This window comes from Pseudophryne corroboree, chromosome 3 (assembly GCF_028390025.1).
Source record: "Pseudophryne corroboree isolate aPseCor3 chromosome 3, aPseCor3.hap2, whole genome shotgun sequence".
Lineage (NCBI taxonomy): Eukaryota > Metazoa > Chordata > Amphibia > Anura > Myobatrachidae > Pseudophryne > Pseudophryne corroboree.
In genome coordinates this window covers 706,696,037-706,984,394 of record NC_086446.1, presented here as the reverse complement: position 1 = coordinate 706,984,394, position 288,358 = coordinate 706,696,037, and the positions used below count along the sequence as shown (strand labels likewise).

Sequence of the window (288,358 nt, the reverse complement as noted above, 5' to 3'; positions counted from 1 at the left end):
GTCTTAGGCCGTATCAATTTTTATACGTTCTGCAGCACTCTCCAGTATATATTCCCAAAACAGTATTCTCTACTATTGAGAGTACTGTATATTTATCATCATTCGTATGGGGAAATAGGCTGGCAAGAATCTCTATTAAAACTTAATACAAATCCAAAACATCTGGAGGACTTGGTCTTCCCAATCTTAGGGTCTATTATATTGCGGCTCAACTGGCGCATTTAGTTAATTGGGTAAAGGACACTGCTGATTTGACTTTGGTGGGCTCTCTGGGTGAGCAGGTGGGGCCCTTCTTCTCTCCTTTACTTTTTCTACTTTCTGGAATGTCTGTCTCTGGTCTGCCTCCTTTGCTTCAGCAAGCTCTATTAATTTGGCGATATGCTCATACTTTTTTGAGTGGTCTGGTTATGATGCGGATTCCCCCCTGTGGCACAATACTTCATATTCCAAACTGCTTAAAATTTCTACAGACAATGTATGGTTGTTGAAGGGCGTTAATACTTTAGGTCAATTATAAAGTGCAGGAACGTTTAAATCATTTCATCAGCTACAGTGAGTTTAGTTTTCCTAATAATGCATTTTTTCGTTATGTACAACTAAAGGTGGGTACACACTAATAGATATATCTGCAGATCAATTGATCAATTGATCTGCAGATATATCTATGGACGGATCGGGCAGTGTGTTGAGCATACACAGTGCCCGATCCGTCGAGGACTGACGTCATGAACTGGGAGGGCATGTACACACACCCGCCCAGTTCAGCTGTCAATCACCGCCGGCCGCCGCAGCATGTGTACGGGCGGTCGGCCGACCGCCGTACACACACAGCGACGCACCAATATATCATTAGATATATTGGCCGTCGGCTGTGCTGTGGGGACGACGCAATACGTCTGTGAACGACGGACTTCATAGACGTATCGGCTGTACACACTGGCCGACGGTCCTGCGATATATCGGCCGTTCAAGAGAATGGCTCATATATCGGCCAGTGTGTACGGGCCTTAAGACGTGCGATCCAATCTCAGTTTATACGCACTGACCCTGTGCTGATACCCTCACCCGTTAAATCAATATTAGTGAGTTTGGGTTCCAGAGGTCATGTTTCTAGTATCTATGCCCAGATTAACGATAATTTGTTTCCGAACCGGAATGATCCTCTGAAATTGAAATGGAAAACTGATATAGGCCCGTTATCAAACGAGCCCTGGATTCAGATTTTAGGATCCCTTAGGTATACTACTCCTTGTGTCCGTTATCAGCAAGTATATTTCTATATTTTACATAGAGTATATCATACACCTGTGTCTATGTCAAGGGCCAGTCTTCGAGATAATTCCTTCTGGCCTAGATGCCGATTGGAAAATGCTGGATTTTGGCATTTATTGTGGGAATGCCCCATAGTACTCTCCTTTTGGGAGGAAGTATGGAGAGATGTCTTGCAGACGGCTCCCTCTTTGCCTAGTTTTAATACAAGAATGTTTGGTTTAGATCTTGAGGAGACACATTCCTTAGTGCTCTACCAGTATGTCCTTTGTCTCACTACATTAGCCAAGGTCATAATAGCGCGAGTATGGTGTTCAAATATTCCCCGGTGATATATAAATCGAGGGCTTTGGTGGATAACGTAGTCAGGCAAGAAAAATATATGTTTAAAAAACGGAATGCTATGCATAAATTCCATGTTAAATGGGATAGATGGTGTGACTCAGGGTTGGGAAGAGGGACAGGAGCTACAGCAACAGCGTAATTATGTGTGTACTTGTATCACATGGGGCACGTTGTGACATATCAATATTGATTCTGATATCCCTTTTTTTTATTTCAAGCATCTTTCCTTTTTTCTTTTCTCCTCTTTTGGTTTACTATATTCCTTCGCAGTGGAATGTCTGTATATATATGCACATAGGTCTACTGGTATTTGGTAACATGCACCGATTATTCAGTGTCAAATGGACAAGTGCTGTATGTATATTTCTTATTATACGAATGCTAATGAAAGGTTGTTCTAGTCACTAATGTATGGGGCTAGTATGGTCGTATAACCAAGTGGTGGATGACATAATGTAATTGTTACTGTTTAAAGTCTATTTTTTTCTTTTTCCATATTGAAAATTTTCAATAAAGAATAGACAATTTAAAAAGAAAAAAAAAAGGTATGGTTAGGTACTTAGAGGGGGAGGTTAGGTTAGGCACCAAGCGGGGGGGGTGGGGGGGGGTTAGGTTTAGGCAGCAGGGAAGGGAGGGTTAGGGTTAGGCACCACCCGGGAGGGTTAGGGTTAGGCACCACCGGGAAGGGTTAGGGTGGGGGGCAGGGGAGGGTTAGGGTACTGTACAAGTGGCTGTTGGGATTCTGATGGTCGGGATGCCGCTGTCGGTATTCTGACCGCCTGCATCCCATCCACCGGGATATCATACTGAATATATATATATATATATATATATATATATATAGAGAGAGAGAGAGAGAGAGAAACACAGTAGTTTCTTTATCTCGCGCCAACCTGGAAGCTGCACAATGGGAGAGATCTTTATTGGGAGACCTCAAAAGCATACAAGAAAAACACAAATTCCCAAATGCGCTAAAGTGAAACGTAACTACAAAATACTTCCAGCGTTAATTTCGTAGGAATGTAAACTGGAGGACTTAAACATCCTCCAGTCTACATTCCTATGAAATTAATGCTGGAAGAATTTTGTAGTTACGTTTCACTTTAGCGCACTTGGGAATTTGTGTTTTCATATATATATATATATATATATATATATATATATATACATACAGGTTGAGTCTCCCTTATCCAAAATGCTTGGGACCAGAGGAATTTTGGATATCGGATTTTTCCGTATTTTGGAATAATTGCATACCATAATGAGATATTATGGTGATGGGACCTAAATCTAAGCACAGAATGCATTTATGTTTTATATACACCTTATACACACAGCCTGAAGGTAATGTTAGCCAATATTTTTTATAACTTTGTGCATTAAACAAAGTGTGTGTACATTCACACAATTCATTTATGTTTCATTTACACCTTATGCACACAACAAGAAAGAAAGACCCCCTAATGCGCTAAAATACTAGAAGCAGCCTTGGAGCCCAAAAGAGAACCTTTCACCGTGATTCTAAAGTGGTACAAAAATATGGAAAACTTGAAACTCCTCGTGGCGCTACTTATATACCATCAAAGTAAAACTTACACGATGTGTACACATTAAGTTCAAGTTGTTCACAACTGCCAATATTTTCACAATGAAGTTGCAGCTGGCTTGATTTAGAGCTATAAAACACAGAATGTACAAGACATAGTGCAAAACTGTTTGATAATGAGAGAATGGGTTAAACTGTGTCAGTCCCACTCACATAGGGATATGAATATAGTCGCATGTAGATATCACAGAACATGTGAAGAGGGCAATCTCTTTGAAATCTTCCTTCTTAATGACTTTGAAAAAAATGATAGTAATGATAGTGCAACACCGTCTTTCATAAAGACAAGTATTTTAATAACAGAATGCACTCACAAGCAGAGAGGTATTTTAGGACGGAGACTTGTGGGGAGGAGCCGCTACCCGGAGCCGGTGGAGATTCTGTGAACGCTGGGACTTTGTGGTGACTATACCAGGGGCTGGCGGTCCTTAACCATACGGATGTCTTCATTATTATATGCCATTTTAATTTGATGTTTTGTGAGTGCATTCTGTTATTAAAATACTTGTCTTTATGAAAGACGGTGTTGCACTATCATTACTATCATTTTTTTCAAAGTCATTAAGAAGGAAGATTTCAAAGAGATTGCCCTCTTCACATGTTCTGTGATATCTACATGCGACTATATTCATATCCCTATGTGAGTGGGACTGACACAGTTTAACCCATTCTCTCATTATCAAACAGTTTTGCACTATGTCTTGTACATTCTGTGTTTTATAGCTCTAAATCAAGCCAGCTGCAACTTCATTGTGAAAATATTGGCAGTTGTGAACAACTTGAACTTAATGTGTACACATCGTGTAAGTTTTACTTTGATGGTATATAAGTAGCGCCACGAGGAGTTTCAAGTTTTCCATATTTTTGTACCTTATGCACACAGCCTGAAGGTCATTTAATACAATATTTTTTATAACTTTGAGTATTAAACAAAGTTTGTGTACATTGAGCTATCAAAAACAAAGGTTTCACTTATCTCAGTCTCGCTCAAAAAATTCTGTATTTCGGAATATTCCGTATTTCGGAATATTTGGATATGGGATACTCAACCTGTATATAAATAGTGGGTAAAATAAGAGGCTGCACTCAGCGTCTTTCAAACAACAACGTAACGTGTATTACAAGTGGTTCATCAATGTTTCATGGACCCCGTCCCCTTCTTCAGGATGGGGGTCCCCGAAACTTTGATGATTCACATGTAATACACATTACCTTGCTGTTTGAAAGACGCCGAGTGCGGGTAAAAACACACGTGTGTATATATGTCACCACCAAAAAAAGAATTAAATCCTTCCCAATGCAGGAAAACAGAACCAGGGGTGCACTCACCAGTCTTCAGAATGCAGCTTTTATTCAATCCATCAGGGTAATAAATCAATGTTTTGGTACTACATATGGACCTTTGTCAGATGTCCAGATGTAGGACCGAAATGTTGATGCTTTTTATTGCCCTGTCCTGATAGATTGAATAAAAGCTGCTTTATGAAGACAGGTAAGTGCACCCCTGGTTCTGTTTTCCTGCATTGGGAAGGATTTAATTCCTTTTTTGGTGGTGACACCCCAGCACCAGCCCAAATGGATAGGTGGGTGTAGACTTCACCTTTGGATTTTATTTATATATATATATATATATATATATATAGTGTGTGTGTGTGTGTGTGTGTGTGTGTGTGTGTGTGTGTATATATATATATATATATATATATATATATATGGCCTAATCAAGTTGCAAACAGTTTGAATATCCCCGTCGTTGTTTTACTTCCATCACAAGAAACTTATTGCTGTAATACTTTTATTTCCTACAGTTAGAGGAAAATCCTATAGTGAAAAGAACAGAGATCTCGGCAAGTAATGTCACCATTTACTTGGACAAGGTAAGGAATGTATCAATCTATTCAAATACATGGCTGTATTTACACATCAAGCAATCGGTTTCCATGGAAACAAATCAACTGCAAATCCATAAAATATACTGTAAGAGTAGCCTGTAGCCTCTTAATCATTTTCTGGTCAAATCACTTTCTTTCATTATGTAGCATAATTCCATCCTATGGAGGAAAGAATGTGTCCATTTCTCGCAAAAACATAAACATGTCTTATCCATGAAATATACTAAATTGGGATATGATGGGTTAGGTGATAGACAATAATAATGTATGAAGTCTACCACTGGATCTGATCCATACGCGTGCATACATTTGCCAACCATTCTGCCATCCAACCAGTTTCATAGATACAGTATGTTGTGTGGAATTAACATCAAGGAGAAGAGTACTGTAGCATATTTGCCAAATAAATACAGATGTTCTTGATGACTGAAACCAATCTACACATGGTTCCATATTCTCTATACAATCTATCTCTTTGTGGTAGTGTCTCTTATATATACCCAATATATGGTCATGTTCCATGGAACCCCTCTGGGTACTCTGAGCTAGGGTGCCATTGTGACTCAAGAACCTAAACACAGTGCTGTAACTAGACATTTTAGCGCTGTGTGCAAGAAACAGCATCGGTGTCCCCCCCCCCCCCCCATATATAAAATAGGGCCAGTGCGTGCCAAACATATAGTGGCGTTGCTTCATGGGGTAGGGGTGTGGCCTCAGAGCTCCCTTGTACACATTACAGCAGGCAGAGATCCCTTTTACACATTACAGCAAGTAGATTCCCCTTTTTACACATTACAGCAGGCAAAGTCCCCCTTTTTACACATTAGGCAGGCAGAGTCCCCCTTTTTACACATTAGGCAGAGTCCCCCTTTTTACACTTTAGAGTCCCCCTTTTTACACATTAGGCAGACAGAGTCCCCCTTTTTACACATTAGGCAGAGTCCCCCTTTTTACACATTAGGCAGACAGAGTCCCCCTTTTTACACATTAGGCAGACAGAGTCCCCCTTTTTACACATTAGATAAAGTCCCCCTTTTTACACATTAGACAGACAGAGTCCCCCTTTTTACATATTAGGCAGGCACACAGTCCCCCTTTTTACACATTAGAAGATGGCGCAGTCCCCCTTTTCACACATTAGGCAGGCACAGTCTCCCTTTTCACACATTAGGCAGGAACAGCCCCCCTTTTTACACATTAGGCAGACAGAGATTCCTTGTTTACACATTAAGACAGTCGCCTTTTTTACACATTAGAAAGAGAGAGTCCCCCTGTTTACACATTAGGCGCAGCCCCCTTTTTCCCCATTAGGCAGGCACAGTCTCCCTTTTTCCCCATTAAGAAGGCACAGTCTCCCTTTTTACACATTAGGCAGACAGAGTCCCCTTTTTACACATTAGGCACAGTCCCCCTTTTTACACATGAGGCAGGCACAGTCCCCCTTTTTACACATTAGGCAGGCACAGTCTCCCTTTTTACACATTAGGCAGGCACAGTCTCCCTTTTTACACATGAGGCAGACACAGTCCCCCTTTTTACACATTAGGCAGGCACAGTCTCCCTTTTTACACATTAGGCAGGCACAGTCTCCCTTTTTACACATTAGGCAGGCACAGTCTCCCTTTTCACATATGAGGCAGGCACAGTCCCCCTTTTTCCCCATTAGGCACAGCCCCCCTTTTTACACATGAGGCAGGCACAGTCCCCCGTTTTACACATTAGGCACAGTCCTCCTTTTTACACATGAGGCAGGCACAGTCTCCCTTTTTACACATTAGGCAGGCACAGTCTCCCTTTTTACATATGAGGCAGGCACAGTCCCCCTTTTTCCCCATTAGGCACAGCTCCCCTTTTTACACATGAGGCAGGCACAGTCCCCCGTTTTACACATTAGGCACAGTCCTCCTTTTTACACATGAGGCAGACACAGTCTCCCATTTTACACATCAGACAAGCAGAGTCTGAAAGAGAGACAAAGAGACAGAAAAAGTATTATACTTACAAAGTCCCTCTCCAGACACTGTAAGACTGGAAGCGCCGGGCAGGAGGGGGAAGAGCGCATGAGAAGCACACATATCCTTTCTGCCTGCTGCTGTGAGTGGGCGGGGCTATGGAAACCACCTGACAGTGATACGGCTGAAGAGGGAGAGCTGGGAGGGGGCGGGGAGCTGCAGCTAGCGGCATCTTTTGCGCTGTGTGCCAGGCACCGCTGGCCCGTAGGTAGTTACGGCCCTGCCAAAACACAGGAACCTCCAGTCCATAGAAAGACACGAGTCTACACGTTATAGCCATGTAGTTCCACCCAGACATTGTTGCATTCCACTGTTTAGTTACACCACCAGTAACGACCTTCAACTTGCTGTGTCTACATATGCCACACCAACATGAGGCACACATTTAATTACCTTCTCTGCCCATTGCTGATATCTGCCTACTTATAACCAGGAACATGGCTTGACATTATGAAACGACATTTGCACTTTTTCTGGTTTCCAGATTGCCCTTAATGACATGCTCTGTTCATCCACAGCTCACTCATAAAGATGAACACTTTGTTTTTGTGCTGAATCAAGAAACGCATGTGACAAATCTGCATCCTGCAAATGTCGCAGTTTATGATTATTATGTTCCAGGTGGGTAGAAATACGCACATTATCGTACATGTATTTATTGCTTAAATCATGGACAAAGTCTAGTTTCCGAATTCTGACTTGTCTCTTACCAGAAGTGTGTTAATTAGTAATAAGATGGCTTGTTGCATGTTTATCTTGATGAAGTTAGTTCTCAAAACCTATTTATATTTAATTACTTTGTTTTTCTCTAAAATTCACAAGCAGTAATCTATATCATACAAAAGTGAAGGTGTGTGATAGAATTCGTTGACATTCAGAAAGTTGACATGGATGTGAGGATGACATGTTACATGTTGACCTTCCAATGTCGACATTGACAAAATGTTGACATTAAAATAATGTCGACATTATGAATTTCAACAGGCGGCATGTACGGCATGTGGCTGTCCATTCAAGAGGCAACTGTGCCTAATCCTATTCTTAACCATAAACCTAACTCTAATCCTAGTCTTAAACCTCTCCCTAACCCTAATCCTAACTGTAAACCTACCCCTAATTCTATTCTTAACATTAACCCTATCCCTAAACCTCACTCTAATCTTATCCCTAAACCTTACCCTAATGCTAACCCTAACTCCTATCCTAAACCTAACCCTAAACCTATACCTAAACCTTACCCTAATGCTAACCCTAACTCCTATCCTAAACCTAACCCTAAACCTATTCCTAAACGTTACCCTAACGCTAACTCAAACTCCTATCCTAAACCTAATTCTAATCCTATCTCTAACCCTAACTCTAAACCGAACTCTAATTCTATCCTAACTCTAAACCTATCTCTAATCCTATCCCTAACCCTAATCCTAATTCTATCCTACCCTAAACCTAACTCTAATCCTATCCCCATCTCTAAACCTAACTCTAAAATAATTTTAATAGATGGCTGTTGAAATTCTATTGTCGACATTCACGATATCGTCCTGATGGCTTGTGGATGTCAGCATTCTGTCTATGTCGAGTTTGTGAATGTCAATATTATGAATTTATACCAAGGTGAATTCTACCAATAACAAATTTCTCCATTTATCAAACTTATAATGCCTTTTTTCTGTTATAGATGTACATGATGTAGAAGAATATAACTCTCCTTGTAATGCAAGTAAGGAAACTCTTTGAATGTGTCAATTTAGTGATATTACCTGTACTGAGAAGATTTGGGGGAATATAATTGGGTGCAATTTGAAACAAAATTTGTCAGTGATTTTGATTCCCAGAATGCTTGATTTATTATACTGTGATTATGGGGTGTAATAGTGTGTCACTGTCGATGTTTGGCCGCTGAAGATTGCCAATGTGTTGGGTTTGAACCCAGCTACATAATAAACACACATGCTAATTTGCTGTTTGAATTTGCTTGCAGTTTGCACTGTATATATATATATATATATATATATATATATATATATAGTCAAAATCATAAGCACAGTGTGTATACAGTTTGCAATACCGATGCACACTCCCACTGGGTTAGTATCACAAGAAAAAATAGAATGTGCAGACATTGCAATTTTGACTAGAAGGTGTACAATCTACAGTAGCTTCTAGTATAGTCAAAATTGTACATAGCCAAAATTGTACCGTGTGTACATGCAATATTGGTTGATCTGGGCTCTGGGGAGTCAAGGGAAAATGCACCAAAATCGTCCTTTAGGCAGAATCGCACCATGTGTATGCACCTTAAAGCTTCGGTAGCAATGACAATAAAATAGATGTGTATCCGGTAAATTTGACAAGTGTTTTATTTTTTATTTTTTAAGCATAACAACAAAATAGAGTAGTGTAAAAGTATCTTACATCAAATACTGTGATTCCCAATCAAAGTTTCACGGAATTGGGTCCACTTCATTCGATCCTGAGGTTCCATGAAACACGTAGCATTGGGGTCCTCTTTATATATATAGGAGTCAGCGCCCTCATGCAATCCTCTCTCATCCCGTGGTGTCCTGCCCGCTAGCTATATGGGACTTGGCAAATAGACAGTTTGATTTGGCCCCACATCCGTCTCTCCTGATTACATTATTTCATAACCCGGCCTTCCCCCCCTGGTATGTGTAGGTCCTCTTTTACTAACTGGCGCTTGGGCAAAATATCCTTTATTAACAATATTACTCCTGATGCTTCCTTTCTGCAGTTCGCAGATTTTCATGATGGAATGGTAATTCCAACCACTGATTTCTTTTGCTACCTGCAAATTAGACACTTCCACTCCACAATCACCTCAACTCTACTTAATAGAACTCTATCCTATTTCGAATATATAAGCTAGAAACATTCCAACACTAAGGGCTTACTCTCCGACATCTATGCCTTGCTAAGTGACGACTCTACCCTGGCCCCCACAGCGCTACTGTGTATGCGTGATCTACTGACCATACATGTGCAGAGGCCATGGAGAGAGGGATTTGGAGGAGCCCTCTCCCAGCAATATTTGTAGAATGTAGACCATAGGCTACAGATGATAATGTCATCTTCAGATGGTGTTAGCTGCCGTGCCAAACTGGTAACAGCTTTGCAGTCCCCCTAAAAAACATTAGGGGCTGTGGCTGCTCTCGGAAATGGAGTGACTGTGCATATATTTCTGCTGCAATTCCTCCTTCATACATTAGGGGTAATATTTGATACTAGCTGGTATTCACCCAAAAATATTTTTTACAGGTATATGCTGCAACTATTGAATGATAAATCGGCCCCTTTGTGTACATTATTTAAACTGAATCTATAACTTGTGAATAGTATCTATGAAGTTCCAAGGCTTTTATACAGTATTAGCAATGACCCCTCCTTGTATCTCTCCCAGTGAAAGGTCACTGCAAAGTTGGTGTCTCCCAGAGGACAGATTGTGGGCATCCAGGTATTACCAAGGAGGAGTGTGAGCAGAAAGGCTGCTGCTACGATTCCAGTATTGCTCAGTCCAAGTGGTGTTTCTTCCAAGGTTTGTCTATAAGTTATATAAGACATTGTGATCATCCCTGTCCCAAAATCCTAATCTTCTGCTCCTCTGGTTGACATGTTTCATTACTATCAGGAATGGGCAGTTTGGTTTTTACAAGTAAAACTTAGGGGAGCTGGGCAGAACCAAGTCCTGGCTCGGATCACTTTTGGAAAGCCAAGTGAACTGAGTCCTGAAATAGGTCTTCCCTGGAGTTTGGAACTTGGATTTAAAAACTGAATCATAGGTTTTGAATCGCATGTAAGTGTGTCACTATTATAGGTGATCTTTCACACAGGAGAGTGTATGGTGAGGTGGTAATACTTCACTGAAATGACTGGGAATTAATGTTTTCATTTTATTAATACCATAAGAACAAAAACACATCCAATAAAACAATGATTCAACAGGTATAAGCGCTCAGTGTAGTTCACACATATATAGAGACAAGTGTAATTATAGTCCAATAATACTTATATGTCTGGTTGGTGGTAACTGATTGTCGATTCTGACGTAAGTTAGATGGTCATATGGATCATATATAAAAACCCACAATACGGAAAACATGTGGGTATGATATAAACGCTCACAGTGAAAATATGAAGAACAATATCCCATTCACCAATATATGGCTGAAATGACAATGTGTAATAATCATGTATTAAAACAGAATGTCGTCCCTTGACAGTCTCTGTGCTCTGAATGCTGTGTGTAATATTAAATTAATCAAGCTGATTCACTGAAATTTATTCTGTAAAGAAAATGTCCTTAATTCTGAAACCATATAAGATAGATAAGGATACATTCAAATAGTAGCATGTTTCTAGTATGTATCAACAATATCTATGAACAATAAATATTCATTCCGTGTAATCAGAAAAGTTCATTCGCAACAATGATACCAATGGGGTCATGTGACTCCAGGAAAAAGGCTGTCAGTAGGTTCCAATTTGTTTTACAAGAATAAAAATAATAACAATGCTGGTGGAGTATATCTAATAGTAATATGCTCAATAGAAAACAGTGACATCCGTGATCCATTCCCATATAGTTACCGCAATATAGAAAAATATTTGCACAGCAATGAGCAAATTCCTAACTGACACCAGTAATGCTATTCTATTGGCACTATCGTGCCGCAGGTACAGGTAATAACCAGTCAAGTAATTCATATTATAGATAATGATTAAATAGATCAAGAACCCCCAATGATTTGCGGTTCAGTCGTGCAGCTGCTGCTCGGACATCTAGATTTGCATCGAATGTCCGGGGGAGCGTGCCACTGTGTTGCAAATTAGAGGGGAGAAAAAGGCAAAATATAGTTTCTGCTTTTGAGCCCGTTCTTCCCCTACACTCCTGATATATGTGACAGCGCAGGAATAAAAAGAGGAGATGGATCCAATGAGAGAACTTGAAACATAAGTGATTCAGAATAATATAAGTGATCAGTGCAGACACAGATTTTGAAACCCTCTGCTGCTGCCAGGTGTATGTGATGATGCTACAGTGAACACCGGTGAGCGCGCTGGTATTCAAAGCTGGACTCTGCTAAGAAAGAATAGATAGCAGGAGGCAGCGTCAGGCAATCAGCATGTCCCCTGATACCGGAGCATTGCAGGGACTTGTCACTGCTGTACTCCAGCGCTGTCTACCCATTGTGAACCGGTGTACCTGTTTGCTGATAAGTGGGTGGAGTCAGAGGACTGTCATGTACGGCACGGACGGAGAGCGGGGTAACTGCTAGTGCATAGCAGGACCCCACATGTTCCCTTACATTTACTGTATTCAAGTTTCACTGTTAGTATCTATATTCCTTATACAGTTCTGTGGGCTCTCTCTCTGGTATTATTATTATTATTATTATTATAATAAAAATAACAATAATTATTATTATTATTAATAATAATATATTAATAATGGAAGGACAACTTTCATGATCAAATTATTTCGATGATGCTGTTGTCTGAGCATGGCACATCTTATACCAAATTAAAGCTCTTGGTCCATAGATTTGCAGAAATAAATTTATATCGGCATTGTAATTGGTTGCTGCATTTCAGAGTTATGTGGTAAAATGTCTGTTTGCCATTTGCAATGCATAAACATTGTGCTCTAGAAAATGTGACAGTTGGTGAACTCTCCCTGTGCACCTGCTGGGTGACCTAAAACATGTGACTTGCTGGGTGGTCTGGTAACCGTGACAGTTATATGCAGCAACTCACTAAGCAGAGGTTTTATGAAATTCGACTAAGGTGAAAACCGGGCACATCAGCTAGTTATTATTATCAATAATAGTATTATTATTATTATTGTTATTATTATTATTATTATTATTATCAAAAAGAATAAATAGTATGCTTGAATTTGAGTTGTATTACTAACTGGAGAACTGGAAAGCAGGGCCAAAACTAAGATTTTGGGCACCCGGGGTAAGGCAGTAATTTAGCACAAAAAAACCCAAAAACAAATAAATAAATAAATAAATTAAATTAAACAAACAAATAAAATAAAAAAATCCAAACTATGCCACAGTAGTGCAACTTTATGGTGTGTACACACGGTGAGATATTTTCTTACAATTTTGACTATATAGTCAAAATTGTAAGAAAAGTTAGTACAGATTGCAAGGTGAAAGTCACCTTGCGATCCCGATTCGATGCCGATGCGCGGTCCCACTCGGTTGGCATCGCAAGAATAGATAGACTATGCAGGCAAGTCAATTTTGACTATCTCTATAGAAGAGATAGTCAAAATTGACACTTAGCCAAAATCGCACATAGTCAGTATCGCAAGCACATAATGAGTGTGCTTGCCATACTATGTGCCGACCTAGCCCCTGTCGCATAGTGAGAATGGGGGATAGCCCGAATCTCACCGTGTGTATGGGCCATTATTCTCACTACACTGCACAGTACCCCTCATTGACATTACTCCGACCTACAGGGGAGAGAGGGGGAGAGAGATGGGAGAGAGGACAGGGTTAGAGGAAAAGGGGAGAGAGATAGAGGAGATGGGAAGAGAGAGATGAGAGAATGTGAAAATTAAATAAAATAAACGCTGTTCTTTATTATGGAATACAGCTGCGTATCAGACACAGTGCCATCCAGATTGTTCTAAAGTCTTTAATGTCCAAAAGGTCAGCACAGTATCACTCTATACAGTAGGGACTTACACTGAGGCAGGTGTCAGGATATCTTTTAGAGCCCCCCTTATTCCATAGACCCCCTAATCCCAGGGCCTATGTCCCATTAAAGTGAGAGCAGATAACCTGTGTGGAATTCAATGAAAAGTCTGAGCGTGGACAATGTAAGTGGCAGCATCCCACTAGAGATCACTCTCCACTTACCAAGTGTGTAGACAGTTTGTTCCAGAGAGAGCTTTGCTTCTAAAGAGAGAAATAGCTGATGGCATGCGTGGAGCAATCTTCCCTTTGATGTCACTGGAGCTCGATGACTGCTCTCACCCTCTGCCCAGATCTTGCACTCAGCTTGTGCAGAGGATTGCTGGGCAGAGTTGCCCCCCCCCCCCTCCTGAAATCTGGTGCCCGGGGCACATGGCTCCCTTAGCCACCCACTAGTTGCGGCCATGTGGAAAGCCACAGACTCTATACTATACTATACTTCTGGTCTTACATGTCTAAATGTTGTGAAAGCATTGTGCAGTTATAACATAATACTCTGATTTATCTCTGTCTGTAACAGGATTTGAAAAAGAAGAATCTCACTAATAAAGAATCTATCTGAAGACATCACACACTGTGTCCTCTGTGACAATGAATACTTACAGTCTACCCACAAGTAGCAGACAGGAAAATAACTCCATCATGGACCCAGGATAAAGGATTCTGTTTCCTGTAATGCAACATTCAATAAACAATACACAGTGTAATCTTGTGTGTGGATTTTTTGTGTGATAAAGTAAATGCATTTATTAGTTATTGTATTATAAGGTGTCACAAACTAGCCTGCCCCCAGATACTTCATTCTAGGACAACTGCCCGTGATGTTGGTTATGTCAGCACTCACGGTTAATAACACAAATTAACTGCCAAGTGCAAGAGTTCCTTCAGCGGTCTGGCACCAAGTAGCCCTGCGTTTCTACATATTTATGTTTCATACTTAATTTCACATAGAAATGTAACTTGGGCCTCTCAGGCTTTTAGCGTCATCAAAGAACATTCTTATGGCTCTACAACTCCCTGATCAAACCCCTCCTTCCTTGGTAAATGTCAACAAAGATTGCGGTGATGGCCTTGCTCACGGCCCTTTTTTGTTCTTCCAGCACAGGGGTCTCCCTGTCAAACAAGCAGGGTTGTGTAATTACCTGCTTTGCGGCTAAGAAACTGTGACTTGTCACTCCTCTGTGCAGTTGTATGGATTTGTTAGGAAGGAAATTCTCCTGTCAAATGTCTCTCTGATCCCATAACCCAGGTGGCATTACTGGTCATATAACTGGCTGAGTACGGGGCTACTGTAGGTGAGAAATTGTTCTGAACACATGACCTCATACTGTGAGGACTAAATATTATTTTGTTATCTGGGATGGGAGAGAGCAAGCCAACTCTCTACTGCCTCCGTTCACTGATAATTACCTGGCTTGCTAATTACAGTCTTCCCTTACATGAACACAGAATAGCAATTGGCATACAGTTTGAAAAATACCATACAGAACAGTGGTGTAATGAGGGTGGGACAAGCAGGGCACGTGCCCTGGGTGCCAGGACAGCTTCAGGGCAGAGGGGGCATTGTCCAGAGCACCGGCCATGGGAAGCGGAGGAACGACTGCAGAAGCCACGGCATGGACCTTTGAGAGGAGTGCAGCAGACGAGCTGGTGAAAAGAAGCTGAGGCTGCTGGACTCAGCAGCAGTGTGTGTGGGGAGGGGGCGTGCCACAAACCACACCCCCTTCACGGTTGGCCATGCACCCTTTTTGGGAGAGCTTCATAGTTAATTAATTTTTTAATGTGTGCTGGGGGTGGGGCACCATTTTTTCAACATGCCCTGGGCGCTGAAAGCCCTAATTACGCCTCTGATACAGAATATAAATTGTTAGAACTTACAATTTAAACAATACCATATTTTCATACAGAATACAATTTGACAGGATATACCTTTTCAAAACTATCCTATTTTGGGAGGACCTAATGTGAGTAATCCTGACTTTAGGCATCAGGCATTCTAAGCCATGGTACTTACAGTATATTAATCCCAAATAAATTCTGGCAAAGTCACTCTTTGCATAAGGTAGCAGATGCACCTTTCTAAGTGATTGAATTACCTGTTAAATGTAGGTAATAGTTTAAGAACCAAATATAAAAATATAAACTGATAAAATAGCATTTTAGAAATTCGAAAAACATACGAAAGGCCCCAAGAAGTATTAACCATGGTAGGCAGGTACCCCCCTCCCCTGCTTCTAGTGATTAACATGCAATAGAAGAATAGAAAGACCAGTCTCATGTTTGATAAAGAAACATATATAGGATCTGAAGACAGATAAAAGTGACTTGGCCCATCTAGTCAGCCCCTTAAAATACCTGCAGTATATCACAAAACTTACCCAGAAAGACCAAAAAATCTCAATATGTATAGTTTGGAGCAGAGAATGGAAAGGGGGAACATGATAGAAACTTTCAAATATATCAAGTCTTTTAACAAGGTCCAGGAGGAAAACATTTTTCAAATGAAGAGAAGTTTTAGACCACAAGGACATGTACTGAGACTGGAGGGAGGTAGGAGGAAATATTACTTCACAGAAAGGGTAGTAGGCAAGTGGAATAACCTCCCATCAGAGGTGGCAGAGGCTAAGACAGTAGAGCAATTTAAACATGCATGGGATAGATATAAGGATATCCTTACACAGAAATAAGCATCAAATAAGGTTTGAGATAAAAATATGGTAAAAAAGGGACACACTAGATGGGCCAAGTAGTTCTTATCTGCCGTCACATTCTATGTTTCCTAATACAGGAACTGTCCAGTGACTAATATAAAATACAGGGACCAGGGCCAGATCCAGAAAAAAATGAGAGGGGGGCACCGTGATTAGGGGTAGCATGGTTGCAAAGGTGTGCAAGTGGGGATGTGGACCCACATGTCCGTTGTCAATACATAGGGGGTAATTCGGAGTTGATCGCAGCATAAAATTTGTTAGCAGTTGGGCAAAACCATGTGCACTGCGGGGGGAAATCCAAATTGCAGTGTAAAAATAAAACAGCCAGTATTTACCTTGCACAGAAACAATTTAAACTAACCAAATCTAACTCTCTCAGCAAATGTTATATCTGCCACACCTGCAGTGCACATGGTTATGCCCAGTTGCTAACAAACTTGCTGTTACGATCAACTCAGAATTACCCCCATGGTTTTGCCCAACTGCTAACAAATTTGCTGCTGCAATCAACTTTGAATTACCCCCATAGTGTCCAACTAAAGTTGTGCCACATGTTATAGGAAATGAACATCCCACTTATATTTTGAGTAGCTCAGTGACTGAAATAAGTAGAAGGGCTCTTGTGTATATAAATTAAAAGTAGATGGCCGGGGGACCCATGGCCCCAGATGCTTTATGGATTTTGACAGTGAGAAATAGGTTTAGATGCATTTTCTGCACTTCTGCCACAAACTCAGACTTAAATGTTAGCCCACTTAAAAAGAAATATAGTTACCTACTTTTAATAGTCTGTCACACTATTCAGTAGACAAAGGGCCAAATATTTAATTAGCCATCCTTAAAGTTGTGATTTCTCCCTTTGCAAGCCATACCATTTAATAATTGAATACCAAAAAGCTGCAGTGAAAAGTTGCACAAAAAAATAAATAAAAACAGCTAAACGTATACAGTACATCTACAGTATGTGCATGGGGCATTATATCATGTACAGCCAGCTGCAAATAACAATAGGACTCATGGAAAAGATCAAAAAGGTCTACATTACCTAATTTCTGCTGTGAATGGTCACTAGAACAGTGAGTGCTGAAGTGTGTGGGGCAGGGGTGCTGGGGAATTAACCATCAGCCAATAGGCATGTCCGGGGAGACAGACACTAGAGATAGCTCCATTCTGCAGTGATTCTCCTGTAAGCTGCACACTGAGGACTCAGTAGATGCTAGATACAAGTGGGCTCAAGGACCTCTGAGGATGTCACAACCATGTGACCTGCCTCCTTATCAGGGAGGATTTAGCACACCTGGGGAGGTTAGGGTTGGGAACCGGGGGGATGGTTAGGGTTAAGCAGAGTACACACTAGACAAAAAATTGGACAGTTTGTCATTTTGAGCAGAAGTGGAACAAAAAATTGGACACATCATCAAGTGTGTACTCACTATTGCACACTGCCGTGGGTCACATGCATCATCTTCCAGTCGTACATGCTGCACAGCCAATTGCAAGATATCACACATGACCCAGTACAGGGTACAGAAGGATGGAAGGAAATCCATTGTTCATTACATTGGTTAGTGTGAACCGGCATTCTTGCAAGGTCTGGTGAAGGTACAATTGCCCTAACCATCGGCAAGATTGTCAGTCGTCTAATGTGTACACAGCATTAGGCTGCAGGAGGGAAGGTTAAGTTTAGTGGGGAGATTAGGGTAACACTGCTGGAGGGGAGGTTAGGTTTAGCAAGGATGTTAGGCACCAAGGGGGTCGGTTAGTGTTAGGCAGCAAGTGGGGAAGTTAGGTTTAGATTTGGCTAAGGTCCTTTAGTCCACTTGGATTTAGACTCAACCCTGAGGACTCCCTGCTGAGGGGGATTAGGAGCAGGGGTTAAAGTGAGCCGGAACGGACGGAACTGCGTTCCGTCAGTTCCACTTGGACCTCCGGCTCACCTAACCCGATGTGTGCCCGGAGCTGAAGGGAGATGCCGGGCGCCCGCTGAGATTGTGTTACCAGCGGGCGCCTGGCTCTCTCTCCACAGCGGAAGCCGGCGGCAGGAGCTCACTACTGAGCTCCGGCTTCCGGCTCTGTCAGTGTGTGCTATGGGAGAGACGTCATGACGTCTCTCCCATAGTGCCAAGGAGCGGATGCCGGAAGGACTGCAGCGGTTGGACGCGGGAGCAGGGCTTGGTGAGTATGGTGTGTTGGGGTTTTTTTGTGAGTGCTTCTACTGGGGGCAAACTACAAGGGGGCAAGTTATTGGGGGCAAACTACTGAGGGGCATTGCTACTGGGGGCATAACTACTTGGGGCATTACTACTTGGGGGCAAACTGCAGGGGGGCTAAACTACTGGGGGCATAACTACTGGGGGCATGATTACAGGGGTAATAAACTACATGGGGGCATTACTACAAGGGGGCTAAACTACTGGGGGCATATCTACAGGGACTAAACTACTGGGGGCATAACCACAGTGGCTAAACTACTGGGGCATTACTACTTGGGGGCTAAACTACAAGTGGGCAAACTACAGGGGGCATTACTACTGGGGTCATTACTACTGGGGGCTAAACTAGAAGGGGGAAAACTACAAGGAGAAAAACTACAAGGTCCTAAACTACTGGGGGGCTAAACTACTAGGGACATAACTACAGGGGGTAAACTACTGAGGGCATAACTACAGGGGCTAAACTACTGGGGGCATTACTACTTGGGGCTAAACTACTGGGGGCAATACTAACGGGGGCTAACTACTGGGGGCAAACTAAACTACATGGGGGCTAAACTACTGGGGGCTAAACTACTGTGGACATAACTGCAGGAGCTAAACTACAAGGGGCATTACCACTGGGGGCGAAAATACAGAGGGGGCTAAACTACATGGAACAAACTACATGAGGGCTAAACTATAGGGGCTAAACTACTTGAGGCATTACCACTGGAAGTCTAAACTAAAGGGGGTGTAAACTACTGGGGTCATAACTGTAGGGTCATTACCACTGGGGGCTAAACTACGGGGGGCATAACTACAAGGGCATAACTACTGGGGCTAAGTGACTGGGGGCATTACTACAGACGACATTACTACTGGGGACAATACTACACAGGGGCATTACCATTAAGGGCATTACTAATGGGGGCACTACTAATGAGGGCATTGTAAAGGGGGCACTTCATAAGGGGCATCACTCTTGGGGGCATAAGGGGCACTACTACTGGGGGCATTGCATAATGGGCACCACTAGTATGGGCTCTATATAAGGGGCACTACCACTGTGGGCACTACCAGTACAGTGGACATTGCATAAGGAATACTACTACTGTGGGCATTGTATAAGGGGCGCTACTGCTGTGGGCATTATGTGTATTAGGGGTGCTACTACTGTGAACATTAGTGCCAATGAGTAGACAGTGACTGCAGCACACACACATTATTACTGGTGGGACCTGTGATTATGGAGGGGTAGGGAACAAACAGTCACATGCTGACTGGGGAGGTTTCTGTATACCCTGCGCAGGGCAGGATGAAGTTGCTCGGTGCATACTGTGCCACACAGTGCCACACAGTGCTCTTATACAGTCACAGGGTGAGGAGCCAGGTGTATGTGCGGTGACCAGGACTGTCGAGAGCCACGCCGGGCCCCGGTAAATGGGGGGCGTGTCTTAAATGGGCGTTACTATGCCCTGCAATAAAAAAATTTTTAATAATTTGCGGCCCCGCGCACTCCAGGTGGGGGGCATCATTTTAACACAGGGGGGCGCCGGAGAGGGCATCTGCTTCCTATGTTTCTTGATCTGGAAGCGGATCCCTCCTCCCTGGCCAGCGCCATCTTCCCAGTGATATTTGGGAACATGACGCTGGTCACTAGAGAGCAAAGACTCTGCATAGTGCCAGAGTCTTTACTTTATATGTGCGGCGCCATATACCTGTAGATATGTCGGGGAAGATGGCGTCGCCGTCGGCCGGACCCCAGCACAGGTATACCCAGAGGGAGGGGGTAGCGGACTCTGGGCCCCTCCAGTAGCCTGTGCCCGGGTAATTTGTACCCGCCCCCCCCCCCCTCCCTCGGCGCCACTGGCAGTGACTGTACAGAACTCTAACACTTGCGCCTCTTGCAAGGCAGTAAGAGATAGTGGCCGGTCACAGGGGATGCCTACTAGCAGCACATGTCTTGGTGCCCCCCACTCTGAATCTACCACTAGTAGTCAGTCATGTATACACTCAAATACTATAGGTTGTAGACAAATTGCCATCCATTATGATAATCCAGCAATATGCAGAAGTGTGGAAATTACAATACCAAAGAGAGGGGGATTTGATAAAAAGATGTGCGGCTGGCACTTTTCGTGTTTTGTGTTATGGTTTTGGTTCTAATTCCACTTTCGTGTTTTGGTTTTGGCTTGGTTTTGCCAAAACAACCCTTTCGTGTTTTGGTTTTGGTTTTGGATCTGGATGATTTTTGAAAAAACCGTAAAAACAGCTAAAATCACAGAATTTGGGGGTAATTTTGCTCCTACGGTATTATTAGCCTCAATAACATTAATTTCCACTCATTTTCAGTCTATTCTGAACACCTCACACCTCACAATATTGTTTTTAGGCCTAAAAGTAGCACCGAGGTGGCTGTACCTCTCCTGGGGGTTGACGTCCCCGGTGAAGTCCTGTAGGACCGATATACAAGGTACGAGCCTGGGATAATTAATTCCACACAAATTCCTCTATTTATTTACTGTGGGCCCCTACAGGACTTCACCTGGGACGCTCGGTGACATCAACCCCCAGGAGAGGTAATATCATATATTATCCATCATATATTTGACTGCCGGGCTCCTATCCATTTATAGTATTGGAAAAGTGGCTGCTGTATGTACACATGAATAAGTTTATTCTTTTAGCCAACTGAGTGAATAATCCCTGGAGACATAAACTGTAACTATTTAGTTACAATTGCTGCTACAAAGTATCATCATTATATTCTGAATGAGGTGAACATTAATTCCTTTTGATACTGTGTGCCTATAGATTGGTGTGTTTAGTATAGACATTTTATGTTTTTTAAAACAATGTTTACTCATTGTTGATATATTGAATATAACAATAAAATATTTTTATATTAATTATTCTTGTCAACTCTCCATACATATTTCTTACCCATCTGCAGTACCCCATGCGCAGCCGTTTCTCCTTTGTCCATATTTGTTCCTTAAAGGCACATGCACAGTGCCTTTCCGGCAGCGCTCAGGTGCTATTGCACATTGGTAAATTAATTACTTAGGCGCTTTGGCAGTTTTTTAGTAGTTAAGTCGACATTCTTGCCTTCTGCTCTGGCACCAGCAAAAAAGACACATCACTCTCACATGCAGTCCTTTCGGCCCAACAAATACAAAAAGGCCAAAGGTTCCCCCTTCTTTGCAGGTAGGGGAAGGGGAAAAAGAAAGAAGTCTGCAGTGTCTCCAGGATCCCAGGAGCAGAAGTCAACCCCTGCTCCTGCCAAATCTGCAGCATGACACTGGGGCTCCCTTGCAGGAGTCCGCTCGGGTGGGAGCACGTCTGAAACTTTTCAGCCAAATCTGGATCCAATCTGGCCTGGACCCATGGGTCTTACAAATAGTGTCCCATGGGTACAAACTAGAGTTTCAAGACGTCCCCCCATGCCGATTTTTCTAATCGACCTTGCCAGCTTCTCTTCCAGGAAGAGAGGCATTAACAACGGCAATTTAAAAATTATGTCAGGATCAGGTCATTGTCCTGGTACCCTTGTCACAGCAAGGAGAAGGTTTTCATTCTAGCCTCTTCGTAGTTCCGAAGCCGGACGGCTCGGTCAGACCGATTTTAAATCTGAAAAATCTGAATCTCTACCTGAAAAGGTTCAAGTTCAAGATGGAATCCCTGAGGGTAGTGATTTCCAGTCTGGAGGAGGGGGACTTTATGGTGTCAGTAGACATAAAGTATACTTACTTGCATGTTCCCATTTATCCTCCTCACCAAACTTTTCTGAGATTCACAGTACAGGATTGCAATTACCAGTTCCAGATGTTGCCGTTCGGACTCTCCAAGGCACCGAGGGTATTCACCAAGGTGATGGCGGAGATGATCGTCCTCCTTCGTCAAATAGGAGTCAATATAATTCCTTATCTGGACGATCTCCTGATAAAAGTGAGATCCAGGATAAAGTTGATGCAGAACATCGCACTCTCCCTGTCAATACTCCAACAACACAGTTGGATCATGAATTTTCCAAAGTCGCAGTTGGAACCGACGACAAGATTGTCCTTTTTAGGGATGATTCTGGACACAGAAGTACGGAGAGTATTTCTTCCAGTGGAAAAGGCTCTGGAAATCCAGAAAATGGTCAAACAAATATTGAAACCAACAAGCGTGTCGATCCATCAATGCATTCGGTTGTTGAGGAAAATGGTAGCCGCCTACGAGGCCATACAGTTTGGCCGATTTCATGCCAGAGTGGGACCTGTTGGACCAGTGGGACCTGTTGGACAAGTGGTCCAGATCCCACCTACACATGCACCGGAAAATAATCCTGTCCCCCAAAGCCAGGATTTTGCTCCTGTGGTGGCTACACTGTTCTCAGCTACTAGAGGGACGCAGGTTTGGGATTCACGACTGGGTCCTAATAACCACGGATGCAAGTCTCCGAGGCTGGGGAGCTGTAACACAGGGGGAAAGCTTCCAAGGAAAATGGTCAAGTCAGGAAGCCTGCCTTCACATAAACATTCTGGAATTGAGAGCCATTTACAACGGCCTTCTACAAGCGGTACATCTTCTTCAAGATCATCCAGTGCAGATCCAGTCGGACAATGTAACAGCAGTCGCGTACATAAACAGGCAAGGTGGAACGAAAAGCAGAGCGGCAATGGCAGAGGTGACAAGGATTCTCCTCTGGGCAGAAAGACATGTTAGAGCTCTGTCAGCAATTTTCATTCCTGGAGTGGACAACTGGGAAGCAGACTTCCTCAGCAGACACGATCTCCATCCAGGAGAGTGGGGCCTCCACCAACAAGTCTTCGCAGAGGTGACAAGTCTTTGGGGAGTTCCTCAAGTTGACATGATGACATCTCGTCTAAACAAGAAGCTTCAGAGATAATGTTCCAGGTCGAGAGACCATCAAGCAATAGCAGTGGATGCACTGGTGACCCAGTGGGTGTTTCGGTCGGTATATGTTTTCCCTCCACTTCCACTGATTCCAAAAGTTCTCAAAATAATAAGAAGAACAAGAGCTTGAGCAATCGTCATTGTCCCAGACTGGCCAAGGAGGGCTTGGTTTCCAGATCTTCAGGAGTTGCTCATAGAAGATCCTCGGCCTCTTCCTCCTTGAGAGGACCTACTACGGCAGGGGCCGTGTGTGTATCAAGACTTACCGTGGCTACATTTGACGGCATGGCTATTGAGAGTCGGATCCTAGCCCGAAAGGGTATTCCCAAGGAAGGCATCCCCACTCTTATTCAGGCCAGGAAAGGAGTAGCGTCTAAACATTACCATCGTATTTGGAGATAGTATGTGTCTTGGTGTGAATCCAAGAAGGCTCCTACGGAAGAGTTTGAGTTGGAACGATTTCTCCATTTTCTGCAGGCTCGTGTGCATGCGGGCCTTAGATTGGGGTCAATCAAGGTCCAGATTTCTGCCTTATCAGTTTTCTTTCAAAAACAATTAACTTCTCTTCCAGAAGTTCAGACCTTCGTGAAAGGGGTTTTGCACATCCAGCCTCCATTTGTGCCTGCAGTGGCACCATGGGACCTTAATGTGATGTTGCAGTTCCTTCAATCGAGTTGGTTTGAACCTCTATAGGAGATAGAGTTGAAGTTTCTCACTTGGAAAGTGGTGATGCTTTTAGCCTTGGCATCCGCAAGGCGGGTGTCTGAGTTGGGGGCCTTGTCTCACAAGAGCCCTTACCTGATCTTCCATGAAGATAGGGCGGAGTTGAGAATTCGCCAACATTTTCTTCCGAAGGTGGTTTCATCTTTCCACATAAACCAACCTATTGTGGTGCCAGTGGCTACTGACACGTTCACTGAGTCAAAGTCTCTAGATGTGGTTAGGGCTTTGAAGATAAATGTCGCTAGAACAGCTTGGATACGGAAAACAGGGGCTCTATATGTCCTGTATGCTTCCAACAAGATTGGGTGTCATGCTTCCAAGCATACCATTGCACGCTGGATCAGAGGTACGATTCAGCACGCTCATTCTTTGGCTGGTTTGCCGTTGCCGAAGTCGGTGAAGGCCCATTCTACTAGGAAGGTGGGCTCGTCCCGAGCCGCTGGCCGGGGGGGTCTCGGCATTACAACTTTGCCGAGCAGCTACTTGGTCAGGGTCAAACACATTTGCTAAATTTTATAAGTTTGACACTTTGGCCGATGAGGACCTCAAGTTTGATCAATCGTGCTGCAGGGTCATCCGCACTCTCCCGCCCGTACTGGAGCTTTGGTATAAACCCCATGGTCATGAAATGGACCCCAGCATCCTCTAGGACGTATGAGAAAACAGGATTTTAATACCTACCTGTAAATCCTTTTCTCCTAGTCCGTAGAGGATGCTGGGCGCCCGACCAGTGCGTACTTTACTTGCAGTTTTGTTCAGTTAGTTACACAAGTTGTGTTACATTTGTTTTCAGCATGTTGCTGTAAATGGTTCATGCCTGTTGGCATGTATTATGTTGAATGCCATGTTGTGCGGCATGGTTGAGGTGTGAGCTGGTATGATTCTCACCGCTAGTATAAATGTAAATCCTTTCCTCGAAATGTCCGTCTCCCTGGGCACAGTTCCTATAACTGAGGTCTGGAGGAGAGGCATAGAGGGAGGAGCCAGTTTGCACTCTTGACAAGTCTTAAAGTGCCCATGGCTCCTGCGGAACCATCTATACCCCATGGTCATGGAATGGGCCCCAGCATCCTCTACGGACTAGGAGAAAAGGATTTACCGGTATGTATTAAAATCCTGTTATTATTATTATTATTATTATTATAATACTGTAGCAGTAGACATATAGCAGCAGCATATACCACTTTGACTGCCTTGTCACTGGAATGACGGATGGCCAGGTCACTACCACTGGTCTAAAGCAGCACAACACAGCAACACTGTGAGGGACTTGTGGTTGTTATTATTATTATTATTATTATTATTATTATACTGTAGCAGTGGACATATAGCAGCAGCGTACACCACGGTGACTGCCTGGTCACTGGAATGACTGATGGCCAGGACACTACCACTAGTCTGATGCAGCACAACACAGCAACACTGTGAGGGACTTGTTGTTATTATTATTATTATTATTATTATTATACGTCAGCAGTGGACATATTGCAGCAGCGTATACCACTGTGACTGCTTGGTCACTGGAATGACTGATGGCCAGGACACTACCACTGAAAGGGTCTTATACAGCTACACTGGATATATGGCAGCAGAGGACACCACCACTGTGACTGGTCACTGGACTGATGCTGCACAAGACACTACCCCTGGTCTGATGCATGAGAAAACAGCAAAAATGCAAGGGACTTATACAGCAGCCAGCAGCACTGGGGACATATAGCAGCAGAGGACACCAACACTGCGACTGGCTGGACTGATGCAGCACAATACATTGATTACACTGGACTGGACTGAGCAGCACAAAACAGCAAAAGACTCGCCACCCCACTTTCCCGCCCCCACACAGACACTGAGGACGGAACCACGTCCTCTCACTACACTTTCCGAGACTGGAGTGAAAATGTCCGTGACGAGCGGCTCCTTATATGGAATTCAAATCCCGTGAGAATCCGACAGCGGGATGATGACGTTTTGCCTCGTTCGGGTTTCCGAGTCAGGCATGAAAACCAGAGCCAGGCTCGGAACTGGGTTCAGAGCATGAAGTTCGGTACGGTTCGGTTCTCTGAGACCTGAACCCGCTCATCTCTAGTAAAAATCGGAACTGTCAGGATAGTACTGCACATCCCTGTCCATCCCAGTCCAAGGGGTGTCCAGTCTGTGAGGGTGTATGTGTCATCAGTAACCAGGAAGACAGGGAGACAGGGAGAGAGATTACAGCTTACCATATCCCTTTCTCCATGCCGGCCCCTTTCCAGGCTCCACACCAAGATAGCTTGGTAATGATGTTGGACCATTATAACCTCTGGTGCATGCCAATGCTCTTTAACCTATTCCAGATCTGCGCTTATAACTCTGATTAGGTCAAGGGACTTTAGCTTCCCCGGGTCGTTGACCTCTAGATGCAGCACTATCACCTCTGGGCAGCCGGCTGCTTTTTCTGCGAACAATAAAGCCCCCTTAGATCATGCCACCTCATCCCCCTCCGCCAGAACCAAGATACTTTCCCATCACTGTTTGCCAGTGTCAGCTGTCTCCTGTATGGCCTGTACAACCCTGTGTGCTGCCCAATGAATGTAGGAATGACCGACAATACATCTTCCTCACCATTTTGCTCCCTATGGAATGGGGGGAGCAAGAGATAATTAATTAGATGCCGTACCTTCAATGAGAGGTCTGATGTAAGATTTGTAACTATTAGACCTACATCTGCCTAAAGCATTAATATCCTCCACCGAGCATCCTTCTCTAGCTGCTGGTGTTGCTGCGCCCAGAGCCTGCGCAAGCCACTCAGCAAAGGGATGCAGTGCAGGGAGGAGACAGGCTGGAGAGGCACTCTCCCTGCACTGCATCCCTGTGCTGAGCTGATGTCCCCCTGCTGCTGTTGCTGCCGGCTGCTGCTGCACCTGTCACACTCTGACAGGCAGCGGCGCTGGCAGCATGAAGCCTCCTCTCCCCTGTGTCAGTGCAGTGTGCGGACCTAAAAGAGGGCAGAGTTACAAGGAACTGGGGGGGGGGGGTGGAGCTACACGGCACCAGGCTGAACGGGAGGATGATCTGCTCCAGCTCTGGCCTGCCAGACTTCCTTGGGTAAGAGGATGGAAAGAGAGTGAGTGAGTGAAAGTGTGTGTGTGTGTGTGTGTGTGTGTATGTGTGACTGTGTATGTGTGTAATGTATGTACAGCATGTACATGTGTGCGTGTATCTGAGTGTGTGTGTGTGACTGCGGCGTAATGTGTACAGGGGGGGTTATATGTGTAAGCGTCACTGGTACAGGGGCGTTGCATGTGTGTCACTACTACAGGGGGGCATTATGTGTGTAAGCATCAATGCTACAGCGGGCGTTACGTGCGCTGTCCCTTTATAAAGTATGGGAGGGTGCAAATTTATAGTTTGCAGGAGGGCGCCGGACACCCTAGTACCGGCCCTGGCTGTGCCTATCCTAAATGAATGGGTATCAAATATTTCTGCCTGCCAACCAAGAGACATTACATATTTCTTAAAGATTGCTGAGTACTGAAACTTGAGAAGTGCTGACTCATCTTTGTGGACGAGGAAATTCACCTTGCCCCATGGCCTCACTTCTAGCTGTCACTGAGCAGATGGATGTGTCCAGGGGTGGATTTGGAACTAAAAGTGGTCCTGGAAAAATTTCTTGAAGTGGCCCCATGTGGGCGACTCCAAATCAATGGTAGGCGGAGCTAACACCAAAGTAGGCGGGATCAGTACACAGGACCATAAATATGGGGTGCAAGCAGTGTCGTCACGAAAGGGCCTGGGGGCAGCATTGTTACTGTGCCTTGGATGTACTTAGAATTGAAACTTTTTTTTCCATGTGCCTCCAGACCGGCACTGCACTGTAAATGTACAGTATGTCTTATAAAAATCTAAGATTCTATGCAGGAAATTCAAATTATGTACTCATTTGTGATTTGCTCTAAGAAAACGAGGAGAATCCCATTAAGTTTATACTAAAATAGTCTTCCTCTGCACGGCTGACCTGTAATTCGCTGTGCTGTAATGAATAGGATATCCTATCCTGTAAGCCATATGTTGCAGCTTCAGGGTGAAAGTTTTCTTTGGTGCTGCACCCTCACACAACCACGCTCTGTGCATGGGCAAACACAAGATTTTCATGTGGGGGTTTCCGTGCATGCATGTGCACACACACACACACACACACACTCAATGCATGCATATACACACAGCATATATACACACACATAGCATACATACACACTGCAGACACACACTGCAGACAAACACACACAACATACTTACGGTACATACAGCAAGCATACTTACACATTGTTTTTTTAGTTTAGTTAGGGTATTAGAGTTGGTGTAGCGGTTTGAATTAGGGTATTAGGGCCAGTATAGGGGTCTAGGCTAGTGGTTTGGGTAGTAGAACTAATTTAGAAGTTTGGGTGAGGGCATTAGGGATAGGGTATTAAGCTTGGTACAGCGGCCTGGGTCAGGGTACCAGGGCTAGATTAAGTGTTTGGGTTAATGGCAAAGGCATTAAGGACAGGGAACCTGGGTTGCTTCAGTGGATTTGGCCAGGGCACCAGGGTTGGTGTAGTGGTTTGGTTCATGGACAAGGGCATTTGGGTTAGTGTAGAGGTTTGGGGTAGGGCGCCAAGTATAGGGTACCAGGGTAGGCTCAGCAGATCAGGCTAGGGGCTATGGCCAGGGTCAGGTTTGGGACCAGCGTCGGGGTTGAGAGCCATCAGCGCAGAGGCAACAAACATCCTAGACCCACCAGGACTGCACCAAACTTGGGACATGCGTCACGGAGTCTCAGAAACAAAAGCAATCATAAATAACAGCAAGCAAAGGGGCCACTCCTTGCAGTGGCCATGCAGGAAACTCAAACGCACAGCACGCAGGTATCACCAAAACTCAGCACCAGGATGTCTCCACTCATGCACAGAACACAGGCACCTCTCCACACATGTACATCACACAGGTATTTCCAGTGCAGAGCATTAGCATGTTTCATTAAATGCACAGTACATAGGTGTCTCTAATGCACCTTATCCCCACCTTATCTAATGCACCTTATCCCCGAACGGTTGCCCTGGAAGCACAGGTAACTGATCTAGAGCAAGCTGTTACGCACTCGAGTAAAGTTTAGATACAGTAGAACAGTGGAGGAGTTGCAGGGAGGGACACCGGTAGATGAGGAAAATCAGGTAGCTAGCTGGTTCACTGTTAGAAGGAAGAAAAAGAGGGGGAGGCACGACATCTCTGAACTATCAAACCCGAACAAATTCGCCTGATTGGAAGAAGATTTGGTGGATGACAGTGAGGAAATGAGCCGGCGGAGACTGTTCCCTCTAGCAACCAGAGGAGTGGTACCTCCTGCACAGAGGGGATGAAAGTGAGAGAGGTACCGAGGCAGATTGTGGTGGTAGGGGACTCTATCATAAGGAAGACAGATAGGGCAATCTGCTACCGAGATTGTGATCTCCATACGGTCTGTTATCTCCCGGGTGCTCGGGTACGGCACATGCGGACCGAGTAGATAGATTGTTGGGAGGGGCTTGGAATTACCCGGCATTCTTGGTGCACGTTGGCACCAACGACAAAGTTAGTGGTAGGTGGGATGTCCTTAAGAAAGATTATAGGGACTTAGGCCAGAAACTTAAGGAAAGGACATCTAAGGTAATATTTTCCGAAATATTACCTGTGCCACATGCTAGCCCAGGGAGGCAGAGGGAGATCAGGGAGGTAAATGTGTGGCTTAGAGACTGGAGTAGGAAGGAGGGGTTTGTGTTCCTGGAACACTAGTAGATAAAGACAACCTTTCTGTCAAACTGACAGGTGGCAACACCCCCTTTCTCCTAGGCTCCACCCCCTTTAATATTAAATGATAGTGTTTGATATCGCTTTAATATAAAATTTAATATAAAATTTTATATTAAATTTATAGTGTTCGATATTAAACCGTATTAAAAGATAATAACTTTGAAAAGAGTGTCACGCAACACCAGTCGCAGAGTGTCACGCAATACCAGGCACAGAATGCGCAATAAAGATCACAAACCAGCTTGTGATGAAAAAAATTCACTATTTTGACTAGTCTGTACACTTTCAAACATTACTTTGTTATAGTTCACACACCAACAATTTAAACATCACGCTTGGTACACATGGTACAGTTTTAAAAAGCATAATGACTAATGACCATGTCCATTTTCTTAGATGTACGGAAGCATCACATATGGCACTAATTTAAAAACATATTGATTTTAATGACCATGCGTGATAAATGATGACAGCACATTTTAAAAATCCACAGATCTACGGACTACAATATGACCATGTCCATTTTCTTAGATGTACGGAAGCATCACACATGGCACTAATTTAAAAACATATTGATTTTAATGACCATGCGTGATAAATGATGACAGCACAATTTAAAAATGCACAGATCTACGGACTACCATGACAAAACAAATTCAAAAGTCTTAGTACTACAGAATACAAAACTTGTAATGATGACACCTGTTTATTAAACCAGCTTGTTATCTCTGTAGAAGAACATTAGCGCCACCTACAGGGTTATGTGTTGACTCAAATGACAGTGCTTTTAAATAAATATATATATATATATATATATATATATATCCCTTATCCAAAATGTTTGGGACCAGCGGTATTTTGGATATCGGATTTTTCCGTATTTTGGATTAATTAGATATCATAATGAGATATCATGGTGATGGGTCCTAAATCTAAGCACAGAATGCATTTATGTTACATGTACACCTTATACACACAGCCTGAAAGTAATTTTAGCTACAAATCAGTAAGCCAGTGGATATTTATGGAATCATAAAATAATTTGTTTTCATGTACATTAGTTCATAAGAACTTCTGTGTAATGCTTTTTATGAATTAATTTTGTTATTAAATAATTTTATGGGCTTTTTATGAATTAATTTTGTTATTAAATAATTTTATTCTAATTGTTTGTTTGGGTGACTTTTTTGGTGGTTGGTTATCCACTGTAGGAATCCAGAAAACCTCATCTTCTACAGTATAAGATATACCCATTTGGAAGGACTTCCGTTCAATCTATACAAGAACTTTAGAGCACTCAGGAATTGTTTTTTCTGTATGTCTATATATATATATATATATATATATATATATAAGTATTTGGTATGTTTTTGAAGCGCTGAGTACGGTGCGTAAGGTACCGCTAACAGATTATATCTTTATTGTAACTGAAAAGAATTATTACATTTACTAATGTATAAACCAAAGTTTATATGCTTAAAAACCCCGCCCCAGCATCTTGGAAATGTGGGACGGCATACCACAGGTTGGTGGGGGCCATATGGCTCACAGCCATGACTATAAGAATAGGACACAGCTCTGAAGTGGGACAGAGCACTGAGAAGGAATTTCAACCGAAGTTGCATCGCTATACACACGTGAAGACATTATGGTAAGTAATAATAATAATAATAATAATAATTTTATTTATATAGCGCTCTTTCTCCAATAGGACCCAAGGCACTTAAGTGTTATTATTATTATGCAGGGTTGCAGATTAAATATGTGGTAATAGTGCCATCTAGTGGATCATTTTGGGAATGCACCGACACTGTATTTCATGTAAATCGTTTGACTGACCTCATGTTTATACAAATTGCATATTTTTTATTTTACAAATATAGCTGTGAATTAATGTGATTAAAGTGCAAAAAAGGTGTATAAAATGTTAGGAAGCGCTTCCTAACATTTTATATTCCATTTTTGCACTTTAATCTACAATTGGTATTTAGTAAGTACCATTGGGAGCAGCTTAGTATTGTTAGTAAGTACCATTGGGAGCAGCTTAGTATTGATTAAATTAATTAATTTTGTGTATGATAAAACGAGCAGGATAGTTGATCATACGAGCACCAGGGATTTCTTTTGGTTTTTAATTAATGTGACTGCCTGAAGGTTGTTTAAATATGTGGTAATAGTGCCATCTAGTGGTTCATTTTGGGAATGCACCGACACTGTATTTCATGTAAATCGTTTGACAGATATTAATCGTATCTCATTTTCATTATTGGTTCAGAGACAGACCATGCAGAACATCAACAGCAAAGATGATTTCATGTGTACATCCGAATCCGATAATGATTTGCCAAGTTATCAAACGACCCATGGTAAGCTATGTCTATAAATACCATTGACACATTTTTATTTATATTTAAAGTTTAAATAGTACGAAATTATAGTCAAGGTCTACAATTTGTTCATTTTTACTTATTTTTAAAAGTTTAAATAGTATGAACGTACAACAGTCTGGATACATTGATAAGTAATTAAATAATTATTATTTTCTCATTTTTATTTCTCCCAATTTAATGACAGTAACCACAAACACAGAGAATTTCGATTCGGTTGGAGATAGCCCATTTGGTTTAGATTTCAGCGTTATACCCAATTTTACTAATATTTTGGAATTGGCTCCAGCCTGTGAGTAACATGATATTTTTATTTATTTTTATTTATTTATTTATTTTGTATTATTATTTTATTTATTTATTTATTTATTTATTTATTTTTCCACGGCTAAAGAATTAAAAATAAACCTTGTACAGTTGTGCTGATTTGTTGTCAACTGTACACACTTTATATTCTCAATAATACATCTCTTTTTCATGTTATTCTAATTTAATACCGTATGTAATATTTATTTTTTTATTTTTTCACCGGCTAAAGATTCCACAAAAATGGATGATGCGACGGCTGACGGTATTCTACGGGACATATTGAACAAACCTGAATATTGTCACAACGCCGCTATACAGACCAGCAATGTTGTTGATGAGCGACCGTTTTTCCCCCACGCGACAGGGGGTCAGGCTAAAACATTCGAATATAAAGCAGGTGTGTATTCAAACACTGTTATATGGTATATTGTTATGCAGTGATTTAAATGCTGATTTACGTGCATCTGCGTTTATATTTATTTTATAATATATGTATTACAGATGATGCTGTAGCAAGGCGATATGATCCTACGATACCAACAGGCCGTGATACAGTCGCGCAAATACACAGGCCTAGTACAAGCGGGAAAACATCAAAACACACAACCGCCGCTGAAACGGAGAACCATCAATTCGCAACAGCAGGTGTGTAATCAAACACTGTTATATGGTATATTGTTATGCTGTGATTTAAATGCTGATTTACGTGCATCGGCGTTTATATTTATTTTATAATATATGTATTACAGATGATGCTGTAGCAAGGCGATATGATCCTACGATACCAACAGGCCGTGATACAGTCGCGAAAGTACACAGGCCTAGTACAAGCGGGAAAACATCAAAACACACAACCGCCGCTGAAATGGAGAACCATCATTTCGCAACAGCAGGTTTGTAATCAAACACTGTTATATGGTATATTGTTATGCTGTGATTTAAATGCTGATTTATGTGCATCGGTGTTTATATTTATTTTATAATATATGTATTACAGATGATGCTGTAGCAAGGCGATATGATCTTACGATACCAACAGGCCGTGATACCGTCGCGCAAATACACAGGCCTAGTACAAGCGGGAAAACATCAAAACGCACAACCGCCGCTGAAACGGAGAACCATCAATTCGTAACGCCGTCGATTGTACATAACAGCCTAAAGGATGTTGCTAGGTCATCGGTTATGGTAGTGCATAACGGTTGTATCAACCCGAACAAACGAAGGCCGGCTCGACCAAGAACGAATGAGAGAAGTCATAATTCAGCATTTACAGATCTTAAAAGAAAATTGTCATATTCCGAAAATGATAAGCCGCAACGGAGAAGGATCGCGTTACAAACTGTATCAAGCGTAAGTAACGATGTTGCTGTAACATCAAAACACACAGCGTTTAACACTGCAGACCGGGATGTCGCTGGTAATACAAAGACTGTAAAGGTTAAGAGGGCATCGCGTCTCTCAAGAAGTAATGTTAAGCAATTGCCGCAATCAGCTGTAATCACAATTCCAGATACACAGGTTTGTTCTGAAACAGAAACAAGGCACATAGCAGGCATTGGTTTGTTATCAAATGTTGACTCAAGAAGTAATGTTAAGCAATTGTCGCAATCCGATGTCATCACTATTCCCGATACACAGGATTGCTCTGAAACAGAAACAAGACACATAGCTGGTAATCCTGTGATATCAGATATTGATGACATAAATGGGCAAGAGCTTATTACAAACTGTGTAGAGTCAACGACACAAGAACCGCAGAATAGTTCTGATGAAGTATTATCAGCCGTTGCAGGAATTCCTGGTAACACTACAACGGTTGATTGTGTAACATCAATGCCCAATATTTTTACAACGACAGCCATGGTACACGCATCGGCTGATGCTTGTGCACCGGCGCGAGGGATAGCGCCCGAGATAGTTGATGAATGTCAAAATACAGAACAATTAGGCCAAGACGCCGAAATACAATTTTACGCGTTGTTGGGTAAGATACGGGAAGATGTTGAGAACATGGGCGTAAAAGCCGGATATTTGTTAAAACACATTAAAGGTGTGAGCCACGGTAGTAAATGTAAACAAGACATTGTTAAAGAAGTTGTTGAGACGTATATGAATGTCATGTCAAAATACATAGATCGGTCAGTTAAGACAACTGAATTTATTAAAGCCAACATACATCATTTTGCAGAAATAAATGAAACTGAGCCGTGACTAGGCATGTTAGGCAATGGTTTGAAACGTGTTTTAAATTTAAATGCCTGTAAAAAAAAAACCACAAATTAAACCTTGTTTAACATACAAGATCTCACAGTTATTCCGACGTGCAAAGGTGAAACAGGCTGTAACAACATTAACCAGATTGAGAAAGCGCAAGCGGCACAGGGAACATGTGGTAGGCGGGAAGCAGAGTGCGATGTATGTAGATTTAGATCAATCGCCACCCCAAGCATTACCGATTGACGAATCACAGACTGACAATATTGAGCACATTGCAAGCCCCATATATGATGATGCAAGCTGTGTTGAGTCACCCGGTAATGACGAAGGTCGGCATCATGTATACTTAGAAGCAATTAACAGTTATGAACGACAACGACCGTATTTCAGAGCCGTTGAGTACCACAATCACTATCAGTTTGTTAATTTGGACAGGGTTACATCATTTGTAGAGGGGGTTCGAGCCATTCATACTGCTATACAGGCCATGCTCGATGGCGTCCTTGCGGGCGTGGATCCTGCCGACCGCGTTCAGCTTAGATTGGAGGGGGGTGGGTTACACAACGCCATCTATTCGCATCGTAAGCCGCAAGAAACATTAGACGCTGCCAGTTTTTTTAACCAGATTACAAACACGCTTCAAAGTAACGCTGAATTCTTATTATCCACAGGCTTAAGATTTGTGATCAGTATTTTTAGGAACAGAGCAGGAAGTGGTTTGACCGGTAGAAGTTTACACCGCTTGCCCCAAAGTTTAATAATAAATAAAAGAAAGATACCTCTATGACTTCAGACGCATAGGTAATAACCTGTGTTTGGCCGCTAGCGTCTGTAAACTTCTGGATAAAGGTAACAATGCCAATGATCATGTAATACAGGAGAGAGCGATCCAACTACATAAAGCTTTGAATCTGCCGCTTGATAAAGCGGTCAGCTTTAGCGATGTTGCAATTTTTGAAAATTATTTAAATGTTTCGATCATTCTCCTCTATTACAATAAAGGGGATTGGAAATACTACTGTACGGACAGCCGTTACAAAGACACGCTGTTTGTGCTATATCACGATTGTCACTTTTATGGGATACTCGATATCAAAGCGTTTCTTGGAGCCCGATATTATTGCATCCGTTGTCATAGCGCTTACCATCATAGAAATAATCACGATTGTCTTTTCTTTTGTAAGGCTTGTCACAGGCCGGATTGTATTGACGACGGTGTGACTGCGTTAAGGTGTTCGGTGTGTAGGGTATTTTGTCGATCAAACGAGTGTTTAGAGCTACACAAAGCTTTAGCTCTTGATCACAAAATATCCTGTCTTGAACATGTATATTGTGACAAGTGTTGTCTCTACAGGCGAACAGATCATAACTGCAGAGCCCTAAAGTGTACCATTTGTAAGGTGTTCGTTGATAGGTTTTCGAACCATTTGTGCTATATACAAACCATCAAGCCGGAAGAGCCCACAAAGAAATACATCTTTTATGATTTTGAGTGTATGCAGGAGACGGGTGTGTACATACCAAACTACTGTTACGCTTTAACATTAACGGGGGAGAAAGACTGGGAGTTTAAGGGTGTTGCGTGTATCGAAGACTTTGTAAAGACGTTCATGAAACCAAAATAGCCCATAATGCAGGTTGCTATGATGCGTATTTTGTGCTGCGCCAGCTGATTAAGGAGAAATTAAAGATGGAATTATTATCTAGAGGCGGCAACATAATGTGCATCATGGTAAAAGATTTGAAGATAAGATTTATCGACTCTTTAAATTTTTTACCCATGCGGCTTAGCAAGTTACCAAAGGCGATGGGGTTTGACGGTACCAAAGGTTATTTCCCACATTTTTTTAACACAGCTGATAACCAAAATTACATAGGCGCTATGCCATCAATAGAGTATTTTGGTCCACAATACATGATGCCTGATGAATTATCTGAGTTTACAGCCTGGTATAAACAGTATGTACACAAACCGTTTAACTTTCAAAAAGAGCTCGTACGATATTGTAAAGAAGATGTGAAAATATTACAAAAAGCTTGTGATGCTTTCAGATCGGCTGTTATAGCCATGACAGAACCTGAATTTCTAATAACAAAGAAACAAAAAAGGTTGTGGTTAAACGTCACATCGAAGCTTTTCAATTAGTCACGTTGGCTTCCGTATGCATGGCCATGTACCGTTGTAAATTTTTACAGGAAAAGACACTGGCCCTTGTACCGGCTGATAACTATCACAAGACTCAGAAGCGTTACTCAACACCAGCCATACAGTGGTTAATGTACATAGAACACAAAGAAGGTGTGAGTGTAAGACACGCTTTACAATGGGGTGAGAAGAAAGTTGGTAAATACAGCCTGGATGGTTACGCCGTGATTAACGGCACACCCACTGCTTTTGAATTCCAAGGTTGTTTTTATCACGGCTGTGGTGCTTGTTACAACGCCGATGATAAAAACAAACTGACTAAAACAACCTACGGTCAATTACACCACAAGACGCAGGTAAAGTTGCACTACCTTAAACGTTGTGGATTTCAGATACGTGAAATCTGGGGTTGTGAATGGAAGTCTATGCTAGATTCTGATGCAGATCTACAGGCTTTTCTGAAGGGTAAAGAATTACCCGAACCCTTGGAGCCGCGTGATGCTCTTTATGGCGGGCGCACAAACGCCATAAAGCTGTATCACAAAACAGGCTGTGATGAAAAAATTCACTATTTTGATTTCACCAGTCTGTACCCGTAGGTTAACAAAACCAAAACGTATCCTATACAGCACCCACGCATTATTTATAAGGATTTTGGTGATGTCACAAAGTATTTTGGTTTTGCCAGGGTTAAAGTTTACCCGCCTTGCGGCCTATTCTTTCCGGTTCTGCCGGTTAAAATGGGTGGCAAGTTAATGTTTCCATTATGTCGCACATGCGCTGAGTATGGACAGACTGAGCCGTGCGTTCATGATTCAGAAAAACGTGCACTCATCGGTACATGGTGTACCGTGGAACTAAACTTGGCTGTAGAAATGGGGTACATGGTGTGTAAAATCTATGAGGTGTGGCATTTTGATGAGAGATCTGACAAATTGTTTTCAGGCTACATTAAAACGCACCTCAGGGATAAACAAGAGGCCTCTGGTTATCCCGAATGGTGTACAGACGCCGAGAAACGCCAAGAGTATATAGACGCCTATCAAAAAAATGAAGGCGTGTCTTTACAACCCGATCACATAGAAATCAACCCCGCTAAAAGACAAATTTCAAAATTGTTTTTAAATTCCTTATGGGGTAAATTTGGTCAACGTAGCAACATGCCCAATACGTGTCTAGTGACCGATCCCGACAAACTTTTTGAATACGCGTTCTTACCGTACTATGACGTATCCGCTTTGGACTTTGTTGACGATGATACAGTTATGGTAAATTGGAAGTATGCCAAAGATCATTACACCAGGGGCGCAATTTCAAATGTAACTATAGCCATCTTTACAACTGCTTATGCACGTGTTGAACTGTACAAACTACTGTATAGATTACAAGATAGATGTCTTTATCACGACACAGATTCTGTAATTTTTGTCAGTAGACCCGGTGACTGGAGCCCGCCATTGGGTGATTATTTAGGCGAGTTGACCAGCGAACTACCCACAGGCACCCATATAACAGAATTTGTCTCAGCCGGTCCCAAGTCATACGGCTATCGACTAAACAACGGAAAGACCTGTTTAAAAGTTAAAGGTATAACGCTCAATGTTGATAATGCGCAGCATGTTAACTTTGACAGCCTGAAAGAACTGGTCTTAGATTATCCTTTAAACCCAGAAGGCGATGACCAGAAAAAGGTTGTGATCCGTCAACCCGGTATAGTACGTGTGAAAAAGTGCTGGCAGATAGAGACGCGTACTTTGCAGAAGACGCAAAGGTGTGTTTATACTAAACGGTCTCTTACGGACAACTTCACAACACTGCCGTTCGGCTATTAAGATGGACATCAGATTTCAGCACCCTTTCTCATGTATTTTAGCGGGTCCGTCCAATTCGGGTAAAAGTTATTTTGTGAAAACGCTGTTGCAACACGCTGCAACACATATGACTCATGTACCTGATAATGTTGTTTGGTTTTACACCTGTTGGCAACCTATATACGACCAACTTCTGTGTGATTACCCCGGTACACGTTTTATAGAGGGCTTACCAGAGTCTTTTAGCGATGATCAACTTTTTCCCCCTGATAAGATTAATTTAACAGTGATTGATGATTTGATGGACGCCGCAAGTAATAATTCTGAGGTTGAGAAAGCTTTCACAAAGTATGTACACCATCGTAATCTCAGTATCCTGTACTTTGTCCAAAACATATTTTGTCAAGGTAAAAAGAGCAGAACTATACATTTAAACACAAAATATATGGTCCTGTTCAAAAACCCCAGGGATAAAATGCAGGTGGGCATTCTGGCTAGACAAATGTACCCATCGAAACATCGTTTTTTTCTCGAATCCTATGAATCCGCGACGGCTGCCCCTTATGGGTATTTACTGGTTGATTTAAGAAACAACGCTCTTGACGATTATCGTTTACGAAGCGGCTTATTCCCACCAGACACGCCTGTCGCTTTTGTTATTAAGAAGCGTGGTTCTATAAAGCTATAACCGTACAACCTTTAGTCATTTGTTGTCATTCTAATAACGGTGAACATGTCGGGATAGATAAGACGTAATTGGGTGCTTTTAAAAACGTTAATTAAAGCAACACCAATCCAAAGAAATGCTATTTTATCCAACGCTTCAAACGATTTAGTCACGGCTATTTGTGAGATAGCGCTCAACACGCTTAAAGGTAAAATACTGCTGTCTCAACGACAGTTGAACTACCTTAAAAAGAAGCGAGCGCTTATAAAATCACTTTGTAATAAGAAATGTGCCATTGGAAAAAAGAAGAGGTTGGTTAAACAGTCGGGTGGTTTTATCGGTTCACTGCTTGGTTTTGCTATACCACTAATTACTGGACTATTGTCTAATCGCTGATGGAGTACGCTGAGAAAATGTATCTGGTGCCTCAGAATCAGAGAGACCGTTTACATAACAAACCGAACAGCGACGACATACGTAAAACAGAAACGCACGGTCTAGATGTAGAGATCGTGAAAATACTACAGAATAATGATTTATCAGAATATGAAAAAGCAAAGCGATATACAATGTTGTTGCAGAGATATCTGGTGTTGAGTAAACAGGCTGATAGTGAAATGTCAACTTTAGCTCTTTTATCACCCGTTGCAAAATCTGTTGATGAATCAAATAACACGACACAACCTGTTGCGCCCGATGCTGTTTATCATGAGCTTTTGAGCAGTGTTAATGACCGGTATAAGAAAAACTGTGAAATACTATTGAGTAAAATTACACGCTCTAAACACATCACAGACTGGAACAGTAAAGGGGAGTTTCTGTACAAAGGCATCGCTGTGCCTGGTTCCAACATGTTAGATTTAATAAGAAGCATCACGCAAAGCCACGGTGTGTCGATCCGTAATATACCGAATGGGTGGCCTGAATTTATGCGGGCAATGTCTGAATTAAATATTCCCTCAACCGTCATAGCCAATGCTGCAAATAGAATGTGCTTAGAACGCTTAAAAGCTGAGATGCAGGAGGCCTCTGATAGTGCTGTGACATCGCCCATGTCGTTACAAACCCTTAACAAAGGTCGAATAAATGTTTTAAGTCCCCCAGGTTTAACAACACCGCACGGTTACTTACTGCCTAGGAAAAGATCCGTAAATCTATTTCAGGATTCACAGTGGCTGAAACTATAACATATAACTAATTTATAATATTTTTATACACTGTATTTTGTGTTGGTATTTTGCACCACAATGTTTAACTTATGTCAATAATATTTTATGTAATGTTTTAAATGCTTCTTTACCGTGTTATATATATATATATCAATAAAATATGCTTATGCTTTATAAAACAACGTTTTGTTCTTTGTTTCTATTGCTGTAAACGGAAGAAATTTCAAGCACGCGATATAAAGTTTAATAAACAACGTTATTTATTAGAAAAACATCATAGATATGATGCGTTGTACATAAAACATATCAAACAGAATGTTGATTACAAGTTACACAAACAATACAACGTTGTGCGTAACACGCTTCACACACAACGTTGTGCGTGAAACGTTTTATGTACAACGTGCCATAGTTATGACGCGTTGTACATAAAACGCTTCACGCACAGCGTTGGTTACAAGTTACACAATTCTGTATATATCTATATGCATAATGACTCAGACAATGGCTTCTTGGGAGTCTTCTTACAAAATTTGAAACAAAACAATCATTACGTTTTGTGTCATCCCTAAAACGGGCCAGTACATCCACATATTTGTATTTTTTACACATGTAAAATATAAAGTATATGCAATATTGGCCGCAAACGGTGCTGTTAAAATTTTGCAACTGCTTATTTTGGTGATAAACACTTTTTGAATTCAAGTTTAAAAAATGTATTATTGCTTTTGGGAATAGGGGGCTGTCAGGGGCTAACCCGTAAGAATCAAAAAAGTAACATTCACGCTGTTCGTTAAAATAAGCAGCCAACCAGTGCTCACCCGGCTGCCCGCTGCTATGCGTATTGATTACAAACGCGCAGGGGTATTGCGACAGTTTACTGACCGGTAACATATCGCACGGAAACGTTCCTTTAAAAATATGCCTTGTGCTTTGCACGGCGTACAGAATACAGTTTATCTGTAATGTGTTCATTTTTTCAGCAGCGTAGTGTTAGTTTATTTCATTTATAGATAATCGTACAGCTCATCGCGCCTTTGATTAATCTCGATGATGTTATCAAATAGAGCGTATATGATCACATTGACTGTCCGGTCCAACGCTTCTGCAAAGCGGAATTCGGCACGTAGATTGCCTGTTCTTATCAGGGAAAGGTGTTCTCCACACTCCTGTTCTGGTGAAAGGTCAAAATCAAATAGCGTGTAGCCCCTGAGGTACTCTTCGCGGTCAATCAGTATACCATTGTCAGATTTCTGCTTATTTGTGATCTGTATGAGTGACATATACTCTCTTACAGCATTACCGCGTTCAAAGTCGGGTTGAAATGGTTTGGCGGGGTGCGGTGTTCCATCCAGATAAAGGGACGCAAAACTTACATTTTTATGTTCAAAGCAAAGGGGGTTCCGGTTATGGATTCCTGAAAATGATTCGTTATCCACAAAACCGGCTATAACTGTTTTCGGCACTTGTCCTAAAAATAGATTTTCTAGATTAAATACTCTACTGCCTGTTGGTACGCTGTAGATTTTCATCCCAACGCGGTCAATCGCGTATTTCGCGTTACCGTTTAACAGGGCCTGCGCGTGCCCAATCCGCACGGCCGGTGAGACCTGAACTCTTTTCACGAACAGGGATGCCGCTGTGATCTGTATTTTAAAGGCATCCGCCTCAGACGACATTAAACAGAATGCGTCTTTGTTTCTGATTAGTTTAATCTTCAGATCAACGGCGTTTAAAATTAGTTTATGTTGATGGAAAAGGTCGCAGTGAAGCGGTCCTAGCAGTTCAACAGTGCGACTCTGCTCTGTTGCTCCTGCTCATTTTTTGAACCCCGTATTCGGCCCATCCAGCGCCGTGTTGTTAAATTCACCAGCCGCATCTTTGTAAAATAATCCTGTTGTGTGTTTTGTTGACAATGCATCCGAGCTGTAATTTAATATAGTCTCAATGTACGCGCGGTATGCGTAAAGATTGTTGGATTGTGATATGAGCCTGTCGCCCAAAGTTACATCCACTTGGTTGAATAAAGTCGCTATTGGGTAATTAATAAATGCAACCCGCGCACCTTGCGGTATCGGCGTGTTATCGGTTCGTACGATCTTGCATGTCACGTACAACAGCGTGTTGTTCAGATCGTAGTAGTGTTCACCGCTGGCTGCTATATAAAATTCAAGCGGAGCTGTGTCGGATAACGCCGCTAAAGGTTGAACTTCGCCGTATAGACTTTTCTCTATGCTAGTTTGTGTCGGGGGTACGTCAAAAAGATCCAGCTCTGTTTTTGCACATTCAACGGGTTCGTGGTGTATGAAAAACATGTTTAAAAAATATCACCAACGGCGCTCTTCGGCTTTCTCTTCTTCTTTGAGTTGCGTCGTCTCTGTTTTTTATTTAGTAGGGTATGTCCCAAGGCGGAAGCGCTATCATACGCTTCCGTTTTCTTTTAGACACGCCTTTTCTTGTATATATTAGTCCTGAACCGTCTTGCTTTGCTTGGTTCGCCTCGTGTATCTTATTCACCACAGCCGTTGTGGCTTGCCCGATAACATCTTTCGCTATATTACGAACCGCTGTCTTCATATGCGGTTTAGCCAACTCTAAACCTCTCCGGAAAAGAGGAACAGCTTTTCTGAAAAGACTTCGAAAAATACCGCCTAAACCGCAGCCGTACATGTATGCGCTGCCGTGAAAACCTGGTAATCCATTACCGGCTTGAGATTTATAATATTGCGCATAGAGGCCCGGATCGCCATAATTTTTAACAGCGACCATTCTGCTTAGTTAATAAAATTCAGTTTTGCGGCATCTGAAGTGTAGCTTCACGATCGCTTTCCCAAACTTAAATGCCATGTTCTCGTTTTGGTCGTTCTTTATCTCTATGGCTATCGTGTCAAAATGTGTTTTGCACAATGGTAGGTTATCGGGCTTCTCGTATCGTATTGTGACAACCTCATTGTTATAACCCTTAATTTCAGCAGTGCGAAGTAGCGGCACATAACTATCCCCGACCCGTTGGTGTTCGATAATGTCTGTGCACATGTACATCGTATATTGGCCGCCTTTGATGTCGGCGCATGGTTTAGAAATATTAGTTTTAGGTTGTAAACCCAGTATCCATGTCAGCTTAGAACCGTCGTGGATTTGATACAACAGTTTACTGTTGCATGTTACAACGCGTGCAAATGGATCATACGTTAGTCTTAATCCAACGTCCAGTTTCAGTTGTACAATTTCAGCGTTGATTACGTTCAGTAACGCTTCGATTGTTTCATAAAAACCGGGTTTAATGCACAAACTCGCGACTCTCGCCACCGGCTGGTCCGCCGTTCCATCCCATGATAATTGCAGTCTACAATCTTGTAAATCCAATGTATTCCACGTATGCGGGTATTGTATCTCAGTAAGTGCTACTTCCCATTCGCCATTTAAGTCTATCGGTTTAGCCAACTTTGTCGTATAGTTAGAAATCTTATTTTGCGGGAAAGTAACAGCCGATGCGTTGCTGGGTAAGGTTATGTAGAACGCCTTGTCATCCATCGCTCGTCTTGTTTAGATACTGATGAGATTTATATGTCTTTTATCACCGATGCTGCGACCCAACTGTTAAATTTTGCGGGGTACCCGCGCCACTTGACTAACGCGTATTTACGGCCTCTGACCGTCTTATTTTTTAAAATCTTTTCCACTTTGTAAACTATGTTATAGTTTTTTGGTATGCTTTGAAGCTCTTCGGGGTAAAAACTATCTTAGCTTAGCAGAATTGCGAACGAAAGATTAGCAGAATTGCGAATAGAAATTTCATAGCAGTTTCTGAGTAGCTCGAGACTTACTCCTACACTGCGATCAGTTCAGTCAGTTTCGTTCCTGGTTTGACGTCACAAACACACCCAGCATTCGCCCAGACACTCCCCCGTTTCTTCAGACACTCCCGCGTTTTTCCCAGAAACGCCAGCGTTTTTTCGCACACACCCATAAAACGGCCAGTTTCCGCCCAGAAACACCCACTTCCTGTCAATCACACTACGATCACCAGAACGATGAAAAAACTTCATTAGGCCGTGAGTAAAATTCCAAACTTTTGTGCTAATTCACTTGGCGCAGGCGCACTGCGAACATTGCGCATGTGCAGTTTGCAACTAATCGCTCCGTAGCGAAAAAACTAATGAGCGAACAACTCGGAATCACCCCCTTTGTTCGGACATGAGTAAATCTACTAAGTTTTGTGTTAAAATACTTACCGCATGCGCACTGCGAACCATGCGCATTGTTGCCTTAATCGCTCTGTTGCGAAAATCGGCAACGAGCAAACAACTCGGAATGACCCCCAAAATGTTAAGTTTTATTATATTTTCTATCAGCAACAAACTTTTTTCATCATATTACGATCAAAGTGTGCCCCATAAAGACCAAACAGTCTTTTGCCTCTAAGCAAAACCCCCACAAAGACACCACCACTGTGACTGGACAGATGCAGCACAATACACCACCACTGGACTGATGCAGCACAACACAGCACCACTGGACTGGTCTTATACAGCAGCACTGGACATTTGGCAGCAGAGGACACCTCCACTGTGACTGGACGGATGCAGCACAATACACCACCACTGTACTGGTGCAGCACAACACAGCACCATTGGACTGGACTTATACAGCAGCACTGGACATATGGCAACGGAGGACACCACCACTGTGACTGGACGGATGCAGCACAAGACACTACCACTGAACTGGTGCAGCACAACACAGCACCACTGTACTGGTCTTATACAGCAGCACTGGACATATGGCAACAGCGGACACCACCACTGTGACTGGACTGATGCAGCACAAGACACCACCACTGGACTGATGCAGCACAACACAGCACTACTGGACTGGACTTACACAGCAGCACTGGACATATGGCAGCAGAGGACACCACCACTGTGACTGGACTGATGCAGCACAAGACACCACCACTGGACTGATGCAGCACAACACAGCACCACTGGACTGGTCTCATACAGCAGCACTGGACATATGGCAGCAGAGGACACCACCACTGTGACTGGACTGATGCAGCACAAGACACTACCACTGTACTGATGCAGGACACTGAGGACGGAGACACGTCTTCTCGCTACACTCTCCAATGCTGGAGTGAAAATGGCGGTGATGCGCGGCTGCTTATATGGAATCCAAACCCCGCGAGAATCCGACAGCGGGATGATGACGTTTTGCCTCGTTCTGGTTTCCGAGTCAGCTGGGAAAACCTGAGCCTGACTCAGATCCGGGCTTGGGTAGTGAAGTTCGCGGAGGTCGGTTCTCAGGGAACCGAACCCGCTCATCTCTAGAAGATAGCTGACAGGCCTGCATGCTGGATGTGGGTGGATACGTTCACAGACGATACATCGTACAGTGTGTATATGTACTGACGATAAATAATTTGTGATGTCGCATCTGCCAGATATCAGACAGTGTGCACGCAGCAATAGTCTTTCATCTACTGATCGAAGTACTGTAAGCAAGTGTGGCTATAAGAAATCAAAACCTGCTTCAGGTACAGTATCTTGGTTATGTATTTTTGCCCAGTATGTATGCACAGTGATGATCGCTGACAGGACGCTATGGAAAGCCGCTTACCCAGCCGTTCATCTACTGGTAATACCAGTAGATGAACGGCGGCCGCCAGTGATGAAGCAGGAGCATTGATCAGTGCTCACCGCTCACCGCTCATCGTTTGTCCATACACACCGGGCGGTTTTGAGCTGAAGGCAGCTCAACACACCAAAAGTGAGCTGCTTTCAGCTCAAAATCACTCAGTGTGTATGGGCCTTAAGACTTTGAAAGTCAGTAAACTAATCTTGAAATAGAGTCACCAACTTACAAGCAGATAAAGAAGTGAGTAAAGAATGTCTGTTATGTGGCAGGAATAGGTCTGGTTTGTTAACAGCCTGGCAGCTGCATTTTGTACTACAGTAGCTAGAAGCAATGCAGTTCTTTTTGCTTGGAGACCCAGGTAGAGTATACTGCAGTAGTCTAAGGGGGTCATTCCGAGTTGATCGCTCGCTGGCTACTTTTAGCAGCCATGCAAACGCATAGTCGCCACCCACGGGGGAGTGTATTTTCGCTTTGCCAGTGTGTGATCGCATGTGCAGCCGATCAGGACGAAAAAGTTTTGTGCAGTTTCTGAGTAGCTCTAGACCAGGGGTGGCCAACCAAGCAGAGACAAAGAGCCAAAAAATCTTGTTAGGTACGTCAAAGAGCCGATATCGAGCCGAAGGCACGTGTGCAAAAATGGGGTGTGACTTTATGCCAGCTAGGACACACCCCTGGTATAAAATACATTGAAAAAGCCAGATCCAGCATAAGATACATTTTAAAGCCAGATCCAACATAAAATACATTGAAATAGTCACTTTCACATAAAATTGAAAAAGCCAAATCCATATAAAACATATTGAAAAAGCCAGATTCACATAACACACTTCCACTCCCCCATGTGCCACTCCAACCAGCTCCAACATATGTCACTCCAGCCAGAACCCTCCTACAGTATGTCACTAGTCAGCTCTGCCATTGTGTCTCTGACCCCTGGGCCAGTGCGATATAAGTGTTCCAGGGCCACTTGACTGCAGATTCCCTATAAAAAAATGGGGCCGCTTGCTTGAGTCTGACCCCCAGGCTAAAGGTTGCCAAGCCTGTGATTGCAGCAGCCCCTTATGTGTCCCCAATTTGCCAGTGGATGTCTCACCTATAGTATTTGGCTCCCTCAGTTTTCAGTCCCTGTAGTGTTGCTGCGTGTCTGGCTGGAGTGCAGCGGTTTCTGTATCTGTTGTGGTCACGTGACTGAGTGTTGGGAGCCACATTTGAGTAAAGAAAGAGCCACATGTGGCTCAAGAGCCACAGGTTGGCCACGGCTGCTCTAGACTTAGCCTCTGCAATCACTTCAGCCTGTCCGGTCCCGGAATTGACGTCAGACACCCGCCCTGCAAACGCTTGGACATGCCTGCGTTTTTTCCAAACACTCCCAGAAAACGGTCAGTTGACACCCATAAACGCCTTCTTCCTGTCAATCTCCTTGCGCTCGGCTGTGCGAATGGAGTCGTCGCAAGAACCTGTGCAAAACCACGATGCTGTTTGTACCCATATGATGCACATGTGCATTGCGGTGCATATGCATGCGCAGATTTGCCATTTGTTTAACTGCTCACTACGCAGCGAACAACGGCAGCTAGCGTTCAACTCGGAATGACCCCCTAAGTGTGATTAAACCAATGTTTGTATAACTATTGGCAGATCTTCTGATGGAATTAAGGCCCTCATTCCGAGTTGTTCGCTCGTTAGTTTTTTTTCGCAACGGAGCGATTAGTCGCAAACTGCGCATGCGCAATGTTCGCAGTGCGCCTGCGCCAAGTAACTTTGCAAAAAAGTTTGGTATTTTACTCACGGCTTAACGAAGAAATTTCATCGTTCCGGTGATCGTAGTGTGATTGACAGGAAGTGGGTGTTTCTGGGCGGAAACTGGCCGTTTTATGGGTGTGTGCGAAAAAACGCTGGCGTTTCTGGGAAAAACGCGGGAGTGTCTGAAGAAACGGGGGAGTGTCTAGCCGAACGCTGGGTGTGTTTGTGACGTCAAACCAGGAACGAAACTGACTGAACTGATCGCAGTGGATGAGTAAGTCTCGAGCTACTCAGAAACTGCTAAGAAATTTCTCTTCGCAATTCTGCTAATCTTTCGTTCGCAATTCTGCTATGCTAAGATACACTCCCAGAGGGCGGCGGCTTAGCGTGTGCAATGCTGCTAAAAGCAGCTACCGAGCGAACAACTCGGAATGAGGGCCTAAGTTCTGGATTCTGCTATGTTTCTTAGCTGAAAGAATGAATATTGCATCATGGCTGGTTCTTGGTGTTTAAGTGTTAAGCCACCATGCAGGATATCACCAAGACATGATTAGTGTTTTGCAACTCCAGTTGGTTTTCTAAGCTGTAGTCTTGTCCACTGATGGTGACCTCCTGGCATAAGAACCTCTGTTTGATCAGGACTGAGTCCCAGCCAACTGGCATTCACCCACTCCCAGAGTTTAGCTAGACAGCCATATTAGATTGGTATTGCTAAGGACTGTTCCATCCAGGACACATACATTTTTGTATTGGATACCGGTTTGTAGTTGGTCATGCAGTCTGGATATAAATTAGTTTTTCTTTTAGAAGACATCTAAAAATGAGTAGCAGGCTGAGCCTGGGAGCATGGTGACATCTGCCCTCCACAGGCCGCTACATTTTACCGAATTTGAGGCTGTGCTTATCTGCTTGTCAGCCTGCAGTGGGCTGCTGCCTTATACTACTGGCCAGGGTTGCATGAGCTTTGAATATATAAGTTGTGTGTGTTTGCGGTAGTGCCAAGAAGGAGGGGGAGCGGGTCTATTGGATGGGCCCAGGGTGGTCCCGGGTCCCGCCGCCAACCTCCTCCCGCTGTGTGCTGCACTGGGGATAGAGGCAGCTGCAGAAGCAGTCACGCATCTCTCTCCCTGATGTGCGGGCGGTGATCGATCGCCCGCCGTGGGTGACCCCACCGCCCGCCTTCCCCATGACAGCATCCCCCCTTTCCAGAGCATGCAGCCTTCAGAAGGAGGGGGGCTGGCCATACCTCCCTGCATTGGCCAAGCGCCTTCCCATTATTTGGGCCCAGCACAGTTGTCGGTGCCCCTGTGTGTGTGTCTATGGGGGGGGTGATAGGTATATAGTATATAAGGGGTGTGTGGGGGTGATAGGTATATAGTATATAAGGTATATGTATATAAACGGAGTGGGGGGTGACACTGTAGGTATATAGTACATAAGGGGTGTGTAGGGTGGGGCATTTATGTATATAAGGGGTGATAGGCATATAGTATATAAGGAGCATGTGGAGGATTATAGGCATTTATGTTCTGACAGGCCCTCACTGAGCTTAATCTACGTCAGATTGCCCATTACTGCCCAGGTATGCCCCTTCAGTCATGAGTGGAGATGTGCTTTAAATGCGTACAACTCTGCATGTCCTGTACTTGCGTAAGATTGGTTGACGCTTATTTGTCTGTTGCTGTGCAAAGGTAGAAAATCCAGGGCCACTTGCACGCACTTGCCCCCCAGTCTAAAATTGCCATCCAGCTCCTACTAACAATTGCTTCCTTTAGTGGTCCAGGAAAAAATCCTATCTTCAAAGAACAATTTACTATTTTTGCAAATATTTGGCCAAAAATTAAACACCTCATTCTAGAAGTTTGGTTTATGTTCGGTCGAAGTCACAGGTGGTGGGATGCAACCTTTGGTTAATTTCAACAATGTCCAGGAGCTGTCCAATAAGCCAACAGGCCTGCATTTGCAGGTTTGAAACCTTGGCGCTCATTTGATAATATAATTGTAATTCCAGAACACGATTCCAGAGCCCAAAGTATGAAGAATGCATCAGGGTGATCATGTTGCAACCACAGTACCAAGAATCAGTTGTCCCAAAATCCGCCACAACCAGGTATGGATAATGTCCCAAATCCCCCACAGCAGGGAGTTTATAATGCTCCAGCCCTTCCACAGCAAGGAATGGATCAAGCCAGACCAGAACCCCCTCAGCAAATCCAATTGAACCTTTAATACTGCCTTATTACTTTGGCGGCCCCTGGCTACCTACATAATCAGGAGGATAAAGAGATAGAGAATATGATACCCTTAAAGAGTTTAGAAAGAAAATGTGATCCATGTTTCTTTTGCATATTTGTCAAAAAGTGGAAATCCTATAAGGCAACTTTAAGGTTCAGCTCTGCGGGAAGTAGCGTCATGGCCCCCAGAAGAAGAAAAAAAAACCAGAAGATCAAATCCTACAATGTTTGGACAAGATATTTGAATGTTACACCATTCCTGTATTAAAAACCAAGTTTTACTTGAAAAAGAAGTTACCAGGAGAAACTATGCATTAGGATTGCAAAAGGCCTTGCGAGCTGTTAAAGCAGTAGATGATCAAGAAATTAGCAACGTACGATCCGATTGAAATGGGGACACCGTAGAGGCAGAGATTCCAGTGGGGAGGCTGGAAAATGTTAAATCACTGATCGGAGGCTTAACACCCAAAAGCCAAACTCAGGAACTGGAGTTTGTGGAGAAATCAGATGTGGACCCCAAGGTGCAGAGTTCATCAAGAGTGAAGTGGTCGTGGCAAGCATAACTGTGGCTGTAAGAGATGGTCCAGGACCAGTGAGAATTTTGAATCTAAAATTGATGATCCCACAGCTGAGATGTGCAGAAGAGAGGAGTGATTTCTCTAGACCCCATGGACCTTTTGTGCAACATGTGCTGGCCCCTACCAGCAATAGGAATCCCTGAACTGATGGGCATACCTCAACAACCCTCACAATCATCTCAACCCCTTCAAACAGAACAAACGATGGCCGAAAAAAAAATACCAGTAAGTGCAGAAGTAGTGGTGGCATAAGAGAACAAAAATCACCCCCTGTTAGAAGGTCAGAAAGAAGTAAAGGAATATTACCGCTCAGATATTGGTGAGAAGACAGAAGAAGAGAATTGTACCAAACAAAAGGTTATTTGGCAAAAGTATGCTGCACCTGTCGGTGGTGATTAAAGGATGACCAATTAAAATGGCAGCTGCAGTAGCATCCAAACCACCTTATCCACTAATTCTGGGCTGGGACTTCCCGCTGTTAGGGTGGCTCACACACCTTTATGGGGTGGCCATTTAGTAGAGGAGGAAACTCCCCACTGTATCCAGCTATGGTTCTTCTGGCCAGGCATTCATGCAGCAGTAAAAAAATATTGTCAGGAATGCCCAGTGTGTCAATAGACGGCACCCCAGCCAGAACTTTAGTTCCCCTGCCTATCATTTCCATGTATTTTGAGTGAATTGGTATGAATCTGATAGGGTTAGTGGTAAAATCTACATGTGGACATCAGTATACATTGGTGGTGGTGGACTGTGCCACCAGGTACCTGGAGACTATACCACTATGTAACATAAAATCTAGAACTATTGACTGAGAGCAGTTGATGCTGTTTACCCATCCAGGAATACCAAAAAAGGTCCTGATGGACCAAGGTACGCATTTTGTGTCTAAATGAATGAAGGACCTGTATAGTCTGTTTAAGGTACATAGAATTACCTCTTTGGTTTATCACCTGCAAACAGACAGCTTGGTCGAATGCTTTAACCAAACCCTTAAGCAGATGAGAAAAAGGCCGGGGTCACAGGAGAAGCAAGATTGGGACCTACTCTTACCTTATCTAATGTTTGCAGTTCCAGAGGTACCCCAAGCCTTTATGGGGTTTAGCCACTTCAAGCTCATCTATGGTAGACAGTCCAGAGGGATACTAGATCTGTTAAAAAAAGGTTTAGAGCAGCAAACGTCTCAAGAGCCTAACATTGTTCAGTTTGTGTCCCAATTGTATGGCCGTCTAAAGCAAATTGCGCCACTTCCGAATGAACATATGGAAACGGCTCAACAGCATCAAAAACACCATTATGTTGTTACTGCTGTCATCCATACCTTTAACTGGGCGACAACTTACTGGTACTCGTGCCTACTACTGAAAGTAAACTGTATGCCCAGTGGTAAGGGCCTTATGAGATCATAGAGGAATGGGACCTGTGAACTATAAAGTATGGTAGGAGGGTACAAGGAAAGAGGTAACAGTCTACCATGTGATTTGTCGAAGCCTTGGAAAGAAAGTAGCTGTCAGCCTTCTTAAGTGGCCTTAAAAAAAACAATGTCAGGTACCCACTGGTCACCTTAAGACCTAGCCAGAAACCAGAAGTGGTAAACTTAGTGGCACGGTACCAGGATGTGTTCTCTGCCCTCGCGGTGAAAACCTAAATCATACAGCATGATATTGTTACTCCACCCGAGGTTGTGATAAAACAAAGGCCTTATCATATACCTAAGGCCAAATGGGCACCAGTAAAATCTGAAGCGGAAGAGACGCTGCATTTGGGGGTCATAGAGGAATCAAACAATGAATGAAATAATCGCATTATTTTAGTGGCCAAGTCTTTGGCAGCTTTGAGATTCTGTAATGACTTCAAAAAGTTTAATAAAGTTCGCCAGTTTAATTCCTATCCTATGGCCTGGGTTGACGAACTGGTAGAAAAGTTATCAACAAGCCAGTATCTCACCATGCTAGATGTAGTGAAGGGGTACTGGCATATTCCTCTGATGAAAGCTGCCAAAGCAAAGACAGCCTTCTCTACCCCAAAGGGTTTTTTCAAGTATACAGTGCTGCCCATTGGTTTGCATGGTGCCCTGCAACTTTCCAGAGAGCTATGAATAAATTGCTCTGGACGCACAGGGAATACAAAGCAGCATATTTAGATGACATTGTAATTTTTAGCTCTGACTGGGAGTCGCACCTTCCAAAGGTGGAGGCAGTGTTACATTTTCTACGGGCACATGGGTTCACAGCTAATCCAGAGAAGTGTGCAATTGGAATGGTGGAGGCAAAGTATCTGGGGTATATTGTATGCCGAGGGCAAATTAAACCTCAACCAAGCAAGGTGGATACAGTCCTCACGTGGCCTAAGCAAAAATGTAAGTCACAACTCAGGACATTCCTTGGTATGTTAGGCTATTATCGTAGGTTAATTTTTGCCACTAGGGTGGCACCCTTAATTGAATATCTGAGGATTTAAGGCAAGCTTTATGCACAGAGCCTGTATTGCAAGCTCCTAATTTCAGAAAGCAGTTTGCATTGCAGACTGATGTCTCTGGGACAGGGTTAGGGGTAGTCCTTTCCCAAGTGGTAGAAGGGGAAGAGAAACCCATTCTCTATCTTTGCCAGAAATTTCTGGTTTTTGGCCTTAAAGACGTTCAAATTTGATTTGTAGCATCACCCAGGGAAACAGCCCCTCAATGCAGATGCCCTTTCTACAAAGGAGGAGGATAAAGAAGGGAATCTGTGGAAGCTACTGTAGCTGAGGGGTGTGTTCCCAGACAGATGGCACAAATAGGTATGGGCGAGGCAGAGAACATGCCGAGTGAATTCATAGCTTCACCAGAGTGGTTGAAGCTAAGGGGGAAGGAGCGTGTCAGGGACAGCATGATTACACATGAGGTTAATGTGGAACGGCACAATTTTGCAGGAGAAGCAATAGGTATGATGAAATCCAGTCCGGATATTAGCTGAGTCTGTTGTAGTCACAGCTGGGCTAATTACTACAACTTGTCAGCTACCTTTAAAAAATGTTGTTTGTTCAGTAGGTCATGGCTCCTGATGCCAGCAAGTGCCATGTGATAGGTTGGGTGTCTGGGTTATGTAGGAGCTATTTTGTATCTGTACTACTTGTGCTAATTAGAACTTGGATTTTGTGCTGCTGTTTAAAAACTGCCTGTAAAACCTGACCTGCAAAACCTGCATGATACTGTGTAACCTGCCTGAGGTGGAAATAAAGTGAGTTAGACTATACTGTCTATGTGGTTATGTCACAATACATATGCACACATATAGAACAAATATACACAGGGACGGATTTAGGCATGTGAGGGCCCCAGGACAGCAAAAATGGTGGGGCCCCATCCAATAACATGACCTCTTGACCCCCCTTTACCCCCCAAAATGGCCAAAGTGTAAACACAGCACCTGCCTCATCCCCCTCCCCTCTCTGTGCTACCCCTTACATCCTGTGCTTTGTGACTTGGCACCTGGGACAACGCCTGCCACTTCTCTGGCTGCAAACAGCACAGGAGTGGCTCCCAAGTCCCTTCATCAGCGGCACGGGTGTGATATGTCATGTGCCGCTGATGAGGGAACTCAGGAGCTGCTCTTTGCTGTGCTGTATGCAATCTGAGCAGCGGCAGGTGTTGTCCCAGGTGATGGGTGGCAAAGCACGAGTGGCAAGGAGAGAGGGGCTGCACTGTATTACTCTGCTGTGTGGGGCCCCCAGGATGACTGCCCCTGTCGTACCTTCCGTAATCCGTTTCTGCATATACACACACACATAGAACACGTACACACATGTATATCCCTTACCCAGACTACCCTGAGGGAAGAGGATACCACAGTAGGAAGTCATTGATGCCGGGTATGGGCAGGGGCCCTTTTTATCACTAAGCCCTGCCCCCACACATAATGCCATGATTCGTAGGTCAGCAGTGAGGGGGTGGGGCTAATTAGTCATGATTCTATGAGAATCATGTCATATTGGCTACGCTCCGTTATTACCAACCAGTGAATTACAGAATACAGCAACAAGGGGGAGGAGATTGCCTGCCCTGGGACCATAATTAAGTTTTTTATAAAAAGGGTAGGGTCCATCAGGTGGGAGTTTTGGGTACTCAGAAACCACCTTGCATGCACTAGTGGCACTAGAACCTTATGCCTCAGCGACGCTTCTATTTCCTAGTAAACTAGCATGATGCTTTCTCAGTGAAACATGGAAACATAGAATTTGATGGCAGATAAGAACCACTTGGCCCATCTAGTCTGACCCTTTTTTTTTACCATATTTTTTATCTCGAACCCTCTTGTCCTATTGCTTCTCGTCATTTGGAGAATGTTTCCCTCCTGGACTTTGTTAAAACCCTTGATATATTTGAAAGTTTCTATCATGTCCCCCTTTCCCTTCTCTGCTCAAAACTATACATATTGAGATTTCTTTGTCTTTCTGGGTATGTTTTGTGATGTAGGCCATGCACCATTTTAGTTGCCCTTCTTTGTACAGTCTCTAATGTATTAATATCCTTTTGAAGATATGGCCTCCAGAATTGAACTCAGTATTCTAGATGAGGCCGTACCAATGACCTATACAGTGGCATTATTAGTTCTTTCTTCTGCTGAATCCTCTCCCAATGCAGCCAAGCATCTGACTAGCCTTACTCATTGCATTGTTACATTGCTTACCTGCCTTTAAGTCAACTGAAATAGTGATGCCAAAATCCCTTACCTCCTCAGTACTTTCCAGTATAGTGCCATTAATACTATATTTAGCCTTTGGATTTCTGAGACCTAAGTGCATGATTTAACAAATTGTAATTGCCACACTCTTGACCATTCCTCTAGTCTACCTAGATCAGGGGTAGTGAACCCTGGTCCTCAAGAACTACCAACAGTTCACGTTTTCCAGGTCTCCTCACAGAATCACAAGTGAAGTAATTAGCTCCAACTGTGGATCTTTTAAAATGTGTCAGTTAGTAATGACTGCACCTGTGCACCTGCTAGGTGAGCTGGAAAACATGAACTGTTGGTAGCTCTCGAGGACCAGGGTTGGCTACCACTGACCTAGATCCTCAATTATTTGTTTTACTCCTCCTGGTATGTCTACTCTGTTGCATACCTTTGTGTCATCTGCAAAAAGGCATACTTTCCCTTTAATGCCATTTGCAATGTCAGCAATAAAGATATTAAAAAGCATTGGTCCAAGTACAGATCCCAGGGGTACTCCACTGGTAACAGTTCCCTCCTGTGAATGCACTCCATTTACCACAACTCTCTGTTTTCTATCCTGCAACCAAGATCTTATCCATTCAATAATCCTAGTATCGAATCTCAAGCTTTCAAGTTTATTTAGCAGTCTGCAATGTGGAACAGTGTAAGAAGCCTTACTAAAGTCTAGATAAGCTATATCCACGGCTCCACCTTTATCCATCACTTAGTCACACACTCAAAAAAGTCAATAATATTTGTTTGACATGATCTCCCCCCAGTGAATCCATGCTGTTTGGGATCCTGTAAATTGCCGGATTTGAGATAACCTACAATTCTTTCTTTTAAGAGTGGTTCCATCAATTTCCCTACTACTGATGTAAGACTCACTGGACTTTAGTTGTTTGCCTCTTTCTTGCTTCCACTTTTGTGCAGTGGGACTACGTTCGCTCTTTTCCAGTCCTCTGGAATTATTCCTGTAGCTAATGACTGGTTGAATAATTCTGTCAATGGTGCTTCCAGCACCTCTTTAAGTTCTTTTTAGTATCCTTGGATGTATTCCACCTGGCCCCATAGATTTGTCCACTTTCAGCTTTGAGAGTTCTGTTAGGACCTTCTCATCTGTAAATGTACTTGTTTCATTTTCCTCAGTATCCCTGCAACACTGACATGCGGGGGGACACCCAGCACAGGGCTAGCCCACCCCGCATGTCAGTCCCTGCCCTGTCGCTGAAGTACAAAAGAATCGCACAGTGGCGATGCTTTTGTACTTCAGGAGTAGCTCCCGGCCAGTGCAGCTTTTGCGTGCTGGCTGGAAGCTACTCGCCGATGCCCAGCTTGCCGCAGCTGCGTGTGACATCACACAGCCGCTGTGGCCCACCCCCCCCGCACGGACCGGCCACACCTGCATTGGCCAGACCGTGTCCACAAAACGGCGGCCAAATGCCGCCGTGCCGCCCTCTCCTGCCCAGCCAGCGCCTCTGCCTGTCAATCAGGCAGAGGCGATCGCTAAGTATTGCAAATATGCAGTTCCGCACCAACTGTATACATATATATCTATATAGAGAATTAGAAATACTCAAATACTCAAGAACCAATATAATCACTGCTGATTGATGAATTCACAGAAGTTAACTATTGGTGGTGCTCCCAAATATTTTTTTCTCCCAATAAACAAAGGCGATCGCTAGGCAGCGACAGCCATCAGCGTTCAGCCATGTGCCGGCGAACTGCGGCACCGGCGCATGCACAGTTCTGACCTGAACGCTGCGCTACGAAGAACTGCAACGAGCGTTCAGGTCAGAATGACCCCCTTAGTCTCCTTCTGTCTAATAAGATATAGCTCTTTGTCTTCAATGTTTTGTGTCTGCTTATATTACCTAAAAGTCATCTTTTTTGCTTTCACAATACTTGCTACATCTTTCGCCAACCACACTGGCTTCCTTTTCCTTGTGTTTTTCCTAACACTTTTGATACAAAGGTCTGTTGCCTTTAATATTGCACTTTTTAATGTTTCCCACCTCTCCTGCACCACTTCCAAGTTTCTCCACTCTGCTAAAGAACCACTTACACATTTTCTCATGACTACAATATCTGCCTTCCTAAAATTCAACACCTTTGTTTTTGTATGGGGTTAGTCAGTCTCTGTCTTTATGCTGAACCATACTGCTTGATGATCACTGGATCCCAGGTTTTCCCCCACATTTACATCCCATATTCTGTCTCAATTTGTAAGTATTAGGTCTAATATTGCGTCTTTCCGAATGGGCTCCCTCACCAATTGGTGGAGGGATGCTCCCTGAAGGGAATTTAAGATGTCCCTACTTCTAGTGGAACTAGCAACAGACACCTGCCAGTTTACATCAGAAAGATTAGTCTCCCATGATTATTACCTCTCCTTTTAATGCCAGTGATATTGGTTCCACTAGCAAAGTGGCTGCCTTTGCTGTGAGTAGGCAACTGCCACAGTACTACTGAAGTAACTCTTATCAACTTAGTTTGTCAACTAACTGTATTTAGAAGAAATTTATATTTTAGAAGAAATTAGAGTAGTAATATTTAGTGAAGTTACAATACACACTACTCAGTTTCAGATGTTTATTACACATAAATATTACTGGTCATATATATGACATACATTTAGAAATTATAAATAGATACCTTGATAAAGCGGCTCCACAGTGAAACGCATTGGTGACAATTCTGGGACTCCTAAACCTTGATACAAGCCTGCTGTCCAGTGATTGGGAACTGCGGTCCTATTGGGACATTTCTGACAAGCCATTGTGATAGACCTTGCCACGGTCCACCCTTCAGCAGAGTACCATCATGGGAAAATAAAGCCAGTGAGAGGATCTCCATTACCACACAGGAGTGCTAAGCTACCGGAGGACTCAAATAGAACTGGTAATCTCTGGCTCAATAAAATCTCCCTAGGAAGCAGGCTTTCCTATGAATTTTCCCAGCTAAACAGATCAGTTTTACTGAAACATTCAATTTTTCAGCAGTGTTGCCCTTTGCCCTACATCTATTGGTGTGTTCCATATATATTTTTTATTCATTAATAATTTTTATTTTATTTTTTCCTGTTGTAACAGTATATCTGTTTATAATTTCTAAATGTATGTCATATATATGACCAGTAATATTTATGTGTAATAAACACTGAATGTTTTTAATTTTAGCGCTGAATTATTTTTACTCTTGTTGTTCCACTGTAAGGGTCTGACTAACCCTCCATATTCAGCAGCTTGATGTTTCACAGCACCTGTCAGCACCAATCCTACCTTGGTAGATTTCTCTTTACTCAGTTTCAGATGTGTAGTGCTTACAGCTATGTCATTTTTATGATTCAGATTTACAGACAGACACTACTTAACATTGTTTGAAACTAATCCATAGTAAATCATCTAGAAATGAGCTTACAAAGCATTATCTGTGTACATTGGTTCAAGTTCATTAACACAGCCTGCATACAAGATAAGAGGTCATGTGTTGAAATGCGGCTATTCAGCCAAGCGTCTCCACCGCAAGTTTAATGTCCTCAGACAGCTCCAGACAGGGGGGTTGGCAGAATATATATAGGATGACAGAGGGACATTTTCGGTGGAGGTGACTTGTTGGCCAACATGCAGCTTCTCCTGGTGTCCGTCTGCCTGGCCATCTTCAGCTCAGCACTTACATCAGCATCAAACCCGTAAGAGAGTTATTTTTGGGAATGTATTACAGGTTGAGTCTCCCATATCCAAAATGCTTAGGACTAGAAGTATTTTGGAAATCGGATTTTTCCGTATTTTAGAATATTTACATAGCATAATGATATATCCTGGGGACAGGACACAAGTCTAAACACAGAATACATTTAGGTATTTAGGAAATGTGTGTGCATTGAGCCACAGGGGCGTGTTAAGATATTAAGAGAGGAGAGGGCCCATGTGCAGTCTCCATCTGGACCCCCCTCCTCTGTAGCCAGTAGCAAAGTAGATTCTGAGCACATGGGGTGAAGCGGGGGGGGATGGGGGGGGGGATTTCTTGGTTCTCAGAACCCCCCTGCATGCGCCACTGGTACTATTGTTTTTACTCTTTATTCATGTAATTGACACTATACAGAGTAACTTATATGGTTCTGTGACCAATATAAATGTGTTAAATAAGAGTTCATCAGTATGGATCATTTACTTGAGAGTTTAAATAATTGTAACGCTATAATAAACATTCATTCTAGAAGAATAGTAGTAAAGATCAATGTTGTTCTTTATATTCACTTATAACAGTTTATCTTCTAATTAATGAACTATCAATCAGAGTATAATTCTTGCTCTATAAATGTTCATAATAATAACTATGGAGTATTTCCATTTACAGCTGCTTAGGTAACTGAGTTTAAAACAATACTGATAAATGGAATTGTCTGTTATAGTTATACCCCTTTCTGACATACTGTAAAACCCAGGCTTCAACCTGGCTCGGACCTGGGACACTGAGCATGGGCTGAAGTCGGGGCTTTCTGACAAGATCCCAGTTCATACATGGGTGATGACCCGGGTTATTCCCAGGTCGTTCCCCTTCACAACGGGCACGGGTTTACCAGTGATCTGGGTCTTCCGGCTTACAGTGGGTGCTTGCAGATGATGTAATCTCCAAGTGCTACTGTTCCCCACCAATCAGCTTCTTTTAGACATGACACAGGACACCAAGACCCATGTCATACCTTTCAGACAGGAGCCGTGGTACTGACTGGGGTTGCTAGTTCTGGGAATAACCCTGGTCGACTGAATGTTAACAGGACCCGGAACTCTCAACCCTTTCAAACATAATTTGGTGGTTTTGATGTACAGTATGTCAGAAAGGGGTATTAGTTACAGAGTGGTTATAATTTAAAAGACAATGTAAACTTCTTAATTGGTACTTTGGGGTAATTCAGATGTGGTTGGAGATGCTTTGTGTGCTGCAAATTGCCAATTATTGGTACTTTGCGTATGTCTAGGACCCATTCTGCGCATGTGAGAATGGGTCCTGTGATGTCGGAAGCATTCTGGCATTAGACAGTCTTATGCCACTTGGGGGCAGGGGTTGATGGCTTCCGTTTCTACAAATTAAGGCATATCACTGTCATTTAGGGGGAGGGAGGAGGTCAGGAGCTCCATCAGAGGATGGAGATTTCCTGGCCTCTTGGTTCTAGGTATTACGCATGAGTCATGTCAAGGCCGATGGTGCCGGGAAAGATCCAACACTGCATCCTAGGATACAGTACAGATCAGTAATGCAGCATGACGCCTCCTGTTACATTACCATATTAGAGCAACAGATAAAGCTACTCCATGTTATAGGGTGTAAGAATCAGAAAGTGAGAGATTTTAGTAAAATTCTCTTGTTTTTTTTAAAGTGGCAATCAGTTACATGGCAAAACCAGGTTGATTTTGCCATTTAAATGATTGCTACTTTAAAAAAACAAGATCATTTTACTAAAATCTCTCACTTTCTGATTCTCACACCCTATTACATCCCCCCACATCTTAATTATCCCCCTTGTGCTCAGATGTGTTCTCCCAATTACAAGAACCTTAAGAGAGGGTAAATAACACTGGTATTGTGCACATAGGGGGGGATTTATTACAGCTTGGAGAGAGATAACATGTAGAGAGCTAAAGTACCAGCCAATCAGACCTAAACTGCCATTTTTTATACACTGCCTATAAAATGAAAGGAGCTGATTGGTTGGTACTTTATCTCTTTCCACTTTATCTCTCTCCAAGTTTGATAACTCTTCCCCATAGTGCCAGATTGATTGTCAACTGTGCATAACAGGATATTAACAGGCAATCAGAAAAATAAGGTACTTCAATATGGCATCTAAAGCTGAATTACAAAATATAAATGTGAGTGTTATAGAGCAGTGCATCATATGGGGGTATATGTAATAGGGTCCGAGTTTGGTGCGGGATGTCAGCAGATAATGGTCGTATTTTTACAGCAGCAATAATTTACTAGGCAAAATCATCCTGCAATGTTACTGAGCAGCTTGTCCCCACCCCCCAGACAAACCAATCCACACAATTCCCACCTCCAAGGCAAACCAACGGCCACACAACTAAGGAGGTACCCCAGGCAATCCAGCCTTCCACAGACACACTGCTATGCAGCTCCCCCCTGCAACAGGCTGTTGTGACTGTCTGTCCTAGCCTGACTGTCTCCAAACTCTGGCTGCTGTCTGATAAGAGGGTCTATGCAGCTTTGGAGGGGTGGCAGGGATTGTTTTCACTGGGAAGGGGGGGCTGTGTTGGGGTGGTTGCCTGTGGGTATCCCCTTAGCTGTGTGGTCGTGGGGGTTGGTTGACTGGGAGAGAGTGGCTTATCTTTAATGTGGCCACTTTTCCCATGAAACCACGCCCATGTATTTTTGGACATTTTCTTTATATCGTCATAAATGTACCCTTGTTTTAGCTGTGTTCCTAATTTCATTGTTGTCTGCAGTGTCTCATTATTTTCCTTTTTCTTTCTGTGTAATGCACTCATGTAGGCACTATGTGATCACAGCTCCGTCACATTCAGTGCGGGGATCCCAGCAGAAAGTCTGTGTGACCTTCCTTGATCTGGATGGGCCAGTTGACTTCAAAGTAGACCTGCATAAAAATGAACACACTCATGTCATTGCTGAGCACAAAGTAGACACCCCGGATTACTCTCACTGTTTCCCCTTCCAGGTGAGTACACATTTCTAACATTTAATGTTTTTGTCAACTAAAATTCCTCCAGAATGTTATTGTGAAATTCTTAAATTATCATAGACATAATGGGGTATATTTACTAAGCTCCCGATTTTGACCGAGATGGTGTTTTTTCTTCAAAGTGTCATCTCGGGAATTTACTATACTCAAATCACGGCAGTGATGAGGGCATTCATAATAATTTGGAATTCCTAGGAAAAAATTACGAATCAATACACCATCGGTCAAATACGCCTGCAATTTGGTAGAAATCGGTCATTTACTAAAAAGTGCAAATCACAAACACTGCCGACAATAGCCAAACACTGCCGTGCTAAAATACAATTCGTGAAAAAGTGCTAAAAAAAACCAGACCTTTTTTTCCCCGTGTTTGGATAGGCATGCACGGATCCATGAGATCCGTGCATGTTTTTCAGTGGGAAGGGGTGGGATTTTGTTATTTGTAAAAAAAAAAATTGCGTGGGGTCCCCCCTCCTAAGCCAAACCAGCCTCGGGCTCTTTGAGCCGGTCCTGGTTGAAAAAATATGGGAAAAAAAATGTCAGGGGTTCCCCCATATTTAAACAACCAGCATCGGGCTCTGCGCCTGGTCCTGGTTCCAAAAATATGGGGGACAAAAAGCGTAGGGGTCCCCCGTATTTCTGAAACCAGCACCGGGCTCCACTAGCCAGATACAAAATGCCACAGCTGGGGGACACATTTATCTAGGTCCCTGCGGCCCTGGCATTACATAACCAACTAGTCACCCCTGGCCGGGGTACCCTGGAGGAGTGGGGACCCCTTCAATCAAGGGGTCCCCCCCCTCCAGCCACTCAAGGGCCAGGGGTGAAGCCCGAGGCTGTCCCCCCCATCCAAGGGCTGCGGATGAGAGTCTGATAGCCTTTTTGTCAAAAAATTTATATTGTTTTTTGTAGCAGTACTGCAAGTCCCAGCAAGCCTCCCCCGCAAGCTGGTACTTGGAGAACCACAAGTACCAGCATGCAGTTGAAAACCAGGCCCGCTGGTACCTGTAGTACTTCTACTAAAAAAATACCCCAATAAAAACATAAGACACACACCTTGAAAGTAAAACTTTAATACATAGATCCACACCTCCATATACACATACTTACCTATGTTCACACGAGGGCCGGTCCTCTTCTCCATGTAGAATCCATGGTGTACCTGTTGAAAAAATTATACTCACAAAAACCAGTGTAGATGGCTCCTCTTTAAATCCATTTGTAATCCTGGTACTTTGCAAAATAACAAAACGGACACCCAACCTCGTACTGAAAGGGGCCCCATGTTTTAACATAGGACCCCTTTCCCCGAATGCCAGGAACCCCCTCTGACTTGTGTCTAAGAGGGTTCCATCAGCCAATCAGGGAGCGCCACATTGTGGCACCCTCCTGATTGGCTGTGTGCTCCTGTAGTGTATGACAGGCAGCACCCCGGCAATGTTACAATGTAGCGCCTATGCGCTCCATTATAACCAATGGTGGGAACTTTGTGGTCAGCGGTTGACCGAAAGTAACCTCACCGCTGACCACAAAGTTCCCACCATTGGTTATAATGGAGTGCATAGGCGCTACATTGTAACATTGGAAGATGCCTAACTCTCCCACATATACTGCTACAGGTTATACAGTCTAGGGCCCTCATTCCGAGTTGTTCGCTCGCTAGCTGCTTTTAGCAGCATTGCACATGCTAGGCCACCGCCCTCTGGGAATGTATCTTAGCTTAGCAGAATTGCGAACGAAAGATTAGCAGAATTGTGAATAGAAATTTCTTAGCAGTTTCTGAGTAGCTCCAGACCTACTCACAAATAGCGATCAGTTCAGTTAGTTTCATTCCTGGTTTGACGTCACAAACACACCCAGCGTTCACCCAGGCACTCCACCGTTTCTCCATTCCCAGAGCCTAACACTAACCTTTTACCCTGGAAAAGTGATCATGGCCTTGCAACTCCATATTATCAAACTATAAATAAATATATTTTCACACGCACACAATTAGCAACCTTACACATAACAGCCACAGTAGTGTTCCTTACACATAATGTCTCCAGTATAGTGCCAGATACACATAATGTCTACAGTATAGTGCCAGATACACATAATGTCTACAGTAGTGCAGTGCCAGATAAATATGACATGCCGCCCAGCAGTGCCAGCTACACATGATATGCTTCCCACACATGATATGCCCCCCAGCAGTGCCAGGTAGACATGATATGCCCCCCAGCAGTGATAGATAGACATGATATGCCCCCCAGCAGTGCCAGCTACACATGATATGCCCCCAGCAGTGCCAGCTACACATGATATGCCCCCAAGCAGTGCCAGCTACACATGATATACCCACCAGCAGTGCCAGCTAGATGATATGCCCCCCAGCAGTGCCAGCTAGACATGATATGCCCCCAGCAGTACCAGCTAGACATGCTATGCCCCCCCAGCAGTGCCAGATACATATGATATGCCCCCAGTAGTGGCAGCTACACATGATATGCCCCCCCAGCAGTGCCAGCTAGACATGATATGCCTCTCAGCAGTGCCAGATAGACATGATATGCCCCCCAGCAGTGCCAGATAGACATAATATGCCCCCCAAGCAGAGCCAGCTAAACATGATATGCCCCCCAGCAGTGCCAGCTAAACATGATATGCCCTCCAGCAGTGCCAGCTACACATGATATGCCACCCAGCAGTGCCAGCTAGATGATATGCCCCCCAGCAGTGCCAGCTAGACATGATACCCCCCCAGCAGTGCAGAGATAGACATGATATGCACCCCAGCAGTGACAGCTATACATGATATGCCCCCCCAGAAGTGCCAGCTAGACATGATATGCCTCCCATCAATGCCAGCTACACATGATATGCCCCCCAGCAGTGCCAGATAGACATGATATGCCCACCAGCAGTGCCAGATATACATGATATGCCCCCTTGCAGTGCCAGCTACCCATGATATGCCCCCCAGCAGTGCCAGCTACACATGATATGTCCACCAGCAGTGCCAGCTAAACATGATATGCCCTCCAGCAGTGCCAGCTACACATGATATGCCCCCCAGTAGTGCCAGCTACACGTGATATGCCTCCCAGCAGTGCCAGATAGACATGATATGCCCCCAGCAGTGCCAGATAAACATGATATGCCCCCCCAGCAGTGCCAGCTACACATGATATGCCCACCAGCAGTGCCAGCTAAACATGATATGCCCCCCCAGCAGTGCTTTTCCAATGGAAGGAACACCTTTTGTGACTCCCTGTCCAGTATCATTCCCAGGAATAGGAGCCTCCGTGTTGGCTCTAGGTGAGATTTTGGACTTCTCCCTTGACGGCGCCTTTATTAGAAGATCGTCTAGGTAAGGAATTATGTTCACTCCCTGTTTGCGGAGGAGGAACATCATCTCTGCCATCATCCTGGTGAACACCCTTTGTGCCATAGAGAGACCAAATGGCAGGGTCTGGAACTGGTAGTGACAGTCCTGCAGTGCAAACCATAGATAAGCCTGATTAGGCGGCCAGATCGGAATATGAAGGTAGGCATCCTTGATATCCAGAGACACTAGGAATTCTCCCTCCTCCAGACCTAAGATCACCGCTCTAAGAGACTCCATCTTGAATTTTAACACTCGTAAATACGAGTTAAAAGTAGTGATGAGCGGGTTCGGACCCCCGGAATCCGAACCCCCCAAACTTCACCCATTTTACACGGTTCCGAGGCAGACTCGGATCTTCCCGCCTTGCTCGGTTAACCTGAGCGCGCCCGAACATCATCATCCAGCTGTTGGATTCTCGCGAGATTCCTATTCTATAGAAGGAGCCGCGCGTCGCTGCCATTTTCACTGGTGCTATGGAGATGATAGCGAGAGGACGTGGCTGCTTTCTCTCAGTTTCTCTGTTCAGTGTGCTGCAAATATCTGTGCTCAGTGTGCTGCAAATATCTGTGCTCAGTGTGCTGAAAATATCTACGCTCTCTGCCTGAAAAACGCTCCATATCTGTGCTGCATTGCTGTATATATAGTAGGAGGACACTGCAGAATGTTGCTGTGTCCACCAGTATATATATAGCAGTACGGTACAGTAGTCCACTGCTCTACCTCTGTGTCATCATGTATACTATGCATCCATACCTGTGCTGCATTTTAGTTGTGCGCAGTATATAGTAGGAGGGGACAGTGCAGAATGTTGCTGTGACCACCAGTATATATATAGCAGTACGGTACAGTAGTCCACTGCTCTACCTCTGTGTCATCAAGTATACTATGCATCCATACCTGTGCTGCATTTTAGTTGTGCGCAGTATAAAGTAGGAGGGGACAGTGCAGAATGTTGCTGTGACCACAAATATATATATAGCAGTATGGTACAGTAGTCCACTGCTCTACCTCTGTGTCGTCAAGTATACTATGCATCCATACCTGTGCGCCATTTTAGTTGTGCACAGTATATAGTAGGAGGGGACAGTGCAGAATGTTGCTGTGACCACCAGTATATATATAGCAGTACGGTACAGTAGTCCACTGCTCTTCCTCTGTGTCGTCAAGTATACTATGCATACAGGATCCCGACAGCTGGATGCTGGTGGTCAGAATACTGACACTTTTGGTAAGTAAAGTAACCCTGCCCATTACCCTCTCCCTTTTCCTCCCCTCATGCAACCTAACCCTAACCTTTTCCATCAACAGCCTAATTCTAACCTCCATTCCCAGAGCCTAACACTAACCTTCACCCTAGTGCCTAACCCTAACCTTCACTGGCATACTTATATTAAAGAAGAGAGAGAGAAGGGGGGAGACACAGAGACAGAAACAAGCATGAGACACAGAGAGGGAGAGAGGGATAGAGAAAGAGGAAGGGAGGGAGAGACAGAAAGAGAAGGGCGGACACAGAGATAGAGAAGGGGAGAGTGGGCCTGAGAAAAGGGGAAGAGAATAGGAAAAGAGAATGAGAGAAAGAGACACAGATGGAGAGAAGTGGGGGAGACAGAGAGAAAACGAGGAGACAGTGAAAAAGACAAAGAGAGAGAGAGAATGAAGAGACACACAGAGAGAGAACGGCTGGAGACACAGAGAGAGAGAGAACGTCGGGAGACACAGAGAGAGAGAGAGAATGGTGGGAGACAGAGAGAGAGCGGTGGGAGACACCGAGAGAGAGAAAGAAAGGCGGGAGACACGGATGGAGAGAGAGAGAGAATGGCGGGAGGCACAGAGAGAGAGAGAGAATGGTGGGAGAAACAGAGAGAGAATGGTGGGAGACACAGAGAGAGAGAACGGGGGAGACACAGAGAGAGAGAACGGGGGAGACACAGAGAGAGAGAACGGGGGAGACACAGAGAGAGAGAATGGGGAGACACAGAGAGAGAGAACGGGGAATACAGAGAGAGAGAGAGATCTGTGGTGAGAGGGAAAGAATGGAGGTGAGAGGGAGAGATAGAGAGACCTGGGGTGATAGGGAGAGAGAGAACAAGGGTGAGAGGGATAGAACAGGAGTGAGAGGGAGAGAGAAGGGAAGACAGCAAGAGAGAGAGAAGGGGAAGATACATAGAGAGAGAGGGGGTGTGAAAGGTGAGTGGAAGAGAGAGGAGAGAAAGGAGGGGAGGTAGAGACAGAGAAAGAGAAGGGGAGAAAGAGAGAGAGAAGGGAGAGAGAAGAGGAAGATATGGAAATACAGAGAAGGGGATGAGTCAGAGAGAGAGAGATAGAGAAGGGGGAGAGAGGGAGATGGGAGAGAGAGAGAAAGGGGAGAGACAAGGGAGAAGAGAGAGAGCAGGGGAGAGGTGAGAGAGGCAGAAGAGAGAGGAGAGAGAAAGGGAATAAGAAAGGGGGAGTCAATGAGACACAGAAAGACAAAAGGGAGACATAGAAAGAAGGCTGGGGGACACAGAGACGGTGCGAGAGAGAAGGGGGAGATAGAGAAAGGGGAAGCAGAGAGAAAAAGAAGGGTGGAGGACACAAAGAGAGAGAGAAGGGGAGACAGAGAGAGAGAGAAAAGGGTAGAAGACACAAAACGAGAGTGAGAAGGGGAAGAGAGAGAGAGAGAAGGGTGGGAGACAGAGAGAGCAAGAAGGGGGAGACACAGAGAGCGAAAAGTGGAAAACACAGAGAGGGAGAGAGAGAGAAGGGTGGAGGACACGAACAGAGAGAGAGGGGGGAGACAGAGGAAAGGGTGGGAGACAGAGAGAGTGAGAAGGGAAAGTGAGAGAAAGAATGGTGGGAGACAGAGTGAAAAGGGGGAGACACAGAGACAGTGAAGAAACACAGAGAGCGAGAGAGAGAGAAGGGGGAGACACAGAGGGGTCAATTCAATTCTGTGCGAATTAAATAGCGCTGGGAATTAGCTCACGGGGCTATACAGTTCAGCGCAATGTCACAAGGCCGGTTCTCACTGACTAAACATGGTGTTTTGTCACAAGATCTGGCATTCACAGACATAAATGCCTGGGCGATACTGTTTCCACCACGCTAAGGTCAGAAATCAGCCTTGCGCGAGGATTGTTGTTTTGATTCCTATTCGCATCCTCGTCGTCTGTCACTGCGTGCTGCATTGAATAGCTCCAGAAGCTAATTCCCGGCGCTATTCAATCTGCGCCAAATTGAATTGACCTCAGGGGGGTAGCAGAGAGGGTGGAGACAGAGAGAGAGATGGAGCAAGTCAGAAAGAGAGATAGCGAAGGGGGCAGAGAGAGAAATAGAAGGGGGGAGACAGAGAGAGAGAGGAGAGAGAGACAGAGAGGTGGGGGGCACAGAGCAAAGTGGGGAGACAGAGAAAGAGAAGGCGTTGAGAGAGAAGAGAGAGACACAATGAGGTGGGGGGCACAGAGGGATGTGGGGAGACAGAGAAAGAGAAGGGGTAGATAGAGAAGGGGTAGACAGAGAGAGAGGTGGAGGGGGGGCACATAGAGAGAGAGAGAAGAGGGGAGACAGAGAAAGGGTTGAGACAGCCATCCCCTAAATCTCCTCCTCCTGCCCACCTACAGGTAGCATTGTGTAACCCCTCTCCCCATCAGGACAGGCAGCATTTTGTACCTTTTGCGGCATTTTGTACCTCTTACAGCAGTTGGTCCCCGCCAATATCGCTGGTAGCAGCGGCTCCTCATCTTTAGCTTCGGCAGCAGCGGGTCCCGTCTGTAGCTCCAGCAGCAGCGGTCCCCGTCTCTAGTGTAGATCCGGCAGCAGCGGGTCCCCGTATTTAGCTGCTGCGATAGCAGCGGGGTCCCATTATTTGGATTTCGCTCCTGTGAACCCGGCAACAGCAGCGTCCCGAGGGGAGGCGGCCGGTGAGAGGAAGGGGAGGAAATGTAAGTGGAGGGGAGGGACTGGACCGCCTCGACCAGCGGCCAGGGCCAGCCAGTGGATCCGCAAGTACCACTGCGCTGCACTAGTGGGGTGTATGTGGGCACTGGTTGGGTTGAACGGGTGAGGGAGGGAGTGGGCTCTCTCTCTTCAGGCAGCCATTGATGGTGACAAGAAAATATATATTTTTTATGGTCACCAAAGTCTACTAGCACAGTCTGGGCCTATTTTCATGGGGGTCCTGGAGCTGCAGCTCCACCCGCCCCATTGTTAATCCGGCCCTGGTCAGATGTGGAAGGATCTCTCAGATATCTGATAACAGCATACCCATCATACACATATGGGCACACGAACAGCTTGATCCATCTATTGATGGATCTCTATTTTTTTTAAATGGGCAGTTCTGGGTGGCAAGTGTGTGGCTGCCATATGATCACAGAGCAAATCAGCCTGTGCCTAACCCTGTCCCTTCGCTGTTTCATCCTATCCCTCCGGTCCATGCAGATTGTCAACATTTTACATGTCAACATTCTGCAGATGTGCATATGTTCAATGTCGACAATTCAACATTATCGACATCATACATGTATATAAGAACTGTATATAAGAAATATGGGGTTACATGCTTGGGAAAAGCATCTTTGACAGCTGACTATCCAGGGCAAAATGATTTAAGAAACTTTGGAGTTGATGTAGCAAACAGTGAAAACAGTGTACTCTAACACTGATAAGTTTAGTATAGGGTATAAGCTATTATCATGTGATTCAGTGCAGAGGCGTCACTCACCTCCTTAACACACAATGTGACGAAAAAAGGTGGGGCTTTGTGGGAATGGTTGGGGCTTAACTACAGAGGTGGGGCTTTGAAGGACCGAAATGGAGGCTGGGCTTTGTGATAAAGGGCGGGGCTTCGCATCCTGACACCCGTTTTTTTTGTCACTTGAGGGGTGAGGGCTGACTCCCGGTGAGTGCTGTCCCTGCAGTGCTGGCTCCTACACAGTGACAGGAGCTGAGTGTTGCACATAATATAACAGTGCAGCACTCGGCTCCTGTCACTGTGCAGGAGCGGGCATTTTGGTGTCACCCCTTGGCTGGTGACACCCGTGCCGGCCGCACCCTCCTTGTGATGCCACTGATTCAGTGGCAGGGGCTGGCTGGCAACTTTAAGCCTGGGCGACAAACACAAGCAAGTGGTCCATCTTTTCTACCAAGAAATATAAAAATGAGTTTGAGAATGTTGGGGGTGTGGTTTGCTTAATGTGGGTGTGGTTTACATAGCTCATGAAATATATAGTAACAATTACCAGCAGTTTATTTTTATTTATTTCAAATCAGAGTTTCAGCTAGAGATGTGGGGCGGGCACCTTTAGAATTTTGGATCTGGATGATTTTTTTTTAAAAACCTTAAAACCAGCTAAAATCACAGAATTTGGGGGTAATTTTGATCCTATAGTATTATTAACCTCAATAACATTCATTTGCACTCTACTCTGAACAACTCACACCTCACAATATTGTTTTTAGGCCACAAGGTTGCACAGAGGTACAGTAGCTGGATGACTAAGCTAAGCGATACAAGTGGGCGGCACAAACACCTGGCCCATTTAGGAGTGGCACTGCAGTAGCAGGCAGGATGGCAGTTTTAAAAACTAGGCCCCAAAGACCACATAATGCAAAGAAAAATAAAGAGGTGCAAGATGGAATTGTCCTTGGGCCCACCCATAACCCCACCCACCCTTATGTTGTATAAACAGGACACGCACACTTTAACAATCTAATCATTTCAGTGACAGGACTATGGCCGAAATGATTGGTTTGTTTGGGCCTCCGCGAAAAAATAAGCAATTAATCTCTTCTTGCACAAACTGGCTCTTCAGTGGCAGATGTCGTCCTCATCCTCAGATTCCCCCCCCCCCCCCCCCTTCAGTGTTTACATCCTCATCCAGAGAAATAATATTCAAACAAAACCTCCCCATTTATGTGTCAGTGGACTGCTTACGCTATTACCCAAAGTTTCTGAACTTGACGATGACTTATGCTGAATGCGCTGCAGGTGACGTATAAGGGAGGATGTTCCTAAGTGGTTAACATCCGTACCCCTACTTATTATGGATTGACAAAGGCAACAGGTGGCTTGACACCTACTGTCCGGATTTGTGGAGAAATAATGCCACACTGAAGAAGTGGTTTTTTGGTATTTTGCCCAGTCATGACAATTGGCTTTTTCATCCCAGGGCCAACAATTGCCTCCACTGATTCCTTATTCAAACAAACCACATCACCATCAGAATCCTCATCGTCAACTTCCTCCGCAGCGCCAGCTACACCCATATCCTCCTCATCCTGGTGTACTTCTACAGTGACATCCTCAATCTCAATATCATCAACTGGACTGGTGGTGTTCCTACCAGCGCTCGCAGGGGATGTGCAAATGGTGGTAGGAGCCTCCTCTACCCATACAGTGTTGTGAAGATCAGGCCTAGACATGGCAACCACAGACAGTGCCAACACTCCTGTATTTTCACTACACCCCTGTAATTTTACAGCATACAAAACAGGGCCAGTGTACATTGATTTTCACTGCACCCTAGAATAATTACAGCATACAAGACAGGGCCAGTGTACATTGATTTTCACTGCACCCTAGAATAATTACAGCATACAAGATAGGGCCAGTGTACATTGATTTTCACTGCACCCTAGAATAATTACAGCATACAAAACAGGGCCAGTGTACATTGATTTTCACTGCACCCTAGAAAAATTACCGCATACAAGACAGGGCCAGTGTACATTGATTTTCACTGCACCCGAGAATAATTACAGCATACAAGACAGGGACAATGTACATTGATTTTCACTGCACCCTAGAATGATTACAGCATACAAGACAGGGCCACTGTACATTGATTTTCACTGCACCCCTGAATTTTTACAACATACAGGGCCATTGTAATGTTATTTGAACAGCAACACCCCTATATTTCCTTCATACAAGAGCAGAGTGCTTTTAATTTTTGACAAATTGACCTTTGAATTTTTACAACATACCGGTCCGGCAGTACCCCTATATTTTATAGCATACAGCAGTGTGCTTTTAATTTTTTACAACTGCACCCCGGAATTTTTACAAAATACAGGGCCAGTGTAATGTTATTTGAACAGCAACACCCCTATATTTTACATATATTTAAGCGATACAAGTGGGTGGCACAAACACCTGGACCATCTAGGAGTGGCACTGTAGTGGCAGAAAGGATGTCAGTTTTAAAAACTAGGCCCCAAAGAGCACATAATGCAAATAAAAAAAAAGAGGTGCAACAAGGTAGCTGGATGACTAAGGGCCAGTGTAATATTATTTGAACAGCAACACCCCTATATTTTACAGCATACAGCAGTGTGCTTTTCATTTTTAACTGCGTGCCTGAAGTTTTACAACATTCAGGGCCAGCAGCACCCATATATTTTACAGCATATAGCAATGTGCTTTTAATTTTGAATAACTGCACGCCTGAATTTTTACAACATACAGGGCCAGCAGCACCCCTATATTTTAAAGCATACAGGAGCAGTGTGCTTTAATTTTTAACAGCTGAACCCCTGACTTTTTATAGCATACAGCGCCAGTGTAATGGTATTTGAACAGCAACACCCCTATATTTTACAGAATACAGCCGTGTGCTTTTAATTTTTAACTGCACCCTTGAATTCTGACAATATACAAGACCAGCAGCAGCCCAATATTTACATACAGGAGCAGTGAGCTTTTAATTTTTAACAATTTGCCCCCTAAATTTTTACAACATACAGGGCCAGCAGCAACCCTATATTTTACAGCATACAGAATGACAGTTATCCTGCACCCTGTACAACACAGTGACAGCATAGACAGCAACACCCATGTACAGCTGCAGCACATGAAACACCAGTGACAGACAGTGACAGCCAGGACAGACAGGACAGCACTCCTAACACAGCACACATAAACCACAGTGACTGCAACAGCACCCCTACAGAGCACACACTAACCCCACCCGATGCCACCACCCACAGAGAGTCAACAGTAACTAGGTCGACAGGTTTTCTAGGTCGACAGGATGTCTAAGTTGACATGTACTAGTTCGACAGGTCAAAAGGTCAACATGAGTTTTTTACAATTTTTTTCTTTTATTTTGAACCTTTTCATACTTAACGATCCACGTGGACTACGATTGGAACAGTAATCTTGCCTGAAGCATGATGAGCGAAGCAAGCCAATGCTTTGGCACACGGTGCACTAATTGGGGTTCCCGGTCACTCTACGAAGAAAACGACACCAAAAAAACATAAAAAAGTCATGTCGACCTTTTGACCTTTTGACCTAGACCATATCGACCTAAAGACCCTGTCGGCCTAGAGACCATGTCGACCTAGTTACTGTCAACCAATAGTGGTTGACCTAGACACTGTCGACCTAGTTACTATCTACCTTCCATACCACACCAAACAAAAAGACAATATAATATTCTGGCATGCCACAAGTATTCAATGAAATAAAGACACACACAGTGTTATTTATAGAAACATAGACTGTGACAGCAGATAAGACCCACTTGCCCCATCTAGTATGCCCTAATCACATGTGCATGCACACACTAGTGTTCACTTTTTGTCAGGAGCCAATTAACCAACTGTACCAGTATATTTTTGGAGTGTGGGAGGAAAACAGAGTACCTGAAGGAATCCCACACAAGCACAGCTAGGGCCATGGTGAGAATCAAACCTGTGACCTCAGTGTTGTGAGGTAGTAATGCTAACCATTACACCAGGGCTGGCCAGAGTCAGTGAGCTACTCTGAAAACTGAAAAGCTTTTTTGGTCTACTAAGGTAACACACTTGCGCGCACTGCAGGAGTGCACGGAAAGGGGGGAGTTGCATAGCAAAAAGGGATGAGCCATAGCAAAAATTGGGCTTGGCCACAGTGCACGGGGTGTGGGAATTGTCTCGCTGAAATCACACATTGGCCTCCACAGAAAAAAACATACACAATGGCCCCCACAGTAATAACACATTGGCCCCCACAGGAAAACACACTCACTCACACACACACATACATACTGTCTCCCACAAGAAAAACCTAAACAGATTGTCCTCCAAATGGGTAAAAAAAACATAATTAAAAGACCCAATCACCAGCTAAAACTTGCAATTGACTTGCTTTTTGCACTTTTAATTAATCTGACTGTTGGTGCATGCAAAATCTTTATTGAGGATCAGCAGTGTATCAAATCCAAAATATGCTATATTTAATCAGAAAAAACTCTATATCACCATATAGTTTGATTTATAATGTGATAGTGTGATATGCCCCTTTACCTATCTACTTTAGTTCTGACTCTTTAAAGTACATTTGAGCTCTGACATGTTTGCAGATTTTTTTTCTAATTAAATATATCACTTTAGGTCATAGATACATCTCACAAGAGATGTAGTCACACAATAGTACCCCCAATTCAAATTATGCCACACAGTAGCACAATCATATTCACATTACACTGAATGTAGTGACCTTGATTCATATTACACATATACTGTAGTAGTGTCCCTTATTCACATTACAATACACAGTAGTGGTCCTTATACATGTTATGTCACTCAGTAGTGTCCCTTATACACAATGCCGACAGTAGTGGTGCCCTTTACACTTAATGCCCACAGCAGTAGTGCCTCTTACACATAATGCCCACAGTAGTCGTGCTGCTTACACACAAAATGACCACAGTAATAGTGCCAGTTACACTTTATGCCCACAGTAATTGTGCCCCTTACACTTAAAGCCCACAGTAATGGTGCAGCTTGTACATAATGCCCACAATAATAGTAGTACCATTTACACACAAAATGTCCACAGTAGTAGTGCCGGTAACACACAAAATGCCCACAGTAGTTTTGCCCCTTACACTTAATATCCACATTAGTAGTACCGCTTATACACAAAATGCCCACAATAATTGTGCCCCTTGCACTTAATGCCCACAGTAATGGTGCCGCTCAAACATAATGCCCACAGTAGTTGTGCTACTTACACAAAAAATGCACACGGTAGTTATGCTCCTTACACTTAATGCCCAAAGTAGTAGTGTTATTTACACATAAAATTCCTAAAATAGTCGTGCCCCTTATATTTAATGCCCACAGTAGTTGTGCCCCTTACACTGAATGCCCACATTAGTAGTGCTGCTAACACACAAAATGCCCACAGTAGTTTTACCCCTTACACTTAATGCCCACATTAGCAGTGCCGCTTACACACAAAATGCCCACAATAGTTGTGCCCCTTACACTTAATGCGCACATTAATAGTGCCGCTTACACACAAAATGCCAACACACAGTACTATACTTGCCTGAAGCCCTGCTCCTGCACTCACCACCACCTGGTCCAACAGCTCCTTGCGTTTGGCTCTATGCGAGAGTCATCATGACAATCCCTCCCTGCACGCACTGCAGGAGCTGAAAGGCGAAGCTCAGGAGTGAGCGCCATCCTCCGACTGTAGTGAAAGAACCGCCAGGCGCTCATTGGTACAAAATCTCTGTAGGCGTCCGCCAAATGGCTCACATCTCCTCAGTGTTGGGCTGCAGCACTCGGCCCTGCTTACCTGACAAGTCTTCAATCATGCTCGGCTGACTGCTTGCATCCTGCTTGACCATTTGCTAGCTGCACACATGCAAAAAAACAATAATAATAAAAAATAAAAAAAATAAAAATAATACACACACACACACACACACACACACACACACACACACTTATAGTATAAAGAATTAGTGTCTCCCCCCAAAGCACTTAACTGGTTTCTGAAGTGGTAGAGAAAACATGCAGCAGGCTATCCTCTTCTCTGGAGCACTGATCACCTCTGCCCTCTCTGTCCCTCTCCTCCCTGGGGGCAATGAAAACTCTGAGAGTGCCTCTGTCTCTTTTTTTTTAGCTCCAGGCTCATCCCATCACACTGCTCTGTTAAGCCCAAACCCCTTTCCCACTCTCTTGGAAAGGAAGCCTTGGCTCCCAATTGGTTATTGATGGCCATCTTCTTGTAGCCTGCTATGGTGGCAACCATTTTTAGTTAGCCCCTGCTGTCAGTCATTACGGCCAGAGCAGGAGCATACTGCAGTCAGGTGACCCTGAAATTCTAAAATTGTAGTGGATCAGGGGTAAGGCGGCACTCTGCCCCCCTGCCAAGCTTGCCACTAAGTGGGTAAGGAGGATGTTAAACTATTAATCCACAAATATTAATAATACTTTAGTTCATTACAAATAACATAATACTTAATTTAAAGTATACACAACTCCGTAGTCAATAAAGTGAGCTACATTACTTAAAATCCAAACTATTCATTTGAGATCTCCCAGACATGCAAAAAGCCCCAAACAATGATGACTTAGAATGATCCCTTACTTCTCACCAGGTTCCTGCAGAAGAAGAAGACTACTCAGTCTGGTCTCTCCACGCAGTTGTGCATGGGGAACACCTCAATGTCAATGAGACCAAGACGATTGTAATAGTCAGTGGACGTGATGCGTGCTTCATCCAGACTGATAAAACCACATACAAGCCGGGTGATACAGGTAGGACCAAACAGCATGGAATCACATAGCAGCTAATATTAAACAGTTGGGATATAAAATGGACAAACAATGTGCTTAAATATATTTTGAGACTTTGGAACTCATTGTCCTTTATTGGAGTATTTGGCTTTGAAATAAAAGACCAATATTGTTCAAAAAAGCACCTCTAACTGGCTCTTTCAATTCAACTAATCCATACCTCCCAACATGAGCCATTCCAGGAGGGACAAAACGCTCTCTACCTGGACTTCCCTCTTATTTTTTGATTGCCAACACCTGTGTTAATATACCTTCTTATCAATTAAATAATTGAACATAGGTGATGCCAATTACATATAAGAGGGATGGCCAGGAGCAGTACATTTTGTCCCTCCTGGAATGGGTCATGTTGAGAGGCATGCTAATCAGAGTTACCGCCATACTGTAGATGTCAGTGTGACCTCAGTGCTTATTTGTTGACACAGGTACATTGTTTCTTTTACTTTGTGCAAATGTCTTATACAGTATCTCTTGTAAGCCATCTCCCGATGCAGAGGCCTTTTACTGGTAAAAACAGGTGCATCCTTTCCTCTCCATCACTACAGTATGTTGCTTTTGTATTGTTGTATAGCCGTGACGTACAGTCAGGGTAGCAGGGGAGGCAGAGCTTTCACTGTCATACTCCCGTAAACTCCATAGTCTTCACTGTAAAGAATATTATATTAATTCAATGAAGACATTTTTAACGTATTATATATTTTTTTATTAATTCATCTTATTTTTCTATTATTCTAATCATTTTCGTAGTCAAAACTCACCACCAAATGATATACTGTATGTGTGTGTGTGTAACTCATTCTCTGATACTAGCATGTGCCTCCCCAGCCATTGACCTCACTGCACCTCACTGCTGTATAGACAATTGCATGTAATGTGCCACATTCATATACAGTATCTCAGCTACTGTACTACCACTAGCAAAGTACCAAAAACTGTTCTGGATTAAAATTGTATAATTGTACAACCCTTAATGTGTTATGGATGAAGAATTGTGTTCATGTATACGATTATTTTCTTGACTAAAATACTGTAAGTATAGACACTTTACCTGATATTAATTATTTGATGATTTTAGTGAGGTTTCGGGTGATATCTGTGGACGCGAATTTCCGTCCTGCACCAAAAACGGTGAGATTTATATTTTTTGCATCCCATTAAATTGCAAATGACAACTTGGTAACATAGGAATAAGGCAGAAAGTACATAAACCTGAAACAGACCTTTTTTTGAAATAGGGAAATACTGTACAGTGGACCCTATTCAGTAAGGATTGCAAATTCTGCTAAGTAGTAGTTGCTGCGATCAAATAGTAGCCGCCCAGAAATACAGAATAAACATGCATCGTAGAAATGGCGAATGCATTGCAATATGCAGCTGTTCGCAGAACCATACGCAACTACCGGAACATCGAGCCAGGCAAGGTCATCCGCAATTCTTGCAACACAAGAGGATGACTGACATCAGAGGCCCTCATTAAAAACTCCTTGGTACGCCTGTGTTTTTTCAACACACCCAGAAAACGTCAGACAGTGGCTGCATTGCGATCACAATGTGCATACATTTTCTGTTACTATTTTATTCACATGTGCGCAATGCGAATGATGCGCATGCACAGTCATTTGATAATTGGCCGGATTGCGATTTACAAATTTTGCAATCTAACCTGAATGAGGTCCTGTATCAGTAACAACCAGTGACAACTACTCACCAAACAGATTACAGTACATGAATTAGAAGGGAAAATTTATCAAAGCTTGGAGAGAGATAAATGGGGTTATTTACTGAAGGTCAATTTTTATTGATTTCAAATTGATGAAAATTGATCTCAATTATTGTTGAGCTTCATTTTTTATATTGATTTTTAAATGTTTGTTAATGTACGTTTTAGCCCTGGAAGTACATTGATTTTGATTGATTTAAATCAGGGATGGGGAACCTTCGGTCCTCCAGCTGCTGTTGAACTACACATCCCAGCATGCCTTGCAACACTTTTAGCATGGCCAAATAGCAAAACTGTAGCAAGGTATGCTGGTATGTGTAGTTCAACAACAGCTGGAGGACCGAAGGTTCCCCATCCCTGATTTAAATCTTTCAACATCGTCCTTTAGTAAATACCTGTATATCCCAAAGTACTAACCAATCAGTTCCCGCCAATTTGAAGGCTGTTTGAAGAAAGACAAAAGCTAATTGGTTGGTACTTTATCTCTCTCCACTTTATCATTCTCCAAGCTGAATAAACAGTAGTTTATTCAAATTATTATTTTTAAGTGGGCATAGAAAATTACTATTAATACAGCAAATTAATGAATGAATCAATTAATTAAAGGTTTTATGTGCACAGCTACTAAATAACATTTTTTTTTCTTAACTGAAATCTGACAATGTACTAGTTGGTATTAAAAGCTTTAACACTTTATAAGTGTTATATATTACAGGTTGTGTATCCCTTATCCAAAATGCTTGAAACCAGAGGTATTATGGATATCGGATTTTTCCGTATATTGAAATAATTGCATACCATAATGAGATGTTATGGCGATGGGACCCAAATCTAAGCACAGAATGGATTTATGTTTCATATACACCTTATACACACAGCCTGAAGAAACAGTAATTTTAGCCAATATTTTTAATAACTTTGTACATTAAACAAAGTGTGTCTACATTCACACAATTCATTTATGTTTCATATACACCTTATACACACAGCCTGAAGGTCATTGAATACAATATTTTAATAACTTTGTGTATTAAACAAAGTTTCCATATATTGAGCCATCAGAAAATAAAGGTTTCACTATCTCACTCTCACTCAAAAAATTACGTATTTCGGAATATTCAGTATTTCGGAATATTTGGATATGGGATACTCAACCTGTAGATACATTTGAATCAAATAAAGAGATACTGAGAATAATGCTATCACAGAGGTACCAAACTGCTCAGTATAAAGTGAGAAATAAAGTATAAGATATAACAAATATGAACTAAAAACACTTTTTTATATTCTGATATTGGATCATTCATTATGTTTGCAATATTCTACAGATCAGATAATTAGAATATAATATGATACTGTACAATGTTGAATTTTTTTCAGCTTCATACAATTTAATTAATAGTGCTAAAACATACAAGCTTTCTTACAAAAGTAAGGTTCATCTGTATAGCAAACACTTCCAACATTGCTACAAGGTACAGAAGTGACCTTGTACACCTACTGTAGCAATTCAAGTGTCACTTGAATCGGACCTCTGTCTTTTGCCCCTTTACCCAGCTGAGTTGCAGACAATAACTACATGAAATGCCAGCATCAGTAATCAGGGTAATCACGCATTCTAATTTATTTATTTTTTTAACAATTTTATATAGAGACAAGGTATGATGTAAGCAGGAAGACCAATCACCAGACCTCTCTCTATGGGGTTTGAGCTGGGCGAAAAATAGAAGAGGGCAAAATTAAAAAAATATTTTGGTGTTAATTTGGTTTTAAACTAAATTTAAATCAAATGTCATAAATACGTTGCAACAGCTTCTAGCAGTTTTACATGTTTATTTAAAATGTAGAACTTCCAGGTCCAGTTATAATTATATAACCTGAGCCATGATCATATAACACATTGTGTAGTCGCACCATATGTCCACATTACTAAGAAGAATACAGTCAGAAGAGAACGCATCACTGTGGTGGCAATTTAGGCAAACGTGTCTGGATCATAATTCTGCAATGGAAATAGATAAAACATAACATTGGGAAATGCAGTAAGCCAAGTGCATTACTACACTCATTTCTGTTCATGTAAATGTTTTGACTCTTCTAAGTATAGTGGAAATCAAAAGAAAACATGTCACCCTATATATCCCATGTCATTCATAGGGGGGAATGTAATAGGGTGTGAGAATCAGAAAGTGAGCGATTTTGTGAGAGTTCTCCTGTTATTTTTTGAAGTGGCAATCATTTATATGGCAAAATCTACCTGGTTTTGCCATATACTGTACATGATTACCACTTTACAAAAAAAAAAAAAAAAAAAACAGGAGAACTCTCACAAAATCGCTCACTTTCTGATTCTCACACCCTGTTAAATTTTCCCCATTATGCCTGTTTGTTAAACTATTTGTTGAGGTTACAATTGGACTTGTCAGCCACCCAAAGTATAAAGAATATTGAAGGGAGTTGAATGCTGCAGTAGACGTATTTGGATCCTTTGCCAGTCTTGCAAAGGCGACTTTATGCAAATACTGGTACTAGTCCTTTTCTGGTGTACAAGCCAAGGGCGGATTGGGATGGAAAACCATCCCTGGAAATTTATGGAAGTAGCCCTAATGGGGGTGTGGTCTGATGAGGGGGTGGAGTCTGTTGAGGGGGACGGGATCCCTCCTCATAGGGCCTGTTTGTAAGCAATTGTGGCCTTCCATGCGTCTTTTGCTGCAGTTGTTTCTGAGACCAGGGGCGGATTGGGAACTAAAAGTTGTCCAGTAAAATTTTGTAGAAGTGTCCTGACATGGGCAGCACAAGACGAATAACATACTCTGTAGCCATGGCAGCATCACTGGATGGCAGAATTACTGTACTGCAGAGTTTGAATAACAGAATGACAATGCAGTGTACTGAGTGTGGTGGGCTGCCTGTCATGTGGGGGGTGGCCCACATGACAACACACAAAATAGGCCCCACAGACAAGTTGGCCTACCAGGAGTCTTCCTGGTGAGCCCTATGGCCAATCCGCCCTTGGTACAAGCCTCTCCCTGGTGTACAAGCCCCTCCCAGATATTCAAGTTCCTCCCTGGTGTACAAGCTCCTCCTTGGTGTACAAGCCTTTTCCTGGTATATAAGCCCCTCCCTGTTGTATAAGCCGTTCCCTGGTGTACAAGCCCTAATCCAGTGTACAAGCTCCTCCCTAGTGTACAAGCCCCTCCTTGGTGTACAAGCGTGCATCTGCATGTGCAAGGACTAAGATGCCCACTTTGTGCATCTTTAGATGGTAAAATCCTGCTTGGGGCACCTTTAAATGCAACCATTATCTCAAATTGCATCAGCCACATGCGAAGTGTAGATTGTCCATCACAGTATGGCTTCCAATGTGAGTGATTAATCGTCTGAGCACAGAGCCACGTCAGCAACACGGCCATGATGCACCCATAAGATGTACCATCTCCATTCATTCACATAGCCACTTCCTTGTCACCTTTCAGTCGTCACCCTGCCGCTATAGATGCGTACACAGGAGAAAATATATCCAACTGCATCTGACAACAATATTGTGTCCGACACTCACAATCAGGCCCTGCTGTATACAGCTGATCTGTTTCACAATGCTAAACACATAATGAGACTGTAAAACTCTTGAGAGATACAGATTAGTACTTTTAGCTCCAGTGCCAAGTGAGATGATGCAATGATACTGCTGTTTACTGTTTGCCTGACTGTATGTATCCAACCAACACATAGTTAAGAAGTCATTAAGAATTTATTTTCACTATGCTTTTTTCTTTTTCTTTGTTATCAGATTTCTGTGATTAAGCTAACGGTAGGTATTACATTACCAATTTCTGTATCTGATTATGTTTTAATTTAACCATTTATATGGGTTGAAGAACAAGACCAATGTTTATTTTACATTAAAAGGTCCATCATATCAAGTCACGCATCATCGCTTAGAGAGTGATAAAATGGACAGAGCAAAAGTACCAGCCAATCAGCTCCTAACTGTCATTTTTCAAACACAGCCTGTAACATGGCAGTTAGGAGCTGACTGGCTGGTACTTTATCTCTCTCCACTTTATCTCTCTCTAAGCGATGATGCATCTAGCCCACAGTCATTTTTGCTTTTATTATTTTCTGTTTATTATGTTATGTGCTCCTGTATTTTGGATTGTATCTACTAAATGTTACTGCTGATGTTACCAGGAAAACTATTACAAAACCTTAAACTTATCAAATGTTTACATCACTCTGGGGGTGTACCCAGCGCTCCCCGTAATGCTGGGCTGCCCCCCAGGCACTCCGCTTGCACTGTTGGCTCCTCTACAGTGACACGAGCTGGGCGCTGCACGATAATATCTCCCATTCACTGAGGAGGAGTCAGCAGTTTGGTGTCACCCCCTAGAAGGTTGACACCCGGGTGCCGTCCTCACACAGTGCCGGATTAAACCCTGTGGAGGCCCCTAGTCAGTCTAAATGTCGGGGCTCCCTCGCAAATTACCTCCTAATACGTTTTTAATTTTACCAACTAACAGTCTACAATCTGGAAACTAATGTGAATCTGAGGTCTATAATTTATGTACTTTAAGTTGTTAATGGGTACATTACATTAATACAGTATTTTCTCTATAAAATCTTTAATGTAAGGTTTTAGGGTTCTATTTACTAAGAGTTGGACAGAGATAAAGTGGACGGAGATAAAGTACCAGCCAATCAGCTCCTAAATGTCATTTTTCAAACCCAGCCTGTGACATGACAGGAGCTGATTGGCTGGGACTTTATCTCCGTCCAAGGCTTAGTAAATAGACCCCTTAGTTTCTTTGAGTTGATTCATTTTTTCTATCTTTTGGAAACAATTTAAGAAAGCTTAATTATAATTTTTTTTTCAAGATCAAATTAATATTATATTGATCTGTGGTTGGGGGCCCATAAAAGGTGCGGTGCCCAAAGACCGGTGCCTACTCTGCCTATTTGGTAATCCGGCACTATCCACACCCCCTACATCCCCCAAGTAATGCCTCTGCCACAATGGATTACAACAGATCTATCTTTACTCTGTTTGCTCACAGGATCCAAACCAGAACCGCATTGGACAATGGCTGAATGCACCTGTTAACCATGGGATTGCTGATTTCACTTTCCCTTTGTCAAATGAACTATCTCTTGGAAGTTATATAATTAACATACCTTCTGCATGTGCAAAATTCTTTACTGTGTCTGAATATGGTAAGTTGCAAATAAACCAAAGAGTAGTAATAGATTTACATATAAAAAATAAATATGCTAACATATGGTTATAATGAAATTTACAACAGTAAAATTGCACAACAATATGTATAAATAAGTCTATGCTTTGCCAACATCTGCAAGTTTATGATTTGCAGAACATAAATTGTGTATCATAAAGTTTAACATATTTGGTACTATTTCATAGTTTATATCCTGAGGAACTGTACGACTATTGTCACAGAGTTCTGTAATCCCTGCTGACTTGAACCCAGGTCTGTGTATATAACCTGTATGAGTGTGTATAACCCAGTGTATACAGCAAACATGACCCATATAAATTATGTCTAGTCCATGGCCTAAATCAGACCTGATCGCAGAAGTAAAATCTTTCTCTAATGGGCAAAACCATGTGCACTGCAGGTGAGACAAATATAACATGGGCAGAGAGAGTTAGATTTGGGTGGGTTATTTTGTTAATGTGTAGGGTAAATAATACTGACTGCTTTATTTTTACACTGCAATTAGATTTCAGTTTGAACACACCCCACCCAAATCTAACGCTCTCTGCACATGTTATACCTGCCCCACCTGCACTGCACATGGTTCTGCCCATTAGAGAAAGAAATTGCTGCTGCGATCAGGTCTGAATAAGGCCCACAGTTATGAAGGGTAATCTGTATACTTTGTATAGTCCACATTATGAACATCTAGAACCAGTGTTGGGCTGGTGCATAATGGGCCCACAGGGGTAGGATGCTGTGATAAGGGTCCATGTCATTCACCAGTCCGTGGTCCTGCTGTGCCAAGTAAATGACCCACTAATAAAGTAACAATGTTTTATTTCAGTGAATGGTCTGGAACTTGAATCGTAAGAGAGAAAAAGGAAACCTTAGGAAGTGGGGCCCACTGAGGAGATCCCTTACCCCCCCTGTCACCCAGTCTAGTACTAGACATAATCATAATCAGTGGCGTCACAAGCCGGGTGTGGGGGGTGCGGCCCGCACCCGGGTGTGACACCTAGAAGGGTTGACACCAATCTGTGGGCTCCTCCGCAATGACAGGAGCCAGGTGCTTCAGTGTGCAATTCTGCTGCAGCACCCAGTTCCTGTCATAGAAGAGGAGCCGACAATGCTGCAGACAGTCTCCGGGGGCAACCCAGTAAAGCCCTGCATCTCCGGAAATGCTGGGCACCCCCCCGGAGTGATGACCCATGAGTCCACGCCCCCTTTCTTTTGCAGCCACGCCCCCTTTTGCCACGAGCGCGCTGGCATATTAGGTGTGCGCACCGGGTATCACTACACCCGGTGACGTCTCTGATCATAATACAATTGTATTATATTCTGTGCAGACATGGGACACTGGGTTGGATTCAGACATAGATGCAGATGTACAGTGGAATGCACTAAAAAAATGCGGTAAAACCCCCCATCTTTAGTGGTTTTTACCACATTTACATATGCACTAAGCCCCACATCCTGGGGCTTCGGTGCAGAGAGTAACACCAGCTTTTGCTGGCAATACCCTATAGATGTCTAAGGGCTTCTTTCCGCAATGTGCTGTCAGAGGGATCCAATGGGATCCCTCCCAGCATGCCCCGTGGGTGCCGCGTCACTCTGCGCATGTGTAGATGGACTCCAGGGGCCAATACCTGGAAGTCCAGTGACGGGAGCGCATAGGAAAGGACAGCTTTTATCATAAGAATTATCCTTTGCAGTACTAATCGCATATGTTATTGCATATGGGATTGGTACCACTGTGATAATGGCACGATGTTTGGCTGAATGTATTCCACCTTTATAGTGCATCCCGCCCGTAGCCAGGACTGTGTCTTCTGCAGCAGCATAACTGTGTCTGTATGCATATTCCATGGCTGATGGTCACCCTACTGAGATGTGTATGTAGCTGCAGTTGCTGACCACGATATACACACAACCCTCTTTTACCACCCAACAAATCTCACCAAAATTGCATCTATCTGTGTGCAATATCACTCTGTAAGCATTAGAATGCTGGTAGCCTGTCTCACCCCCTACTCACTGTAACTCTCTCCTCACTACACTAAGCTTCAGTGTCCATTGTGTCTCCTACCTGCATCTCTTGCTGCTGCTGACTGAGCTCCAACTACAGTGCACTTCCTGGTCACATGACACATCCAAATGTTCATCCGTGCACAAGGCCCGCCCCCACACTCAGGGGCATGCCTCTATTGTCTACCTTTCTGTGCAGCATTAATGCCCGTGGTGGGACCCCACAAAGCTGGAGAGTTTTAACGATAAAAAGGATTACAATAAACAAAGAAGATATTTATAAGTCATAAATATCTTCTTTGTATTATTATAATAATTGTTATATCAAAACTCTGGAGTATGGCAGGGAGGATAGGGTAGGCTCTGCTTTCCCTGACTACCCTGACTACAAGTCCCTGGTGCAGTAAGGGGGGGGGGGGAATTAACAAAACCTTTGAGCTGTGAATGGAGCTCCACCACAGTCTGCACATCTCTTTGAAGAGTGAGACAAGTGGGCCTTAGGAGGGCACATAGGTGCTATTGAATCCTTATAATAGAGTCTGGACACTAATTCTGAGACATAGTGGAATACGAAAGTATAATACAGGTTGAGTATCCCTTATCCAAAATGCTTGGGACCAGAGGTATTTTGGATATCGGATTTTTCCGTATTTTGGAATAATTGCATACCATAAAGAGATATCATGGAGATGGGACCTAAATATAAGCACAGAATGCATTCATGTTACATATACACCTTATACACACAGCCTGAAGGTCATTTTAGACAATATTTTTTATAACTTTGTGCATTAAACAAAGTGTGTCTACATTCACACAATTCATTTATGTTTCATATACACCTTATACACACAGCCTAAAGGTCATTTAATACAATATTTTTAATAACTTTGTGTATTAAACAAAGTTTGTGTACATTGAGCCATCAAAAAACAAAAGTTTCACTATCTCACTCTCACTCAAAAAAGTCCGTATTTCGGAATATATGGATATGGGATACTCAACCTGTATACACTATTTGTTTGATCAATTCATTGAGAATATTTATTGAAAGCATCACACTCAGCAATCTATATAAATCAGGGTATTATCATTATATTATATACGATGACATCTGGAATCCTGCTTCTTTAAATGGTCTCATACTTTAAATCCTGGGAGGGATTAGAAAATTTAGACGTTTACTTTAGGAGTCCTATTTATAGCCAGAAGAACCGTAGTATGAACGTGAACTACAGTTAATGGATGTATATACAGGAATTATACACTCCTAACACACTCTTGACTATCTATAAACTCCAATAGCAATATACGAGCCAATCCGATGACATCTAGTGTGCAGCATTTTCATTTTAATCACGATTTCTTTCTTATTTACACCATTCTATTTTCCTTTTAATATTCGCTGGTTTTATTATATATTGTAATAAAAGTTATATTTTAATATAAGATTGTGTGCACCACCATAGGGCATTTCGAACCCTTTCTCTTCCTTTCTTTTGTAGATTTATTTTGCCTTTGGTAGTACCCCCCAAACAGTTTTGAATAACATTAACATGTTCTTGATAATAAAAATGGGGGTCATCTACTCGATATGAATCAACCTGTGCGACTAGTACTATAGCAACTCAACATAGAAATCTGCAGCTACTGTACATAGCAAGGGATGATTACTGGACATGATTATGATCCAAATCTAAAAGTGATCTCAAACAATTATTGACTACAATACTTGTAATGGACAAATTTTAAAACCTGTGCAGATACTGTATGTTGACTTACATTAATTTGCTTAACAGATAATATAACTTAAAGTAGAGTTTACAGTGTGAGTAGGAGAGAAGCAGAGGGGAGTTATAAAAGATTCCTAGTTAAATACAGAATTATAGAAATTGACAGCAGATAAGAACCACTTGGCCCATCTAATAGAGAAATGAAGTAGATGGGAAGATGACTAAATTGAAAGTGTCTAAGTTGGTCATTGTCAGGGACCCCAGTAGGTATCTCTGAAATTTCACTGACAATAGTCATAGTGAAAATAATTTAATCACCTTGACCAATCATGCAGATTCCCATGTCCTGATATAACAAAGGAAGAGCTAAATATAATATTCACATTGGATAGTCTGTCTCTCTGACTTTTGTACCCTACACCTATTTACTGCCATCACCCATTACACTCTATCACAACTGTGCAGGCTCAACAACACAGACTACCACACAGCTAGCTGGTTTCCTTCTGCTTCTAGCAACTAATAGGTTACAGCATAACCTTAGTGATCAAATAGCTTCCACAAAAATTGAGTTCAGGAGAATTTATAAAACTGACTAATAAAGGAAAACTTTATTTACAAAAGAAGTGCAATGCTTGATTATAGAAATTATATGAAGAGTAACAGATTACATAGACAAACGTGTTGCAATTTCAAATAAAAAGGAAAAAAGTTACAGAATATAACATGCAGCTTATTCTGGCTGAGGGGGAGCATCAGAAACTAGAGGTACATATTTATCAACTTCAAATTGACCTCCTAGTTTGACACAGATCAATAAACTCCTACACATATGATCACCTGACCCTCTACTCCATAGATGATATAATGACTAAATCTCTGATGACTTGCTGACCAGTTAATTAAATCAGGGTCCATCCTAGGAATGCCCACATAATTTTTAACTCAAGTACAAATAACTGTACATAATGTCCTCTGTGTAATAACTATCTGAAATATTGTATGTTCACATGAATTTCCATTATTTAGTGTAAATATAACATAGCTGGGAGGTGTGATTGGTCAGAGTGTTCATTTCATCCAACCTATACATGCTAGTGATTGCCAAATTGTACCTAACCAACACACCAATGTCATGTATTTTTTAGGATAACTAAAGCTCCTTGCTAGTGTAGAAATATACATTTGCAGTCAAAATAGATAACATAACGTTTGGTCTATGAGATCTGTTTGCAGTTTGAATACACTCTTTAGTTAGACACCTAAGTGTTTAATCCTGCTTACCACTTGCTGTGTTCAGCTTGATGTAATTAATAAACAGCCACATACAAAGGCATTATTTATAAATACCTGTTCACTTAATTTTTTCTGCTGGTCATAGTATGTCCTCAGAGAAATACATTCTAATGAACTACACTTAACATTTTCCATCATATTGATCTGTGTGGGGCGGACCTACAGTATAACCTAACGACATAACAAAAATGTAACTCGCTACTGTAATTTTGTGCCCATAATCCTCTACAGTATATAATTTCAATTCCTCTTTCTATTTCTTTCAGTACTGAAGAGATTTGAATTTCATTTGAATGTACCATCCCCTATAGCAGTGATAGATAAATCCTTTCACCTGGATGCTTGTGGCAGGTATGAAGAACAGTATTTCTATAGTGTGGCTCTTCAGACTTATACTGTCCTGTTCTATTATTACTAGATTTTATTTCTATTTCAGCTAGGCACACATCTGAAAGATGAATGATCCACAATTTGTTTCTGTCAGATGAGACAATCCTGAAAACATTCAATCTCCTGAATACACACTACACAAATATTGTTCCTATATGAACAATGATTTTCTTGGTGTGATGTATTTTACATGCTGTTAGGCAGATCTCTGTACACACTGCAGTTACCACACAACATGAGCTTATTGGGACTGACGAACATTGTGCAGCACTCCGGATGTCGGGAGCAAATCTGTTAAATGTATGAGCGAACGTCTGCCCCAAGTGCTGTCTTCACACTGCGCAATAAGCTGTGAGATGGCTGATAGATCTGATAATTGTACCATGTGCAACTAGCATTGCACAGTAGTCCTAGAAACATTTACACAGTGTTAACCTCATAAAACATATACAGTAAGGACAGATTCATAGCTGCACACAAGTTGGCATCAAGTGCGACAACATCACATGTGGCAACTGGGCCTAATTTACAAAATGGTGGTTTATTGACCTCATTGTGCAGGTATCCCGGGCCCATGGTCTGTGTGTTTGGAGGCCGATTTCCTGGCCCCAGCAGAGGAGTTCCGATGGCTAGACTGAGTAAGCTTCAGCCGAGCATTGCGGCACAGCTGCTACTGGGGGCACGTGAACAGGGTGCAAGCTTAGAGGGGGCAGTGGGACCTTGCCATGCCTGCCAACCAGGGAATGAAGAGGAGGCCTAGTGGCAGGCCAGTATACTTTAAGCATTTCTGGCAGCACTTATCTGACTGTCAGCAGCTGACAGCCTGTACTGATCGGGCAGGCAGCAGCAGCAGCATCATCGTCCTCTCTCTCCTCCCGGGCAGCTATTGCACGCACTTCCTCCTCCTGTAGCCTTGGTGACCGGGATCCGCAGCACCTCTCAAGGTCACAGGCAGGGAGATCCAGTCGCTGCCTTATCCCAGCCTTCATGAACTGTACAATGCATTTAAGCTTGCAGCCCAAATCACGGGTCCTGTAAAAATTTGTGGAAGCGGCCCAACACGGGAAGCACAAGAGGTATAACATACTGTGAATCATCCTGATGAGCCCTATGGCCAATCCGCCCCTGCTTACTCTACTGCCAGGGATTGTCGCCACTGGGGTGGGGTGCCAAATAACTCGGGTGACGGAAATCCTTTTTTTGGCCCTGGCCGCTGCCATCACAGTGATCTGGTGCTACATATTTGTATGCAGCTCTCAGATGGCAGAGACTGGTAGGAGGCGTTTTTTTACTATGGGCACCTCCCGCAACATTAGCATATAAATTGTAAGTAAGTGCATATACCTGTATGAGGCACAGTGTACTGTTTATATGTTTATATGTTTATAACTTTTAGAAAATGATAATCCCACACAAGATCTACAACATAAGGCATATATATATATATATATATATATATATATACGTAGACAGTGTATGACTGACACTCGGGAGACTTGAAAAGATAGGCTGACACAGTTGCTGATGACATCAGCAACTGTGTCAGCCTATCTTTTCAAGTCTCCCGAGTGCCAGTCATACACTGTCTACGTTCATATTTCTAAAGGACAGGGCACCGGAGCCATTTCTACTATAAGTTACAGGAGGAGTGCCAAACCTCTATATCCATTGCTATATATATACATATATATATATATATATATATATATAGAGAGAGAGAGAGAGAGAGAGACCGACCAATCCTGTGCAAGGATATATATATATATATATATATATATATAGAGAGAGAGAGAGAGAGAGAGAGAGAGAGGTATATATCATATACAGGCAGCACTGCCAGTCTCAATTAACACATTGATTGGTGCCCTCCTGGGTACCTGATTTAGGGGTCTATGTACAGCATACTTGAAGGTGGCACACAGTATTAGAATTCAGACACAGACCTCAGCAGACAATGGGCCTAATTCAGTGAGAAATGCATAATTTGCTAATCGCAATGGGGCCAATTATCGAATGACTGCGCATGTGCAGCGTTCACATTGCGCATTTGCAGCAAAAACAGCGACTATAAATGCATACACATTGTGATCGCAATGCAGCCGCTGTTTGAGTGACAAGAAGCTGGCGTTTCTGGGTGTGTCTGAAAAAATGCAGGCGTGCCCAGGCGTTTTTAAGGTGGGCCTCTGATGTCAGCAATGACCACTTCCATCCTCTTGTTTAGCAAAAATTGTGGACGACCTTGCCTGGCGCAGATGGGAAAAAATCTTAATTGTTCCGGTAATTGTGTATGATTTTATGATCAGACCGCATATTGCGATGCATTCGCAATTTTTATGATGGGCGTTTTTTCAGTATTTCTGGGAGGCAACTATTTGATTGTAGAAACTGCATTTTAGCAGAAACTGCAATCCTTACCGATTAGGCCCATTACCAACATGTAGAGGCTTTATTTTCTCGCCATGAAGATGATGATGAGGAAATAAAGCATCAAAACATTGATATTGTCTGCTGTGGCTGTGTCTGAATTCTAACCCCGTGTGCCGCTTTCAAGAATTATATATATATATATATATATATATATATATAATAGCTGTTCTGCCCGTTCTTCGCATGGGAGGTTCTGATTTTCACTGTTGTACATATAAATGAGTGTTAATAATTTGGTAAAGCTATAGAGACATACATTTGAGACTTCTTAATGTAAGTAAATATTAATCCATGGTTCTTGACATTACACGGGGAGCACCGATGTCAGGTACAGTTTTTGTCATTTATAACATTCTATATACTGGAGGTGCAATCCAAATTTTGATTCGATTGTCCATTTGGGCGTTATCGTTCATGATTAAATGGAGAGAAGGAAGGTCGCACAAGTCTTCTGTTATTTTGAATTGACCCCCTTAGATATTTTCTGTTTTATTCATATAAATAGTCTTTAATGGGGGGTGCTACCACAGGCAAGGTAGGATAATCTGTATACAGGAAGAAAACAAGATTGCCATATAGTGGTGCACGTTAATGCTCATAATAAAATTGAACTTTTAATTCATATTATTAAAAAGAACATTGCGAAATATAGGATAAAATAAAGAAGTGAAAGAATAGAAAAAGTGTTTAAAATATGTGACTTCCCACACACAAGGCATCCGCAAGCTATAGTTCTGTATGCCTATTATAGTATGTGTATATCCTTATATTTTCTTGTGCTTATTAATAAATATTATGCAATTATCAGTACATATCCTAGGGTTCCACAGAGATTTGTGTATTGATTCTTATTTGCAGTATAACCACTGTACTAGGGTATATGTTACAAGGTATAACTATATTTAATCCCTATACTGAAGAATCATCACAAGGCTCCCTAAGTGACCAATTTTATCACAGAGATCCCCAAAAGAATCAGTCTCAATAATTATATAACAGCAGATCTGGGTGACCACATTCACCTAGTATTATGTATCCTTCCTGGAGGACTAAGCTTTGGTATAATCAAATATGGTAAGTGTTGTGAAAAAGGTGTGTATTCTTTCACCCCAAAGACAGTTACCAGTGAGTTCAATAATTTATATCTGTATAGTATAACTCATTAGGGCTGGTGTGTTCCAATAGGACGAACGGTCTTTGCTTGACTATATTCTTAAGATAAATACTACCCAGCTAAATACAGTTCATATTTCACAGATATCCTGCTGCATAAAAGGAATCATTGTGAGTAATTTTGTCATGTCACCAGTTAGAAAAATATATAATACAGTGCTGAAAAGCTATTAAATATTATTGCACCATATATGTGTCCTTTATTAATAGAACGATTATACAGTCTGGCTGTGGCTCATATATTACTATAATTACTTTGATATCATGGCTTATAAATGTTGTTATACCACATTTAGATCCTCTATCAACAGCACAGTTCTGCAGTTTAGTTGTAACTCATATGTTGTTACAAATGTTTCAATGTTGTAGCTGGTTCTGTGGGATTAGTTTCCACCAACACAGAGCAAACAGCTCTTGAGAGATGCTTTCATAACGTCTCTATCATTGATTATAGCAACATAGTTACACATTCTGACTATGACTCATATCTTGCTGTGAGTGTTTCAGTATTGTAGCTATTTTGATGAAACCCGTTTCCATCAACACAGGCAGCTATTCGTGTGTATTATTACACCATATTTATGTTCTATATTGGCCACACGATTTGCTGTAAGTATTTTAATGTTATAGCTGCTTCTTGTAATATTAATTTCCATCAACAATAACAGCGGCTGTTAGTAAATATTTTTGGTTTTATTTTTATTTTTTCATTTTTTCACCATATCCATGTCATTTACTGGTGACACCGTTGTATAGTCTGACTGTGATGCATATGTTGCTGTTACTATTATGACTCCTTTAGAAAAAGTATATACTTTCCATCAGCATAAATAGCTGTTATATTCGATTTTATATTTAACTTCAGGATATAATCTATTATTAAATAGTCAGTGTAAGTTATTTAATATATTCCTTTTTTATCACACAGAAATATACATATATCTCTTCCACCCTAATGGTTAACACAATGTTTTGCTCCTGTGGACAGAGCTAAATACGGGGTATTCTGTTATATGTGTAATAAATACTACGTATCACATTACCATATGTTAAGTGCAATAGTGAGACCATTAGCACATAGAGGCTCAGAAGAAGCAACTGCGAAACGTGCGTCAGGCCTCCCTGTGCACACGGCGTCCACCATTGTATAATGCCAATATAATAAAAATATCTCATATGCACTCCCAGAAAGGAATAACTATTTAGAAAGAAAATGTGCAGATAGAAATGTGTATTAAGATAGAAAGTGTGTACTAAGATAATCTTGTGCATTACAGCAATTAATGAGTCAATAACTTGGGCTACCATTTGGACACTTTGTCTCCCACAAGGGCACCAGTATATGGATAGGAAATGTGTATCTAGATAGTCCTTTATATAATAGTGGTTCTACGGGTTAAATTTCAGACCACTGTTTTCAGTATAGAGCAAAGACATAGACACTGCGCAACACCATTTAGTAACAGCAGATCTCCCCACACGCGTGATGTCCGACAGTGTATGAGACAAATACAATACTAAACAGAACATTTCATGCATACCTCTGGAAGGAAATAGCTATCTGGATATAGTACGTGCAACTGGAAACGTCTTATATATTATAGTAACATAACGCAACAATAGTTCAGGCACGATCCTGCTATACTTCTTGTTGGACAATACCAGAATGTGTGTTTCCAGATAGTCTCATATATGAGTAGGGGCTCAATGTGCTAATGGTCTCACTATTGCACTTAACATATGGTAATGTGATATGTAGTATATATTACACATATAACAGAATACCCCGTATTTAGCTCTGTTCACAGGAGCAAAACATTGTGTTAACCATTAGGGTGGAAGAGATATATGTATATTTCTGTGTGATAAAAAAGGAATATATTAAATAACTTACACTGACTATTTAATAATAGATTATATCCTGAAGTTACATATAAAATCGAATATAACAGCTATTTATGCTGATGGAAAGTATATACTTTTTCTAAAGGAGTCATAATAGTAACAGCAACATATGCATTACAGTCAGACTATACAACGGTGTCACCAGTAAATGACATGGATGTGGTGAAAAAATGAAAAAATAAAAATAAAACCAAAAATATTTACTAACAGCCGCTGTTATTGTTGATGGAAATTAATATTACAAGAAGCAGCTATAACATTAAAATACTTACAGCAAATCGTGTTGCCAATATAGAACATAAATATTGTGTAATAATACACACGAATAGCTGCCTGTGTTGATGGAAACGGGTTTCATCAAATAGCTACAATACTGAAACACTCACAGCTCAGCGCTCATCACTAAGCAAGATATGAGTCATAGGGGGTAATTCCAAGTTGATAGCAGCAGGATTTTTGATAGCAACAGGGCAAAACCATGTGCACTGCAGGGGAGGCAGATATAACATGTGCAGAAAGAGTTAGATTTGGGTGGGTTATATTGTTTCTGTGCAGGGTAAATACTGGCTGCTTTATTTTTACACTGCAAATTAGATTGCAGATTAAACACACCACACCCAAATCTAACTCTTTCTGAACATGTTATATCTGCCTCCCCTGTAGTGCACATGGTTTTGCCCAGTTGCTATCAAAAATCCTGCTGCGATCAACTTGGAATTACCCCCATAGTCAGAATGTGTAACTATGTTGCTAATCAATGATAGAGACGTTATGAAAGCATCTCTCAAGAGCTGTTTGCTCTGTGTTGGTGGAAACTAATCCCACAGAACCAGCTACAACATTGAAACATTTGTAACAACATATGAGTTACAACTAAACTGCAGAACTGTGCTGTTGATAGAGGATCTCAATGTGGTATCAGTAGCGGATCTTGCCACGGGCAAGCAGGACTTTTGCCCGGGGCGCCGCCTTCCGGAGAGCGCCAGCGCCATCCGGAGGGCGCCGCACCATGGCAAGATCCGCGGCAGCTGTGCCCCCCGCTGCCGCTGCCCGCTGTCCCGCTGCCCGCTGTGAAGGGAAACTAGACGCTACGTGTCTAGTTTCCCTTCGTGGAGAGGACCTTTACTGTAATGATGTGCGATGCGCGTTGACGTCATCGTGCACCGCACAGCAAAGGTCCTCTCCACGAAGGGAACTAGACGCTTAGCATCTAGTTTTCCTTCGTGGAGAGGACCTTTGCTGTGCGGTGCGCGATGATGTCATCGCGCACCGCACATCCTACTACAGTACAGGGGGCGTAACTGACCACGCCCCCTGTATGAAGCCACGTCCCCTAATGCCACCCGGGGCGCAAGAAGCCCCGGAACCGGCCCTGTGTGGTATAACAACATGTATAAGCCATGATATCAAAGTAATTATAGTAATATATGAGCCACAGCCAGACTGTATAATCATGCTATTAATAAAGGACACATATATGGTGCAATAATATTTTACAGCTTTTCAGCACTGCATTATATATTTTTCTAACTGGTGACATGACAAAATTATTCACAATGATTCCTTTTATGCAGAAGGATATCTGTGAAATATGAACTGTATTTAGCTGGGTAGTATTTATCTTAAGAATATAGTCAAGCAAAGACCGTTCGTCCTATTGGAACACACCAGCCCTAATGAGTTATACTATACAGATATAAATTATTGAAATCACTGGTGACTGTCTTTGGGGTGAAAGAATACACACCTTTTTCACAACACTTACCATATTTGATTATACCAAAGCTTAGTCCTCCAGGAAGGATACATAATATGAGGTGAACGTGGTCACCCAGATCTGCTGTTATATAATTATTGAGACTGATTCTTTTGGGGATATCTGTGATAACATTGGTCTCTTAGGGAGCCTTGTGATGATTCTTCAGTATAGGGATTAAATATAGTTATACCTTGTAACATATACCCTAGTACAGTGGTTATACTGGAAATAAGAATCAATACACAAATCTCTGTGGAACCCTAGGATATGTACTAATAAGGGAACGAAGAACAAGACACAAACAATTGCTGATAATTGCATAATATTTATTAATAAGCACAAGAAAATATAAGGATATACACATACTATAATAGGCATACAGAACTATAGCTTGCGGACGCCCTTTGTGTGGGAAGTCACATATTTTAAACTTTTTCTATTCTTTCACTTCTTTATTTTATCCTATATTTTGCAATGTTCTTTTTAATAATATGAATTAAAAGTTACATTTTATTATGATTATTAACGTGCACCACTATATGGCAATCTTGTTTTCTTCCTGTATACGCGTTATCGTTCATGCAACGCAAGCTACGCATCGGTAATGATGTTATTATGTCAACCCCCTTTTTATCCCATTAGGGGAGGTTTATTAACATTCTAATTACATAGTTTTCCTAATTCTCACCTGAAGAATGCCAATGTGACATTTCAGCTTCCTAACACATTGGGAAGTAAGAGAATTTATAGTGATGAGTCTGTCAGTGAGTGAGTGAGGGTTTTCGAATTTATATATATATATATATATATATATATATATCAGTAATGTGCGGTGAGGTGAATGGCTGGGTAGGCACATATGGCGATAGGTCTGAGTGCTGGGAGCCTGTCTCACCCCCAACTTACTGTAACTTTCCCCTCACTACACCAAGCTACAGTGTCCATTGATTCTCCTACTTGCATCCCTGTGTCTTCTTTCCCTGTTGCTGCTGCTGTGGGCTGAGCTCCGATCTCTTTACACTACATTGCACTTCCTAGTCACATAACATACTGTAGGCATCTATCAGTGTATAGCCCCGCCCCCACCCTCAGAGGCATGCCTCTATTAGCAACCTTTTTATGCAGCAATACTGCCCGTGGTGTGGCCCCGCCCCCACTCTGTAAAGCAGTATCTGACTGTAGAACCTAGGCAGTGCTGCTGCTGCCTCATCTCTTGTCTCCCTGCAGTTCCAGGGATCTCCACAAAGCTGGTGAGCGTCAGCTATAAAAATGATTACAAAACACAAAGAAAATGTTTATGTTATCAATATCTTTGTTTTATTCTAGTCATTTTTAGATCAACGGCCAGGAGTATAGCAGAGGTATGGCATGGGAGGCTGTGACTGCTGTGACTGGAGTCCCGCAGTGACGGCCCTCTAGTGCAGGCATAAATCATTCGGAAAATGGCTGCCATGGCCATTTCGGAGTGATTTGCCCATGCGCACTGGAGATGTCCCCGGGAACAAGGTGCAGGCGCCATGTTCCCGAAGACCTGTGAATGCACAGTAGACACTGGCAGTTTGCCAGAGTCTACTTGCTGCCGGAGAGGAGGGAGCCCGTGGATGGAGGCTGCATGCGTTCCCCTCCTCTCTGAAAATGCCCCTGCATATATATGTGTGTGTGTGTGTGTGTGTGTGTGTGTGTGTGTGTGTGTGTGTGTGTGTGTAGACAAAATATATGTGTGCTAGAAACTACCTGTGCACATGAGTAAAATTGACCACACTTAATCCAAGAAGCAGTCTCTCAATCTGACTCCTTACTTCTCAGGGGATTGGCAGCACTTGGTCTTTTCTGTTCTAATTAGACTGCAGCTCCCGACTGTAATGGGCCGTTCACACTGGGTGACTGGCCGCCGAGCTGCCCAACAGCTGATACGGCCGTCAGACGACCCAGCGGCAAGGAAGGGGGGGTGATGGGGGGAGTGAAGTTTCTTCACTCCCCCCGCCACCCGGTTCCATAGCACTGCATGCTAATATGGATGAGATTGTCCATATTGGCTTGCTGGTATGAACGAGCTGGAATCAACAATGAATGAGCGCGGGGTTGCGCATCATTCATCTTCGGTACCTACACACTGAAAGATATGAACAGTATCTCGTTCATTGATGAACAAGGTCGTTCATATCTTTCAGTGAAATCTTTAAGTGTGTAGGGCCTATTAGAACGTCTCAGGATCCTTTGGGATAGCTGTATCTTAAAAGTGATTAATAGAAGGATCGCTCCATAGTACAAATCAGTTTATTTTTAAAATTGAGCAACTAGAGTATTGCTTGTACCAAATATAGCAGAACTGTGTACTCAATACCACATGACAAAATATATAGTACCACACTACGGCAATCTCCACCACTTCCTCCGTGCTCACTGGAATCGGGACCACACCATGCTGTCAGCCGGACCTCCAGTCATAGCCTCACCATCACAGAGTACTCGAGCACCAGAGCGGGAGCTCCAGGATAGTTTCGACACCAAGCCACGCCTCTACGCATTTCGTCAAGGAGTTTGTCAGGGGGCTGGCTTGAGTGATGTATTGGAGACCTTTTAGACCAGGGATCGGGAACCTTCAGCCCTCCAGCTGTTGTTAAACTACACATCCCAGCATGCCCTGCAACAGTTTTAGCATGGCCAAATAGCAAAACTGTAGCAAGGCATGCTGATATGTGTAGTTCAACAACAGCTGGAGGGCCGTAGGTTCCCCATCCTTGTTTTAGACCCACTAGCATCCAATTGGCTGCATATACATTCCGAACACTATAAAATATCCAAGCTAAACAATCCTATCTTTAATAGCGGTAGTGTCTGATAATGTGTTCATAACATAAAATCTATATGAAGAAACCACTTATATATGGAATTATGATGCATATAATGTAAAAATTTCAATACTTACAATGACTATAAAAAGTAAAACCGTAAATGCTAGCAACGGGAAACACTAGAAATAATAATAAACCACCTTTTATTATTCTCAAGCAAAGTACTTCGGTATTAGAACTCAAATGGAACTGGCATTAGTTCCATGTATAATTATATATCATAATATGTGTTAGCAAACATTTGGAGCTGGAGCGATCCATCCCCTCTAATACTGCTAACTAGAGATGAGCGGGTTCGGTTCTCAGAGAACCGAACCCCCCCGAACTTTGCCTTTCGAGTCCGGATCCGAGCCAGGCTCAGATTTTCCCTCTTGACTTGGAAACCCGAACGCGGCAAAACGTCATCATCTCGCTGTCGGATTCTCGCGGGATTTGGACTCCATATAAGTAGTTGCGCGTCGCGGCCATTTTCACTCCAGTCTCGGACAGTGAGAGGACGTGTATTCAGTGTGCTCAGTGTCTGTTTATTGGGGCGGAAAGTGGGGTGGCAAGTGTTGTGCTGCTCTGTCCAGTCCATATATCCAGTGTAGCTGTACAGTGGTGCTGTGTTGTGCAGACCAGTCCAGTGTAGTCAGTGTATTGTGCTGTATCAGGCCAGGCAGATACATCCAGTGTAGCGGTAAAGTGGTGCTGTGTTGTGCAGACCAGTCCAGTGTAGTCAGTGTGTTGTGCTGCATCAGTCCAGCCATTCAGTGTTGGTGTTCTCTGCTGCCATATATCAGTAATTCCAGTATATATATCAGTAATTCCAGTGATGATATACGTTGCTGCTATATATATCCACTGCTGCAGTATAACAATTATAACAACCTGTTGGGCTGCATCAGACCAGTGGTAGTGTCCTGTGTCATCAGTAATTCCAGTGGCGATATATGCTGCTGCTATATATCCACTGCTGCAGTATAACAATTATAACAACTTGTTGGACTGCATCAGGCCAGTGGTAGTGCCCTGTGTCATCAGTAATTCCAGTGACGATATACGCTGCTGCTATATATCCACTGCTGCAGTATAACAATTATAACAACCTGTTGGGCTGCATCAGACCAGTGGTAGTGTCCTGTGTCATCAGTAATTCCAGTCATTCCTGTGACGCATATTGTCTCTTATAACTCCCAAAAAATAATGGAGAACCAAAATTTTGAGGAGAAAATAGGGAAAGATCAAGAAGAACCACTTCCTCCTAGTGCTGAAGATTCTGCAACTAGCCGTGACATAGACGATGAAATGCCATCAACGTCGTCTGCCAAGGCCGATGCCCAATGTGATAGTAGAGAGCGTGTAAAATCCAAAAAGCCAAAGTTCAGTAAAAAGAATCAAAAAAAGAAATTTAAATCATCTGAGGAGAAACGTAAACTTGTCAATATGCCATTTACGACACGGAGTGGCAAGGAATGGCTGAGGCCCTGGCCTATGTTCATGGCTAGTGGTTCAGCTTCACATGACGATGGAAGCCCTCATCCTCCCGCTAGATAAATTAAAGGAGTTAAGCTGGAAAGAGCACAGAAAAGAACTGTGCGCTCTGAGATGGTATCACAAATCCCCAAGGAGAGTCCAATTGTGTCAGCGGTTGCAATGCCTGACCTTCCCAACACTGGAGGCGAAGAGGTGGCTCCTTCCACCATTTGCACATCCCCTGCAAGTGCTGGAAGGAGCACCCACAGTCCATTTCCTGATATTCAAATTGAAGATGTCACTGTTGAAGTACACCAGGATGAGGATATCAGTGTTGCTGGCGCTGAGGAGGAATTTGACAATGAGGATTCTTATGGTGATGGGGTTTGTTTAAGTCAGGCACCAGGGGAGACACCTGTTGTCCTTGGGATGAAGAAGCCCATTGTGATGCCTGGGCAAACTACCAAATAAGCCACCTCTTCGGTGTGGAATTATTTCTCCTCAAAACCGGACAACAGGTGTCAAGCCATCTGTTGCCACTGTCAATCTGTAAAAAGTAGAGGTAAGGATGTTAACCACCTAGGAACATCCTCCCTTATATCTCACCTGCTGCGCATTCATCACAAGTCACTGTCAAGTTGTGAAACTTTGGGTAAGAGCGTAAGCAGTCCACTGACACCTAAATCCCTTCTTCCTCCTCTACCCAAGCTCCTGCAAGCCACACCACCAACTCCCTCAACGTCAGCTTGCTCCTCAGTTAGGAGTGTCCGTAGTACTGCAGGCAATGTAACTGTCAAGACTGAGGAGTCCTCTCCTATCCGAGATTCCACCGTAGGATCCTTGAGTGGTACACCTGCTTTTGCAGCCGCTGCTGTTGTTGCTGCTGGGAGTCGATCGTCATCCCAGAGGGGAAGTCAGAAGACCACTTGTACTACTTCCAGTAAGCAATTGACTGTCCAACAGTCCTTTGTGAGGAAGATGAAATATGACAATAGTCATCCTTTTGCAAAGCAGATAACTGAGGCCTTGACAGCTATGTTGGTGTTAGAGGTGCGTCCGGTATCCACCATTAGTTTAGAGTCACTTAAAAAAAAATTTGAGGTACTGTGTCCCCGGTATCAAATCCCATCTAGGTTCCACTTCTCTAGGCAGGCGATACCGAGAATGTACACAGACGTCAGAAAAAGAGTCACCAGTGTCCTAAAAAAATGCAGTTGTATCCAGTGTCCACTTAACCACGGACATGTGGACAAGTGGAACATGGCAGACTAAGGACTATATGACTGTAACAGCCCACTGGGTAGATGTATTGCCTCCCGCAGTGGCACCAGTAGCAACATCTTGCAAACGCCAACTCATTCCTAGGCAGGCTATGCTATGTATCACCGCTTTCCACAAGAGGCACACAGCTGACAACCTCTTCCGGAAACTGAGGAACATCATCGCAGAATGGTTTACCCCAATTGGACTCTCCTGTGGATTTGTGATATCGGACAACGCCACCAATATTGTGCGTGCATTACATCAGAGCAAATTCCAGCATGTCCCATGTTTTGCACATACAATTAATTTGGTGGTGCAGAATTTTTTTCAAAATGAGGGGGGGGTGCAGGAGATGCTGTCGGTGGCCCGAAAAATTTCGGGACACTTTTGGCATTCTGCCACTGCGTGCCGAAGACTGGAGCGCCAGCAAACACTCCGGAACCTGCCCCACCATCAACTGAAGCAAGAGGTGGTAACGAGGTGAAATTCAACACTCTATATGCTTCAGAGGATGGAGGAGCAGCAAAAGGCCATTAAAGCCTATACATCCACCTACGATATAGGCAAAGGAGGGGTAATGCACCTGACTCAAGCGCAGTGGAGAATGATGTACGTCTTGTGCAAGGTTCTCCAACCCTTCAAACTTGTCACACGTGAAGTCAGTTCAGACACTGCCAGCTTGAGTTAGGTCATTCCCCTCATCAGGCTTTTGCAGATGCAGCTGGATAAATTGAAGGAGGAGCTAAGATGGAGCGATTCTGCAAAGTATGTGGGACTTGTGGATGGAGCCCTTCATTTGTTTTGCCAGGATTCAAGGGTGGTAAATCTGTTGAAATCAGAGCACTACATTTTGGCCACCGTGCTCGATCCTAGGTTTAAAGCTTACGTTGTATCTCTCTTTCCGGCAGACACAAGTCTGCAGAGGTTCAAAGACCTGCTGGTGATAAAATTGTCAAGTCAAGCGGAACGTGACCCGTCAACAGCTCCTCCTTCACATTCTCCCGCAACTGGGGCTGCGAGGAAAAGGCTAAGAATTCCGAGCCCACCCGCTGGCGGTGATGCAGGGCAGTCTGGAGTGAGTGCTGACATCTGGTCCGGACTGAAGGACCTGCCAACGATTACTGACATGTCTACTGTCACTACATATGATTCTGTCACCATTGAAAGAATGGTGGAGGGCTATATGAGTGACAGCATCCAAGTAGGCATGTCAGACAGTCCGTACATATACTGGCAGGAAAAAGAGGCAATTTGGAGGCCCTTGCACAAACTGGCTTTATTTTACCTAAGTTGCCCCCCCTCCAGTGTTTACTCTGAAAGCGTTTTTAGTGCAGCCGGTTACCTTGTCAGCGATTGGCGTAGGAGGTTACTTCCACAAAATGTGGAGAAGATGATGTTCATCAAAATTAATTATAAAGTCTTCCGGGAAGACCTTTACCAGCAATTGCCTCCAGAAAGTACACAGGTGATTGTGGATTCCAGTGGGGACGAATTAATACTCAGTGAGGAGGATGTACACGGTGAAAGGGATGAGTAATCGGAGGATGATGATGAGGTGGACATCTTGCCTCTTTAGAGCCAGTTTGTGCAAGGAGAGATTGATTGCTTCTTTTTTGGTGGGGGCCCAAACAAACCAGGCATTTCAGTCACAGTCGTGTGGCAGACCCTGTCGCTGAAATGATTGGTTTATAAAAGTGTGCATGTCCTGTTTATACAACATAAGGGTGGGTGGGAGGGCCCAAGGACAATTCCATCTTGCACCTCATTTTCTTCTTTGCATCATGTGCTGTTTGGGGCCTATTTTTTTAAATCTGCCATCCTGTCTGCCACTGCAGTGCCACTCCTAGATGGGCCAGGTGTTTGTGCGCACACTTGTGTCACTTAGCTTAGTCATACAGCCACCTCTGTGCAACTTTTAGGCCTAAAAACAATATTGTGAGGTGTGAGGTGTTCAGAATAGACTGGAAATGAGTGGAAATTAATGTTATCGAGGTTAATAATAACGTAGGAGCAAAATTACCCCCAAATTCTTTGATTTTATCTGTTTTTATGGGTTTTTTTTTTTTTAAATCATCCAGATCCAAAACCAAAACCAAAACACGGAAGGGTGGTTTTGGCAAAACCAAGCCAAAACCAAAACACGAAAAATGGAATTAGAACCAAAACCAAAACACAAAACACGAAAAGTGCCAGCCGCAACAGCGAGTAGCTCAGTGAAGCCGATTTTGATTCTTATTATCCATTACATTTCATACTCATCACCCTGCTGGGTGACTTTCCAATATATTAATATATACAGTAGGTTAAGATTCCAATGAGCATGGAAGAAGTGGAGGAGATTGCCATAGTGTGGTTCTGTATATTTAATGTCATGTGGTATTGAGTCCACAGTGCTGCTATATTTGGTATAAGCAACACCCTAGTGGATCAGTTTTCATCTTTTCTTGTATTTTAAGAATATGTATATATATATATATATATATATAAAATTATTTATTACCAGTTATTTATATAGCGCACACATATTCCGGCAGCGCTTTACAAATAATATTTGGCCATTCATATCAGTCCCTGCCAATCTATAGTCCCTACCACATGTACACACATTCACGCTAGGGTAAATTTTTGTTGGGATCCAATTAACCTACCAGTATGTTTTCGGATTGTGGGAGAAAACCAGAACACCCGGAGGAAACCCACACAAGTACGGGTAGAACTTACAACTCCACACAGTTAGGGCCATTGGTGGGAATTGAACCCATGACCTCAGTGCTGTGAGGCTGTAATGCTAACCATTACACCATCAGTACTATATCTATCTATCTATCTATCTATCTATCTATCTATCTATCTATCTATCTATCTATCTATCTGATCTATCTATCTGTCTATCTATATATATACATATATGAAAAATAAAGTCGCGCATTAAAACAATATAGTCTTTGAGATATATTAGTCCAAATGTATTATTGCAGAAGTCCTCCTTCAGGAGTAAACCTGTACTCCTCAGCACATGTGAAAAAGAAAACAATGGAGGGCGCAATGGTGAGTGTAATAATCAAAAGTAATTTACTGGCAAAGTATTCACTCACATACTTTTAAAGTAAAAGGTAACCAGCGCAGTGTAGACAGCTCGTGTAGCCTCGGGATAGCATACACCGATGCACAACGTTGCTTTCTGGATACCAACAGCCGCTGTGGACATCCAGCCGCACGGACTACAAACGGACCTCACACGCCGTTCATCCGGGCACTGGATACACGTCACAAGTCCTGCTGGCTACGCCCAATGCGTTTCGTCACGGGACTTCGTCAGGGGGTGTGGCTAGCACCATTACAACACGCAATTTATATCCAAGCAGCATAATTGATGCAATATACATACATAATTAAAAATCTACAATAACAGCAGCATAAAGAACATTTATACACAACACTGAAACATATTATAAATACAATATCATAATACATATTAAAACCAAATTGCTTAGTTTATTATAAACAGCGTACTGAGATACACACTATATAAAATCATCTCAATTGACAAGGATAAACTAATTGATAATTGGCGCACCTCCTGAAAACGGTCAAGCACTTTTACTTAAACCGCATACAAAAGGCTGATGAGAGAAGGTTAAATTTATATGAATATTTATGTACCATCATTTAATAATACTAATTGATAACAGGCTCTAACCCCATTTACTCATACTACCAGGGTTTATTAGAGCACCACGATTTAACGGGTATGGTCAGCCTTTTGTATGGGGTTTAAGTAAAAGTGCTTGACCGTTTTCAGGAGGTGCGCCAATTATCAATTAGTTTATCCTTGTCAATTGAGATGATTTTATATAGTGTGTATCTCAGTACGCTGTTTATAATAAACTAAGCAATTTGGTTTTAATATGTATTATGATATTGTATTTATAATATGTTTCAGTGTTGTGTATAAATGTTCTTTATGCTGCTGTTATTGTAGATTTTTAATTATGTATGTATATTGCATCAATTATGCTGCTTGGATATAAATTGCGTGTTGTAATGGTGCTAGCCACACCCCCTGACGAAGTCCCGTGACGAAACGCATTGGGCGTGGCCAGCAGGACTTGTAACGTGTATCCAGTGCCCGGATGATCGGCGTGTGAGGTCCGTTTGTAGTCCGTGCGGCTGGATGTCCACAACAGCTGTTGGTATCCAGAAAGCAACGTTGTGCATCGGTGTATGCTATCCCGAGGCTACACGAGCTGTCTACACTGCGCTGGTTACCTTTTACTTTAAATGTGTGTGAGTGAATACTTTGCCAGTAAATTACTTTTGATTATTACACTCACCATTGCGCCCTCCATTGTTTTCTTTTTCATATATATATATATATATATATATAGTATTTTGATCCATGTTTTTTTTATGGGCTCTGCACCCTATACTGGAATTCAGAGAGTGCTGCATCTGTGTATATATCCTTATATGTTTTGTCATCATGCAGTTATATCACTGATCAAACTAAATGGGTTTTAGTGATAAATATATGGATTATGAGATAGAGTCACCATTATTATCTAATTTATTCACTTTCTAGCTACACCTATGGAAAACCAGTACATGGATCTGTTAACCTTACAGTCTGTCTTGCCACTGCTCGCCATGCTTGGCAAACTGACAGCAGCAGTGAAGAAGATGGTGGACACTCAGAAAAATGCATAAAACTACAGGATGTTAAGGTGAGAAATGCCGGCTCAGGAATAGTGCAGAGTGATTTGCAGAAACTAAAAAATCTAAGTAGTCATTGTGATTTGTACAGAAATGATTGTTATTCTTTGCCATCTGATACATTTATTGAGAAGCAGGATCATCTACAGCAGGGCTGGCCAAACCGGTCCTCGAGATCTACCAACAGTCCACATTTTCCAGACCACATAGCTGGTGCACAGGTGTAGTCATTACTAATTAAGATGTGCTGCATTCATTCCTAGCTGACAATTCTACATATCTCCAGGAGGCCAGGAAAACATGAACTGTTGGTAGATCTCGAGGACCGGTTTGGCCAGCCCTGATCTACAGTATGTGGTGTAACTTATAGCATTCATAAAGGAAGTGTCCAGATTTATTTGACATAATACCTGTATAATAGTTATAATGTATTATAGATGTCCTGTTTTCAGGTATTTTTGTTCTCCTAGACACTGGGATCACAGCGGAGCAGTGTAGTCATTTTTTCTTGACTACCTATAGTGTATCATGGCGGTCGGTCTCAGCTATTCTAGAGATTATTATATGTTTACTGTTTACATTTGTATGAACCACATTGCCTCTGGCTTGTTGTTATTAAGCAAAATGCTTGGTTGCTGCAAGGGTGCTCCCTTCACTGGCTGCCCCACCCCACCCCATCGCACCCCCTATATATTCTTTGCTATAATCCCAAAACAGCAGGGTGTGACTGGCCGATTGGCACTTCTGACAAATACAGTTGGATATCTGGAAAGTCTCTTAACTTGAAAGCCTTTTATCTATGTACAAGCTATATATAATTATAAACTTGGACCACTGCAGCTAAGCAGATTTATGTATATGTTATACTATTACTGATAGCTCACAGGCTAGAAGTCTGAATATGGTACATGAGGATTAGTGTTCAAATCCCTTGATTGGAGTGTTATATTTTAATGGAGTGGGAGAGGCTTTTCACCGCAGATATTGCACTACAGGGAAATTGATGATCACTGCTACCCAGAAGCCAGCGGACTAGAGTATGTGAGTTCCCCAGCATCTCCACCAAAGTTGTGTTCATCATGTGGTCAATTCCGGCATCAAGTAAGAGTGCATACACAAATGGACTGCTCCTTTGCGGGGGTCTGTACTAGTTCTAAAACATGCCCCATTCCACCTCTGATACAGGTTGTTGTACAGATGGGAGACAAATTGTTAGACTTCGGCTCTGCTACTACCCTGGTACAAAGGGACTTCTTTTCCCCCAGAGTTGTTTTTTTGACCTATGAGTCAGTTTGCATCTGTTGTGTGCACTGGAATGTTCAAGCCTATTCTCCTATTTTGGTCCCTTCAATAATCTCAACTTGGATACTGGTTGTTGCCTCACTCACAAAATGTGGACCAGGAGTAGGCCCTGTTTCCAAATAACCCTATGGTAGACCTCCTATATACCCCTATACATTTGTGTATCTCCTTTCCAATTACTCGTCCACCCATTTAGGATTCCCTTAGGGTTCTGAGAGGACATGGTTCATACCACTTGGTTGCTTTCTGTAACGGCTACTGCCCATCATATTCATGATCTCAGTGTCTCTGCATAGGGTTGTAGGGGAGTTGCCACACTATCTAATTTAATGTCTACAAATTCCAATTTTCTCAGCTCCAATTTCAATTTGGACTCCCTTCAAAAAATATATAAATATTTGCAGATATGTCATTGGAACACTAGTGTTATGAAAACAGTGCTTCTTTTCTGACCCTTCTGATACTCTCCTCAGAAGTAGGAATGTTGGACGTGGAAAAGATTTTTGGTACAGGCACTTTCTAAGGGGTATCTCCCAGGAGGAATATCCCTCTCAATTGCAGCGGGAATCAGATCTAGCCTCTACCCTCTCTCCTCAACAGTGGGAGATGGTCTACCTATCCATGCACTACATATCCCTATGCTATGACCATTTAGAACTACAGGTTAAACTGATCCATCATGACACCAACCAAGTTGTATTAAATGTTACTCATAAAAACCAGAATATGCTGGCATAACTGTTCCTGCATGAGATTTTTTTTTTTGCAGGTATTCTAGGCTTGACCTCACATGAAAAGCCTTTGGCATGACATTTCAGGCCTGATCTTTACAGTCATAAATCAAGGTCTAGTGTAATTTCCCACCTTGTACTTTTTCCAAACTACAATTGATAAGTTTTGTGACATAGCTTCATTGCAATCCAAAGCAATATTACTCAATTCCAGAAGAATCCCCAACTGGCTCCAGAGCACTACTAAAATTATTTTCACTATTGAGATGGAGACAGGATACCATACTCCACTTCTGCTTCCTCTCCAAATGGTTCATATGGCACAAGTACTGCATGTTTCTGATGGTGAAGGGGCTGTTTCTATCCAAGTGTCCCCTTTAATCCCATTATCTGTATCTTCAACTCCTCCATGTTTTTTTGCTCTATTTTGTATTTTTTTTCCTTCAGTGCAGTTCATCTGTTTATTTTTTAACGTTCAGTGGTTCACTCTTCCTTCTATCTTCAGTAACATTTTCCACATGTTAATATTTGGAAATTTATTTGATTAAAAAAAAAGTCAATGATAAAATGTGTTAGTAATGATGAATGTACCAGTACTCTATCACGGAATATGGGAAACATACACTGTTAGGGTTTCCTCAGGACTGAAGTTGGGAAACACTGTTCTAAAATGTTCTAAGAACTATTCTAAGAACATCACTTGATAATTCTGTGGTGTGTGTGTGTGTGTGTGTGTGTGTGTGTGTGTGTGTGTGTGTGTGTGTGTGTGTGTGTGTGTGTAGAATATTTTATTTTAAATACAGCACTGAATGGATGGATAGGTAGTGGATGGTTGCTGGATTGATGTATCTATGTAGATCTAGTTTAGCTTAATTACCTTTTTTTACCAGCTTCACATTCCCTAGTATAAATAAAGAATTCTCAAGAGAATTAAACCCTGGGTACATCTGAACACCCGGAAATACCCCCAATGGAAAGGCACTTTGTATATGAGAAATAAATATAAAGAGCTGGGCTCAAGTTCTCCACTAGATGTGGGCTTGGTGTGTAATACTATTTTTCTGTGCTAATCCTATTTATATCTTTGTGGTATCTAATCTCTGATAGCTATGTCTTATTGACAACTATCCTGGCTGACAGAATGTCCAAATTTCTGCCCTCATATTTTCTGACTTTAAAACATTCTGATTAATCCATTGTGGCATACAATCTTTTCTTTCCTTTTAGCTACTTTCCATGCTCATTTTAATAGTATTGTTTGCCCACCTTAATTTCTTGTTTTTTCTCCCTTGGTTGGGCTTTCAAAAACTATACCATCATGTTCCTCTTCCTAAACACTGTGCTTTCCTATCAAGCCTACTCACCCTCTCCTGCATCTCAACCATCATGTCTTGTTTTTTCTTCCTTTCTCCTTCATCTTGACCTTATATCCTAATACTTTCACTGAAGTCACTCTCCTGATTCCTTTTACTTTTGCCATTTTGCTTGCCTCTTCTACCCAGTACTCTCTTCTGGAACTATAACCTTCTCATTCAGGAAAGCCCAGGGCTCATCCATTCTCAAATAAACTTCAACCAACTACTCTCTCTAGCATAGCTCCTTCATAACCTTTGTCTCTAAAGTTCTCCAGTGGCCTTTTAACAAGTTCCCCAACACCATCTACTCCTCCAACTTCCTTCTTAACCGTCTTCAATATCCCTACCATCGGCATTAACAGATGTTTCCAAATTTCTTTATGATCATCTCACTCTCAAATCTAAGGGTCATTTCTTTTTACACATCCTACTGGGCCTTTCTGCAGCCTTTATCAATGTAGACTACTTTCTCATCTGACAATCCCTCTACTTTACTAGTCTATATTTGTGTCCCTTATTAAACGTTCTACTTTAACATATGTTTTAATCTTGTTTGTACTATTGGGTTTTGTTTGTTTTGCCCTTGTGGGGCCTAATTCTGAGTTGATCGCAGCAGCAATTTTGTTAGCAATTGGGCAAAACCATGTGTACTTCAGGAGGGGCAGATATAACATGTGCAGAGAGAGTTAAATTTGGGTGGGGTGTATTCAAACTGAAATCTAAATTGCAGTGTAAAAATAAAGCAGCCAGTATTTACACTGCACAGAAACAATATAATCCACCCAAATCTGACTCTCTCTACAAATGTTATATCTGCCCCCCACCCTCCAGTGCACATGGTTTTGCCCAATTGCTAACAAACTTGCTGCTGCGATCAACTCAGAATTACCCCAGTGATTTACAGTATGGCTCTTTAAGTTGCTAAATATCTATCCAATAGAAATCATCTCTACAAACAGTGGCCCTCATTCCGAGTTGTTCGCTCGCTAGCTGCTTTTAGCAGCTTTGCACACGCTAAGCCGCCGCCTACTGGGAGTGAATCTTAGCTTATCAAAATTGCGAACGAAAGATTAGCAAAACTGCGAATAGACACTTCTTAGCAGTTTCTGAGTTGCTCCACACTTACTCGGCAACTGCGATCAGTTCAGTCAGTTTCGTTCCTGGTTTGACGTCACAAACACTCCCAGCGTTCGGCCAGACACTCCTCCGTTTCTCCAGCCACTCCCGCGTTTTCCCAGAAACGGTAGCGTTTTTTCGCACACACCCATAAAACGGCCAGTTTCCGCCCAGAAACACCCACTTCCTGTCAATCACATTACGATCACCAGAACGAAGAAAAAACCTCGTAATGGTGTGAGTAAAATACCTAACTGCATAGCAAATTTACTTGGCGCAGTCGCACTACGGACATTGCGCATGCGCATTAGCGACTAATCGCTCCGTTGCGAGAAAAATATAATGAGCGAACAACTCGGAATGACCCCCAGTATGTCTAGCTTCCTCACTTAACCTTATCATGCTTTTATATTATTCATACTTTTTTTCTTATCTTTTACAGACTGACAGCAAAGGATGTCTGTCCAAGGAGATTGACCTTAGTTTTTTCAAACTTTCCAAAGAAACTTCAGAGCATTTACAAATTTCATCCTCTCTGATAGAAGATGGCACAGGTAAGACTTAGTAAGGAAACAATAATGTTGCTTAAGGTACAGATCTACAGTGACCAACTTATCTGCCGTTATATTTTCTATCTCTAGGGGAAGTCAGACATTAAAAATATTGGCAACATTTTTTTTTTAAAGAAATCAGGAATACTTTTCCGCATGATAGGAGCAAATTAGCTCATTAGTCAAAGGAGTTTTCTAATACATTACAATTCAAAGGATGGCATGTTCACTGAGCATGATTGTAGTGAAGGTTTTCTTGGTACAGTATATATTCCTAATCAATATACTGTATAGTAACCAGAAAATTTATATAACAGAGAATAATAATAGATGGTGAAAACAGTATTTAATGTTTAAAATGTAAAATGAAAAGTATAAAAATAAGATAAATCATACTTTGTGTGAAAATTTGGGATATTGCCTTGTACAACTCCTTAAATCTCAGTAAAATCTACTAAAAAGTAGGGACAACTGGTAGCATTGGGCCTAATTCAATTGTGAACGGAGCAAGCATTGCTGCTGCTTGGGGCATGGGTCGTTGGGTTGACTCAACTTAGGTCGACAGTCATTAGGTCGACCACTGAAGGTTGACATGCATTAGGTCGACAGGGACACTAGGTCGACATGGTCATTAGGTCGACAGGTCAAAAAGTCAACATGGGTTCTTGGACTTTTTTTAGTGTTGTTTTCTTCGTAAAGTGACGGGGAACCCCAATTAGTGCACCGTGTCCCCTTGCATGGCTCGCTTCACTCACCATGCTTTGGGCAAGGTGCCTTGCTCAGCTACTGCTGCACTCAGCACAGGTTACCATTCCCAATTGTAGTCCGCGTGGATCGTAAAGTATGTTTTTCATAAATTGGCAATAGCCAGCAAGAACAGGACCTTATCCATAAGCCATTTAAGGTCTGCCGATTCAAGGGGTTCAAATGGAGACTCTTGCAGGGCTTCAGCAACAGACAGATCCCATGGAGCCACAGAAGGTACATAGGGAGGCTGAATCCAAAGAACACCCTGAGTGAAAGTATGAACATCAGGTATAGATGCAATTTTTAGCTGAAACCAAACCGACAAGGCAGATATGTGAACCTTGAGGGAGGCCAGACAATGGCCTAAATCCAGGCCTCTTTGCAGAAAAGCCAGGATTCTGGAAGTTCTGAATCTATGGACATCGTAATTTTTATCAGCACACCAGATGAAGTAAGAATTCCAAACCCTGTAATAAATTGGGACAGAGGCCGGTTTGCGGGCTTTCAACATAGTTTAAATAACCGCCTCTAAAAATCCTTTGGCTCTCAGGAGTGATGCTTCAAGAGCCACACCATCAAAGCCAGTCTGGCCATGTCTAGGTAGAGACGAGAGCCCTGTACAAAGAGGTCTGGTCGCTGAGGAAGTAGAAGGGGAGGCCCTTTTGATAAACCCTGCAGGTTATAGAACCAATGCCGTCTGGGCCACGCTGGAGCGACTAGAAGAAGCAATCATCCTTCCTGTTTGAAATTCCGTGCAGGAGAGACACAGGAGCAAACGCGTAGGGCAGCCGAAAGTTCAATGGAATCACCAGTTTATCCATGAAAGCTGCTTGAGGATCCCTGGTTCTTGATCCACAGACCGGTACCTTGACGATTGTGTACTAGGAGTTTAAAGACTTCACTCTCCAGCATGCACGTCCTGGCAACTGAGGATGTCTGCTTCCCAGTTTAGGACGCCAGGAATGAACACTGCCGATATGGCTGGCAGGTGGCGTTCTGCCCAAAAGAGGATCTTTGACTCTTCCATCATCACCATTATGGTTTATGTATGCCATCATGATGGCATTGTCTGATTGTACTTGAACAGGCCTGTTCTGTACCAGAGGCAGGGCAAGTGATAGCACATTGAACACTGCCGTCAGCTTTGAAATATTTATTTGGAGGAGTGGTTCCTCTTGGTTCACCGACTGTGAAAAGAGTGTTGCTCCAACACCGCTCCCCATCCCCTTAAACTGGCGTCCATTGTCAGCAGGACCTAGTCGGGGATCCAGAAGGGACAGCCCCTGCTCAAATGCTGGTCCTGGAGCCACCAGGTTAGCGACCGAGGAACCTCCAGAGTCAAAGAGATCATTTGAGCTCTGATCCGATGAGGAAGACCGTCCCACTTGGAAAGAATCAACCGTTGCAGAGGGTGGGAATGAAATTGAGTGTACTCCACCATGTTGAAGGTCGACACCATGAGGCCAAGTACTTGCATCGCCGAGTGTATCGTCACTCTAGGGCGACAAAGAAAGCATCTTATCCTGTCCTGAAGCTTCAGGACTTTGTCTGGAGACAAAAACAGTCTCTGACAGTGTGTGTCCAGGAGTGCCCCAGGTGCACCATGCTCTGAGCTGGGACCAGCGAGGACTTTTTCCAATTGATCAGCCATCCATGAGCTTGTAGGAAACTCACCATCAGTTGCAGATGACTGAGGAGGACTTCGTGGGAATTGGGCAGAATCAGCAAGTCATCCAAGTACGGCAGGATTCTGACTCCCTGGCGATGGAGGTGGGCCATCATCACAGCCATGACCTTGGTGAAGATCCGAGGAGCCGTGGCCAGTCCAAATGGCAGAGCCTGGAGTTGGTAGTGAGAGTTGCCAATAGCAAACCGCAGGAACTGCTGATGTGATATGGCAATAGGAATATGCAGATAAGCATCCTGTATGTCCAGGGATACCATATTGTCTCTGTGTTTAATAGCCAGTACAATCGAGTGCAGTGTTTCCATATGAAACCTGGACACTCTCACAAACTTGTTCAAAGCATTGAGGTTGAGGATAGGTCAGAAGGACCCATTGGGTTTGGGGACCAGAAACAGGGTTGAGTAGTAACCTCTGCCTCATTGGGACTGAGGTACCGGTACAACCACTCCAGTATTCAGGAGAGAACTCACAACCGTTTGTAAAGCTTGCACCTTTAACGGATCCGAAGGGAGAGCTGTGGTGCAAAACTGGTGAAGTGAATGTCTCTTGAAGGAGACAGCATACCCATGAGAGACTACTTCCAGTACCCATGTGTCTGAAGTGGTCTTTAAGCAGACCTGGGAGAACTGTAGAAGTCAGACTCCCACCCTGGGGTTCCCCAGGAGGAGGCCCACCCCATTCTGCAGTAGGCTAGTCTTGTTTTGCAGCAGGCTCATGGGCCGCCCAGGACTGTTTCGCCTTGGGCTTTGTGGTTTTGGGAGCACGAGATTGTCTTGGGTATGACTCACCCTTAGCTTTTCCTTGAGGCCAAAAGGAACAAAAAGTGGTACCCTTTGCCTTCTGTGTAGAAGGGTTAGTAGGAGGAAGAAAAGCAGTTGTAGCAGCTGCTAATTCAGACACTATTTTATTTAGGTCCTCTCCAAATAAAATGTTCCCAGTGAAGGGCAGCGAGCCAGGACAGAAGTGGTTGACGCTTTGGGTGCCAATACTCCCGCCTCAGAGGACGCATCCTGAATATAATAGTCGGCGGTGTTAATGTGAGACAGGTATTGTCTGGCATTGTCAGAAATATCCTCAGGCAGCTCTTCCTCTAACACCTGAACTACACCTTAATACCTTTTGCGGACCAGGAGGCAGCTATAGTGGATCTATGAATGGCCCCTGTAAGGAAATAAATAGTTTTCAGGCATCCCTCCACACGCTTATCTGTCGGCTCCTTCAGTGAAGTGACAGTGTTGACAGGCAGAGTAGACGACACCATGAGGAGGGTGACGTGAGAATCCACTGGTGGTGGAGTCTCCCACGTATTACATAACTCTGCAGGGAGAGGATAGCGAGTCAAGACCCGTTTAGGGAGCGGCAATTTCTTACCTGGAGTAAACCAGGGTTCCCGGCTAATGTCCAAGAGATGATCAGAATGGGGTAATACTGTTTTAACCACCTTCTGCTGTTTAAACTTATCAGTTCTCTTTGCCACAGTAGTGGAATCCTTATAAATCAGTGATTTGTAGGATATACTTAATAGCAACCGCTAAGTCAGGGACATCAATTTGCAAGGGAGAATCCTCATCAGTAACACATGATTCATTGTCTGATAGGACTATATGCTCCCCTTCCTCTTCAGATGAAACATCAGAGAGGTTTGTGGATTGTGAGGAGGAGGCAACCCTTCTAGATTTCTGTCTAACCAGAGACTGATTTAACTGCTGCAGTTGGTTAGATAAATTTTCCGCCCAAGGCGGATTAACCATAGGGATAACTTGTGGTGGCAGGGGGGTCTAAACGGTCAACTAGAGTACCCCGGAGGGATGTGAACATAGCCCATGGTGGCTCCATTGTAGACACAGGAGCTGCCGACTGGGAGGTTTATGACATGCAGTACACAGGCCATCATACAATATTTCCCCCTCTAGTAAATCCTTGGAGCATGCCTTGCATGATGCAGGAGCTTCCAGAGATTTACTGCCCTTTTTGTTAGACATTATGTATAAAGCAACAACAGGGCTATCTAGTACGATAAAGCCAGACAAAGTTCAATACCTGCAGATAAAAACCTATATGTGACTGTAACACAGTAGAATATACGTATAGTGATAAATACTGTGTACACTATATTAGGAAACCCAGACGCACCTAGCCCAGGGTACAGTGATAGTTATATCTGGGAAACACATGAGAATGAAATCATACATCAGATATCGGCACACAGTCGCAGGCAATGCAGAAATTATTACAACAATAAAGCTGCACTGGACTAGCATATATATATATATATATATATATATATATATATATATAAATAAAACAGACAATGATAGGTGGCACTCACAGACTCATGGAAATGATGAACAAACTTCACCCCGTGAAGTGTTTGTTAAAGCAGACAGGTAACGTTTCGGGGACACTTCCCCTTCCTCAGACAATTGATCAGTGCCAAACAGTGAATATTTATAGCATAAGAAGACCCCACTTACCCCCACAGGAGTGACTCTCAGCTGCGTGGACCACAGAGTTCCCGAGCGTCCCCTGTCCCGCACTTCCGGTATCGGCATCTCGGCCTACCAGGAAGTGATGTCATCAGGCTTTGCCGGTCCCCATGGCAACACGCCAAGAGCCCTGGAAACCAAAACAAAGTGACAAATGATGCATTAAAAAACATTGAAAGTACATAAAATGTGACTAAAAACTAAAAAGACTATAAATATTCACTGTTTGGCACTGATCAATTGTCTGAGAAAGGGGAAGTGTCTCCGAAACGTTACCTGTCTGCTTTAATAAACACTTCACGGGGTGAAGCTTGTTCATCATTTCCACGAGTCTGTGAGTGCCACCTATCATTGTCTGTTGCATGTTGGTGGACTGCCATGTCCACAAGGAAGTGCACCACAGCAAGGCAATTTTGAGGAGTGCCGGGGTGAATTTTGGATATATATATATATATATATATATATATATATATATATAACTAACACAGCGCAGTCCTAGACCAGAGGTATATATTTCTTTATTTATTAACAGTTTCTTATATAGCGCAGCAAATTCCGTTGTGCTTTACAACTGGACACAATTAGAAGACAAAACTGGGTAAAAACAAACAGTCATAGAGATAGGAGGGCCCTGCTCGCAAGCTTACAATCTATGAGGAAATAGGCATTGATACACAAGGATCGGTGCTACCTATTGCACAGTCTTCCACCAGATTGCAAAGGTTCTTGGTGGGCTGCATGATATCACATCACAGCAGTGATGAACCAGGATCAGGAGGAAGGGAGAGTGAAGAATTAAATATGTGGGGGTTATGTGTGGACTGTACTGTGGGGATATATATCAGAATACTCGTACAATATATTCTGTGTTATGTACACTCTTTCTTAACGAACGCTGTCTGCATAAAGACATGTAGAATACTCAAGTGTTTGTAAATTCTCAGCACTGTATACAGGCAAATTTAAAAGGGCGACCTTGCCCTTCAATACCGGAGACTAGCAGTAGCTATGCTCAAAATGGCACCTAGCGTCTCTGTCAGGGAATGAGGGAGAGTGTGAGGCATGCCAGGGCAGGAAATCTATGTGGAGATGGCACCCTGGGCCGGAGGAGGGGCTACAGGTCAAGCGCCAGCTCCCCAATGCCGGTCTTCAAACTGCTGGTACTACAGAGCCTTATTAAATGGAGCGTTAGTACACCCAATGTGTACTCTTAAGCCCTGGCGGTCTAGTGGGATCCCTGCCCAGCGACAGTGTCCATGCCAGCGTCACGGTCCATCTCCCTAGACCGCGAGTGGAACGCGATTTAATGGCAGGTCCCGCCTGGGGGAACCTCTTACTTCCTCCCTTTGTAGCAGCCACGCGAACCTGGAGAGCCATCTGCGACTGTGTGCCTAAGCCGGGACGTCTCCATCGCAAGTACACGGGAACTGAGCCGTGGGAGTATGCAACGCCACATGGAAGGTGACGGAGCTGCAGCACTGAATGTCACACAGACATATAGCGCTGACAGCCCAGAGTAGTTAGAAGTTTTCTTAGAGAGCTTTTTCAGGGCTGCCTAGTGCAGCCCGCCTGTTAAGTCACCTGCTGCTGCAGGCACCAACTCGAAACTGGGCTATCAGTACCTGGAGGCAGGGTTATAGAAGAGGCCCCAATGCATTCTGGGACAGCTAAAGATTTAGCCTGTTGGTGCCTCTGGATCAAGATCCACTCTACACCTGATGTTTACCTGTGGAAACCAATGTAACCTGCTGCAGAAATAAGAACAAATATTACAATGAAAAATTATTAATTCATTTGAACCACCTTTTTCCTTTTACCTTTTTTTCTTCCAGTCTCTTCTTTTTCTTTTATCTTCTTTCTACATTCTACTAAGAACAATAACTTACCCCTGTTACCAGGGGCGTAGCCAGGGCTTTTTGGGCCCCATAGCAACCATTTGAAGAGGCCTCTGTCCCAATGCTTCTATAGAGACACCTCACTGCAACAGTTTTTAATTTTATGCCCTATGATAGTGCCCTGATTCACATAATGTCACATTGTAGGGCTGCCATTACACATTATGCAACACAGTACCCCTTATTGACATTATGGCATACAGTTTATTCAGATCATATTATGTCACCTTATAATGCCTCCACTTCATACTGTGCCACTTTATAATTCCCTCCAGTTTATTTTATACCACACTACAATGAACAGGTCCAGGGTTATACCTAGATATATTGCAGGCCACAAGGCAAAAGTTTGTAAGGCCCCCTATGTATCACCCAATGGTGAAAAATGTATATAAAACATATAACTGTGACAGGGAAGGTGGGCCCCTCTCAGTGCTGGGCCCCATAGCAGCTGCACTCCCTGCACCTATAGTAGCTACGCCCTTGCCTGTCACAGTGTAAAAACCCTGTTATATTATCTGTTACAAAGCAATGCAAACCCAATAAAAAAAAGTACAGTACAAACAATTCCTCTTGATTGGTTGATCTTTGAGGAAGCTCCAGGAATGAGTGAAACGCGTTAGAGGAACAATTGATGACAGCACCATTCATCTTGGATATCCCCGGTTTTCACTGTGTAAGCGCCGGACACCAGCGGTAATTCACCAGCGAGATTCTTGGCTCACCAGCGGCTCATTTCATGTGGGAGGTCGGAGACGTCCGGAGCCTCCTAGCCGCACCCGCACGGCGCACACAGCGAGTGTCCGGCTGGATCCGTCTTCTGAACTGAGACGGAGGGTGAGCGCATTGTAGCTAAGCCTGCCTAGGCTATTTGAAGCCTGTTGTCATTTACAAAGACTTTTTAAACATCAATTGATGAACTTTTTATCTCATTATATGGTCTCTGCCCAATTGACAAGTGAACTATCTGTGGTCATTTACAAAATACATCAGTGATGAGGATATCTTTCACATGAGAGACTGTGGACATGTTCTATATCTAATATTCAATATCTGATCCTCCTGCATACAGATCTTTATTATATAGCCGGCTATTAGAAATAGGATCCAATTAGGTTCACTTATATGGTTAATTGTGCATGTATACAGTTTTTAATTATTTGTATTTGTGTACATATATTTATTTAAAGGTATATATGATTAATTCATTGAATAAATATTTTTATATACACATGTGAATTCACTCTAATTTCTTAAGCCTGTTAGATCAGATTAGCGCAGAGTGTCTTGTAAGAATTTGTCTAATTGGCTCTCCTATGTGGTTGGAGACCCGGTTCATTTATGCCTACACAAGCATAATAACACTCAGCAGCTGAAAGAGTATAAATGTGTTTATTAAAGACCTTATTTAAAGTACTATTATTAGCGCAGTGAGATAATTCTTGAAAAGTCTTGAATTTGCGGACAGACCTTGTGATCTATCATACTGCTCATGCATCCGAGCTGAGCATACGCAGCGTTAAACAGAGTCGTATGCATCTTAGCCACATCTCATTTACAGCTGAATGGCTGGTACCGGGTGGCACCTGGGCATCTCACATAGGCAGAGTGTTCTCTGGGCATGTCCTAGGTGTGCTGATGGATTTACAGACTTCTCAGAAGTGAGCATATGCAGAGATCTGTCAGACTTCATATGGATTACTTTCAACAAGAAGGGGGCTGGTGTAAATGGGTGGTCCAGTTTGCCGGCTGTCGGGATCCCGCTGCACAGTATACCGGTGCCGGAATCCTGACAGCCAGCATACCGACACTTTCTCTCCCTCTTGGGGGTCCACGACCCCCCTGGAGGGAGAATAAATAGCGTGGCGTGTGTAGCGCGCCACCGTGCCCGCAGCGTGGTGAGCGCAGCGAGCCCGCAAGGGGCTCATTTGTGCTCGCCCAGCTGTCGGTATGCCGGCGGTTGGGATTCCAGCGCCGGTATGCTGGCCGCCGGGAGCCCGGCCGCCGGCATACACTACTACACCCGGTGTAAATGCATGCTGTTAGTGATAATGGTAACCTAGATACTGCCAACTGTGAATGCAGGTAAAGGGCTGGATGCATCATCGCTTTGAAATTGATAAAATGGAGTGTAAAAAAATACCAGCCAATCAGCTGCTAACTGACATTTTTCAAATACAGCCAGTAACATGTCAGTTAGGACCTGATTGGCTAGTACTTTTTCATTCTCCATTTTATCACTTTCCAAGCGATGAAGCATCTAGCCGAAAGAGTCATAGTTATTTACAAGCATGCAATGTGGCCACATCTGTAGCCAACTTGCAGCAAGGCCTACATGTTTTTCTCTAATAGGGGTAAATGTATCCTGCAGTGAATATAGTGGGGAAGTAGACCACTGGAGAAGTTGCATCAGTGTAGCATTTATGAAGCACATTCTATAGAATGAAAGGTACAGTAGAAGCTTATTGATTGCTGTGGGCAACTTCTCCACTGGTCCTCTTATCCACTCTTTTCAATGCTTGATCCATCAACCCTTTCATGTCTTGCCACATCTATTGGTGCCTGGTGAGCTGAACATTGTGTTAAGAAGGATATAAGAATGCAGATCTTGAGTATTGCTTTTGATTGGTCAGATCCAGGAGAAAATTTGTAAAATATAAACCTTCTCTCTCCTCTACAAATATCTCATTTGTAAGGCCAGAATTTTTCATGACATATATTTGCTAAATATCGTTTTTTCCAAGATGCTTGTTTTCGACGGTTTTGATTGCTGCATGTAAATGGTCAATAGTAATACTGTACATTTAAAACAAGCCTGACTTTGCATGCATTCCTATTGTCCTTTTAAGTCCAGTGCTCAAAGCCAGTGAGAAAAGGCAGCTCTGAAATAATGCTATTTAGTAAATATACCCCCATTGGTGTCCAGGATTCATGTAATCACGTATCATCTTACATCAGTTATTATTGTGTTCCTTAATGTTGTACTGATATGTATAAGTGAATCAGACATCACCAGAAATAACATTTCTAATTCCCCTGACACATTTCTTTACTGTTGAGGTTGTGGAAGTTACTTTGTGATCTGAACTAATGTCAATTTATTGGGATGGAATTACATTACTAGAACATGAGGAGACAAGCATATGGACTTTACTACCATTTTCTTAATCTAGCCTACAGAAAAAAATCTAAAGTTTGATAAAAAAAATTGTCCAGTCTATTGGAATTTCCTTAATGATCCACTTCTTAAATATGTACTCTAATTTCTCCTCCATCTGTATGATTCATTTATTAATATCTTTTTCATGCATATTACAATTCCCCATGAAAATGCACTTACACAGGTCCATTGAGTCTTCTATACATTTTGATATACCTTTAGTTACTTCTTACATGGGGCTGGACCGGAGGCCTCCTATCAATTCATATGACATACTGTTGAGCTTTGTAACTGCACACTAGTTCCAGAGCTACTATCCCTTATACTGTATATTCAGCTTTTTATTAGTAATAAATGGACAAAATGGCTACCACAGGAAGATGTGACTCTGTGTGCTATAGTACTTGCAATCTTTCAATTGGTCAATGGCATTAGACTGCCCTTTAGACTGTGTGTGCTTCCCTGGTTGTGTCCCATAATGAGTGTTGAGGCCTCAGGAGCAAGAGAATTAGAATCAGTAGTCATCCTTTTCTTCAGGGCCCCATATCTACTGAACTCCCTGCAGTGTTATTCTGCCACTGGCAACAACAGATATAAGATGAATTCAAAAGTGACTTTAAAAAAATATGTATCCACTTCTTTTCTGTATATTAAGGAAGTAGGACTGTAGGAAGCTATATCTTCCCCCAAATACAGGCTACAATTCACTAGGGTTATGAAGCCCATACTTCTCCAATAAATTTGGCAAATTCCCCCTTTTCTCGATGACTGGGTCAGGTCATCAGCAAAATAAAACATATTGGAAATCCTTGATTTGCCAATTTGACCCAAAAATGATTGGAATTGGCAAGTTGGGGATTCCTAACATGCTGAATTTTTCCAATTTCCTGACAAATCGCTGATCATCGGGATCCACCTACAGTATTGAAGGACTGTATTGCCAATCACTGGATTGGATCATCATATACTGTATGTATGGTTGGCATATGGCATGAAATTAAGTTGATGAAGTGCAAAATGTGAAAAAAGCTTCTTGCTGGGTGTCATGATAGTTTCAACTCTGTCTCCATGATATATGTCAGTAAATGTGTACTTAAACTGTATTTGTCTTCATATAGGTCACATTGAGACGGCCTCAGCTAAAGCCTATTTCAATAAATTCAAATCAATTACATTTGTGGATCCTGGATACTATTACACTGCAGGTGCTCCATTACATGTCAAGGTAATTACATTTCAGAGACCTGTGGATGAAACCTTGTCTTTTTTGGCACTAAATAAATAAGATCTAAACACATACAGTTTATATGGGTCATCTATTTCATTTTAATTCGCAAAAATAGTGATAAAGCAAAAACAAATATTTTTGTGATTTACAGGTTCATTTTTAATGATGAGTCAAGGGAAATTTATGTACTTAACTGATTTTCCAATCCTCCACAAAAAATGTATCAAAGATCTCAAAAACTTTAATATACTTGGTGAATCTATACAAGTTAAGTTATATATATCTATATCCAACACAAAATCCAGCACTCCTCTTCTGTCAGGGTTGGATTAAGGGAGGTGTGACAGAGGTGGTCATCCCAGGGCCCCCACACACAGCAGTGTTTAAGTGGAGTTTTTACTCCTCCTGTGGCTGAGTTATGCCACCACAGTGGAGGCTGTCAGTGTTCAGCAAGTGTTGCGGTTTGGTGAGGGGAAATCCCGTGAGACAGTGGATGGGATGCGGCTATGTGTGGTGCTCCGGCGCTGGTCTTACCTCGGCTGATGCTCTGTGTACTGTGTGTGGCTGCTGCTCTGTGGACGGTGTGTGTGGCTGCTGCTCCGTGGACGATGGTGGTGTAATTTGTATGCAATGCCGATGTTTTCGCAACTGTGCCACAATCACACTGCGCACGCAACAAGTTACCTTTGTAATTCCGCTCAAAATGAGGATATAACTGCAAAGTGATAAACATGAAGGGACTGTGTGGAGGAGGTAATGAAGAGTGGCAGCAAAAATACAAGTGTGTCGCAACCGTTTTTGGGACATATATCTACATACACGGCGATCCCGTGTGCAGAAAACATGGCGCCAGACTCCGTTCCCTCGGCCAGACTGTGTGTCCACAAACTCACTCAGGGGAGTTGATTTTCTTTGTTTCTTCGTCAGTGCTGCCTATGTGTACCCAGTTGCTGAGAACTTAGCGTTCGCTCCGGTGGACAGCTATAATCATGTCTGGATGGCTGCTTCACTTGTGATGTTTAGCAAGTCCATAGCCTGAAAAATTGCAGCTGTGTAGGCTTTTGCTAGTCTTTAACTGGTCTAGAGTCCGTATAGTGTCTGGGCAATGTTAAATTCATGGAGCATATGATGGGGACTACTGTATATGAATGGTGCTGCCTTATAGATCTATCAGGCAGAGTAAGAGAAAATAGGAGATGTCTGATTCTTTAATGGAGAAATAAAATGTATCTCTATTTGGTATGCATTAAAAAAGAGGATTATATGTCACCTCTTTATCTATTATTTGTATGTACCCATGTCCCCTCAGCTCTCCAACAGCATTCACCTCACCTCCATCAAATGTCTTCTGGACAGTGGTTTCCAAACCAGACTTGCTTTTGTGGAGCAGAATTCTTAAAACGAGATAACGGGACAGACAGGGCTCCTTATTAGGGGCAATGTTTGCTGTGCATTGGTGCAGGGCCAGTTAACCTTCTCAAATTTTCAGGATGAATCTCATCCTACACTTGGGACCAATTTTCTGCCTCCATATTGTCTATGGTAGAGAAGCTGATTTCCAGCTATACTCAGATCAATATAATAAAATGACTCTCTCTCTTTCTCTCTCTCTCTCACACACACACACACACACACACACACACACACACACACACTCACACACTTGTCATATGTAATAATTAGCACATGATTATTAATATAGGAGAACATATTAAGTGTTTCTTTTGAATGAAAGGGGCAATACTGAAAAGGTTCTAGGTTGGTCTCATGTACCTTGGTGTGCGGCAAAGTATTTAGCAGTGCTCTTCACGTGTGTTTTGTAAAAGACTTCCGGTGGCTCACAGGTCTGCAGACATGAGCCAGTGATTTCACAAAGCTCAAATACATGTAGTCATGGCTCACTCACTGGTACCAGGTCCCAGTAGGATACTGTCCTATAGATTATGGAATTTCTTTAGCTGCTGAGACTGTGTGTGGGTGTGATATGAAATCTTGGCGGTCACATGACCAACTGTGGCATCCTGACTTTTAGAAAACCGTCAGGGGATGGGGTAATTATTTTAACCCAACCCTTGCCACTACCTAACCCACCTGGGGGGGGCGGCTAGGGCAAAGATTGTGGGTTGTGGCAGCTACAGCTAAACATAGGGGGTGGAGGCTAGGGCTAAGACTGGCGGGGTGGCGGCTATGTCTAACACCCCCTGTGGTGCCTAACCCCTCCTTAACCCTAACCGTTTCTACAATACTTCCCTTCAGGATGCCGGCTGGTTCCGGCGCCAGGATTCTGAGTTGTGTCGGGATTCCGGCGTCGGTCACCTGACCACCGGCATCCAGACCGGATGCTGACAGCATCCTGTGTAAAGACTTTTGATTCTTCTTAATTTCTTAAAAATGTCAATTTTGGTGTTTACTTCTATTTAAATTGAAGTAAACTCACCAAATACTTCATACAATCATATGTGACTACTCTACTTGATGGCCAGGAGCCTCCAGATTTTTATGGAGTACTACTAGAGCCCTAGAGAAGTAGGCCATCGCCTACAGTAGCTCATCCACTTACCTACTGAAATGGGCAGTCAGGTGGCTTGGTGATGCATTTTGTAATGAATAACATTATCATGGTTCCGTACCCTGCTGCACAGTGGCATGAATCATGGCATTGTGGGGGCTGCAAAACTATAAATCATGTAGCAATGCCCCCAACTTTTCCTGGAGGATATGTATAAATAGTAGATGAGTCATTTAGTGATCGTGATTATTGGATCTATAGAGCTACACTACATATATCTTCTGATAGGGACCATGTGATGTATGCAGATCATTCTATTACTGAATATGCACAGTAATTATATGAAGGTTTTGATCTGCAGTTTTTATTTCTCATCCTCAGGTGCGTGTTGTTGATGAGAAAAAACAGCCCATGGCTAATACAGCCGTATCCATATATCAGGATGGAAAAAGGGAAAAGATTGCAGCTCTGGTGACTGACAGCAATGGAATTGCTCATTGTTCACTGAACACTTCTGAATGGGACAGCTATATGTCACTAACGGTAAGTGACTCTGCCACTGAGTGGGGCTATTACGTTTTCCTATTTTATGTATGTACATAAGGTAAGTGACAAAAGTAAATGAAAAGATAAATTATGAACCTGCAATAATTTGGGCCATCAATGCATATTCTGTTTTGTATGTATGAATTATTAGAATAATCATCTACAGTGATGCAACATTTTGCACCTTCTAATGAAAGTGTCTGATTAGATTTACACAATCCTTGCTGAAAGTGGACATGTCACACTTGTGCACGTGGCATTACTTCCATATTCAAAATGCAATTTTGTAAAATTGTTGGCAATTTTGCACTTTCTTGAAAATGAACTGCAGTCTGTATACATCACTCCATTATGTACATGGTCATGTTGGTGTTTTTTCCCCACAAATAGGGCTTGTAGTATTATTTATAGGGGAAGATGTATCAAATATTGGAGCGATACAATAGAGAAGTTGTCCATAGCAACCAATCATCTTGTAACTGTTAATTACCCAGCACAGTAATTGAAATGTCAGAAGCTGATTGGTTGATTTGGGAAACTTCTCCATTTTATCTCTCTCCAAAGCTTTATACCTATGACTAGCCCCCTCTATTCAAATAAAATGCACAGATTATGTAGAGTACATCATAAGATAATGTACTCTACATAAAAATTGTAAGATGCATATGCAAATACAAAACAATGTTCATACTAGTGACATTTTTCGGGTTTTGTGTTTTGGTTTGGGATTCGGACGCATTGTGGCAAAACCTCCCTGAAAATTTTTGTCAGATTCGGGTGTGTTTTGGATTTGGGTGTTTTTTTTACAAAAAAACCTCAAAAACAGCTTAAATCATAGAATTTGGGGGTCATTTTGATCCCATAGTATTATTAACCTCAATAACCATAATTTCCACTCATTTCCAGTCTGTTCTGAACACCTCACAATATTATTTTTAGTCCTAAAATTTGCACCGAGGTCGCTGGATGACTAAGCTAAGCGACCCAAGTGGCCGACACAAACACCTGGCCCATCTAGGAGTGGCACTGCAGTGTCAGACAGGATGGCAGATTTAAAAAATAGTCCCCAAACAGCACATGATGCAAAGAAAAAAAGAGGCGCAATGAGGTAGCTGTGTGACTAAGCTAAGCGACTCAAGTGGCCGACACAAACACCTGGCCCATCTAGGAGTGGCACTGCAGTGTCAGACAGGATGGCACTTCAAAAAAGTAGTCCCCAAACAGCACATGATGCACTGAAAAAAGAGGGGCAATGAGGTAGCTGTGTGACTAAGCTAAGCGACCCAAGTGGCCGACACAAACACATGGCCCATCTAGGAGTGGCACTGCAGTGTCAGACAGGATGGCACTTCAAAAAATAGTCCCCAAACAGCACATGATGCAAAGAAAAATGAAAGAAAAAAGAGGTGCAAGAGGGAATTGTCCTTGGGCCCTCCCACCCACCCTTATGTTGTATAAACAGGACATGCACACTTTAACGAACCCATTATTTTAGCGACAGGGTCTGCCACACGACTGTGACTGAAATGACTGGTTGGTTTGGGCCCCCACCAAAAAAGAAGCAATCAATCTCTCCTTGCACAAACTGGCTCTACAGAGGCAAGATGTCCACCTCCTCCTCTTCCTCCGATTCTTCACCCCTTTCACTGTGTACATCCCCCTCCTCACATATTATTAATTCGTCCCCACTGGAATCCACCATCTCACGTCCCTGTGTACTTTCTGGAGGCAATTGCTGGTGAATGTCATCTTCTCCACATTTTCTGGAAGTAATCTCGTACGCCGATTGCTGACAAGGTGAGCGGCTGCACTAAACACTCTTTCGGAGTACACACTGGAGGGGGGGGCAACTTAGGTAAAATAAAGCCAGTTTCTGCAAGGGCCTCCAAATTGCCTCTTTTTCCTGCCAGTATACGTACGGACTGTCTGACGTGCCTACTTGGATGCGGTCACTCATATAATCCTCCACCATTCTTTCAATGGTGACAGAATCATATGCAGTGACAGTAGACGACATGTCAGTAATCGTTGGCAGGTCCTTCAGTCCGGACCAGATGTCAGTACTCACTCCAGACTGCCCTGCATCACCGCCAGCGGGTGGGCTCGGAATTCTTAGCCTTTTCCTCGCAGCCCCAGTTGCGGGAGAATGTGAAGGAGGAGTTGTTGACGGGTCACGTTCCGCTTGACTTGACAATTTTCTCACCAGCAGGTCTTTGAACCTCTGCAGACTTGTGTCTGCCGGAAAGAGAGATACAACGTAGGTTTTAAATCTAGGATCGAGCACGTTGGCCAAAATGTAGTGCTCTGATTTCAACAGATTGACCACCCGTGAATCCTGGTTAAGCGAATTAAGGGCTCCATCCACAAGTCCCACATGCCTAGCGGAATCGCTCTGTTTTAGCTCCTCCTTCAATGTCTCCAGCTTCTTCTGCAAAAGCCTGATGAGGGGAATGACCTGACTCAGGCTGGCAGTGTCTGAACTGACTTCACGTGTGGCAAGTTCAAAGGGTTGCAGAACCTTGCACAACGTTGAAATCATTCTCCACTGCGCTTGAGTCAGGTGCATTCCCCCTCCTTTGCCTATATCGTAGGTAGCTGTATAGGCTTGAATGGCCTTTTGCTGCTCCTCCATCCTCTGAAGCATATAGAGGGTTGAATTCCACCTTGTTACCACCTCTTGCTTCAGATGATGGCAGGGCAGGTTCAGGAGTGTTTGCTGGTGCTCCAGTCTTTGGCACGCGGTGGCTGAATGCCGAAAGAGGCCCGCAATTCTTCGGGCCACCGACAGCATCTCTTGCACGCCCCCGTCGTTTTTTAAATAATTCTGCACCACCAAATTCAATGTATGTGCAAAACATGGGATGTGCTGGAATTTGCCCACATGTAATGCACGCACAATATTGGTGGCGTTGTCCGATATCACAAATCCCCAGGAGAGTCCAATTGGGGTAAGCCATTCTGCGATGATGTTCCTCAGTTTCGGTAAGAGGTTGTCAGCTGTGTGCCTCTTATGGAAAGAGGTGATACAAAGCGTGGCCTGCCTAGGAATGAGTTGGCGTTTGCGAGATGCTGCTACTGGTGCCGCCGCTGCTGTTCTTGCTGCAGGAGGCAATACATCTACCCAGTGGGCTGTCACAGTCATATAGTACTGAGTCTGCCCTGCTCCACTTGTCCACATGTCCGTGGTTAAGTGGACATTGGGTACAACTGCATTTTTTAGGACACTGGTGACTCTTTTTCTGACGTCTGTGTACATTTTCGGTATCACCTGCCTAGAGAAATGGAACCTAGATGGTATTTGGTACCGGGGATACAGTACCTCAATCAATTCTCTAGTTCCCTGTGAATTAACGGTGGATACCGTAAACACGTTTCTCACCACCCACGCTGCCAAGGCCTGAGTTATCCGCTTTGCAGCAGGATGACTGCTATGATATTTCATCTTCCTTGCAAAGGACAGTCAATTGCTTACTGGAAGTAGTACAAGTGGTCTTCCGACTTCCCCTCTGGGATGACGATCGACTCCCAGCAGCAACAACAGCAGCGCCAGCAGCAGTAGGTGTTACACTCAAGGATGCATTGGTGGAATCCCAGGCAGGAGAGGACTCGTCAGACTTGACAGTGACATGGCCTGCAGGACTGTTGGCGTTCCTGTGTAAGGAGGAAATTTTCACTGAGGGAGTTGGTGGTGTGGTTTGCAGGAGCTTGGTTACAAGAGGAAGGGATTTAGTTGTCAGTGGACTGCTTCTGCTGTCACCCAAAGTTTTTGAACTTGTCAATGACTTCTGATGAATGCACTCCAGGTGACGTATAATGGAGGATGTTCTGAGGTGGTTAACGTCCTTACCCCTACTTATAACAGCTTGACAAAGGCAACACGCAGCTTGACACCAGTTGTCCGCATTTCTGTTGAAATAATTCCACACCGAAGAGGCGATTTTTTTTTATAATTTGACCAGTTATGTCAATGGCCATATTCGTCCCACGGACAACAAGTGTCTTCCCGGGTGCCTGACTTAAACAAACCACCTCACCATCAGAATCGTCCTTGTCAATTTCCTCCCCAGCGCCAGTAACACCCATATCCTCATCCTTATGTACTTCAACAGTGACATCTTCAATTTGACTATCATGAACTGGACTGCCGGTGCTCCTTCCAGCATTTGCAGGGGGCGTGCAAATGGTGGAAGGCGCCACCTCTTCCCGTCCAGTGTTGGGAAGGTCAGGCATCGCAACCGACACAATTGGACTCTCCTTGGGGATTTGTGATTTAGAAGAACGCACAGTTCTTTGCTGTGCTTTTGGCATCTTAACGCTTTTAAGTTTTCTAGCAGGAGGATGAGTGCTTCCATCCTCATGTGAAGCTGAACCACTAGCCATGAACATAGGCCAGGCCCTCAGCCGTTCCTTGCCACTCCGTGTCATAAATGGCACATTGGCAAGTATACGCTTCTCCTCAGATGATTTTGATTTAGATTTCTGGGTCATTTTACTGAGCTTTATTTTTTGGGGTTTTACATGCTCTCTACTATGACAATGGGCATCGGCCTTGGCAGACGACATTGATGGCATTTCATCGTCTCGGCCATGACTAGTGGCAGTAGCTTCAGCACGAGGTGGAAGTGGATCTTGATCTTTCCCTATTTTACCCACCACATTTTTGTTCTCCATTTTTTAATGTGTGGAATTATATGCCAGTAATATATCAATAGCAATGGCCTACTACTATATATACTGCACACAACTGAAATGCACCACAGGTATGGATGGATAGTGTACTTGACGACACAGAGGTAGGTAGAGCAGTGGCCTACTGTACCGTACTGCTATATAATATATACTGCTGGTCAGCAAAATTATGCCCTGTCCTACTACTATATATATACTGCGCAAAACTTAAATGCAGCACAGGTATGGATGGATATAATACTTGGTGACACAGAGGTAGGTAGAGCAGTGGACTACTGTACCGTACTGCTATATATTATATACTGGTGGTCAGCAAAATTATGCACTGTCCTCCTACTATATATATACTGCGAAAAACTAAAATGCACCACAGGTATGGATAGATAGTATACTTGACGACACAGAGGTAGGTAGAGCAGTGGACTACTGTACCGTACTGCTATATATTATATACTGGTGGTAAGCAAAATTATGCACTGTCCTCCTACTATATATATAGTTACTACGCAAAACTTAAATGCACCACAGGTATGGATGGATAGTATACTTGACGACATAGAGGTAGGTAGAGCAGTGGACTACTGTACCATACTGCTATATATTATATACTGGTGGTCAGCAAAATTATGCACTGTCCTCCTACTATTTATATAGTTACAGCGCAAAACTTAAATGCACCACAGGTATGGATGGATAGTATACTTGACGACACAGAGGTAGGTAGAGCAATGAACTACTGTACCATACTGCTATATATTATATACTGGTGGTCAGCAAAATGATGCACTGTCCTCCTACTATATATATACTGCGCAAAACTTAAATGCACCACATGTATGGATGGGATGGTATACTTGACGACACAGAGGTAGGTAGAGCAGTGGCCTACTGTACCGTACTGCTATATATTATATACTGGTGGTCAGCAAATTATGCACTGTCCTACTACTATATATATACTGAGCAAAACTTAAATGCACCACAGGTATGGCTGGATAGTATACTTGACGACACAGAGGTAGGTAGAGCAGTGGACTACTGTACCGTACTGCTATATATTATATACTGGTGGTCAGCAAAAGTATGCACTGTCCTCCTACTATATATATACTGCGCAAAACTTAAATGCACAACAGGTATGGATGGATAGTATATTTGACGACACAGAGGTAGGTAGAGCAGTGGACTACTGTACCGTACTGCTATATATTATATACTGGTGGTCAGCAAAATTATGCACTGTCCTACTACTATATATATACTGCACAAAACTTAAATGCACCACAGGTATGGATGGATAGTATACTTGATGAAACAGAGGTAGGTAGAGCAGTGGACTACTGTACCGTACTGCTATATATTATATACTGTTGGTCAGCAAAATGATGCACTGTCCTCCAACTATATACATACTGCGCAAAACTTAAATGCACCACAGGTATGGATGGGATAGTATACTTGATGACACAGAGGTAGGTAGAGCAGTGGCCTACTGTACCGTACTGCTATATATTATATACTGGTGGTCAGCAAAATTATGCACTGTCCTCCTACTATATATATAGTTACTGCGCAAAACTTAAATGCACCACAGGTATGGATGGATAGTATACTTGATGACACAGAGGTAGGTAGAGCAGTGGCCTACTGTACCGTACTGCTATAAATTATATACTGGTGATCAGCAAAATAATGCACTGTCTTCCTACTATATATATACTGTGCAAAACTTAAATGCACCACAGGTATGGATGGATAGTATACTTGACGAAACAGAAGTAGGTAGAGCAGTGGACTACTGTACAGTACTGCTATATATTATATACTGGTGGTCAGCAAAATTATGCACTGTCCTCCTACTATATATATACTGCGCAAAACTTAAATGCACCACAGGTATGGATGGGATAGTATACTTAACGACACAGAGGTAGGTAAAGCAGTGGCCTACTGTAGCGTACTGCTATATATTATATACTGGTGGTCAGCAAAATTATGCACTGTCCTCCTACTATATATATATACTATGCAAAACTTAATGCACCACAGGTATGGATGGGATAGTAAACTTGATGACACAGAGGTAGGTAGAGCAGTGGCCTACTGTACCGTACTGCTATATATCATATACTGGTGGTCAGCAAATTATGCACTGTCCTCCTTCTATATATATACTGCGCAAAACTTAAATGCACCACAGGTATGGATGGATAGTATACTTGACGACACAGAGGTAGGTAGAGCAGTGGCCTACTGTACCGTACTGCTATATATTATATACTGGTGGTCAGCAAAATTATGCACTGTCCTCCTACTATATATATACTGCGCAAAACTTAAATGCACCACAGGTATGGATGGATAGTATACTTGACAACACAGAGGTAGGTAGAGCAGTGGACTACTATACCGTACTGCTATATATTATATACTGGTGGTCAGCAAAATTATGCACTGTCCTCCTACTATATATATAGTTACTGCGCAAAACTTAAATGCACCACAGGTATGGATGGATAGTATACTTGACGAAACAGAGGTAGGTAGAGCAGTGGACTACTGTACCGTACTGCTATATATTATATACTGGTGGTCAGCAAAATTATGCACTGTCCTCCTACTGTATATATACTGCGCAAAACTTAAATGCACCACAGGTATGGATGGATAGTATACTTCACGACACAGAGGTAGGTAGAGCAGTGGCCTACTGTACCATACTGCTATATATTATATACTGGTATTCAGCAAAATTATGCACTGTCCTCCTACTATATATATAGTTACTGCGCAAAACTTAAATACACCACAGGTATGGATGTATGGTATACTTGACAACACAGAGGTAGGTAGAGCAGTGGACTACTGTACCATACTGCTATATATTATATACTGGTGGTCAGCAAAATGATGCACGGTCCTCCTTCTATATATATACTGCGCAAAACTTAAATGCACCACAGGTATGGATGGATAGTATACTTGACGACACAGAGGTAGGTAGAGCAGTGTGCTACTGTACCGTACTACTATATATTATATACTGGTGGTCAGCAAAATTATGCACTGTCCTCCTACTATATATATAGTTACTGTGCAAAACTTAAATGCACCACAGGTATGGATGGATAGTATACTTGATGACACAGAGGTAGGTAGAGCAGTGGACTACTGTACTGTACTGCTATATATAATATACTGGTGGTCAGCAAAATTATGCACTGTCCTCCTACTATATATATACTGCACAAAACTTAAATGCACCACAGGTATGGATGGATAGTATACTTGATGACACAGAGGTAGGTAGAGCAGTGGACTACTGTACCGTACTGCTATATATTATATACTGGTGGTCAGCAAAATTATGCACTGTCCTCCTACTATATATATACTGCGCAAAACTTAAATGCACCACAGGTATGGATGGATAGTATACTTGACGACACAGAGGTAGGTAGAGCAGTGGACTACTGTACCGTACTGCTATATATTATATACTCGTGGTCAGCAAAATTATGCACTGTCCTCCTACTATATATATACTGCGCAAAACTTAAATGCACCACAGGTATGGATGGATAGAATACTTGACGACACAGAGGTAGAGCAGTGGACTACTGTACCGTACTGCTATATATATACACTGGTGGTCAGAAAAATTCTGCACTGTCCTCCTACTATATACTACAATGCAGCACAGATATGGAGCGTTTTTCAGGCAGAGAACGTATAATACTGGTGGTCACTGGTCAGCAAAACTCTGCACTGTCCTCCTACTATATAATACTGCTGGTCCCCAGTCCCCACAATAAAGCAATTAGCACACTGAGCACAGATATTTGCAGCACACTGAGCACAGATATGGAGCGTTTTTCAGGCAGAGAACGTAGATATTTGCAGTACACTGAGCACAGATATTTGCAGCACACTGAGCACAGATATTTGCAGCACACTGAGCACAGATATTTGCTGCACACTGAACATAGAAACTGAGAGAACGCCAGCCACGTCCTCTCACGATCATCTCCAATGCACGAGTGAAAAATGGCATCGACGCGCGGCTCCTTATATAGAATACGAATCTCGCGAGAATCCGACCGCGGGATGATGACATTCGGGCACGCTCGGGTTAACCGAGCAAGGCAGGAGGAAGCGAGTCTGCTCGGAACCGTGCAAAAAATGGTGAAGTTCGGGGGGTTTCGGATCCCGAGGATCCGAACCCGCTCATCACTAGTTCATACCAATATCTTGTTTATTGCATGTGAGTACATAATATAATTTGATAATGTGCTGTGATCTTCACTAACAGATGGCTCATGGCTGGACCCAAAATAATATAAAATAAAAAAGAAACACATAGTGTAAGCTGAGAGGTGAATGATGTATCTACATTATAAATGGCTGCTTATTGCCCTCACTTTTCAGATGTGTCCTCAGCCTTTGCTCCAGTCATGTCAAAAATCCATTTGGTGTACCATAGACTTTGCCATGTAGCCACAACCAAACATTATGTTTCTCAAAATCTGAATCTTATTCACAGCACCAAAGTGACAAAACTACATTGCAAGTGTACACTGATCACTGGTGCTGGCATTTATTGTACACAAGTGTGCAACTACTGTAAATATCAAATCTGTGTAAAGATTCAGATACTAGCAGATGTAGCCCCCCATCCCCACCTCCGCTATGCTCCATTATGTATAATGTGAGACTTTATAAATGTCAAACATATGCATTCAAAAGTAGCAACTTAACATCCCTGGAACACTGAGTCTGATTCAACAGTGGTTGTTCTTGCGATGGCTGTCTTTTGCCGTTCAGAGTTGCGACTGTATGCTAATATAGGCAGAAACTAATCTGAGCATAGGGACGCCAAATCTGCTGCCTCATAATTTCTGTCCTACAGTGTACAACTGCAGAAACATCGGTACAATCGTCGCAAATCAGGTTTTCATGTAGATTCTAGAGATGAGCGCCTGAAATTTTTCGGGTTTTGTGTTTTGGTTTTGGGTTCGGTTCCGCGGCCGTGTTTTGGGTTCGACCGCGTTTTGGCAAAACCTCACCGAATTTTTTTTGTCGGATTCGGGTGTGTTTTGGATTCGGGTGTTTTTTTCCAAAAACACTAAAAAACAGCTTAAATCATAGAATTTGGGGGTCATTTTGATCCCAAAGTATTATTAACCTCAAAAACCATAATTTACACTCATTTTCAGTCTATTCTGAATACCTCACACCTCACAATATTATTTTTAGTCCTAAAATTTGCACCGAGGTCGCTGTGTGAGTAAGATAAGCGACCCTAGTGGCCGACACAAACACCGGGCCCATCTAGGAGTGGCACTGCAGTGTCACGCAGGATGTCCCTTCCAAAAAACCCTCCCCAAACAGCACATGACGCAAAGAAAAAAAGAGGCGCAATGAGGTAGCTGTGTGAGTAAGATTAGCGACCCTAGTGGCCGACACAAACACCGGGCCCATCTAGGAGTGGCACTGCAGTGTCACGCAGGATGTCCCTTCCAAAAAACCCTCCCCAAACAGCACATGACGCAAAGAAAAAAAGAGGCGCAATGAGGTAGCTGACTGTGTGAGTAAGATTAGCGACCCTAGTGGCCGACACAAACACCGGGCCCATCTAGGAGTGGCACTGCAGTGTCACGCAGGATGTCCCTTCCAAAAAACCCTCCCCAATCAGCACATGATGCAAAGAAAAAGAAAAGAAAAAAGAGGTGCAAGATGGAATTGTCCTTGGGCCCTCCCACCCACCCTTATGTTGTATAAACAAAACAGGACATGCACACTTTAACCAACCCATCATTTCAGTGACAGGGTCTGCCACACGACTGTGACTGATATGACGGGTTGGTTTGGACCCCCCCCAAAAAAGAAGCAATTAATCTCTCCTTGCACAAACTGGCTCTACAGAGGCAAGATGTCCACCTCATCTTCACCCTCCGATATATCACCGTGTACATCCCCCTCCTCACAGATTATCAATTCGTCCCCACTGGAATCCACCATCTCAGCTCCCTGTGTACTTTGTGGAGGCAATTGCTGCTGGTCAATGTCTCCACGGAGGAATTGATTATAATTCATTTTAATGAACATCATCTTCTCCACATTTTCTGGATGTAACCTCGTACGCCGATTGCTGACAAGGTGAGCGGCGGCACTAAACACTCTTTCGGAGTACACACTTGTGGGAGGGCAACTTAGGTAGAATAAAGCCAGTTTGTGCAAGGGCCTCCAAATTGCCTCTTTTTCCTGCCAGTATAAGTACGGACTGTGTGACGTGCCTACTTGGATGCGGTCACTCATATAATCCTCCACCATTCTATCAATGTTGAGAGAATCATATGCAGTGACAGTAGACGACATGTCCGTAATCGTTGTCAGGTCCTTCAGTCCGGACCAGATGTCAGCATCAGCAGTCGCTCCAGACTGCCCTGCATCACCGCCAGCGGGTGGGCTCGGAATTCTGAGCCTTTTCCTCGCACCCCCAGTTGCGGGAGAATGTGAAGGAGGAGATGTTGACAGGTCGCGTTCCGCTTGACTTGACAATTTTGTCACCAGCAGGTCTTTCAACCCCAGCAGACCTGTGTCTGCCGGAAAGAGAGATCCAAGGTAGGCTTTAAATCTAGGATCGAGCACGGTGGCCAAAATGTAGTGCTCTGATTTCAACAGATTGACCACCCGTGAATCCTTGTTAAGCGAATTAAGGGCTGCATCCACAAGTCCCACATGCCTAGCGGAATCGCTCCGTGTTAGCTCCTCCTTCAATGCCTCCAGCTTCTTCTGCAAAAGCCTGATGAGGGGAATGACCTGACTCAGGCTGGCAGTGTCTGAACTGACTTCACGTGTGGCAAGTTCAAAGGGCATCAGAACCTTGCACAACGTTGAAATCATTCTCCACTGCACTTGAGACAGGTGCATTCCACCTACTATATCGTGCTCAATTGTATAGGCTTGAATGGCCTTTTGCTGCTCCTCCAACCTCTGAAGCATATAGAGGGTTGAATTCCACCTCGTTACCACTTCTTGCTTCAGATGATGGCAGGGCAGGTTCAGTAGTTTTTGGTGGTGCTCCAGTTTTCTGTACGTGGTGCCTGTACGCCGAAAGTGTCCCGCAATTCTTCTGGCCACCGACAGCATCTCTTGCACGCCCCTGTCGTTTTTTAAAAAATTCTGCACCACCAAATTCAAGGTATGTGCAAAACATGGGACGTGCTGGAATTGGCCCAGATTTAATGCACACACAATATTGCTGGCGTTGTCCGATGCCACAAATCCACAGGAGAGTCCAATTGGGGCAAGCCATTCCGCGATGATCTTCCTCAGTTGCCGTAAGAGGTTTTCAGCTGTGTGCGTATTCTGGAAACCGGTGATACAAAGCGTAGCCTGCCTAGGAAAGAGTTGGCGTTTGCGAGATGCTGCTACTGGTGCCGCCGCTGCTGTTCTTGCGGCGGGAGTCCATACATCTACCCAGTGGGCTGTCACAGTCATATAGTCCTGACCCTGCCCTGCTCCACTTGTCCACATGTCCGTGGTTAAGTGGACATTGGGTACAGCTGCATTTTTTAGGACACTGGTGACTCTTTTTCTGAGGTCTGTGTACATTTTCGGTATCGCCTGCCTAGAGAAATGGAACCTAGATGGTATTTGGTACCGGGGACACAGTACCTCCAACAAGTCTCTAGTTGGCTCTGCAGTAATGATGGATACCGGAACCACGTTTCTCACCACCCAGGATGCCAAGGCCTCAGTTATCCGCTTTGCAGTAGGATGACTGCTGTGATATTTCATCTTCCTCGCAAAGGACTGTTGAACAGTCAATTGCTTACTGGAAGTAGTACAAGTGGGCTTACGACTTCCCCTCTGGGATGACCATCGACTCCCAGCAGCAACAACAGCAGCGCCAGCAGCAGTAGGCGTTACACGCAAGGATGCATCGGAGGAATCCCAGGCAGGAGAGGACTCGTCAGAATTGCCAGTGACATGGCCTGCAGGACTATTGGCATTCCTGGGGAAGGAGGAAATTGACACTGAGGGAGTTGGTGGGGTGGTTTGCGTGAGCTTGGTTACAAGAGGAAGGGATTTACTGGTCAGTGGACTGCTTCCGCTGTCACCCAAAGTTTTTGAACTTGTCACTGACTTATTATGAATGCGCTGCAGGTGACGTATAAGGGAGGATGTTCCGAGGTGGTTAACGTCCTTACCCCTACTTATTACAGCTTGACAAAGGGAACACACGGCTTGACACCTGTTGTCCGCATTTCTGGTGAAATACCTCCACACCGAAGAGCTGATTTTTTTGGTATTTTCACCTGGCATGTCAACGGCCATATTCCTCCCACGGACAACAGGTGTCTCCCCGGGTGCCTGACTTAAACAAACCACCTCACCATCAGAATCCTCCTGGTCAATTTCCTCCCCAGCGCCAGCAACACCCATATCCTCCTCATCCTGGTGTACTTCAACACTGACATCTTCAATCTGACTATCAGGAACTGGACTGCGGGTGCTCCTTCCAGCACTTGCAGGGGGCGTGCAAATGGTGGAAGGCGCATGCTCTTCACGTCCAGTGTTGGGAAGGTCAGGCATCGCAACCGACACAATTGGACTCTCCTTGTGGATTTGGGATTTCAAAGAACGCACAGTTCTTTGCGGTGCTTTTGCCAGCTTGAGTCTTTTCAGTTTTCTAGCGAGAGGCTGAGTGCTTCCATCCTCATGTGAAGCTGAACCACTAGCCATGAACATAGGCCAGGGCCTCAGCCGTTCCTTGCCACTCCGTGTGGTAAATGGCATATTGGCAAGTTTACGCTTCTCCTCCGACAATTTTATTTTAGGTTTTGGAGTCCTTTTTTTACTGATATTTGGTGTTTTGGTTTTGACATGCTCTGTACTATGCCATTGGGCATCGGCCTTGGCAGACGACGTTGCTGGCATTTCATCGTCTCGGCCATGACTAGTGGCAGCAGCTTCAGCACGAGGTGGAAGTGGATCTTGATCTTTCCCTAATTTTGGAACCTCAACATTTTTGTTCTCCATATTTTAATAGGCACAACTAAAAGGCACCTCTGGTAAACAATGGAGATGAATGGATTGGATACTAGTATACAATTATGGACGGGCTGCCGAGTGCCGACACAGAGGTAGCCACAGCCGTGAACTACCGCACTGTACTGTGTCTGCTGCTAATATATAGACTGGTTGATAAAGAGATAGTATACTCGTAACTAGTATGTATGTATAAAGAAAGAAAAAAAAACCACGGTTAGGTGGTATATACAATTATGGACGGGCTGCCGAGTGCCGACACAGAGGTAGCCACAGCCGTGAACTACCGCACTGTACTGTGTCTGCTGCTAATATATAGACTGGTTGATAAAGAGATAGTATACTCGTAACTAGTATGTATGTATAAAGAAAGAAAAAAAAACCACGGTTAGGTGGTATATACAATTATGGACGGGCTGCCGAGTGCCGACACAGAGGTAGCCACAGCCGTGAACTACCGCACTGTACTGTGTCTGCTGCTAATATATAGACTGGTTGATAAAGAGATAGTATACTCGTAACTAGTATGTATGTATAAAGAAAGAAAAAAAAACCACGGTTAGGTGGTATATACAATTATGGACGGGCTGCCGAGTGCCGACACAGAGGTAGCCACAGCCGTGAACTACCGCACTGTACTGTGTCTGCTGCTAATATATAGACTGGTTGATAAAGAGATAGTATACTCGTAACTAGTATGTATGTATAAAGAAAGAAAAAAAAACCACGGTTAGGTGGTATATACAATTATGGACGGGCTGCCGAGTGCCGACACAGAGGTAGCCACAGCCGTGAACTACCGCACTGTACTGTGTCTGCTGCTAATATATAGACTGGTTGATAAAGAGATAGTATACTCGTAACTAGTATGTATGTATAAAGAAAGAAAAAAAAACCACGGTTAGGTGGTATATACAATTATGGACGGGCTGCCGAGTGCCGACACAGAGGTAGCCACAGCCGTGAACTACCGCACTGTACTGTGTCTGCTGCTAATATAGACTGGTTGATAAAGAGATAGTATACTACTAATATTATATATACTGGTGGTCAGGTCACTGGTCACTAGTCACACTGGCAGTGGCACTCCTGCAGCAAAAGTGTGCACTGTTTAATTTTAATATAATATTATGTACTCCTGGCTCCTGCTATAACCTATAACTGGCACTGCAGTAGTGCTCCCCAGTCTCCCCCACAATTATAAGCTGTGTGAGCTGAGCAGTCAGACAGATATATAATATATATAGATGATGCAGCACACTGGCCTGAGCCTGAGCAGTGCACACAGATATGGTATGTGACTGACTGAGTCACTGTGTGTATCGCTTTTTTCAGGCAGAGAACGGATATATTAAATAAACTGCACTGTGTGTCTGGTGGTCACTCACTATATAATATATTATGTACTCCTGGCTCCTGCTATAACCTATAACTGGCACTGCAGTAGTGCTCCCCAGTCTCCCCCACAATTATAAGCTGTGTGAGCTGAGCAGTCAGACAGATATATAATATTATATATAGATAATAGATGATGCAGCACACTGGCCTGAGCCTGAGCAGTGCACACAGATATGGTATGTGACTGAGTCACTGTGTGCTGTGTATCGCTTTTTTCAGGCAGAGAACGGATTATAAATAAAAGTGGTTGTCACTGGTCACTATCAGCAAAACTCTGCACTGTACACTACTGAGTACTCCTAATGCTCCCCAAAATTAGTAAATCAAGTGTCTAAACGGAGAGGACGCCAGCCACGTCCTCTCCCTATCAATCTCAATGCACGTGTGAAAATGGCGGCGACGCGCGGCTCCTTATATAGAATCCGAGTCTCGCGATAGAATCCGAGCCTCGCGAGAATCCGACAGCGTCATGATGACGTTCGGGCGCGCTCGGGTTAACCGAGCAAGGCGGGAAGATCCGAGTCGCTCGGACCCGTGAAAAAAAACATGAAGTTCTGGCGGGTTCGGATTCAGAGAAACCGAACCCGCTCATCTCTAGTAGATTCTGCCTCTGAAGATGCACAGGCTGTCCTGCTCCACTGGGACACAGATGGCGTTGCAGTAGCAAGTAAGATCACAACTGCTAATTTATGCACGCCCAGAAAATGGCATCTGAATGGTCATGACACGCCTGCATTTATCCAACCACTCCCCATTACCACCCGCAAATGCTATTTACCTGTCACTCACTTTGCAACTAATTCCATGGTTCGAGCCCATCAAAATCCAATTGCTACGCATGCGCAGTGCGAGTCAGACACATACGCGGTAACAAAACATAGACCAATTTGCGTACAATGGCCGCTTTGCGACCACATCTGAACTAGGCCGACTCTGAGTGGTATTGTAAGTAGCTATGATGCGACTAAGATGCAGTATTTAAGAATAAAATATGCTTCGCTACCCATGGTGGAGCATCTAAGTCACACTAAGGGGTATACTGTATCTACTAAAGGTCAAATCTTGGTTGGTTTTAATTTTTGGTTGATTTTCAGTCAATTTTGCAAATCAGCGATTTACTGAAGGCAAAACCAATGGCAAAAAGGACCAAAAAAACAAAACCGTCCACTTGAGAACATCAGATGAACATCGATCTTTTTTACTTAGACTAGTATAGGAGCTGCAGTATTTACAAGTGACCAAAAACTCAAAACAAACCCAACCAAACAATAAACCTGCCTATGGCAATTATGATGGGATAAGCACTGCACAGATCACTATGATCACTATGATCACTATGATCTGTGCAGGCATCTTTAGTGTATAAAGTGAAAAAAAATGGTTAAACATATTTATAAAATGGCCGGGGGTGTGCCAACCCCTCCCCCATTTTTCCTGTATCTAGTACTGGCTTCAACCATCTGGTAATGTTATGGCTGAAGACACACATAACTGGGTTACCCTGCCATCATATTACACTGCCCCAAACTGGTCACCCTAGGTCCGGAATTACTCTGGAAGTGGGGAGACCAAAAATATCACCCCTCCTGTAGATACCCCAGGCCAGGAGTGAAGTACTTGGCCTGATTCTGAGTTGAGAATAAAGCAGAAAAGAGCAAGTACTGTATCTTTGCACCAAGGCAAAACCATGTGCAGTGCAGGGGGGGGCAGATGTAAAATGTGCAGAGAGAGTTAGATTTGGGTGGGTTATTTTGTTTCTGTGCAGGGTAAATAATGGCTGCTTTATTTTGACACTGCAATTTAGATTTTAGTTTGAACACAACCCACCCAAATCTAACTCTCTCTGCACATGTTATATCTGCCCCCCCCCCCCCCCCCCCTGCAGTGCACATGGTTTTGCCCATTAGAGAACGAGAAAAATGTTGCTGCTGCGATCAGGTCTGAATTAAGCTGGACTGTTGCGGGGCGGGCGGAGGCAGCCGCATGACGCCACATACGACTCGGGATGCGGAGGGTAGCTGTTTGCCAGCACAGCTAGGATCTACTCGGCGGGTGCAAATGCAACGCCGCCGCGTGATGCTTTCACACCCGTGTAGTGCGTGACATGCGGGGTGGACTAGCCCTATGCTGGGCATCCCTCCACATCTCTGAGTAACTGATCAGAGATGTGCTAAATTTAGCACATCTACGATTAGATCTGAATCACCCCCATAGACATACTGAACTACATATAACATAAAGAAATCCAATTCCAAGACCCTGAGTGTCAACTTCACTCCAATTGAATAATGATGAAGTTCCTCTGTTAATCATCAATTGTCTATTACAGCAGAGGTATACATATAAATGTTTAACTCCTCCTACTGGTATAATATGGAGGTCCTAAGTGTGTAGTATACCAAATACTAAGTATTAAGGCTGGTTCACACTACGCAATTCGGGATTGCCGGCGATGGATGACTTTATTGTTGAACGGTATAGCGTTCAATGACATAGTGTGTACACACTAAACGTTATCATTCAATAATAATTTCTGTGATGTCACCGCAGGCATTCCCGGACATGCAGCTCAGCCCAACATTGACGGATTGAGCTGCATGTCAGCTCAATATTGGTGACTGCAGAACGGCATGCGGGAGCGCGCCTTGTTCATCAGTTACCAATATTACCCCACATACACACTGAACGAGTTCTGTCTAAAAATAAACAATAACGACATTTATGTCGTTATCATTAATTTTTAAGGCTCAAATCGGCTGTATTTTATAGTGTCACTGCAGTGCATCAGTGTCCCATGATTACCAGTACTGGGTCACACTTATTTATAGACTGATCTATTCACTTATAGGTCTGGAATCATTTTTATTCATTTAATATAATTTCTTGTTATGCACTCAATCAAATAAACTACTATGAATTTTTAACCATTGGCTCATTTCCTTCCTTTTTATCTTATACAATTGGAACGGACAAATTTTGCGCAGGGACATCTACCTCCTCTTGTTGAACCATTTATTGCTAAGTGGATACTGGTAGTGTGTCCACAATCCCAGCAGCAACTTGTGTGCACCGCCCCACTAGGTTTACCACAGTTTCAAAAACCAAATGTCATTATATGCCTGACCTTCAAGGGCTGCTTTGAGCAGTTCTTCTTGTTCAAACTTCAGCATACTTTTATATTGCTTAGAGAATCAGTTTTTTTTCAACTAAAACATTTTGGAGGTTGTTCATAACTTTGTGCTTTCATGTAGGAGGTGATTTATCAAAGCTTGGAGAGACATAACTTGGAAACGGATAAAGGGGGAGATTTATCAAAGCTTGGAGAGAGATAAAGTGGAGAGGGATACAGTACTAACCAATAAGCTCCTAACTGTCATTTTTCAAACACAACTTGTAAAATGACAGTTAGAAGCTGATTGGTTAGTACTTTACCTCACTTCACTTTATCTCTCCTCAGACTTCCATAAAGCTTATGCTAGGCATACATGCTACAATTATCTGGCCAATCGGCCCAATATTGGCAGATTGCTTATATAATTGTAGAGTATATGTGGGTAAGAAGTTCAAAAACATCGAGTGATCAGCCATGCCAAATCGTCCAGTATGTCCGTCCGATGCTATATTTTCACATTTGATATTTGGCCGCATTGGGCAGTGTATGCCCGACCAGAGCCGACCCCAGGACACTTCCCCTGTTCCTTCACATAGGAAGGGACAGGGAACTATTGTGGCCAATACACTTTGAGTGATCTCACAGTGTAAGTTCTTAATATCTGCAGGGTCTGATTCTGTCAGAATGCCTGTCAGACCACAGGGCATTTATCTATCTGCACGTGTATGCCCAGCATAAGTGTTGGCAGGATTATTCATACAAATATCTGTTGCTTCAGATGTATCTAATATACAGTATACAGCTGTGCATAGTGAGCTCAGTTACCAACATAAGGATGATATGCAGTGTGATAATAGAATGGCCCTTGTTCTCTTGTGACAAACATTCCGCTTGTGCCCGAATAGAATTTACATGTTACACTGTCTACAGTCACAGACAAATCACATCATCACTACAATGCACATGAAATGGGTGACACCTCAGTCCATGGCACAGACATGAGGGCACATGCTAGATGAATGAACAAATCGCCAGCAGTTTGTGGTGACACTGAAAATGAGATTATTTTTTGAAAAATGAAGCTATAGGGAGGTGTTGTCCAGCTGGCCATGGCCATGAGTATAATTGTCCCCAGTATGTTGTCCCGTAAAGTAGCTGATTACTGTAAGCAAGAATTTATACAGGTTGAGTATCCCATATCCAAATATCCGAAATACGGAATATTCCGAAATACAGACTTTTTTGAGCGAGAGTGAGATAGTGAAACTTTTGTTTTCTGATGGCTCAATGTACACAAACTTTGCTTAATACACACAGTTATTAAAAATATTGTATTAAATGACCTTCAGACTGTGTATATAAGGTGTATATGAAACATAAATGAATTGTGTGACTGTAGACACACTTTGTTTAATGCACAAAGTTATAAAAAATATTGGCTAAAATTACCTTCAGGCTGTGTGTATAAGGTGTATATGTAACATAAATGCATTCTGTGCTTATATTTAGGTCCCATCACCATGATATCTCATTATGGTATGCAATTATTCCAAAATACGGAAAAATCCGATATCCAAAATACCTCTGGTCCCAAGCATTTTGGATAAGGGATACTCAACCTGTATTGCAAAAAGTGTCTTTTATATTATAGTACATCTAACATACCTCACACATTTACAGGAGGTTTAATTCCTTTTATATGCTTTGTCCCCAGGCAAAGATTTCATCAGATGATGGTGAGGAGGAGGATTATAGGCATCACCGGGCAGAAACATTTGTGGTCAACTTTTACTCTGAGAGTCACAGTTTTGTGAGTCTACAAAGCAATTCTGATAAAATTCCCTGTGACACTGATTTGCCTGTGACTGTGGAATATGAAATCAATGGCCTGGATCCTAAAGATGATCATCTCACTTTCTTCTACTTTGTAAGTATTCTTAGATAACTCTAATGTGTATGCTAACTGGGCAGTAAATGGTAGAATGAATCCTTGTTCTCCTTATTTTATGCTTGTTTTCCTCTGCAGTGACACCACCACACTAATAGCTGGATTGGCCTCTGTCCAGATGAACCCAATTTGCCAGTGGTAGAACTCCCAGAGGTGATGGAGGCATTGGTCTCCGGATGCCATCTGTCAGATAGGCACCAAGAAGCAGGCTCAGTAAGGGAGGAAGGGTGGGGGGGTGGGGCACAGTTTCACCAGGCCCCACAGATAAATCCATCTGTAACCTCTGCCTGCACTCTGCTCATCATTGAAGCTTCACAGGCAGTGGCTACAGATACAGTAACTCTATCTGTAGGTTCTGGGGAACAACTGTCTCTCTTCCTATGGACCCCTCTCCCAGTAACACTTGCAGAAAGTAGCCTATAGTCCAGATGGCATTAGCTACCGGGGCAGAGCTACATAATGCATAACATTCCAGAACTTGGTAAATAAAAAAAAAAAGCAGCTCCTATAGATATGGCTGTCAAGAGCGAGCACAGGCCTGGGAACTGGGGACTCAGCAAAATTGAGTGAGGGGTGGCCAAGTCCCCTCCATATAAAAAATGTAGAAAAAAAACTATCACATTGGGGCACCACTCACAGCAAGAGGAGACATTTGTCCCTGGGAAGGGGGGGGGGGGGGATCATTGCAATCAACCCACCCTATAACACTTCTTACCTGCACACTACCACTGGCCACTTTATAGCACTGCAGCAGCACCAGTGCATCATGCAGGGAGTGTGGCAGCAGCCTCCCTAGACCCTCTGCAGCCAGTGCACAGCAGTAGTCTACTCCATCCCTGCAGTGCATGATGTGCAACTGACTCAGGAACAGACATCACAAGGATGGTGCAAGGTGTGCGGGTGGGTGTAGTATGAGTGGCCGGCGATCGAGATCCCGGCGGCCAGCATACCAGTGCCGGGATCCCCATCGCCGGCATGTTGGCAGCGGGGTGAGCGCAGATGAGCCCCTTGCGGGCTCGCTGCACTCACCACGCTGCGGGCACGGTGGCGTGCTACACGCGCCATGCTAATTATCCTCCCTCTAGGGGGGTCATGGACTCCCAAGAGGGAGAATAGTTGACGGTATGCCGGGTGTCAGGATTCCGGCGTCGGTATACTGAGCACCGGGATCCCAACAGGCTGCATACTGAATGCCACCCTGTGCGGGCTGCACCCGGCTGTCACCCTTGGAGGGAGTGACACCAACATGCTGCTGAAATATGTACAACAGACTCTGTTTTTATTCAAATGCATGTACTTACCTTGGAGGAACAGCAAGCAGATGGTGATATATTCAAATATATATGTATTGTGTGTCTGCTATATATTCATGTACTTGCTTCTTCTTCCTTTCCCATGTGAGTTCTAGTGAGAGAGAGAAAATGAGCCATGGAGCACATGTTGCAGACATATAGTACTTAAAAAGCTGTTACTGAAAGTTAATGTTTTTCATCTTAATATTGATCCTGTTACCCAGTACTATATAAAGAAGTTATACCTTTACAAGACTCATCCTGTCTGATTGCACGGTAACTCCCGTGATGATCTTTTATGTATGAGACCTCCCACTGCACACCTATGGTATTTCATCACCACATGCCAACAGGTTATGGGCCCAGACTAGAGTCTTTGGATGCAAAGCCTTCGCCTACATTCCTACAGAAAAACAGAGCAAGTTACAGAACCAATCAGTAGAGGTTGTTCTAGTAGGTTACAGTGAACATTCAAAAGGCTACAGAATTTTAAATAAAAAATCAGAAAAATAATTCTAAGTAACAGTGTGACATTCATGGAAGAAGCAAGAGATAATGTCATAATTCCAGAAAACTCAATTGAAGAGGAAAATACAGATTCCAAAGTAACAGATGAAGTAGAGATCACTCAAAAAGTTGAGGTACAACACAAGACAGATACCAGCGACACTCAGGAAAGTACAACAGTAGAAGTGAGACGCTCTTCAAGATAAAATATAGAAAAAGCCCCCATACATTTATTATACAAAGCGACAGCTGTTAACATACGAGAACCTACATCATGGGAAGAAATCGCTAAATTCCCAGAAAGAGAAGCACAGAAATGGCTAACAGCCACAAAGGAAGAATTTGAATCAATGAAAGACAACCATACATGGCCATTGAGGAAACTACCAATGGACTTTTAAGGTCAAGTATGATACTGAAGGAAAAGTAGAAACATACAAGGCAAGATTAGTTGCTAAAAGATAATCAGACATTTTCAGAAGATTATGGTGAAACATTTTCTCCAGTCGTGAAGCACACCACCATTAGAACCTTACTTCTAACAGCAGGCATAAAAGGTATGCAGGTGAAACATTTCGATGTGAAGATGGCTTTCCTACATGGTGAACTGAAAGAAGACATATAAATGGAACCAGGGCAGTAGAGAGCTTGGCTGGGCCCGGGTAATTTTCAGGGTGTGTGGCCTAATCACAGGAGGCATGGTCATGCACCCCTAGATAATAATGTAGAATTTTTTTTATTTTAATGCCTTCCTGGCCACACTGTAGCCAAGCACACAACATCATGCTGTGCTGAGGAGAAAAGCTGCAGCTGCCAGGTGGGGTGGAGGAACCTGGGCCCCTCCATCAGACCTGGGCCCTCCATCAGACCTGGGACCGGATATTTAGTACCCCCCCCCCACCCCCCCTCTTGGCACCACTGCATGGAACAACCACCAGGTTTTGTGAAAATTCAAGAACCAGTTCATGCATGTAAGCTTAACAAAGGAATATATGGTCTAAAGCAAGCAGCAAGAGCAGGAAATACAAGATAAATTAAGTCTTGATGGAGAATGGGATCATCAGAAGTTAAGCAGACCCCTGTCTTTATACAAAGTTAATAGAAAAAACATGGTTTTATGTATAAATTTGTGTGGACGATGAAGGGGACGAAATTGAAATAATACAAGATCTAAACAGTCAGTTTGAAACAAAAGACCTAGGTCACGTAATGCATTACTTTGGAATGCGGATCTCAAAGAAGATGACGGAATGTTCACATTAAGTCAGAAATACAAGATTCAGGAAACCATTGAGGAGTTTCATATGAAAAAAGCAAAGATAGCAAGCACTCCGATGGAGACAAGTTATGTAAAGGAATCAAATGATGAGAGTGAACTGTTACAAGATAGTCATCTATATAGAAAAGCTATAGGTAAATTGCTATACATTTCAACTGTTACCAGACCAGACATTTCCACACAGCAGTTGGGATCTTAAGCAGAAAGGTTTCCAAACCAACACAGATGGACTGGAATGCAGAGGGTAAATTCATCGCTTAAAGGGAACCATTAACTAGAAGCTTAAACTTTCAGCAAGCACAAGTCACAAGTTAACAGGACATGTTATTCTTGATGCATTCATCATATTGACTCAGACTGGGCTGGAGACACAAATGACAGGAAATCCACAAGTGGATAGTTATTCTCAATCGGAGAAGGATTAATCAACTGGACAAGCAAGAAAGTCTTCCGTAGCACTGTCATCTACTGAGGCTGAATATATCATGGCAGCTCACGCCAGTCAAGAAGTGATATGGACAATGCAACTACTATCAGACTTGAATGCCTCAAGAATAACCTATCGAGATATATGAGGATAATCAAGGATTCTTGCATTAGCACAAACAGAAAGAGTAAATCCAAGAACCAAGCATATTGATGACAAGCATCATTTTCAGAGGGATCTACAAGAACAAGGTTTTATAGAGTTGAACTATTGTCCAACAGAAGATATGACAGCTGATATCCTGACTAAGCCTCTGTTGGAGAGAGACATTGGATACTTATATCAAATGTGGTTTTAATTGAAGAAACCGAGTCTGTTTAGAAGGGGTGTTGAAATATGTACAACAGACTATGGGTTTATTCATATGCATGTACTTACCTTGTATGAACAGCAGATGGCGATTTACTCAAATATATGTCTATTGTTTGTCTGCTGTATATTCATGAACTTGCTTCTAATACCTTTCCCATCATGGAGCACTTGTTGCAGACATGTTGTATTTAAGAAGCTGTTACTGAAAGTTAATGTTTGTCATCTTTATATTGATCTTGTCACCCAGTACTACCTTTACAAGACTCATCCTGTCTGTTTGCAAGGTAACTCCCATGATGATCTTTTAATCTTTTATGTATGAGAACTCCTGCTGCACACCTATGGTATTCCATAGCCACATGCCAACACATGCCAGCTCCTAGTCAGTGGCAGGAGTTAGGTGCTGCAGTGTGACATTATCCTGCAACAACCGACTCCTGTCACTGACAAGGAGCTGGCACTGATGTAGCCGGGTGGGCTTCCCATTAGGTCACACCCTCTATTGACATCAGCAGGGGATGTCTGCTAGACCACACCCCTATCTACAGGCCACAGCCCATTTTCAGGCAAGCTCGCCATAGGCACCCAAGGGGGTTACAATTAGCATCACCAGGTGTTACCGACCTCTGTGCCACCACTGGACCCAGGCTCCTGCAGTGCACTTACAAACAAGCCTGGCCCCAGGTAAAGAGTACACCCCTTTTTTCAGCGCCCCTGCTTGTAGAAACCTATAATGGCTTCTTTTGTGAAAACGAGAGACTGCAGCAGATATCAGAGATATCTACCCTATATATTCATTCCAGGAAACTTATTATTTGCAGGTACCCCCAAAATTGGGTGTCTTTGGAGGATATCCCAAAAATAATTATCAATAAATAGACCCCCAATAAAAAACATACCTAGATATTAGGATCCTCTCAGCTATTAAATCCAATGTATTATTTATTTTCATGTTAATTTTAAAATTGATCCTAGAACAAACATAACAGCAAACTTTGAAAATCATATTCTTTCAATAGCAGATGGGCTAATGAACAATAATAAAAGAAAGGGGGGCTGGCTGGAGAGACAGAAGGGGTGCTGGCTGGAGAGACAGAAGGGGGGCTGGCTGGAGAAACAGAAGGGAAGCTGACTGGAGAGACAGAAAAGGTTGCTGACCTCTGATTGGAGACAGAAAGGGGTGCTGGATGGAGCTGGAGATACACTGGGGGGCTGGAGAGACCGAAGGGGGCTGGCTAGAGCTGAAGAGACACTGCGGGGCTGGAGCGTCAGAAACACAGGGGTGAGGCTAAAGAAACTGGGGGAAAGTGGCTGGAGATTATTCTCAACTGGCAGGATTTCTGGCACATTACTAACTCCTTTGCCTCCCTAGCAGTGCTACTGGACATGTGCTGTTGGAGGAGTGGAGATGGGAGGCAGTACAGTTTATTTTTGCCTCTTGGGGGCTCTGCCTATTTTATCAGTCCTGGGCCACACATTGTCTGATGGTAGCCCTGCTAGTTATCATTCCATAAGGCAGCCAGAAGAGTCACTAACTCTTTGGGAACAAGCAAGCAAGTATTATGGGGTGTCCCTGTGTTGGAACAAAGGCTCCATGATTCGTTATTATGTAGAATCACTTCAATCTTTAATAAGCAGTTCTTTCACCAAGTGTAAATAGTCTGCGTAGCCTATCCTAACCTACTGTATCCTATGCCATGCCTAGTCTGCCCCAGAGCACTGCTACATCTGGGAAGTAATCAACTCTTAAAATGAAATACTAACAATTATATACTGTAGCACATATTTGTTATACAGTTTATATTTCTTAATGCCAGAAGACTTTTTTTTTATTGTGTACATTTTATAATTGAATTTGGAGCTTCAGCTCTTTGGGTCATGAGCCTAAGGGAGATTCTGAATTGGGTGCAAAGTATAAAAAAAAAGCAAGTGACATTGCACCTGGGGAGTCATTCCGAGTTGATCGTAGCTGTGCTAAATTTAGCACAGCTACGATCGTTAACTCAGACATGCGGGGGATGCCCAGCACAGGGCTAGCCCACCCCGCATGCCAGTGCCGCCCCCCCCTCCCCCGCACAAATACAAAAGCATCGCATAGAGGTGATGCCTTTGTATTTGAGGAGTAACTCCCGGCCAGCGCAGCTCCTGCAGCTGGCCGGGAGTTGCTCGTCGCTCCCGCTGGCCGCAGCGGCTGCGTGACACATCACGCAGCCGCTGCGGCCCGCCCCCCCCCCCCAACGGTCCGGCCACGCCTGCGTTGGCCGGACCACTCCCCCTAAACGGCGGCTTTACGCCACCGTTCAGCCCCCTCCCGCCTAGCGACCGCCTCTGTCACAGAGGTGATCACTAGGTAATGAAAGCTGCCATGCGCCGGCGCACTGCGGCACCGATGCTTGCGCAGTTTTGACCCGATTGCTGCGCTGCAACAAACTGCAGCGAGCGATCGGGTCAGAATGACCCCCCTGGAACAAACCAGGTTGCAATGCAAGGTGTGCACATATATTTTTTTGTTTTTTGCATGCAGGGTAAACACTGGCTGCTTCTATATGTAGCGGATAAAGGGGGTCATTCCGAGTTGTTCGCTCGCAAGCTGCTTTTAGCAGCTTTGCACACGCTAAGCCGCCGCCTACTGGGAGTGAATCTTAGCATATTAAAATTGCAAACGAAAGATTAGCAGAATTGCGAATAGACACTTCTTAGCAGTTTCTGAGTAGCTCCACACTTACTCGGCATCTGCGATCAGTTCAGTGCTTGTCGTTCCAGGTTTGACGTTACAAACACACCCAGCGTTCGCCCAGACACTCCCCCGTTTCTCCAGCCACTCCCGCGTTTTTCCCGGAAACGGTAGCGTTTTTTCGCACACTCCCCTAAAACGGCCTGTTTCCGCCCAGAAACACCCACTTCCTGTCAATCACATTACGATCACCAGAACGAAGAAAAAACCTTGTAATGCCGTGAGTAAAATTCCTAACAGCATAGCAAATTTACTTTGCGCAGTCGCACTGCGGACATTGCGCATGCGCAGTAGCGACTAATCGCTCCGTTGCGAAAAAAAATAACGAGCGAACAACTCGGAATGACCCCCAAAAGCTGGACAGCTTTACTTTTGCACTTCAATTTATATTTGAGTTCTGTCAAGCACTTCTCACATCTAAGTCGATCTGCACATTTTAAATGCTGCTGTATGTGGGTATTTGTAGCCAAAGACCAATTAGAGTCCCCATGATTGATAACCCCTGTCCAAAATTGAAAATGCAGATGGTAATTAGATCTGTACCATGGATCAAAGATGAAGGTTGACTGGTCTGATGAATCCCATTTTTCTTTTGTGATAAGTAGTAATCTAGGTCAGTTTGCATTGTTTAACTAGGGAAATTATGCCACCAGGATGTATAGCGAGAAGGAAACACCCCAGTGGAGGGATCTTGATATTCTAGGCCATATGGATGTTAATTTGATGCGTACCACCTAAGCACAACTGTAGACCTTTAATGGCAATAGTTTTCTCCAATGGAAGTGGCCTCTTTCAACAGTATAATGTCACGCTGCAAGGATTGTTCAGAAATTGTTAGACGAACACAATGAAAAGTTCAAGCTGTCGCCCTGGGCTCCAGATTCACCAGATCTCATCCCAGTAGAGCTTCTGTAGTATGTGTTGCAACAACAAAACTTATCTTTGCCAGCATCACCTCACAACCTACTGTACAGGAGTTAAAGGATCTGCTGATCACATCCAGGTAGCAGATGACACAGGACACATTCAGAGGTCTTGTAGAGTTAATTCCTTACATCAGCAGCAATTTATACAGGTGTTTTGGCTCATCAGTGTATGTTTTTAACTTCCACTTGTCTACTATTATATTACATTACTTTTATATTAAGAATGTACTATATAATTATCTCTCTTTCCACAGCTGTTGTCTAAAGATGGAATCAATTCTTACAAGGAACATAAATTAGACCTTAAAGAGCACGTAAAAGACCCAAGTGAGTACAATATATACATAACATAAATATTGCAGTGTAGTATATTGTACTGTATAGTACAATATGTAAGAGTTCACTTCTCTATGTCTTTATTACCAGCGCAAAGAAATTTGTAATACTGAATTTAATTGAGTAGTCCATGACTGACTGATTATGAAGACTACTGGTTAGAGCAAATCATCACTCAATGCTAAGATATACCTCAACTTGAAGACTCATACACTTCTGCTTGTGACTAATTCAAAGAGTGAATGTCAATGGCCCTCATTCTGAGTTGATCGCTCGCTAGCTGCTTTTAGCAGCAGTACAAACGCTAAGCCGCCTCCCTCTGGCAGTGTATCTTAGCTTTGCAGAAGTGCGTACGAAAGGATCGCAGAACAGGGTTATTTTTTTTCAAGCAGTTTCAGAGTACCTGCAGACCTACTCCTTCCTTGCGATCACTTCAGTCTGTTAGTTCCTGTATTGACGTCACAAACACGCCCTGCGTTCGGCCAGCCACTCCCCCATTTCTCCAGGCACGCCTGCGTTTTTACCTGACACGCCTGCGTTTTTTAGCACACTCCCAGAAAACGGTCAGTTACCTCCCAGAAACGCCCCATTCCTGTCAATCACTCACCGATCAACAGAGCGACGGAAAAGAGTCGCTCGCCCTTGTGTAAAACTGCATAGTTTTTTTTTAAAGTACATCACGCATGCGCACTGTGTCCCGTACGCATGCACAGAAATGCTGATTTTTAGCCTGATCGCTGTGCTGCGAACAGCGGCAGCTAGCGATCAACTCGGAATTACCACCAATGTCAATGTGTGCTCATAAGTAGAGATGTGCGTCTGGCACTTTTCGTGTTTTGTGTTTTGGTTTTGGTTCTAATTCCACTTTCGTGTTTTGGTTTTGGCTTGGTTTTGCCAAAACCATACTTTCGGGTTTTGGTTTTGGATCTGGATGATTTTTGAAAAAATAAATAAAAAATAGCTAAAATCACAGAATTTGGGGGTAATTTTGCTCCTATGGTATTATTAACCTCAATAACATTCATTTCCACCAATTTCCAGTCTATTCTGAACACCTCACACCTCACAATATTGTTTTTAGGCCCAAAAGTTGCACTGAGGTCACTGCATGACTAAGCTAAGTGACACAAGTGGACAACACAAACACCTGGCCCATCTAGGCGTGGCACTGCAGTGTCAGACAGGAGGGCATATATATAAAAAAAAGGCCCCAAACAGCACATCATGCAAAGAAGAAAATTAATTGCAATGAGGTAGTTGTATGACTAAGCCAAGCGACACAAACAATTGGCCCATCTAGGAGTGGCACTGCAGTGGCAGACAGGAGGGCAGATATAAAAAAAAGGCCCCAAACAGCACATCATGCAAAGAAGAAAAAGAATTGCAATAAGGTAGTTGTATGACTAAGCCAAGCGACACAAACAATTGGCCCATCTAGGCGTGGCACTGCAGTGGCAGACAGGAGGGCAGATATTAAAAAAAGGCCCCAAACAGCACATCATTCAAAGAAGAAAAAAAGGTGCACTGAGGTTGCTGTATGACTAAGCTAAGCGACATAACCACCTGGCCCATCTAGTAGCGTCACGCAGTGGCTGAATGTCGAGAGTGGGCCGCAATTGTTCGGTCCACTGACAGCATCTCCAGCACGCTCCAGTCACTTTAAAAAAAATCTGCAATTGGTGGATTTATACGGCAGTACCCCAGGACTAATACAGCAGTACCCCTGGACTCATACGGCAATGTCACACAGGATGGCACTTTTCAAAAACGAGGCCCCAAACAGCACCTCATGCAAAGATGTCGAAGAGGAGCAATAAGGTAGCTGTGTGACTAAGCTAAGCGACACAAACAATTCCAACTGGAATTATACGTCCAAATCACTGGGATTATACATCCAAATCACTGAACTTAATTGGCAAAATCACTGTAATTATACGTCAAAATCACTGGAATTAATTGGCAAGATCACTGGAATTATACGTCCAAATCACTGGAATTAATTGGCAAAATCACTGGAATTAATAATTATACGTCCAAATCACTGGAATTATTTGGTAAAATCACTGGAATTATACGTCTAAATCACTGGAATTAATTGGCAAGATCACTGTAATTAATAATTATACGTCCAAATCACTGTAATTAATTGGCAAAATCAATGTAATTATACGTCCAAATCACTGGAATTAATTGGCAAGATCACTGTAATTAATAATTAAATGTCCAAATCACTGAAATTAAATGGCAAAATCTCGCTATCGCCTGCATAGTGAAGTGGAATCTAGATGGGATTTGGTACCGGGGACACAATACCTCCATCAATTGTCTAAATCCCACTGCACTAATGGCGTATACCGGTCGCACGTCTAACACCAACATAATTGTCAAGGCCTCAGTTATGAGGGCTTCCATCGTCATGTGAAGCTGAACCACTAGTCATGAACATAGGCCATGGCCTCAGCCGTTCCTTGCCAGTCCGTGTCGTAAATGGCATATTGGCAAGTTTATGTTTTTCTCAGAGCATTTAAATTTCTTTTTTGGGGTCTTTTTACTGAACTTTGGCTTTTAGGATTTTACATGTCCTCTACTATCACATTGGGCATCGGCATTGGAAGATAACGTTGATGGCATTTCATCGTCTATGTCATGGCTAGTGGCAGCAGCTTCAGCACTAGGCGGAAGTGGTTCTTGATCTTTCCCTATTTTATCCTCCAAATTTTTGTTCTCCTGATGCTGCACAAGACACTTCACCTGGTCTAATGCAGGACAACACAGCACAACTGAAAGAGACTTATACAGCTACACTGGATATATGGCAGCAGAGGACACCACCACTGTGACTGGTCACTGGACTTATGCACAAGAGACTTCCCCTGGTCTAAAGCAGGACAACACAGCAAAAATGCAAGCCAGCAGCACTGGGGACATATAGCAGCAGAGGACACCAACACTGTGACTGGCTGGACTGATGCAGCACAATAACTGACTACACTGGACTGGACAGCACAACACAGCACAAGACTCGCCACCCTACTTTACCGCACCCACAGACACTGAACACTGAGGACACGTCCTCTCAATACACTCTCCGAGACTGGAGTGAAAATGGCCGCGATGCGTGGCTCCTTATATGGAATCCAAATCCCGCTAGAATCCGACAGCGGGATGATGACATTTTGCCTCGTTCTGGTTTCCGAGTCAGGTGGGAAAACTCGAGCCTGACTCGGAACCGGGCTCTGAGCGTGAAGTCCGGTAGGGTTCGGTTCTCTGAGATCCGAACCCGCTCATCTCTACTCATAAAAAGTAACAAAAAAAAAAAAGACTGGGAGAATAGACGTGTTGGAGAGAGTGTATCATTCCCATGTGTATAATTTTGAATGACGGTAGGTCGCCTATGTATTATGCTACAAGTGACAGTAATTCAGACACCATTAGTGATTTCAGTACATGAAGTACTGTAGACAGAGCCGGATTAAGGGGGTGTCACAGGGGGTTAGTACCCCGGGCCCTCCTCCCTGAAGGGGCCCCCCGGACAGAGCTGCTTAGATCCATCTGACCCTACTACATGCACAGCATACACAGTCACGCTGCACGAATGGTTACTCACAGCAGCAGCTACAGCAGTAGTAGCTGCCTGGCTTGCAGGGACCATGCCTCTTCCCAGCGTCACCGAGGAGAGAGGGACCCGGATCAGCGGACTGGACAGGAGACGGAACAGACCTCTCTGCTGCCCTGATAAGGAGGGCTGTCAAGCAAGATAGTCCGGAGGTGAGCGCCTACCCCACACAGTAATGAGTTTACTGTTATAGTCCGCAGCAGTGGCAGTGCAGACTGCATATACTGTGTTAAATCTCAATGGGCAGGGACTTAAACCTTTATAATAGTTACCCCATATCCCTAAGAAGCAAGAAAAGTCGTCCCCCCCCCCCCCCCCCGTTAAAAAGCACTAAACAAAAAAAAACACTACCCCACCCTGCGGCCAATGTATTTTTTTTTTACCTCCCTTCTCCTCCAGCATAATTTAACGGTATATTATTCCTGCCTCACCCCCAATAGTTATTGATTCCCCCCCCCCCCCTGGGAGTTGCCCCCCCTCCTCCACCACCACTTCCCTAGGCATACATGATCCCCACACACACACACACACACACACACACACACACACACACATGCAGGGGCCCCCTATTTTAAGTGCCCTGGGCCCCCCAAAGGCTTAATCCGGCTCTGACTGTAGATCTTAGCTTCAACAAGGTTAGTGAATAAGAACATACATCCAGCAACAGAGACTCTTTACAGGGTATATACGTGCATGCAAGAAACTACAGCCTTCTGAGAAAGTCTTCTGTTATACAGTAATAAACAATTCCTGGTAATCAGGATTCTGCAGTTATTTACCAAAACTTGTAGTGACCGATGATATAGAAACATAGAATTTGATAGCATCAGATAAGAAATACTTGGCCCACCTAGTTTGCCCATGTACACGCACACACTTAGGATTCATTTTTTTGTAAGGAGCCAGTTAATCTACCAGTATATTTTTGGAATGTGGGAGGAAACTATAACACCCGTCGGAAACCCATGCAAGCACAGAGAGAAAATACAAACTCCACAGATTTAGAGCCTTGGTGGGAATCCAACCCATGACCTCAATGCTGTGAGGCAGTAATGCTAACCATTGCACCATCCGTGCTGTCCTGTACCACATGAAACCAGAATTTGCTATGTTGCTCTGTAGTCCAGAAACTTTGCTAATAATTATGATGGTCTCTAACAGTGATAGTCTAGTATAGTTTGCACCTATTTTGGGCAGGTACACAAACAGATGTAGCCGTCTTTGCTGCAATGTATGCCATGTCAGGGTGTGATTTGCAGCCGGCGATCACTTCTTAATTAAAGGAGTTCTGACACCCCTTATGATGCCACTGAATAACTTCTAATCGAGTGTAATCTGTTTTTATGAAATCAAATTAATGTTGTTTCTTCAGTGCATCCAGAAAGTATTCACAGCGCTTCACTTTTTCCACATTTTGTTATGTTGCAGCCATATTCCAAACTGGAATAAATTCATTTTTCCCCCTCCAAAGTCTACACACAATACAATACCTCATAATGACAACTTGAAAAAAGTGTTTTTGAGATTTCTGCTAATTTCTTTAAAATAAAAAACTAATAAATCACATGTACATAAGTATTCACAGCCTTTGCTCAATACTTTGTTGATGCACCTTTGGCAGCAATTACAGCTTCAAGTATTTTTTTAATATGATGCCACAAGCTTGGCACACCTATCTGTGGCCAGTTTCCCCATTCCTCTTTGCAGCACCTCTCAAGCTCCATCAGGTTGGATGTGAAGCGTCGGTGCACAGCCATTTTCAGATCTCTCCAGAGATGTTGAATCGGATTCAAGTCTGGGCGCTGTCTGGGCCACTCAAGGACATTCATAGAGTTTTCTTGAAGCCACTTCTTTGATATCTTGGCTGTGTGCTTAGGGTGGTTGTTCTGCTAAAAGATGAACCGTCACCCCAGTCTGAGTTCAAGAGCGCTCTCAAGCAGATTTTCATCCAGGACGTCTCTGTACATTGCTACATTCATCTTTCCCTCTATCCTGACTAGTCTCCTGGTTCCTGACGCTGAAAAACATCCACACAGCATGGTGTTGCCACCACTATGCTTCACTGTAGGGATGGTATTGGCCTGGTGATGAGCGGTGCCTGGTTTCCTCCAAACATGACGCTTGGCATTCACGCCAAAGAGTTCAATCTTTGTCTCATCAGAGCAGAGAATTTTGTTTCTCCTTCAGGTGCATTTTGGCAAACTCCAGGCTGGCCACTATGTGCTTTTTTTTTTTACTAAGGAGTGGCTTCCGTCTGGTTACTCTGCCATACATGCCTGATTGGTGGATTGCTGCAGAGATGGTTGTCCTTCTGGAAGGTTCTCCTCTCTCCACAGAGGAATGCAGTAGCTCTGACAGAGTGACCATCGGGTTCTTGGTCACCTCCCTGACTAGGGCCGTTCTCCCCCGATCACTCAGTTTAGATGACCGGCCAACTCAAGAAGGAGTCCTGGTGGTTCTGAACTTCTTCCATTTATGGATGATGGAGGCCACTGTGCTCATTGGGACCATCAAAGCAGCAGATATTTTTCTGTACCCTTCCCCAGATTTTTGCATCGAGACAATCCTGTGTCGGAGGTCTACAAACAGTCAAATGTGGGACCTTATATAGACAGGTGCGTGCCTTTCCAAATCATGTTTAAGAAACTGAATTTAACACATGTGGACTCCAATTAAGCTGTAGGAACATCTCAAGGATAATCAGTGGAAACAGGATGCACCTGAGCTCAATTGTGAGCTTTATGGCAAAGGCTGTGAATACTTATGTACATCTAGTTTCTTAGTTTTTTATTTTTAATAAATTTGCAAATATCTCAAAAACACTTTTTTCACGTTGTCATTATGGGGTATTGTGTGTAGAATGTGGAGGGGAAAAAAATAATTTATTCCATTTTTGAATAAGGCTGTAACATAACAAAATGTGGAAAAAGTGAAGCGCTGTGAATACTTTCCGGATGCACTCTATAAAAGCACCATAAAATGAGTATGAATAGAATAGCTTCTGATTTGCAGTGGTTTCAATAGAACCACCACCAAATAGAACACGCCACGGCAGATTGTCATTTAGAAATGGAAACCACTGCTTAGTAAATGCTATTAATTAAAATAAAAACAGTGTCAAATAACAGTAGTTTCCCGTGGTTTCTAAATGACACCAAAACTGCCACTTAGTAAATGCTATCAGTAAAACATAGATGGAGGTTTTGAAATGGCAGCAAAACCACAGCTTAGTAAATTTAGTTCATAAGATGCTGCAGAGGCTTGCCATGCATGCCTGTAGTTGCATTTTATTCAATTAATATGCGCTTGTTCACATCCATTCACTACACAGACCTGATTGCTAGGGTGCGTTTTTTGCATCCCTGCGAACAGGTAGTCGCCGCCTACAGGGGGAGGGGGAAATCGGCATGTGCAGGAGAGCTGCACAAACAGAAGTCTGTGCATTCTCTGCACAGACCAGGACATACTCTTCCAGTGCGATGATCGGGGCCGGAGCTGAAACCCTCCCTCCAAAAGCCTTGTGCCTCCTGAGTTTTTCTGGACACTCCTTAAAAATGGTCAGTTGCCACCCACAAACGGCCTCTTCCTGTCAGTCACCTTGCGATCGCCCGTGCGATCGCTTTTCTCGCACCCTCCGGTCGCTGCCCGGCGCTCCCCATTGATGTGGACCGACGCACCTGCGTATTGCGGTGCATACTCATGTGCAGTTCAGACCTGATCGCTGGCTGCACGTAAACGCAGCCTAGCGATCAGGTCTGAATTAGGTCCTTTATGTGTTACTGCTCTGAGATGATTACTATATGGTCAGCAATGAGGGATTGTTTCTGATTTATGTTTTTTTACTTTGTTTACAGGAACACACGGATCATTCACTTTAAATGTCCATGTAGATAAAAGTTTGGCCCCTATTTTCGCTATCTTAATTTTCACTGTATTGCCCAAAGGAGAAACTGTTGTAGGTAGAGCAGAATACAAAGTTTCATCCTGTTCCAGGAACAATGTGAGTATATAAACATAGACAATATCAGAATGCATTATAGAGGTGGTATATTTGTATGGAAGAGGAAAGCTATTACTATTATACTTTATTTATATGGGGCCACAAGCAGGGACGTGCGGTGAGGTAAATGGCTCAGGAGGCACTGGCTAGTACCAGAGTCAGATATAAACACAATATATATGCCAAAGGGTTCATGTGAGCATTAGGTAAAGACATACCTCCCAAATTCTGTGCTGTGGGAGTTGGGACACGCCGCGCCGGAGGCGCGGTTGCGGATGTATAAGGGGTGGGACTTCTGGAAGAGGGGTGGGGTCTCACAGTAAGGGGGCATGGCCTATTGCAGCGCCCCCCCTCCCCATTTTCATCATTTTGGGGGCATGTCTAGCGCTCCATGACTGCCCCCCCGCCCGCGGGACATTGCGACCCGCGGGAGGGACAGTGGGACAGTGTCCAATTAGCGGGACTGTCCCGCTGAAATCGGGACAGTTGGGAGGTATAGTAAAGATGCAGCAGAATAAACTCCTGGAAACTTGGTGAGGTTCGATTAGAGATGTGTGGAAAAGATACTCACCTGCCATAGACTTTTACCCCACAGTTTTGACTATAAAAATTATTAGAATAATATTTCTAACATATTTTTTGTATTTTTATATACTTTATACAGTCAAATCTCTGGTGCAAACGTTACTATGACAGAAAAGGCTCTGCCTCACCTTAACGCACGTCACCTGATACAAGTGCCTTACATAGTACATGGGCCCTCATTCCGAGTTGATCGCTCGCTAGCTGCTTTTAGCAGCAGTGCAAACGCTAAGCCACCGCCCTCTGGGAGTGTATCTTAGCTTAGCAGAAGTGCGACTGAAAGGTTAGCAGAATAGTGTTGACATTTTTTCAAGCAGTTTCAGAGTAGCTGCAGACCTACTCCTTCCTTGCGATCACTTCAGTCTGTTTGGTTCCTGGTTTGACGTCACAAACACGCCCTGCGTTTATCCAGCCACTCCCCCATTTCCCCAGGCATGCCTGCGTTTTTACCTGACACGCCTGCGTTTTTTTAGCACACTACCGGAAAACGGCCAGTTACCACCAGAAGCACCCACTTCCTGTCAATCATTCAACGAACAACAGTGCAACTGAAAAACGTCGCTAGATCTTGTGTGAAACTGCATAGTTTTGTGTGAAAGTACATCGCGCGTACGCACTGCGCACCATGCGCATGTGCAGAAGTGCTCATTTTTATCCTGATCGCTGCGCTGCGAACAACGGCAGCTAGCGATCAACTCGGAATGACCCCCATAAAGTACTGTAGTGTAAACAAAACAAGAAAAAAAGCGTATAGTTTGAAATATTGTATAAAATGGGGAGCATGATACTGTACTGTATATAACCATTGGTGCATATGGAGTCATAATACCCACGAAAAAAGCCACGGGTCAGTGCCATTGTTGGTATTTAAGAGAAGATGCTGGAAGAAGCGAGGAGAGGAAAATCACATTAGGGAAGAGGATTCTGCTCATGATAACAATCTAAGGGGACAGACAGGGGTGACACAGAAGGTAGACTGTGAGAAATGAACACAGGGGGCAATTCAGAGTTGATCACAACAGCAATTTTTTTAGCAGTTGGGCAAAACTATGTTGTACTACAGGTGGGGCAGATGTAACATGTGCAGAGAGAGTTAGATTTTGGTGGGTTATATTGTTTCTGTGCAGGTAGGCTTTATTTTTACACTGCAATTTAGATTTCAATGTGAACACACCCCACCCAAATCTAATCTCTCTGCACATTTTACATCTGCCCCACCTGCAGTGCCAAATGGTTTTTTTTCCGTTAGTGTGCTTTTTTGGTTTGCTAACAACTCTGAATAACCCCCTATAGAGCAGAGGGTTAAGCGGAGAGCTGTAAGAAATTAAAGGGGAAATAGACATTAAATTAAGGTCTACATTTATTTAACTGCTTTTTTTTTAAAAGCAAACTGCTGGTTTGTGAACTGTATGATTTACTAAAGGCAAGATAAACGTATTAATACAAGTAAGCATTTCTGTCCATGTGTATGCTGAATCTTACAGATCCATAAACTCCAGAATGCAAAAACACCCATGATCAGTGACATGAGAGTTACCAATAAGAGAGTAGGATGAGCTGTTTGACATAAAAGAGTATAAACTATTTACATAGATTTTTTATCAATTTCAAATTACAGTCGATCTGAACCGAAGTTGTGTTTCAGCTGATAAAACACACATTTACTAACAGATGATTTGTTTTATATTAAATTTTAAATGTTAGTAAATTTTAGCACAGGAAACACCAAAATTGATTTAGATCGATTTTAGCGGGTCATTCCGAGTTGTTCGCTCGTTATTTTTTTTTTGCTACGGAGCGATTAGTCGCAAACTGCGCACGCGCAATGTGTGCAGCGCGCCTGCGCCAAGTAAATTAGCACAAAAGTTTGGTATTTTACTCATGGCGTAACAAAGTTTTTTCTTCTGATCGGAGTGTGATTGACAGGAAGTGGGTGTTTCTGGGCGGAAACTGGCTGTTTTCTGGGAGTGTGCGGAAAAATGCAGGCGTTTCAGGGAAAAACACGGGAGTATCTGGAGAAACGGGGGAGTGGCTGGGCGTGTGTGTGACGTCAAACCAGGAACGAAACTGACTGAACTGATCGCTATTTGTGAGTAGGTCTGGAGCTACTCAGAAACTGCTAAGAAATTTCTATTCGCAATTCTGCTAATCTTTCGTTCGCAATTCTGCTAAGCAAAGATACACTCCCAGAGGGTGGCGGCTTAGCGGGTGCAATGCTGCTAAAAGCAGCTAGCGAGCGAACAACTCGGAATCACCCCCTAAGTCAATTCAGATTAAATAATTTATGAAAAATGACTTTAAGGAAATATACTCTTAAGTTTCTCAATTACACTTAAAAGAGTAGTAAATAGTGAGGTATCCCATTAGCCTTGAAAATGCAGATTTAAAAAAAAAAAAAATCAATATTTTTTTACCCCCCCCCATCCTATTATTTATCACGTAAAACCCGTTTTTCACTCGAAAATACATAGTGTCTGCGAAAAGTTGCGGACCTATGTATTTTCGACCTATGTAACACCTGGTAAACCAATTAGCTGCTGTAAATTACCACGGCTAATTGGATGCCCCCATTTAGTCACATAAATATCACATTAAATAGCAGAAAGATAAATATATTAAATGGATAAAATTGTTACAGAAATGATCACATAAAATGTTATGAGAAGTATAAAATAGAGAAAATAGTTAAACTATAGGTAAAAATAGCGTGAAATGTGCATCAGTTTTAAACTACAATTCCCGACTCGGGAATTGTAATTTCAAAACGGATATACACTTCATGCTATTTACAGTACGCAAATCACAGAGCTAGACTAGAACCCCAGCAGCTCTAATGGTACTACGCAACATGCATACAAACTGCAATAACAGCTATGCTGTACTAGAAGCCTGGTTGTCATGGTGTTATTGGTGATGAGCTATAACCATACAGTACATAAAAACAAGAGGTGAAAATCAGATTTTTGGTATTAAAATGCACAACTGAGAGGATTGCGGTCAGGCCCCTCCGGGATTAGGGGCGCTGAAATTTAAGCTTCATTAGTTTCTATGTAGGTCCGCCACTGAGTGTAGTATTATTATAATGCTAATGGTTGGTCTTGATTTGAATGGCTATACAGTAGGTAGACTGTGATTTTGTGTAGGTGGATTCAATTTTAGATTCAGTTTATGCTCCATGTGAAGGAAGCGCTGTGCAGTTTAACAAAGAGCAGATAAAGGTCTTCCTGTGCTCCTATGTACATTCTGGAGATGGGGATGGTGTCTACTGGCAGAGATAGTCTGCAGATGTTGATGCTTTGTATTAGCAGTTTCTTTTTCACCTAGATTTAACACTTTATTGGGTCTATTCAATGCATGTCGTATCATCTCCGACGGAGAGGATCCAACAATGCAGTATTCAATTTGCGGGCAAATCCGACTGGTTTTGCACGTTTTCGACTATGCCAATATGACTTTTTTCAAAGTCGGATTGACATTGTCGAAAATGGGACTAAAACCTGCCGGATTTGGCTGCAAATCCGACAAAACACGTGGATCCCGGGCTAATCTGCTGATCCATGTGTTTTCCGACATGTCGCTAAAATGGCAGTACCATTGAATAGGTCGAATCATGATTCAACCTAAATAAGTCGGAAACTGCCGTCTTTCCAACTAGATGGCAGTTCCGACTTCAATCGAATAGACCCCTATGTGATTTACACAGTTAAGTGCTGCGTCTTCTCCTTTAAGCAGACAGGGAAATGCCCAGTAACAAGAACGTAAATGAAAACATGAAACACATTTTGCCTGTGTTAAACAAGACTTCTTCGGAGAATAAAAGATGGTGGAATAACATTATAGCATCCCAATTTGAGAGAGTAATTGTGGAATGGCACAGATGGGACTAACATCATTATGTGATATTTGCCAAATTAACACTTCATACATCTGTGTGACAACATAGTTACTATGCTGTCCTCCCATTAGATATAGACCACATAGAAAAGCAGCTTAAATGCTGGTAAATTCTTTCATTTTCAAGGTACATTAAGTATTTATTTCTTTTTATTTACATGCACAACCCACCAATATCCATTGTAGTTACGTATAAGGCAACTGGTTCTACTGTTTTCAAAAAACTATCCCAGTGTTAATGTATGGAAGCTACTGGCCGATTCCTCTTTTGACATGCAGAAGGTATTCTGGTTTTGTCTGTGCATGATCAGACCGAGGTGGGGATTCCTTTGCCTCTGAAGAACAGTCAGGGCCTCATGGCTCCCTATTTGTAAAGAATATTAGTACTTACTATGGCATAGTGAGAATAACCTTAAAAGTAAGCACTGCTTAGTAGTTGTGTATGATTTGCCGGCAGCCATGATGCTGGTGGTACAGAAGACTGACTGCAGCATCCCGATGGTGAGAATCCCGACAGGGGCTAGGTAACTATACTTACCTTCCCCCAATGTACCCCTAACTCAAACACTCCCTTCCCACAGACTAAACCTAACCTCACCCTCCCATCCCGCAGCCTAACCTAACCCTCCCCGGCGGTACCCAAACCTAACGCCCCTCTTCCCACAGCCTAAACCTATCCCTCCCTCCCCCACAGCCTTACTCTAACCCACCCAAGGGGTGCCTAATAATACCACCCTTCCCGCAGCCTACCTATAACCCCCTTTTCCAACAGCCTAAGACTAACCCTCTCCCTGCAGCCTAAACCTAACCACCCCATCTGTGGTCAATGGCCAATGCAGAAGGCGTGGCCGCACCCCCTCATTTGAAAACAGTTAAAAGTGAATCGGCAGTAAAGACTGCACAGGAGGCGCCAAGGAGGGCAATCGCTGATGTGTGGGTGAAATCGCACCTCTCCCTTCCCCTTTCCCACACACCCAACAGGGAGAGAGGATTGACTTCCTCTGCAGCTGTCTCTCTCCAAAGTCAGCACACCAGCAGCGTGTGTTCTGTTTCGGAGAGAGGTTGCTGCTGTGGCAGCAGTCTGCCTTCTCTCACACTGTAATGAACTGGGTGGACAGATGGATGGGCGGGGGGGATAAGAATACCCTCTCCCCCCTCTCTGCACCACTGCCTGCCCCTTCCCTGTGGGAAAAACCTTGGAGACCCCGGCATACTTACATTCAGGATGTTGGCATTCAGGATTCCGTAGTTGGCATTCCAAGTGATGTCGAACTTCCGGCGCCTGCATTTTGGCTGCGTGTCGGGATTCCGGGGTTTCGAGCATCGCCATCCTGATAGCATCCCCTTAGTAGAATGTTGTCAACACAGCTGACATTCTTGAGCACTGTTTAATTACACAATTCTCCAGGCTACTGTGAGAGGCAAGATTTCCAGAAAAGTTATGACACTGAAAACCCATCCACAACTCGGTTATAATCCTAGCTACGAGGAGTACAGATCTTATTGGCACAAAATATACAAAAATCAAAATGGAAACGAAAGCTACAGTACAGTATACTAGTTTATGTGACTACTGATTTATTTTACTTTAAAATCTTCTTTGATATTCTTGATATTTCACAGGTCCATCTCAGTTTCTCTGAAGCTCAGGTCCGTCCTGGAGAAAATGTGAATCTTAAGGTAACAGCAGACTCTGGATCCTGGTGCTCCGTGCGATCTGTGGATAAAGGATTCTTACTTCATGCACCTCATGAAGTCTCCTTATTAGATGTTTTAGTAAGTTTGGATTTATTCTTATACTATGGTTAAAAACAAATATTATGGCTTCTCCTTTTTCAAGATATTCATTACCTATTGTGATCTTCTGGTACAGGTTGAGTATCCCTTGTCCAAAATGCTTGGGATGAGAGGTATTTTGGATATCGGATTTTTCCGTATTTTGGAATAATTGCATACCATAATGAGATATCATGGCAATGGGACCTAAATCTAAGTACAGAATGCATTTATGTTACATATACACCTTATATACACAGCCTGAAGGTAATTTTAGCCAATATTTTTTATAACTTTGTGCATTAAACAAAGTGTGTCTACATTCACACAATTCATTTATGTGTCATATACACCTTATATACACAGCCTGTAGGTCATTTAATACAATATTTTTAATAACTTTGTGTATTAAACAAAGTTTGTGTACATTGAGCCATCAAAAAACAAAGGTTTCACTATTTCACTCTCACTCAAAAAAGTCCGTATTTCGGAATATTCCGTATTTCGGAATATTTGGATATGGGATACTCAACCTGTAATACTTTTATTTCTTTAAACCAAAATAATTGGAGAAAATATGAGATAATGATTCATGATTCAGGGGAAACCACCGGTGGGCCCTACTGCCTGGGGGCCTACTCGCTCCTCTAGGGATCAGGTTCCAGTCTGTACTGTTACTAATCTAGTACATTATCATGCATGCACAACAGTATTTACTGTATATAATTTTGTAGGGACCAACAATTGCAAAATGGTTAGGCAAACCAATGTGGCGGCTGGGCACACCCCCTCTAGAGACTGGCCCCTATCACTGTATTTCCCCGTTGGGCCCTACATGCCCCAGTCTGACAGTGTCGCCGCATCTAAACACGGGTTATTGGCACATGAATGCGCATAACCTGTGTTCATGTGCGGATTGAAAGGTGCAAGGGTTGAAATACCAGGTCGAGTGACCCAGTATTTCAACCCAGGTCATGAGCAGGGTTGAACACGTCTTGAACCCGGCTCACTGTGCGGTGTGAATGGGAGCTGGTACGATGCAATCCGTTTCCCATTCACTCTCTGTGTACGGGCGGCGTTTGGAGGTCATGTGATCTCCAAGCGCTGCCCCCACCGAGTCACCGCTGACGTCTCCAACTCTGCAATATGACGGGTTGCAGTCAGCGGTGATGGAGAGCCTGAGGAGGGTCGCACAGTGGGAGCTCCCATGTCAGGCTCCCGTGTGCGACCCGCATCAGGCAGTCTGAAAGGGGTATAAGTCTCATGTCCAGATTAATAGGGGATGAAGCACACACCTGGTAATGAATTTGGTATTAGGATGGAGCTGAGTCATGTGATCATATCCTATGTTTTCAGTATGAACAGACAGCCGTCACATTTTCCTCCCCGCCACTGTACAGGGGGCACCGGTGGCTGCTGTATGGGAGGCAATATTCCCCTTAGCGGCTGATCTGGGCCAGGCTCCTCCAACACTTATTTTAGTGAGAATGCAAGTCCAGTTGGAAATGCACTTACTGGTGAAAGTGCCATTTATGGGGCATACAGTATTTACTATTTATCGTTTATTGGTCCTGAAATTTGTAATTTGGAAATCTCTTTTTTCACAGCATATCATCTCAAAAATAAATGATGGGGCCCATTTATCAATGTGTGATAAAACTCGTTGTGAAGGATATAACTTATTGCATATGATAAATGGTGCTCCAGCCAATCTGCTGCCAACTGACATTTTTCAAACAGTGACAGTTAGGAGCTGGACATATGACAGATAGGAGCTGATTGACTGGAGTATTGCTAAATTTTCCCAAAATCACGTGCAGAGATAGGGGCCCCAATAGGAGCCGGTCCGTGCGATGTCTTTACTTTCTGGTTTGGACCAAGATCATGGTTATGCTACGGCTCATGCAAGATCTGCTGACTGAGTATTTGCTAGCAAGATTACCGGGGATCCCACTCCAAGAACATACAGTATTTGCTGCAGACTCCCAGACTGGATATTTATTTTTGGTGTGATATCTTACAATTTCCCATTGACAAAGTTGCCCTATATAATCGTGACTACAGTACTATGGGTCTAATTCAGACCTGATCGCAAAAGCAAAATCTTTCTCTAATGGGCAAAACCATGTTGCACTACAGGTGGGGCAGATGTAAAATGTGCAGAGAGAGTTAGATTTGGGTGGATAATTTTGTTTATGTGCAGGGTAAATACTGGCTGCTTTATTTTTACACAGCAATTTAAATTTCAGTTTGAACACACCCCACCCAAATCTAATTCTCTCTGCACATGTTACATATGCCCCACCTGCAGTGCACATGGTTTTGCCCATTAGATAAAAATGTTGCTGTTGCGATCAGGTCTGAATTAGGCCCAATAACTTTAGGAATTCATAAAGCCCAGCTGATCTAAGTGGAATAATCACAATGCAAGGATGTCGAATGTGGTGGTGTTTATATGTGTGTGTTTATATATACACTGCTCAAAAAAATAAAGGGAACACTAAAATAACACATCCTAGATCTGAATGAATGTAATATTCTTATTAAATACTTTGTTCTTTACATAGTTGAATGTGCTGACAACAAAATCACACAAAAATGATCAATGGAAATCAAATTTATTAACCCATGGAGGTCTGGATTTGGAGTCACACTCAAAATTAAAGTGGAAAAACACACTACAGGCTGATCCAACTTTGATGTAATGTCATACTTGCCTACATGACCCTCTCCATGAGGGAGAAAATGCTCTGTTCCTGGACTTTCCTGGTAATGTATGATTGCCATCACCTGTGGTGAGCTAGTTAATTGATAAGAAAGGTGTTTCACCACAGGTGATGGCAATCATACATTACCAGGAAAGTCCAGAAACAGAGCATTTTCTCCCTCATGGAGAGGGTCAGGTAGGTAAGTATGTGTAATGTCCTTAAAACAAGTCAAAATGAGGCTCAGTAGTGTGTGTGTGGCCTCCATGTGCCTGTATGACCTCCCTACAATGCCTGGGCATGCTCCTGATGAGGTGGCGGATGGTCTCCTGAGGGTTCTCCTCCCAGACCTGGACTAAAGCATCCGCCAACTCCTGGACAGTCTGTGGTGCAATGTGGCGTTGGTGGATGGAGCGAGACATGATGTCCCAGATGTGCTCAATTGGATTCAGGTCTGGGGAACGGGCGGGCCAGTCCATAGCATCAATGCCTTCGTCTTGCAGGAACGGCTGACACACTCCAGCCACATGAGGTCTAGCATTGTCTTGCATTAGTGTTAGGATCTCCTGCTCTGTGCTGCCACGTCGCCATGGCAACCGGGAGGCAAGTGTTAGCGAAGTAACCTGAGCGCAGCTGATACTCCGGTCCGGGTTTTTACTGTGTAGTGGTTACAGGCTCTGTGCACGGCAGGGAATCCGGCGCTGGTTTTGTGCTCACAGTCTGTGAGGTCTGAGTGGGGCGTGGACAGCACCTGCTATATAAACCATCCTCTCAGGCTAGGCAAATGCTGCTGAATCTTTGTTTGTTAGTCAGTTCCAGAGAGTTAGCTAGTACTGTGTGACTTTGTATTTACTTGTTGCTTACTGCGAATAGGCCTTGGGATTCGGTACTTCATTCTGCCAATCCGGACCTAGCAGTAAGACTGGAGTCAGTTGTTTGACCTGCTGGGGTTCTTTTGCTATTCTGTGAACCCAGCAGGTTTGCGGCTGTACTCTCAGACCTGCTTGCTTAATCCTCCCTCACTGTGCAGGGCGTCCAGGTGTCAGTTTAGTGGCAGTAAGCTGAACCTGTGCCCTGCAAGTGGGGGTTAGGATTGTGGATACTCTCCTTGTGTCTATATTTCTATCTCTGACCAAGGAGTTTATTCCCACACCCGTTGGTAACCCTTTGGGGTTTTTTCTGTTGTTCTTAGCAACATCATTTCAGGTGCTCCACATGTTAAATCACTACACCTCGCTTCATTGTCCGCTCTATTCCATCTGAGCATTCCTGACACTAGGGAGACACCCAATTCCTGAGCCTTTGGGCTTCTCCGTTCACTTTGTGTTTATTAGTTATTCCATCACCTCCTGTGTATGTTATGTTATACTGTCTGTGAGTTCATTTGCTTCGCTTCCCTCTCTGTTCATACACCGGTATACTCCTGTTAGCACTGGTGTGCGTAACATATTCAGCAGCCTTACTCCTGTTGAAATTTTGTGGGAATATGGAGCATACCCCTCAAAATACTTTGCAACAGGTGGTCGATCAGGTGCAGGTCCTGACTCGACAATTTAATGAGATGTCCATTAAAATGAACACCCCGCAGGCTGCTAGCGGAGCTCCCGCAGCAGCAGCGGCAAGTTAAGGAGCTGAAAGTAAATCTCCCGGATCGTTTTTCTGGAGATCGCTCGCAGTTCTTTTGTTTCAAGGAGAGCTGTAAGCTATATTTCAGGCTTAGGCCCCAGTCTTCTGGGTCGAAGATTCAGCGGGTGGGCATGGTGATTTCCTTGCTACAAGGAGACCCACAGGTCTGGGCATATGGGTTACAGCCTGACTGTCCGTCGTTTAAAAGTGTTGATGCTTTTTTTACGGCACTGGGCATTTTGTATGATGACCCTGACAAGATGGCTTCAGCCGAGGCTCAGATTACGGTTCTTAAGCAAGGGCGACGGCCAGCTGAGGTTTATAGTACGGAGTTTCGGAGGTTGGCTCATGATACCCAGTGGAATGACCCAGCCCTGAGAAACCGGTACCGAAGGGGCCTTTCTGACCAGATAAAGGACCAACTGGTACAATATCCCTCGCCTGATAGCTTAGATCAGCTCATGCAGTTATCCATCCGGGTGGATAGACGGCTGAGAGAGCGTAGGCTTGAAAGGGAGACCGCAGTTTCCTTTTTTCCCAAGGGAACCTCAGACTCTGAGGAATATTCAGAGGAGCCTATGCAGATTGGGGCTACCCGCCTCTCCTCGCGTGAGAAGACGCGGAGGAGACAGCAGGGTTTGTGTTTGTACTGTGGGAATAAAGGTCATGTTGTAGTATCATGCCCAGAAAAAACGGAAAACTTCAGGGCCTGAGGGTGATGGGAAATATCCTGTCAGGCCAGAAGTCAGAATTTCCCAAAAAGACTTTTCTCATTCCGGTGACTTTGGAGATCCTCGGTCAAACTGTCAAGACTGAGGCCTTTGTTGACAGTGGGGCCGATGGGGTTTTCATGGACCGTCAATTCGCCCTGGAACACTCTGTTCCCTCAGTACCTTTGGCATCAGAGATTGAGATCTGTGGGTTAAACGGGGAACCATTGTCCCAGGGTAAAATTACCTCCTGCACCAGCCAAATTCCTTTGTTTATTGGAGCCACACACTCTGAAAAATTGTCTTTTTATGTGACTGTCTGTTCTTTTGCCCCATTGGTTTTGGGGTTACCCTGGTTAAGGGCCCATAACCCTCAATTTGACTGGGTCTCTGGGGAGATTCTTAGTTGGGGTAGTGATTGTTTCAGGAGTTGCTTGAGCCTTCCAGTCAGGCTCTCGCAGCTAAGTTTGCCAGGATTGCCAGGATGTTATGCAGATTTTGCGGATGTGTTCTCCAAAAAAGTTGCGGAGGTACTACCTCCCCATCGCCCCTATGACTGTGCCATTGATTTGTTGCCGGATGCTAAGCTTCCCAAGAGCAGTTTGTACTCCCTGTCACGTCCTGAGACTCAGGCTATGGCAGAGTACATTCAGGACAACTTGGCTAAGGGATTTATCAGACCCTCACAGTCCCCAGTTGGGTCGGGGTTCTTCTTCGTGGGTAAAAAGGACGGTTCGTTGCGACCCTGCATCGACTTCAGGGAATTGAATTGTATCACGATTAAAAACTCGTACTCACTGCCTCTCATTTCGGTTTTGTTTGACCAGCTTCGTACTGCCACCATTTTTTCTAAGATTGACCTACGCGGTGCTTACAATCTAATCCGAATAAGAGAGGGGGATGAATGGAAGACTGACTTTAATACCCACTCAGGGCATTATGAATATTTGGTGATGCCTTTTGGGCTCTCTAATGCCCCGGCAGTCTTCCAGGAATTCATGAACGATGTGCTCAGGGAATATTTGGATAGATTCTTAGTTGTTTATCTAGATGACATCCTAATCTTCTCTCATTCCCTGGAGGAACATCGGAAGCATGTACGCTTAGTCCTCCAGAAACTCAGAGACCACCAGCTTGGGGCGAAGCTGGAGAAGTGCGAGTTTGAAGTCCAGCAAATCGCATTTCTAGGGTATATTATCTCCTCAGAAGGTTTCCAAATGGAGGGTTCTAAGGTACAGGCAGTCCTGGATTGGGTGCAGCCCACTAGTTTGAAGGCGCTTCAGCGTTTTCTGGGCTTTGCGAATTTTTATAGACGGTTTATCGCTGGATTTTCGTCTATAGTGGCCCCCTTGGTGGCGCTCACTAAGAAAGGGGCGGATGTTGCTCACAGGTCTTGTGAGGCCAAAGCGGCCTTTGCCCGTCTCAAAAGGGCATTTGTCTCGGCCAAGGTGCTGCGACACCCAGATCCAGAGAGTCCTTTTGTGGTAGAAGTGGATGCCTCTGAGATAGGTATTGGGGCAGTGCTCTCTCAGATGGGGGTGTCTGATAATCGCCTTCATCCCTGTGCTTACTTTTCCCGTAAATTTTCGTCTGCCGAGATGAATTATGATGTGGGTAACCGGGAATTGTTGGCTATAAAGGATGCACTCGGGGAGTGGAGACACTGGCTTGAGGGGGCTAAGTTTGTGGTCTCAATTCTCACCGACCATAAGAATCTGGCATATTTAGAGTCAGCGAAGCGGCTCAATGCCAGGCAGGCACGATGGGCTTTGTTTTTTGCTCGCTTTAATTTTTTGATAACATATCGCCCTGGGTCAAAAAACATCAAGGCTGATGCGCTCTCGCGGAGTTTTGCTCCAGTTCAAGAGACCACCGAGGAGCCATTGCCCATTGTGTCCCCATCATGTATTAAAGTGGGCATTACCCAGGACCTCTTGTCATTAGTCCTTAGAGCACAGGAGCAGGCTCCTCCAGACCTTCCGGTAGGTCTCTTGTTTGTGCCTCCTAGGTTAAGACTGCAAGTGTTCCTGGAATTCCATGCCAATAGGTCGGCAGGGCATCCGGGTATTGTCAGAACTCGGGAGTTGCTGTCTAGGGCGGTGTGGTGGCCCTCGGTGGCTAGGGATGTGGATCAGTGGGTTCGGGCATGTGACGTTTGTGCCCGAAATAAAACTCCTAGAGGGGTTCCTTTCGGCCCATTACATCCACTCTCTATTCCGTCTAAGCCATGGACCCACATTTCCATAGATTTTGTGGTGGACTTGCCCAAATCCTCGGGGATGACAGCCATTTGTGTTGTCGTTGACAGGTTTTCGAAGATGGCGCATTTCGTTCCACTGGTTGGGTTGCCATCAGCCAGACGCCTGTCTGAGTTATTTATGCAGCATGTTGTGCACCTCCACGGGTTGCCACTTGATGTGGTCTCTGACCGTGGATCCCAGTTTGTGGCCAAATTCTGGAGGGCATTTTGTTCTGATCTCCAGATTTCTGTGAGCTTGTCGTCAGGCTACCATCCACAGTCTAATGGGCAGACTGAGAGGGTGAACCAGTCCTTGGAGCAGTTCCTCAGGTGTTATGTCTCCAAGTGTCATACTGACTGGGTTGCTCATCTGTCCATGGCGGAGTTTGCCTATAACAACGCGGCTCACTCTGCTACAGGGATCTCTCCCTTCCTTTGTGTGTATGGGCATCATCCTAAGGCCAATTCTTTTGACCCCCTGGATTCCACGCCTGGTGGTTCCTCTGTTGTTTCGGTCCTTAGGGGTATTTGGAGGAAAGTGAAGAAAGCCCTTGTGTCTGTGTCATTAGTGACCAAAAGGGTTTTTGATAAGCGGAGAAGACCCTGCAGCTTCAAATTAGGAGACTTCGTCTGGTTGTCCACCAAGAATTTGAAGTTGAGACAGCCATCTCATAAGTTAGGCCCCCGGTTCATCTGCCCTTATAAGATCACCAGGGTTATCAATCCGGTGGCATTTCAGTTAGATCTGCCCCGTTCATTGGGTATCAGTAAAACATTTCATTGTTCCCTTTTAAAACTGGCGGTTAGTAATCCTTCTTCCAGTGGAAGACCTTCTCCTCTTCTGATACGGGGTCAGAGGGAGTTTGTGGTTGAAAGGGTTCTTGACTCCAAGATGGTTCGGGGTCGGCTGTCATTTTTGGTGCACTGGAAGGGGTATGGCCCGGAGGAGCGGTCGTGGGTGCGCAGTTTTGATCTTCATGCCCCCAGACTGATACGCTCTTTCTTCTCGCAGTTCCCCGATAAACCCGGTGGTAGGGGTTCTTTGACCCCTCGTCAGAGGGGGGGTACTGTTAGGATCTCCTGCTCTGTGCTGCCACGTCGCCATGGCAACCGGGAGGCAAGTGTTAGCGAAGTAACCTGAGCGCAGCTGATACTCCGGTCCGGGTTTTTACTGTGTAGTGGTTACAGGCTCTGTGCACGGCAGGGAATCCGGCGCTGGTTTTGTGCTCACAGTCTGTGAGGTCTGAGTGGGGCGTGGACAGCACCTGCTATATAAACCATCCTCTCAGGCTAGGCAAATGCTGCTGAATCTTTGTTTGTTAGTCAGTTCCAGAGAGTTAGCTAGTACTGTGTGACTTTGTATTTACTTGTTGCTTACTGCGAATAGGCCTTGGGATTCGGTACTTCATTCTGCCAATCCGGACCTAGCAGTAAGACTGGAGTCAGTTGTTTGACCTGCTGGGGTTCTTTTGCTATTCTGTGAACCCAGCAGGTTTGCGGCTGTACTCTCAGACCTGCTTGCTTAATCCTCCCTCACTGTGCAGGGCGTCCAGGTGTCAGTTTAGTGGCAGTAAGCTGAACCTGTGCCCTGCAAGTGGGGGTTAGGATTGTGGATACTCTCCTTGTGTCTATATTTCTATCTCTGACCAAGGAGTTTATTCCCACACCCGTTGGTAACCCTTTGGGGTTTTTTCTGTTGTTCTTAGCAACATCATTTCAGGTGCTCCACATGTTAAATCACCACACCTCGCTTCATTGTCCGCTCTATTCCATCTGAGCATTCCTGACACTAGGGAGACACCCAATTCCTGAGCCTTTGGGCTTCTCCGTTCACTTTGTGTTTATTAGTTATTCCATCACCTCCTGTGTATGTTATGTTATACTGTCTGTGAGTTCGTTTGCTTCGCTTCCCTCTCTGTTCATACACCGGTATACTCCTGTTAGCACTGGTGTGCGTAACAATTAGGAGGAACCCAGGGCCAACCGCACCAGCATATGGTCTCACAAGGGGTCTGAGGATCTCATCTCGGTACCTAATGGCAGTCAGGCTACCTCTGGCGTGCACATGGAGGGCTGTGCGGCCCCCCAAAGAAATTCCACCCCACACCATTACTGACCCACTGCCAAACCGGTCATGCTGGAGGATGTTGCAGGCAGCAGAACGTTCTCCTTGGCATCTCCAGACTCTGTCATGTCTGTCACATGTACTCAGTGAAAACCTGCTTTCATCTGTGAAGAGCACAGGGCGCCAGTGGCGAATTTGCCAATCTTGGTGTTCTCTGGCAAATGCCAAACGTCCTGCACGGTGTTGGGCTGTAAGCACAACCCGCACCTGTGGATGTCGGGCCCTCATACCACCCTCATGGAGTCTGTTTCTGATCATTTGAGTAGACACATGCACATTTGTGGCTTGCTGGAGGTCATTTTGCAGGGCTCTGGCAGTGCTTCTTCTGTTACTCCTTGCACAAAGGCGGAGGTAGCGGTCCTGCTGCTGGGTTGTTGCCCTCCTACGGCCTCCTCCACGTCTCCTGATGTACTGGCCTGTCTCCTGGTAGCGCCTCCATGCTCTGGACACTACGCTGACAGACACAGCAAACCTTCTTTCCACAGCTCACACTGATGTGCCATCCTGGATAAGCTGCACTACCTGAGCCACTTGTGTGGGTTGTAGACTCTGTCTCATGCTACCACTAGAGTGAAAGCACCGCCAGCTTTCAAAAGTGACCAAAACATCAGCCAGAAAGCATAGGAGCTGAGAAGTGGTCTGTGGTCACCACCTGCAGAACAACTCCTTTATTGGGGGTGTCTTGCTAATTGCCTATAATTTCCACCTATTGTCTATTCCATTTGCACAACAGCATGTGAAATTGATTGTCAATCAGTGTTGCTACCTAAGTGGACAGTTTGATTTCACAGAAGTGTGATTGACTTGGAGTTACATTGTGTTGTTTAAGTGTTCCCTTTATTTTTTTGAGCAGTATATATACATGTATATATATATATATATATATATATATATATATATATATATCTATTGGGTGGGTTTACATAACATAGGGTGTGTTTCTGACCAGATCGCACGCAGGCGTTTTTTTGCAGTGCTGCGATCAGGTAGTTGCCGCCTACAGGGGGAGGGGGTAATCACTGTGCAGGGGTGCACAGCTCAGGACTTACTCAGCCGCTGTGACGATCCAGCCAGGAGATGGCATCAGGAACCCTCCCTCCAAACGGCTGGACACGCCTGCATTTTTCCGGACACTCCCTAGAAACGGTCAGTTGACACCCATAAACGGCCTCTTCCTGTCAATCTTCTTGCAATCGCCCATGTGATCACTTTCTTTGTTAATTCTGTCGCTGTCCAGCGATCCCCGCCGCCGCCGGCCGATGCGCCTGCGCATTGCAGAGCATATGCATGCACAGTTCAGACCCGATCGCACCGCTGCAAAAAAAGCTAGCGTGCGATCGGGTCTGAATGAACCCCATAGTTTGGAGCAGATAAGGGCTGTGACTTATATTTTTCTGATTTTGCATGTCTATCAGATTTGATATCATAATATTTGTATCCACATTTATTTCATAGCAGTTTAATGTGCAAATGGTTCTCTGTTAATAAAGTCAATGCTGATATAGTATGGGGTCTATTTAGTAGACTTTTCTACAGTATTTTAGCTGGAGAAGCCTAAAATATAGAGAAATATTGTTTCTCTATATTAAATATAGAGAACACCAGTGATTTCATTGCCTTTCTGTTTGTGTGGCTCCCATAGGTTTCATTAACGCTATTTATATAGCTGAGAGAAGCAATGGTTGTCTCCAATACACAGTGCCCTCTCTGGAATGCGTTATGTCTCCGGTCACTGTGTAAGAGGTGCGGCGGTGCGTGTGGTGGTGCCTGCTGCCGTGCAGGTGTAGTTTCGGTACTCACCAGGCGCCGCTCTCTCTCACCTTCAGGTACCGGATCCTTCAACGGACCTGGCAATCTTCAGTCGGATCCGGACACGACGATTCCCTCTCGGAGCTGACCGACGAACGAGCTGAGGAGAAAATGGTCTACCTTAAGGGAGGTATCCACCCTTCTTCCACCGGAAGAGGGGATACCCCAGGGGTGACAGCGACCTTCACCGGTTGGGTGAAAGGTCATCACTGGCACAAAGCCTCAGCCACCCAGATTTCACACACTCGCGCTCTCGCACGTAGTGTGATGAAGGGGATTCTCACGTCCGTGAGCAATCCCTATTCCGGCACTCGGGGACAGACAAGGGACAAACGCACACAGATGCCACTCACCGTCAGTTCCGCACTGCGAACGTCTTCTTCTCTTACAGGTCCCTGTAAGGAGGCAAACAAACAAGCAAACAGCCGTGCAGGGCCTAACTCTAGCCTAGTGTCACACCCCTATACTAACTACAACGGCAGAGCCCTCAAACTAGCTCTGTGGGTGTGGTGCAACAAAACTAAACACACTTAACAAGCTCACACTTTACCCCGCACGGTAACAGCATACAACACGATACACAGTGCAAGCAATGACCACGGTGCTGTCCCTTTAGTTACCCGACTCAGAACACCCGGTAGTGGGGGCCGCACAGCTCACCCACCTCCAGTACTCTCTTCTCAGGGGCTCAGGTAAAGCGGACCTGCCTACCTAATACCTCAGGGTGGCCTGGGCCTAGTGCCCAGTGCCACCTTTATTCACCTCAGGGCACTTATTCACTGGGCCTAGCGCCCCCTAACTGCACACAGGCCGGTGGCCTGACTTCACCCACGAGCCTAGCGCCCGCCTAACTTGTTGCCCGTTGGGTGACCTGGGCCTAGTGCCCAGGGTCACCTTATAGAGTGGGGCTCAGGCTTACAAGCCTGCCTACTCTGTGCACGTCGGGATGGCCTGGGCCTAGCGCCCAGTACCACCCTTATTCATCTGGGGGGGGGGTCGCACCTATTAATCTGGGCCTAATGCCCACTATATGCCCTCGGGCCTAATGCCCGCCTACACAGCCAATCACAGTGGCCTGGGCCTAATGCCCAAACCACCAAATCAGGGGGGTGACGAACTCCTAACTGCGCAACAGGCCTAGTGCCTGAACTGTGCCCCCGGGCCTAATGCCCGTCCCTGGTGGTCTAGGTAGGAAGGGGGTTGGGATAAGCCTCACTGAGGCCTCACCTGGTCCAGGGATCTCCGGCACCCTCTTCTGCCGCTGACCCGTCCTGGCCAGCGGCACCGCCATCTCTTCTCCACGTCCAGCTGCCGCTGGACATCTTCTTCCCGGAGCCTGGAGTCTTCTGGCCTCTTTCGCGGCCACCGGAGCTCTTCAGCGCTCTTCAGCGATCTTCCGCGCGCCCTCCGTCTTCGGCTCCCACCCGGCGTCTTCAGCGCTCTTCCGTGCGCTTCTCCACCCGCCCGGCGTCTGACGTCAGATGCCGGGGGCGGGGCCTGTGACGCGGCGAGCGCCGATTGGCTCGCCGCGCCTGCTTCTGATTGGCCGGCACCCCACCAGCCGGATTCGAAAAGCCACAGGCGGCGCTTCTGATTGGCGGCCCAGAACGGCGCCAAGTTTAAAGCGCCGCTGCCGCGCCGCTACCCGCCGCCTGCCGACAGCCTGGTGCAGGGAAACATCCGATCCCTGCACCAGACACCCGCCGCCACACACCCAGCGCTGGGGACAGACAAGCTGCCCCAGCGCTGTCCACAGCCAGGGACAGCACCTCGGATGTGCCCACAGGGCACATCTCTACAACTGCATAAAAACGGGAAGAGATATTTTTCTACCTGCTCTCTCTGTTTGGACCCGCTCTGCGAATGCGCTGGGTTCACCATTGTGGCGAGAGACATGTTCCTGGAAACCTGCACATGTGCAGTAGAGTCTACTGCTCTACCGGAGAGGAGGGGGCTCCCACAGAGTGTGCATACTGACCCCCTCTTCTCTTAAAATGCCTCCATGTGGCTGTATTTTATACTGTAATAGCAAAAGTCACAGCAGCCTAGTTTTCTCCTCGCTGGGACATGCCTTTATCCAGGCCGGTGCAAGATTACTTGGCACCCTAGGCAGCATTTTACCCACAGCCCTGCTCCTTCCAATTCCTAATATGACATGTGACATGCATCAGTGCCCCCAATTTATAATATGCCATGTATCAGTGTCCCTAATTTATTATATGCCATACAGCAGTGTCCCAAACTTATAATTTACTGCATAGAAATGCCCCAATACACACACAAACACACAGCACTTATTAACCCATACACCCCCCCTCATTGACCCCCCCATACACACACACACACACACACACACAGACACACACACACACACACACACACAGCACTCATTACCACACACACACACACACACACACACACACACACACACACACACACACACACACAAGCCACCCCCTCAACAGACATACAGATGTAGCCACCTTTATCTTGAGTGGCTGAGGAGTTTGTCCCGATCGAGCATATGCAGCGTAGGGAGGCGCGCCTAGTCACAGAGAGGCGTACCTAATCGCACGGAGGCAGACATGGCGTTTGGCGTTACCTTTACGTGTAATACCTGCGATCAGCCACCAGATGTCGCTTTTTACAATCACCACTGCGCATGCGTGTGGTCTCCCGTAAAATACAATACTGAAATACATAATAAGGACTACTTTACTAAGGCGTCTCATTACGCTGCATACAGTAAATACTCATTACGCTGCATTATTTAATACAGTACTGTATATACAGTACGACACAGACGCAAATAGTACAGCATACAGTATATGATCCATCTACAATACTTTATGAATACTGTATGTGAGCGTCCAAGTCCCGCAGACAAAACATACTGTAAAACCAGTAGTGTACACTGTCGCAAATGGATGTGTGTTAGAAGTTCACTATTGCCTCTCAAGATTAGGAATTTTGTACAGTATGTTATCGTCCTAATCCCGTAGCCATTACAGCATAATCAAAACCAATGGGTTTATACATTTGTCTGCGGCGAAGTGGTGAAGTGTTTCGCTTCCTAAACTCAGAGTCCCGGGTTCGATTCCTTAAGTACGAATGCATGTTAGTTTTTTTCAGACACTTTATTATTTTTTTTATTCACATAAACCAGGGCAAAGCTGCATGAGCGGTTCTATGCGATCGAGTCCGGTGTACCATAATGTGCAGGTTCTATGCAGGTTAAGGTTCTATGCTCCGTACAGTACACATACAATTCTGTAGCTGGGCAGACTGAATAGAAATGGCTACCACCTATGACTCTTTGCCCCACAGAGGCCCTAGGCTACGGAGCAAGTAATACTATAGTCCAGATTGTACAGACTATGGGGCAATGCTGAAGGAGCGTCACAATCCCCTAGCTAAAATACACAGTATGCACATTATGGTACACCGGACTCGATCGCATAGCACACTGGCAAAATGGCCGCCGCCCCTGAACCCTTGTGCAGGTTATGGGGCAATGCTGAAGGAGCGTCACAATCCCCAAAATACACAGGGGCGATGGGGATAAGCTACTGTAGGATTGCATACAGTATTACGGTACACCGGACTCAATCGCATAGCACACTGTCAAAATGACCACTACCCCTGAACCCCCACCTCCTGAACCCCCACCTCGTGGCAGGCAGCAGTCGGGTATGGAATGAGAAATGGCATAAGCTGTGCAAGCTACGGGGCGATGCTGAAGGAGCGTCACAATCCCCTAGCCAAAATACACAGAGATAAGCGAGGTCTATGCACATTACAGTACGTTACACCGGGCTCGATCGCATAGCAAACTGACAAAACACAAGTTTTACATAAAGCAGGCCAAAGCTGCAGGAGAGTTTCTACTGTAAAGGTTCTATGCACCGTATGGTACTGTACACATACAATTCTATAGCAGGGCAGACTCAATTGAAATGGCTACCGCCTGTGACTCCTAGCTCCTAGGAGGCACTCAGCTATGGAGCAAATAACAGCACAGATTTTGCAGGCTACGGGGCAATGCTGAAGGAGCGTCACAATCCCCTAGCTACAATACACAGGGGCGATAGAGATAATCGAGTGGCTGGAGGGGGGGTCCCCTTGATTTAAGGGGCCCCCACTCCTCCAGGGTACCCCGGCCAGGTGTGACTAGTTGGGTATTTAATTCCATGGCCGCAGGGACCGGTATAAAAGTGTCCCCCGGCTGTGCATTATCTGTCCAGCTAGTGGAGCCCAGTGCTGGTTCAAAAAATATGGGGAACCCCTACGCTTTTTTGTCCCCCTTATTTTTTGCACCAGGACCAGGCGCAGAGCCCGGTGCTGGTTCTAAAAAGATGGGGGATCCCGTGTCCATTTTTTCCGTATTCCTGACGGAATTCGACCGCAATTGCATATACTGTACCCCTTAATGTCACTGCTTACAGTATACAGTATTTAGACATGAGCTTGTGTACAGTATCTGTCATGAGGTGCTTTTTTCCCTGACACTATAACTTTTTTCTATTGTAATATACTACGGCCCCTTAACCCCTGCACGCCTTTCTGGGGTTCAATATATGGAGTATTACCTGCATTCCTAGTTTTGTTAGTGTTTGAATATTGCACAATGATAGGGCGTCCGATGGTGAAGGGGGCGTAGTCCCTTGCAACAGGAAGGGGTTTGGGGAGTGGGGACCGCGGATGGGGGAGGGGGTATGAAGGCGCTGTGAGTGGGGTAGGAGCAGGGGTGTCGCAGGTGGGGGATGGCAGCTGCAGGGCTGTTGCGGATGGAGGAGGGGTTCCGAAGGCGCTGCAGATGGAGAAGGGGTGGGTGCGGGTGTGCAGTGGATGGGGGAGGTGTCCAGGGGGCGCGGTGGGTGGGGGAGGGGTGGATGCGGGGGTAACGTGGGTGGGGGAGTGGCGGGTGCGGTGCTGTTGCGAATGGTGTAGGCGATGCGGATTGGGAAGGGCCTGCTGCGTGGGTGGGGTAGGGGATCCAAAGGTGCAGCGGGCGGGGGAGAGCCAGATGCGGGGTGTGGCGGATGGGGGAGGGGCTGCTGCAGATGGGGGAGGGGTTTGGAAGACACTGCGGGTGGGGTAGGGGGTCCGAAGGCGCAGTGGGTGGGGGTGCCACGGGTGGTGGAGGGGCAGGTGCGGGGGTTTGCGGGGGATGGGGAGGGGTCCATTGACTGTCTTACAATGTAGATAAAATAATACAGTGTATTATTACAATAACAAACAAAAAAAAAAAAGAAGGCACATCACGTCTCGAACCCTGGACCCCCAGCGTGGGAGGTGGGAGCCTTCACCCCTAGCCCACGACGCCTCATGAGAGACTCCCAATTTCATGTGTGAAAGTACTGCAAACAGCGCCCGGCCCCCACCCCATTGGTGTTGGTTTATGCCTTAGAGGACTCGGACGCTCGCATTTGTAAAGCACGGTATTTTCCACCGCCTCCTGCTAGCCTATTGCCCTTCCCCCCTGGGAGCCTGCACAGATCATGCAGTAGACAGGGAGGGAATTCAGGTCATGTGCAATACACAAACGCCGAATATCTACTGTATAGTACTGTTTTGCTCACTTAGTAGCGTCAGAATACACTCATTTCTACTCATTGCCGTTGTGCAGTTGCATTTAGCGTAAAGAATCGCTCCTGCAGATGTACTTTGATTTATGTGAAACCTGTGTGCATCCTTCCATTGGATGTATTAGAGAGAAAATTTTTTTTTTTAAATGAATGTCACGGGAACACATAAAAAAAAAGGTTGGCATTTCCTTCCCATTGGTGTTGGTTTACAGTATACCGTAGTGGACTCGGACGCTCATGTAATTGCATTTCAAAGGCACAGTACAGTACGGTATTTCCCATCGTCTCCCCCTACCCCCATCGCCCTTCCCCCCTGGGAGCCTGCACAGGGAGGGAATTCAGGTCATGTGCAATAAACAAATGCTGAAGATCTACTGTACAGTACTGTTTTGCTCAGTTAGTAGTGTCAGAATACCCTCATTTCATTCCCGCTGTTTAGTTGCATTTAGCGTAAAGAATCGCTCCTGCAGATGTACTCTGATTTATATGTAACTTGTGTGCACCTTTCCATTGACTGTCTTACAATGTAGATAAAATAATACAGTGTATTATTACAATAACAAAAAAAAAAAAAAGAAGGCACATCACGTCTCGAACCCTGGACCCCCAGCGTGGGAGGTGGGAGCCTTCACCCCTAGCCCACAACGCCTCATGAGAGACTCCCAATTTCATGTGTGAAAGTACTGCAAACAGCGCCCGGCCCCCACCCCATTGGTGTTGGTTTATGCCTTAGAGGACTCGGACGCTCGCATTTGTAAAGCACGGTATTTTCCACCGCCTCCTGCTAGCTACTGTAGCCCTCCATTCCCAGACGCTCATGTATTTTAAAAGCATGGTGTTTATACATTGTCCTGTACATTCTTCCTTTTACACAATTACTGTAGTTGCGTCTCCATACACATACTGTACAGTACTCCATACTTTTTCCACCGCCTCCCGTTACGCCTACAGTATTGCCAGAGCTGTAGATCAATCCGCCGCTATACTGTACGATCGAAAGTACTGGATTGGTGGAGCATTAGCCACACAGTGGTGGAGATGTGTAATGCATGATGAGTATCTAGATCGCCTCAACGCGCCTACCTGTGTTTAAACTCAGCTACCGCCTTAGCGTGACTAAACGCCCGTCTCGGCAGAGAAACAGTCAAAATAAAGGTGGCTACATCTGTACCTTACCGGGCTCCATTCAGCAGCAGCAGGCCAGCAGCTACTTGTGTTGTCTAGGGAGCAGAACTTCTTTTGTGTGTGTCACTAGTGAGACATTGGCATCAGGAGGAAAGGAGAGGACTGAAGGAGAGGGGAGGGGCGGCCATCACTGCTACTGACTCTTTCACACTGACAGGTGAGAGTGCAGTGCCGGGGGCTGGGAGAGTTATGGAGGCTTGACACCCTGGTAGCTTCAGCACTGGTCATCAGTAGACCAGGCCAAGACTGAAAGCATACCTTCCAACATGACCCATTCCAGGAGGGACAAAATGCTCTGTTCCTGGACTTCCCTCTTAATTTATTATTGCCATCACCTGTGTTGAACTAGTTAATTTATAAGAAAAGGGTTTCAGCACAGGTGAGTGATGGCAATCATAAATTGAAAGGGAAGTCCAGGAGCAGAGTATTTTGTTCCTCCTGGCAGGGGCATTTTAAGAGAGGAGGGGACCCGCGTGCAGCCTCTATTGCGGGCCCCCTCCTCTCCAGTGGCAAGTAGACTCTGGCATAATGCCAGAGTCTACTGTGCATGTGCAGGTCTCCGGCAACATAGCACCTGTGCCTGGGAACATATCCAGTACGCATGCGCAAATCACTCAGAAATTACAGCAGTGGCCATTTTCCAAGTGATTGATGTCCGCACTGCAGGGCCGCCAGCCGCGGGACTCCGGAGGGTTAGGTATACTATACGGGTGTGCGGTGTGGGCCCCCTGGACCCAGGGGCCCTTGTGCACTGCACCCATTATAGAAATGCCTATGCCTCCTGGAATAGGTCACATTGGGATGTATGACTGAAAGAGATAGCCATCATTTTAATTTGTTTTTTGTGGACTCAGTGATGCCCCTTGGCAGCTGCCTAAAGCTGCCTTATGCCCCATACACACTAGAGGAGAAAGTGAAAGATCTCGCTCAGAAGGGCCGACCTGAGCGGATCTTTCACAATCTCGTCAATGACCTCCTCCCTCGTCTGAACATGCACAGACGAGGGAGGTCCTCGTTAATGACAGCCATGCTGCGCCATTGTTCCCTCTACCGCCCCTTCCCCCCTTCCCCGCCGTTGCTGCCTGCCACATTGGCAAGTGTGTATGCAATTGCCGATGCCGGTTCCCCTGCCGGTTCCAATATCGGCATCTGCGGGGATTGGGTAGTGTGAACCTTTATTGCATGATATGTTCAGAATCAAAATCAGAATCAGAATCAATTTTATTAGCCAGGTATACACATGTATACTAGGAATTTGTTTTCGGTTTCCAGAGCATCAGCCAGGTATTCACATAGAAGGGGTAAACACATATGACATACATAAAGTACACAAGTAAAACACAGTAATACTGTAAGCTACAATTCCTAACACGAAAGACTACAATACCATAAAATGGGAGTGTCTACCATCCAGCAGCAATACCTGTGCAATATTACATTAAAAGGAGATTTAGTTAGATCCTCCTAGAAGTTGTTCAACAGGTGGATTGCCTGTGGTAAGAAACTTTTTGAACTTCTAGCTAACTTTACAGGTAACGCCCTTTGTAGCCTGCCTGATGGTAACAGTTTGAGCAAGTCGTGGCCAGGATGTAACTGATCCCCTGCAATTTTCCCTGAATGCTTCTTAGCTCTGGACAGGTACAATTTTTGAACAGAGGGAAGGTCAGTCCCAACTCTCTTTTCTTCCATCCTCACCACCCTTTGTAGCCTGCATCTGTCACTCTCATTGGCAGAACTGTACCAGACTATGATCGAAGAACATAGCTCAGACTCAACAATGGCAGAATAAAAGAGCAGCAGCAGTTTTTTGTAACACTGAACTTCCTAAGTTGCCTCAGGAAGAACAACCTCTGCTGTGCCTAGAGTCGATGTTGTAACTGCATTTCAGGTCCCGAGAAAGTTTGGTCCCCAGGAACTTTTCCAGATATGCATACGGACAGTGATGGACTGGGACATGGAGGGCCCACCGGGGAATGTAGTTGTAGTAGTAGTAGTAGGAGCCCATGTATAGGGGTGTGGTTAGTCTCCCAGGGGTGTGTGGCCAGCTGCAACAATGGCTTCACTAACCATTAAAGAATGCATGGTCTGGGCCCCTTGATATATATATAAATACTGCTAGTGCACGCATGATAATGTACCAGATTTATAACTGCAATGCACTGTAGAGATGACACCACAGTCAACTGCACAGTTTAGAAACCGATCTCTAGAAGAGGAGGTGGGCCCATAGGCAGTGGGGCCCACCTGTGGTTTCCCCTGTACCCCCGTGGGCCAGTCCAACCCTGCATACGGAGAGAGAAAATCTGATAATCATGAATCGGTTTCTGAATATTTTACTAAATAGAGCCCTGTATAACTAGTTGCCAGTTCAGAAGAAAATAACATTACAGAACATTACACAAATGTATTTAAGTTATCATCTTGTTTGCAGTCTAGGGATAGCAAAGATTTTATTTTCTCAAGACGACCTGGTTATGATCCATTTTCTGAAATCGACCCTGCAAAGCACCAATGCCCAGAAAATGAGACTGCTATACATAATATGTTTGATTTAGAATTTGATGCTTTCCTTGTGTTTGCGGTAAGTCAAAACTATGTCTTATTCCTTTTATGTTTCATGTATGTCTGTTATTATCTGCTGCTTTATTTGTAACTAGTACCAAATTCTTATGAATTGGCATTTATATGCATCACAGAGATGAATGTGTTCCATGAAAAAGACCCACCCAGTCGCAGCAGTCACTAAAATATGCAAGGTTCAGGCAAGGCGGCCTCACATGTATGCCTAATGTATTTCACTTCCTTATCACTGACAAACCTAAAACACATACCATTGTCTTGTCTGATGTACATATGACAACACCATTCTTACACAAGTATGACATACAGTATTATTTCCCAGTGTAATGTATAAGGCGATAGAAAAAACAAAGGGGTTTGACTGCAAAAAAGTACATGTGTGAAGGTACAGTGGTCTTTGTAAGACATAACCTATTGTACTGGCAGTGTGCATCAGCACATGAAAAATTCTAAAATTCACATTCTAAAATTTGAAATGAATCATTAACATTAACGATAGACTGTGGTACTAGCAATAGCAGTTTTGACTTTCATGTTCCCTATTTTCAGTGCTTTGAATTGCATTTTGATTTTGTGCCATAGTCAGTAAATGCACACTTACACACTTTTTATTTTATCCCTCCGGGAGACTTCCCAGAGGGGGAAGCAATTGGTCGTTGTGGGGAACAGGTAATATGTGTCATTAACGGTGGAAACTCCCTTAAGTCCAGGAGTTTTAATCACAGCCTGCAACATGGCATTTAGGAGCTGATTGACTTGACTTTATCTCCATTAACTTTATCTCTCCAAATCATAGCACATAGACCCTTGTTCCTTTATAATGGTTGGCCAAGCCTCTGTGGTGGCTGGCCACACTACATGCATGGGTTCCTATTATTGCCTTTCCCTAGTGGGTCCTTCATGTCCCAGTCTGACAGTATTAGTACATTATATATGTAAGGAGCCTTAGTAACATATTTGTTTATTCCTGGCCCTTTAAAGCTGGGGCCACACAATTTATTTAGAAAAAAACCCTGTATATTATTGTTTACTGAACAAAATACTGCGTTGTATAAAAAAAAAAAACTTAGACAATTCACGAGTAATACTGTAGTTTACTTTCTTGGCATCTGTAGAAAATACAATTTATGTGTCTTTTAAAAATTATTTACTATATTTAATTTAACCTCTAACATTTTTTTCTTATAAAGATACACAATCTAAAAATTTTTACCAACACTCGCATAAGTAAACCTCCGACCTGTGTTCCAATTGGATTCACTGGACGCTCTTCAGTGCATCGAAAAAAAGAGAAAAGCACTAAAGGTAATTACATAGTATGTACTAAACATCATTTATATTAATTGGACCAGTTAAAGGGAAATTTGTTACTATATAAATACATATTATTTTGATCATTTAAATGTCATAAAAATGTTGATCAATTAGTGATTTTACTATTTCATTCTAAACTGTAAACTGATAAGAAATACCAGACACAATGATTGGAGAAAAAGAGGTTACAGTCCAAAGAATTGTATTAAATATATTTGAATCAGGCAGAGTGGCAACAACTTCAGCATAAGCCAAAAAGGGCAATAAAATTGATGCAACACCCACTCTGGCACAACTAGGATTGGGGAGTAACAATCCCTTCACTGGCCTAGTACTTGTCCATCCATAAGATTGCAATCAGGTCCTCCCTTGAGAAAGAGACAAACTTTACGATATCAAAAGGGACATACTCCTTAACAACCCTTGTTCCAAAAGTGGCCACAGTAGAGCACTGCTTCCCTTCAAATCCAGGTTCAAAGAGCTGTGGCCCACCGCCCAAAAGTGATCTTATAGAACCCAATCATAGGACGGAAAAAAGAGACCCTCAATAAACAAAACCAGGCCATCCCCAGCTAAATGGACTCCATTATCCTGGCAAGCTTTCAACATCTTGTACTTGTAGATCTGCAAGAACTTGATAACTCAACCTCCCATACTAGCCACAAAATTGGGGTATAGCCGCATTACATATAAACACAGAATTTGACGGCAGATAAGAACCACTTGTCCCATCTAGTCTGCCCTTTTTTTAACCACATTGTTATCTATTTGAACCTTGATTCTATGTAAGGATATCCTTATGTCTATCCCATGCATCTTTAAATTGTTCTGCTGTCTTAGCCTTTACCACCTCTGCTATGAGGCTATTCCACTTGTCCACTACCCTTTCTGTGAAGTATTTTTTTTCTCAAGTTTCCCCTGAACCTACTTCTCAACAGTTTCAGTGTATGTCCGCATGTTCTAATACTTCACTTCCTTTGAAAAATGCATCCTTCCTGTACCTTGTTAAAACCTTTAATATATATGAAAGGGAATTACTGAAATAATGAGAATTACTAATATGTAATACTCCATCCTTCAAGGCTTTTTGCCATATATCAAATGGACTCCCTTGAATATTAAGCAACATTGTTGTTATCATTATTTCTTTTATATTACAAGAGTCCTTATATTACTGGAATTATCGATACATAATATTCTATCCTTTAAGGCTTTTTGCCATATATTAAGAAGACTTTGTTGGATATTTAGCAACATTATTGTTATTATTACATATTTTTCTACACTGTATGATTGAGTACACTAGTTGTTGAATTTGTTGCTCAAATCAGGACTTCATAACAGATTAAAATTAAGTAATGTGATTTTCACATCGACAACCCTGCCTTTTGGCCTATTCCTAGAAAACCTTCAGCTAAGATTATGGAACACACAAATTCCTTCTCCCTTTTATCTCTCACTAATATTTATTTAATTTTCCAGGAGAAGATCAAGAGCTGAAGAAGCCTCACACAAGAGGATACTTCCCAGACACCTGGTTGTTTGATTTAGTTTCTGTGGGGTATGTATTACTCTGTTCCAGCTATCATACAATGTCTAGCCTTCTTACTGTAGTTGTTGTCGTACATTTTGTTAACTTACAATTGTCTAAGCAACATGAGATGCAAACTATGGGGCTCATTACAGCAATTTGTGCTTTTTTTCTTCTGCTCGTGTGCGCCAAATAGTGACTTGAATGCATTTTGCCAGGGCCATAACTAGGAGTGGGCAAGCAGTGATGTTGCACAGAGAGCAGGGGGTAAATGGAATAGGGTGCAAGAAGCTAAAGGTCCAGGATGTTGACCAAGTATGGCCGTATTTTTAAAGTGGTAATCATTCACAAGGCAAAACCATCCTGGTTTTGCTTTGTAAATGATTGGGACTTTTAAAATACAACCATTCTTGTCCGAAATCCTGGACCTCTGGCTTCTCGCACCCTATTACATTTACCCCCAGGCAGTGGTGCAAGTAGAATTTTTTTTAGTGGTACTAATAGTAAAAATGGGTGTGGTCATGTGTCATGAGGGGGTGTGGTCACCCAAAACTAGGGGTGTGGCTACATGACAATAGGGGCATTGGCACATTATGCCAAACACCACAATGCCCCTTACACATTATGCCAAACACCGTAATGCCCATTACACATTATGCCACACACCATAATGCCTAGTACGTATTATACCACACACCATAATGCCTATTACATATTATGACACACTGTAATGCCTATTACATATTATACCACACACCATAATGCCTATTACATATTATGCCACACACAGTTATGCCACTGACACCATTTTACAAAAATGGCCCTTAAAAAGTATGCCCACGTGGTGGGCTGGACCATATTTCTTAATGGTACGCTGTACCACCTCGTACCATCCTACTTTCAGCACTGCCCCCAGGGCTCTGTGGGTGGCACCATTGCAGTCCCATGGTACCAGCATATGGCTAGCTGTGTGCCTGGAGCTGCACCCTGTAGCCAGTATCGCTGCTGCAGTGCCGCCTGGAGTGTTCGGTAATCTGTATACACTGTAGCTATGCACACTGCAGCAAGTACAGCCACCCAGAGCATCCTGAGGATGCCCCAGACAGTGCTGTCCTTCCCAGTGCTGGCAGCCCCGCCCCCTTCGGCATGACACCATGTGCTCACCAGGTGTGGTTGGCACGGTGATTGAGTAGGGTGCAGTATAGTGTGCAAGATTCCTCAAAGTAACAATGCACTGCTCAAATGTTCCTTCTTTAAGCAACAATATAGTTAATAACTGTATTATAATGATAGCCCATTTTCCACTATTAATGGAATTAAATGTCCTTGGAATATATAATGATGACTTTTAAAGACTCCTAAGATGCTGTGAGCAGCGCTGGGGTTTGGAACACACTGGAGCAAAATATCACTAACTGAATCTAGATTTTATTGTATATATATATATATATATATATATATATATATATATATATAATAAATGGCAAAATGAAAAATGAAAAAACAAAGCAAAACATGCACTTAAAAACACAGAACAAAAATTATTTACACCTAAATACTTTTGATGCTAAGGTTATTAAACATTGTAAAGGGGAAAAGTGGAGCATACAATCAGATCCCAGCTATTGTTTTATAGAATGTTCTTAATAAGTGATAACTAATTACTAGTTTGGCTATGAACAGAGCGTGCAGCTTGTAGCTTGTTTAAACTAACAGAGAGAGGGGCTATCCTCTTTTGTTTGATCACTCATCTACTAAAAATAATCAGCTAAGCACTGAGTAGCCCATGGTCTAGGCCCCATGATGTAGGAACCGATGTAGTTGGTTGGCCCAAGTACTATATGCTATTGCAATGGCTGCTGTGTAATGTGACATGGACCTCATGTATGCTATACAGGGACCCTGGAGAGGTGATATCGCTGCCAGCTCTTGAGGGATCCTCTGGTTTCTGTAACCATTACTCAGAAAGAGTATTGAAAAGAGAACCTGTTTTTACAATACTGAGGCTGGATGTATTTTGACTAGATTTGGGCAACTACAGCATGTAAAGCAGACTGGGTCAAGACCTTCACGCGACTTGTCTCTCAGTTTCCATAGATAGTTTAATCCTTTAAATAGAAATCTCTCTTAATGGCAGTAGAATGAAAATCACATTTAATCAGATAACCCCTGTAATTAATGAGTGAATTATCCTAACGCAACCCACTTAAAACTTGCTAACATACACCGTAGGAGTTGGTTGAACTAAAATTCTTTGTAGTTCTTTTGATATTGTATGTATCTGATTGGCTACAAGTTATTCTAAGCATACCCATTTCATTTCATCTCTTCCTGATCCATGTTTCCATAGTTTAGAATAATGATCACAAATTCTCTGAACCTGGTCGCATTCTCCAGTAGATTGTTTCACGTTAGAAACGCTTCTTGTTTTAATGAGTTAAAGGATGGATTGTAATCAAAAAATAGAAGAAAAAACCCCAAACAAACAGATCAGATCAGTATATTCATGATGATTGCTCTTCCTGCTCCTACACATAGACCTACACATGGATCTACTTGTTACTGTAGCTACATTGGAATTCCACTGTGTCATGTTGAAATAGTAGCAGCATTTTTAAGGAACTGTATGTGTCAGTTAACACTGATACATTAGTAGTATTGTTGGCAGTTGTATTTTTGTAGTTGTAAACTTTAATACTGCATTAACTACAAGATAATTATTTTTTTTGTTACATTATTCATTATTATTATTATTATTATTATTATTATTATTGTTGTTAATAAACACTATTCATTTGAACCCAGCACTAATCTTGTTTTACAGCCCAGAGGGACACACAGAGCTGAACCTGACTACCCCTGATAGTATCACCAAGTGGGTAACTGATGCTGTCTGTCTGGGAAATTCTGGAATTGGTGAAATAAAGGATGTTGGGCTGACCACCTTCCAACCATACTTCATCGACCTGATATTACCCTACTCTGTGGTACAAGGAGAGACATTTACAATCCAAGCACTGGTCTTTAACTATGTGAAGAGCTGTGTGCTGGTAAGTACAGTTATAAAACAATAGGAGAATGTTCCATTAAGTTTGCCAACTGTAGATGTCAGCCTACCATACCACAGAGCCAACTGTGCTCTTTTCAAAGATCCATCATGGGTGTAACTTTAGTGGTTACAGTGGGTGAATACAAAACATGAAATGCACAGTGCAAGATGATATTAGGTGCCATGTCACACAGGAGAGTGTGTCTAGATGGTGTGGGCTGTAGTTCATGCTTCTGTACTACATACTAGCATCCAATTTACATGATTTTAGCTGTTTTTATCAATGATTTAGAAACAAAACACCAGGATCTGCACACATCTATAGTGGAGATATGATTACCCCTGAAAATAGTGAAGGCGCCATTTTCCAGAGATATGTGGATGCACAGTAAGTTCTGACACAGTGTCAGAGGCTACAGTACGCATGCAGCAATGAGAGGGTACAGGCAGGCTCAGAGGCTGCACACAGACCCACTCCACTCACAAGATATCCCTGAGTGGTAAATTATCCTGCTGGACAGATATTACTATTTCCCTTTGGCATGTTATACCCCCTCGTATGGCAGGACACCAGTAAGTTGAATACTTAGAAAGAGATGATCAAAAGATCTTCTCAATGTAACATAGTAACATAGTAACATAGTATCTGAGGTTGAAAAAAGACAATTGTCCATCGAGTTCAACCTATTTGTGGTCTCCTATGCATGATGATTTGACTAAAATTTCTGACTGATGCTGCTGTCAGCCGTTGCATTTTATCCCTATTTATAGTAACTATAATGCATGACTATGCACCATACCCCTGTATATGCCCTTAGGTTTTTCCTTGTAAATTATTGCTGGTTTAAAAATACGGGCAGTCTTGGCTGAAATTCGGGACCCTATTACATTTCCCCACATATATACTTAATCAAAACGGCATTACCTACCACGTTATCACATTAATAATCATCTTAATAACCATTCTCTGATGTTTTTTTAAAGAGACAATTACTTACAAGGCAAAACCATGCCTTGTAAGTGATTGTCCCTTTAAAAAAACCTCAGAGATCGGCCGGCAACCCGCACCTCTGGTGATCTCAGACTGCATTACACCCCGCCGCATCTATATTTAAACAAACATCACAAGTAATAGATGTAGAAAGTAATTATTGATTAATTATTTTATTTTTTCTTATTTTTTTTCCATTATTTAAGTTTCTAAAACTATAAATGATGATACTATACTGTACAGTATTTGCAGTTTAATTATGTTGTTTTCAATATAAGCTTGTCATCGATAATTATTCATATACAGGTTGAGTATCCCATATCCAAATATTCCGAAATACGGAATATTCTGAAATATGGACTTTTTTGAGTGAGAGTGAGATAGTGTAACCATTGTTTTTTGATGGCTCAATGTACACAAACTTTGTTTAATACACAAAGTTATTAAAAATATTGTATTAAATTACCTTCAGGCTGTGTGTATAAGGTGTATATGAAACATAAATGAATTGTGTGAATGTACACACACTTTGTTTAATGCACAAAGTTATAAAAAATATTGTCTAAAATGACCTTCAGGCTGTGTGTATAAGGTGTATATGAAACATAAATGCATTAGGTGCTTATATTTAGGTCCCATCACCATGATATCTCATTATGGTATGCAATTATTCCAAAATACGGAAAAATCCGATATCCAAAATTCCTCTGGTCCCAAGCATTTTGGATAAGGGATACTCAACCTGTATTGGTTTCACTTGAACAGTAGTCATTACAATTTAAAATCATATCAATCTAGTCTTTTAATTCTGTTACATTTTTGAGATTTATCATTGATCCGTTATCTGACCCATGTTAGGACTGTTTGATGGGTTTACAAAATCCAATTGCTATATTCTAAATATGAATTAATACTTCCAGCTTATACTGAATATTTGTGGCAGAATTAACAACCCATGTCAAACAGTATACTAACATGGTGTCCTTTATACATAAGCTTCAACGGATCCACCAACAACTCAAGTGTGACTGTGGATTTATCTAGCTACTACTGTACCAACACCATATTTTCCAGTAGCAATGAGTTGTCAGTGGTAGCGAGCCAAAAGCCAGTCTAAGATGCCGAATCTTGTAAATATGAGTCACCAGGTCAACATGTTTTGAAAGGGGTATAACTTCTACACAAAACTGTTTCAAACATTTTCTATTTACTGTAGCTTGTAAAACCTATAAAACAAATGTTTTGGTCCTCTTGTACAGTTTTCTTACAAGCAGCACATCTTTTTTTTACTTTAAAAAAAATCACATTATTGTCTCCTAATACAATAGTTTATAAGCATAGTTCACGTATTTGTTGCTTTTACTGTGTCATTATTGCAGGTGGTGGTATCACTATCTGATTCAGAGGATTTCTTAACTGTCCAAAAGAAGGAGCAGGCCAGATGTATCTGTGAAGGCCAATCAACACACTTTACCTGGGAAGCCACAGCCCTACACATAAGTACTGTATAGCTTTGTGATAAATTTGAAATGATCGGGTTTAAAGATATTAAAATGTATACTGTACTTAAGGTATAGCAATAGCACCATGTTCACCATTATCCTTCTTACTATACATACCTCCCAACAAGTTCAGTTTCTAAAGATGTAAAACCTGATAGTGACTATGGGATTGATGTATCAAGCAATGAAAAGACTGGAGGCATGGACCGGTAGAGAGGTCCCCATAGCAACAAATAAGCTTCTACTTATCATTTTATAGAATGTACTACCTCGTAGTTGATTGGTTGATATGGGCAACTTCTCCACTGGTCCACTTTATAACACTTTGCACTGCTTGTTTCAATACATTAACCCATAAAACTAGCATGATCAAACGGTATTGATTGTATGTACCACCAAACAATGTGACTGAGCCACAAAATACAGAGATGGTTTGTTTTTAGTTTATACAGTAGAACCTATGAACCTCTGCTGCTTTACACATATTAGTTTATACAGTAGAACCTATGAACCTCTGCTACTTTACACATATACTAGAGATACACTATATGGACAAACGTATTTGGCAACACCTGTTAATTATTGACTTTAGGTGTTTCAATCAGACCCTTTGCCACAGGTGTATAAAATGAAGCACCTAGCCATGCAGTCTCCATTTGTAAACATTTGTTACAAAATGGGTCATTCTGAAGAGCTCAGTGACTGCAAGCATGGTTCTGTGATAGGATGCCACCTTTGCAATAAGGTTCGTGAAATTTCATACCTCCTGTATATTCCATGGTCAACTGTAAGTGAAATTATTAGAAAGAGGAAGCATTTAGAAACGACAGCAACTCAGCCATGTAAAATCACAGAGCGTGGTCAGCAACTGCTAAGGCGCATCGTGCGTAAAAGTCGCCAACACTCTGCTGATTCCATAGCTGAAGAGTTCCAAACTTCCACTGGCATTAATGTAAGCACAAAAACTATGCGGCGGGAGCTTAATTAAATGGATTTCCATGGCGAGCAGCTTCATGCAGGCCTCACATCACCAAGTCCAATGCAGAACGTTGGATTGAGTGGTGTAAAGCACACCGACACTGGACTGTGGAGCAGCGGAAACGTGTTCTGTGGAGTGATGAATCACGCTTCTCTGTTTGGCAGTCAGATGGGCGAGTCTGCGTTTGGCAGATGCCGGGAGAACGTTACCTGTCTGACTGCATTATGCCAACCGTGAAGTTTGGAGGAGTAGGGATAATGGTATGGGGCTGTTTTTCAGGGTTTTGGCTAGGCCCTTTATCTCCAGTGAAGGACAATCTTTATGCTTCAGCATACCAAGATTATTTGGACAATGCTATGATTCCAACTTTGTGGGAACAGTTTGGGTAAGGACCTTTTCTATTCCAACATGACTGTGCCTCAGTGCACAAAGAGAAAGGACATGGTTTGATGAGTTTGGTGCGGAAGAACATGACTGGCCCGAACAGAACTCTGATCTCAACCCTATCGAGCACTTTTCGGATGAACTGGAATGGAGCTTGCGAGCCAGGCCTTCTCGTCCAACATCAGTGCTTGACCTTATAAATGCGCTACAAATGAATGGGCACAAATTCCCCCCAAAACACAATCTTTTCGAAAGCCTTCCAAGAAGAGTGGAAGCTGTTATATCTGCAAAAGGGGGACCAACTCCATATTAAAGTATAAACTAAACTGCCTCTACTAAAATTTATTAGGCACTTTAGTATATGAGCTGACATTTTAAACCACAACAGTTTCTTAATGATTACTTCTTTTATCTTGTACACCTGTATACACTTAGCCACTTTGGCTTTAAATACTGCTGAGCACAGAGGTAGGAATACACCTTTGAAAAAGTCACGTGATACGTGACGAAACGCGTTAGGACCCCGCCTCATCATCCACCTTGATCCAGGTATCTACACCAGCAGCTCTCTGCCAAGATCCAACGGACTTTCATACCGGCACTTCGGTTCCCGCAAGCCGCACATACCAGCACGCGGCTCCTATCAGCTACATCCGTCTCACGTACTACATCAGCCCGGCGGCTTTTACCATCTCCTTGCTGCATAGCACGAGTGGGCAACGCAGGATCAAGAACCGGGGACGCCCGGTCTCAGACCAGCCCACAGGAGAGGTATACATTACATCAACACAGCTTTGTGACGGGCACACTGTGCACTATTTGGGACCGTTTTTCATTTATTATCTATACAAATGAATCCACAAGTGAAAATCTTGTGAGTAATTACGGATCTTCAACAAGTCTCCTTATATAAGCTGCTCCTAAATTTCCTACGATACCTATATTCATCAAGGTGTGTTTCATTATACAGTTATACATACTACTAACTTTTAAATTACTAGTTTTATGAAAAGCATATTTTTATTCAGTATTCATGGTTAATAAATTGTGTTAATTTTTAAACAAAACGTCGGCTCTTTTCATTTTTTCCCTGATACACTGCGCAGCCGTTTCCCTGTTTTTTGCAATCTCTATATAACACACACCTAGTGTTGTCGGCTGCGCGCCATATCAGGGAAATTTTGGTATTTTATAGTCTATTACTTGGGCGCTTTCAAGCTGTTATTTCGTTTTTTTTTTTTCCTGTTGGTGTAATGGTCAGGTGTCCGAATACTTTTGTCCATATACAGTTTTGTCTATGAAAAATATATAATTTACTCTATGCAAAGTCACGTGTAAATTAGTAATGCTAATTATGATTAATAGTATTTATCATGGAGTTAAAATTCCAAAGAGATGGAGTTTATAAGAGTAGCCTGGGGTTATATTGGTGGTGTCAACTGCAATTTAGGTTCCAAATTCTAGCCAACTAGATTTCCCTGTGGGTAAAAATGAAAGAATTACTGCCCTACCCTACATTCACCTGGACATGACTAATATCATCTTAAAAGCAAGATACCTAAAGACTGGAATTGAGAATACATTCTGTATTGGACACCTACTCCCTTAATGGGTGAATGCTAAGTTCTGGAGAGCTGTGCTCAGAGACATGGAAAAATCATTGTGAAACAATGTAAAAGTGCAACTTTTACTAAATAATAATAATATATAAAGTTTGTAGACATAATAAAATGGTAGCAATACAAGAAATTTAAAAATGTGATAGCTGGTCTGGGTGTGGTAAAAAATTCAACACTGTTTAGGCTATCAGTCAATAGGTCAACACTGAATGGTCGACATGCATTAGATTGACAAGTACAAAAGGTCGACAAGGTTAAAAGGTCAACATGACAATGGTCGACACAAATAGTCGACACACTTTTTTGTCAAATCTTGTATATTTCATCATATGTCACCATCATCAGGACAAACATGTAACCTCGCGGGCACTCTTCACTCACCACTTTTTAGGTAATCTTACTATTCCCAATCAATGTCCACATGGATAGTAAATAAAACAAATGATGGGAAATGCGAAACCGCCCCCCAAGAAACGTGTCGACCATTTGTATGTCACCAATTGACATGTTGATATTCTAAACATGTTGACCTTTTGTACCAGTCAACCTTAAGCACTGCCAACCTTTCATCTGTCAACGTTTTGTACCTGTTAACCTAATTCATGTTGACCATATGGTGTTGACCTATTGACTGTCTACCTAGACATGGTTGATCTATCATCAGGATACCGCTAGCCTACTTACTGAATATCATTGTCCTATCTTCACTTTATAGAGAACTTAAAGATCCATGTGAGCAGCAGTTCTCTGCAGTTGGAAGGAGAATGTACTGAAGATTCACTTTTGTTGGGAAAGGATCATAGAGAAGACTCTATTGAGAAAACTGTTGTGGTCAAGGTAAGAGTTAAAACATAGTACCACAGCTTAGGGCCCTACAAGGGCACATCTTACGTCTCTCATTGCGAACTATAATGGACAGACAAAACTTGCCACATATCCCACACTATGGGAGGGATGTAATAGGGTCCAAGATCGCCGGATGAGCGGGATGTCAGCCGATCTCGAACTCTATTACAGCCTGCCCTATATTTCTGAGCTTGGCGAGACCTCCCTACTCTTGCCTAGAGGCGTCACTAAGCCTATAGACACCCAGTGTGATGGGCTCAAAAGAGGGAATTGCTTTGTGGGATGGGTGCGTGGACTCACGGGACGGGGGCATGAATTGCCTTCACGATCCCAGTTTTCATGATGCTGGGGGTTTGGAAGGAGCAGGCTGCCCCCAGGAAGTGCTCCTACTTCAGTGCCCCATCTTACACAGTGACAGGAGCCTGGTTGCTGCACTGTAATGTTACAGTGCAGCACCTACTGTAGCTCCTGTCACTGATCATGAGTTGGCACTTTGGTGTCACCCCCCTTGTGACTCCACTGCTCTTGCCCCCTAAATATAACTAATACTCTGATCATTCCCCACCACATACTGTTCAGGTACTTCCACATGTCCCACCAGGAAGCATGTGTGCTCATATGGACACAATTAAATGCAGAAATAAGAAATAAAGAGTGTAGAGTGGATGCATCTGTTCTCTTACTTCATCAGTGTGAGATCCTCAATCTGTTGTTGTGTGTCTCCCTTCTTAGTGGTGGAGAGATAACAAGAATTGGGGAGTGATAAAGTGGGGAAGTTACCCAAAGCAAACAATTAGCCTCTAGCTGTCATTTATCTATCACAGTCTTTGAAATGACATTTACAAACTTATTGGTTGCTTTAGGCAACTTCTCCACTTTATTACTCTCCAAGGCTTGATACATCTCTCCCTCAGTCTCCACTGGGCACTTCCTGACAGAGACTTGATGTAAGTTAACAGAAAATGTTCCCTTTCTCACAAATAATTACCATTTTCATTGTTATTGTTACCTTCCCTAAGGGAGAATTCAATTGGGTGCAAGGTTTTCACTGGAAAAAAAAAACACTAGCAGACCTAGCGAGAGTAATTACATAAAAAAAATAATAATTCTTATCTCTCCTGTGGTCTCCATGTCTCCTGGTGGTCTCCCTTTTGTCTTCCCACTAGCGAGGGGGCTGCTGGAAGCAAGTTACTGTAGCTGCTGGGTGGTGAGCGGGCTGCTTGGCGAGGAGGTGAATACTGGGAGATGTAGTTCTCCCAGCTGCTGTTCAGGGGGTCACATACACACAAGATAGCCACACACACCGGAGGTCATACACTCAGACACACACAGTCACACACACTCACATACTTATCGCTGCTGCAGGAGTCTCCCATATTCAAAATTCTGAAATCCAAAATTTTCCAAAATCCAACATTTTTTGAGCAGAACTGAGATCACCTTTGCATTCTGATGGTTCAATGTACACAACCTATGTTTCATGGTCAAAATGATTAAACTTATTGTATTCTCCTCTGGTATCTTCTACTACACCATTAATGACATCATAACTTTTATGCTTATTTTAGGCTAGAGGCCATGAAGAGCAGAAGACAGAGACCTTCCTTCTGTACCCAGCAGGTGAGTGAAGGATGCATAGAAACATAGAAGTTGTTGGCAGATAAGAACCACTTGGCCCATCTAGTCTGCCCCTTTTTTTATCCTTTAGGTAATTTCAACCCTTTTTGAACCTTACAATGGATATAGTTCAAAGGATACAGTTCAATTATTACAGTTGGACATAATAATTAAAGTCTAGCACAATACATTCTACAGTATGTTAGTTGAGACTCATCTTTAGATCAGATAACCCGATCACTTTGGACTCTGATTATCATTATTATGATTAAAAGTGCTAGGATCTCATCAATAAAAAGTTACGTTTTGCTGCAAATCACAATTATCTTGCTACCTTGGGGAAATGTTACTTATTGCTAGAGATGTGCAACGGATCATTTTTGCTGGATTTGGATTTGGCCATGATTCGTCGTTGTCCGGTTTTGGATTTGGATTTGGATTTGCCAAACCACATTTGCATTTTTTTCAAACATTATCAAAGAAAGCTAAAATCACATAATTTGAGCTTTTCTTGTTCCTAGAGTATTATTAACCTCAATAACATTAATTTCCAGTCAATTCCAGTCAATTTTGAGCACTGCACATCTCACAATATTGTTTTCTTCAATATTGGTCAAAGGCTGCAGAGAGCTGGCTGGTTACTAAGCAGTAGAGCAGCGGCAGTTTATAGCACATCTATACAATTTTGCCACAGCGTACTGAGGTACAGTGCACAGAACAGTACAAACCATAGATCTATGTATATATTTTTATTTTTTGAACACTCAGAGCAGTTGAAACTGCATGGAGTCACAGGGCTTATAGATGCAAGTGAACAATGCGCCCTAGGGTAAACCACACCAAACAGTACAATTTACAGCAGAGTACAGCGCAGCATACAGCAGCGTGCCCCTATACACAGTCACTATACAGAGCACAGCCACTTTTGAGTCTGAAGTCTCTTGCTAATACAGCACAGCAATACAATGCAGCACAGCCACACCAATACAGCACAGCAAATACAGCAGAGTACAGCTGCAGCAGACAGCACCGTACAGCATACCCCTAAACAGTCATTATACAGAGCACAGTCACTTGTGAATCTGGACACAGCACAGCCAATACAGTAGAGTACAGCACAGCAGTGTGCAGTGTGCCCCCATACACAGTCACTATAGAACACAACCACTTGGGAGTCTGGATACGGCACAGACAATAAAGCAGAGTATGGTGCAGCATACAGCAGCAAGCGTTATTGTGAAATGGCACCGAGTCCCAGCCATGGTGCCTTGTATAGAATCCAAGTCCCGCAAGAATCCTACGCCGGGAGGATGACGTATGTTCTCAATGCGGGATCCGAGTCTGGCAGAAATACCCAAGACACAGCTTGGGTGGACTTGGATCCCCAAAGTTAGGATCTGTTATCCGGACTGCTCATCTTTACTTATTGCTATGAAAGTTTGGGCTCAGCATTCAGTTCTACTTTTTATTATATAAATAAATAATTCATTCATTCCTTCATTCATTCATTCATTAAAGTTTTAGAGTTACTATAGATATTATATTATTAACATTATACAGAAAAGTATTTCTTAACAAAATAGATGCAATATTGTGGCTCTTGCGGATATATTTAGGAAATGTCAGGTTATGCAAAGTTATAACTATATTGATTATGTACAGATTAGTTACTTTACCTAAATAGAGAGATTAACTATTTGGACATATTGATTAAAAAGGCATGAGTTATCAAGCCAAGGGTGTTAAAATATTATTTAATTTTGATTTAATCTCCTTTGAATTAATATCCCCTCTGCTGAACCTGTTGTGGAACATTTATTTTAGTTGGTATTTTTTAAAGTTAACAAATTTGCTCTCCCAATTGAATTTGATGTTTTCTTGCCAGATACCAGTGAGAAAATCCACGTTTCCTTCCATGTACCAGAGAGATTTGTGCCAGGCTCCGCCCATACACACATGATTGTTTTGGGTGAGGTATCTGCTGAGGAAGAACCTCATTGAGATTGGATAATATTATTTTGATCTACAAGTACATTAATGTTAGCGCTATTGCATTATAACTAACTAACTATTATAACTTGCTTTGCAGGTGATCTCATGGGCAATATTGTCATTAACTTGGACAACGTTGTATATATGGCTGATGGCTGTGGGGAGCAGAACATAGCAAAGCTATCTAGATATGTGTACACAATGCAGTATCTACAGAGTACCAAAGAACTAACTCCAGAACTCAAGGAAAAGGGAGTGAAAGCCATGACTGAAAGTACGTTATGTGAGATGTGTATCTTAATAAATATTAAAGATGTGCTGTTCGGTTCTTCAGCAATACAAACCCACCTGAATTTTGTGGTTCAGAACTGAACAGAGTTACAGTTTGGATCCCCTGGAAGGATCTGAATCCAGTCCCATTCCAGATCTATTCCCATAACATAATTCAGATTTTAAATCCGAATTTTGGGTTTTAGATTTCTTGAAAATTGATAAATACAGCTAATATTATGTAATTTAGACCTATTTTTTAAATACAAAACTTGAACTTCGGATTTTAAATCTGAAGTCCGAAACAAAACACTTGCCAAAACCTAAAAACAAAACAAAAACACTGAGGGTGGTTTTGGCAAAACCAAAACCAAACCATGAGGGTCCGCGCACATATCTAAAAAAAATACAGAGGAGTGTTATTGTTGAAGAGGAGCAGGAGCAAAGAAAGTAAAAAAAAAAAAAAAAACAAGACTTAGCTCTTCCTTTCAGTCTGAATATACCTGTTACAACCCAATATTGTGCCTTATTTGGGTTTAAATTATAGTCTGTGCTAAAAACATATTCTGTTGCTTTAATATTCTGATTTCCTTGTTCCTACATGTATTTCACTCAGTACATTGATACAGGTTTTTTTTAATTTTATTTTGTACCTATACTGAGCTAAGGTCTATTCTGATATATTTGTATCAAAATGGGGAGATGTATCAAGCCCTGGAAAGAGATAAAGTGGAGAAATTTCAGAAAACAAGCAATTATGTCATTCTGACATTGTACCCTATAGTTATAGCACACTGAGGATCCAAATATCTTACCCTTTATCAAAAGGTCCTTGAGTTGTTTTTTTAGTTCCAAGTGAATTATCCTGGCCACTAAATCGTGAAGAACATGAGACAATTGACCTGGGAGAAGTTCTCTATTAATTTCTTCCCATTTTGCATTGGTTGTAAAAGTGATGAATAAGTCAGAGCATGAATACTTGCAGACATAGCAAAAGGTATCATGCATGTAGCGAGGGCTGCCTGCAAAGCTAGATGGCAGAATAACTAACAAGTACAAATTTTAAATGCCCTCATTATGGGCTAAATGTATAATGTATAATGTTAAATGTATATAGGGGTGCATACAATTAGTGCCGAATTTTCCAACAGTCGGAAAATCTGCACTTTTTGCCCATTTTTAGGTCTAATTTACATTCGATCTATTCAATCAAACTGACGATTTTTCGACTGATGATCCACGTGTTTTTCGACTGACGTTCCACGTGTTTTTGACGAAACCGCTGCTGTTTTCAACTATTTTCCGTGGATGTAGATTTGACTTGTTAACAAGTCAAATATTTCTTAAGTCAAATCCGCATTTGTCGGAAAAGTGGTCGAAAATGGCCTGGATTGAATAGCTATGTCTGGACATAATTGAATACCCCCCATAGTCTTCTGCTCTGAATTTGGTCTGATTAGTATGGGTGAATAAAAGCCTGTCTCTATTTTCATGTACATGTTCACAATAAACTGATTAAAGAGCTGTTTGTAGATATAGAAAAGTCTAGATGCGTGTTTCTAAGTTTTAGGAAGTGTAATTAGAGTGGCCTACTAAAACACCTACCTTTTATAATACAAATAAATACTACATTTTATAAATAAGACCACGTACTGTAGTAAATTGCATAGTGTCACAGATGTCATAGATGTTACTGATATTTCCAATCCATAAATATGGCATTGATGAGTTATGATTAGTTCATGTGGAAGGTGTTTGATACAAATAAGATCAGAAGTATTTAGATGCTCTGTCTTTGACTGTAATATTCCAGTAGAGTATAAATGAATGGTCTCAGTATTACCTCCTCATAGCAATGTATCATCACTGTGGAAGTCACATGTTAAGGCTAATTGGAGAAGAAGTTATGGAACACGGAGAGAAAATTGCAAAATATCTTAATGAATACATACATAATACATACAAACTGAACAATATTGCCAATATGTATTGATGATGAAGTATATGAGAGCAGTGAAGGACTGAATCATACTACTGCAGGGATTACAACCTAGAAGAATAGAAATCAAGAAAAGGGCTCTTCTTTAGAAAGTAGGCATGGTTTACCCTGTGTGTGCTATGCCCAAAACAGTCCTACCATATTCAATCCATATACAACAGTGGTTCCCAAACTCAGTCCTCAAGGAGCACTAAGGGCGGGATGTACTAAGATGTTACGCTGCGCTAATAACCATCTTACTGCTCTGAAGCCCTCTTACCGCTCTGAAGCCCTCTTACCGCTCTGAAGCATGTCAGAATCCTCCTCAGCCTCCCGGCTGCTGCGATCAGGTCTGAATTACCCCCTAAAGCCCTAAGTGTGATATGACAAAGTGATTCCCATTTTGTCCAAAAAATATACAGGGGCAAAATTATACGAAATGCAGACACTGGAGATAATATTATTAGTATGCATTTACAAAACAGGGTTACTATTGTTTTCTCCTGTTAAACATCACCTTGTTCATAGGTGGTTTTGTTTATACAGGAATTTAGTTATACAGAACAAATACTTTTCTATTTCCATGCAATCTGAATGGACTGTTTATTTACCCTTTCATTGCTTATGTCTTTAGCCCCTAATTCAGACCTGATCGCTCCTCTGCAAATTTGCAGAGGTTTGCGATCAGATAGTCGCCGCCCAGACAGAGTGAAAAGCTGCCCCGTGCAAGTCTGCATACGCCGTGCAAAAAGCTTTGCAAATGCTGATCAGTGGCAAATACGTTCGCAACTCACTCACCATCATATGTTTATTCCAGTGTGTGCAGTCTGTGCTTAGCCCAGGACTTACTCCTACAGAGCGAAAGAAACAGGCTGATCGGGCCGGAGCTGACGTCACACACCCTCCCTGAAAACACTTGGGAACGCCTGCGTTTTTCCTGACACTCCCAGAAAATGGACAGTTAATACCCCCAAATGTCAGCTTACTGACAATCATCCTGCGTACGTCTAGCAATAAAAAAACGCTGATTTCTTTCACAGTTTGGCCTAGAGTGTGCGCATTATAATCCGTACGCATGTGCAGTCATTCGATAATCTCTCACTTTTAAAAAGTGCAATGAGGTCAATTATAATATTTTTCAAATTCTAACAGAAAGAAATAGCTGGTAAAAGAGGAACCTAAAGATATTTATTACTGACATGTCTTTATCTTGCAGACTACCAGAGACAACTGACATTTAAAAATGAAAATGGCTCATATGGAGGGTTTCCAGGTGGTCCTGCAAATTTCTGGTATGTAGAAAACATTTACAGTATATGAGTTCATCTATATAGTCTGACAGTGAGCAATTAGGATGCACACTCTGCACACAATACATCTATACAATATATGATAGTATCTTGGTGGTTTGGATCCAATTTCTGATTAGTTGAAATAAATTTACCTGTCAAAAGTTAAAATTTTCCAAGTCAAATAAAAAACTCTTTATTGTTGCTTTTACACAATTTTCTCCAATCCCATGTTCCCAGAGAAGTATAGAGGGAACATCTCTAAAAATAAACACAACAAATGAATAGACACAAACTGGGATATTCAATTGGCCCCATCACTGTCGAGTGATAAGCCTCGCCGGGGGGGGGGGCTATCTAATTGGCCCCGATAAGCCGGCGCATGCCAAGGCTTATCAGGGATTTTGTTTCACCTGCCTTCGGTAGGCGAAGACAAATCCCCAATAACAGCCCTGTTTTCATCAGAAAATGGGGCTATTTCACCCATTAACACACAGGTTTCACCATTTTAATGGCTGAGCTAATCAAATAGCCCAACTGCAACACCCGAAGAAACATCGGGGTTTTTTACTCTCAATGTCTCTTCAGGGCAAATTGAATATCCTAGAAAGAATGGTGTAGTATAGTCAGGTCACTGGGCTTATGGCAAATGCACTAAGGGCCTAATTCAGATCTGATCACAGCAGCAAATTTGTTAGTTAATGGGCAAAACCATGTGCACTGCAGGGGGGGGGGGGGGCAGACATAACATTTGCAGAGAGAGTTAGATTTGGGTGGGATATTTCGTTTCTGTGCAGGGTAAATACTGGCTTCTTTATTTTTACACTAAAGGATAAGAAAGAAAAGATTTGTCTTTTTTGTTGGCGCACTAGAAGTAAAAAAATTGAAAAAATAACTTTTATTGTTTACTATTAAAAGTCAACTGGTAAGTGATATAACAGACATACAAGTGATAATGTGAAAAAATAATAACATTAAAGCGAAATTTAAAAACGTGCTATGTTGTCCTGTTTCTGTATCTTCAGAGGTTCTACAGATATTATATTGTTGTATGTTCCAATGTAACACAAACAATAAATTACAATATCCAGTTCCTGTTTCTCAATTTTGTATTGATCCTTCTTTGCGAATACAATCCAGACTGCTAACAGTGTAATGGATTTCAGTATCCAGTTCCTGTGTCTCAATTGTGTTTTAATTAGTGATGTGCATCGGACATTTTTCGGGTTTTGTGTTTTGGTTTTGGATTCGGTTCCGCGGCCGTGTTTTGGATTCGGACGCGTTTTGGCAAAACCTCCCTGAAATTTTTTTGTCAGATTCGGGTGTGTTTTGGATTCGGGTGTTTTTTTACAAAAAACCCTCAAAAACAGCTTAAATCATAGAATTTGGGGGTCATTTTGATCCCATAGTATTATTAACCTCCATAACCATAATTTCCACTCATTTCCAGTCTATTCTGAACACCTCATACCTCACAATATTATTTTAGTCCTAAAATTTGCACCGAGGTCTCTGGATGGCTAAGCTAAGCGACCCTAGTGGCCGACACAAACGCCTGGCCCATCTAGGAGTGGCACTGCAGTGTCAGACAGGATGGCAGATTAAAAAAAATGTCCCCAAACAGCACATGATGCAAAGAAAAAAAGAGGCGCAATGAGGTAGCTGTGTGACTAAGCTAAGCGACCCAAGTGGCCGAAACAAACACCTGGCCCATCTAGGAGTGGCACTGCAGTGTCAGACAGGATGGCACTTCAAAAAATAGTCCCCAAACAGCACATGATGCAAAGAAAAATGAAAGAAAAAAGAGGTGCAAGATGGAATTGTCCTTGGGCCCTCCCCACCCACCCTTATGTTGTATAAACAGGACATGCACACTTTAACAAACCCATCATTTCAACCACAGGGTCTGCCACACGACTGTGACTGAAATGACTGGTTGGTTTGGGCCCCCACCAAAAAAGAAGCAATCAATCTCTCCTTGCACAAACTGGCTCTACAGAGGCAAGATGTCCACCTCCTCCTCATCCTCCGATTCCTCACCCCTTTCACTGTGTACATCCCCCTCCTCACAGATTATTAATTCGTCCCCACTGGAATCCACCATCTCAGGTCCCTGTGTACTTTCTGGAGGCAATTGCTGGTGAATGTCTCCACGGAGGAATTGATTCAAATTCACTTTGATGAACATCATCTTCTCCACATTTTGTGGAATTAACCTCGTACGCCGATTGCTGACAAGGTGAGCGGCTGCACTAAACACTCTTTCGGAGTACACACTGGAGGGGGGGCAACTTAGGTAAAATAAAACCAGTTTCTGCAAGGGCCTCCAAATTGCCTCTTTTTCCTGCCAGTATACGTACGGACTGTCTGATGTGCCTACTTGGATGCGGTCACTCATATAATCCTCCACCATTCTTTCAATGGTGACAGAATCATATGCAGTGACAGTAGACGACATGTCAGTAATCGTTGGCAGGTCCTTCAGTCCGGACCAGATGTCAGCACTTGCTCCAGACTGCCCTGCGTCACCGCCAGCGGGTGGGCTCGGAATTCTTAGCCTTTTCCTCGTAGCCCCAGTTGCGGGAGAATGTGAAGAAGGAGCTGTTGACGGGTCACGTTCCGCTTGACTTGACAATTTTCTCACCAGCAGGTCTTTAAACCTCTGCAGACTTGTGTCTGCCGGAAAGAGAGATACCAACGTAGGTTTTAAATCTAGGATCGAGCACGGTGGCCAAAATGTAGTGCTCTGATTTCAACAGATTGACCACCCGTGAATCCTGGTTAAGCGAATTAAGGGCTCCATCCACAAGTCCCACATGCCTAGCGGAATCGCTCTGTTTTAGCTCCTCCTTCAATGTCTCCAGCTTCTTCTGCAAAAGCCTGATGAGGGGAATGACCTGACTCAGGCTGGCAGTGTCTGAACTGACTTCACGTGTGGCAAGTTCAAAGGGTTCCAGAACCTTGCACAACGTTGAAATCATTCTCCACTGCACTTGAGTCAGGTGCATTCCCCCTCCTTTGCCTATATCATAGGTAGCTGTATAGTCTTGAATGGCCTTTTGCTGCTCCTCCATCCTCTGAAGCATATAGAGGGTTGAATTCCACCTCGTTACCACCTCTTGCTTCAGATGATGGCGGGGCAGGTTCAGGAGTGTTTGCTGGTGCTCCAGTCTTCGGCACGCGGTGGCTGAATGCCGAAAGTGGCTAGCAATGCTTCGGTCCACCGACAGCATCTCTTGCACGCCCCTGTCGTTTTTTAAATAATTCTGCGCCACCAAATTCAATGTATGTGCAAAACATGAGACGTGCTGGAATTTGCCCACATGTAATGCACGCACAATATTGGTGGCATTGTCCGATGTCACAAATCCCCAGGAGAGTCCAATTGGGGTAAGCCATTCTGCGATGATGTTCCTCAGTTTCCGTAAGAGGTTGTCAGCTGTGTGCCTCTTATGGAAAGCGGTGATACAAAGCGTAGACAGACTAGGAACGAGTTAGTGTTTGCGAGATGCTGCTACTGGTGCCGCCGCTGCTGTTCTTGCTGCGGGAGGCAATACATCTACCCAGTGGGCTGTCACAGTCTTATAGTCCTAAGTCTGCCCTGCTCCACTTGTCCACATGTCCGTGGTTAAGTGGACATTGGGTACAACTGCATTTTTTAGGACACTGGTGACTCTTTTCTGAGGTCTGTGTACATTTTCGGTATCGCCTGCCTAGAGAAATGGAACCTAGATGGTATTTGGTACCGGGGACACAGTATCTCAATCACGTCTGTAGTTGCCTGTGAATTAACGGTGGATACCGGAAACACGTTTTTCACCACCCAGGCTGCCAAGGCCTGAGTTATCCGCTTTGCAGCAGGATGACTGCTGTGATATTTCATCTTCCTCGCAAAGGACTGTTGGACAGTCAATTGCTTACTGGAAGTAGTACAAGCGGTCTTCCGACTTCCCCTCTGGGATGACGATCGACTCCCAGCAGCAACAACAGCAGCGCCAGCAGCAGTAGGCATTACACTCAAGGATGCATCGGAGGAATCCCAGGCAGGAGAGGACTCGTCAGACTTGACAGTGATATGGCCTGCAGGACTATTGGCTTTCCTGTGTAAGGAGGAAATTGACACTGTGGGAGTTGGTGGTGTGGTTTGCAGGAGCTTGGTTACAAGAGGAAGGGATTTAGTTGTCAGTGGACTGCTTCCGCTGTCACCCAAAGTTTTTGAACTTGTCAATGACTTCTGATGAATGCGCTCCAGGTGACGTATAAGGGAGGATGTTCCTAGGTGGTTAACGTCCTTACTAGAGATGAGCGCCTGAAATTTTTCGGGTTTTGTGTTTTGGTTTTGGGTTCGGTTCCGCGGCCGTGTTTTGGGTTCGAACGCGTTTTGGCAAAACCTCACCGAATTATTTTTGTCGGATTCGGGTGTGTTTTGGATTCGGGTGTTTTTTTCCAAAAACACTAAAAAACAGCTTAAATCATAGAATTTGGGGGTCATTTTGATCCCAAAGTATTATTAACCTCAAAAACCATAATTTACACTCATTTTCAGTCTATTCTGAATACCTCACACCTCACAATATTATTTTTAGTCCTAAAATTTGCACCGAGGTCGCTGTGTGAGTAAGATAAGCGACCCTAGTGGCCGACACAAACACCGGGCCCATCTAGGAGTGGCACTGCAGTGTCACGCAGGATGTCCCTTCCAAAAAACCCTCCCCAAACAGCACATGACGCAAAGAAAAAAAGAGGCGCAATGAGGTAGCTGTGTGAGTAAGATTAGCGACCCTAGTGGCCGACACAAACACCGGGCCCATCTAGGAGTGGCACTGCAGTGTCACGCAGGATGGCCCTTCCAAAAAACCCTCCCCAAACAGCACATGACGCAAAGAAAAAAAGAGGCGCAATGAGGTAGCTGTGTGAGTAAGATTAGCGACCCTAGTGGCCGACACAAACACCGGGCCCATCTAGGAGTGGCACTGCAGTGTCACGCAGGATGGCCCTTCCAAAAAACCCTCCCCAAACAGCACATGACGCAAAGAAAAAAAGAGGCGCAATGAGGTAGCTGTGTGAGTAAGATTAGCGACCCTAGTGGCCGACACAAACACCGGGCACATCTAGGAGTGGCACTGCAGTGTCACGCAGGATGTCCCTTCCAAAAAACCCTCCCCAAACAGCACATGACGCAAAGAAAAAAAGAGGCGCAATGAGGTAGCTGTGTGAGTAAGATTAGCAACCCTAGTGGCCGACACAAACACCGGGCCCATCTAGGAGTGGCACTGCAGTGTCACGCAGGATGTCCCTTCCAAAAAACCCTCCCCAATCAGCACATGATGCAAAGAAAAAGAAAAGAAAAAAGAGGTGCAAGATGGAATTATCCTTGGGCCCTCCCACCCACCCTTATGTTGTATAAACAAAACAGGACATGCACACTTTAACCAACCCATCATTTCAGTGACAGGGTCTGCCACACGACTGTGACTGATATGACGGGTTGGTTTGGACCCCCCCCAAAAAAGAAGCAATTAATCTCTCCTTGCACAAACTGGCTCTACAGAGGCAAGATGTCCACCTCATCTTCACCCTCCGATATATCACCGTGTACATCCCCCTCCTCACAGATTATCAATTCGTCCCCACTGGAATCCACCATCTCAGCTCCCTGTGTACTTTGTGGAGGCAATTGCTGCTGGTCAATGTCTCCGCGGAGGAATTGATTATAATTCATTTTAATGAACATCATCTTCTCCACATTTTCTGGATGTAACCTCGTACGCCGATTGCTGACAAGGTGAGCGGCGGCACTAAACACTCTTTCGGAGTACACACTTGTGGGAGGGCAACTTAGGTAGGATAAAGCCAGTTTGTGCAAGGGCCTCCAAATTGCCTCTTTTTCCTGCCAGTATAAGTACGGACTGTGTGACGTGCCTACTTGGATGCGGTCACTCATATAATCCTCCACCATTCTATCAATGTTGAGAGAATCATATGCAGTGACAGTAGACGACATGTCCGTAATCGTTGTCAGGTCCTTCAGTCCGGACCAGATGTCAGCATCAGCAGTCGCTCCAGACTGCCCTGCATCACCGCCAGCGGGTGGGCTCGGAATTCTGAGCCTTTTCCTCGCACCCCCAGTTGCGGGAGAATGTGAAGGAGGAGATGTTGACAGGTCGCGTTCCGCTTGACTTGACAATTTTGTCACCAGCAGGTCTTTCAACCCCAGCAGACCTGTGTCTGCCGGAAAGAGAGATCCAAGGTAGGCTTTAAATCTAGGATCGAGCACGGTGGCCAAAATGTAGTGCTCTGATTTCAACAGATTGACCACCCGTGAATCCTTGTTAAGCGAATTAAGGGCTGCATCCACAAGTCCCACATGCCTAGCGGAATCGCTCCCTTTTAGCTCCTTCTTCAATGCCTCCAGCTTCTTCTGCAAAAGCCTGATGAGGGGAATGACCTGACTCAGGCTGGCAGTGTCTGAACTGACTTCACGTGTGGCAAGTTCAAAGGGCATCAGAACCTTGCACAACGTTGAAATCATTCTCCACTGCACTTGAGACAGGTGCATTCCATCTCCTATATCGTGCTCAATTGTATAGGCTTGAATGGCCTTTTGCTGCTCCTCCAACCTCTGAAGCATATAGAGGGTTGAATTCCACCTCGTTACCACTTCTTGCTTCAGATGATGGCAGGGCAGGTTCAGTAGTTTTTGGTGGTGCTCCAGTCTTCTGTACGTGGTGCCTGTACGCCGAAAGTGTCCCGCAATTTTTCTGGCCACCGACAGCATCTCTTGCACGCCCCTGTCGTTTTTAAAAAAATTCTGCACCACCAAATTCAAGGTATGTGCAAAACATGGGACGTGCTGGAATTTGCCCATATTTAATGCACACACAATATTGCTGGCGTTGTCCGATGCCACAAATCCACAGGAGAGTCCAATTGGGGTAAGCCATTCCGCGATGATCTTCCTCAGTTGCCGTAAGAGGTTTTCAGCTGTGTGCGTATTCTGGAAAGCGGTGATACAAAGCGTAGCCTGCCTAGGAAAGAGTTGGCGTTTGCGAGATGCTGCTACTGGTGCCGCCGCTGCTGTTCTTGCGGCGGGAGTCCATACATCTACCCAGTGGGCTGTCACAGTCATATAGTCCTGACCCTGCCCTGCTCCACTTGTCCACATGTCCGTGGTTAAGTGGACATTGGGTACAACTGCATTTTTTAGGAGACTGGTGAGTCTTTTTCTGACGTCCGTGTACATTCTCGGTATCGCCTGCCTAGAGAAGTGGAACCTAGATGGTATTTGGTAACGGGGGCACACTGCCTCAATAAATTGTCTAGTTCCCTGTGAACTAACGGCGGATACCGGACGCACGTCTAACACCAACATAGTTGTCAAGGACTCAGTTATCCGCTTTGCAGTAGGATGACTGCTGTGATATTTCATCTTCCTCGCAAAGGACTGTTGAACAGTCAATTGCTTACTGGAAGTAGTACAAGTGGGCTTACGACTTCCCCTCTGGGATGACCATCGACTCCCAGCGGCAACAACAGCAGCGCCAGCAGCAGTAGGCGTTACACGCAAGGATGCATCGGAGGAATCCCAGGCAGGAGAGGACTCGTCAGACTTGCCAGTGACATGGCCTGCAGGACTATTGGCATTCCTGGGGAAGGAGGAAATTGACACTGAGGGAGTTGGTGGGGTGGTTTGCGTGAGCTTGGTTACAAGAGGAAGGGATTTACTGGTCAGTGGACTGCTTCCGCTGTCACCCAAAGTTTTTGAACTTGTCACTGACTTATTATGAATGCGCTGCAGGTGACGTATAAGGGAGGATGTTCCGAGGTGGTTAACGTCCTTACCCCTACTTATTACAGCTTGACAAAGGGAACACACGGCTTGACACCTGTTGTCCGCATTTCTGGTGAAATACCTCCACACCGAAGAGCTGATTTTTTTGGTATTTTCACCTGGCATGTCAACGGCCATATTCCTCCCACGGACAACAGGTGTCTCCCCGGGTGCCTGACTTAAACAAACCACCTCACCATCAGAATCCTCCTGGTCAATTTCCTCCCCAGCGCCAGCAACACCCATATCCTCCTCATCCTGGTGTACTTCAACACTGACATCTTCAATCTGACTATCAGGAACTGGACTGCGGGTGCTCCTTCCAGCACTTGCAGGGGGCGTGCAAATGGTGGAAGGCGCATGCTCTTCACGTCCAGTGTTGGGAAGGTCAGGCATCGCAACCGACACAATTGGACTCTCCTTGTGGATTTGGGATTTCAAAGAACGCACAGTTCTTTGCGGTGCTTTTGCCAGCTTGAGTCTTTTCAGTTTTCTAGCGAGAGGCTGAGTGCTTCCATCCTCATGTGAAGCTGAACCACTAGCCATGAACATAGGCCAGGGCCTCAGCCGTTCCTTGCCACTCCGTGTGGTAAATGGCATATTGGCAAGTTTACGCTTCTCCTCCGACAATTTTATTTTAGGTTTTGGAGTCCTTTTTTTTCTGATATTTGGTGTTTTGGATTTGACATGCTCTGTACTATGACATTGGGCATCGGCCTTGGCAGACGACGTTGCTGGCATTTCATCGTCTCGGCCATGACTAGTGGCAGCAGCTTCAGCACGAGGTGGAAGTGGATCTTGATCTTTCCCTAATTTTGGAACCTCAACTTTTTTGTTCTCCATATTTTATAGGCAGAACTAAAAGGCACCTCAGGTAAACAATGGAGATGGATGGATTGGATACTAGTATACAATTATGGACGGACTGCCACGGTTAGGTGGTATAAAAAAACCACGGTTAGGTGGTATATAATACAATTATGGATGGACGGACTGCCTGCCGAGTGCCGACACAGAGGTAGCCACAGCCGTGAACTACCGCACTGTACACTGGTTGATAAAGAGATAGTAGTATACTCGTAACAACTAGTATGACGACGGTATAAAGAATGAAAAAAAAACCACGGTTAGGTGGTATATAATACAATTATGGTTGGACGGACTGCCTGCCGAGTGCCGACACAGAGGTAGCCACAGCCGTGAACTACCGCACTGTACACTGGTTGATAAAGAGATAGTAGTATACTCGTAACAACTAGTATGACGACGGTATAAAGAATGAAAAAAAAACCACGGTTAGGTGGTATATAATACAATTATGGTTGGACGGACTGCCTGCCGAGTGCCGACACAGAGGTAGCCACAGCCGTGAACTACCGCACTGTACACTGGTTGATAAAGAGATAGTAGTATACTCGTAACAACTAGTATGACGACGGTATAAAGAATGAAAAAAAAACCACGGTTAGGTGGTATATATTATAATACAATTATGGTTGGACGGACTGCCTGCCGAGTGCCGACACAGAGGTAGCCACAGCCGTGAACTACCGCACTGTACACTGGTTGATAAAGAGATAGTAGTATACTCGTAACAACTAGTATGACGACGGTATAAAGAATGAAAAAAAAACCACGGTTAGGTGGTATATATTATAATACAATTATGGATGGACGGACTGCCTGCCGAGTGCCGACACAGAGGTAGCCACAGCCGTGAACTACCGCACTGTACTGTGTCTGCTGCTAATATAGACTGGTTGATAAAGAGATAGTATACAATACTACTAATATACTGGTGGTCAGGCACTGGTCACCACTAGTCACACTGGCAGTGGCACTCCTGCAGCAAAAGTGTGCACTGTTTAATTTTAATATAATATTATTTATCATGTACTCCTGGCTCCTGCTATAACAACCTGCAGTGCTCCCCAGTCTCCCCCACAATTATAAGCTTTATATACAATACATTGATGTGCAGCACACTGGGCTGAGCAGTGCACACAGACTGAGTCACTGTGTGACTGTGTATCGTTTTTTTCAGGCAGAGAACGGATATATTAAATAAAACAAACAACTGCACTGTCTCTGGTGGTCACTGGTCACTGTGGTCGTCAGTCACTAAACTCTGTCTGCACTCTCTTCTAATCTACAGTATCACAGCAATCTCTCTCTCTCTCTCTCTTCTAAATCTAATCTAAATGGAGAGGACGCTAGCCACGTCCTCTCCCTATCAATCTCAATGCACGTGTGAAAATGGCGGCGACGCGCGGCTCCTTATATAGAATCCGAGTCTCGCGAGAATCCGACAGCGTCATGATGACGTTCGGGCGCGCTCGGGTTAACCGAGCAAGGCGGGAAGATCCGAGTCGCTCGGACCCGTGAAAAAAAAAGTGAAGTTCGTGCGGGTTCGGATTCAAAGAAACCGAACCCGCTCATCTCTAGTCCTTACCCCTACTTATTACAGCGTGACAAAGGCAACACATGGCTTGACACCAGTTGTCCGCATTTCTGTTGAAATAATTCCACACCGAAGTGGTGATTTTTTTTTTGTAATTTGACCAGGCATGTCAATGGCCATATTCATCCCACGGACAACAGGTGTCTCCCCGGGTGCCTGACTTAAACAAACCACCTCACCATCAGACTCCTCCTTGTCAATTTCCTCCCCAGCGCCAGCAACACCCATATCTTCATCCTGGTGTACTTCAGCAGTGACATCTTCAATTTGACTATCAGGAACTGGACTGCGGGTGCTACTTCCAGCACTTGCAGGGGGCGTGCAAATGGTGGAAGGCGCCACCTCTCCCTGTCCAGTGTTGGGAAGGTCAGGCATCGCAACCGACACAATTGGACTCTCCTTGGGGATTTGTGATTTAGAAGAACGCACAGTTCTTTGCTGTGCTTTTGCCAGCTTAAGTCTTTTCATTTTTCTAGTGAGAGGATGAGTGCTTCTATCCTCATGTGAAGCTGAACCACTAGCCATGAACATAGGACAGGGCCTCAGCCGTTCCTTGCCACTCCGTGTCGTAAATGGCATATTGGCAAGTTTACGCTTCTCCTCAGACACTTTTAATTTTGATTTTTGGGTCATTTTACTGAACTTTTGTTTTTTTTTATTTTACATGCTCTCTACTATGACATTGGGCATCGGCCTTGGCAGACGACGTTGATGGCATTTCATCGTCTCGGCCATGACTAGTGGCAGCAGCTCCAGCATGAGGTGGAAGTGGATCTTGATCTTTCCCTATTTTACCCTCCACATTTTTGTTCTCCATTTTTTAATGTGTGGAATTATATGCCAGTAATATATCAATAGCAATGGCCTACTGTACCGTACTGCTATATATTATATACTGGTGGTCAGCAAAATTATGCACTGTCCTACTACTATATATATAGTGCGCACAACTTAAATGCACCACAGGTATGGATGGATAGTATACTTGACGACACAGAGGTAGCTAGAGCAGTGGCCTACTGTACCGTACTGCTATATATTATATATTGGTGGTCAGCAAAATTATGCACTGTCCTACTACTTTATATATACTGCGCACAACTTAAATGCACCACAGGTATGGATGGATAGTATACTTGACGACACAGAGGCAGGTAGAGCAGTGGCCTACTGTACCGTACTGCTATATATTATATACTGGTGGTCAGCAAAATTATGCACTCTACTCCTACTATATATACTGTGCACATCTTAAATGCACCACAGGTATGGATGGATAGTATATTTGACGACACAGAGGTAGGTAGAGCAGTCGCCTACTGTACCGTACTGATATATATTATATACTGGTGGTCAGCAAAATTATGCACTGTCCTACTACTATATATATACTGCGCACAACTTAAATGCACCACAGGTATGGATGGATAGTATACTTGACGACACAGAGGTAGCTAGAGCAGTGGCCTACTGTACCGTACTGCTATATATTATATATTGGTGGTCAGCAAAATTATGCACTGTCCTACTACTTTATATATACTGCGCACAACTTAAATGCACCACAGGTATGGATGGATAGTATACTTGATGACACAGAGGTAGGTAGAGCAGTGGCCTACTGTACCGTACTGCTATATATTATATACTTTTGGTCAGCAAAATTATGCACTGTACTCCTACTATATATACTGTGCACAACTTAAATGCACCACAGGTATGGATGGATAGTATATTTGACGACACAGAGGTAGGTAGAGCAGTGGCCTACTGTACCGTACTGATATATATATTATATACTGGTGTTCAGCAAAATTATGCACTGTACTCCTACTATATATACTGCGCACAACTTAAATGCACCACAGGTATGGATGGATAGTATACTTGACGACACAGAGGTAGGTAGAGCAGTGGCCTACTGTACCGTACTGCTATATATTATATACTGGTGGTCAGCAAAATTATGCACTGTACTCCTACTATATACTACAATGCAGCACAGATATGGAGCGTTTTTCAGGCAGAGAACGTATAATACTGGTGGTCACTGGTCACTGGTCAGCAAAACTGCACTGTCCTCCTCCTATATAATACTGGTGGTCCCCAGTCCCCACAATAAGGCACACTGAGCACAGATATTTGCAGCACACTGAGCACAGATATGGAGCGTTTTTCAGGCAGAGAACGTAGATATTTGCAGCACACTGAGCACAGATATTTGCAGCACACTGAGCACAGATATTTGCAGCACACTGAGCTCAGATATTTGCAGCACACTGAACACAGAAACTGAGAGGACGCCAGTCACGTCCTCTCACTATCATCTCCAATGCACGAGTGAAAAATGGCGGCGACGCGCGGCTCCTTATATAGAATACGAATCTCGCGAGAATCCGACAGCGGAAGATGACGTTCGGGCGCGCGCGGGTTAACCGAGCAAGGCGGGAGGATCCAAGTATGCCTCGGACCCGTGTAAAATGGGTGAAGTTCGGGGGGGTTCGGATTCCGAGAAACCGAACCCGCTCATCACTAGTTTTAATCCTTCTTTACACATGCAATCCGGGCTGCTATAGTGCATATAAAACACACCACACAAATTGAGTAACAATAAATTTCGATGTTTTGTACTAAGTGAGACTGATACTCCTCTCAGGTATTTTACAATTTCAATATCACATAGCATACACACAGTTGGATTATAGAATTATGCATTTCTTCTACATATTATATTACACATGGAATATTAAGGATTTCAATCAATGGATAAGATGACTGAGTGATTAATAGAAACCTATAACGGTATAATCAGAGAACAACAGTGGCCCATGGATACTGCGATTTATAATCTGCACAGCAGATGTGATTTATAACAGCTGAGTGACAGTGAAGTCTCTATAGCTGATGATTAGATAGTTTCATATTATATAGCCATCCATCTATTCCAACTGTGTGTATGCTATGTGATATTGAAATTGTAAAATACATGAGAGGAGTATCATTCTCACTTAGTACAAAACATCAAAATTTATTGTTACGCAATTTGTGTGGTGTGTTTTATATGCACTATAGCAGCCCGGATTGCATGTGTAAAGAAGGATTAAACCACAATTGAGACACAGGAACTGAATACTGAAATCCATTACACTGTTAGCAGTCTGGATTGTATGCGCAAAGAAGGATCAAAACAAATCTGAGACACAGGAACTGGATATTGTAATTTATTGTGTTACATTGGAACATACAACAATATAATATCTGTAGAACCTCTGAAGATACAGAAACAGGACAACATAGCACGTTTTTAAATTTCACTTTAATGTTATTATTTTTTCACATTATCACTTGTATGTCTGTTATATCACTTACCAGTTGACTTTAATAGTAAACAATAAAAGTTATTTTTTTATTTTTTTTATCTTCTAGTGCGCCAACAAAAAAGACAACTCTTTTTTCTTTCTTATCCTTCAGTATCTTACAATATAAGTTGTCTAGGGCAGCACCCCCACCTGTACTGAATGACTATTTGTCCATACTAACAAATGGGGCTCCATAACCAATTACAGTATAAAGCATTTGTAATAGTGCAGAAGATTTTTTTCCCCTTTCTCCATTATCCCAAATTTCCTATTTATTTTTACACTGCAATTTAGATTTCAGTTTGAACACACCCCACCCAAATCTAACTTTCTCTGCACATGTTATATTTGCCCCCCCCCCCCTGCAGTGCACATGACTTTGCCCATTAACAAATTTGCTGCTGTGACCAGGTCTTAATTAGGCCCTATGTAATAAAAATAAATGGGCTGCCCTGAAATACCACTATCTCAAACAGTGAAAGTGGTCTCCAGTTGTAAATTGTTAATATTGAGAGTACAGTTTCAAATATGGCATGTTAATATAATGAGCTTTGATATGTGGCTTGGACTTTAACAAATCTCTAAGTTTGTAAACTTTAAATAAAATTTCAGGAACACCTGTGCTTTAAACAAATTGTAGATGAATAAGATAGAAAAGCGATGAATTGTGATCAGCTTCCACCACTCAACTAGCACGCAACCATCATTAACTTCTTATCTGATTAATTCACCTTGCAGAGCAGCGGTGAATAGACGCTGTGCGCATGCACTTCTATGCATGCAGTAAGAGGCGGGATATATCATATGCAAAATGTGATGCTTGATACATCCTGCCCATAGAAAAAAATTAAAACCTTTTCATGTGCATCAAAAATATTATCTACTTTTACTCTTCCTTCTACATAGCAGCTATACATATTACATATATTACAGAGATTTTTTTATTTAAAAATATATTACAAGTTTACTCTTGATCTATCACCTGTTTAGGATATCATGATTCATGATGGATTTATTTGACTGCTACTAACCAGTATTTTTAAACCCTGTTGCAGGATCACAGCGTTAGTATTAAAGACTCTTAGCAATGCTCAGGACTTCATCCCCATAGATCAGACCATCATCCAGCAAGCTGTGACATGGCTACAGAATAAACAGTTACCAAATGGTTGTTTTAACGAATCGGTTCATTACTTTAATAATGATCTAAAGGTATGTACGGATCTATTACATTTTTCACTGGGATTCTGATTGCATGAAAACATGAGCACAATCCACAATGTTCTGATGTCGATTTTATTACTGGCAGTTGGCCCTATTAAAGAACTAGATAATATACAATGATGCCCGTTGTAATAAGAAAAAAAGAATATTAAACCATAAGCACACTATTGCAAATGCGTTAGAAAGACTTAAAATATATATACATGGTATGTTCTTATTTACAAACAGTGTAACAAAACTAGAGTAACCTATAGCCATATTTAGATTTTATGCTATTATAGTCAGGGGCGTAGCCAGTGATGTGCGGTGAAATGAGGCTGGTGAGGTGGATCCTTTACTGTCATACTAATTTATATGCCAGAGTTTTGACTATATAAAGAAGAAGAAAAATACAGAGAATATATTAAAAATATCTTCTTTGTATTATTGTAATAGGGTCATACCCTGGAGTAAAATGTCTATGGCAGGTTAGGCAGTGCCTCTCCTGCCTACCTTGTCCGCACATATCTGATCAAAACTCACCACATTTCCAGCAGTATATACTGCTGCACCTTTGTATAATGTCCACATGGATCCTTGGGCTCATATATTGTTTGTAAATCCGGCTCTGGAAGCTTCCTCAGCCATTTACCTCACCGCACATCCCTGGGCGTAGCAACATTTTGTAGATGGCCCTGTCCCAGTGCTTCTAGAGAGACACCATTATGAGTTGTTAATTTTTTGCCCCATAATAGTGCCCTAGTTCTTTCAGAACCACAGTAGTGCCATAATTAATGTTATGCCTCATAGTTGTGACCTAGTTTATTTTATGAACCATAATAGTTCCCTAGTTTACCTTATGTCACATTGTTACGCTGCCAGTACACATTATATAACATGCGCCCCATTAACATTATGGTATACAGTGTCCCCAGTTCATATTATACCACATTTTAGTGCTCCCTGATCAGATTATGCCACACTGTCATGCCTTCAGTTCATATTGTTCTAGATTATAATACCCCAGTTCATATTATGTAACTTTATAGTGCCTTCCAGTTTATATTACATCACATTACAAATAGCTGGTTAAATGATGCCACATTATAGTGCCCTCCAGTTGAGATTATGCCACATACCATTATAACATACAGTTATTATTTGATACAAAGTTATTATTTGAATATCGGTCAGAGATCAGTCAGTTTTTTCCATTTCTTTATAGGCAAAAAATATAGTTGCAAATACAGCCTACGTCGTTATCTCACTGCTGGAGCATCACGTGGTCTGCAATGTAAGTGATCTTATTTCATAGCATTTTATTGATGCAGCTCCTTGTATTAGAAAAGCATAAGACAGCTGAACAGAAAATGGAAATATATCAACCAAGTGATTGATATTACACTAACTTCCCATGACTGGTAGCGAAATGTAAAATATGTGTCTGTTCCCCTTGTTTAGATATAGCAAAAGAATATCCCTGAACATGCTGAGACTTGTGCGTATGTAAAAGGTTGCCATTTGTTAATAATAAGAATTTACTTACCGATAATTCTATTTCTCGTAGTCCGTAGTGGATGCTGGGGACTCCGTCAGGACCATGGGGATTAGCGGCTCCGCAGGAGACAGGGCACAAAAATAAAGCTTTAGGATCAGGTGGTGTGCACTGGCTCCTCCCCCTATGACCCTCCTCCAAGCCTCAGTTAGGATACTGTGCCCAGACGAGCGTACACAATAAGGAAGGATATTGAATCCCGGGTAAGACTCATACCAGCCACACCAATCACACCGTACAACTTGTGATCTGAACCCAGTTAACAGTATGACAAACGTAGGAGCCTCTGAACAGACGGCTCACAACAACAACAACCCGATTTTTTGTAACAATAACTATGTACAAGTATTGCAGACAATCCGCACTTGGGATGGGCGCCCAGCATCCACTACGGACTACGAGAAATAGAATTATCGGTAAGTAAATTCTTATTTTCTCTAACGTCCTAAGTGGATGCTGGGGACTCCGTCAGGACCATGGGGATTATACCAAAGCTCTCAAACGGGCGGGAGAGTGCGGATGACCCTGCAGCACCGAATGAGAGACTCCATGTCCTCCTCAGCCAGGGTATCAAATTTGTAGAATTTAGCAAACGTGTTTGCCCCTGACCAAGTAAATTGTTATGCACACCAGTGCCTGCAGGAAAGTACTGGTGTCAGAACTGTTATGCACTCCAGTGTCTGCAGGAATGTACTGGTGTTTGAACTGTTATGCAAAACAGATGGACTCACAGACAAACTGGGGGATATGACAATGTACACAGAAGGTGATAGGGTAACAAAATACACACAAAGTGAACAGAGAAGCCCAGAGGCTAAGGAACTGGGTATCTCCCTTGTATTAGAACTGCTCAGATGGAAAAGCAAGATGTTGTGTTTTAATACGTAGAGAACCCGAAATGCTGTTGCTAAGGGCAACAGCAAAACCCTAAAGGGTTACCAACGGGTGTGGCAGTAAACTCCTTGGTCAGAGATGGAATGATAGACACAAGGAGAATCTCCACAATCCTAATTCTCACTTGCAGTGCACAGGTTTTAGCTTACTGCCACTAAACTGACCCCTGACACCTAGCACAGTGAGACAGGATTAGACAGGCAAGTCTTAGAATACAGCCGCAAACTTGCTAAGTTCACAGAGTAGTAACAGAACCCCAGCAAGCTAAACGACTGACTCCAGTCTTACTGCTAGGTCTGGATTGGCAGAGTGTAATACCAAATCCCCAGGCCTATTTGCAGTAAGCAACAAACAAATACAAAGCTACACAGTACTGGCTAACTTTCATGAACTGACTAACCAACAAAGATTCAGCAGCATCTGCTTACCCTGAAAAGAGGCCTTATAAAGCAGGTGCTGTCCACGCCCCACTCAGACCTCACAGACTGTGAGCACAAAAACCAGCACCGGATCCCCTGCCGTGCACAGAGCCTATAACCACTGCACAGCAAAAGACCCGAACCGGAGTATCAGCTGCGCTCAGGTTACACCACTAGCACTTGTCTCCCGGTTGCCATGACGACGTGGCAGCACAGGGCAGGAGACCCTAACATAAATGCACAGCAAAGTTGTAAAGCCGAGACCCCTCAGGCAGTCGCCCAAGATGAGCCCACTTCCTTGTGGAATGGGCTTTTTTCTGATTTTGGCTGTGGCAAGCCTGCCACAGAATGTGCAAGCTGAATTGTACTACAAATCCAGCGAGCAATCGTCTGCTTAGAAGCAGGAGCACCCATCTTGTTGGGTGCATACAGGCTAAACAGCGAGTCAGATTTTCTGACTCCAGTCGTCCTGGAAACATATATTTTCAGGGCCCTGACAACGTCAAGTAACTTGGAGTCCTCCAAGTCCCTAGTAGCCGCAGGTACCACAATAGGTTGGTTCATGTGAAAAACAGAAAACACCTTAAGGAGAAATTGAGGACGAGTCCTCAATTCTGCCCTGTCAGAATGAAAAATTAAGTAAGGGCTTTTATATGATAAAGCCGCCCATTTTGACACACGCCTGGCTGAAGCCAGGGCTAATAGAATCTTCACCTTCCATGTGAAATATTTTAAGTCCACAGTGGTGAGTGGATCAAACCTGTTACAAACCTGCAGCGGCCGCGGCGGCCGCGCTTGTCCCTACGGGTGGTCTGGTCTGCCCGGCGCCTCGTTCCCCCTGGCGGTCTCCGGATTCAGTGGCGGGTCGGCGCTGCTCCCCGGCGGCTTCCCGGAAGCAGGGACGCCGCCATCGCAAGTGAGGGCAAGCAGGCGGAGCAGGTCTGACGTCACCTGCCTGCTCCGTCAATCAGGCTGGGGCGGGGAGTTTAAAAGCGGATACCAGGCAGAGATCCGGTGCCTGAGTATCTTCGTTTCTCCTTCGGAAGCTGTGATTCCAGAGCTCCCTCGTCCTGTGCCTCCAAGCATCCTGTGCCTCCAAGCATCCCGTGCCTCCAAGCACCTCCGTGCCTCCAAGCATCCTGTGCCTCCAAGCACCTCCGTGCCTCCAAGCACCTCCGTGCCTCCAAGCACCTCCGTGCCTCCAAGCACCCCGTGCCTCCAAGCACCTCGTGCCTCCAAGCACCTCCGTGCCTCCAAGCACCTCCGTGCCTCCAAGCACCTCGTGCCTCCAAGCACCTCCGTGCCTCCAAGTACCTCCGTGCCTCCAAGTACCCTCGTGCCTTCAAGCACCTCCGTGCCTCCAAGCACCTCGTGCCTCCAAGCACCTCCGTGCCTCCAAGCACCTCCGTGCCTCCAAGCACCTCCGTGCCTCCAAGCACCTCGTGCCTCCAAGCATCTCCGTACCTCCAGGGGCCTCCTAGCACGCCCTGTACTCCCAGCACCTCAGAACCCCAATACCGCGGAGCCTCCGACATCACGGTACCTCTAATATCTCAGTACCCCAGCCTTCAGTATTTCTACGAGTCTTGTCTTACAGGAGACCGTCAAGAACTCCTCTGTGCCTCCCGCCTGCCGACGTAGTCCTGCATGAGGAAGACCTACATCCGGCCATCCCTACTGCGACCCAGTGGCGGTTCCTCTTCCCGGTCATCGGAAGAAGCCCCGAGTCCACAACACTCCCAAACCAGGTCAGTGATAGTATACTCAGGCCTAATGGACTCGGGGATTCGGAACACGGACTCGAGTGCCATCCAGAACCTGGCTTCCCGAGTACAAAGTCAGGAGGCGGCGCAAGGCCAGGTGATGCAGTACCTCCAGCAGTTGTCCGGACGTCTGGATCAGATCCAGGCGTCTCTGGCCTCAGTAATTCCGGCTCCTGCTCCAGTGGTCGCACCAGTTGTCGTTGCCAGTAATGTTCAACCATCGGCTGGTATCACTCCACGTCTTCAGTTGCCTACTCCGTCCCGCTATAATGGGAATCCCAAAAATTGCCGCGGTTTCTTGAACCAATGCGAGGTACATTTCGAGCTACTTGCACACAACTTTCCTACAGACCGGTCCAAGGTAGCATATATCATTTCTTTATTGGAAGGTTCTGCTTTGGATTGGGTGTCTCCACTATGGGAACGGTCCGATCCCATGGTTTCCAACTATACCAACTTCATCTCGTCCTTTCGAAGGATTTTCGACGAACCCGGCAGAATGACCACGGCTTCTTCCGATTTGCTCCATGTTCGGCAAGGCGCCCGTTCCGTGGGCCAGTATGTGGTTCATTTCCAGACCATTGCTTCCGAACTACGCTGGAATAATGACGCCCTGAGAGCTGCCTTCTGGAACGGTCTTTCCGACCGGCTGAAAGATGAGCTGGTTACTAGAGATCTGCCGGATCCATTAGAAGATTTGATTTCTCTGTGCGTCAAGGTGGATCTTCGGATGCAAGAGCGTGGAAGAGAACGTAGCCATTCAGATCGTCCCAGGCTCCGGAATCCTACTCCTAGGCCGGTGGCCTCACCTAGCTCAGATGAGCCCATGCAAATTAACCGCTCCCGACTGTCTCCAGAAGAACGACAGCGTCGTCGTGAGGGTAAACTCTGCCTTTACTGTGGAGCCGCAGATCATTTTCTTAAATCTTGTAAAGTCCGTCCGGGAAACGGGCAGTCCTAGCTTGTTCCGGAGGAGTCAAGCTGGGAGTTGCGACAAAAGCTTCTCCAACTTCGGACTGTTTGCTTCCAGTAACTCTAGTCTCCAACTCAGTCTCCAAGTCTTGTGAAGCCCTATTGGACTCCGGAGCTGCGGGGAACTTCGTTTCTTCCATCTGTGCCCAAAGTTTGGGTTTGAAGTTACGGCCTATCGAGCGGCCAATCTCACTGACGGCTATCAATGGGACTAGAATTGCCAAAGGTCTTATAAGGTGGCGCACGGGGCCAGTTAAGCTGCAGGTCGGGGCTCTACATCAGGAAGATTTGGAACTCTTGGTAATCCCAGAAATGTCCCATGATCTGGTTCTTGGAATACCTTGGCTCAAAAGTCATAATCCCCACATCGACTGGAAGTCGTCACAAATTCTGTCCTGGAGTTCCTTTTGTCACACTAATTGTCTTACTCCTGTCTGTCCGCTCCGTGTCACTTCCAAGACGGATGAAGAGCACATTCCGGAGGCATATCAAGGGTACAAGGACGTGTTTTCGGAACAAGCTGCGGACCTATTACCACCTCACAGGCCTTGGGACTGCTCTATTGACCTTGTCCCAGGGAAGACGCCACCCCGTGGTCGCACATATCCTCTGTCTCTTCCTGAGACCCAAGCCATGTCGGAGTATATTAAGTCCAATCTGCTCAAAGGATTCATTCGCCCCTCTTCCTCCCCTGCTGGTGCAGGCTTCTTTTTTGTGAAGAAAAAAGACGGAGGGTTGAGACCATGCATCGACTACCGCGGCCTAAATGACATTACTATTAAGAATAAGTACCCTTTGCCACTAATCACAGAGTTATTTGATAGGGTTCGTGGGGCCCGCATTTTTTCCAAACTCGACTTGAGAGGAGCTTATAATCTTATACGCATCCGAGAGGGGGATGAATGGAAGACTGCCTTTAATACCCGAGATGGGCATTACGAATACTTGGTGATGCCATTTGGTCTTAGTAATGCTCCCGCGGTTTTCCAGGGATTCGTCAATGAAATCTTTCGTGATATGCTGTATCAGAGCGTTGTGGTATATTTGGACGACATATTGATTTTTTCCAAGAATCTTGTCGAACACAGGTTACAAGTCAAAGAAGTACTACACCGTTTACGAGAGAATCATCTCTACGCCAAGCTCTCCAAGTGTACCTTTGAAGTAACATCTATTCCGTTCCTCGGTTATGTCATCTCGGGGACGGAGCTTCGCATGGATCCGGAAAAGTTATCTGCCATTCGTGACTGGACTCAACCTCTTTCCCTGAAAGCAATACAAAGATTCCTGGGCTTTGCGAACTACTACAGGAAATTCATTAAGGGTTTCTCCACCATTGTTGCGCCCATTACTGCCCTGACGAGGAAGGGTTCCAATCCTAGTCTGTGGTCCCCGGAAGCCATTTTAGCTTTTTCTCGTTTAAAATTAGCCTTCATGACGGCTCCAGTTCTCAAACAACCAGATTTCGATGAACCCTTCTTCTTAGAAGTTGATGCGTCTTCAGTCGGAGTTGGGGCTGTTCTCTCCCAGTATTCCTCTGATAAGAAACTACATCCGTGTGGCTTCCATTCTCGTAAGTTCTCTCCGGCCGAACGGAACTACACTATTGGAGACCAGGAACTCTTGGCAATCAAGTCTGCCTTGGAAGAATGGAGATATCTTCTGGAAGGGGCTAAACACGTGTTTACTATCTACACAGATCACAAGAATTTGCTGTACATCAAATCCGCACAGTGCTTGAATCCTCGCCAGGCAAGATGGGCACTTTTCTTTTCCCGATTCTCGTTCATTATCAAGTACCGGGCCGGGAGTCTCAATATTAAAGCAGATGCACTTTCTCGTTCACAAGTTTCCTCTGACGAGGATGAACCTCCGGAGCGGGGTTTAATTCTGAATCCAGTTTCTGTCTCTGTTGCTTTAACTACTCCAGCTCCTCCTCCTGGAAGAATGTCCGTACCAGCTAGATTCCGCTCAAGGATACTACTGTGGGTCCATAACTCCAAGTTTTCCGGTCATCCCGGCGCTCAGAAGATGTACAAGTTTCTGCAAAGATCTTACTGGTGGAACACCATGAGGAAGGATGTACAAGATTGCGTTAATTCCTGTCCCCAATGTACACAACACAAATCTCCTCGTTTGCCTCCTGCAGGGTTACTTCGTCCTCTGCCTATCCCTGTGAGACCCTGGACTCACATTTCCATGGACTTCGTCACTGACCTGCCCTGTTCCAAAGGTTTCAACACCGTTTGGGTTATCGTTGACCGTTTTTCGAAGATGGCACACTTCGTGCCCTTGACTGGTCTTCCAACAGCACCGAAACTGGCACTACTGTTTATCCGAGAACATTTTCGTTTGCATGGGTTGCCACAAGAGATTGTTTCTGACCGAGGAGTACAGTTCACCGCCAGGTTTTGGAAAGCCCTTTGTTCGACTCTGCAAATCAAACTTAAGTTTTCGTCTGCTTATCATCCCCAAACAAATGGACAAACGGAACGTGTCAATCAGGATCTAGAGACTTTTCTTCGTCTGTACCTCTCTCCTTCACAGGACAATTGGGTGGAGTTGCTGCCTTGGGCGGAGTTTGCCCACAACCATTTGTTTCATTCTTCCACTGGGGAATCACCATTTTTCGTCAATTACGGGTTCCATCCCCGTGTTCCGGAATTTCCAAGCCTTCCGTTAGTAGAGGTTCCTGCTGTAGTATCCACTCTACGACACTTTGGACAAATTTGGAGGAAGGTTCATGCCAATCTTAAGCAGGTTTCGGCTCGGTACAAGTTCTTCGCAGATAAGAAACGGCGAGCTGCACCTCAATATAAAGTTGGGGACAGGGTATGGCTGTCCACACGGAACCTCCGGCTGAGGGTGCCTACCATGAAATTCGCTCCAAGGTTCATCGGGCCCTACCCTGTGCTAAAAGTCTTAAATCCTGTGGTCTGTAAACTGGGTTTGCCTGCCCATCTTCGAGTACCTAACGCCTTTCATGTTTCTCTACTCCGTCCCCTCGTTCTGAATCGGTTCCACTCAGCACTCCCTAGGTCAACGTCAGTAGTGGCAGAAGCCGGAGCAGAGTTTGAAATCAAAGCTATTCTTGACTCCCGTTATCTTCATAAAAAATTACAGTACTTGGTGGACTGGAAGGGTTACGGTCCTGAGGAAAGAAGTTGGATTGGAGCTACTGAAGTAATGGCTCCTCGTCTGATTCGGATCTTCCACTCCAAACATCCGACTAAGCCCGGGAAGTGTCCAGGGGCCACTCCTGGAGGAGGGGGTACTGTTACAAACCTGCAGCGGCCGCGGCGGCCGCGCTTGTCCCTACGGGTGGTCTGGTCTGCCCGGCGCCTCGTTCCCCCTGGCGGTCTCCGGATTCAGTGGCGGGTCGGCGCTGCTCCCCGGCGGCTTCCCGGAAGCAGGGACGCCGCCATCGCAAGTGAGGGCAAGCAGGCGGAGCAGGTCTGACGTCACCTGCCTGCTCCGTCAATCAGGCTGGGGCGGGGAGTTTAAAAGCGGATACCAGGCAGAGATCCGGTGCCTGAGTATCTTCGTTTCTCCTTCGGAAGCTGTGATTCCAGAGCTCCCTCGTCCTGTGCCTCCAAGCATCCTGTGCCTCCAAGCATCCCGTGCCTCCAAGCACCTCCGTGCCTCCAAGCATCCTGTGCCTCCAAGCACCTCCGTGCCTCCAAGCACCTCCGTGCCTCCAAGCACCTCCGTGCCTCCAAGCACCCCGTGCCTCCAAGCACCTCGTGCCTCCAAGCACCTCCGTGCCTCCAAGCACCTCCGTGCCTCCAAGCACCTCCGTGCCTCCAAGCACCTCGTGCCTCCAAGCACCTCCGTGCCTCCAAGTACCTCCGTGCCTCCAAGTACCCTCGTGCCTTCAAGCACCTCCGTGCCTCCAAGCACCTCGTGCCTCCAAGCACCTCCGTGCCTCCAAGCACCTCCGTGCCTCCAAGCACCTCCGTGCCTCCAAGCACCTCGTGCCTCCAAGCATCTCCGTACCTCCAGGGGCCTCCTAGCACGCCCTGTACTCCCAGCACCTCAGAACCCCAATACCGCGGAGCCTCCGACATCACGGTACCTCTAATATCTCAGTACCCCAGCCTTCAGTATTTCTACGAGTCTTGTCTTACAGGAGACCGTCAAGAACTCCTCTGTGCCTCCCGCCTGCCGACGTAGTCCTGCATGAGGAAGACCTACATCCGGCCATCCCTACTGCGACCCAGTGGCGGTTCCTCTTCCCGGTCATCGGAAGAAGCCCCGAGTCCACAACACTCCCAAACCAGGTCAGTGATAAAACCAATGTGACTTTAGGAAACTCAAAACAACATTGAGATCCCAAGGTGCCACTGGGGGCACAAAAGGAGGCTGTATATGCAGTACCCCTTTTACAAACGTCTGAACTTCAGGCACTGAAGCCAGTTCTTTCTGGAAGAAATTTGACAGGGTCGAAATTTGAACCTTAATGGACCCTAATTTTAGGCCCATAGACAGTCCTGTTTTCAGGAAATGTAGGAAACGACCCAGTTGGAATTCCTCTGTATGGACCTTCTTGGCCTCACACCACGCAACATATTTTCGCCAAATGCGGTGAAAATGTTTTGCGGTTACATCCTTCCTGGCTTCGACCAGGGTAGGGATGACTTCATCTGGAATGCCCTTTCAGGATCCGGCGTTCAACTGCCATGCCGTCAAACGCAGCCGCGGTAAGTCTTGGAACAGACAAGGCCCCTGCTGGAGCAGGTCCTTTCTTAAAGGTAGAGGCCACGGTTCTTCCGTGAGCATCTCTTGAAGTTCCGGGTACCCAGTCCTTCTTGACCCATCCGGAACCACGAGTATCGTTCTTACTCATCTCCTTCTTATGATTCTCAGTACTTTTGGTATGAGATGCATAGGAGGGAACACATACCCTGACTGGTACACCCACAGTGTTACCAGAGCGTCCACCGCTATTGCCTGAGGGTCCCTTGACCTGGCGCAATATCTGTCTAGTTTTTTGTTCAGGCGGGACGCCATCTTGTCCACCTTTGGTTTTTCCCAACGGTTTACAATCATGTGGAAGACTTCCCGCTGAAGTCCCCACTCTCCCGGGTGGAGGTTATGCTGAGGAAGTCTGCTTCCCAGTTTTCCACTCCCGGAATTAACACTGCTGAGAGTGTTATCACATGATTTTTCGCCCAGCGAAGAATCCTTGCAATTTCTGCCATTTCCCTCCTGCTTCTTGTGCCGCCCTGTCTGTTTTCGTGGGCGACTGCCGTGATGTTGTCCCACTGGATCAATACCGGCTGACCTTGAAGCAGAGGTCTTGCTAAGCTTAGAGCCTTGTAAATTGCCCTTAGCTCCAGTATATTTATGTGGAGAGAAGTCTCCAGACTTGATCACACTCCCTGGAAATTTTTTCCTTGTGTGACTGCTCCCCAGCCACTCAGGCTGGCATCCGTGGTCACCAGGACCCAGTCCTGAATGCCGAATCTGCGGCCCTTTCATAGATGAGCACTCTGCAGCCACCGCAGAAAAAAAAAAACACCCTTGTCCTTGGAGACAGGGTTATCCGCTGATGCATCTGAAGATGCGATCCGGACCATTTTCCCAGCAGATCCCACTGAAAGGTTCTTGCGTGAAATCTACCGAATGGGATCGCTTTGTAAGAAACCACCATTTTTCACAGGACCCTTGTGCAATGATGCACTGATACTTTTCCTGGTTTTAGGAGGTTCCTGACTAGCTCGGATAACTCCCTGGCTTTCTTCTCCGGGAGAAAACATCCTTTTCTGGACTGTGTCCAGAATCATCCCTAGGAACATTAGACGTGTCGTCGGAAAAAACTGCGATTTTGGAATATTTAGAATCCACTCGTGCTGTCGTAGAACTACTTGAGATAGTGCTACTCCGACCGCCAACTGTTCTCTGGACCTTGCCCTTATCAGGAAAGCGTCCATATTTCTTTTAGGAAGAATCATCATTTCGGCCATTACCTTGGTAAAGACCCGGGGTGCCGTGGACAATCCAAACGGCAGCGTCTGAACTGATAGTGACAGTTCTGTACCACAAACCTGAGATACCCTTGGTGAGAAGGGCAAAATTTGGACTTGTAGGTAAGCGTCCCTGATATCCAGTGACACCATATCGTCCTGGTTTGCTATCACTGCTCTGAGTGACTCCATCTTGATTTGAACACTTGTATGTAATTGTTCAAATCTTTTAGATCTCACCGAGCCGTTTGGCTTCAGTACCACAATATAGTGTCGAATAATACCCCTTCCCTTGTTGTAGGAGGGGTACTTTGATTATCACGTGCTGGGAATACAGCCTGTGAATTTTTTTCCAATACTGCCTCCCTGTCGGAGGGAGACGTTGGTAAAGCAGACTTCAGGAACTTGTGAGGGGAAGACGTCTCGAATTTCCAATGTACACCTGGGATACTACGTGTAGGATCCAGGAGTCCACTTGCGAGTGAGCCCACTGCGTGCTGAAACTCTTGAGATGACCCCCCACCGCACCTGAGTCCGCTTGTATGGCCCCAGCGTCATGCTGCGGACTTGGCAGAAGCTGTGAAGGACTTCAGTTCCTGGGAATGGGCTGCCTGCTGCAGTCTTCTTCCCTTTCCTCTAACCCTGGGCAGATATGACTGGCCTTTTGCCCGCCTGCCTTTATGGGTACGAAAGGACTGAGACTGAAAAGACTGTGTCCTTTTCTGCTGAGATGTGACTTGGGGTAACAAAAGTGGATTTTCCAGCTGTTGCCATGGCCACCAGGTCCGATGGACCGCCCCTTTATACGGCAATACTTCCATGTGCCGTCTGGAATCTGCATCACCTGACCACTGTCGTGTCTATAAACATCGTCTGGCAGATATGGACATCACATCTACTCTTGATGCCAGAATGCAAATATCCCTCTGCGCATCTCGCATATATAGAAATGCATCCTTAAAATGCTCTATAGTCAATAAAATATTGTTCCTGTCAAGGGTATCAATATTTTCAGTCAGGAAATCCGACCAAGCCCCCCCAGCGCTGCACATCCAGGCTGAGGCGATTGCTGGTCGTAGTATAACACCAGTATGTGTGTATATACTTCTTAGGATATTTTTCAGCTTCCTATCAGCTGGCTCCTTGAGGGCGGCCGTATCTGGAGACGATAACGCCACTTGTTGTTATAAGCGTGTGAGCGCCTTATCCACCCTAAGGTGTGTTTCCCAACTCGCCCTCACTTCTGGCGGGAAAGGGTATACCTCCAATAATTTTCTATCGGAGGAAACCCACGTATCATCACACACTTTAATTTATCTGATTCAGGAAAAACTACAAGTAGATTATTCCCACCCTACATAATACCCTTATTTGTGGTACTTGTAGTATCAGAAATATGTAACACCTCCTTCATTGCCCTTAACTTGTAACGTGTGGCCCTAAAGGAAAATACGTTTGTTTCTTCACCGTCGACACTGAAGTCAGTGTCCGTGTCTGTGTCTGTGTCGACCAACTGAGGTAAATGGGCGTTTTTACAAGCCCCTGACGGTGTCTGAGACGCCTGGACAGGTACTAATTTGTTTGCCGGCCGTCTCATGTCGTCAACCGACCTTGCATCGTGTTGACATTATCACGTAATTCCTAAATAAGCCATCCATTCCGGTGTCGACTCCCTAGAGAGTGACATCACCAATACAGGCAATTTGCTCCGCCTCCTCACCAACATCGTCCTCCTACATGTCGACACACACGTACCGACACACAGCACACCCACAGGGAATGCTCTGATAGAGGACAGGACCCCACTAGCCCTTTGGGGAGACAGAGGGAGAGTTTGCCAGCACACACCAAAAACGCTATAATTATACAGGGACAACCCCTTATACAAGTGTTTTCCCTTATAGCATTTTCACATATGTAATCATATCGCCAAATAAGTGCCCCCCCTCTCTGTTTTAACCCTGTTTCTGTAGTGCAGTGCAGGGGAGAGCCTGGGAGCCTTCCTCACAGCAGAGCTGAGCAGGAAAATGGCGCCGTGTGCTGAGGAGAATAGGCCCCGCCCCCTAAAACGGCGGGCTCTTCTCCCGGAGTTTGTGAGATCTGGCAGGGGTTAAATACATCCATATAGCCTCAAGGGCTATATGTGATGTATTTTAGCCATAAAAAAGGTATAATACATTGCTGCCCAGGGCGCCCCCCCAGCGCCCTGCACCCTCAGTGACCGCTGGTATGAAGTGTGCTGACAACAATGGCGCACAGCTGCAGTGCTGTGCGCTACCTTATGAAGACTGAAAGTCTTCTGCCGCCTGTTTCCGGACCTCTGGACCTCTTCAACTTCGGCATCTGCAAGGGGGGTCGGCGGCACGGCTCCGGGACGAACCCCAGGGTGAGACCTGTGTTCCGACTCCCTCTGGAGCTAACTTGTTGTTATAAGCGTGTGAGCGCCTTATCCACCCTAAGGTGTGTTTCCCAACTCGCCCTCACTTCTGGCGGGAAAGGGTATACCTCCAATAATTTTCTATCGGAGGAAACCCACGTATCATCACACACTTTAATTTATCTGATTCAGGAAAAACTACAAGTAGATTATTCCCACCCTACATAATACCCTTATTTGTGGTACTTGTAGTATCAGAAATATGTAACACCTCCTTCATTGCCCTTAACTTGTAACGTGTGGCCCTAAAGGAAAATACGTTTGTTTCTTCACCGTCGACACTGAAGTCAGTGTCCGTGTCTGTGTCTGTGTCGACCAACTGAGGTAAATGGGCGTTTTTACAAGCCCCTGACGGTGTCTGAGACGCCTGGACAGGTACTAATTTGTTTGCCGGCCGTCTCATGTCGTCAACCGACCTTGCATCGTGTTGACATTATCACGTAATTCCTAAATAAGCCATCCATTCCGGTGTCGACTCCCTAGAGAGTGACATCACCAATACAGGCAATTTGCTCCGCCTCCTCACCAACATCGTCCTCCTACATGTCGACACACACGTACCGACACACAGCACACCCACAGGGAATGCTCTGATAGAGGACAGGACCCCACTAGCCCTTTGGGGAGACAGAGGGAGAGTTTGCCAGCACACACCAAAAACGCTATAATTATACAGGGACAACCCCTTATACAAGTGTTTTCCCTTATAGCATTTTCACATATGTAATCATATCGCCAAATAAGTGCCCCCCCTCTCTGTTTTAACCCTGTTTCTGTAGTGCAGTGCAGGGGAGAGCCTGGGAGCCTTCCTCACAGCAGAGCTGAGCAGGAAAATGGCGCCGTGTGCTGAGGAGAATAGGCCCCGCCCCCTAAAACGGCGGGCTCTTCTCCCGGAGTTTGTGAGATCTGGCAGATCTGATAGAGGACAGGACCCCACTAGCCCTTTGGGGAGACAGAGGGAGAGTTTGCCAGCACACACCAAAAACGCTATAATTATACAGGGACAACCCCTTATACAAGTGTTTTCCCTTATAGCATTTTCACATATGTAATCATATCGCCAAATAAGTGCCCCCCCTCTCTGTTTTAACCCTGTTTCTGTAGTGCAGTGCAGGGGAGAGCCTGGGAGCCTTCCTCACAGCAGAGCTGAGCAGGAAAATGGCGCCGTGTGCTGAGGAGAATAGGCCCCGCCCCCTAAAACGGCGGGCTCTTCTCCCGGAGTTTGTGAGATCTGGCAGGGGTTAAATACATCCATATAGCCTCAAGGGCTATATGTGATGTATTTTAGCCATAAAAAAGGTATAATACATTGCTGCCCAGGGCGCCCCCCCAGCGCCCTGCACCCTCAGTGACCGCTGGTATGAAGTGTGCTGACAACAATGGCGCACAGCTGCAGTGCTGTGCGCTACCTTATGAAGACTGAAAGTCTTCTGCCGCCTGTTTCCGGACCTCTGGACCTCTTCAACTTCGGCATCTGCAAGGGGGGTCGGCGGCACGGCTCCGGGACGAACCCCAGGGTGAGACCTGTGTTCCGACTCCCTCTGGAGCTAACTTGTTGTTATAAGCGTGTGAGCGCCTTATCCACCCTAAGGTGTGTTTCCCAACTCGCCCTCACTTCTGGCGGGAAAGGGTATACCTCCAATAATTTTCTATCGGAGGAAACCCACGTATCATCACACACTTTAATTTATCTGATTCAGGAAAAACTACAAGTAGATTATTCCCACCCTACATAATACCCTTATTTGTGGTACTTGTAGTATCAGAAATATGTAACACCTCCTTCATTGCCCTTAACTTGTAACGTGTGGCCCTAAAGGAAAATACGTTTGTTTCTTCACCGTCGACACTGAAGTCAGTGTCCGTGTCTGTGTCTGTGTCGACCAACTGAGGTAAATGGGCGTTTTTACAAGCCCCTGACGGTGTCTGAGACGCCTGGACAGGTACTAATTTGTTTGCCGGCCGTCTCATGTCGTCAACCGACCTTGCATCGTGTTGACATTATCACGTAATTCCTAAATAAGCCATCCATTCCGGTGTCGACTCCCTAGAGAGTGACATCACCAATACAGGCAATTTGCTCCGCCTCCTCACCAACATCGTCCTCCTACATGTCGACACACACGTACCGACACACAGCACACCCACAGGGAATGCTCTGATAGAGGACAGGACCCCACTAGCCCTTTGGGGAGACAGAGGGAGAGTTTGCCAGCACACACCAAAAACGCTATAATTATACAGGGACAACCCCTTATACAAGTGTTTTCCCTTATAGCATTTTCACATATGTAATCATATCGCCAAATAAGTGCCCCCCCTCTCTGTTTTAACCCTGTTTCTGTAGTGCAGTGCAGGGGAGAGCCTGGGAGCCTTCCTCACAGCAGAGCTGAGCAGGAAAATGGCGCCGTGTGCTGAGGAGAATAGGCCCCGCCCCCTAAAACGGCGGGCTCTTCTCCCGGAGTTTGTGAGATCTGGCAGGGGTTAAATACATCCATATAGCCTCAAGGGCTATATGTGATGTATTTTAGCCATAAAAAAGGTATAATACATTGCTGCCCAGGGCGCCCCCCCAGCGCCCTGCACCCTCAGTGACCGCTGGTATGAAGTGTGCTGACAACAATGGCGCACAGCTGCAGTGCTGTGCGCTACCTTATGAAGACTGAAAGTCTTCTGCCGCCTGTTTCCGGACCTCTGGACCTCTTCAACTTCGGCATCTGCAAGGGGGGTCGGCGGCACGGCTCCGGGACGAACCCCAGGGTGAGACCTGTGTTCCGACTCCCTCTGGAGCTAATGGTGTCCAGTAGCCTAAGAAGCAAATCCATCCTGCACGCAGGTGAGTTTACTTCTCTCCCCTAAGTCCCTCGTAGCAGTGAGCCTGTTGCCAGCAGGACTCACTGAAAATAAAAAACCTAAAAACTTTTTCTAAGCAGCTCTTTAGGAGAGCCACCTAGATTGCACCCTGCTCGGACGGGCACAAAAACCTAACTGAGGCTTGGAGGAGGGTCATAGGGGGAGGAGCCAGTGCACACCACCTGATCCTAAAGCTTTATTTTTGTGCCCTGTCTCCTGCGGAGCCGCTAATCCCCATGGTCCTGACGGAGTCCCCAGCATCCACTTAGGACGTTAGAGAAATTTAATATATATTTGCCCAAGTCTGTGACTCTGTGCCCGTAACGCTGGGCGGAGTCACAGGCACAGATCTGGCCAGGAACAGTCCCCTCCCTCTCTCCGCCCAGTCCCCTCCCCATCTCCGCCCAGTCCCCTGTCTCCCTTCTCTCCGTACACTCTCTCTGGTGACACCGCAGCCGCTGACTATAAGCGGAACCCACACTACCCGCCTCACAGACTAGCGGCTGCTGCAGAGTTCAGGGGGACATGCTGAGCACTGGCAGCTGCTCTCGCTCCCTCTCCCACCCGCGGCATCCACCCGTCACTTACCCGCGGTCGCGGGTGAAAAGGGGGCGTGGCTTCGCGGAAGGGGGCGTGGCTTCGCGTCCCGACACCCGTTTTCGGCACAACTCGCCCCCCCTCCCACCCGCGGCAACCACCCGCATCTGCCCCCACCGGCGGCATCCACCCGTCACTTACCCGCGGTCGCGGGTGAAAATGGGGTGTGGCTTCGCGAAAGGGGGCGTGACTTCGCGTCCCGACCCCCATTTTCGGCACAACTCGCCCCCCTCCCACCCGCGGCAACCACCCACATCTGCCTCCCACCCGCGGCATCCACCCGTCACTTACCCGCGGTCGCGGGTGAAAAGGGGGCGTGGCTTTGCGGAAGGGGGCGTTGCTTTGCGTCCCGACCCCCCGTTTTCGGCACATTGTGGGTCGGGGCAGTGCTGGCTTCTGCACTGTGACAGGAGCCGGCACTTTGGTGTCACCCCTCAGAGGGTAACACCCGGGTGCGGCCCGCACCCACGTTGTGGCGCCACTGCTCCCGCCCCCACCCGTAGCACAAACACCCGCCGCATCCACCCACCACCCGCCGCACTCCCGTCCCCTCCCCCACCCAGAGCACAAACACCCGCGCCACCCACCCGCAGAACTCCCGCCCCCTCCCCCACCGGTAGCACCAACACCCGAGGCAAACCAACCGCATTCGCCCCCCACCCGCGGCACTCCCACCCGCAGCACCAACACCCGCACCACCCGTGGCACTCTGGCCCCTCCCCCACCCACAGCACCAACACCCGCTGGCCCCCCCTGCGGCACCCAATGCATCCCCCACATCCGCTCCCACCCGCGGCACTCACGCCCCCACCCGTAGCTCCCACACCTGCAGCACCCCCCGCCCCTCCCCCACCCGCTGCAACCCTGCCCCTCCCCCATACCCACCTCTCCCCCCTGCTGCACCCTTCACCCAACCCGCACCACCACCGCAACTGCCCCATCCTGCACCCACCCCTCCCCCACCCGCACCACCTCCCCAACCCTCTGAACCCCAGCAGCTGCCTCCCACCACCCAACTGCACCACCACTGCTCCAGCCCCTGCCCCCCTCCGCACCTGTCCCCCACCCACAGCACCTCCCCCACCCCCATCATCTACAGACACCTCCCCCACCCCCAGCACTTCTACAAACCATCACCCAACCTCCCCCTCTGCAACCCCAACTCCCCCTACATCGCCCCTCCCCCACACACAGCACCTCCAGACCCCCTCCTTCATCCACAGCCTCCTGCACCTGCCCCTCCACCACCAGCATCTACAGACCCCATCCACACCCCCTCCCGCCCCCCCCCCAACCCTCCCGCAGCATCCTCACACCCGCCCCTTCCCCACCACCGCACCCCCTCCCCTGCCCCTCCCCTACCCGCCGCAGCTGCACCAACCGCCCTACCCCAACTGCGGTATCCCTGCACCGGCACCCTCCCCCACCCACTGCAGCAGCACACCTGGCCCACTACAACCGCCGTAACCCCACACCCACCACTCACTCATCCACAGCACCCACGGACCCCCTCCCCCATCCGTGCCATCCCCGCACCCGCCCCTCCCCTAGCTACCTCACATCCACATCACCTACCCCATCCAGATCACGTACCCCTCCGCAACACCCCCGCCACTCCCACAACCACAGCACCTACCCGCCCGCATTATCTACAGGCACCCTCCACATCTGCGGACCTCCCACACCTGCCCCTCCCCCACCTGCAACACCTCTGGACCACCACCCGAACCACCTCCGGACTCCCTCCCCCATCCACAGCTCCCCCGCATCCACCCCTCCCCCATCCACAACATCTACATCCCCCATCCGTGCCATCCCACACCTCCCCCAAGCACAGCACTTCTGGAACCCATCACCTAACCTCACCCCCCCTGCACCTCCAAACGCACACCCCTACATCGCCCCTCCCACACACACATCACCTCCATACCCCCTCCTTCATCCACAGTCCCCCTCCCCCACCCCTCCCCCACCAACAGCAACTACACTCCCCATCCGCGCCCCCTCTACACCTCCCCCACCCACAGGACCTCTGCACCCTTTACGCCATCCATGCCCCTGCACCCATCCCTCCGCCACCCACAACACCTCTAGACCCCCTCCCACACCCAACCCTCCACCACACGTAGCACCTCGAATCACCATCCTCAGCCGTTACAAGTGATTCCCACGGATAGGAACCTCACTGAACCCACCCCCTTTCCAAACCCCCCAAACTTTTGTGAGTATAGTTGCTAGCAATGGACATTGGATTAATTAGAAACACTAATACTGTGGCCATTATGTGTATAAGCAACACTGCTACCTGTGCCCATTGTGTATAAGTGGCGCTGCTACCTGTGCACACTGTGTGTATAAGCGGCTCTGCTACCTGTGGTCACTGTGTGTATAAGCGGCTTTGCTACCTGTGGGTATTGTGTGTATAAGCCGCTCTGCTACCTGTGGGTATTGTGTGTACACGTGGCTCTGCTACCTGTGCCCATTGTGTGTATAAGCACCTCTGCTACCTGTGGGCACTGTGTATAAGCGCCTCTGCTACCTGGGGGTATTGTGTGTATAAGCGGCTCAGCTAGCTGTGGGCACTGTGTGTATAAGCGTCTCTGCCCCCTGTGGGTATTGTGTGTATAAGCGGTTCTGCTACCTGTGGGTAATGTGTGTACATGTGGCCCTGCTACCTGTGCCCATTGTGTGTATAAGCGGTTCTGCTACCTGTGGTCACTGTGTGTATAAGCGCCTCTGCCCCTGTGGGTATTGTGTGTATAAGCGGTTCTGCTACCTGTGGGTAATGTGTGTATAAGTGGCTCTGCTACCTGTGGGTATTGTGTGTATAAGCGGTTCTGCTACCTGTCGGTATTGTGTGTATAAGCGGCTCTGCTACCTGTGGGCATTGTGTGTATAAGCGGCTCTGCTACCTGTGGCCACTGTGTGTATAAGCGCCTCTGCTACCTGTGGGTATTGTGTGTATAAGCGGCTCTGCTACCTGTGGCCATTGTGTGTATAAGCGGCTCTGCTACCTGTGGGTATTGTGTGTATAAGCGCCTCTGCTACCTGTGGGCACTGTGTGTATAAGCCCCTCTGCTACCTGTGGGCACTGTGTGTATAAGCGCCTCTGCCCCCTGTGGGTATTGTGTGTATAAGCGGCTCTGCTACCTGTGGGCACTGTGTGTATAAGCGCCTCTGCCCCCTGTGGGTATTGTGTGTATAAGCGGTTCTGCTACCTGTGGGTATTGTGTGTATAAGCGGTTCTGTTACCTGTGGGTATTGTGTGTATAAGCGGCTCTGCTATCTGTGGGCACTGTGTGTATAAGCGCCTCTGCCCCCTGTGGGTATTGTGTGTATAAGCGGTTCTGCTACCTGTGGGTATTCTGTGTATAAGCGGTTCTGCTACCTGTGAGTATTGTGTGTATAAGCGGCTCTGCTATCTGTGGGCACTGTGTGTATAAGCGCCTCTGACCCCTGTGGGTATTGTGTGTATAAGCGGCTCTGCTACCTGTGGCCACTGTGTGTATAAGCGGCTCTGCTACCTGTGGCCATTGTGTGTATAAGCGGTTCTGCTACCTGTGGGTATTGAGTGTATAAGCGGCTCTGCTACCTGTGGCCATTGTGTGTATAAGCGGCTCTGCTACCTGTGGCCACAGCACCTTCGTATCTTATCTACAGTGCATTGCTGTTACTCATCTGGTACTTCATAATGCAGACACTAGCAATATATACTACACTCTACACTATGTTATTCAATGTGCCCTGCGGCCACTCTGCACGCCCTCACAAAGGCCTACGCCCCCTTGACAATCGCACGCCCTCCCCCCTTACAATATTTACCCACTGCCATAAAAAAAAAAACAGGTAATACTCCATATAATAACAATTATAGCACAGCTGAAGCCCGTGCAGGGGATAATGGATCGTAGCCCCTTGCAACGGTATTTTCTGTCAAACACCTTCCCTCTCTTTATCCTCTCCCTACCACCCTGCCTCTCCCTATCCTTTACCGATCGCACAGCGTTTCTGTACATTCCCTTTCTCTCCCCCTACGCCTCTCTATCTTATCTCAACCGGAACCCATTTCTGTATGCCCTCTATACTGCCCTGCGTTTCTGATTCTGTTATCTACCGCCCTGCGTATGTTCAAAGGCGTGCAGAGGTTAACGGGGCGTAGCCCCTATCGACGGTGTGAAGAGCGCCCGTAGGGCGCGATGAATCACCTAGTTTAATATATTTAGGATATATCTAAGAAATTAGATATTACTAATGCGTTTGTAAGACCACGTTGTGATGACTGTACCCAGATGGGTCAAGTGGTTCTAATCTGCCGTCAAATTCTTTGGCCGGGATGTAATGTTAGCAGTTGGGCAAAACCATGTGCACTGCAGGGGGACAGATATAACATGTGCAGAGAGAGTTAGATTTGGGTGGGGTGTGTTCAAACTGAAATCTAAATTGTAGTGTAAAAATAAAGCAGCCAGTATTTACCCTGCACAAAAACAAAATAACCCACCCAGATCTAACTCTCTCTGCAAATGTTACATCTGCCTCCCCTGCAGTGCACATGGTTTTGCCCAACTGCTAACAAATTTGCTGCTGCGATCAACTCTGAATACCCCCTATGTACAAGGCTAAACCGTGCCTTGTACAGGATTGCCCCTTTAAAAAAAGTCTGAGTTCAGCCGGCATCCAGCACGGATTTCATCACATCTCGCCCTTCCATGTTTCTGTTTGTATAACTATAGGGAATAATCCTCCAATTTGCACCTACATGAATAACAACCCCTTTTTATATAGAATGTTGGAGAAAGTAGAGAAGTTGCTTATAGTAACCAATCAGTCTCTTGCACAGCCTGTAACTTGACAGTTTTGCTGGCCATGCACCAGAACCAGTTTGTTCAGTCAACTAGTTGGCTGGTTGGAAAGATAATCGGCTAGTGTGTTGGAGCAAACGATAATCAACCATTTGCTCCCACATGCCGAAAAACTGCCAAAACCGGTCTGTCCGACTAGTTTGAAAAAATCACGCAATTTCCCCCCGTGATCGATAAGTCTAGTTTTCTAGATTCCATCTAGTTTTGTGACAGTCACCTCCTTCCAGCATACCTGATCCCCAACACAGGAAGGCCCCTCGGAGAGCCTGTCCTAACACTGCTGCTGCCTCACTGCATCCTGACCCAGGCACCACCAGTCTAGAGCAGCGGTGCTGGGAGGACAACACGCCGAGGTGATGCTGATCCTGATGCAGATATTTGTGTGCTGGCTGCAGACAGCACCATGCAACCCCCTCCTTCCCAACCCAAACCCTGTACCGAACAGCAGGCACTGTGCACCTTCTCTCCTCCCCCTTTGGCTTGTTCAAGTGAGCCCTATTCCATACAGCAGGCACTGTGTCCTCCATGTACAGTCGCCACTGTGCACCCCCCCTTCCCTCCCTTAGACTTGTGCAAATGAGCTTGCAGACACGGGAACACAGAACAGCGCAGACAGAACCCCAAGCAGCATTGAAGTAACATTTATCATTTGCATACTATACCATTATATGGAGCAGCTGATTGGTTGCCATGGGCAACTTCTCCACAGGCTCACTTCTCCACTCTTTTCATTGCATCATGAATAGACCCTTTTTTTATGTCTAAAGCATGCCTTGTACATGATTGCCCCTTTAAAAAAACGTCCGAGCTCGGCCGCTGAACTCGGACTTCATTACATCCCAGCCTTTGTGTGAGTACTGTATGTTGTGTAGGTGGAGAACATGAAGCAAGAGTAACAATAGAGGTACTATGAACACAGGCGAGATGCATCAACTGATCAGGTGTAGGCTATTAACAGAGGGGTCTATTCACGAAGCAATGAAAAGTATGGAGAAGAGAGCCATTGGAGAAGTTGCCCATGTCAAACAATCAGCTGCTCTGTATAATTTTATAGAGTGCTCTTGATAAATGTTACCTCAACACTGATTGGTTGCCATGGGCAACTTCTCCACTGGCTCACTTCTCTACTCTTTTCACTGCTTCATGAATAGACCCCAAAGTTACTTTCCACTGGGGAGGGAACCGGATGTTGAAAGTGACTGCTGGCATGAATAAGGTATCAGGAGTTAGGTTATGGGCTGAGCGCAGGGTAATATGGGCTGAGTTATGGAGTGGAAGACTGGAGAAAAGAACTACAGTATGACACACATATAAAATTTGCTGTGAGCATTGTCTGTGATGGATGACTCTGTACAGTGAGTGAGTGCAGATCACAATGTCCTGCTTTACACGATAAATGGCTGAAATGGCTGACAATTATATGTCCAGCTGCATGGTGAACAATAGGAATGCAATTCTTTGTAAAATATGATTCTCACTCTACGATATAAAAACATGAGACATTGGGGGATATTCAGTTGTTTGAAAAGTCAGTTGGGTGTCTGTTTTTTTCCTATCTAATAGACAGGAAAAAACAGACACCCAACCGACTTTTCAAACATTTGAATTCCCCCCATTGTGTTAGTATTAGAAACCACTGCAGTAAATAATTAACCTTTCTGCTGTCTGTTTCTGGGGAAAGCTTTTTAACCAGTGATCTCTTCCTTTCCCCACTTTGCCCCTAATGACAATGTTCTCTGTTTAGGGAAGCATTGTGGAGAATGCATTGAAATGTTTAAGGAAAGAAGCACACAGCATTACGTCTCCCTATACCCAGGCTCTTCTGGCCTATGCCTTCACTCTGGCAGGAGACAGTGAACTAAGACAGGAGGCGCTGAAGCATTTAGACAAGACTGCCATAAAGAAAGGTGCGAGGAGTAACAGAGTATTTAAGATGAACAAGACAATAAATCATTTGTTATTAGCTGTGGCTCAGTTTTGGCAAAGGAATGTTGTGTGTGTGTGTGTGTGTGTGTGTGTGTGTGTGTGTGTGTGTGTGTCTGTGTGTGCATGCGTGCATGTGTTTGCATGTGTTGTTGATGGAGAAGGAAGTTGCAGAGAGACTGAGGGGGACATTTACTAAGCAGTGATAAAAGCGGAGAAGTGAGCCAGTGGAGAAGTTGCCCCATCAACCAATCAGCAGCTCTGTATAATTTTATAGTATGCAAATTATAGATGTTATTTCAGTGGTGATTGGGTACCATGGGCAACTTCTCCACTGGCTCACTTCTCAGCTCTTATCACTGTTTAGTAAATGTCCCCCTGAGAAATTAAAAGTTGTGAATGGTGGCCACAAATGGGACTGATAATGACAATGCCAGTGTACAGATGTAGCCATGCTATATGGCGGGCCAGTCCATGACTAATCGAAGGCGGTGATTGCTCCATTTATTGTATTAGGAGTGAATGGAGCGATCACCAGCTGCGAATAGGTTTAGCCTGGCATGCCATGCAGCAAGCCATGTTGCAGCAAAAATGAGCATAGGTAAATCTGTTATCTTTTATGGGCAGCTTCAGAATAATAATATATGGGCATAAAATTACTATACAACCATGAGAAAGTAGTTATTGAAGAACAGTGTATCCCAAACTCACATTACTTGTATAAATAACAAGTGCATTCAGTGCATTTATGTTATCCGTGAACATCTTTCAATCCAGTAGTTCTAGAACTTGACAATCTTAAGGGGGTATTCAATTAAACCCTGCTCAATCAATCACCGGCGGCTGCCGTGCCAAGGGAAATCCAATTACCGAGGATTACCCCATGCGCAAGTTCCCGCAGTCATACTGAACCTTGCAGCTCCATGAACTGTGAGGTAAATTCCGCGGAAAAAATACAAAACCGGGTTTTACATGCAGGGAAAAAAACATTGATTCCGTAGAATCAGTGGGTTTCCGCACATGAATCCTGATTTTTAGGTGCTGGGAAAAAAGGCTAAGTAGTTTAAAAGCATTGGGGATGTTTGATGACATTGAGTCGCGGGATAAACCATGAGGCTAATTGAATACCCCCCTTAATGTTAAATAATTATTTTCCATTATTATCCATAAATCAAATGAGCATTGATTTCTCCCATTATTCTTATTTTCATTGTGAATCTCCATAGAAGGATTTAAGCATTGGGAAACAGACGTATACAAGCAAGTAGACGTTGAGACATCTGCCTATGTAATTCTGGCTTTGCTTTCTGAAAAAACAATCGCACAGAAAGATGTTGAAGAGAGCGCAGACATCGTCCGTTATCTTATAACACAGCAAAATCCATGGGGAGGATTCTACTCGTCTCAGGTTACACATCTTAGATACAATAAATGCCAAAATATCTTATATTGGTGGTGGCACACATCAGTCTCCATGTTTTACACTGAATTTTCTGTGCTGCCTCTATAAATGTTGTTAAATAGTGAAAAAGGAGAGAACTTGTACTACTATAAAGAAGGGTGTATCTTATACACAATGTTACGGTAAAGAAATAGAATAACTAAAGGTGGGTACACACTGGCCGATATATCGGCTGTTCTATTAAACGGCCGATATATCGCGGGTCCGTCGGCCAGTGTGTACGGGCGATATGTCTGTGAACTCAGTCGTTCACAGACATATTGCGTTGGCCCCGCAGCACAGCTGACGGCCAGTATATCTACCAATATGTTGGTGCATCGCTGTGTGTGTACGGGTGACCAGCCAGCCGCTCGTACACATGCTGCGGTGGCCGCCACTGATTGACATCTAAAATGGGCGGGCGTGTGTACACGCCCGTCCAGTTCATGACGTCAGTCCCCGACGGATCGGGCAGTGTGTATGCACAGCACACTTCCCGATCCGTCCATAGATATATCTGCTGATCAATTGATCTGCAGATATATCTATCAGTGTGTATCCACCTTTACAGTGCTGGTCAATATTTTCTAAAATAAATTCCTTATTTATTCTAATGCAGTTTATTAAACAAAACAATTGCAAATCAAAACAACACAATAAAAAAGCAAAATGAGAAATTAGTAGACATCAGGGGCGCTGGAATGTTTTGAGGTTGGGGGGACGTAGTAAAAATTACATTTTGGCGCTCCCCGCCAAACCTCCCCACTCCCCCAGTGCGGGTGAGCGGCGCTTACCTACTTGCGACTCATGCTGTAAAATCAGTGTGCTGCAGCTGCCTGCTATGCCCCATGTCCTCCTAGCTCGCCCGGCTCATCACATATGTATTACTGGGAGGAGGCGGGGTTGTCCCAGCAGACTCAGCATGGCCACGCCTCCCTCCCAGTAATTCATCAATGAAGAGCCGGCTAGGAGGACATGGGGCATAACAGGCAGCGGCATCACATTGATTTTACAGGAGGAGTCCCCTGCGGGGATCCGGGGTTAAGCACTCATCCGCGCCTCCATCTTGTTTAGGGGGGAGCTGCCCCCTTGCCCCCCCATTCTGACGCCTATGGTAGACATTTAAGTGCACAACATACAGTTTTAGTTACTCACGCTATGATTGGCTGATTTCTAGAGTGTGACATATGCAGTAGAGTTGAGAAGCAGCCTTTCCCAGGCAATCTTAGTAACTGTAGGCTCCTGTATCATTGTGCTGTACAACATACATTCTAATGAGGAGATTTAATTTGTAGGGTAACATGCATTTCAGCCTGTGTTTTGCATGCACTCTCTCAATCATGATGAGAATTTGACTTACTGTACAATAGCTTTCACTTTAAAATAAAGGGCTTCATACATCAGATGGTCACTTCCCTGTTCTCCAAACTGACCTGATTCACTGATCAAAAAAGCCTATCAGTGGCCATCAATCGATGATCCATTGGAAATCGAGGACATTCTACATATTAATTCTCGATTGACAATCCCAGTCATTTTTGGTTGCATTTGGCAATCAGGAAAATGCAACTTGTTTAAAATTCCCAATCTCCCGACCCAGGGGCAGGTGATATTGGGGTATTGCAACAATACACTGCAGATGTTTGGGGGCCTTAAGACTGTGCTTAACATTTCAGATGAATTGTGATAAAATGTAACATAAAAAAATAACATTAATTCATGTTAAAACAGTCCTAATATACTTATTTATGGTACTTAGATTATACTATTGTATTTTATATGCCAAGTCAAAATAAGTACAGCAACATTAAAATATCTATATAAACTATCTAATAAAAGGTAATAAAAGGAAAACATTGTTAAAGGCAAATGCTTTAAGAAGGTAACATACTTAAAATTGTAAAATTAACCAAGATCAAAATTCAAATTTAAAGCATATGGTGACAATGTATTTACAGTATTAGTCTAATAAGCCTAAGGCCAATGCATCTCCTGTTATTGTCAAATTAATTATCAAATATTAAATTCACAAAAGCATAGTTAATTTCAGATAGGCCTCTTTATCATTAAAAACATATCAATTTGGTTTTGTAGGACTCTACAGTAGGTATTCAAGCTCTTGCTAAATATGCCAAGGCCACTCACCACAAGAAGGGAGATGCAACGGTTACAGTTGAGTCAAAGTCTGGGTTCCACAAAGAAATTCATGTGGACAAAGATAATAGTGGTCTTCTGCAGACAGTAGTCCTGCCAGAATTCCCTGGTGAATATACAGTAACTGCCACTGGAAAAGGTTGTGTCTATTTACAAGTAAGTAAAATATTGTCTTTTCTGCGCAAACAAGACTGTATTGGTCATTACCCTTTATTACATGTGTTTACTGTATATTGTTGTCTTCCCATGAGCATCGAATTTAGTAGATGACATTTAATGACTAGTGTCATCATCATGACTGGTGGCAGCAGCTGCTGTGACAGTACTTGGTTCCTCTTCTGTAAACTGGTCGTTATCCATTTTTCAATTCGCAGATCACTGTGTGGAGTCACAGGGCTTTGAACAAAGTGCACTAGATTAAAGTGCACCAAACAGTGCAAACAAAACAATTGAAAAAATAAATATATATATATTACTTGCAGCCTGGTTAAAACTGTGTGGAATCGCAGGGCTTATAGATGCATGTGAACACAATGTAATAGGGTAAAGCGCAACAAACAGTGCAAACAATACAATAGAACTATATTTTTTTTCTTCCTGCTTTTGAACTTGTAGCCTGATTTAAACGCATGGAATCACAGGGCTTATAGATGTACTTGAACAGAGTGTAATAGGGTAAAGCGCACAAAACATTGCAAACAAAACAATAGAAATATATATATTTTCTTTTTTTGCTTTTGAACTTGCAGCCCAGTTCAAACAATGACTATACACAGCTCTTTGTGAGCCTGGGCACATCACAGTATATATCAGAGTCCAGTGCAACATACAGCCATGTGCCCCTATATACAGTGACTATACACAGCCCAGCCTAGACACAACACAGTGTGCAGCAGACAATAGTGATTCACGGTAGCAGCAGTAATTTATGCACAGATAGCACTTGAGAAATGGAGCACCGTGATACTCTCAAACACACACAGCCAGACGACCCCTACAGCAGAGTACAGCGCAGCTAACGTTAGCGTGCACTAGACGGAAATGGCACTGAGTCCAAGCAGCGGCACCATTTATGGAAACCAAGCCCTGGGAGAATCTGACGTTCAGACTTGTTTTGGATTTCGAAAATGGCATGGAGGTCCGAGCCGGGACTTTTGTTTAAGATAATAACCTAAATTGTTTTTTGTTGTAAGAAAACAATTTAGAATATTATCTTAAACCCTTGTGTTGCCATATAAATAAATTATAATAATAAAAATAGCCATATTACAAATAACAATAATACATACTGTACAGTACTGGTTACATAGCTTAAAATCTTTAAGTTCCCTGTAAAACAAATAGAATTTAATGTTTTGCACCCTACTCTGTAAAAGATTCTTATTTATCTAATTGACCAGGGAATCAATTGATATACATATATTGTAGTTTGCGTTGTAAAAATATTGAGTATATCATTATTAATAATATAATGTAATTATTTATTTTCTTTTTTTATGGTATCTTTATATACTGTAGAATAGTTTTATCATTAATACAGAATAATTATAAAATTGCATTTTTAAAGATATTATTGTATATATTACTACTTTTCATAACATTATGTGAAATATGTATTATCATTTTAAAAATGTTTTATTTAATATAGATAGATAGATAGATAGATAGATAGATAGATAGATAGATAGATAGATAGATAGATAGATGTTAATTGTGAAAGACTTTAAGTATTGGACATATCTTTTTTTTTGAGTAACAAGAATAAAATGAACTTCATTTATAAAAATAACAAACTTTGTTGTAAAAATGAAAATAAAAATTAGCTCATTTTCAAAATAAACTAAAAAATGCTGATCAATAACTGAATGTGAAATGAATTAATGGCTAGATTGTTGTTGATACAATATTTATTTGCTTGCAGTCACATGTGCATTATAACAGTCTTCCTGACCATTCGGATGACCACTTTTCCGTCAATGTCAGCACCCAACCAGCCGTCTGCACCCATGAAGCACAGACAAACTTTGAACTCCATGTGGATGTGAGGTAAGAATAACATTGTAAAGCCCAATCCATTGTCACATCTACTTTTACTTCAATATACTGTATTGGGCAATCCCCTGAGAAATAAATCTCAGAGACAATTTATTGACATTATAACAATATGTGATTGAATGTGAGCTACTGTCTTCAAACTAAAGTACAGTGCCAGAAATTATATTTTCTTTAGTATTTCCCAACCCAGTAATGTACTGTACAGTGTATTACAGCACTGAACATTTTTTTCTGAAGTGGTTGATCTTACTACAGTATTTAATAGATTGCAATCGTGATGTCATGCCACATGGTACAGTATATTAAGGCTATCTGTATGTGGACACATCTGTTCCACCTGGACTTGTTATACATGCCATGAGTTAAATGCATGTACTTGATGACACTGTGGTGCTCAGATAAATTAATCTTTTCCGATTCGCCCGCACCTCTTAGCTGCTTCAAAGCATTTTTAAGTATTCTCCATTAATGTAATTATGTCCATGTAGCATATTAATCATGTCCCTCACGCAACAATAGTCACAGTTTTGGCACAGTGCACCATATCTGTGTGGGTAGTGATCCCAGTCAACATCACCAAGTTTACTCTGGGGACTCCCCATATTTACCTGCATAAGTCTGTTTGGCTAATTTGGTGGTTTGGTTCCTTTGTTGCTTGCACCAGAAAGTGAGCCCAAACTCATGCCCTAAAAAAAGCTGATGCTCACTAGTATCATATGTGCTAGAAACCTCAGCAATCCTCAATGGTGGCTAGCAGAGGGGTCCAGTGGGAAAAAGCTCTGGCTACAAAATGCATTGGAAGGATCAAAAACTGTAAAGGTCCAGGAGAGGGGGCAGCGGCAGGAGGGTGCTGTCAGAAACCTGCTCCACAGATGTGGCTAGTTTGTTTGCCACAGCCCACCTCTGCATAATGAGTTTAATGGCCATTATTAAGCAATAGGAGCCAGTGCTGGAAGTCGGAAGTGCAGGACAGGGATGCCAAAAGAATGCTCAGAGAGCCTGTTTGGTTGGGGACTAGTATTGCTCCATTGAATCCAACTTGAAGTATGTTCAGTGCTGTGGGTTCATGCACCAACTATTATGAAATAGAGAAATGGAGAGCATTTCTGAAGGCCCAAAACTGATTGCAGGGAGCAGGGACCTCTGACAAATCTCTGGCTATGGGATCTTTAGTTGGAGCAGGCTGCAACCCCTGACACAGCTTTAAATGAGAGATGCCCAAAGAAGAGTGGGGGGCATGAGTGGTTAGTGAGGTGCCAGGGAAGAGGCACAAACCCTTTTGGCAGAGTCATAATAGGACAGGGAGCGTAAACTAAAAAGGGAGGTGCAGGAAATTTTTAAAAGGGGGAAAGAAAAAAGAGAAAAGTGGAAACAGAAGACAGAGCATGGAAAGATGGAAAACAACGTTACAATCAAAGGAAGAAGAAGTGAGCTACAGGAGGAAAACAAAAAGAAAAAATGGGCAAATAAGAAACAAGTAAATTATCTACTTAGCCTGGCAGAGAGCAGGAACTTTAATCTGCAAAAAGGAAGATCCCGCAGCTAGTTTATGTAAACTAATAGACTAAGTAAAAAACTTAAACCCTCACATATAATAAGGAAACCCTTCTCTAGAACTCTATATGTCCATCAAACAGCAAGTCCATAACCCAAACCAATAGATACCCAATCTATGCCATACCCGACAACCTGACCGCTTATGTGCCATCAGACTTATTCATCCTTCCATTAGATTAAAAATTAGCCTCATAATTATTAAGTGTATAATATGTTTCCTTCCCTTACGTTGAATGGCCAGATACTGTAGCTCAAACTGCGTGCTCACAACCACCTCTTTCTTCTGTGTGTTTTCTTATAGTATTACCTAAACAACGTGCATTTTCAGTCTTTTCAGTACAGCAGATAAACACAAAAGGAACTGGAAAAATTGGTGTCATGGATAGTGCAAAGAGGGAACATGAGGGTAGAGGGCCTTGCCTGTAAAAGGCTTATGTACTAAAGGGAAGGGTAAACAGTTGCAAAGTAAACTGGGAAGGATACATTATGGAGTGGTAGAGGAGAACAATGACGAGTTATCAAGAGGGCTGGTATGCTTTAATAATAACTAGTTTGACTGGCTGAAGTAGTGTGTTTCTTAGTATGGGGGTATTTTGAGCAAAATCTTGGAGGTAAGCATGAAGAGAAGAGCCAGGTTGGAGAAAAGATGATGGAAGAGCTTCATGGGCAGGAAGGAGTATGGACATAGATGTGGTGAGAGATGAAGGTAGGGGAGGAGTGGTTTAAGGCTTTGTATGTAAGGGTTACATTTAACTGGAGTCTGAGTGTCAGACTTTGAGAATCTGTTGGACCCGAACTAGGGTTTGTACCAGGAAATGGATGCAGAAGCCTTGGAGTAAAGCAAGGAGGTTTACTGTAACTTACAGGATATGATAGAAGAATCACAAATAATAGTCTTAAAAGATTTCTTGACCACAGGTATGTGGCTGAAAAGCTAGATAGCCGGAACACGGCTTAATGCTTGAACACAGATTTGCAGTATAGCTGGGTAGCTGAATAGCTGAGATAGCCGGGACAGGCTTGATACTTGAGCACTGGTGCACAGCAAAGCAGGACAGCTAGATAGATGAGGCAGCCGGGACATGGCTTGATGCTTGACCACAGGTGTACAGCAGAGCTGGATAGCTGAGACAGCTGGGGCACAGCTTGATGGTTGACCACAGGTGCACAGTAGAGCAGTGTCCCGGCTATAGCTGGATAGCTGAGATAGCCGTGTCCCGGCTATAGCTGGATAGCTGAGATAGCCGGGACACGGCTTTGAGACACCATGCCCCAGGTTAGTAAAATGAGATGAGCAGCAGGATTATTTAAGTGAAGAGAGGTGCAACTGAGGAAAACCAGAGAGAAGGCGGTTACAATAGTCCAAGCAGGAAATTACGTCTAATCTGTGTTCCTTTCTTAATGTCCACTATTGATGATTGACCATGTTTGGTACATTATGCTCCTGAACCTAGTGCTCACTCATTTTTATCTTCCATTCTGTTGTAGATACACTGGAAAGCGACCTGAGACTAACATGGCAATGGTTGTGGTGGAGTTTCTGTCAGGATTTGTTCCTGATAAAAAGAGTATTAAAAAGGTAGGAAACATAATTCAATCAACTATTTATATAGCTTGATTATGACTGGCATTTTATTGCAAAAAAGCCCCCTCTCCAAAGTACTACCACCACTAGCCTAGGCTGGTAACTGCAAAATACAAGCGGGTGGGGGCAAAAATGCAGTGCAGTCTCCCCAAAAAGAAACTTATAGCACTAGGCTATGACAGTCTGGACTGGAGACTCTGTAACAGAGAAATATGTACTCGTTGGTGTAACTAGGGGAGTGCAGTCTGCACTGGGTGACACCATCCAAAGTCCATAGGCATTTCTTTAATGGGTGCAGTGTACACGGGCCCCTTGGTCCAGGAGGGGCCCACGCCGTGCACACTGCACCCATTTTAATAATTACCTTTCCAGAGTACATCATTGGGTGCTGCAGTCACGGCAAAAATCACAGCCAAAATGGCCACCACGCATGCGCAGTAGCCAATTTGGTCTCCGGAACATGGTGGGCACCATGTTTCCAGTGACCTGCGCATGCCCAGTAGACTCCGGCACAATGCCAGTGACTACTGTGATGTACAGAGGAGGGGGTCCACCCAGAGGATGCACACGAGCTCCATCCTCTGTTAAAACACCCCTGCCAAGGTCTCAGCGCGGGGAGATTTTCTGGGGTCAGTGTAGCATCTCTGAGTGTTGAAGATGGGGCATTTCATGAAGTCATGCCCTCTTCTCCGTGAAGCCATGCCCCCTTTTCACGTGTACATGCTAAGAGTCCTGATTTGCACTGGATGACACCAACCATAGTGACGCCATTGGTCCCACTGTCATAATGACAACCACCTACAATTTCTGTTCTGTTAGTGCCCCAGCAAAAAAGGAAGCACTCCATGCAATAGGAAAACCTGTTGTTCTTTGTTTATTTTTTTATTACTTGGACCTTTTATCGGAATGAGTACCCTACATTATCCAAATATCTAATCAACATTGATTTATACAGTATATCGAGTATACTACAGGTTTTTGAATTTTATAATTCATTGATACCAGTGCAAAAGTTAGCCACTATATGTATGTGGACAATTGTTTGCCCTCCATACAGAGCTTCCATACATTTGTATTTAACTTTAACCCAGTGCTGTCATTAAATTGGTTTTAAATATATATAGTGCTTTAAAAAGTACTAAATCTATACCCTATCAATTGTACTGCTAAATTGTAGACTTATCCTTATTATAACTAACATCACTCAACATAAATTTAATACCAAGCTATTAGTATTTCTGATAGAGTTATGATCCAATTTTAATTGTACAAGAAGGTTATTATGAAGATATATATATATATATATAGTTTGTGGAATGTAGTTACAATGCCGTCGGACGGGGTCCCGGCGGTCGAAATACCAATGACAGAATCCTGACCGGGGATATTGTACCAGCATCAAAATACAGATGGAGCTCAGGATCCCGGCGTCAAAGTACCAACAGCCGGAATCCCTTGTGTCCTGCTGCGGGAAGGGGGGAGGGGGTTAAGTTTAGGCATTAGAAGGGGGGATAGGGTGTAGGGATGGGAAATGTATGGTTATGTGGGTACTGTTATGTCTGTTTCTCATACTCCCTCTCCAACTCCATTAAATAGAGATATCATAATCCCTCTGTTGCTCAATATTCATGTTATTCCACTTCTTTACATACTATGTCATGGATAGATTTGGTTTTAATTTTGCCAGAATTGTTTTCGGATATAGTGGAGGTTGCCTATTTGTCTAGAGGAATTTCAGATCACTCTCCTATGCTTCTTACGTTACAAACGCTCCAGGCCAAGGGAACAAGATATTGGAAACTTAATTCTTTCTGGTTGACCTTAATGTCTACTCGCTCAGACTTAATTGCTGATTGGAAGAGGTTTTAGTCTGATAACTCTTCGCATCCAGACCTTTTAATTAGACATGACGCTTTTAAGGCCTATATTAGGGGTGCCTTCATTAAACGTATTTCTGATATTAAATTGTTTAATAGGAAGGAGGAATCTCGTCTTGAAAGATTATGTCTGCAATTGGAGGCTCAGTATCTCCTCTCTCATTCATGTATTGATAGGGGACTGTAGCTGGATGTGCAGAGTGAGTGGACAGAAAAACTTTTTGAAAAATCCAGACATAGGTTGCTATTTTCTAAACATGAGCAATATTTCCAGGCTGAAGTAGGAGGCAGTTACTTAGCTTATCTGGCAAGGGAAGAGTCTACTGCTAATATAGTCCAGAGCATGCAAAATTCCCAAGGACAGTTGTGTTATTCTGGGAGGAGATTTCAGAGGTGTTTCATAGTTACTACTCTTGTCTGTACACTTCCCAGGTTGCATATATGAACGAGCAACTTCAGAATTATTTGGACCAAATTGCATTGCCACATTTGCCTCAAGAAGCTGTATATATTCTCGATGCTCCATTTACATTGGAGGAGGTTGCGGCAGCAATTTCCTTGTTTCCAGCCTCTAAAGGTCCTGGATGCAATGGAATTCCCGTGGAAGTGTACAGAAAATTTAAGGACTTTTTTGTTCCTTATTTGTTAGATATGTTTAACTCCTTATATGAGCAAGGACCAAATTCTCCTTCTATGTGTGAAGCAATTATTGTTGTGTTAGTTAAGACGGGAAAGGACCCCACTCTGCCGGAGTCATATCGGCCTATTTCACTTTTGACCACGGATATCAAAGTATTGGCTAAAATTATAGCACTCAGATTAAATTTAGTCATTTACTTCAATTCTGATTGAGATGAAGTGGCCGTTTCTGGGTGGCAACTGACCGTTTTCAGGGAGTGTTTGGAGAAACACAGGCGTGCCAGGGAAAACACAGGCATGGCTGGGCGAACGCTGGGCGGGTGTGTGATGTCAAATCCGGAACTGAATAGTCTGAAGTGATCGCAAGCGCTGAGTAGGTTTTGAGCTACTCTGAAATGACACAAAAAATTTTTGCAGCCGCTCTGCGATAAAAATGTTTGCACTTCTGCTAAGCTAAAATACACTCCCAGTGGGTGGCGGCATAGCGTTTGCACGGCTGCTAAAAACTGCTAGCTCGTTAATGACCCCCTTTGTGTCTCCAAATATTGCTCCCATAACAGCGGGTTTTTAGATGAAATGTCATGTGTGAAAAAAACTGCCACTATCTGTCTTAGGCCGTATCAATTTTTATACGTTCTGCAGCACTCTCCAGTATATATTCCCAAAACAGTATTCTCTACTATTGAGAGCACTGTATATTTATCATCATTCGTATGGGGAAATAGGCTGGCAAGAATCTCTATTAAAACTTAATACAAATCCAAAACATCTGGAGGACTTGGTCTTCCCAATCTTAGGGTCTATTATATTGCGGCTCAACTGGCGCATTTAGTTAATTGGGTAAAGGACACTGCTGATTTGACTTTGGTGGGCTCTCTGGGTGAGCAGGTGGGGCCCTTCTTCTCTCCTTTACTTTTTCTACTTTCTGGAATGTCTGTCTCTGGTCTGCCTCCTTTGCTTCAGCAAGCTCTATTAATTTGGCGATATGCTCATACTTTTTTGAGTGGTCTGGTTATGATGCGGATTCCCCCCTGTGGCACAATACTTCATATTCCAAACTGCTTAAAATTTCTACAGACAATGTATGGTTGTTGAAGGGCGTTAATACTTTAGGTCAATTATAAAGTGCAGGAACGTTTAAATCATTTCATCAGCTACAGTGAGTTTAGTTTTCCTAATAATGCATTTTTTCGTTATGTACAACTAAAGGTGGGTACACACTAATAGATATATCTGCAGATCAATTGATCTGCAGATATATCTATGGACGGATCGGGCAGTGTGTTGAGCATACACAGTGCCCGATCCGTCGAGGACTGACGTCATGAACTGGGAGGGCGTGTACACACACCCGCCCAGTTCAGCTGTCAATCACCGCCGGCCGCCGCAGCATGTGTACGGGCGGTCGGCCGACCGCCGTACACACACAGCGACGCACCAATATATCATTAGATATATTGGCCGTCGGCTGTGCTGTGGGGACGACGCAATACGTCTGTGAACGACGGACTTCATAGACGTATCGGCTGTACACACTGGCCGACGGTCCTGCGATATATCGGCCGTTCAAGAGAATGGCTCATATATCGGCCAGTGTGTACGGGCCTTAAGACGTGCGATCCAATCTCAGTTTATACGCACTGACCCTGTGCTGATACCCTCACCCGTTAAATCAGTATTAGTGAGTTTGGGTTCCAGAGGTCATGTTTCTAGTATCTATGCCCAGATTAACGATAATTTGTTTCCGAACCGGAATGATCCTCTGAAATTGAAATGGAAAACTGATATAGGCCCGTTATCAAACGAGCCCTGGATTCAGATTTTAGGATCCCTTAGGTATACTACTCCTTGTGTCCGTTATCAGCAAGTATATTTCTATATTTTACATAGAGTATATCATACACCTGTGTCTATGTCAAGGGCCAGTCTTCGAGATAATTCCTTCTGGCCTAGATGCCGATTGGAAAATGCTGGATTTTGGCATTTATTGTGGGAATGCCCCATAGTACTCTCCTTTTGGGAGGAAGTATGGAGAGATGTCTTGCAGACGGCTCCCTCTTTGCCTAGTTTTAATACAAGAATGTTTGGTTTAGATCTTGAGGAGACACATTCCTTAGTGCTCTACCAGTATGTCCTTTGTCTCACTACATTAGCCAAGGTCATAATAGCGCGAGTATGGTGTTCAAATATTCCCCGGTGATATATAAATCGAGGGCTTTGGTGGATAACGTAGTCAGGCAAGAAAAATATATGTTTAAAAAACGGAATGCTATGCATAAATTCCATGTTAAATGGGATAGATGGTGTGACTCAGGGTTGGGAAGAGGGACAGGAGCTACAGCAACAGCGTAATTATGTGTGTACTTGTATCACATGGGGCACGTTGTGACATATCAATATTGATTCTGATATCCCTTTTTTTTATTTCAAGCATCTTTCCTTTTTTCTTTTCTCCTCTTTTGGTTTACTATATTCCTTCGCAGTGGAATGTCTGTATATATATGCACATAGGTCTACTGGTATTTGGTAACATGCACCGATTATTCAGTGTCAAATGGACAAGTGCTGTATGTATATTTCTTATTATACGAATGCTAATGAAAGGTTGTTCTAGTCACTAATGTATGGGGCTAGTATGGTCGTATAACCAAGTGGTGGATGACATAATGTAATTGTTACTGTTTAAAGTCTATTTTTTTCTTTTTCCATATTGAAAATTTTCAATAAAGAATAGACAATTTAAAAAGAAAAAAAAAAGGTATGGTTAGGTACTTAGAGGGGGAGGTTAGGCACCAAGCGGGGGGGGGTGGGGGGGGGTTAGGTTTAGGCAGCAGGGAAGGGAGGGTTAGGGTTAGGCACCACCCGGGAGGGTTAGGCACCACCGGGAAGGGTTAGGGTGGGGGGCAGGGGAGGGTTAGGGTACTGTACAAGTGGCTGTTGGGATTCTGATGGTCGGGATGCCGCTGTCGGTATTCTGACCGCCTGCATCCCATCCACCGGGATATCATACTGAATATATATATATATATATATATATATAGAGAGAGAGAGAGAGAGAGAGAGAGAAACACAGTAGTTTCTTTATCTCGCGCCAACCTGGAAGCTGCACAATGGGAGAGATCTTTATTGGGAGACCTCAAAAGCATACAAGAAAAACACAAATTCCCAAATGCGCTAAAGTGAAACGTAACTACAAAATACTTCCAGCGTTAATTTCGTAGGAATGTAAACTGGAGGACTTAAACATCCTCCAGTCTACATTCCTATGAAATTAATGCTGGAAGAATTTTGTAGTTACGTTTCACTTTAGCGCACTTGGGAATTTGTGTTTTCATATATATATATATATATATATATATATATATATATATAGATACATATTACCGGCACTCCTTAGGGTGGCTATTGCGTTTCTGTGCTGGTTGCCCTCACAAACGGAAATAGATAACTTCAAATGGTGCGGCACTCCAGACGAAAAAGATTACTCATAACACTGCCGTTATGAGTAATCTTTTTCGTCTGGAGTGCCGCACCATTTGAAGTTATATATATATATATATATATATATATATATATACATACAGGTTGAGTCTCCCTTATCCAAAATGCTTGGGACCAGAGGAATTTTGGATATCGGATTTTTCCGTATTTTGGAATAATTGCATACCATAATGAGATATTATGGTGATGGGACCTAAATCTAAGCACAGAATGCATTTATGTTTTATATACACCTTATACACACAGCCTGAAGGTAATGTTAGCCAATATTTTTTATAACTTTGTGCATTAAACAAAGTGTGTGTACATTCACACAATTCATTTATGTTTCATTTACACCTTATGCACACAGCCTGAAGGTAATTTAATACAATATTTTTTATAACTTTGAGTATTAAACAAAGTTTGTGTACATTGAGCTATCAAAAACAAAGGTTTCACTTATCTCAGTCTCGCTCAAAAAATTCTGTATTTCGGAATATTCCGTATTTCGGAATATTTGGATATGGGATACTCAACCTGTATATAAATAGTGGGTAAAATAAGAGGCTGCACTCAGCGTCTTTCAAACAACAACGTAACGTGTATTACAAGTGGTTCATCAATGTTTCATGGACCCCGTCCCCTTCTTCAGGATGGGGGTCCCCGAAACTTTGATGATTCACATGTAATACACATTACCTTGCTGTTTGAAAGACGCCGAGTGCGGGTAAAAACACACGTGTGTATATATGTCACCACCAAAAAAAGAATTAAATCCTTCCCAATGCAGGAAAACAGAATCAGGGGTGCACTCACCAGTCTTCAGAATGCAGCTTTTATTCAATCCATCAGGGTAATAAATCAATGTTTTGGTACTACATATGGACCTTTGTCAGATGTCCAGATGTAGGACCGAAATGTTGATGCTTTTTATTGCCCTGTCCTGATAGATTGAATAAAAGCTGCTTTATGAAGACAGGTAAGTGCACCCCTGGTTCTGTTTTCCTGCATTGGGAAGGATTTAATTCCTTTTTTGGTGGTGACACCCCAGCACCAGCCAAAATGGATAGGTGGGTGTAGACTTCACCTTTGGATTTTATTTATATATATATATATATATATATATATATATATATATATATATATATAGTGTGTGTGTGTGTGTGTGTGTGTGTGTGTGTGTGTGTATATATATATATATATATATATATATATGGCCTAATCAAGTTGCAAACAGTTTGAATATCCCCGTCGTTGTTTTACTTCCATCACAAGAAACTTATTGCTGTAATACTTTTATTTCCTACAGTTAGAGGAAAATCCTATAGTGAAAAGAACAGAGATCTCGGCAAGTAATGTCACCATTTACTTGGACAAGGTAAGGAATGTATCAATCTATTCAAATACATGGCTGTATTTACACATCAAGCAATCGGTTTCCATGGAAACAAATCAACTGCAAATCCATAAAATATACTGTAAGAGTAGCCTGTAGCCTCTTAATCATTTTCTGGTCAAATCACTTTCTTTCATTATGTAGCATAATTCCATCCTATGGAGGAAAGAATGTGTCCATTTCTCGCAAAAACATAAACATGTCTTATCCATGAAATATACTAAATTGGGATATGGTGGGATAGATGATAGACAATAATAATGTATGAAGTCTACCACTGGATCTGATCCATACGCGTGCATACATTTGCCAACCATTCTGCCATCCAACCAGTTTCACATAGATACAGTATGTTGTGTGGAATTAACATCAAGGAGAAGAGTACTGTAGCATATTTGCCAAATAAATACAGATGTTCTTGATGACTGAAACCAATCTACACATGGTTCCATATTCTCTATACAATCTATCTCTTTGTGGTAGTGTCTCTTATATATACCCAATATATGGTCATGTTCCATGGAACCCCTCTGGGTACTCTGAGCTAGGGTGCCATTGTGACTCAAGAACCTAAACACAGTGCTGTAACTAGACATTTTAGCGCTGTGTGCAAGAAACAGCATCGGTGTCCCCCCCCCATATATAAAATAGGGCCAGTGCGTGCCAAACATATAGTGGCGTTGCTTCATGGGGTAGGGGTGTGGCCTCAGAGCTCCCTTGTACACATTACAGCAGGCAGAGATCCCTTTTACACATTACAGCAAGTAGATTCCCCTTTTTACACATTACAGCAGGCAAAGTCCCCCTTTTTACACATTAGGCAGGCAGAGTCCCCCTTTTTACACATTAGGCAGAGTCCCCCTTTTTACACATTAGGCAGAGTCCCCCTTTTTACACATTAGGCAGACAGTCCCCCTTTTTACACATTAGGCAGAGTCCCCCTTTTTACACATTAGGCAGACAGAGTCCCCCTTTTTACACATTAGATAAAGTCCCCCTTTTTACACATTAGACAGACAGAGTCCCCCTTTTTACATATTAGGCAGGCACACAGTCCCCCTTTTTACACATTAGAAGATGGCGCAGTCCCCCTTTTCACACATTAGGCAGGCACAGTCTCCCTTTTCACACATTAGGCAGGAACAGCCCCCCTTTTTACACATTAGGCAGACAGAGATTCCTTGTTTACACATTAAGACAGTCGCCTTTTTTACACATTAGAAAGAGAGAGTCCCCCTGTTTACACATTAGGCACAGCCCCCTTTTTCCCCATTAGGCAGGCACAGTCTCCCTTTTTCCCCATTAAGCAGGCACAGTCTCCCTTTTTACACATTAGGCAGACAGAGTCCCCTTTTTACACATTAGGCACAGTCCCCCTTTTTACACATGAGGCAGGCACAGTCCCCCTTTTTACACATTAGGCAGGCACAGTCTCCCTTTTTACACATTAGGCAGGCACAGTCTCCCTTTTTACACATGAGGCAGACACAGTCCCCCTTTTTACACATTAGGCAGGCACAGTCTCCCTTTTTACACATTAGGCAGGCACAGTCTCCCTTTTTACACATTAGGCAGGCACAGTCTCCCTTTTTACATATGAGGCAGGCACAGTCCCCCTTTTTCCCCATTAGGCACAGCCCCCCTTTTTACACATGAGGCAGGCACAGTCCCCCGTTTTACACATTAGGCACAGTCCTCCTTTTTACACATGAGGCAGGCACAGTCTCCCTTTTTACACATTAGGCAGGCACAGTCTCCCTTTTTACACATTAGACAGGCACAGTCTCCCTTTTTACATATGAGGCAGGCACAGTCCCCCTTTTTCCCCATTAGGCACAGCCCCCCTTTTTACACATGAGGCAGGCACAGTCCCCCGTTTTACACATTAGGCACAGTCCTCCTTTTTACACATGAGGCAGACACAGTCTCCCATTTTACACATCAGACAGGCAGAGTCTGAAAGAGAGACAAAGAGACAGAAAAAGTATTATACTTACAAAGTCCCTCTCCAGACACTGTAAGACTGGAAGCGCCGGGCAGGAGGGGGAAGAGCGCATGAGAAGCACACATATCCTTTCTGCCTGCTGCTGTGAGTGGGCGGGGCTATGGAAACCACCTGACAGTGATACGGCTGAAGAGGGAGAGCTGGGAGGGGGCGGGGAGCTGCAGCTAGCGCCATCTTTTGCGCTGTGTGCCAGGCACCGCTGGCCCGTAGGTAGTTACGGCCCTGCCAAAACACAGGAACCTCCAGTCCATAGAAAGACACGAGTCTACACGTTATAGCCATGTAGTTCCACCCAGACATTGTTGCATTCCACTGTTTAGTTACACCACCAGTAACGACCTTCAACTTGCTGTGTCTACATATGCCACACCAACATGAGGCACACATTTAATTACCTTCTCTGCCCATTGCTGATATCTGCCTACTTATAACCAGGAACATGGCTTGACATTATGAAACGACATTTGCACTTTTTCTGGTTTCCAGATTGCCCTTAATGACATGCTCTGTTCATCCACAGCTCACTCATAAAGATGAACACTTTGTTTTTGTGCTGAATCAAGAAACGCATGTGACAAATCTGCATCCTGCAAATGTCGCAGTTTATGATTATTATGTTCCAGGTGGGTAGAAATACGCACATTATCGTACATGTATTTATTGCTTAAATCATGGACAAAGTCTAGTTTCCGAATTCTGACTTGTCTCTTACCAGAAGTGTGTTAATTAGTAATAAGATGGCTTGTTGCATGTTTATCTTGATGAAGTTAGTTCTCAAAACCTATTTATATTTAATTACTTTGTTTTTCTCTAAAATTCACAAGCAGTAATCTATATCATACAAAAGTGAAGGTGTGTGATAGAATTCGTTGACATTCAAAAAGTTGACATGGATGTGAGGATGACATGTTACATGTTGACCTTCCAATGTCGACATTGACAAAATGTTGACATTAAAATAATGTCGACATTATGAATTTCAACAGGCGGCATGTACGGCATGTGGCTGTCCATTCAAGAGGCAACTGTGCCTAATCCTATTCTTAACCATAAACCTAACTCTAATCCTAGTCTTAAACCTCTCCCTAACCCTAATCCTAACTGTAAACCTACCCCTAATTCTATTCTTAACATTAACCCTATCCCTAAACCTCACTCTAATCTTATCCCTAAACCTTACCCTAATGCTAACCCTAACTCCTATCCTAAACCTAACCCTAAACCTATACCTAAACCTTACCCTAATGCTAACCCTAACTCCTATCCTAAACCTAACCCTAAACCTATTCCTAAACGTTACCCTAACGCTAACTCAAACTCCTATCCTAAACCTAATTCTAATCCTATCTCTAACCCTAACTCTAAACCGAACTCTAATTCTATCCTAACTCTAAACCTATCTCTAATCCTATCCCTAACCCTAATCCTAATTCTATCCTACCCTAAACCTAACTCTAATCCTATCCCCATCTCTAAACCTAACTCTAAAATAATTTTAATAGATGGCTGTTGAAATTCTATTGTCGACATTCACGATATCGTCCTGATGGCTTGTGGATGTCAGCATTCTGTCTATGTCGAGTTTGTGAATGTCAATATTATGAATTTATACCAAGGTGAATTCTACCAATAACAAATTTCTCCATTTATCAAACTTATAATGCCTTTTTTCTGTTATAGATGTACATGATGTAGAAGAATATAACTCTCCTTGTAATGCAAGTAAGGAAACTCTTTGAATGTGTCAATTTAGTGATATTACCTGTACTGAGAAGATTTGGGGGAATATAATTGGGTGCAATTTGAAACAAAATTTGTCAGTGATTTTGATTCCCAGAATGCTTGATTTATTATACTGTGATTATGGGGTGTAATAGTGTGTCACTGTCGATGTTTGGCCGCTGAAGATTGCCAATGTGTTGGGTTTGAACCCAGCTACATAATAAACACACATGCTAATTTGCTGTTTGAATTTGCTTGCAGTTTGCACTGTATATATATATATATATATATATATATATATAGTCAAAATCATAAGCACAGTGTGTATACAGTTTGCAATACCGATGCACACTCCCACTGGGTTAGTATCACAAGAAAAAATAGAGTGTGCAGACATTGCAATTTTGACTAGAAGGTGTACAATCTACAGTAGCTTCTAGTATAGTCAAAATTGTACATAGCCAAAATTGTACCGTGTGTACATGCAATATTGGTTGATCTGGGCTCTGGGGAGTCAAGGGAAAACGCAAAGTCAAAATCGTCCTTTAGGCAGAATCGCACCATGTGTATGCACCTTAAAGCGTCGGTAGCAATGACAATAAAATAGATGTGTATCCGGTAAGTTTGACAAGTGTTTTATTTTTTTAGCATAACAACAAAATAGAGTAGTGTAAAAGTATCTTACATCAAATACTGTGATTCCCAATCAAAGTTTCATGGAATTGGGTCCACTTCATTCGATCCTGAGGTTCCATGAAACACGTAGCATTGGGGTCCTCTTTATTGTGGCATCATAGGAGTCAGCGCCCTCGTGCAATCCTCTCTCATCCCGTGGTGTCCTGCCCGCTAGCTATATGGGACTTGGCAAATAGACAGTTTGATTTGGCCCCACATCCGTCTCTCCTGATTACATTATTTCATAACTCGGCCTTCCCCCCCTGGTATGTGTAGGTCCTCTTTTACTAACTGGCGCTTGGGCAAAATATCCTTTATTAACAATACTCCTGATGCTTCCTTTCCGCAGTTCGCAGATTTTCATGATGGAATGGTAATTCCAACCACTGATTTCTTTTGCTACCTGCAAATTAGACACTTCCACTCCACAATCACCTCAACTCTACTTAATAGAACTCTACCCTATTTCGAATATATAAGCTAGAAACATTCCAACACTAAGGGCTTACTCTCCGACATCTATGCCTTGCTAAGTGACGACTCTACCCTGGCCCCCACAGCGCTACTGTGTATGCGTGATCTACTGACCATACATGTGCAGAGGCCATGGAGAGAGGGATTTGGAGGAGCCCTCTCCCAGCAATATTTGTAGAATGTAGACCATAGGCTACAGAGGATAATGCCATCTTCAGATGGTGTTAGCTGCCGTGCCAAACTGGTAACAGCTTTGCAGTCCCCCTAAAAAACATTAGGGGCTGTGGCTGCTCTCGGAAATGGAGTGACTGTGCATATATTTCTGCTGCAATTCCTCCTTCATACATTAGGGGTAATATTTGATACTAGCTGGTATTCACCCAAAAATATTTTTTTACAGGTATATGCTGCAACTATTGAATGATAAATCGGCCCCTTTGTGTACATTATTTAAACTGAATCTATAACTTGTGAATAGTATCTATGAAGTTCCAAGGCTTTTATACAGTATTAGCAATGACCCCTCCATGTATCTCTCCCAGTGAAAGGTCACTGCAAAGTTGGTGTCTCCCAGAGGACAGATTGTGGGCATCCAGGTATTACCAAGGAGGAGTGTGAGCAGAAAGACTGCTGCTACGATTCCAGTATTGCTCAGTCCAAGTGGTGTTTCTTCCAAGGTTTGTCTATAAGTTATATAAGACATTGTGATCATCCCTGTCCCAAAATCCTAATCTTCTGCTCCTCTGGTTGACATGTTTCATTACTATCAGGAAGGGGCAGTTTGGTTTTTACAAATAAAACTTTGGGGAGCTGGGCAGAACCAAGTCCTGGCTCGGATCACTTTTGGAAAGCCAAGTGAACTGAGTCCTGAAATAGGTCTTCCCTGGAGTTTGGAACTTGGATTTAAAAACTGAATCATAGGTTTTGAATCGCATGTAAGTGTGTCACTATTATAGGTGATCTTTCACACAGGAGAGTGTATGGTGAGGTGGTAATACTTCACTGAAATGACTGGGAATTAATGTTTTCATTTTATTAATACCATAAGAACAAAAACACATCCAATAAAACAATGATTCAACAGGTATAAGCGCTCAGTGTAGTTCACACATATATAGAGACAAGTGTAATTATAGTCCAATAATACTTATATGTCTGGTTGGTGGTAACTGATTGTCGATTCTGACGTAAGTTAGATGGTCATATGGATCATATATAAAAACCCACAATACGGAAAACATGTGGGTATGATATAAACGCTCACAGTGAAAATATGAAGAAAAATTTCCCATTCACCAATATATGGCTGAAATGACAATGTGTAATAATCATGTATTAAAACAGAATGTCGTCCCTTGACAGTCTCTGTGCTCTGAATGCTGTGTGTAATATTAAATTAATCAAGCTGATTCACTGAAATTTATTCTGTAAAGAAAATGTCCTTAATTCTGAAACCATGTAAGATAGGTAAGGATACATTCAAATAGTAGCATGTTTCTAGTTTGTATCAACAATATCTATGAACAATAAATATTCATTCCGTGTAATCAGAAAAGTTCATTCGCAACAATGATACCAATGGGGTCATGTGACTCCAGGAAAAAGGCTGTCAGTAGGTTCCAATTTGTTTCACAAGAATAAAAATAATAACAATGCTGGTGGAGTATATCTAATATTAATACGCTCAATAGAAAACAGTGACATCCGTGATCCATTCCCATATGGTCACCGCAATATAGAAAAATATTTGCACAGCAATGAGCAAATTCCTAAGTTACACCAGTAATGCTATTCTATTGGCACTATCGTGCCGCAGGTACAGGTAATAACCAGTCAAGTAATTCATATTATAGATAATGATTAAATAGATCAAGAACCCCCAATGATTTGTGGTTCAGTCGTGCAGCTGCTGCTCGGACATCTAGATTTGCATCGAATGTCTGGGGGAGCGTGCCACTGTGTTGCAAATTAGAGGGGAGAAAAAGGCAAAGTATAGTTTCTGCTTTTGAGCTCGTTCTTCCCCTACACTCCTGATGTATGTGACAGCGCAGGAATAAAAAGAGGAGATGGATCCAATGAGAGAACTTGAAACATAAGTGATTCAGAATAATATAAGTGATCAGTGCAGACACAGATTTTGAAACCCTCTGCTGCTGCCAGGTGTATGTGATGATGCTACAGTGAACACCGGTGAGCGCGCTGGTATTCAAAGCTGGACTCTGCTAAGAAAGAAAAGATAGCAGGAGGCAGCGTCAGGCAATCAGCGTGTCCCCTGATACCGGAGCATTGCAGGGACTTGTCACTGCTGTACTCCAGCGCTGTCTACCCATTGTGAACCGGTGTACCTGTTTGCTGATAAGTGGGTGGAGTCAGAGGACTGTCATGTACGGCACGGACGGAGAGCGGGGTAACTGCTAGTGCATAGCAGGACCCCACATGTTCCCTTACATTTACTGTATTCAAGTTTCACTGTTAGTATCTATATTCCTTATACAGTTCTGTGGGCTCTCTCTCTGGTATTATTATTATTATTATTATTATAATAATAATAATAATAATAATAATAATTATTATTATTATTAATAATATATTAATAATGGAAGGACAACTTTCATGATCAAATTATTTCTATGATGCTGTTGTCTGAGCATGGCACATCTTATACCAAATTAAAGATCTTGGTCCATAGATTTGCAGAAATAAATTTATATCGGCATTGTAATTGGTTGCTGCATTTCAGAGTTATGTGGCAAAATGTCTGTTTGCCATTTGCAATGCATAAACATTGTGCTCTAGAAAATGTGACAGTTGGTGAACTCTCCCTGTGCACCTGCTGGGTGACCTAAAACATGTGACTTGCTGGGTGGTCTGGAAACCGTGACAGTTATATGCAGCCACTCACTAAGCAGAGGTTTTATGAAATTCGACTAAGGTGAAAACCGGGCACATCAGCTAGTTATTATTATTAATAATAGTATTATTATTGTTATTATTATTATTATTATTATTATTATCAAGAAGAATAAATAGTATGCTTGAATTTGAGTTGCATTACTAACTGGAGAACTGGAAAGCAGGGCCAAAACTAAGATTTTGGGCACCCGGGGTAAGGCAGTAATTTAGCACAAAAAAAACTAAAACAAATAAATAAATAAATAAAATTAAATTAAACAAACAAATAAAAAAAAAATCCAAACTATGCCACAGTAGTGCAACCTTATGGTGTGTATACAAGGTGAGATATTTTCTTACAATTTTGACTATATAGTCAAAATTGTAAGAAAAGTTAGTACAGATTGCAAGGTGAAAGTCACCTTGCGATCCCGATTCGATGCCGATGCGCAGTCCCACTCGGTTGGCATCGCAAGAATAGATAGACTGTGCAGGCAAGTCAATTTTGACTATCTCTATAGAAGAGATAGTCAAAATTGACACTTAGCCAAAATCGCACATAGTCAGTATCGCAAGCACATAATGAGTGTGCTTGCGATACTATGTGCCGACCTAGCCCCTGTCGCATAGTGAGAATGGGGGATAGCCCGAATCTCACCGTGTGTATGGGCCATTATTCTCACTACACTGCACAGTACCCCTCATTGACATTACTCCGACCTACAGGGGAGAGAGATGGGAGAGAGGACAGGGCTAGAGGAAAAGGGGAGAGAGATAGAGGAGATGGGAAGAGAGAGATGAGAGAATGTGAAAATTAAATAAAATAAACGCTGTTCTTTATTATGGAATACAGCTGCGTATCAGACACAGTGCCAACCAGATTGTTCTAAAGTCTTTATGTCCAAAAGGTCAGCACAGTGTCACTCTATACAGTAGGGACTTACACTGAGGCAGGTGTCAGGATATCTTTTAAAGCCCCCCTTATTCCATAGACCCCCTAATCCCAGGGCCTATGTCCCATTAAAGTGAGTGCAGATAACCTGTGTGGAATTCAATGAAAAGTCTGAGCGTGGACAATGTAAGTGGCAGCATCGCACTAGAGGTCACTTTCCACTTACCAAGTGTGTAGACAGTTTGTTCCAGATAGAGCTTTGCTTCTAAAGAGAGAAATAGCTGATGGCATGCGTGGAGCAATCTTCCCTTTGATGTCACTGGAGCTCGGTGACTGCTCTCACCCTCTGCCCGGATCTTGCACTCAGCTTGTGCAGAGGATTGCTGGGCAGAGTTGCCCCCCCCCCCCCCCCCCCTGAAATCTGGTGCCCTGGGCACATGACCCCTTAGCCCCCCACTAGTTGCGGCCATGTGGAAAGCCACAGACTCTATACTATACTGTACTTCTGGTCTTACATGTCTAAATGTTGTGAAAGCATTGTGCAGTTATAACATTATACTCTGATTTATCTCTTTCTGTAACAGGATTTGAAAAAGAAGAATCTCACTAATAAAGAATCTATCTGAAGACATCACACACTGTGTCCCCTGTGACAATGAATACTTACAGTACAGTCTCCCCACAAGTAGCAGACAGGAAAATAACTCCATCATGGACCCAGGATAAAGGATTCTGTTTCCTGTAATGTAACAATCAATAAACAATACACAGTGTAATCTTGTGTGTGGATTTTTTGTGTGATAAAGTAAATGCATATATTAGTTATTGTATTATAAGGTGTCACAAACTAGCCTGCCCCCAGATACTTAATTCTAGGACAACTGCCTGTGATGTTGGTTATGTCAGCACTCACGGTTAATAACACAAATGAACTGCCAAGTGCAAGAGTTCCTCCAGCGGTCTGGCACCAAGTAGCCCTGCGTTTCTACATATACAGTTATTTATGTTTCATACTTCATTTCACATAGAAATGTAGCTTGGGCCTCTCAGGCTTTTAGCGTTGTCATAGAATATTCTTATGGCTCTACAACTCCCTGATCAATCCCCTCCTTCCTTGGTCAATGTCAACAAAGATTGCGGTGATGGCCTTGCTCACGGCCCTTTTTTGTTCTTCCAGCACAGGGGTCTCCCTGTCAAACAAGCAGGGTTGTGTAATTACCTGCTTTGCGGCTAAGAAACTGTGACTTGTCACTCCTCTGTGCAGTTGTATGGATTAGTTAGGAAGGAAATTCTCCTGTCAAATGTCTCTCTGATCCCATAACCCAGGTGGCATCACTGGTCATATAACTGGCTGAGTACGGGGCTACTGTAGGTGAGAAATTGTTCTGAACACATGACCTCATACTGTGAGGACTAAATATTATTTTGTTATCTGGGATGGGAGAGAGCAAGCCAACTCTCTACTGCCTCCGTTCACTGATAATTGCCTGGCTTGCTAATTACAGTCTTCCCTTACATGAACACAGAATAGCAATTGGCATACAGTTTGAAAAATACCATACAGAACAGTGGTGTAATGAGGGTGGGACAAGCAGGGCACGTGCCCTGGGTGCCAGGACAGCTTCAGGGCAGAGGGGGCATTGTCCAGAGCACCGGCCATGGGAAGCAGAGGAACGACTGCGGAAGCCACGGCATGGACCTGTGAGAGGAGTGCAGCAGACGAGCTGGTGAAGAGAAGCTGAGGCTGCTGGACTCAGCAGCAGTGTGTGTGGGGAGGGGTGTGTGCCACAAACCACACCCCCTTAATGGTTGGCCATGCACCCTTTTTGGGAGCGCTTCATAGGTAATTAATTTTTTAATGTGTGCTGGGGGTGGGGCACCATTTTTTCAACATGCCCTGGGCGCTGAAAGCCCTCATTACGCCTCTGATACAGAATATAAATTGTTAGAACTTACAATTTAAACAATACCACATTTTCATACAGAATACAATTTGACAGGATATACCTTTTCAAAACTATCCTATTTTGGGAGGGCCTAATGTGAGTAATCCTGACTTTAGGCATCAGGCATTCTAAGCCATGGTACTTACAGTATATTAATCCCAAATAAATTCTGGCAAAGTCACTCTTTGCATAAGGTAGCAGATGCACCTTTCTAAGTGATTGAATTACCTGTTAAATGTAGGTAATAGTTTAAGAACCAAATATAAAAATATAAACTGATAAAATAGCATTTTAGAAATTCGAAAAACATACGAAAGGCCCCAAGAAGTATTAACCATGGTAGGCAGGTACCCCCCTCCCCCGCTTCTAGTGATTAACATGCAATAGAAGGATAGAAAGACCAGTCTCATGTTTGATATAGAAACATATATAGAATCTGAAGACAGATAAAAGTGACTTGGCCCATCTAGTCTGCACCTTAAATTACCTGCAGTATATCACAAAACTTACCCAGAAAGACCAAAAAATCTCAATATGTATAGTTTGGAGCAGAGAATGGAAAGGGGGAACATGATAGAAACTTTCAAATATATCAAGTCTTTTAACAAAGTCCAGGAGGGAAACATTCTCCAAATGAAGAGAAGTTTTAGACCACAAGGACATGTACTGAGACTGGAGGGAGGTAGGAGGAAATATTACTTCACAGAAAGGGTAGTGGACAAGTGGAATAGGCTCCCATCAGAGGTGGCAGAGGCTAAGACAGTAGAACAATTTATACATGCTTGGGATAGATATAAGGATATCCTTACACAGAAATAAGCATCAAATAAGGTTTGAGGTAAAAATATGGTAAAAAAGGGGCACACTAGATGGGCCAAGTAGTTCTTATCTGCCGTCACATTCTATGTTTCCTAATACAGGAACTGTCCAGTGACTAATATAAAATACAGGGACCAGGGCCAGATCCAGAAACAAATTACAGGGAGGGGGGGCACCGTGATTAGGGGTAGCATGGTTGCACGGGTGTGCAAGTGGGGATGTGGACCTACATGTCCGTTGTCAATACATGGGGGGTAATTCGGAGTTGATCGCAGCATAAAATTTGTTAGCAGTTGGGCAAAACCATGTGCACTGCGGGGGGAAATCTAAATTGCAGTATTAAAATAAAACAGCCAGTATTTACCTTGCACAGAAACAATATAAACTAACCAAATCTAACTCGCTCAGCAAATGTTATATCTGCCACACCTGCAGTGCACATGGTTTTGCCCAACTGCTAACAAATTTGCTGCTGCAATCAACTTTGAATTACCCCCATAGTGTCCAACTAAAGTTGTGCCACATGTTATAGGAAATGAACATCCTACTTATATTTTGAGTAGCTCAGTGACTGACATAAGTAGAAGGGCTCTTGTGTATATAAATGCAAAGTAGATGGCCGGGGGACCCATGGCCCCAGACGCTTTATGGATTTTGACAGTGAGAAATAGGTTTAGATGCATTTTCTGCACTTCTGCCACAAACTCAGACTTAAATGTTAGCCCACTTAAAAAGAAATATAGTTACCTACTTTTAATAGTCTGTCACTCTATTCAGTAGACAAAGGGCCAAATCCAATTAGCCATCCTTAAAGTTGTGATTTCTCCCTTTGCAAGCGACACAATTTAATAATTGAATACTGAAAAGCTGCAGTGAAAAGTTGCACAAAAAAATAAATAAAAACAGCTAAACGTATACAGTACATCTACAGTATGTGCATGGGGCATTATATCATGTACAGCCAGCTGCAAATAACAATAGGACTCATGGAAAAGATCAAAAAGGTCTGCATTACCTAATTTCTGCTGTGAATGGTCACTAGAAAAGTGAGTGCTGAAGTGTGTGGGGCAGGGGTGCTGGAGAATTAACCATCAGCCAATAGGCATGTCCGGGGAGACAGACACTAGAGATAGCTCCATTCTGCAGTGATTCTCCTGTAAGCTGCACACTGAGGACTCCGTAGATGCTAGATACAAGTGGGCTCAAGGACCTCTGAGGATGTCACAACCATGTGACCTGCCTCCTTATCAGGGAGGATTTAGCACACCTGGGGAGGTTAGGATTGGGCACCGGGGGGATGGTTAGGGTTGAGCAGAGTACACACTAGACAAAAAATTGGACAGTTTGTCATTTTGAGCAGAAGTGGAACAAAAAATTGGACACATCATCAAGTGTGTACTCACTATTGCACACTGCCGTGGGTCACATGCATCATCTTCCAGTCGTCCATGCTGCACAGCCAATTGCAAGATATCACACATGACCCAGTACAGGGTACAGAAGGATGGAAGGAGATCCATTGTTCATTACATTGGTTAGTGTGAACCGGCATTCTTGCAAGGTCTGGTGAAGATACAATTGCCCTAACCATCGGCAAGATTGTCAGTCGTCTAATGTGTACACAGCATTAGGCTGCAGGAGGGAAGGTTAAGTTTAGTGGGGAGATTAGGGTAAGACTGCTGGAGGGGAGGTTAGGTTTAGGAAGGATGTTAGGCACCAAGGGGGTCGGTTAGTGTTAGGCGGCAAGTGGGGATGAGGTTTAGATTTGACTAAGGTCCTTTAGTCCACTTGGATTTAGACTCAACCCTGAGGACTCCCTGCTGAGGGGGATTAGGAGCAGGGGTTAAAGTGAGCCGGAACGGATGGAACTGCGTTCCGTCAGTTACACTTGGACCTCCGGCTCACCTAACCCGATGTGTGCCCGGAGCTGAAGGGAGATGCCGGGCGCCCGCTGAGATTGTGTTACCAGCGGGCGCCTGGCTCTCCACAGCGGAAGCCGGCGGCAGGAGCTCACTACTGAGCTCCGGCTTCCGGCTCTGTCAGTGTGTGCTATGGGAGAGACGTCATGACGTCTCTCCCATAGTGCCAAGGAGCGGATTCCGGAAGGACTGCAGTGGTTGGACGCGGGAGCAGGGCTTGGTGAGTATGGTGTGTTGGGTTTTTTTTGTGAGTGCTTCTACTGGGGGCAAACTACAAGGGGGCAAGTTATTGGGGGCAAACTACTGGGGGGCATTGCTACTGGGGGCATAACTACTTGGGGGCAAACTGCAGGGGGGCTAAACTACTAGGGGCATAACTACTAGGGGCATGATTACAGGGGGGATAAACTACATGGGGGCATTGCTACAAGGGGGCAAACTACAAGGGGGCTAAACTACTGGGGGCATAACTACAGGGACTAAACTACTGGGGGCATAACCACAGTGGCTAAACTACTGGGGCATTACTACTTGGGGGCTAAACTACAAGTGGGCAAACTACAGGGGGACATTACTACTGGGGTCATTACTACTGGGGGCTAAACTACAAGGGGGCAAACTACAAGGAGAAAAACTACAAGGGCCTAAACTACTGGGGGTCTAAACTACTAGGGACATAACTACAGGGGGTAAACTACTGAGGGCATAACTACAGGGGCTAAACTACTGGGGGCATTACTACTTGGGGCTAAACTACTGGGGGCAATACTAACGGGGGCTAACTACTGAGGGCAAACTACATGGGGGCTAAACTACTGGGGGCTAAACTACTGTGGACATAACTGCAGGAGCTAAACTACAAGGGGCATTACCACTGGGGGCTAAAATACAGAGGGGGCTAAACTACATGGAACAAACTGCATGAGGGCTAAACTATAGGGCCAAACTACTTGGGGCATTACCACTGGAAGTCTAAACTAAAGGGGGTGTAAACTACTGGGGTCATAACTGTAGGGTCATTACCACTGGGGGCTAAACTACGGGGGGCATAACTACAGGGGCATAACTACTGGGGCTAAGTGACTGGGGGCATTACTACAGACAACATTACTACTGGGGACAATACTACACAGGGGCATTACCATTAAGGGCATTACTAATGGGGGCACTACTAATGAGGGCATTGTAAAGGGGGCACTTCATAAGGGGCATCACTCTTGGGGGCATAAGGGGCACTACTACTGGGGGCATTGCATAATGGGCACCACTAGTATGGGCTCTATATAAGGGGCACTACCACTGTGGGCACTACCAGTACAGTGGACATTGCATATGGATTACTACTACTGAGGGCATTGTATAAGGGACGCTACTGCTGTGGGCATTATGTGTATTAGGGGTGCTACTACTGTGAGCATTAGTGGCAATGAGTAGACAGTGACTGCAGCACACACACATTATTACTGGTGGGACCTGTGATTATGGAGGGGTAGGGAACAAACAGTCACACGCTGACTGGGGAGGTTTCTGTATACCCAGCACAGGGCAGGATAAAGTTGCTGGGTGCATACTGTGCCACACAGTGCTCTTACACAGTCACAGGGTGAGGAGCCAGGTGTATGTGCGGTGACCAGGACTGTCGAGAGCCACGCCGGGCCTCGGTAAAGGGGGGGGGCGTGTCTTAAATGGGCGTTACTATGCCCTGCAATAAAAAATTTTTAGATAATTTGCGGCCCCGCGCACTCAAAGGGGGGGGGGGCGCGTCATTTTAACACAGGGGGGGACTGGTGAGGGCATCCGCTTCCTACTTGATCTGGAAGCTGGTCCCTCCTCCCTGGCCAGCGCCATCTTCCTAGTGATATTTGGGAACATGACGCTGGTCACTAGAGAGCAAAGACTCTGGCATAGTGCCAGAGTCTTTACTTTATATGTGCGGCGCCATCTACCTGTAGATATGACGGGGAAGATGGCGTCGCCATCAGCCGGATCCCAGCACAGGTATACCCAGAGGGCGGGGGTAGCTGACTCTGGGCCCCTCCAGTAGCCTGTGCCCGGGTAATTTGTACCCGCCCCCCCCCCCCCTCCCTCGGCGCCACTGGCAGTGACTGTACAGAACTCTCACACTTGCTCCTCTTGCAAGGCAGTAAGAGATAGTGGCCGGTCACAGGGGATGCCTACTAGCAGCACATGTCTTGGTGCCACCCTCCCTGAATCTACCACTGACCAGGACCATGATAAATTGAAACAAACAGCATGACTAGTACAGTACAGTTAGATAGAAAACTACCACTCTATATGGGAAAAAATAATAATATTACTGACAGCAGGAAAACGTACATTTACTCTCAACTTAAATACAATCTACTACAGTACGTATACACCAACAATTACAGAAAAATACTCCTTCTTATATTTAAATACGTAAATAATGAGATATATTTCCCAATGCAGATTGGTATAAAATAAACATTTAAAGACGTCTTTTAAAAAGTAGTTGAACATTTACTTTATATTAATAAAGGTTAATGAGAACCAAAAATATAAAATAAAGGGGCTGATCATCACATGACAATAGTCCAAACAGAGTCCAAGATAGGAAAACACCTGAGGATGTATTATAGAGTTAGTAGTCAGTCATGTATACACTCAAATAGTATAGGTTGTAGACAAACTGCCATCCATTATGATTATCCAGCAATATGCAGAAGTGTGGAAATTACAATACCAATGAGAGGGGGATTTGATATTAGAGATGTGCGGCTGGCACTTTTCGTGTTTTGTGTTTTGGTTTTGGTTCTAATTCCACTTTCGTGTTTTGGTTTTGGCTTGGTTTTGCCAAAACAACCCTTTCGTGTTTTGGTTTTGGTTTTGGATCTGGATGATTTTTGAAAAAACCATAAAAACAGCTAAAATCACAGAATTTGGGGGTAATTTTGCTCCTACTGTATTATTAGCCTAAATAACATTAATTTCCACTCATTTTCAGTCTATTCTGAAGACCTCACACCTCACAATATTGTTTTTAGGCCTAAAAGTAGCACCGAGGTGGCTGTATGACCAAGCTAAGCAACACAAGTGTGCGGTACAAACACCTGGCCCATCTAGGAGTGACACTGCAGTTGCAGACAAGATGGCACTATTCAAAAACTAGTCCCCAAACAGCACATAATGCAAAGAAGAAAAAAAGGTGCACCGAGGTTGCTGTATGACTAAGCTAAGCGACACAACCACCTAGCCCGTCTAGGAGTGTCATGCAGTGGCTGAATGTCGAGAGTGGGCCGCAATTGTTCGGTCCACTGACAGCATCTCCAGCATGCCCCTGTCATGGGCTATGAAATCTTATCCTTTTCCTTGCAGCCCCAGTGACTGGAGAAATTGAAAGAGAAGCTGTTGATGGTTCACGTTCCGCTTGAGTTGACAATTTACTCACCAGCAGGTCTTTGCACCTCTGCAGACTTGTGTCTGCTGGAAAGAGAGATACAATGTAGGCTTTAAACCTAGGATCGAGCACGGTGGCCAAAATGTAGTGCTCTGATTTCAACAGATTGACCACCCTTGAATCCTGGCAAAGCGAATGAAGGGCTCCATCCACAAGTCCAACATACTTTGCGGAATTGCTCCGTCTTAGCTTCTCCTTCAATTTCTCCAGCTGCTTCTGCAAAAGCCTGATGAGGGGAATGATCTGACTCAAGCTGGCAGTGTCTGAACTGACTTCAAGTGTGGCAAGTTCGAAGGGTTGGAGAACGTTGCACAAGACAGAAATCATTCTCCACTGCGCTTGAGTCAGGTGCATTCCCCCTCCTTTGCCTATATCATAGGTGGATGTATAGGCTTTAATGGCCTTTTGCTGCTCCTCCATCCTCTGAAATATATAGTGTTGAATTCCACCTCGTTACTACCTCTTGCTTCAGTTGATGGCAGGGCAAGTTCAGGAGTGTTTGCTGTTGCTTCAGTCTTCGGCACGCGGTGGCAGAATGTCGAAAGTGGCCCTCTATTTTTCGGGCCACTGACAGCATCTCCTGTACGCCCCTATCATTTAAAAAAAAAAATCTGCACCACCAAATGAATTGAATGTGCAAAACATGGGATGTGCTGGAATTTTCCCAGATGTGATGCATGCACAATATTGGTGGCATTGTCCGATATCACAAATCTCCAGGAGAGTCCAATTGGGGTAAGCCATTCTCCAATGATGTCCATCAGTTTCCGTAAGAGGTTGTCAGCTGTGTACCTCTTACAGAAAGCGGTGATACATAGCGTAGCCTGCCTGGGAACGAGTTGGCGTTTGCAAGATGCTGCTACTGTTGCCGCTGCTTTTGTTGCTGCGGGAGGCCATACAGCTACCCAGTGGGCTGTCACAGTCGTATAGTCCCTAGTCTGCCCTGTTACACTTGTCCACATGTCCGTGCTTAAGTGGACACTGGATACAACCGCATTTTGTAGGACACTGGTGACTCTTTTTCTGACGTCTTTGTACATTCTCGGTATCGCCTGACTAGAGGAGTGGAACCTAGATGGGATTTGATACCGGGGACACACTATCTCCATCAATTCTCTAAGTCCCACTGAACTAATGGTGTATACCGGACGCACGTCTAACACCAACATAAGTGTCAAGGCCTCAGTTATCCGCTTTGCAACAGGATGCATGCTGTCATATTTCACCTTCCTCACAAAGGACTGTTGGACAGTCAATTGCTTACTGGAAGTAGCACAAGTGGTCTTCCCACTTCCCCTCTGGGATGACGATCGACTCCCAGCAGCAACAACAGCAGTAGCAGCAACAGCAGGCATACCACTCAAGGATCCTCTGGAGGAATCCCGGTTAGGAGAGGACTCCTCAGTCTTGCCAGTGACATGGCCTGCAGTAGTACTGACGTTCCTGACTGAGGAGGAAGTTGACATTGAGGGAGTTGGTGGTGTGGCTTGCAGGAGCTTGTGTACAAGAGGAAGAAGGGATTTAGGTGTCAGTGGACTACTTACGCTTTTACCCAAAGTTTCACAACTTGACACTGACTTCCGATGAATGCGCAGCAGGTGACGTATAAGGGAGGATGTTCCTAGATGGTTAACATCCTTACCTCTACTTATTACAGATTGACAGAGGCAACACATGGCTTGACACCTGTTGTCCGGATTTGTGAATAAATAATTCCACACCGAAGAGGTGGCTTTTTTGGTATTTTGCCCAGGCATCATAATGGGCTTCTTCATCCCATGGACAACAGGTGTCTCCCCGGTTCCTGACTTACTCAAACCACATCACCATCAGAATGCTCATCGTCAACTTCCTCCTCAGCGCCAGCAACACCCATATCCTCATCCTGGTATACTTCAACAGTGACATCTTCAATTTCAATATCAGGATCTGGACTGTGGGTGCTCCTTCCAGCACTTGCAGGGGGCATGCAAATGGTGGAAGGAACACCCACAGTCCAGTGTTGGGAAGGTCAGGCATCGCAACCGCCGACACACTTGGACTCTCCTTGGGGATTTGTGATACCATCTCAGAACGCACAGTTCTTTTCTGTGCTTTTTCCAGCTTAACTCTTTTGATTTTTCTAGCGGGAGGATGAGGGCTTCCATCGTCATGTGAAGCTGAACCACTAGTCATGAACATAGGCCAGGGCCTCAGCCGTTCCTTGCCACTCCGTGTCATAAATTTCAATTTCTTTTTTTGGGTCTTTTTACTGAACTTTGGCTTTTTGGAATTTACATGCTCTCTACTATCACATTGGGCATCTGCCTTGGCAGACGACAATGGCATTTCATTGTCTATGTCATGGCTAGTGGCAGCAGCTTCAGCACTAGGAGGAAGTGGTTCTTGATCTTTCCCTATTTTATTCTCCAAATTTTTGTTATTTTTCAGGAGTTATAACACAATATGTGGCACAGGAAAGACTGATGGCTGATGCACAGGACACTACCACTGGTCTTATGCAGAACAACACAGAAACACTGTGAGGGACTTGTTGTTGTTGTTATTATTATAATACTGTAGCAGTGGACATATAGCAGCAGCATATAACACTGTGGCTGCCTGGTCACTGGAATGACTGATGACCAGGACACTACCACTGGTCTGATGCAGCACAACACAGCAACTCTGTGAGGGACTTGTGGTTGTTATTATTATTATTATTATTATACTGTAGCAGTGGACATATATCAGCAGCGTATACCACTGTGACTGCCTGGTCACTGGAATGACTAATGGCCAGGACACTACCACTGGTCTGATGCAGCACAACACAGCAACACTGTGAGGGACTTGTTATTTTTATACGTCAGCAGTGGACATATAGCAGCAGTGTATACCACTGTGACTGCCTGGTCACTGGAATGACTGATGGCCAGGACACTACCACTGGTCTGATGCAGCACAACACAGCAACACTGTGAGGGACTTGTTGTTGTTATTTTTATTATACGTCAGCATTGGACATATAGCAGCAGCGTCTACCACCGTGATTGCCTGATCACTGGAATGACTGATGGCCAGGACACTACCACTGGTCTGATGCAGCACAACACAGCAACACTTTGAGGGACTTGTGGTTGTTGTTGTTATTATTATTTTCTCATACATTCTAGAGGATGCTGGGGTCCATTTCATGACCATGGGCTATAGACGGTTCCGCAGGAGCCATGGGCACTTTAAGACTTTTCAAGGGTGTGAACTGGCTCCTCCCTCTATGCCCCTCCTCCAGACCTCAGTTTTAGAAATGTGCCCAGGCAGACTGGATGCACTCTAGAGGAGCTCTACTGAGTTTCTCTGAAAAGACTTATGTTAGGTTTTTTATTTTCAGGGAGAACTGCTGGCAACAGTTTCCCTGCTTCGTGGGACTGAAGGGGCAGAAGTAGGAACCAACTTCCTAAAGAGTTTCATGGCTCTGCTTCTGGCTGACAGGACACAATTAGCTCCTGAAGGGAACTGAATGCTAGCCGTGCCTAGATGCTCACTCCCGCAGCACGCCGTCACCCCCCTCACAGAGCCAGAAGTCAGAAGACAGGTGACTGTTAGAAGACAGATCTTCAATCAAGAAAGTGACGGCTAAAGGTACCGCATGGCTGGCGGGAGCGCAGCGCGCCATGTTGACCACACATACACAGGCACTGCAGGGTGCAGGGCGCAGGGGAAGGGGGCCCTGGGCAGTAAGAAACCTATGGAAACTGGCATAAATAAGGGGCATAAGTTGCTGAGGCACAGTTCTACCCCCACCAGTATAAAAAATTACCTCATAAAAGCTGAGGAGAAACATGCCATTGAAGAGTGGACATTCCTCCTCAGTCAGCCAGCACACTGCTCAGCGCCATTTTCTCTCTCTCCTCAGGCTGCAGAGACAACGCTGGTCCTCCTCCACTACTGAACAAGTATCAGGGTGCAAAACAGGGGGTGGCACAGTGAATTTGGTGCTATATAATTGTGTGATTAGCATTATAAAAGCGCTGCATGTCAGTGTGCATTTTGTGTTCACAGACATTCTGTTACTGGCGCTGGGTTGTGAACTGGCAAATCCTATCTTTGTCCCTCTGACAGATTTTACTGTAGGTCTGTCCCCTATAAGTCCCGGAGTGTCTGTGGTGTGGTTGTGCATGTGACATGTCTGAGGCATTGAACTCTTCCTCTGTGGGAGACATGTTAGAGACACAGAGGTGTAATATGACACCAAGAGCCTGACTGGGTGAAAGGTTACATGATAGTGTGAATCACTACTGAATCTCATACAGAAAACTGAATATAATCTGTTGAAGATGTGATTTTTATTAGTTCTGCCTTTCATCCACAGGGACCCCTCTGGGTCACATACACATTTGCACAAGTAGTACAAACTGATACCAACACGGACTCTGATTCCTGTGTCGACACTAGTGATTCCAGGGGAATAGGTCCTAAGTTAGCAAAACATGTTTTAGCTATAAAAGAGGTGTTAGAAGTTACAAAGCCCCCTCTTTTACCACAAGGAGAGGGTTTACTTTAGTAAAGAAGTAATGTAATTTTCCCTCCACCTCAGGAGTTGAACAGTCTCTTGGAGGTAGTCTGATTTAACTGGAAAAGAAATTTCAGATTCCCAAAAGGAATTCAGGCAGCTAACCTTTTTTCAAAAGGTGGGAGTCACCCCACATTTTAGAGAGGGCCCTGACAGAAAAGAGAAAAGGTGTTTCTCCCTACGCCTGGAATGGTTTCACTTAAGGAGCTGACAGACCGCAAGTGAGTGAGGTGATCTATTGATGTGGCCAATGGGACACTACTCAGGCCTACCATTGTCTGTGCATGGGTGAGTAGTGCTATTGAAAAGTGGTCAGAAAACTTGTCATTAGACATTGAAACAATAGATGGAGACGAGATACTCCTAACGTTAGGTCATATCAAAGACGCTGCTGCGTATGTCCTAGAAACCATGAAATATATTGGTCTCTTGGGATCAAGAACCGCTACCATGGCAGTATCGGCTCGGAGGGTGTTGTAGTTTTGCCAGTGGATTGCTGATGCAGATTCCAAAAGAAATATGGAGGCACTCCCGTATAAAGGAGAGGCCTTGTTTGGTGATGGGCTGGATGCGGTAGTCTCGGCGGCTACCACAGGTAAGTCGACATTCTTGCCTTCTGCTCCTGCACCAGCAAAAAAGACACATCACTCTCACATGCAGTCCTTTCGGCCCAACAAATACAAAAAGGCCAAAGGTTCCCCCTTCTTTGCAGGTAGGAGAAGGAGAAAAAGAAAGAAGTCCGCAGCGTCTCCAGGATCCCAGGAGCAGAAGTCAACCCCTGCTCCTGCCAAATCTGCAGCATGACACTGGGGCTCCCTAGCGGGAGTCTGCTCGGGTGGGAGCACGTCTGAAACTTTTCAGCAAAATCTGGATCCAATCTGGCCTGGACCCATGGGTCTTACAAATAGTGTCCCATGGGTACAAACTAGAGTTTCAAGACGTCCCCCCATGCCGATTTTTCAAATCGACCTTGCCAGCTTCTCTTCCAGGAAGAGAGGCATTAACAACGGCAATTTAAAAATTATGTCAGGATCAGGTCATTGTCCTGGTACCCTTGTCACAGCAAGGAGAAGGTTTTCATTCAAGCCTCTTCGTAGTTCCGAAGCCGGACGGCTCGGTCAGACCGATTTTAAATCTGAAAAATCTGAATCTCTACCTGAAAAGGTTCAAGTTCGAGATGGAATCCCTGAGGGTAGTGATTTCCAGTCTGGAGGAGGGGGACTTCATGGTGTCAGTAGACATAAAGTATACTTACTTGCATGTTCCCATTTATCCTCCTCACCAAACTTATCTGAGATTCGCAGTACAGGATTGCCATTACCAGTTCCAGATGTTGCCGTTCGGACTCTCCACGGCACCGAGGGTATCCACCAAGGTGATGGCGGAGATGATGGTCCTCCTTCGTCAAATAGGAGTCAATATAATTCCTTATCTGGACGATCTCCTGATAAAAGCGAGATCCAGGGAACAGTTGATGCAGAACATCACACTCTCCCTGTCAATACTCCAACAACACGGTTGGATCATGAATTTTCCAAAGTCGCAGTTGGAACCGACGACAAGATTGTCCTTTTTAGGGATGATTCTGGACACAGAAGTACGGAGAGTATTTCTTCTAGTGGAAAAGGCTCTGGAAATCCAGAATATGGTCAAACAAATATTGAAACCAACAAGCGTATCGATCCATCAATGCATTCGGTTGTTATGGAAAATGGTAGCGGCCTATGAGGCCATACAGTTTGGCCGATTTCATGCCAGAGTATTCCAGTGGGACCTGTTGGACAAGTGGTCTGGATCCCACCTACACATGCACCGGAAAATAATCCTGTCCCCCAAAGCAAGGATTTTGCTCCTGTGGTGGCTACACAGTTCTCAGCTACTAGAGGGACGCAGGTTTGGGATTCACGACTGGGTCCTAATAACCACAGATGCAAGTCTCCGAGGCTGGGGAGCTGTAACACAGGGGGAAAGCTTCCAAGGAAAATGGTCAAGTCAGGAAGCTGGCCTTCACATAAACGTTCTGGAATTGAGAGCCATTTACAACGGCCTTCTACAAGCGGTACATATTCTTAAAGATCATCCTGTGCAGATCCAGTCGAACAATGTAACAGCAGTCGCGTACATAAAGAGGCAAGGCGGAACGAAAAGCAGAGCGGCAATGGCAGAGGTGACAATGATTCTCCTCTGGGCAGAAAGACATGTTAGAGCACTGTCAGCAATTTTCATTCCGGGAGTGGACAACTGGGAAGCAGACTTCCTCAGCAGACACGATCTCCATCCAGGAGAGTGGGGCCTCCACCAACAAGTCTTCGCAGAGGTGACAAGTCTTTGGGGAGTTCCTCAAGTTGACATGATGACATGTCGTCTAAACAAGAAGCTTCAGAGATATTGTTCCAGGCCGAGAGACCCTCAAGCAATAGCAGTGGATGCACTGGTGACCCAGTGGGTGTTTTGGTCGGTATATGTTTTCCCTCCACTTCCACTGATTCCAAAAGTTCTCAAAATAATAAGAAGAACAAGAGTTTGAGCAATTGTCATTGTCCCAGACAGGCCAAGGAGGGCTTGGTTTCCAGATCTTCAGGAGTTGCTCATAGAAGATCCTCGGCCTCTTCCTCCTCGAGAGGACCAACTATGGCAGGGGCCGTGTGTGTATCAAGACTTACCGTGGCTACATTTGACGGCATGGCTGTTGAGAGTCGGATCCTAGCCCCAAAGGGTATTCCCAAGAAAGTCATCCCCACTCTTATTCAGGCCAGGAAAGGAGTAGCGTCTAAACATTACCATCGTATTTGGAGAAAGTATGTGTCTTGGTGTGAATCCAAGAAGGCTCCTACGGAAGAGTTTGAGTTGGGACGTTTTCTCCATTTTCTGCAGGCTGGTGTGGATGCGGGCCTTAGATTGGGATCAATCAAACAGTACCGTAACTAGACATTTTAGCGCTGTGTGCAATAAATTGCATTGGCGCCCCCCCTTCCCTATGTAAAATCGGGCCAGTGGCAGTAGAGTAGGTAGAAAAAAATCACACAGACACCTATCGTCTTATAAATATTCTCATAAATATGTCACAATTGTCCTTTCCTATTTCTTATCACTTTAAATATATATCTTTTGGGAGGTGCTCCAGGAATAAAGATACATGTATCATAAACCCAAAAGAAGGAAGTATTCCTTATAGTGGGCCCACACGGA

General features: G+C 43.9%; 2 protein-coding genes across 2 annotated transcripts in view; both read left to right on the top strand.

The window, feature by feature from the left end:
* The window catches only part of LOC135056657 (alpha-2-macroglobulin-like), a 221,455-nt gene extending 206,893 nt beyond the window's left edge, over positions 1-14,562 (top strand). Inside the window, exons 33-37 of the mRNA XM_063962103.1 lie at positions 5,029-5,097; positions 7,643-7,745; positions 8,803-8,844; positions 10,543-10,677; positions 14,376-14,562. Coding sequence (XP_063818173.1) covers positions 5,029-5,097; positions 7,643-7,745; positions 8,803-8,844; positions 10,543-10,677; positions 14,376-14,401 — 375 coding nt within the window. The 3' untranslated portion in view covers positions 14,402-14,562. The remainder of the gene's footprint in view (positions 1-5,028; positions 5,098-7,642; positions 7,746-8,802; positions 8,845-10,542; positions 10,678-14,375) is intronic.
* Positions 14,563-59,373: 44,811 nt separating this feature from the next.
* Positions 59,374-273,270, top strand: LOC135056656 (alpha-2-macroglobulin-like). The gene is made up of 37 exons (XM_063962102.1): positions 59,374-59,480; positions 62,303-62,486; positions 77,241-77,400; positions 78,515-78,567; positions 82,950-82,970; positions 84,214-84,370; positions 89,696-89,780; positions 107,239-107,380; positions 112,316-112,427; positions 123,518-123,624; positions 126,518-126,679; positions 146,653-146,865; positions 154,678-154,750; positions 162,230-162,375; positions 168,475-168,627; positions 189,046-189,195; positions 190,385-190,499; positions 191,991-192,069; positions 194,864-195,089; positions 197,459-197,579; positions 201,279-201,400; positions 202,978-203,029; positions 204,912-204,995; positions 205,116-205,292; positions 208,483-208,558; positions 223,262-223,418; positions 224,635-224,703; positions 247,469-247,631; positions 248,874-249,055; positions 251,183-251,398; positions 253,164-253,288; positions 256,343-256,433; positions 263,748-263,816; positions 266,360-266,462; positions 267,520-267,561; positions 269,253-269,387; positions 273,079-273,270. The coding sequence occupies exons 1-37, from the start codon at positions 59,413-59,415 to the stop codon at positions 273,102-273,104; spliced, it is 4,416 nt and encodes a 1,471-aa protein (XP_063818172.1). The 5' UTR covers positions 59,374-59,412; the 3' UTR covers positions 273,105-273,270.
* The last annotated feature ends 15,088 nt before the right edge of the window (positions 273,271-288,358 follow it).

Coding starts and splice junctions, on each gene's coding strand:
- LOC135056656 (XM_063962102.1), top strand. CDS start 59,413: ATGCAGCTTCTCCTGGTGTCCGTCTGCCTGGCCATCTTCAGCTCAGCA. Junction 89,781..107,238: donor CACCTGGATGCTTGTGGCAG/GTATGAAGAACA, acceptor TTCACTTTCTAG/CTACACCTATGGAAAACCAG. Junction 154,751..162,229: donor AGAGCACGTAAAAGACCCAA/GTGAGTACAATA, acceptor CTTTGTTTACAG/GAACACACGGATCATTCACT.